The sequence below is a fragment of the Euleptes europaea genome, chromosome 7 (assembly GCF_029931775.1).
Source record: "Euleptes europaea isolate rEulEur1 chromosome 7, rEulEur1.hap1, whole genome shotgun sequence".
Lineage (NCBI taxonomy): Eukaryota > Metazoa > Chordata > Lepidosauria > Squamata > Sphaerodactylidae > Euleptes > Euleptes europaea.
The window spans coordinates 997461-1252355 of record NC_079318.1 but is presented as its reverse complement, the minus strand read 5'-3'; the positions used below and the strand labels follow the sequence as shown (position 1 = coordinate 1252355).

At 43.7% G+C, this 254895-nt stretch overlaps 2 protein-coding genes across 2 annotated transcripts; one reads left to right on the top strand and one right to left on the bottom strand.

The window, feature by feature from the left end:
* The first annotated feature begins 39699 nt into the window (after positions 1-39699).
* MAP7 (microtubule associated protein 7) lies at positions 39700-181060 on the top strand. The gene is made up of 19 exons (XM_056853833.1): positions 39700-39855; positions 104440-104541; positions 119763-119840; positions 139753-139916; positions 142575-142692; positions 143526-143612; positions 145403-145513; positions 157337-157450; positions 161998-162122; positions 163971-164071; positions 164494-164768; positions 166219-166402; positions 169110-169302; positions 171613-171708; positions 172021-172071; positions 172160-172202; positions 172758-172893; positions 178033-178265; positions 180735-181060. Exons 1-19 carry the CDS (start codon positions 39723-39725, stop codon positions 180743-180745), a joined length of 2355 nt encoding a protein of 784 aa, XP_056709811.1. The 5' UTR covers positions 39700-39722; the 3' UTR covers positions 180746-181060.
* A 13687-nt stretch (positions 181061-194747) lies between these two features.
* Positions 194748-253097, bottom strand: LOC130480076 (uncharacterized). Its single transcript, XM_056852496.1, has 14 exons — positions 252872-253097; positions 246365-246484; positions 244062-244181; positions 243613-243732; positions 237115-237237; positions 226325-226407; positions 221177-221302; positions 219764-219809; positions 215346-215479; positions 212113-212241; positions 205880-205997; positions 205029-205163; positions 203957-204082; positions 194748-194890 (listed from the first exon to the last, which is right to left on the bottom strand). The coding sequence occupies exons 1-14, from the start codon at positions 253095-253097 to the stop codon at positions 194748-194750; spliced, it is 1749 nt and encodes a 582-aa protein (XP_056708474.1).
* Between the last annotated feature and the right edge of the window lie 1798 nt (positions 253098-254895).

Here is a 254895-nt window from a genome sequence, read left to right as displayed (position 1 = left end):
GCCTTCTCCCTGGGGAAAGGAGGTCAGTCGTTTCCATTTTAGGGTGGCCTTGTGTACAGATGGAGATTTTTTTAGAGCTGGTGCTGTGAAAGACTGTGTGGCAGGATGAAGTTCCTCGTAGGCGGGGGGCAAGGGACTTCAGTGAGGTGTTTCTCAAGATCCTTGTATGTGTATTCATAATCTGGATTGGAATTATCATGTATCGCGAATGGAATCATCATGTATCTGGTGGATTTTCATTCCTTCTAGTATGCACAACGTAACACGCAGTACTTAACAGTCCACTTTAAATGTTCATACTTTTATTTTTAGTAACTTAACTCCCAGTCTTCAGTGCATTTGTTTTTAGTGTTATGTACTACTGAACTGTACCAGTTGCATATGCCTGAACTACATATAGTACTGTTAGCTTGTTCTAAAGCTATCCATTGTGACATACATTTAAGAATTAAAGAATAATGTACAGTTCCAACACATTTCTTGACTGTTTTTAAAGGCATTACAGAAAGGCTTGAATGATAACAAACAGGCGTAATTGAAGAAAAATGAAAATGAAATAAAACAGCTATTGAGAATAAAACCGATAGGCACCCCACTGCCACAGTGCAGGTGAGGATGGAGGTGTGATTTACAACGTTACAGCACAGGACGAAAGAATTAAATACCCAGTTCCCTCCCTTGCTGCTGTGAGCAGATTGGTACCTCCCTGCAGGTGAAGTTCAGTGATGCATTTTCTCAGATCTCCCACAACATGTTTGGCTTTGCATAAGCATAAACAGGGTGTGACTTTTTATGTACTTCCTTGTGTGCGGGAGTGGAATATTGGCCAGATGTATGGAATCCCTGAATAAAATGCCATTGTATCCAAAATTTTAGTGTTGACTATAACAAAGGTCAAAACAGTGTTCCCCCACTACTCACTGTATTATGTAGTTCCATAGTTATTGTTTCAAGTAACAATAGTAGGTTTAAAAGCCATTTGATGTCTTCCTTCCTCCCAAAAAAATTGACTCCCAGCAGTTTTTGCAACAGTGATGAATAATGATTGACTCTAAGAACTGTTGTAGCAGGTAAATACTTGGGCAGTTGGTCCAGGGCTCTAGCGGAAGATGTACTGCGATAGCAGTTCAGGGCCTCTTTTGGCAGGATACAGTTGATCTGCATGCCTGACCAGATTTACGTTTTTTTTATTTTTTCCTTTCTCCTAGTACAGCATGGCAAATTGCTTTTGAAATGGACGGCAACTTCAGATCAAGATGCGATCTGAGAAGATGCGGTCTGGGCCTGTTAAAAGGGAGGGAAGTCCAGGAAACCATTCACCATGCCCCCAAGCCTTTAGTTGCAAACCTGATCCAGAAGGAACAAGATAAGGGCAGGATCGGGAAGTGGCAACATGAAGCACAGACTGATATGCCTCAGAAAGGACTGGTGCCTCTTTTGCTCTGTGTAAGAAGGGCTGGTGTGACTGGGGTTAATTGCTGGCCCCACCCTCTGCTGTTTGCTGTTGAGGGGTGGGACTGAGAGTCTTTCATTAAGAAGTTTCCTCTCGCCAGAGGAAGAAGCTGAGGCAGCTGGGTGAGAGTCTGCAGGAGCCAGAGTTTCTAAAGAGTTGCTGTTTCCTGAGTGAGGAGGGCTGGTGTGACTGGGCTTAATTGCTGACCTCACCCTCTGCTGTTGAGGGGTGGGACTGAGAGCCTTTCATTAAGAAAGAAAGAAAAAGAAAGGGAGAGAGAGAGAGAAAGAAAAGGAGAGAAAGTGACAAAAAGAGGAAGAAAAGAGAAAAACATTTTCCCCCACACCTGACTGCGCACGCGGCCCCTCGGCCTGGCATGACCGGGCAGAAGCCTCCCCTTCACACCCAGCTGCACACACGGCCCTGCAGCCTAGTGCAACCAGGCAGAAACCTTCCCCACTCCCTCCCCGGCCACGCACAGGCCCTGGGAATCCCAGAAAAGGCCGGGGGAGAGGGAAAAGGGGGACTAGGTGCCTCGGCTCCACAATCCAGATAAAAGCCCTCCAGGGGCCAGATCCGGCCCGCGGGCCGTATGTTTGACACCCTTGGTCTACAGTGTGCCGACTGGACTTGTCGTCTCAAGAGGTCTGCTGTCTATCAGGTGCATGCATCCAGAATGGGACAGGAACAGTAGAAAGACACATTAAACCCACAGATTATTACCCTTTCTTGCACGTTCATGTGGGAAAAAATGATATTGCCCGACACAGCCCAGATTGTATTATTAAAAGCGACTATGTGGCTCTGGGTAAGAAGGTGAAGGACCTGGGGCGCAGGTTGTGTTTTCGTCAGTTCTGCCTGTCGAAGGTCATGTAGAATGCTACAAATGGCTGGATGCATAGATGGTGTCGTCAAGAAAGGTTTGGATTTCTGGACCATGGCTTACGCTTTCGAGAAGAAGCTCTTCTGTCGGGAGATGGTTTGCACCTCACAAGGGTGGGAAAACTGTGTTTGGTGAGATCCTCGCAAACCTGATAAGGAGATCTTTAAACTAAATCCTATGGGGGAGTGAGACAAAATCTTAAAGCCTAGTATGATGACAATAACTGGTGATAACAATAAAGATTTTCAGGGAGTGGCATGTATGCAAGGAAACAAACTCACGGGTAAGTACAGAAACGAAAACCTTGGGGCACATAAACCATGGACTCCGATGTCTGTACACTAATGCACAGACCTATGGGAAACAAGCAGGAAGACCTCGAAGCCCTAATACAGGAAAGGGATTTTGACCTAATAGGCATTACTGAAACTTGGTGGGATGTCACTCATGATTGGAATATTAAGATTGAGGGGTACAACTTGTTTAAAAGGGATAGACAGATAAGGAAGGGGGGAAGAGTAGCATTATATGTCAAAGATGTGTATACTTGTGAAGGAATACATGAATCTGAACATGGAAGTCCAGTTGACAGTCTATGGGTTAAAATAAAAGGAGTAAAAAATAATAGCGATATTATGGTGGGGGTCTGCTATCGACCAGCAAACCAGGCAGAGGACTTGGATGAGACATTCCTACACCAGATTACAAAGTTCTTAAAGAGACTGGACACAGTGGTCATAGGAAATTTTAATTACTCAGATATCTGTTGGAAGTCCAACTATGCTAAAAATACAAGATCCAATCAATTCCTGACTTGTCTTGCTGACAACTTCATATTCCAGAAAGTGGAGAGGGAACAGAGTGAATAAAACTCAATGGTTTAAAAAAATCAGATTTTTAAAATTTAAATCTGTGAGGCGCTCTGACTCCCTCGGACATGCGACCCCTCCCACCAGCAGAGGAGGAGGTCAGGTCAGGGGAGCCTCCTCGGCCTCAGACCATTCTGAGGGCGAGTCTGAACTGCACTCCCCCTCAGAAGAAGCCAGGGTCTCTGTGCGCTCTGCTCAGACGACCCACATGGCTTCCATCCTCCCTGGCCTCCGCTTCCCCCGACCTTTTATCCTCCTCCCCAAGGAGCCGCCCTCCTCCCTCCCAATCCCGGCCCTTCCCCTCAGGTGCCGTAAGGGAGCGCTCCCTGCCGCCACCCTGCCTCCTCCCCATCCGGTGTTGGGCGTCCCCGCCCCTTTCCCTGGCGCGCCCGCCCAACTAGCAGCTGTCCTGCGGGGCGTCCCGCCCGCCGCTCGTCATCTGGGCCGTCTCCACCGCCTCTGTCATCCCCCGGGGTACCCGGCCTCCGGAGCTGCTCAGGGCTGCCTGTGGAGGAGATCGGGTGGGCAGGTGAGGCGTTGTCGCAATCTGCCCTCTCCCCCTGTGCCCCACCCCTGGCCATTCTGGACGGCACTTCCGCCGCCGGCCCGGTCTCCGCCGCTGTGCTTTGTGGCGTCTTGGGCGGCTGTCCCCATTGTCCCTCTCTGGGCAGAAGAGGAGGTGTGGGAGCGGGGTGGAGTCCGGAGACGCCCGTGTGCACGGGCGTCTCAGGACAAATCGGATTTTTAAAAATGAAATGCTTTTGGAGGAAATTTTTTTCTAAAGATTGTTTTTTATTTAAGATACATTATAGTCCAAAGGCTATTCATCAGGAAATAAGGATTAGTTTTCATTATGTAGCATGAGGCTGTATATTTATGCAGTGTTTAAATGTTTTGGTAAATGAATTCCTTTAATCCATTCACAGTGTCCTGGTCTTCCAGAGGTTTCCGTAAGATTATTTTGGGCAGTTTTTCTAACAAGAAGATATCATCACAGATGCTTGTTTTTGCAGTTCTCAAAAGTGTGAATTTGTGTCTGCAGAGATAACATGCCTTTTCTTCACAGGAAAAATGTTATAAAATAAACATAGAGTTGAGGAAAAAAGTCCTATGAGGAAAGGTTGAAGGAGCAGGGTATATTTAGCCTGAAGAGGAGAAGACTGAGAGGGGATATGATAACCATCTTCAAGTACTTGAAGGGCTATCATAGAGAGGAGGGTGCCGAGTTGTTTTCTGTTGCTCCAAAAAGTTGGACCAGAACCAACGGGTTGAAATTAAATCAAAAGGGTTTCCGTCTAGACATTAGGAAGAATTTTCTAACAGAATGGTTCCTCAGTGAAACAGGCTTCCTCAGGAGGTGCTAAGCGCTCCTTCCCTTGAGGGTTTTAAGCAGAGGCTAGATGGCCATCTATCAGCAATGCTGATTCTATGACCTTAGGCAGATCATGAGAGGGAGGACATCTTGGCCATCTTCTGGGCATGGAGTAGGGGTCACTGAGGGAGATGGGGGGAGGTAGTTGTGAATTTCCTGCAATGTTCAGGGGGTTGGATTAGATGACCCTGGTGGTCCCTTCCAACTCTGTTATTCTATTATTCTATATTGCGTAACAGGAGTCCATAGGATTAGACTGCAAATGTGATCCCTGTATAAGTAATATAAAATTCTGGGATATATTACATACCAGCAAAGCAAGTAATAATAATGTTGAATGGTGACCAAAATTATGTAAGCAGTTCTACTGAATGGCAAGTCACCTCCTCCCAGTTAATTCTTTTCCCTGTTGTCAAGCACCCTTGACAACAGAATAGAAAATTCAGCTCCTTGGAACCTGCTTTTTTCCTGCAAAAAAAGCAGATGTAATTTCACTGGGATTTCTGTACCAGTACTTGTGAGAGAGAAAAACTGCAGTGGAACTCTAAAATTAACCTCAGACATGGATGTGCTATGGCCACAGCAGGTATACTAATTAGTAGCATCATAAACTCTGCTAAAGAAATGTTCTAAGCATGATACACAGCTCATGAAAGCAACCTGTGTAGGAAGGAATACTCACCCACCTCATTATACAGTTTATTATTTCCTGCCTGAAAGACTTCAGATGGCATCGCTCTTATACCTTTACACGAAGGTGTAAGAGTAATGCCGTTTTGGAGCCCAATTATCACTGAATGCTAATATAATTTAATGCACAGGAAAGAATGCTTCAAGTTCAACTGTAATGCACCGTTAGCATATTGGTGTTGCAGGGCCTGCGGAAAGCTGATGGGGTGCCTATAGTTGGGCCTCTGCACATAAGGAGTAGAGTTCAAATGCAAATTCTCACTTGTTTGTTGACATGCAGAGAAACCGCCACAAGCAGGAGAGAACTTCTGAAAGGGCTTGTAGCCACATTTAATTTTGGGTAGAGGTGTTTCGTTGTTTTTTGTTGGGGTACCATCCTTCTTCTCACCACCCCGCATGCTGTTATACAAAAATGAATTTAGAAAAATTTGACTCTTTTCAGCAGTTCCCAAAGGAAGTTACAAAATAAATAATACAGTTGCATTTAAATAAACCTTTCCATGCCACAATTATAGGTTGGATCCAGAGCAGATGTTTCTGTGGGGGCAAGTATTTATGCCTGTACAATGTGTTTTTCTTGTCCCCCTCTCACAGGAACCCAAAATGTTCCCCAAAATCTTGTCCCCAGGAGCAGAATTCAGGGAGCATTTCAAGGTGTTGGAGGAAGAGGGTGGGGAAATTGGGTGGAAATCTTTGCACCCATGCAGATGTTAGCCTGGATCCAACCCTGTTTCAGAAAACCACAAATAAAGTAGTCGCCATACTGCTCTAAAAGTTGAACAAACAAAAGGGAAAAGCAACGAGATTCTGGATCATACAGGTCTCAGCAAACAGCTAGATCTAAAACTGCTAGGGACCGCAACTGAGGATTTACATTCTGACATGACCTTTAGCCTGATACTAACTGGAAACAATAGCAGGCAGTGCCCTGCAGATCTCTGGGGCGGCATGTATGGGAGAAAAGGCTCCTTCAGGTATTCCAGGCCAATGCTTGAAAGAGCTTTACAGCACTTGCACTCTGGATATAGCCCAGTAGCAAATTGGCAATTCATGCAACTCACAGAAACCTGGTGTAAATGATACAGCTTAACCTCAAAATTAGTCAGATGGTTGCAGTTTGAATCAATTGGAATTTTGAATCAATTGAAGCTTACAAACCACCATTGAAGCTTACAAACCACACGTAAAAAGTAATTTAAGAGGTTAATAGGGCATATATCACAAAAGACTGATGCTTTTGGAAGGAATAGGATATCTATGCACACACACCTGGACAATATTGTGCCCACTCATAATAGTGAGGAGATATCTATACCTAGGAACGGACTGGGAAGTGAAAATGGCCTTGGAGGAAATCAAGCTGAGCAGTCCCTGTGGTGCTACATGCCATCTCTGCGGGCATCAGTCCTGCAGGGGTCAGAGGCACCAGCAACAGGCATTAGCTCACCCACTTGCTTTCTCCCACAAACTGGCCCCACTGTGGGGAGAGGCATTCTGTGAACTGTCACAAATGACCATTGCCAATGAAGGGTCTGAGCCAAGCAGCCTCTGAGACACTGGCAGAGTGCCTGGGGCTTGTCTGTGATTGCTCCCAGCCACTAGTGGCCTTCTAGGGCAATGACCCTAGAGCAGGGGTGTCCAAACGTTTTTTAAAGAGAGCCAGATTTGATGGAGTGAACATGCGTGAGGGCCGACCATTTTGCCTGACATTCTTAATTAAATGCAAATTAACTATTTTATGCAAAGTTTATTGCAAATGGCATACTTATTATGCCCATAAGCACAGACTGCACCACAAAAACCATGGCTACATTCCTTCCTTTCCCCAAAGCCCCTTTCAGCTCACTGGACACCCCCCAGCTTCTAAATCTCCAACCTTCCTTCTGTAGGCAGGGAGCAGGAACTCTTGCCCCCCTCCCCCCCCCACTCATGTGCCTCTCTGGGACTGTCGACTCTCTCCCTTCAACCCTGCCGGGGGTATTCTGTCCTCCCCTCATCTGAGCCAGGAAATAAACTGGTTTTCATTCTCATGGAGCCCAAGATTCAAACACTCTGACATCTCCCGTGCAGGGAGGAATGTGGAGTTTTTCTCCCCATGAGAGCCAGCGTGGTGTAGTGGTTAAGAGCGGTGGTTTGGAGAGGTGGAGTCTGATCTGGAGAACCGGGTCTGATTCCCCCACTCCTCCACACGAGCGGTGGAGGTTAATCTGGTGAGCTGGATTTGTTTCTCCCGCTCCTACACACGAAGCCAGCTGGGTGACCTTGGGCTAGTCACAGCTCTCTCAGCCTTACCTACCTCACAGGGTATCTGTTGTGGGGAGGGGAAGGGGAGGGCGATTGTAAGCTACCCTTAAGTGGTAGAGAAAATGGGCATATAAAAACCAACTCTTCTTTTTTCCTTCTGACCTCTTTGCTCTCTGCTCGGGGCTGTGACCTCCGGAATGAACACGGGTGTCCTCTGCAGGCCCCGTCTGAACACATCTCGTTTCCAAACACGACACATGCCAGGAGTCATTTATTTCCCCCACCCCACCCCTTCTTTCGAAGCAGCCACTTGCCTTGGAGAGAACCTGCTGGGGGGTCTGACTCCAAACACTCCCTACCCCCAAATCCAGCCCCCTCTCCCCCTGCCTTTCCTTGACTCACAATCCGCAAGACCCATCCAGTCTCTCCCCTCCTCCCTCCCACCCTGCAAATCTGGATCCCTAGCGAGACCTCTGCAATGCAGGGAAGGGGCTGCATCTCCCCCACCCCACCCCAGCCTTCTGCAGAGAGAAAGGAGGAAAGAGGAGAGCCAGACGGAGCAGCCCCCCCACCCCCAGGCTTTTTGGTGTTTGTGTGTGGGGGGGTGTCTTTCCTCTCCCAGATTGGGGCCAGCCTCTGACCTCCCTTGCATTTCCCTTCCCCACCACCACCTTTCCCACCCTCGAGTCCCCCCCAACCCATCCTCAGGATCCCCCTTGACCCACTCGGAAGGAGCTGCTGCTGCTTTTCCACACATCAGAACAACACGCGGGCTCTGGGTAAGAAGGAAGTGGCCTCTCTAGGGTTTCAGACTCGCTGGCCTTCATTCCGGGGGGTGGGGCTGAGACAGCCAATGGAGGCAACCCTCCGCCCAAGCATTGCCCCCTCAGTCGGGGATGCAAAGCACAGGTGCAGCCCCCACACGCCCCCTTTTTTCTCTGCAAAACTGGCTGGGGGGCCGTATTAAACCGGCCCGGGGGCTGCAATTGGCCCCCGGGCCGGACTTTGGACATGACTGCCCTAAAGGAAGCCCTAGCAGCAGAGGCGGCCAACAAAATGACTTGTGAGGTGCGCCACACAGACTGATCTTCGCCACTATCATCCCAAAGGCCGGTTCCTGTCCACTGCAAGGATGACAGCGAAGAGGAGGAAGTACAAAAGCTGAGTTCCAGGGGTTCCAAGAGTCCCAGCCAGTGGAAAATCGTGTGCAAGCTGCGGAGACCAGCACTACTATCAATCATGTAGGTTCCACAATGCAAAATGTCAGGAGTGTGGCAAGGTCAGCTGCTCCACAAGAGTCCGCTGCTCAAGAAAACCCAGGGGCCACAAGAACTTTCCCACCAGGGAAGACACTAGCCACCTCACTCCATCTTTGCGGGGTACCACAGCAGTCGGGAAGCAACAAGCAAACGCTGGGGCACTCGTCAACGACACGTCCCGAGTGTGAAACTCAACAAAATACACTCAATGGAAAAGATCTGCATAACCATCAAAATACAAGGCATCCGTGCAAAATGGAGGTTGACTAGGGGTCTGCCCTCTCCATCGTCTCCACTGAAACATTCAAGTGTCTTTGTGTGAACAGGGAAGCGCCTCGCCTGCAACCAAGCAACCTCATCCTCAACAATTTCCAAAAGAGAAGGGTCCCTGTCAAGGGCAGTGCCCAAGTCAACATATGCTACAAGCAGTTCTCCAGTACTCCAGTACTCCTCACCTTGCAGTCACTGAGGGACAGCGCACAAGCCTCCGGGGGCTTGAATGGTTCTAGGCCCTGGGGATCCACATGGTGAAGCACATCGACCAATTGCAGTTCGAGTCCATATGGAAGAAATTTGAAAGCATCTGGAATGCACCATTGGGCTGTTACAAGGGCCCGCCAGTCAAACTTCAAATCGATCCAACCATCACGCCAATCCAACTCAAGCCCCGACAAGTGTCATTTGCTCTCAAGGAAAAGATCGATGCTGAACTGGACCATCTCACTGAACAAGGTGTCCTGGAGCCGGTTCCCACCACCAAATAGGAAACACTTATCATCACACCGCTGAAGTCCAATGGTGAAGTAAGAATATGTGCTGGCTACAAGTGCACTATCAACAAAGCCCTTCACCAGCATTCATATCCGGTGCCCATCTTCAGTCATCTCCTCGCATCCCTGGCCGGGGGCAAAGTCTTTGCCGAATTTGACCTTGCCCAGGCATATCAACAGCTTCCAGTCGATACAGCATCTGCCGAAGCTCAGACAATCATCCCGTATGGGACGTTCTGTGTCAAACGCCTCCAGTTCGGGGTCAGCACAGCACTGGGGATCTTCCAAGGCCTAATGAAAGATGTCCTAAAAGGTCTTCCAGGGGTCATTTCCTATTTCGATGGCGTCCTTGTCACTGGTGAGTCCAAGGAGGAACTCATGGATCGTGTTCATCAAGTCCTCAGTTGTTTCAAGGCCGCCAGCCTCACTGTCAAGAGGGAGAAATGCCAGCTTCGACTTCTGGTAGAGAGCTGATCTCAGCGCAACGTTTCTCCCGAGAAAATCCAAGAAACGTTCTAATTTGGGGTGCTGTAAAGCACCTCAACCCGGTTCCTAAATAGTGGACTGGGGAGCAGGAATACCCCTGCAGCCGAGAAGAGCAGTTTGACTCCTAAACTCTCTGAGGGAGCTTTTTTAAGTCCCCCGGAGGTTTGGATGCCTGTCCCGCCGGCATCGAGGGATATAACTTCACCACAGATGCTTCTTTGGCATTAGGCTTTGATTTCCTCTATTACCATCAAAGTACTACGGTATATAACAAAGAAAAACCTCATCTCCCGAAACCCAAGTAAGTCACAAGAACTCTTTTGCTTTTACCTTGAATTAGAAGTTACGGGGATTTGATAAAATCATCTATGAACTCCGTGTCTCTCCGCCCACTGCATAAGCTGATTTTTCTATGAAATAACCATCAGATAAGCCGGCAGGAACTCTATCAATTTGATCAGCCGATAGACTAAACAAACGGGATTTCCTGATTGACACTGTTACTGCCGATCGGAAGCGACATCGCTGGAAGGGGTGGGAGGAGTGAAATCCCCCCCTCTTTGAGTTGAGAAGTCTTTCCGGTTTAAGAGAGTTCTCCAGCCACGTTTCATTGGAAGCGACTTGCCTTGGAACCGGAAGACTGTGTGCAAGATCAACTTACTGCTCTTTAAGGCAATGAAGCAATAACACCATTGAAGAAGAAGGTATGTCGTAGGACTGGAAGTGCGTCTCTCTTGTGCAACTGTTAAAAAGCTCCCATACCTCTGGATCAGCGAGAGGAGACGACAGAAGGTCCACGTCTCTACAACTTCCTGTCTACTTCCTGTTTCCTGCTCCAGTTGCCAACTTAGAGCGTCCCTCTGTACTCGTTGGTATTTTAAAACAAAACCCCCCATTTTTATACTAATTTGAAGAATTTGACAATATTGACAGTGGCAAAAATGCAACATACACTGATCTGAATCCCTTATACTACAGGATAAGGGTATTGGGAACCTGCCAGACTTTTTAAACACTACCTCTACTGTAAATGTCTGGATCTCATCCAAGATCTGGATCCTTGCATAGCCCTGCATTACCTAAACTTAAAGAAACCACACAAGAAACAGCCATGGAAAAGAAAGTGCAAGAACTGCTAGCCAAACAATCGGAAGCGTTTGCAAAGCAACATGACCAGATGTCCAAACAACAGGACCATCTTGCACAACAAATGGAAAAATTAACTTCTATGATGACTACTCCTGGCCAATCTAGTCAAACTATTAATCAGAAACTTGATGCTGACAGAAGAAATTAAAGATATGAAGATCCAGGTTACAGCAATGAAGGCGGATATGAAGACAATGGATGCTTCAGTGAAAAAGGTGATTGAAGAACAAAGGCAAAGAAGAAGATAGAAGAACATGACAGACAACTGGATGTAATACGCTCTCAAGAAGATACAGTCAAGGATTTATAAAGTGACATCCCCTAAATGTTGGAAATGTAATAAAGAAATTGGTTCTTTTTATCACATGTGGTGGACCTGTGATAAAGCTAAGGAGTTTTGGGATATGATTTATAATGAAGTAAGGCTGATAGTATAAAAAAATATACCCAAGACACCAGAAATGATGCTACTAAGCATGATACCTGATGACTTGTTAACACAAAGGACTTTTCTGATTTATGCTACAACAGCGGCAAGATTGCTCTTTGCAGTGAAATGGAAAGGGGCAGAAATCCCAGGGAAAAAAGACTGGATTTTAAAAATGTTTGAACTGGTGGAAATGGCAAAACTTACAGCCATTTTAAATCAAAAAGACAATGCACGATTTATGGGGGAATGGGAGGCTTGGATGAAATATTGTCAATATGAATTAGGACTGGGGGAAATGGAAGACTACCTTTTAATCTGATCTAAACGATACTATTAATATCACGAGCTACAATTAATTATACTTATAGAATATGTTATATGAAACTTAACTGATATAAGAAGATCAGACCAATCACGATGGGTTAGAATACTTTATTAAGAGGTGGACGGAGGTGATGGGGAAGTCGAAAAATTTTCCGTTATCTGGTAGTTTATAACGTATATAAGAAATTACAACAACATCTAGTTAGGATTTAGAATTACATGTTACCATTATTGTTGTTTGTTAATATGGGAAATTTGTATTATAAAATCCAATAAAATTTTAATTAAAAAAAAGAAGAAGATACAGTCAAGGACCAGCTGGCTATGATGGATTTGAAGGTGAGATAAGTCAATCTTCGTTTACGAAATCTTCCTGAAGACCTAGGTGATACTAGAGAGACTATGATAAAAACATTGGCTGACCTATTCCAAATGGACGAACAAGATCTAGACCATGCAATAAATAGAATATACAGGATACCTTTACGGGCAAGATTGAAGAAATCCAGATCTAGAGATATTATGATCTCCTTCTACATCATTAGGATGAAAGATATTATGATGCAATTTCATTACGAGAAACCCACTGTCATAGGGGAGACTCCATTAGTAATTCTTAAAGATATTCCTCAACATCTTTTGACACAGAGGAACATATATAAAGGCTTTACTATGATGCTGAGGAAGAATGGAATTATGTATCGTTGGATATTGCCACAAGGACTTACTTTCACCTACAAGGAGGTCAGAACAACCGTCACTTCAGTGGTGGATGTTGGAAAATTCATGAGAAAATATAAAAGAATTAATTGGTCTTACTCAGGAACAAGAACAGGAACAAGAACAAGAGGAAGAAGACTTATCAAAAGGAGCAGCTGGGGGATTTACGTCTTAAAATTGATTTTATAATCCAATCACCATGGCTAAAGTAATCTCATGGAATGTAAATGGACTGAAAGAAAAAGTCAAAAGAGAAAGGATTTTTAAATTTCTGCAAAAACAAAAATATTCGCTAATTTGTTTACAAGAAACTCATATCTCTAAAAAAGATAGAAAGTACCTGGAAAGGCAAATGTTGGGACAAGCAAAAGGACGATATCTCAGACAAAAAGATTGAAAAGTTCTTGAACTCTATTAATATGAAAAAAAATCTTCAGCCCATCAAAAATCTATCGATGTTCCAATTACTTCTGAAGAATTAGAGGAAGCTATTACTAAACAAAAAATAGATAAAACCCCCAGACCGGATGGGATAACGGCTCTGTTCTATAGAACATTTAAGATGAACTTGGTGAATCCCTTTTTAATGGTTTGCAATACAATATTAGATACTGGGATATCACCTGAAACATGGTCACATGCTTTTATTTCATTGATTCACAAGACTGGAAGAGATTCTGAAAAAGTAACAAACTATAGACCTATCTCTTTATTGAATGTGGATTACAAAATACATGCCTCGGTTTTGTCAAACAGAGTTAAACTAGAGATTTAATACATGAGGATCAAGCGGGCTTTGTCCCAGGAAGGCAAATCAAAGACAATCTTAGAGTATTATTGGATGCATTGGAGTATTATGAACACAATATTCAAAAAAAAAGCAGCCTTTGTTTTTCTTGATGCAGAAAAAGCTTTTGATATGGTTTCTTGGGACTTTATGAAAAAAGTCCTAGAAAAAATGAACTTTGGTGAACGATTTCGAAGAGGCATAACAGCTATATATACGAAACAACAAGCAAAAATATTGGTTAATGAATCAATGTCAGACAACTATACTATACAAAAAAGGACAAGACAAGGATGTCCACTCCCTTGCTTTTTATTGTGGTCCTAGAAACCCTGTGTTGCAAGATAAGAAAATCGGAAGTCATCAGCGGTTTACAAGTAAATAAGCATGAATTCAAAATGAGAGCATTTGCAGATGATCTTCTGTTAATTTTGGAGGACCCAAATCAATCAACAAATTAATGGAAATATTGAATGCATATGGCCGAGTTTCAGGATTTAAAATTAACCAAGAAAAAACACAAACGATATTTAAAAACCTCTCTGAAGCAGAGCAGAAGGATTTTGTAACTACTACAGGATGGGAGAAAACAAATAAAGTGAAGTATCTGGGTATCTGGATTTCTACCAAGAATAAAGACTTGATTACTAATAATTATCTGAAACTATGGGAAACAATTAAAAAAGATATGTTAAGTTGGTCCAATAAAAAACTTTCTTTTATGGGACGTATTTCTACAACTCAAATGAATACACTACCGAGAATATTATTTTTATTCCAGAATTTACCTATTATCTCCCAAGCAAAATCTTTTAATGTTTGGAGGAAAGACTTACTGAATTTTATCTGGCAAGGGAAAAAAACCAAGAATTGCTTATAAATACTTAGTGGACTCTAAGGATAGAGGAGGTTTTGCACTCCCTAATTTTCAACTATATGCTGAAGCAGCTGCTTTAGTATGGCTAAAAGACTGGATTGAACTTTCTAATGCGCGATTACTTGATTTAGAGGGTTTCGATAATAGAAGTGGTTGGCATGGATACTTGTGGTATGATAAAATTAAAATACATACATCATTTCAGCAACACAGGATTAAATCATCTTTATTTAGAACATGGCAGAAATACAAACATCTTCTTGAACCAAAGACACCGATGTGGATCTCATCGCAAGAAATGCTGACACTACGACCACTTAGACCAGCACAGTTTATTACTTCTCAAGATCTTTTAAAGTGGGACGGTAACAAATGCTCACTGAAAGACTATGATGAAGTAAAAAGATCTTTTGACCTGGTTTCAATATCATCAAATAAATTCTGTTTATACTCAGGATTTGAAAACAGGGTTTTCTAAAAATAAACCAACCTTCCAAAAACTTTTATTAGAGACAAATGATCACTTAATATCTAAGATGTATAAACTACTACTAGAAATTTATTGTGAGCAAGAACGGATAAAACCTACAATGATCACTTGGGCACAGACGGTGGGTCATGATATATTCTTGGATAAATGGGAACGATTTTGGTCACGAGACATGAAACTTATTCTTGCTCAATCATTGAGAGAAAATATTTATAAAATGATGTATAGGTGGTATTTAACAGCTAAAAGGCTGGCAACGATCTACAAATCATTGTTCCCAAAGTGTTGGAAGTGTAATATAGAAATAGGCTCATTTCATCATATGTGGTGGACTTGTGACAAAGCAAAAAACTTCTGGGACATGATCTACAACGAACTAAGACTGATTATACAGTATAATATACCTAAATCACCTGAGATGATGATACTTAGTATGATACCAGACTCTATTTTAACTCTGAGATTGTTCTTAATTTATGCCACCACTGCTGCAAGACTGGTCTATGCAGCTAAATGGAAATCACTGGACATTCCAGACAAAAGAGATTGGATACAAAATATGTTGGAACTGGTGAAAATGGGAAAATTAACGACAATGTTAAATGAAAAAGACAATGCGCAATTTATGGGTGAATGGGAGGCTTGGAGGATCTACTGTGAAAATGAACTTCAAATAGGGGAATTTAAGGGTTACTCATTGATCTAATCCATTTTTTCACTATTATTAAGGATGTTTTTATGATTAAAATATATAGTCATTATAATAATTATAATATAATTAATAATTATAATAAGGTTGATTTGAAGAAAGATAATAATTATGTATGATTTGAAATAATATGAATATATATTTTATTTGATTTTTGATAAAGAATTATATGCATATATATGCAACATTATCAGGATTAGAATACTGTACAAAAGAGCATACAAATTTATAACGGGATATAAGGAGATGAAGGGTAAGTCTTTATATTTTATTTTAGTATATTTGTACTTTCAACAATAATTCACTGCTTTTTATTCTTTTTTGATGACTTTTAATAATTGTTGAACTGTTTATATATGTATTTTGAAAAACAATAAAAATTACTTTAAAAAAAGAGAGGGAGAAATGCCAGTTGGGTCTACTACATGTAGAATGTTTAGGATTCCTCATGGATGCTTCCGGAATCCACCCAACTCCTGCAAAGGTCAAGGCAATCCACAGTGCACCACCACCCAAGACCAAGCGGGAGCTTCAGGCTTTCCTCGGAATCCTGAACTTCTACCATTCCTCTTTGCCCAACAAGGCATCCATTGCAGAGCCCTTGCACCGTTTCCTTGATAAGACGACACCATGGTCCTGGGGGCATCTGCAATAGTCCGCCTTCAATGCTGTGAAGCAATTACTGTCGTCGTCCAGTCTTTTGGTCCACTTTCACAAATGGAGGCCAGTCGTTCTGACCTGCAACACCTCACCATACGGTATTGGCACCGTCTTGAGTCATAGGTTGCCAGATGGCCGGGAGGCCTCAATCGCCTACTACTCACATTGTCTCCCAATGGAAAGGAACTATGCCCAGATTAACAAGGAGGAGCTGGCAGTTGTCGCAAGCATAAAAAAATTCCATGACTACGTCTACAGTCGCCCTTTCACCATCATCACGGACCACGAGCCGCTCCTGGGCATCTTTGTTCCTGACTGACAAACACCTCAGATCCTGTCTCTTCGGATGCTCAGATGGTCCGCTTTCTTAACACGTACAACTTTGAGCTGCACCACCATCCCAGACGGGGCATCAGTCATGCCAATGCCCTCAGCCGCTTGCCTCCAGATGAGTCGGACCCGGACCCCTCACCAGCCCATTATATCATGCTCATGAAGATGTTGCTGGAGACGCCGCTCCATGCTTCAGACGTTGCCACCTATTTGACAAAAGACCACCTCCTCTCCTGATTGCTGAACTGGGTGTGGAGGGGGTGGCTGACAGGCCGCCTCGATGCCAAGTTTGCCCCATTTGCTGCTCGCCAGCATGAACTCTCAGTCCACAAGGGTTGCCTCCTTTGGGGAAGCAGACTAGTCGTCCTGAGCAAGCTGCGCACCAGAGTCATGGAGGCTCTCCACGCCTGCCACCTGGGCATCGTCAGAATGAAGGCTCTGGCAAGAAGTTATGTATGGTGGCCGGGTTTTGACACTGCTGTGGAGGAGTGGGTCAAACACAGCCGGATCTGCCAGGAATCACGGCCTGAGATGCCGTATGCTCCGGTGCAGGAGTGGGAGTCCACACATGCACCATGGTCTCGCCTCCACATTGACTTTGCAGGACCTTTCCAGGGACAGACATTTCTCGTTATTGTGGACTCATACTACAAGTGGCTGGAGGTGGTCCCCGTTGCGTCTATGACCACTTGAGTAGTCATCCAAGCACTGAGGCAGGTCTTCATGACCCATGGCCTGCCTGACACAGTCATTTCGGTCAACGGGGCTCATTTTATGTCTGTGGAGTTCCGTCAAGTCATGTCCAGAAACCTGATCCGGCATGTAATATTGGCACCATTCCATCCATCGACCAATGGGCAAGCACAGTGGATGGTGTGGACAACAAAGGAATCCCTGGGCCGACTGGTCCACGGAAGCTGGGATGTGCGCCTGGCAGACTTCCTCCTTGCACAGCGCCTGACACCATGCACCGCCACCGGTTGGAGCCAAGCAGAGATACTGATGGGGTGCAGCCTGAAGACCCTCCTGGACCACTGTCAGCCCTTGGCCCACAGAACCAGAAATCACCACAAAGTCATATAGAGTCCAAACAGATGGCTTTTACTGGTCAAATAGGCATACAGTGCAAACGAATAAAATGACAGCTATGAGAGACTCACTAGCTGGGAGATATTATAAGGCAGGAAAGGCGGGAGATTACACGCATAGGCTGAATACAGTTTCCCAGGAGCTGAGTTCCCAGGCCTAGGTATGCGACCTTGGGGGGCAGACAATACAGCGCAGAGACAGAGGCAATAACGAAACCGAGATAGCAGCCTGACATTCTGCTCCCCTCAAGGCCCCCTCCCAGTTCGCAAGGGGGCTGGCCTATCCGGGTAAGCAATGTGAAAGGCGTCGACGAGGTCGGGGGCGGAGACATCCCGTGCGCGCACCCATTCGTCATAGGCAGGGGGGAAATGTTTCCAACGGACTAAATATTGCAGGTTGCCATGGTGAACACGGGAGTCAAGGATCTTGGAGACTTCGAAGTGTTCCTCCCCCCCCACCATGATGGGTTGCGCAGGAGGTGGGTCCGGATGCCACTGTGGAGAAGCAACATGGGGTTTGAGGAGGCTAATGTGGAAAACAGGATGCACACGCCTCAAGGATTTGGGGAGAGCCAGTTCCACCGTGACAGGGTTTATGACCCGGGTGATGGGGAAAGGGCCAATGAATTTAGCACTGAGCTTATGGCACGGTTGGGTGGAACGGAGATTTTTGGTGGAAAGGTAAACCAAAGTACCCACTTGCAGATCACCCCCGGGGGAGCGATGTTTGTCAGCTTGCGCTTTGTATTTACGTTTGGCCCGGTCGAGGTTGCTAACGAGCCAGGGCCAAGTGGTACGGAGGGCGTGTGCCCAGGAGGCAATGTCAGGGTTCCCCTCCCCCTCTACATCATCTGCAGGAGCGATGGGACTGAAATCTTGTCCATACACAGCAAAAAATGGGCTAAAACCTGTGGATTGATGCATGGCATTATTGTAGGCATATTCTGCTAAAGGTAACAGTTCCACCCAGTTATCCTGGTGGTAGTTAACATAACAGCGTAAATAACATTCGAGTACAGCATTGACACGTTCAGTTTGACCATCAGTTTGAGGATGGTATGCACTAGACAACCCTTGTTCCACTCCCACCAACTTGAGGAAAGCTTTCCAAAACTTAGAAACGAAACCACTTCCGCGGTCACAAATTATCTTACGCGGAAACGAATGTAAACGAAAGATATGCGTCACGAAGAGGCGGGCCAGTTTCTGAGCAGAGGGGATCCCTGCGCATGGAATCAAATGTATTTGCTTAGAAAACAAATCAGTAACAACCCACAACACAGTTTTACCCCCACTGAGAGGGAGATCAGTCATGAAGTCCATAGCAATCACTTCCCAAGGTTTGCTGGGCGTTTCAAGAGGTTGTAGCAGTCCCGGGGGTTTGCCCTGCGATCGTTTCGCAGCGGCACAAACAGGACAGCTGCGGATGAAGGAGTCAATGTCGGAACGCATTCCCCTCCACCAGAACTGTCTGCGCAATAAGTGAAGGGTTTTCAGAAACCCAAAGTGCCCAGCTGTTTTGGCTCCATGAGCTAAATGTAAAACGTCCTTCCGGAGAGCTTTGGGTACATACAATTTCGAGTCCTTGTACCAGGAGCCTCCTTGTTCCAAAACACCAGGAGGTAGGGTATGAGCGGAGCGTTCTAAAAGGCACTGGTCCCGAAGGACAGTTAAAAAGGACTCGGAGATGGGGATTTTGGAGGGGGCCCCCCCGTCGGCCATGGAGATCTTAGAAACAGTTATGGGGCTAGTGCTTACGTGCGGCGGCGCGCAGACTGCAGGCGGCTGGGCGGTCGGAGGGGTAGGAAGGGCGGGAACTCCGGATTGTTGCGGTGGCGGCTGGGCAGCCGGTTGGGCTGGTGGAGCTTGTAAGTTGGGTAAGGTGTGCTGATGCTGGGATCGAGTTTGCACAGCCAGCATAGGTAGGGCCCCACGTTGCATAGGGGTGAACAGAGAGTTGGTGGGTCTCTCGAGTTTTACCGGATATTGTGGTAAACGGGAGAGGGCATCCGCGAGAACGTTCTGCTTCCCAGGGACGTGCTTCAGGGTGAAACGGAACTGAGCAAAGAACTCCGCCCACCGTTGTTGTTTCGCCGATAGCTTATGGGACCCCGTGAGGGCAGCTAGATTTTTGTGATCGGTCCAAACCTCAAAGGGGACTTTAGACCCTTCCAAGAATTGTCGCCATAGAGTCAGTGCTTGATGAACTGCTGAGGCCTCTTTCTCCCAGATGGGCCAGTTTAATTGAGCGTGTGCAAATTTTTTTGAAAAGTAAGCGCAAGGGTGAAGAAGACCATCCGGTCCTTGCTGGAGGAGAGCCCCTCCCATGGCTACATCGGAAGCATCGACTTGCACAATGAACATTTGATTTGGGTCTGGGTGCTGTAGCACCGGCTCCGAAGTGAAGAGGCGTTTGAGGGCCAGAAAGGCGGCTTGGCATTGCTCAGTCCATAGGATTTTTGCGGAGGGCAAGGCAGCCGAGCTTACTTTTCCCTTAGTTTTCAGTAGGTCCGTAATGGGTAGAGCCACCTGGGCGAAGTTAGGGATGAATCCTCGATAGAAGTTTGCAAATCCCAGAAATTGCTGTACTTGCTTACGGTTGGTGGGGGGAGTCCAATCGAGGACGGCTTGGACTTTGGCGGGGTCCATGCGAAGACCTTGGTGGGAGATGATGTATCCCAAAAACGTGAGTTTGCTTTGGTGGAATTCGCACTTAGCTAGTTTTGCGAAAAGTTGATGGTTACGCAGGCGTTGCAGAACTTCCCTGACCAGAGCCACATGCTCGTCCATAGTTTTCGAATAAATGAGAATGTCATCTAAGTAAACCACCACCCCACGATATAGAAGGTCATGTAGGATTTCATTGATGAGTTGCATGAAGACCCCCGGGGCCCCTTTTAATCCGAACGGCATCACAAGGAATTCATACATTCCGAAACAGCTAGAGAAGGCAGTGAGGTGCTCATCCCCTTCGCGGATACGGACTCGGTAGTAAGCTTCCACCAAGTCTAATTTAGAGAACACACGGCCTTCCTGTAATTGTCCCAAAATATCTGATATTAATGGGATAGGATAGGCGTTGGTCTGGGTAACCGCATTGAGCTTTCTGAAGTCAATGCACAGGCGAAGGTCGCCCTCTTTTTTCCGGACGAAAAACGCGGGGGCCGAGTTTGGGGCATTCGAAGGGCGAATGAACCCTCTGGCGAGGTTTTTGTCCAAAAAGTCCCGGAGGACAGTGCGCTCGGAAGCGCTCATAGGGTAAATCTTACTCTTGGTTAATGTGCAGTCCTTTACCACTTCAATCGCACAGTCTGAGGCCCGGTGGGGTGGTAAGGCATCACATTCCTTAAGGTCGAAGACATCTTCAAAGTCCCGGTATACAGCGGGTAGAGCCGGTGGTGTTGGGGCAGTAGAGGTTAATGCTGGAACGGGCGGATATAGCAGAGCAAAGTTTTGCCGATGCTGGTCGCAGGTGGGACTAGCGAAGGAGATAGTGTTTGTTTCCCAATCAATACTGTCCTTTAATCCAGTTAATTCCCAAGACCACTTCAAATCGGATAGGGGCTATAGTGAAGTCTATTTGTTCCCAGTGGGAACCAATTCCCATTGCCACCCCTATGGTGCGGTGATCAACTGGACCCCCCTGGAAATGGCTTCCGTCCATTTGGGCAAATTGGACGGGGGCGGGTAAAGCCTCAGAGTCGGCTCTGAGTGCAGCAAAAGTGGCTTCGCTTATGAGAGTGCGACAGCAACCGGAGTCAATTAGTGCTTTGACGGGGATTTGTGGGCCACCGTTAAGTTGTTGTAAAACTGCATCCACGTAGACGGTGGAGTCCACTTCTTTGATTTTGGTAGGAGCATTCGGTTTGATAGGAAGATCCTGAGAGGTCTGTGAAGACGCTCCATTCACCACAGACCGGAGCCGTTTTTTGACGTCGAGGGGAGATTCCAGGTTTAAGGCTGGAGAAATCCAAGGATTTTCCTCATCCGAAGAGGGAAAGTTGTCCCCCAATGGGGCACTTGTAATCCGAGACCCGGCGGGGTCGTTGGTAGTAGGCAGGGAGGCTGGGTCCCCGGCATGGAGTGCAGAGGGTGTGGGTCTTCCCGGAGCTGCGCTGCGGGTGGCCGCGGTGCCTCTGCGTGGTGGACGACCTCGGGCGCGGGTTGTCGTGCTGGGACGAAATAATTCCTGGCGGCGCGGGCAAACGGCTGCAAAGTGGCCCATTTCTCCGCAAGTAAGACAGGCACCCCTCTGAAATCGGGCTTCACGTTCCTGGGGCGGACGTGGGGGATTTCGTGGGACGAGCAGTGGTGCCTTGGGTTGAGGCTTTTGGGTGCCTTTTTCCTTGTGCTTTTGACAGACGAGAGAAATAAAGCGTCGGCGGCTTTCCACTTCCTCGGCTAATAGGATCCAGTCTTCGAGGGTATCGGGATCGCCCCGCATGTAAGACCAGTTCAGAATGTCAGGATGCAAGGCTTCCCTGAAATGATGGATCAGGGTGGTCTCGGGCCAACCTACAATTTTACTTGCCAGTCGTTGAAATTCATCGGCAAATTCTCGTACTGTAGCAGAGCCTTGTTTTAATCGTAAGAGTTCCGTTTTGGCTCTTTCCCCTAGGAAGGGGTCCTCAAACCTCCTTCTCAGGGCAGTCATGAAGTTGTTGAGGGAACGAATAGCACGAGAGCGGGTGTCAAACTGGAGGACCATCCAGTCAGCCGCTTTACCTGTCAGAAGGGAAGCTACGTAACGCACCCGGCTATCTTCCGTGGGGAAAAGTTGTCCTTGTTCTCGCATATAACTGTCCACTTGATGCAAGAAACAAGGCAAAGTCTCGAGAGATCCGTCATACGTAGTCCTCAATTTGAGTTGCTTCCAAGGGCCGGGCGCAGGTTGACCCGGTTGCACGGGTGGTCCGGGCGGAGGGACAACAGGAGCTCCAGGAGGCAAGGGTGGAGCAGGCACATTAGCGGGTGGTTGCACGGGTGGTCCGGGCGGAGGAGCAACAGGAGCTCCAGGAGGCAAGGGTGGAGCAGGCACATTAGCGGGTGGCTGTACGGGTACCCCCTGACCCGGTATCGGAACGGGCTGTCTCTGAGCTATCAGGGTTTGTTGTAATTGCCTGTTCTCCTGAAGCATACGTTCCATTACTTCCTGGAGTTGATCAACACGGTCGGAGAGCTCCCGATTCTGGGCTCGTAAGAGATGAACCTCCTCACTTGGGCCACCAGTAAGATGAGGCTTACTGGTCCGGAAGCTTGTGGCCCATTGAGAGCTATCCCCATATAAATCCTCGTCTTCAGACTCTCCTGAGTCTCGACGTCGGTCAGCCAAACGGCGTGCGCGTTGGGTCGCGCGCGACGGGACAAACGCCGGGGAAAAAGACAGACCTGATAGCCCTAGTACATTGTCCTTGGGGCGCGTGTCCACGTTCGCCTGATTCCTAATCCTTGCTGCAGCCGCCCTGGCTGCTTCCGCAGCCTCTCTCTCTCTTGCGACCTTAGCCGCTTCGGCGGCTTGCTGATCCGCAAGAACTTTGGCGTTCTCAAGTCTTAGGGCAGTCTCTGCCGTAATGCGCGGCAAAAGTTCTGTCTCCAGGAGTGAGAGTATGGGGTCGGGTTCCCCGCCCAGCAGAGGTTGTACTCGAACCGCCAGTGCGGGTGCCTCGGCTCCAAAAGTCGAGGTCAAAACTTGAGCCAAGGTGGCTACCGGGGTGTCCTTTGTACATTCCACAAGGAGAAGAGCGGTGCTAATAGCGACTCGCTTGGCCTCAGCCTGACAGCTGGCTGCATCCGGGATCAGGGAAAAACCCTCCGGCGGGGCTCCCGCCATGGTAGAAAGAGTTTCTCGAGAAATAAGATTATCCAAAAGTCCAGTTAATATTTGTAAATCCTCAGTCGCCAATCGGGCATCGTCCAGTAATTGATCCAAGTCCTGAAGATCTAAACGAGCATCAGTATCCTCCGACGTTAACATCCAGAGACGTCCTGTAAGAGATTGCCACTGTTCCTGTACCAGTCCCCTCAAGCGGCAAACCTCTCGGGTCGTCCGGAAAAGTTCAGCGATTAAGTCTTGTAACAGAGTAGGATCCTCAGAGAAGGGCTCCAGGGTAGTAGATCACCTGGAGAGCTGCACAGCTCCCATCCAAGTGGCAGGCGAACCCCCCTGGGCTCCAGCCTGGCTAGTAGAATGGTGAAGAGAGATAGCTGTCATAATGTCAGCCCTTGGCCCACAGAACCAGAAATCACCACAAAGTCATATAGAGTCCAAACAGATGGCTTTTACTGGTCAAATAGGCATACAGTGCAAACGAATAAAATGACAGCTATGAGAGACTCACTAGCTGGCAGATAATATAAGGCAAGAAAGGCGGGAGATTACACGCATAGGCTGAATACAGTTTCCCAGGAGCTGAGTTCCCAGGCCTAGGTATGCGACCTTGGGGGGCAGACAATACAGCGCAGAGACAGAGGCAATAACGAAACCGAGATAGCAGCCTGACAACCACCTTCATCCGGACCTGATGTCTGGGTCAGGAGGCTCCAGTGCCCCCCAGATCCCTGGCGCAGGATGAGCTGGTGTATGCCTGGAACTACAGCTCGGGGCCACTGTTGGTGCCCACGACAGTCAGCTAGGCCACCGTTCTGGTCTCATACAGTCACCACCTCTGACAGGCGGGTTCTCCGGCACCACACTGACCAGCTGCGGCGCCGGCTTGCGAACCCCCCAACGGATGGGGTGGCCCCAGCAGCATTACCTGAGTTTGAACTCAGGGAGAGCCCCCCAGCGGCTCCAACACCAGCATCTGGTCCAAACCCCCTTCCAGTGAACATTGCTTTCCGGGAGACCCCAACAGAAACCATAGGGTCAACCGTGTGAGCTCCAGCCGAGCCTACAGTGGTGGCTGTCGAGGGGCTGTGCCGCTCTTAAAGGACTCTGTCTCAACTGAGCTACCTGCGGGAGTATGTGTGCTGAAAGCAGGTACGCTCATTCTTAGGAGAGAAGGGTGTAATGTATTTGGTAGGTGCAAGGACTATGCTGAACTCTTGAACTGCTGAACGGTTGAACTCAGCTGTGCTGAACTTTGTTGAGCTTGAGGCTCTGCTCCAGGCTCCGTCGTCTGTTTTTCGTATTGGACGGTGGACTTTGGCCGTCCAACCATGGACTGGGGGGGGGGGGTGTGTGGCTCCTGGTGGTTGGGAACTGTATATAAGTTGGGGTGTTTTGCAGTTAAGTTCTCTTCCCTGTTAACTGAACACAGTGGTTGCTGTTGGAACCTACTTATACGTAATACCTGTCACTCAGGGAGCACAAAGAATTAAACAGTAATTCTAATGTTTGGATGCGAAACACTGGCGGTTGACGGGTTAACATCCACTCACCCCTTGCCATGGAGCCAGGTGCAGCTGTAGCATCAATTGCTGCTCTTCCCTGGCGCCAATCAATTCAAGTTCATCTATGTTCATCTTTTCAGAGTTGTAAGCCTTGTGAAAAATTGTTTGCCTTGTTTCACTCGCAGAGTTATGAAACAGCAGCAGCCCGGAAACGCTGGCCTCGAGAGAGAGGCGCCTAGCGCAGGGGAGGCGGGGGAAAGGGGATTTTTGGGCCGGGCCACAGGGAGCAAGGGGCAGGGGGAGAGGGCTGCGAGGGGGAGGCTCAGCTAGAGGAGAAGCTGGGGGGGGGGAGGGGGTTGGGTCCCTCCTGGCGTTGTGGGGAACGGAGAGCAGCATCTCCCGAGAGGAAAAGGGCAGCCGGCAGGAGAGGGGCCGCCCGCTGGACTGCGCCTCCGCTTGGGAGCGCTCCTCCTCGGGGCCTTCTGCCGCGGCCGTGAGGGGAAGGGGAACCCGGGGGCGGGGTGGGCGCCGGACCCCAGAGGCCAAAGAGGCGCCCTTTCCTCGCCCCGCGGTCTTGGCGACCGGCTCACGGGAGAGGGCTGTTCCCACGGATGGATTCCACGCTCCGAGTCTGATATCCTGGTCTCTCTCTCTCTCTCCCCCCCCCATAAAGGTGACTTTGTCTGAGCGTTGGGGCGTTTCAGGCTTCGGCTGGGGGCCTCGGCCCACGCCCTCCCCCCCCCGGGGTGCCCAGCCTGGCCCTCCCACTCCCCCGAGGGTCCCAGCGTGGCGGGCGGAGGGGCGCCGGAGCCGCTCGAGGGGGGCCGCCCCCCCCACCTCGGAGCCGGGCGACCCCCGCCAGCCTGGCTCTGCTCGAGAAGGCCATGAAATGGGGAGGGGGGGCGCTGGGTTCCGCGGGGGGGGGGGCGGCACCGGGGGTCCGCCCGACGCCAGCCGCGCCCGGGAAAGCCGCGCCACGGCGGTGTGGGGAGACAGAGGCAGCCCCCCCGACCCCCGACCCTGCGGGGGCGCCAAGCGGCAAGTCCTGCAAGTGCCGCGCGGCAGGCCCGAAGGACCCCCCCCCCCCGGCCCAGCGGCACCCCCGCCGGGCCGGGCCGAAGCGAGCGCGCCCCGGGCCACCTGCCCGCCAGGGGGCGCCGCCCACGCCTCCCCCGCCAGCCGCGGCGGCACCTGCCCGGCGCCCGCGCCCCTCCCCCCCTGCTCACCTGCCCAGGCCGCGCCCCGCGCCCCCTCCCCCCCCCGGGACCGAGGGAGGCGGCTGCGAGGCGCCATGGCGGAGGGCGGCGGGGCGTCGGGCGCCCGGGCAGGTGAGTCCCGCCCCGTGCAGCCTCTTGGCGGGCCACGCGCCGGGAGGGCCAGCGCCCCCTCTCTCCCTCCCTCCGGGGGGGCTCCTGGTCCGGCCCCTGCTGGGCTGCGGCGGCCCTTGGGGCCGGGCTCCGCCCCCTTACCTGGCGCCCCACTTGGCCCCCTCCCCCCCCCGGTCGGGCTCCCAGAAGAGCGGGGCAGGGGAGCTGCCCGGTTGCACCGCGAGGACCCCCCGCCTTGCCTTTGTGGGCGGCCTGGGGGGCGGGGGCGGGATGGCAGACCTCCCTTGGGGGGGCGCGGGGGGGGGCGGGGCCGGCCCTCCGCCCGCCCGCCCGCGGGGCGACCTCCTTTGCAGCGCGAGGGTCCCCGAAGGGCCGTCGAGCTGCGGCTGCCTCCTGGCGACCCCGGCCAAGGGCTTCCAGGGCGCTGAGAAGCAGAGGGGCTGCTGGGCCCTGGCCGGCCTGGGGGGGCCCCCTTCCAAGCACCCCCCCACCCCACCCCACCCCCGGGCTCCATCCTCCTGGACAGGCTCCCCGCCGCAACAGGCGGGTTTCCCCACTCGCACGCCCGCCTTGGAGAGCAGAAGACCGAGGGTTTCGCTGCCGGCCTCCCTTTCGCAGCCCCGCTTGGGTCCCTGTGCCCCTCCCCTCCCGCCCTGCAGCCCCTGGCTGCAGCTTCTGGGACAGCGATTGTTGCGCCCGAGCTGTACTAACCCAGGGCAACAACTGCCCAGCGGGCCGGACATCGCTCAAGGACCGCTTGGGCAATGAAGAGGAGGCCACGCAAAGCCCAGGCGGCTTTTCTGTCCAGCCTCACAAGTGAGACCCTGAAGCCAAACCTCCAGGCTGGCACGGCTTCCAGTGGCACAAGGCCAGGCCCCCTCGGGCCTCTCCTCCCATCCTTCCTCCCCTCTATATTTGTGGTGGAGGGCCAGGGGACCTTGGGGGGTCAAGGGGCACCTTGGCATTTTACTCCTTTTTGAGTTAAGGTGGCAGGTGCATGCACACACATATGTATATATGGCACACAGAGACATGTGTGTGTGTGTGTATACACACACACACACAAATGTTTGAAAATAAAATTGCCTTGGCTTTTATTGGTTGGCTGGCAATATTCTAAAAGGATAAGCTTTCAGCGTCCTGATTTCTACAGAAGGTGGTTAATCTGATTTGAAAGCTTTCTACTAAAAGGCAGGTGTACGGTTACAGTCAAAGCTTCTACGGAAGTATATGCGTGGGTAACTTTCGTTGGCCCTAATGGAATGATTCATGGTAATAAATTTGAATGTACACCCAAAGACACGTTGGCCAGAGCTGTGGCGTGGTGTGTTCGTGATTAATGGCTTTGCATTTAATTTGTAGTCGCTTCCAGTGCAGCCAGCCAATCGTAGGTTCACTGTATACTGATTTTAAGGGTGGTTGGTCTTGCCCAGTGGTTCTGGAAGTGCACGTTAATGTCATCTGCTCCATACTTCTGTGTTTGCTTCTATTATTAGAAGATTCAAATTTTTTATTCTAGAAAATTCAAATTCTTTATTCGACAAAGTTTATTGTTTTAGCCAAGGCAAGGGCCTGACACCCAAAAGAATCCACAGTAGTTGCAAAGATTCAAAGCACAGTTTAGGCAATTATAGAAATTCCGACATCATAGTGACATAGAGACCAGTATATTTATATATAACCAACAACCATTAATCGAGATAGGTAAATCCAGTAAAAGAAGTCTTATCCCACTAAAAACTCAGCCCTTTCCCGGCCAGCATCTGGCATCCTTTCCAGCAGCTGGGATCCCTAAAGAGAAGGGAGTGGGTGACTTTTAATACGTCAGTGGGATAGAAGGGGGGAACCAATAACTAACAACTGCAGATTTTTTGTCACTAGGAGAGATATAGGAAAAGTAAAGTCCCTCTTGCAAGGGCATCATGTCCATGTCCTTAGGAGAAAATGTAGAGGAATGTAAGGACATTTCTTTCTTTCTTGAAATTAAGCATTAGTAATAGATGTGTGTGTGTGTGTGTGTGTGTGTGTGTGTGTGTGTGTAAACCCCCTTCAACTACAAGTGAACTTTTCTCACTTTTTTCTGCAACTTTTCACAGCATCATCATAATTAATGTTATTTTTGCCACATCACTTTCAATAGGCAATATAGTCAGGCTTGATAAGTTCTCTTGGTACATTGCTGACCTGAGATAGGTTTTTATAAGCTTCATTTTGTAAAAAAAAACTCCTTTCTCAGGATGCTGATGTTGTTAGTAGAGTGGCATACATTCTTACTGCTATACACAAATTAGAAAATGCATTCTGTAAATCATTCATGTGAATCACAGATAATAAATCTAGGGAGCATTTATCACTTAACCCATAGGGTGCCTGCTGAACCCTGAATACAGAGACATCAACTAGAGTTGTGATATCAGAAGTAACAGCGGAATAGCACCTTGCTTAAATTCCAGTGCTTTCAATAAGGCATCATTTTATGCAACAAGTTTCTTATTTTATTGCCAGCAGGTCTTCATTTTTGCCTCCAGTGCCCAATTTAATATTTATGGCTGTAAAGCACAGGCAAAACAGTTTTGCAAAATAATCTGTAACTGTAGGATCACTTATAATAACATCAGTTTCAGGATAAATAAAAAAGGGAAAAGGTCAGTTTCAGCACTTAGTTATAATCATACATCACAGAATAAAATATTCTAGAGGGAAATTCTGGGGCTCACTGTCCTGGGGTGGGAAAATGCTCAGCCTTACCTGTGGGCTGGCTGAGAAACAGGAAGACTGCCTGGGGGCCACCCCCTCTTTAAAGAGACACTGCTACCTGCCCCAACAGATGATTGGGGATGTACTGAGATGGCTTAAAGGGGAAGAGGGCTTGCAAGCTAAATGTGGCACTGCCTGATGCTGCTTCCAACCTCTTGCAAGAGGGGAAGGTGCTTGTTAGAGGTTAGGAATTTGCCTGCCTCACCCTTTGCCTCCCCCCACCCACCTCCAGGGAGGAGGCCAGGAGGGACCTGCTTCTGCAGCTGGGAGCCACCGGAAGACCAAGGAGATGGCAGAGCCTGGGCTCATTGCAGCAGTGGGGGGAGATGGCCCTGGAGGAGAGCCACGCGGCCAGGTTCTCCTCACTGTGCGCAGGAGGCTGGGGGCCATGCTGGCGCCACAAGATGAGCCAAGAACAACTTCAGTTCTCCCTGCTGCCTCAAGCCGACTTGGCGCCATGTGCGGCTTCCTCTGCGCTCAGACAGCAAGTTGTGCAGGCTGAGCCGGCAAGCCGGAACTGGGCGTCACATTGTCACATCATGTGCTCAGGCAGCTCAGCCCAGGCAGGGGCAGCACGCACAGCAATGAGGCGGCAGCGAGACTGGCGGCGAGGTGGTGTGTGTAGCAGCGAGGTGGGCAGGCATGCCCACAGCCTCTTAAGTGGCTGCTGCTGCTGTGGCACCCCCTTCTGCCTCCTGCCCCCCCCCCAAAAAATCCACAAGAACAAACCAGAAATTACATAAAAATATCCTTTCTTACTGTGAACAGGTGTTGGACTATGAAGGAGGTGGTTAAACTGAATTAGTTCCCTAAGGAAACGCTAGTATGTTATGGAGTCTCTTGAGATGCTAAGTGAAGAATCCAGAGAGAGTGAAAGAAAATAGGTGAACCAGAGGATGAGGTAATGTGTGGTTAAACACCTCCTTTAATGTAAGGTCTTTTTCAGTTTAATATTTGATATTCTAAAAGGTCAAGTGTGTGCTAGCTTCAGAAGTGAAAGTTGTACTGCTTTCATTCCCACAACAGACAGAAGGAAGTAAGCAGAGACATGAAAGGCTGCTTATTATCCCTCTGTTTACAAGGAGGCTGGTTTATTCACACTGAACGCTGCCGCACACATCACACCACAAAGCAGGAATGAGCAGGATTCCTGTATCTAAGGTAAATAAACTGGAAAGGCTTAGTGAAGTCATCAGATGGGTGAAGCAAGCGAGCCAAATGGAACCCTTTCCTCCCTTTTTCAGGTTATCGGTCACCTTGACCCCGAGTTATTTATTTTAAACATGTAGACCTGCATTTCAAACCCTTTGAACTCCTCTATCATAAAAGACACATAAACAGTAAATACAGAGTTGAGCTCATATTTTTTAAAAATAACTGGAATCAAGTCATCTCCTATGATGGGCCCATCATTATGATTTAAACAAGTCACATTTTTGTGTCTCAGTATCTGAAAAAGGAGATTAATCTGCCTTGTTGCATTGTTGTGAGGACGGACATACAGAATGTAAAGCATGTAAGGATGCAAAATTATTGGTGAATAAAGTAATATGTTTATTATTTATTAATTAAAGCATTTATACCCCATCTTTTCTTGTGGTTCAGGGCAGTTTAAAATAATACTTAAAAAGTATTTCCAGTTAAGACCAGAACAAAGTAACAATCCTCAAATCTCTTCCTTCCCTCTTAAAAGATGTCTGCCATTGAAACCCCCTGTCAGGATATTGTCGAAGGCTTTCAAGGTCAGAGTTCATCGGTTCTTGCAGGTTATCCGGGCTGTGTGACCGTGGTCTTGGTATTTTCTTTCCTGACGTTTCGCCAGCAGCTGTGGCAGGCATCTTCAGAGGATTAACACTGAAGGACAGTGTCTCTCAGTGTCAAGTGTGTAAGAAGAGTAATATATAGTCAGAAAGGGGTAGGGGTTGAGCTGAATCATTGTCCTGCAAAAAGTATCAAAGGTAATGTGCTAATCATTGTCCTGTAAGTATCAAGATAATGTGCTAATGAGGGTGCGGTATGTTAATATGGAACCAATTGTATCCTGAAGTGATCTGTTAATGTGTGAAATCCAAAGCTAATCTGCTTGGCTATTGTGGACTGTAGTCTTTGTTAGTCTGGAGGTTTTCCAGGACAGGAAGCCAAGCCCTATTCATTCTTAAACTCTCTTCTTTTCTGTTAAAGTTGTGCTGATGTTTATGAATTTCAATGGCTTCTCTGTGTAATCTGACAAAATAGTTGGTAGAATTGTCCAGTCTTTCAGTGTCTTGGAATAAGACCCTGTGTCCTGCTGAACATGGACTGACACAAACAGGACACAGGGTCTTATTCCAAGACACTGAAAGACTGGACAATTCTACCAACTATTTTGTCAGATTACACAGAGAAGCCATTGAAATTCATAAACATCAGCACAACTGTCGAAGGCTTTCACGGTCAGAGTTCATTGGTTCTTGTAGGTTATCCGGGCTGTGTGACCGTGGTCTTGGTATTTTCTTTCCTGACGTTTTGCCAGCAGCTGTGGCAGGCATCTTCAGAGGAGTAACACTGAAGGACAGTGTTTCTCAGTGTCAGTTGTGTAGGAAGAGTAATATATAGACAGAAAGGGGTTGGGTTTGAGCTGAGTCATTGTCCTGCAAAAAGTATCAAAGGTAATGTGCTAATCATTGTCGTGTAAGTATCAAGATAATGTGCTAATGAGGGTGTGGTATGTTAATATGGAACTATTGTATCCTGAAGTGATCTGTTAATGTGTGAAATCCAAAGCTAATCCGCATGGCTATTGTGGACTGTGGTCTTTGGAGGTTTTCAGGACAGGAAGCCTGAAAACAGGAAGTCCGAGACACTGTCCTTCAGTGTTACTCCTCTGAAGATGCCTGCCACAGCTGCTGGCAAAACGTCAGGAAAGAAAATACCAAGACCACGGTCACACAGCCCGGATAACCTACAAGAACCAATCGGCACAACTTTAACAGAAAAGAAGAGAGTTTAAGAATGAATAAGGCTTGGCTTCCTGTCCTGAAAACCTCCAAAGACTACAGTCCACAATAGCCATGTGGATTAGCTTTGGATTTCACACATTAACAGATCACTTAAGGATACAATGGTTCCATGTTAACATACCACACCTTCATTAGCACATTATCTTGATACTTACAGGACAATGATTAGCACATTACCTTGGATACTTTTTGCAGGACAATGACTCAGCTCAAACCTAACCCCTTTCTGACTATACATTACTCTTCCTACACACTTGACACTGAGAGACACTGTCCTTCAGTGTTACTCCTCTGAAGTTGCCTGCCACAGCTGCAGGCGAAACGTCAGGAAAGAAAATACCAAGACCACGGTCACACAGCCCGGATAACCTACAAGAACCCCCTGTCAGGATCAGGCGTTTACCCCTAGCAACCCTTTAAAGCAAATTCATCCAGGCAAGTGGTCCTGAAGTAATAATACTTTATTAGGAGCAAAAAGGTAAATAAAAGAACTGACTGTCTACAGAACGAAGAAGGCTGTTAATAACGATACAGAAGAAAGTACATGCTTAAGAACACTCTAGCTAGTGAAATCAGAACAAGGTGAGGTAACCCCGAGACAAGAGGTTCCCAGGCAGCGTAGACCAATTATCCCCACAGCTGCAGAACACAGGATGAACGAAACTGTACACAGATTATACCGGTATGAGGGCCAAGGCTGTCTGGCACAAGGCATGTGAACCAAGGCCATCAGGCCTGGTCCTGTCAAGAGCAAAGGCCTGAACCAGCGAAGGCCTGACACCCCTTCACAAGTCCTGGCAAACAGGTGGGCCTGGCAGCACCTGCTGAAGATTTCTGTGGGCCCCCTCACCTTTTCAGGGAGCTCATTCCACAGGAATCATGATAGAAAAGGCTCAGGGCTCTGGTCGATGCCAGAAAGTCCTACTGAGTTTAGTAGTGATTACTCCAAAGTAACTTTTAATCAGAATAACTCATTAATGGTATGATCCTGCAAAATTAAGCACTCTGTCTTGATTTCAATAAGAAAGTTAAGTGTTTAGTTGCATCTCTTGCACACACACACACACACACGTGCCCTAATATTCAACATCCCATGGTGATAAGATGCATACTGTAAAGGTTGTTTGTTTAAAGCTTTAAACAGTCACAGGAAATCTTTTTTTTTTTCTTTGCTGGAAGATGCATAGCAAAAGCTACTTTTTAACTTTGTGCACAGTATCAAAGGTCATCCAGACCTGGACATGTGGGAAGCAAGCGAGAATCTGGAGTTACATTTTAATACGTTTTCTACTAGTTAAAGCTTCTTCTTTTTCCTTTCAAAGACTATAGTCCAGCATGTCATTACATGGTGGTAAATCCCATTAAAGTCTGTGGGAGCTGGTGTACTTGTACCTGTGTGCAGGCTGGCATGTCAAGTGTTTAGGAATTTAATTTTGTTTCTTTTTAATCCTGTAGTATAAATAGCTCAGGGTTTGGTGTTTTGAAAAGCTTTCATCCCTTGTTTGCGTCTGTGAACGAACTTTGCCCATTAGAGTGAAATATTATGCCTTGAAACTTACAGCTCAAGGCCTGCATGCGTTTGGATCCAGAGCTCCACGTGTTTTGTTAGCTTTCTTGTGAGAAGAGTAGTTTCGATTCAGCAGTGCACGAGCAGAAACACAAAAGGACTTGGTGCAGTTCCACTTGTGCAAGGCTTTGTGCAAAATCTAGCACTTTCCTTCCTATATATTAGAGTGCGCAGCAATCAGTTGCACAAGCTCTTATGAAAGTGAAACACAAGTGGGGATAACCATAAGTTTCACACAGCACAAATGGCTGCTGTGGTCTTTTACTTGTGTTTTAACACGCACAAAGACCTCTAGCGCAAGCGGATGTCTTGCAGTGGATCCAGCCGGGAGAACCACTTCTGGAGCATGTCTGTTAGTTAGTGCTGTGATCTTATGAATCTACTTCCCTTCTTCTAAATCCCTAGAACAATTCAGTAGGTGAATAATGAATGCATAAAATCTAATGTCTAATCAATGCTTTAAAAATTAAAAAGGTGTGTGTGTAAGCGTAACTACTTAGCACCTGCTATATCATAAATAAGGTGCAGCGGTCACCCTATCTAAAGTCCCGGGCTCAATAACATGGCAAGCTAGACACCATATTAAATATATGAACTGCTAACACACCAGTTTTACTTCAATGTTATACTTGCCCATGTTAGGATTAGCTTTCTGTTCTGTTCGGAGGGGTTTGGTTTCAGCTACACAGCCACGAAACCACAAGATGGCACTGCTGCCATTCAAACGAGAGGAGAGGCTGGTCGGACACTGAGACTGTGTCTTGTATGTGATAATGGTTCCATTTCTTCTTTTTGCCTTGGTTGTTGAAAAATCTGTTAGTTTTTCTTAACAGGCCTTTAAAAAAAGTAATTTGTTTTGTTTGAGTTGGTATAATTGGATGTAACCTTGTAGCTAATTCTGCACCTTAGTTCTGTTAAAATCAGTGGATCTTGCACATGCATAAGTAGGCACAGGTTTTTTGCCAAAATTTGCAGGCTGCTGAGGCATTATAATACTAACAAACATCTATATTTTTAAAAAAATTCTAACCTGCCTTTCTCCCTCTTGGGACCTAAGGCAATGAGTCACGATTAGCCGTTTTCTCTGACATACAATGTAAGTATAAATATTGTTTTGATGAAATTAGAGTTCAAACTGCTTTGCCTGTTGGATTCATGAAGCTGCCAAAAACAGTTTTGGAAGCAAGCTTTTATTTAATTTTTAAAGGAAGTAGAAGGTGATACTGTAGCCCTTACCTGTTTGTGGGTGGTCCCATTTTGTTGCATTTCTGATAGGTGCCCATACATGAAGTTATGTAATATTTATATACTTTATTAAAGAAAAAATATGTGTGTGTTCATGCTGATCTAAAACCCTGCATGCACTACTCCATGTGGGATGACTTCCATATATTTTTGAAGAGAGAAGAGAGTTGGTTTTTTATACCCCACTTTTCTCTACAGTAAGGAGTTTTAAAGCGGTTTACAATCTCCTCCCCCCCAAAAAAAACCTGGCACCTTGTAAGGTAGGTGGGGCTGGGAGAGTTCTGAGATAACTGTGACTGACCCAAGCTCACCCAGCAGGCTTCATGTGGAGGAGTGGGGAATCAAACCCAGATCTCCAGATTAGAGTCCGCCGCTCTTAACCACCGACACCACGCTGGTTCTCTAAATTTTTAATTTAATTTTAATACAAATTTTGCAATTAAGGAATGTATAATATCAACAAGGCAAAGTACTGAAAATGGGAAAGCATAAGAAATTTTATTTCAAGACAAAGAGCAGACTTGCATATGCAAAAAAGTATGCATCAGTATAGTTGCTCCATGGAAACAAAATGGAAAACTTTCATGTCCAGGAAGGATCAATGGGTTTCTTGGTGACCAAGGACTGTGTTCTGCAATAACTGTTGCTATGGCTTGGTTCAGGCATAATGTAAAACCTTGGTTTGGCACTAATGAATGAGCCTATAGCTTATTCACTGGATCCTCCTTCGTGTGGGGTGAGGTAATTAGTTGCTTCCAGGCTGTAGGCAAAATATTGTTTCTGTCCAAACTGGGAACCTGTGGCTTTTTCCTGTCCTGAAAACCGCAGTTTTTCCCATTTTCAGTTCTGGTTTGCAGGAAGCACAAACCACAACAGATTTCCAGTTATGATTTAATGGCCGTCTGCACTCTGATGACAACCAGAAATAACTAATTAATAGCATGAGAACAGCCTGAAACTCATTCTCGGCTGCTTCTCCTCACAGTGTCAAACATACAGCAGTGTTGTATCTGAACTAAGCCTATCTCAACATGCCATATATCAATTAGTGTGTACGTTCTCAAATTTCTACTATGTTGAAATAGTGTAAAATGGTCTTTGAAACCATTGGCGTACAAAGAAAAAGTTTGCTTCTGTTTCAGATCTGAAAAAGGATTTGTGTCAAAGATAATTAAACATAACCTCTTTAATAAGTGTCTCAATTGAGAAGGAGCTATGGAGCCATCTGACAACATGCTTGTCTTTCCAACTAGAAAACGATGCAAAAACCCAGTTGCCAAACCTGTTATTAGGTTGGACAGGCCACCCTATTCTCACGTACTGTTTTTTCTCTCCCTGTAGTAAGAGAAAAGCATTCAGAGTCATGGAACTCTGCATAGTTGAAAATGCTAATGTAATGGAAGAAGTGTGTGTGTGTGTGTGTGAAATCCTTTTTAGAAACACAATGGAAGAACTAAGTATTGGTACAATGAAGAGTTCTAGCCAGGGCTGAATCTGATTCTGGGGGCTACCTCTGCCAAGTACAAGGGAGCAGGGTTGCCCGTGGGCCTGGAGATACATGTCCTGTCCAGTTAGTAAAGACTTAATGTGTGGAAATGGGCAGCGGAAGCTTTTCCTAGCATGCAAGTAAATAAAACAAACAAACAAACTATACCTTTATTGGCATAAAAAGTAGATATCATCATCCCACTAAGTCTCTATTAAAGGGACAAGGCATTTTTCTCTTTCCAAGCAGTTGGTTACCCTACCTGGGTGAGCTCCTTTACCTTCCGAGTTCTACAGAAAGACAAATTCTTGCTCCCTTCCTCACTGTGGTATCACAATAGGAAAAGCTACACCTGGTGAAACCTCTGAGTCTTCAGAACTCCTATGGCTGCTTCACAAAAGACAACTTTTTGCAGTACCCGTAGAAGTTGCTTCCCTATGGCCATTTTTGCGTGGTCAATTTTGATGCTCGCTCAAAGCTCTTTTTTAAAATGCAACTTTAAAAACACCTTTTCACAGTCCCAATGCAAAAGGAGAAGTTCCACTCCCCCCACTCGCCTGCTTCTTTGTTCCTGTTTGCATCAGCCATTAGCACATGCATAGCTAACTCCCCTCTGTTGTTTTGCATTGTTCCTTGAGGGCAATTTTTCACGGCAAACTCCAAAGGCCGTGTTAAGTGGGCTCTTTAGTCATGCAAAGCAGGTATGCCCCGGCTTCGCAGTCACTTCCTGAATGACGGTTCAGCGTGCAAAATGCAAAAAAATATGCGGGGCAATTCAGCCTGGAACCCGCTGCTAATTACCAGGCAAAAATGGCCTATGAGAGAATTAGTCCTCAATAGATCTGATCCTGGTAACATTATTCAGCCACTGTTCTCAGTGCCAGAACATGCAGAGCAAATATTGCTTGCAAATATGGGTGGAGTACCTTGTCTGCATTACCACAACTAGTCACACAAGCCCGAAGAGGAAAAGGACAAGGAAAAGGACTTTCAGGTCCCAAAAGACTGATTTTTTTTTTTGAGTCAGGCATGAGTCCCAGCACCTTTCACTTGACACTGTACACATGCTACAAGCTCTGTCAAACTGAAAGTTCAGTCATGGTGTAATCTGTAGGGCCCCCCCCCCAGCCCAGTGACAACTCATCTGGTACAGCCAAGGCGAGGGAGAGCCCCCCGGCATCCCAGCCTCGCGGCAACCGGCACTGAGGGGAGACAGTGGGGAACGGGCATCGCAGGGACACACCGCGGTGATAGTGGGCAGAGAGGGAGGGTCATTTATGCATATGGGAGGTTTTGCCTTGGATTTGCCCCTCTCTAGGTGTACATTTTTCCCATCTAAATTCTCAAAACTCTGCATGGGGGCTTATTTTTTAGTTTTGAGAATATGGATGGGGAAAATGTGCATCTAGAGAGGGGCAAATCCAAGGCAAAACCTCCCATGTATAAATGGCCGGAGGCTGCCACAGGCAGGATGGATGCCACTCGGCATGCGGGCATCCAAGCAACGCTGGACCCCGCCACAGCTGAATACAAGGCAGTGTGGCCTGGAGCATGCAGGCCATAAGGGAGTTTGAACAGCCCAACTGGTGTGCCAGCAGGAGAACATGGTGGCGGGGTCGGCAGGCAAGGCAAGATGGGCTCGCCAAGTACGAAAGGCCACAGGGCTGACACCACGGAGGTGCAGGCGAACGGCTCCGTCCCAGTTAGCAAAAGAGGTGGCTGCTGCTGAGCATTGCGGGAGGCCCCTACCCGGAGCAGGTTAGAGGGAGGGAATAGGATTCCTCAAGGCCTGGGGTAGGAGAGCAGGAACAGGGAATTGGTGGGCGGGACAGGTGCTGGGAGAAAGAGGGTAAAGACTGGAGAGGTCATGGCAGCTGAGGAGGAAGAAGTGGCGAGGCGTAGTTGCCTGATGACCTTATGCCCTGGGTCCCAAAACTCCCTGACTGAGGCCTTGCTGTGACCCCCAAAGGGGGAAAGGTGCTGGGAACTTGGGGCCAGTCCTGCACAGCTGCGCCATCCTGGACCTGCCACTGGTAGCGGGTGCTGCTGCTGGACATCACAAAAGGGGAGAGGATATTTGTACTCTTGAAAAAATCAGAACATGTAATCCCTGTAGAGAAATCAGCGTGTTAGTATGTGGTTGGAAATAACGGTATAGAAGGATATACAATTTTAATATCTTAAATACCGTTAATTACTACCGTGATTCTTTATCACAAAATTTGCCATTTTTAAAGCAAATATGGAAACCCTTAAAAAAAAATGCTCTTGATCCCATGCCTTACATTTAAGGTCTACAAATTTTCCTTTAAATGGAGTATCACAACACATTGGACTTTAAAAAAGGATAATACTCTCTGTGTAAAACCTTTGTAAAACCTGGGTCTTGCATTGCAGACCTTCTGGAATTTCCTTGTTGGTGGTGGAGCCTACTTAATAGGCAAAAAGGTAGCCGTGCCCCGCAGTGTGTCCATAAACAGCGAAAGACGCTGTCACGTTATGCTTTGTCTGCTGGAAAACCTGGATGATACTTTGACCTCTCAGCACCAGTGTTTGCTGTTATTAATGACCTTTGCTCTGCACTAACTTAAACCTGAACCACGAGTAATATCAGTTATATGTACAAGACGTGAATTTCTCCTTTTCTAATCCTGTGCATTTCAAAATTATCAAAGGAAAGGCACTCTGGTATTTCTGTCTCTTAATGCGTTCATCTGCCTTGTGCAAGGAAAGGGAAAGCGTTTCCGTGAAGCCAGGCTCTGTCTCGGATCGGAGCTGATGGATGGAGGAGGTAGCTAAAATCCACGTACCTGCCTGGAGGCTTGCCGGCCTCCGAACTCCTCTGCTTGTTCGAGCAAGAGCTCCAGCAATCCTCTGGGGGGAAAAGGAGTCGCCCAGCCTGCTGGGTGGTTTCGGCTTTTGTGCTGGTTCACTCCGCCTCAGCAGCCGGCGTACCGGGGACATTCCGGCAGGCTGCATTTCTGCAGCCGAGGAGACGGCATTTGTGGACTTCCTTTGGATGAGGGTATGTCACTGTTGTCAGGGCAACCGTTAACAGTGGCGTATCGTATTTTCTTCTCTTGGGTTGCGTGCTGAATATTTCAGTGTTCCGTAGCTGGGAAGAAGCCATAGGAGAGGGAAAAGGTGCTGCATCAGGAAGGAAAGATGACGTGGGATCTGGCTGAACAGGTTAAGGCAGTGAAGAGCGGGAGGCGGCATCAAAACTGATGCACCTTTAATTAAGGCTTCTCCATCAAGGTGGAAGACGCTGCAGGCCCTCGTCTGCCAAGTGGATGTTGTATTTCTTAGCACGCTGCTTACCCGCGGGAGATCTGTTACAAATGAACAGGAAGCTATGCAGCTAGCTTAGCTGCGAAGTGAATTTTTATATTGTACTGAGCCAGAAAACAGCAACATGCCTGGTTCAGCAACTGCTGTCCGTCAAGAGAGACTGAAGAAGGCAAGCGTAAGGCCAAATACACCTGTTTTGTTCACCATTAATGAGGAGGATGAGCAGCGAAAGAGCAGCCGTTCCCAACGCTCAAAAGGTACGGAGTGGCTTATGCAGGGCAGCCAGCATTGCCTAGAGCGTGCGTCTAGCACTGCACACACGTATGTTTTGCTAGATGTGCCGCATAATGTCCACAACAGCTGTGGTCCGCCCGTTCTGTCTGTGAGTAGATATTCCCGCATGCGGGTGTAATTCCGCGTGGTAAACTATGAAGGGTCGGATTCTGGTGGAGTGGGTTCTGGGTCGTGAACCTTGGTGATCTGCTTCTTGTTTTTCATATACTTAAAACACTCACAAAAGCTGACCTTTAGTCGCGTGGTCAGAGATAAAACTCCAGGACCAGAAAGCTCTGTTGGCTTCTTCCCTTTACAAGATAATTGCTTGTTTTATTCCTTTGGCATAGGCCAGATGAAATTAAGGGATTAAAATGGAGAGATCGGAACTTTTCCAGACTACTAGGTAAACTGAAGCCGTGAGAAACTTGCAGTTGGAGATAGTATATATTGCATTATTATAGCTTGCTACATAAAAATGTTGGTTCAAATCCTCTAAAACATCTGGCCCCAAACACGGCTCTTGAATGAATCTAATCTTTAAAAAACATTTTGTAAATCTTTAAGGTACCACACAATTCTTGTTTATCTTTAAAGTTTAAGAGACCGTTGTTTGGATAATATCTTGATTTAACATCTGTAGCCTTGATCATACAGGATTTGTAAGATTTAGGCTACTTGCAGCCAATTCAGTACTTTTGCCCAGGGACGTGAAAACGGATTTTACGTTTATAATTCTTTTTTCATCTCTAGATAGGATAATCAACAATGTTAAGTTTTAAATTCCTTGTTGATATTCTAGAGGCATCAAAAATAACTGTCAGTTTTTTGTTTGGTGTTTAACAAGGAGGTGGGACTTCATAATGTTCGGTTTTGTTGTTGACTCAGTGACCATTTATTTTCCCTTTTAAATAAGCCCGGACAAGTAATTGGAGAGTTTGACCTGCTCATATTTACACGGCCGCTAATGTTTATCTAGGGCCCGTTTGTTTGAAAATGTCAGCTACTTTGGTTACACTCCTTTCCAGTAAAGTTAACTTCTACAGGCTGCGCATTTCAGAGCACATGTCCACATTGTTTAAAATGTGCCTGCAAAATAATTTTTCAAATGACATAAGTATTAGTCTCATCTAGCTAATGTCTTTCATTTCTAAAACTACCTGCCTTAGAACAGCCATAGCTCCTCCAGTGGCTAATAATTATAATCCTAAATTGTAAATGATATTCTTGTAAATAATACTGTTTGGAGCCAACAGACCAGTTAGTCACAGAGCCTTTATGATTTTGTTTGGGTTAGTTTCCAACTCTTGTCTGGACTTTGTTTCCTTTAGTGGGTTGCTCTCTTTAAAAAGATGGTTTCTACAAGACTACCTAACCCCTTTAAAGGGTGGGGTGACCTGGTGCCCCTATGGTGCTGATGCGTCTGCCGGTCAGCAGATGGGTGGGGGGGGCGTGACAATGCCGGAACCTGCAAAATATCATTTCCTCTGCCCTGCTAGTCTAAAAATCCCAGGGTTTTTAAAAGTATGTTCTGTAAAACACATAGAGGCTGAGATCCTCAACATGCTTACTAGAGAGAAAGTCCAGAACTGAGGTACAGATTGTGATATGTGATTTTTTTGAGAGATTAAAAACACACTTCAGTAATGTAAGATCAATGGTGTCTATGAATGCGGCTTTGATTCAGTGCCTAGCAACACATGCACTGTTACAAGAGAGATGTAAAAGACTGGTTGTTGAGGGGTTTTATCCTTTATCTTACGTCCAGTCTGGAGCTGGGTCTTTTAAAGAATTGCCTGGTTTTATATAAACCTGTCTGTCAACTAAAATAATTTCCGGGGGCATTGTTGTATGTGCTTCCACTGTCTGAAGTAGGGACAGGGCCTTTACTGCTGTGGCTCCTTCCCCTGCTGCCTTCTTGGCATCAAAGCTGTTAAGTTTTTGGTTGCAAGAAAAATGTTGCCGACATTCTTAACTGTTTTGCTGACTTTTTAAATTCCCTTTCCCCCTTTTTGATTGCTTTGATTGTTAACTCTGGTAACTCTGGTAATTGTTAACTAAATGCACCCCTCATTTAGTTTGGGGAGGGATCTTGTTAGGGTCAATGCCATAGAGTCCATACTGCAAAGCAGCCATTTTTTCCAGGGGAGCTGATTGCTTTGGTCTCAAGATCAATTGTAATTCTGGTAGAACTCCAGGCCCAACCTGGAGGTTGGCAAGCGTATTTATTTATCACTTTTGCCAGTGCTTTTTGTTGTCGTCGTTGTTGTTTAGAAAAAGTGCCGGTTCTCTTATGTAAGGTTGTACTAATGTTTACCAATTTGCCCTCCAGATCCCCACTAGGTTATTCCTGAGGGTCTTCTAGTCTGGAGGAACAACATTTTAGGAGCCTGAGTAGGATGCAGCAGAAGAGGGGGGTCATTGCTGCCCCCTCTTAAGAACAGGATACTTCAGTTTTTCGTAAAGATGTGGCTTAAAGTTACCAACTCTGGGTTGGGAATTTCCTAGAGATTTGGGAGAAGAGCCTGGGGAGGGAGCATAGCAGGGATGTGCTGCCATGAAGTCCACCTCCCAAACTCACATTTTCTCCAGGGGAACTGATGTCTGGAGACCAGTTGTAATTCAAGAAGAGCTCCAGTCCCCACCTGGAGGTTGGCAACCCCTGTGGTTGGAAAAGGCAAGCTTCTCTTAAAGACATAGGAGCAGGGGCTTGTTGAAAAGTTAGCAGCCCTATGTGCAGAAGGCACCTTGAGAAGGAGCTCAAAAGTTTAACTTGAACATTAATCTTTTGCTTTAGGAATACGAAATCTCACTTTTCATTCCCCGAAAGGGAGGAAGAAAGAGCAGGGGAACAAGAGATCAGCTGCCCCTTCCTCCTCCCACTGCTCCCTACCCCTACTCAGCCTTTTCCCCTGCCAGCTCCTCTACCAGGCTCCAGACCTACCTCATTTGCACGACAGCAGTGACTTCTTGCTTGTCTGGGGCCACAGCCTCTTTGCCCACCCATCCTTTCCCCTCCACATACCCACATAGGAAGGGAGGAAGAACAGGTGATTGCCAGCTACTTTTCTGCCCATCTGGCCTTTCCCCCTTTGAGCTCCTCCATCGCTGTTGTTGGGTGTTGCCTACCTGGTCTTGTGGCAACTTGGCCCATCATCTGGCCTGTGGTCACCTGGCCTGTCCCCATTCAATAAAGAGGAAGGAAGAGAGCAGGTAGCTCCCCACCCAGCCCTTCCCCAGGGTAGTGATGACTGGGCTCCCTTCCCCACCCAGCTCAGTTGTGGTGACTCTAGGCACCCAGGTTCGTGCTCACCCAGGTCTATGTCTGCCATCTGTGGCAGCTCAACTTGTGGTACACCCAGGTTTGTGTGCCTGACCCAGCTATATCAGCTTAGGTCCCTGTGTGCCCTCCCCAGCGGCTCTGTGCATGTTTGCCCCAATATACCTCCTCTTGTCTCTTTCTCTAGTGAGTGTGACAGGTGGGAGCACAAGGATTAGGACTTGGGAGAGACCCGAGAAAAGATGCCGGTACTCAGTATTGGTGTGTAAGCTAAAAGTAAAGGTCCCCTGTGCAAGCATCGGGTGTCAGGCATGAACTGAGAGAGGAATGTTGTGGTTTCTCCAGGTGCTGGCCAAGGCCAGCTCTAGCCCTGCAAACAACGTGTTTAGACAACTCTGTGGGAATGCCGGTAGAAGCCTACCCCCCTGACAGCTCTGGGAGGGGGGTTGCCATGGCATCCAGATCTACCCCGATTTGCCCTATGCTCTTCCATATATGCCCTGTACTGTGCTTGTAGTTTTCATTAGTGTCCATTTGACTCTTAGCTTCTGCAAACCTGTGGATTTCCCAATAAATCAACTTTCTTTGGACTGCTTGTCTGTGGATGTCTGCTTATGGGATTATCATGGGATTAGAGTTTACACTGGGTCATTCCTGACCCATGGGGTGACATCACATCCTGACATTTACCAGGCAGACTTTGTTTACACCGGGGTGGTTTGCCAGTGCCTTCCCCAGTCATCTTCCCTTTACCCCCTTTACCTTCCCTTTACCCCCAGCAAGCTGGGTACTCATTTTACCGACCTCGGAAGGATGGAAGGATGAGTTAACCTTGAGCCGGCTACCTGAAACCAACTTCCATTGGGATCAAACTCAGGTCGTGAGCAGAGTTTGGACTGCAGTACTGCAGCTTACCACTCTGCGCCTCGTGGCTCTGAGCCATGAGGCTCTTAGTTTTTTACTGTTGTGTACCATCACAAAAAAGCTCTGACTTATGATGTAGATTAATAAGTTTGTCCTCAAAATGTTTACATTTAGGTTCTCTTTAGCACAAAAACACCTTTGCTGACAACATGCTGTATTTTTTTCTGAAGGAAAAAAAAGATGCTATTCAGTCTGTTCTGATATTACTCAGCTGCTTGGTGACCAGTTTATTCTGTCATCAATATATCTAATTCTCAACATGGCCCTGTCTGTGGATACTTAAATCTGGAGCTTGGAACCATGAACACACAAGACAGACAGAACTTATTACAAACCTGAGGAAAGCCCCGGGTTTGCAGAAAAACCTGGAAAAAATGGGTGGTTAAAACCCTTCTAAGTAATAGAAGCATCACCTATACTTTTAAGAATCTCAGTGGCCAGTGTGGGGGTTGCTAGGCAACCATAGCAGTATTGCCAGCTTTCAAGCCTTGGTTTCTGTCAGTAATAGGCAGGGGGAGGGGGAGGGCCCTTTCCAGGACTTTGAGGGATGACACTTTGGGGCCAGGCCCGGCAGCAACCATCAGGTAACTTGCTACTATGACTCACTAGTATTCAACAGCAGCTACCACACAAAGGTCAGTGTTGTGTAGTGTAGGGCTGTCGATTCGGTTCCATCTGAACTGAAAAACAGCCGAATTTCCCCCAATTTGGCAGTTTCTAGTTCGGATAGAACCAAAGTCAAAAAAGGTAGGAAAACGACGAGCCGAACTCACCGAGTTCGGGCAGATGCCGTATAAATTAGTACAAATTCGGCAACCCCAAATCAGCATTCTCCCGCTGCCAATAGGTGGCCAAGCTGGGTCTTCTTCTGGCCAATCAGTTGCGGATGAGTGTGTGAGCCTGGCCGCTGTGCGGCCCGGGGAGAGAAAGAGAGAGTGGCACCCCATGGGGGGTGCGTGTGCATGGACCTGGGTTGCTGCGCAGCTCGGGGGGGGAGAGAGTGTGTCTGTGTGTGAGAGAGATCCCCATGGGGGGTGCGTGTGCATGGGGGAGAGAGAGAGGCCATTTATGCATGGGAGGTTTTGCTTTGGATTTGCTGCTCTCTAGATGCACATTTTCCCCATCCAAATTCTCAACAATAAGCTTCCATGCAGAGTTTTGAGAATCTGGACGGGGAAAATGTGCATCTAGAGAGCAGCAAATCCAAGGCAAAACCTCCCGTGCATAAATGGCCAGAGAGTCTGTGTGTGAGTATTCCTTCCATTTCTGCTGCTCCTGTGCTGATCGTGAGAGATCCTGAGCTGACCTGACCTGCTGCTGCTTGCTGGAATCAGATTGGATTACTCCTCCTGACCCCTGCTTCTGCTCAAAGAGAAGACATCCACAGTTTGACCCATTTTGGGGCTTTTCTCTATGTTTTTTCCTGTGTGTGTGTGTGTGGGGGGAGATTCAGTGGGGGGGGGGAGGAAGCCAAAGGGGGGGCTGTTCTGCTGGGGCGGGGTTGATTGCCTCTGTGCTAGTGTTTTTTTTTTTGCTGTTTTCACTAGTTGCCACCTTCGCCTGGAGATCAGTGTGGTTCGGTGAGTGTCTCTCTCTGGCTCCCCGTTGTTCTTCCTCGTTTGGAATGTGCGTCTTTTTGTCACCGGGGGGGCTGTTCTGCTTGGGGGGGTTGATTGTCTCTGCGCTAGTGTTTTTTTTTTTTTTTGCTGTTTTCACTGGTTGCCACCTTTGCCTGGAGGTTAGTGTGGGTTAGTGAGTCTCTCTGCCAGCCCCGTTCTCCTTCGTTTGGAATTTGCGTCTTCTTGGCACGGGGGGTGTGTGTTCTGTTTGGGGGGGTTGATTGTCTCTGTGGACCGTGTCCGTAGAATCCAAGCTTTTGCCTTCTTTTGCGCGATGGGGGGGAAGGGAATGGCGTGTAGCGGGCGTGCATGTGTTTATGCACCAGTGGTGTCGTACAATGCAGCATCCTGCTTATTACCCCCTCCCTGCCCCCCCGTGGGTGTCCCTGCTCAGGATTTCTCCTTTCCCCTGACAGTGACAGCTCAGCCATATTGTCTTCTCCCTCATCTCCCCCCCCCCGGTCTTCATTGTTTTTGGGTGCCCCTGGGGCTGAGGAAGCGGTGACAGGAGGAAGTGGAATGTAGAGGAAAGGGTGGGCAGTTCTGATCCTCCGGCCTGCTTACTCAGAAGAGCCGCGGTGGGGCTTTGCTCCCAAGGTAAAGCGGAGCGAATTATAAACAACAATGCCTTTTATCAGTCCGCAACAATGGGAGGTTGCCTTGGATTTGCTGCTCTCTAGATGCACATTTTCCCCATCCAGATTCTCAAATCTCAACAATAAGCCCCCCTGCAGAGTTTTGAGAATTTGGCTGGGGGAAATGTGCATCTAGAAAGCGGAAAATCCAAAGCAAAACCTCCCATGCATGAATAGCCAACGAGAAACAATGGGAGGTTTTGCCTTGGATTTGCTGCTCTCTAGATGCACATTTCCCCCATCCAAATTTTCAAATCTCAACAATAAGCCCCCCTGCAGAGTTTTGAGAATTCAGATGGGGGAAATGTGCATCTAGAGAGCAGCAAATCCAAAGCAAAACCTCCCATGGATAAATAGCCAACGAGAAACAATGGGAGGTTTTGCCTTGGATTTGCCGCTCTCTAGATGCTTATTAAAGATTGCCTGCTCCCATTCATTCTAGATCCCATAACTCGAGACCCCCTGACCCAATCTTCACCAAACTTGGGGGTTCTTGCAAGTAGGGTCCCTCTAAGCTACCCTGAAAGTTTGGGACCTCTACCTCCAAAAATGCCCCCCGGAGCTGCAGAAAGCCGCGAATGTGCTTTAAATGGCTTTATTCGACCGAATTTTTTCTGGATCGCCGCATTTCATGCCAGATTCCATGAATCCGAATAGGGGGAGTTTGGACTTCAGCATTTCTCGAATAAAAACGGGCCAAATTTTGCCAAATCCGAATTTTACCGAATTTTTCCCCCAACAGCCCTAGTGTAGTGGTTAAAGTTTCAGATTAGGATTTGGGTGACTCAGGTTTGAATCCCTACTCTGCCATGGAAACTTGCTGTGTGCCCAAAGGCCAATCCCTCTCTCCCAGCCTAATCTAACTCACAGGACTGTTGTGAAGATAAAATTCAGGAGAGGAGAATGATATAAGCTGCTTTGGGCATCCACATTGAGGAGAATGGCGAAGTATATTTGAAGAGAATAAATAATTAATAAAGCTGATGACTGAAGGAGGGCACAGAAAAGAAAGGTTGGTTGTGAGTGGAGAAGAGAGAAGGAAGCAAGGAGAGTATATGGGGGCTGCCAGGATGAGTGAAAGGAAATAGTGTGAGGGAAAGTATACAATGAAAAATGAAGTGCTCCTTGCAAGTCCTTGAGGGTTCCCCACTTGTAGTAACACTAATTGCCAACTAGTTAACTTTTTTTTCTGTGGTTCAGTAGCTTTATGCATTTAGCCCATTTCTGTAGATGTGTGTTTGCATATGTGAAGTGCCATTAAGTCACAGCCAACTTATGGCAACCCCAGCACGGTGCTTTCAAGGCAAGTGAGAAGCAGAGGTGGTTTGCCATTGCCTTCCTTGGCGGTCTCCCTTCCAACCACACCTGCTTAACTTCCATGATCTGATGAGATCGGGCTAAACCTTTTTCCCTTTCTGTACATACTACAGTCATAACAAAAGATGAAGGGCAAATAGCCATTACTGATTCAAAAATTGTATTACCCTCTCCCCTTTGTTAAGGATGTCCTTGAAACTGAAGCGGGTCATGCTGTCCAGATGACAGGCTCTTAGAATGTATCGCTTACTGAGAAGTGAAGTTATCTTATTCAGCCAGTCATTGAGTAAGCAGGACTCAACAACTTTACCTACTTTTAAAAAGCAAGTCTTTTTATTGAAATACTTCTAGTAAAATATGTGTAAATGCAGATTATCAAGTCTTTAACACTTCTATAAAAACTCTTGTCAAAGTACAATGTATGTATTTACAATGCATGAAGTAAAAGCAAGCAAGTCTTACATACTTATTCAGTTTCAAAATCCAACTTCTAAAATATAACAGTCAAATTATTCTGATTCAGTTTAAAGTATCTAATTCATAAAGTCTAGAGTAATGTATTTAAGCCATACATACCAGTCAGCCTTTTCTTGAGAGCCTTTGGAAGGTTCTGATTCTTTGGGCTTACTGTGGCTGTATTTATACTGTTTCAGACTCATTAAGAGTGTTGATTTTACCATCAGGAGGGATATCTTCCTCCCCACTTTCAGATAACATGAGCAATGCAATAATGTACAGTTGCAGCTGTTCAGGTTATTAGCTTCTCCCCATGACCAAATATGGGCTTCCTTTCCTTTCAGTCTATTTTGCTTAAAGTATAAACAACAATTTCTGAGCTCCATGATCACTCCATATACTCAATTTTCATACCATTCTCATCTTCAGTACAATATGCATTAAATGAGACCATTTAGAAATCTACAATACAATATATAACTATATAAATCATAAAACACAATTATTGCTCACATTGTAACATGTAACCATCTGGTGAGTAGGAAACATAGCCTTCAGCAAGGTTATAGGAAGCAAGAAGCTTACTGCACTTATAGCCTTGAGGTCTTTGAGTAGACCTCCTCAAGGTTTGAGGATAGCAGGACTTTTCTGCTCTTGAGATATGAGCAGCTGGCAGCTGAATCAGGAAGGGTAATTTCAGATACACCTTTCTGGCAGATAGTGAAGAATGACTCTGTTCTTCTCCCTTCAAGGACAAGACCAGGGTAAGTGAGTTAGCTCTTGAAAGAATTCAGACCTTGAGAGAATTCAGTCAGCCTGTTTTAAGGACATTTGCATTTTGCAAGCTGTTGCCAGGCTCTTCATTACATAAACCTCTGCAGTTTGCGGTTCAGTTTGTATGTTGTGTTCAAGCTCTACATGAAATTAATACTGCACATGTACACAAAATACCATAATTATGTCAGAGACCGTGACAAAGCTTACTGTACATCACTGTATTTGAACACTGGGCAATTGCCTCTTGCTGTTACTCCCTCTCTTTTTATACACAGTTGCTTAAAGAAGTTCTGATATCTGGTTTTGAAGCTTTTTGATTTAAATAGACTTGCCAGGGAAGAAGACCAGATATTCCTGGTCAGCTCTACATTTGAGTTTCTTAAAGGTGTCGTATTATGGAGGTGGAACCTGGAAAGGGCGGGGTTTGGGGAGGGAGCTCATCAGGGTATGATACATAGATTCCATCCTCCAAAGCTGCCATTTTCTCCAGGTGATCAGTTATAATTCTGGGAAAACTCCAGGCCCCACCTAGAGATTGGCAATGCTAATTTGTATTACCGGTAATGTTAATACCAATGCCATTTTAGCCTGCCTGTTTGACTAGCACTCATGTGGAGTATCCTGGGTAACCAGCTCACAAATGTTTGTTTATATCAACTGGAAGATATCCGTGTGATGAAGCTTGGGCACTACTTACTTTTGACACATGATCTGGAACTAACCTTTTCCTTTCCGAACTTCACAGCATATAAGGGATGTCCCTTATTTTAGAAAATATTGCTTATGTCATGTTGCTGATCTTTCTGATGTGTCAGCAGGACTCTAAATCAGTATTCATGAAGGGAGGAGGAAATCTGTAGATATGGAGGTGACTTGCTTAGTGTTGTTGACGTCGTGTGAAGCAGCCCATTAACCACAATCCCATCACTTCCATATTTTTACCTGTTAATTCACATACCATTTTAATACTCAACTGTTTGAAGCTATCAAATAAAACTTTTAAAAAACCTCTTCACCTATAATATTGGAGTGTAATACACATTCTGGAAAGCTTTTACAGCTATGGGTATGACATGTTCACAGTCTTAAAATCATAAGATGCATCCACATACATGCTTATAAATGTTTGGGTCGGAACTGAGTGCTAACAAGCTTGTGCTTGGCTTCTGTAATGAAGTCTCACCGTTGAAATGTTTTAAATTAAATGAATTTGTTAAAATCTCCACAGGAATTCCAAGGCAATCCTTTCTCCTGTTTACTGACTACACATGAATTAAGGGGAAATAATTTTTACTTGGTTGACACAAGGACAAATGTGTGCTGGAATTTTAAACAATAATGTTGTTTTCTAAGGGTTGAAGAAAAAAATCAAATGAAGAAAAGGCCCCACCTCCCTTTGGTGTATGGCAGGGATGTCGGTGATGATCACAGAGGACACCTACATAATAATCATAGTGTGTGGTTGTGTTTTTAGCCACCAGCTGTATTGTTTATCTAGAAAGCGGGGATTCTTTTGTGAACATCTAGGTGTACTGTAGCCTTATTGTTCTGAAAATGTAAAGGAGATAGGATGTTTGTGAGAGAGACAGAAACTCATTTTATGAAATTAGAGAGGGTGCTTATTTTGCATTGGTTATCATATTTTGCATATATGGTAGTGTCCCAGAATGTGGAAAAGAGAAATTTACAAGAACATTAATTATGAAAAATGACAAGTGAAGGCTTTGGCTATTGAAATTCAGAGAAGATAAATATGGAATTCCAAGATATGGAATTATAATCTTTTTCCCATCTGAAACTTGGCTGGCAGGCCCACTGCAGCAGAAGAGAGAGAGGCTGGCTCACTTCTTTTACATTTTCACTTGGTCAGTACTTTTATCAGCTTAGATACGGAGTTTTGCCTCTGCCAGGCCAAATGGTAGGACCTGAAGTAATCTAGAACCTGATGAAATCATTATAGTACTGCCCATCTGGAGTGCCTTTTCTTAACCTTTGAAGGAAAATATGTGCCTCATTCTTTTACAGCAACAATTGTTATTCCTGCCCCAACACACCCACATAAACAGCATTAACTTGATTACTCATAAACCTTTATTGTACCTTCCTACTCTTCAGAAACTTTCCCTCCCTTCTACATATGGATAAACCTGCCTTTCCAGAGTTGCTATAATGAACTCAAGTTGCTACTAAACCTTACTTTGCCAGGGACAGTGGAGCCGCTCCTAACAGTGACTTCATGACACAGATGACATTGACTGTCTATGTGATGTCAGGGATTCCAAGAGCCACCCAAAGTCCCCAGGCAAAGATTCCTTCCGACCCTACCTCACAACACTCAGATCTAAACCCAGCATGTAAAAAATTACTTCCCCAACTCTATGGACCCCCAGAATATAGTCTTCTCCCTCAGCATTAGTTGTGGCCATAGCCCCTACTACAGCAGATAATTAGCAGCACTTGGTGGTTTGCACCATACATCTATGATACCTGTGCAACTTCATGTCTTGGGTGCACCTTACTGTCAACAGCATTCCCCAGGTGAGCCTGAGCAAAATTGATTATCCAAGGGTGTGCCTCTGTCCTCTGAATTAGCCCATAGCTGCATTTGACGGCTGCTGTGATGCCTGCCTGTCTTCTCAGCTCAACAGCTGCTTCTAAATGGATTCAGTTTAGGGTCAGCCAGGTTTGTTAATGTAGAAAGCAAAGACCGTCACATCTTTAAAAAAAATAGAAATTGGCAATGCTCAAGATAACCAGAAAAATAAATCTGGCTTTTACGGTTAAAGATGGATATCTCAAAAAGTTGTAGAAGTACTTATTAAAGCACTGCCATTATCCTCCAGTCAACCAATTATTTTGATTCTGGGGAAGCTGTGAAAAAAAACTGCTTCTGTAGTTTTTCCACATGTTTCAGTTCAAACTGAAAAATCTGATGGTAGTATTTTTTGGGGGGGTTAGGCAGTGCATGAGGTATTGCTGATGCTCCTTCTTCCCACTGTTTTGTAACTTTTTAAAAAATATTTGTGGATTAATTTGGGGAAGGTCTAAAAGAACATTACATATGCTGCTTAAGATAACAAGGGAAGACAGCCTTGGCACGGTAGCTGGTTGCTAATCCAGAGTTCAGCTTGCTTGTATGTCTTGTCTTGGTTCACATTATAAAACTTGGTTCACACAGAGTGCTAAGTGTGCCTGTCTCCCTTTGTTAGGGCACTGAAGTCTTCACCTAACTTTTGATTGCAGCTATCTTGTACTCATCAGGTAATACCTGGTGGCTTGTCTCTTACAGTTTTGATTAGAGGGTCCAAGGGTGGGTGGGTGGTTGAGTGTACGATAGGCACACTTTATCACATCTTTCATTATAATAGTATCAGGCCGTAGGGTTGCCAGCTGCCTGGAGAAAACAATGTATTTTCAAATGAGGCTTGAGGGATGTTATTTACCAGGTGATGTTATTTACCTCTATGCCATGAAAAGTCTCAGCAGTCCATTTCCAAGTATTAAATATCCTTTAAAGAGACAGGAGATTTTTTTTCAGACCTGTTGGTAAGGTAACCAGGCAGTACAGTACTGCTCCCCCTCAGTCCGTGCTTTAAAATTGATTTGCTCACTGGCCAGTCTTCCAAAGGTTTGGTTTATAAGCAACTCCAGTTACAGTTCTCAGATCCTCATGTCAGAGTTGCTCGTCTTTTCCACACACCTCTTTTGTAGAAAGCTTTCTTCATGTGGCCTTTCCCTGTGGGCTCCATCCCCTAATAGGTCTCTTCCTCCCTCTGAGCTTCAGCCTGGACCGCTCCTCTCTGTCTCCTTGCTCTATCACTCTCTTCACCCTCTTGCAATTCCTTTCTCCTCCTTGTGGCTGTCACCAGCCCTGTCTTGCTTCTTCATCCTCTTATATTACTTTCAGGCAATTTCCCTTATCTCTTAGGGTGCTTTCACACATCCTGAATAATCCACTTTCAATGCACTTTAAAAATCATTTGTAAGTGGATCTTGCTGTTTCACACAGTAAAATCCATCTGCAAAGTGCATTGAAAGTGGATTGAATCTACTTCCAGCTCTCCAGTTTTTACTCTCTGGGTGTTGCTAGCTTTGGACTGAGAAATACTTGGAGATTTGGGAGTAGAGCTTGGAGAAGCCAAGGTTTGGGGAAGAGTATGGTATAACTCCATAGAATCCACCATCCAAAGCAGCCATTTTTTCCCCCAGAAGAACTGATCTCTGTTGTCTGATCAGTTGTAATTCTGGGAGATTTCCTGGCCTAGAGGTTGGCAACCCCATGCTGTCTCCCTTCGCCCATCTTCAACCCTATTATGCTCTCTCCCTTGGCCTGTATGCTTAGTGAATGCAGGAAGCTGGCATCAAAAGCCACACCTTACCGCCAAAATCATGCAGTCACCTAGGACCAGTAATCTAATCCTTGCTCCTACAGGACAGCCACTCTGGCCACCATTGCCTGATGGTGGTTGCCTCTGTAGTTGTTGTTTAGACACTCAATGGTCCTCCCCTTTATCTGGACCATTGTAAGCCCTTGGCCCAAAAGCAACAACCCAGACAGGTGGTCCTAAGGTAAGTTGACTTTATTGGAAATCAAGCAGGTAAACAGAGCTTGCATACTAACTAAGCCAAGAATGGCTGGTAGGCGCAAATCAGTAATATATATTGGCATAGCAGATAATGCAGGTTGGCATAGCAACTCAGTCTCCCACGGGAGAGGAATGTCCGAGATGAAGTGTTCGTTAGAACAACAGTCCTTGGCCGAGACGAGCAAAGCGAGGCAGCTGTGAGAAGCTGCGAGAAAGTCAAAACAACTCAGAGGAGCCGAGAGGCCTAGAATCGTCGAGGACCGGCCCGCTCCTGACATCCATGTGGATTTCCTCCAGTGGATGCTAAATCGTTTTCTGAAATAAGTAATTTTTAAAAAATTATTAGATGGTTTGTATGAGATGGGATCATTGGAATGGAAGGCATGTTGACATGTTTTTACTAGGCTCAGTTTGTACCTGGGCTTAAAGCTGCCAGGCCCCCACTGGGGGCAAGGGATCCCCAACACCTAAAGTTGCAAACATCCAGGTGGTGGCTGGAGATTTTTGAGAATTACAACTGGTCTCCAGGTGACAGAGATCAATCCCCCTGGAGAAAATGGCTGCTTTGGGAGTTGGTCTCTATGGCATTGTACCCTGCTGAATTCCTTCCCCTCCCCAAACCCCACCTTCCCCAGGCTCCACTCCCCCAACTTTCCTGGAATTTCCCAACCCAGAGCTGGCAACCTTACCCATCCCCCACCACCAATTAGCTGGCTGACAGGGGATTTACTGGCAGTGGGGGAAGGCCTAGGCCAGTATCACAGCAATGTCCCTGTGTGCCCCATCCATTGCCAACGTTTTTATGATTTTTTTAAAAAAATATGTATATTTACCATAATAATCCTTACAAACAACATATTATACATTTCACCAGGTTCACTGTTGATTTGTTTTTTGTCATAGATGATATAGACGTTTTCACTAATTTCAAAGAGTACCTCAATATATTGTCGAAGGCTTTCACGGTCAGAGTTCATTGGTTCTTGTAGGTTATCCGGGCTGTGTGACTGTGGTCTTGGTATTTTCTTTCCTGACGTTTCGCCAGCAGCTGTGGCAGGCACTGTCCTTCAGTGTTACTCCTCTGAAGATGCTGGCCACAGCTGCTGGCGAAACGTCAGGAAAGAAAATACCAAGACCACGGTCACACAGCCCGGATAACCTACAAGAACCAAAGTACCTCAATAACTGCACACCTACTATCACCTTTACAGGCAATGTGAATACCAATAAAGTTACATTCTTTGGCACCAAAGTATTAAAGATAAATGACCGGCTTACAGTCAGACACTTTAAGAAAATCACTGATAAGAACTCGCTGCTACACTTTCACTCACATCATCCTAGACACTTATTAAACAATTTACCATATAACCAATTTATCAGATTGAAACGTAATTCTAGCAATCACATAGAGTATGCTAGGGCTGCCCACTCATTATCTAGAACACTTCGTGTTAGGGAATATCCATATGAGGTTATTCAAAGTGGCAGAGAAAGAGCAGGAAAAAAAACAAAGGGAAGATTTATTCATCCCACAGACCAGGGAGGGAGTAGATAGAATTACTATAGCTATTACATACTACAACATGACTACTAATATATATTTTTTAAATCTATAAACATTGGCCACTCTTAAAAGATATTCCTGGATGTAAAAATGTACCCAAATTTGCTTTATGCAAAACATGTTCTATTGGTAACTCACTAGTACATGCAGACAATCTGCGCAGGCAAAAGAGTATTTTACCAGCTAGGCATTTCAGATGTTCAGGTTGCAGCGTATGTAGGCTTGCATTAACTGTTAAGCAGTTTAAAAATGAAAATACTGGCTTCATATTTCAATTGATATCATTTTCCAATTGCAACACTAAAAATTGTATTTATTGTTTTGTATGTCCATAAGGGGTACTCTATGTGGCCATGACCACTAGAGCTATTAAAATACATATAATGGAACATAGATCACTGTGACAGATAAAGGGTTAAACAGAGAGACTTGGTAACCGTCAGCCAATGCCAGCAAGCAGTGGGCGGAGTCTGGAAAGCTGACAGGGTTCTTTTTGGAGGGAGAGAGGAGAACTTGGGGAGTTAGCTCTTTGGAAGGATAGAGTTCTGAGCTCCTGAATGGTGTGGTGGTGTGGAGAGACTCTGAGAACACTTGTTCACATACTACCTAGCTTGTTTTAAAACCAAACCTGAGTAGTGACAAGGGGAAGATTGGGCAGTGTGTGATGATAGCCCTTTCTTCAGTCACTTGGTGGGAGGTGGCTTCTGAAACAGGGAGACTCCTGACTCAGAGTTTTGGGGAAGAGTGATTTGTTTCCACAGGAGGTGGACAGATCTAAGGAGTGGGAAAGGTTGTGGATGAACCTCCACTCACCGGTATTTTTGTGTGCTAGGTTAGTTTGAGTCCACACTAAGTATTTTGAGTCTAAGAATATTTTGAACAACATCTAAGTATATTACTGAGTATTCTGAAGTAACTGAACTGAGAACTAAGAACTGTGCCTTGAAACCAACTAAGGTTTTGAACTGCCTGTAACCAATTAAGCCTTGTGCCTCTCTGAAAGAATCACCAACAATCAAAAAACCTTTTCTGTAAATAATAAACATCTTTTCATTCAACTTTTAAATTCAGCCTCTAAGCCTTTCCATTTCTAGTGGGGGAAGGTAAGGGTAACTCTCCTCACAAAAGCAAGGGTGACTGTCTGTGGGGTAGAAAGAATATTAAATCCTCCTCTCAGCTACTGGTGACAGGGAGACATTTGTGAGAGACTCTAAAGGTGGGGAAGGTTCTGGGAAAGGTTGTGGATAAAATTAATATGTGAGGAAGCGGGGAAGGAAGGAAGGAGATTCTGTCCTGGATATATTGTATCTCTATGGAGGCACGGGGCGAACTTTCCCGCCGTTGAAAGCCCGGCTTCTCCATTGAGATACATTGCAAAGATCACACTAAAGAAACTGAACACAGCCACTTTGCCAATGCATTTCAATGGAGGAGGATGGGGGCAACCCCTTCCAGACCCCAAAACTCCAGACCCCCTGATCCAATCTTTACCAAACCTGGGGGGGTGGGTTCTTGCAAGAAGAGTCCCTTCTAGCTACCTAAACATTTAGGACCTCTAGCTGCAAAAATGCCCCCAGGAACTGTGAAAAGCTGCAAAAAGCCCCTATAGGGTTTAATGGCCGGATTTTTCGGGAATCCCGAATTTAAAGCCGAATTCCTACCTTTACCGGTATAGGAAATTCGGCATTTGGGTTTTCCTGAAAAAAATGGCCAATAAACCCGAACCTGAATTTTACCGAATTCCCCCCCCCCCCAACAGCCCTAGATGAATATTATGTTGGTAAGCTATATTTGTTTTGTAATTCTTACTTGTAAAATCTAAACAGTTGTGGAGTCCATTTTTAAAAGACACTTATTCTTTTTACAAGGAAAATTGAAAAAGCTTGGCTCATTCTGAGCAATGTGAAATGGTCTTTAAAAGAGGCAGCCAGGCCATCTTTTCTTCTCTTCTTTGAAGTTTTCTCCTTTGGAAAGATTTTGTCTGCTATATATATTATCTGCAAAGGAAAAGGAAAAAAATACAAGCTTCAGGTCATGTTGACTACTATTTTTCCACTTACCTTTCTTCTGTGATGTATTCATTGTTCACATCTCCTGCAAGAGATTAAGAAAATACTATGTGTCAGTCTTAATTTGTTTATCGTATGTGATGTATATTTGTTTATTGCTCTGTCTGTGATTATGTGTTATTGACATATACTTTTTGGTTATGATAGTTTTTGATATATACATACATTGCACCTTTTTGGCTTATGCTGTTTATTTGTAGTTAACAGCAATGTCACTGGCAACGTGGCAACTTCATGACATCATCATGTCGCTGGTGACATGAGACACTCTGGTATTTGGGCAAGAATTTTATGGTAAAAACAGCTTCTACCATAGAGTTTTTCCCCAAAACCAGAGCGTCCCCATGTTGCCAGCACCAAAATGATGTCACTTCTGGTATGCTCTGGAAGTGACATCCCTGCATCACCAATAATGTCACTGTGACACTGGCCTAGGCCTTCCTCTGCTGCCAGTATGTCCCCCCTGCTAGTTGCCAAGTTCTGTAGCACCTAAATGCAACTTTAACATTAAAGAAATATATACATTAAATATCCTTAGGTACAAAAGTTACTTGTGTGTTAATGCATCCTAACTGCCTTTTATTCAGAAAGACTGAAGCAGGGACAGGGAGGGGAAATCAACAATATTCAGATAAGCAGATGTAGTCTATCATTGGATTATGTTAAAATGAGGCTATAAGGGAAGTGCAAATCAAATTTGGATAATTGGAAAATAGGGATTCTGGTTTTGTGCAGATGGATGCAGTTAGACAATAAGGACTGATTCAGATGTTTTGTCCCTGACATAATGTTGAGAGATGATATAGAGCATTTTATTTTTCCCTTTTTTCTTTCATTCTCTCTCTGTTTGCTTAAGATACTAACATTTGCAAGAATGCTGGCTATATTATCTTTGTCTGTTGACCTGAAGGCGTATCTGGAGAACTAATTTATACACACAGACCCATACACTCACCAACAGCAGATGGTAAAAGCCATCTGTAAGTCAAATAGGGCAACAATAGCCAGCTGCAGAATTACAGTATTTTGGCAGTGTTCGTGGTATTCCACACTCAGCTGGGCATTTCAAAACCTTTTTAGTTTCTATATATTGGGAGCTAGTAGGGGGATGTAGTATTTCTTGCCATGTTTTTCCAATGAAACCACATGGACATCTTCATTAGTACTTGAAACATAACATCAAATACTGTATCAGCATCCTACAGACTTCGTTCATCTGCCCACGTGTCTAAACTACAAGACAAACTCTGCTCAGAAGTAGTAGGAATGTTCAAAATATATTTTTTCCAGAGCTAATTCACACGTGGCCTAGACAAAGGAAGTATTAATGCACAGGATTGTGGGAATGAACAACTGACCTGTGCACTCGCCTGTTCCCTGTAAGCTATGTAAGAAGAATGAAAATCCCACTTACGTCAGTGCTTATAGATCCTAGTTCTCATTATGGGTTATATGTTTGGTTAGGAGAGGTCCATGAGATTCCTGCTCATGGCTAACTTGCACTTATAGGACATGTGTGAACTGGCCTTCAGAATTATTAAAACACCTAAAGGTTTCAATTGAGATAGCAAGATGCTTTCATGCCTTTTGATATGATCCTGATATTTCTGCCTACGCCCAAATGAACCTATCTAACCACTACCGTAATCTTCAGGGAACCTACCTCAGGTGCCCTTGATATCTGGGGCTAGATGGGTGGCAAGAGAGATTTGTCTGTCTCCTGCTATCATTGTTTTCCTCCAGAAGGCAAAGACTTTTCCATTGTGTTTGGCATCCCTCACTTAACCCTCTTTCCTCTTTATGTTCATTTATGCAGGACTGTTTCCCTGCGATCACCCCCACTGGCTGCTCCTGTACTTCATTTTGATTATGCAGGCCCTTTCCGACTGTCAGAAGTCGCCTCACTCTCCCCATGTGTTTCTATGCGTTTTGCCTGCTTTTTCTGGATTCTCGCTAAAACAGCATCTGGAAAACACGGACAAAGTGCATGGAAATGCGCAGGGAGAGCGAAGCAACCTCTGAAAGTTGGGAAAGGCATGCATAATCAAAATGAAGGTGATGCGAGGGAAATGGCCAATGTATTTTGTTTAATTGCTGTTTCTTGGGGGATCCTAATTTGGGCGGAAAGGCAGCATAAAAATGTATGCTTGGTGCTAAACAGTCTCAAAAACAACCGCTATGTAGTCTTCATCTGCATCTCACCCCCTCTAGGCAGTTTATTTTGTGTGCATCCATTTGCTGCTGTTTTACTGGCAGGAGAAAGTAGATATGGAACCCACTGCTGAGAAGCACATGTGCTTATTATTTCCTCAATAAAATCTGATCTGTCCTTGATAAGAGGACGACAGCAGCATCTGATTTCATTTCATTGCAGCGACTGTGTCTCTCTACAGTGCTGTATGATGGCCTCTGGTGGACTTTGGATTTAGCCTTGTGTTTCTAACCTCTTTTTTTGTTTAGGCTGAAGACATCTCAAAGACAAAGCAACTGCACTTAGTGTATGCTGACCCTACAGTTTAATGAAAAACTTTAATCAGTGACAGTGGTTTAATGCAGGAACTGACTGAGAATATTGTCCTCTTAAGTAGCTAGACTGCATAAAGAAAAAGATGCAGATTGGCAGTTCAAATCTAAGGTTAGGGAAGTGTGAGGCACTTGGGGGAGGAGACCTAGTAGAAAGATTGCTGGGAGCACAGAAAGTGGTGGGAATATCTGTTTTCCTTCCACTGACTTATTGTGGTATCCAGTCCACAGTTAAAGAGCACTTACAAGTATGTGCATTCATCATTGTGCTATAAACAAGAGAAAATTAACTTCATGGTATTAACAGCAAGGATGTGAAGGCCCAAAAACGTTTGTGAGTGGGGCGAAAAACTTTCTCCACCTCCCCCGACTTTTCGGTTTTTCCTGTGCAGAAACTGATAATTGGGGAAACGGGGGTGGGCGGACCTCCTGTAATTATTTTCAGTTTTGGAAGGAATGAAATGGGTTTTAAGCTGGGTTTACTCACTCAAAACATATAGTAAAACAACCAGTGGTGTTAGAGAATGTAATTCCTTTGTACACTGTAGGCATATACAATATTTATTGCGTAAATGTGACTATTTTTGTTCACAATTAACGTATTGTAATCAGAGCTGTAACGTGCCTCACTTGCCTCTGGCACACAAAGCTGAGTGGTGCAGAAAAAGTATATCATGGTTAAAATAAGCATTGTGTTATCTTGTTATTTATGTATTGACCTTTTTACCAAAATATCTACTATGAAAATATAGGGGGCACAGGCGCGAAATTAGCTAGGTATGGCTTTGATTGTAATGCATGTGGTTCCCTGACCTGGATGGCCCAGGATAAACTGATCTATGCAGAGGCAGGCAATGGGGAACCATTTCTGTTCTTCTCTTGCCTTGAAAATCCTACGGGATCTCCCTAAGTCAGCTGCAGCTTCTTTTTTTTAATAATTTTATTATTATTTTTCCAAAATTATTAATCACATAGTTTAACAATGACATAAACAGTAAAAAATAAAAACAAATAGGTAACATTGTTAAATAATTTATATATAATAAAGAATTATTGACATTCCCTACACCTCCCTTCATCTTGTGATGAATTAGTAATCTCTTTTGCACAAAATTCTAATCCTAATACTATTATTAATATTTATTGATCTCTTTGACATTTATATTTTTCAAGGGGAAAAATTAATAGTTAATAATATCATATAAAGGAAAGAAAAAAGGAAATAAGAATTATAGAGGAGGGCAGGGAGCTGTTCCTGTGGGCAGCAGAAGATAGGACTTGCAGTAATGGGTTTAAATTACAGGCAGAAAGGTACCGGCTGGATATTAGGGGAATTTGTTTTTTACACTAAGAGTAGTTCAACAGTGGAATTGGCTTCCTAGGGAGGTGGTGAACAACTCTTCACTGGCAGTCTTCAGGCAGCGGTTAGACCAGGGCTGTTGAACTAATTTGTTATGAGGGCCAGATATGACATAAATATCATTTGGTCGGGCTGGGCCATTTGTACTGTGAAATTTAATGCCAAGTACCAGAGATGTAAACTGTATAGAAGACACAGGCAAAGCCAATTAAAGATATTAATTTTTACGTTATTTTTTACTTAAAATACAAACATGCTTAAAACGTGTTTTTGTTTTAAACATGTTTGTATTTTAAGTAAAAAAGAACGTAAAAATTAATATCATTAATTGGCTTTATCTCTGGCCCCTGGCATTACATTTCTAAAATTATTTAAACTGGGGTGGGGGCGCCTTGGCAGGCGAGCACGCAGCAGACTCACCAGCCAAAATTGGGACTAGGGAGGGGTGGCTGCCTTGGCTGGTGAGCCCACAGCCCTCCCCAGTCCAGAAAGAGAGATGAAGAAAGAGAGAGAAAAAAAGAGTGAAACAAACAGAGAGAAAGAGGGAAACAGGATGGAGAGAAAGAAGGGGAACGAAAGAGGAAGGAAGGAAGGAGGAGGGAGGGAGGGAGGAAGGGAGGGAAAGAGAATATAGAGAGAGAAAGAAAAAAGGAGAAAGAGGACATTGTGCAGGGGGTTGGACTAGATGACCCTGGTGGTCCCTTCCAACTCTATGATTCTATGATTCCAGGGCTAAAGAGAGTGTGCCCAGAAGGGGACAGGGTTGCTGGGTGGGCGTGTGAGGCCCGAGTGGCCTTACTGTGCCCAGAAAGGGACGGGGAGGGTTGCTGGGTGGGCACGCAAGGCCCAGGGCCGGGGGAGGGGGGCTGGCTGCTTCAGCTCTGCAGGCCTGAGAAAAGCCCTCCGTGGGCCACATCTGGCCCACAGGCCGCATGTTTGACATCCCTGGGTTAGACGAACACTTGTCAGGGATGCTTTAGGCTGATCTTGCATTGAGCAGGGGGATGGACTAGATGGCCCCTTCCAACTCTATAATTCTAAAGAAGTATTTCCTTTTGTCCATCCTGACTCTACTGTCCTTCAGCTTCATTGGATACCCTCAAATTCTAGTATTTTGGGAAAGGGAGGAAAAGTTCTCTTTGTCAACTCTCTCCACGTGCATAATTTTATAAACCTCTATCATGTCCCCTTTTAGTCATAATATCATAAGCACCAAAACAGGTTCACCTGATCATGTATTTGGGGTTTTCTGTTGAGTTTAAAGGTCATCTTACCACCTCTGACATTTCTAGATTTGGCATGGATTCTACTGAACCTGTCTGTGGCCTAAGATTTCTGGCACCTTCCTTTTTTTCCCTTTTTTTTTAGTTTAAGATTTTCTCTAACTGGTGTAACTGCAGGCTCCCTAGTCTCTTTCTTCATCCTTAGCTAATCCTCTGATAGTTGGGGTAGGATTTGGTTCCTAAATATTGTATCTGAACATTCACAGTCCTATACTGTTGAAGGTTGAGTGTTGTTGTGGACTGTAATGCTTTGCTTATCTGTCTCAGAGTCAAACCATGTCTAGAAAAGCAGCATCAGATCAGAGGAATCAAAACCACATGATTTCTAGTTGGGGGCTGAAATCTGGCAAACATAATAGAATCATAAAGTTGGAAGGGACCACCAGGGTCATCTAGCCCAACCCCCTGCACAATGCAGGAATTTCACAACTACCTCCCTCACACACACCCAGTGACCCTACTCCATTCCCAGAAGATGGCCAAGATGCCCTCCCTCTCATGAACTGCCTAAGGTCATAGAATCAGCATTGCTGATAGATGGTCATCTAGCCTCTGCTTAAAACCCTCCAGGGGAGAAGAGCTTACCACCTCCCAAGGAAGCCTGTTCCACTGAGCAACCGCTCTAACTGTTAGAAAATTCTTCCTAATGTCTAGATGGAAACTCTTTTGATTTAATTTTAACCCGTTGGTTCTGGTCCGACCTTCTGGGGCAACAGAAAACAACTCTGCACCCTCCTCTCTATGACAGCCCTTCAAGTACTTGAAGATGGTTATCATATCCCCTCTCAGTCTTCTCCTCTTCAGGCTAACCATACCCAGCTCCGTCAACCTTTCCTCATAGGACTTGGTCTCCAGACCCCTCACCATCTTTGTTGCCCTCCTCTGGACACGTTCCAGCTTGTTGACATCTTTCTTAAGTTGTGGTGCCCAAAACTGAACACAATACTCTAGGTGAGGTCTAACCAGAGCAGAGTAAAGCGATACCATCACTTCACGTGATCTGGACACTATACTTCTGTTGATAATAATTGAGATAAAATGAATAATTCAGGGTGAATCCCATCTGTTTAGACTGGAAATGAATGGATACAAGGTTTTGAAAGCTATGATTTTTTATGGTGGTTTAGGAATTTGTATTCTTAATTCACAACAGTGACTTAGCTCAGACATAACACAAAACCATGGTTTAATTAAGTTAACATAGTAGGTATCACCTTCAGGGAATGCTGTAATTATGGATCTTGGAATGTCTCTTTAAATGAGCTTCGAAGATACCAGAGGAGCCATTTCTTTATAAGCTCTTATTCTGTGTGGGAAAATGGCATGTTAGAGTAAAAATATTTAACTAATTATGTTGTAAGGCAATTAGTATCATAAATATTAATGGCACCATAATGTAAAGAGGTCACGTACTTGAGGGGAAAATGCTGAACATCATTTCTTGAGACTGAATGCTGCCATGCTACACTATCTAGTAAAACTGTTCTGTTGAGGGTACATGTAGGATTGAAGAAAAATCCCTTCACATTGTTCTCTTTGAATTAAAGCTGTTTAATTCAATACCAGTGCCTAGTCAAGGTTTTGTTGTCGGCCTTACTCTTTAAAAGACCAAATATTTTCCCTTCCTCGCTGCTTCTTTCCAGAGTTAGAGGAAATGCAAAAGTAATGCAAATACTGGATCGAGGCAGGTTGGGGCTGCTGAGATTGTTGGACTTGTCAATAGCCTTCAACATGGTCGATCATGATCTTCTAGACCACTGCTTCACAGACATTGGGATCTGGGGAGCACATAGAACAACATTTATGGTGTTGAGAGTTTAAAACAGCCTGTTACAGCTATTGAATAAGCAGCTTCTGCTGTTTCCCATTATTGACAGTGTTACCCATGGAGGCTGAATTGTACTTCCATGTTCTTTTGGTCCAATCATAAGTACACTGGTCACAACAGGCTTTCTATTTCTGACCTGCATTCAAAGCTTAGCCGTGCTTAGTTGCTCCACTTGGGTAGAGTTTCCCATAACTGTTTTGTACCATATGTTCCTTTACTGGCAGGTGCTGTGATTGTAGGGAATCCTCAAGACCAAATACTTGTACCCCATATGTGGGAAAAGCCAATTGTGAATAATTCACCCTAAGCTTGTGAATTATACTGGTGTGCTTAAGATCAATTATATCTTAATACTTACCATATTGCTTTTAACTAAGCTGTTTCTTTGACAGAAGACTAGGCAGAGTTACGCAGCGTACCCCGCTTCTAATTAATTGAACACAGAAAAGTTATCAAGCAGATTATATCTCTTAAGAAATACACTGATTTCTGACTTAACAAAAGGCCTTTGAAATAGTACAACTCAAACGAGTTCTGTCCTACAGAGCAATATTTGTCAAGTGCTTCAGAGTCTAAAAGCAGTTTGAAACATGGTTGTATCAAAGTAGTAGTGTAGGCATCCACCGTGTAGTGCTGCCCACAGACACAGAGAAGCGGGAACCCGCAAGGACTTGCAGGTGGCATCTCATTTCCCCCTTCCCCACTATTTCCTCTTGCCTTTTCCTGTAAGCCCCCATAGCCTCTCCCCTTTTCCTGCTCCCTTCTCTGTTTCCCACCAACAGCCAACCTACCTTTGTATGTCCTTCAGACTTCAGCTTTCCCTCTCCCCCCACCACACCCAGCAGTCTCTACCTAGTAAAACAATGGCCCAGTTGTGCGGTGCCAGCCACTGGGCCAGGCCCACTTGCAAATCATGCTTCAAGATATTCATGGAAACCATTTCATGAATGCATAATGAGATTTGTTGGAGGCATCAAGAAGTGTTTAGAATAGAGTTCTGGCTGCTTCAGAGGATTGACTCCATGGCATTATATCCTACCCTTCCCAGGCCCCATAAAATCAGAACCCCTGACCCAATCTTTACCAAACCTGGGGGTTCTTGCAAGGAGAGTCCCTTTAAGCTACCCTGAAAATTTGGGACTGCTACCTGCAAAAATGCCTTCACAGGAGCTTCACAAAAAAATCCCCATAGACTTTCCCATAGCTTTGCATGTGCCCAGGCCAAAAAAAAAAGGACAATTGAAAGCTATGGGAGTTCAGGTTTAAGCTCCAGCGTAAAAACGGAGACAAGCACAAGCCAATGCCTCCCTCCTGAACAACTCACGCAAGCCCTACACAACCACCAGACACCAACCTAGCAGCACAACAAACCACATAGAGAAGTGTTACCCAAAATGCTCTTTGAATGGGGAATTAGCTGAGCAGGTCGGAAACTTTAATATTTATATAGCGAGATCAATCTATATATACCAGAGTCAATAATCTGTGACCTTTTAAATCAAGACAGAGGCAAAAGGAATCCAAATTAAATAGTGTTTATGTAACCAAGCATTCAGTGGTGCAACACAAACATACACAGAACTAAGAATTCAAAAGGTAGTAGAATACAGACAGATGCCCATTTGGCAGGGGTCGTTGGTGGGGTAATATTTACCGTTCTTGAAGAGGAGATGTCCAAGTTCCAATAGACTAAGATAGCAGAAAATAAGAGCAAAGGCGGGGGCAAGGGGTTCCCATAGACTCGGCCAGCGAGGCGGGAGGGAGCGTGGTCAAGCTGCGCAAAACCAGACCAACAGAGTAACGGCAAGTATGCCAGGAAAGACTTAAGGTAACATAATGAGCTGTGGGCACCCCAGATATACTGTTTTTTTTCTGGGGGCGGGGTGATGGGATTACCCCTCCTAGGTTCCCAGGTGACAAAAGGGGACAAAAGGATTAATCTTCGGCTGCCAGGGTAGGGTAGTGAGAATTTGGAAATCTATTCTGATTCCAATGGCTTTTGCAACCCGGGAGGAACCGGGAGATCTTTGCTGAAGTGATTAACGTTCTCAAACAAAAGGCGCTATCTTCTAATGTCTGGGGATCGCTGCTGCATAGCTGGAAGAATGACTCATCGCTGATATCAGGATCACTGCTGAGTGCCCATTAAGCTGCTGATGTTGCAATGGGAGAGAGGGTGTTGGCACTGACTACGTGATTGTCTGCTTTCCACGACATGGCTGCGGCTGGATCAGAGTCTGCACAGGAACATGGAGTCTCTCAGGTTCACTGGAGGTTGCCCTTGCCTCTGCTTCCTAGCTGCCGGCTGCATGGAGCGCACAGGAGCGGCCGTGTCAGTTTCAACGGAGCGTGCTGCAGCCATCCCAGTAGCGTTTGGGGCGGGCGCCTGGCTGGAACAGTAGTCATGTGCCTGCATATCGGGTTGCCATGTCCAGTCTGGGAGTTTAGGTGGCCCGTATGCTTACAGAAGTCTAATGGAGCCGAAACTCTTGAAGAAAAAACCTGAAGCACAACACACCACAAAAAAATAAAAAGGGGGCCCTTCTGCCATCCCCTACAAAACCTACACTATGCGCAAGGCGGAGGCCAGACACAGCACCCAGATACGCTCTGGAGGCACACGCCTCACAAAACCCATGTCCACTCACATGATGCCAGGTAGCTGGAGGTCTGGGGGCAGTGCTGCCAACCCAGATGTTGCACCAACCAAGCCAATCCTCCGCACAGTGCGAAACGCAACAACAACCAGGCATGCCACAAAGATACACATACCTGCATTTTCCCCATGGAAGGAAGGACTCAGATAGTGAGAGAGAGAGGGTTTGTTATGCACCCAGATCCTCCTCTCTCTAGTCTCGCACACCATCACACAACTCACCAGGTGGAAACTGTGGTGCTGCAGCTGCCTTTAATCATCACTGGCTCTCCTCTTCCCACCTCCCACCCCTGCAAAGAAGAAAATTATGGGGTACACACTTGAAGAGCTTCATTATTCTGCAAGCCACTCTGTGGGTTTCTGCTGTGTAACATATGTTTAAAATGCTGGCCCCTGTCCTACTGTGTCCCTTTCATCTCTGAAGAGATGAGGAACAGTTTTGGTGTGGCTGCATCAATCTCAGCAGCATGCAAATTTGGTGTGGGTTGCATGTCCAAGGGGCTGAGTGAGTGAGCCGAGAACCTCCTTCAACATTCCCCTGTGGTACATGGCAACGAAGGGTCAATGGAGGCCTCAGTGTGCTTGCAGGTGTGTTCCAGGTGGCATTAGTGGTTGGGGAGGGGAGACTGCCAATCCAATTGGGAATCTACCTGCCACTTCTTTCTAATGATGATGATTTTTATGCCAGGAAGAGCGTTTCGCCCAAACTTCCCAAGACAGGGAGGAGATGCAGGCACAAGCATGTGCTCACCTCAGTCATTCTCAAAGTCCAGATCTGGGAAGCCAAACAGAGGCAAGTTGATCTTGAGGAAGACCAACTGCTCTGCATGCCAGGGTGTCAGGCATGAGCAATGTGGGCAGAGCATGTTGCCCAAATGGGAAAAAAGTTGCTCACTCTGGACACTCATTGGAGGGCAAGAGAGGAGCCTCTGGGCCATTAGAGAGAGGTCCGGCCAGACTGACTCCTTCATGGCCCAGTAGCTCAGCAGACTCGTGGACTGCGACTCGTAGGGCTGCACAAGGTAATCCCTCACCATCGCAGCCGCCGTGTCCTGTCTCGTGTGCCTCGTCCTCCCAGAGGGGCTGAGTGCCCGCCCGATGAGCTCCATCTCCAGGCTCATCTTGGCAGTTGCCCCCCCCCCCCGGCAGGTTGGAGGAGGTGGGGGACAAGCAGCAAAGGTTGTTCGCCTCCCCCTCCTCTGGCAAGGTCCCCCTTTTGGCTTGCATTTGCTGCACACGGTGGGAGAGCTCGTGTCTCCAGCTCTGTAGCTGGTTGGCCCGCTCGGCAATGCTGCCCTTGATGCTCGGGTCACACACGGTCACCAACATGTAGACCGGCTGCTGAGAGACAGGCTGAAGACTGGTTGTCACACCATTTTGCAGCCTCTGCACCAGCGCGCGCACTGCTGGAAGGTACTCAGCACGTCTTTTGGCTGGCTCCAGAAACTCACCCATCCTCTTATTAAGCACGTGTGTCAAGGGAATGAACAGAGCCAGCGTCGCCGTGTCAGAGGAGAGCAACTGTGTGTAGTCCTTAAAGGGCTGAAGGACCTCCCCAGTTTGAGAGATAGTCAGCCAGTCATCCTGGCTGAGCTGGCTCTCTGGCCTCACCGCATTTGCTCTCATGGAACAATGCCTTGAGGGCTCTCTTCTGCTCCACCAAACACTCAAGCATGGCATGGGTGGAGTTCCAGTGAGTGCTGTCGTCGCCCTTTAGGCGGTGCTCTGCCATACTTTCCTGGGCCTGCATATCACGCAGCAGAAAGTTGTCCTTAACAGTGCGTGAGAATTGACCCGTGAGATTCCGGCATTTCATGATGAGATGCTAAAAATCACAAGTCGTGGCGTCCAGCCTGGATTCCTGTTGGGAGGAGCCCAGGCCCAGGGCATCCTTCACCACAAGGTGGAGAAGATGGGCTGCACAGTAAATCCGTGCCTCCAGGCCCAATGCCACTGCCACCGCCCTGATATTTTTGCCGCCGTCCGTCACCATGAAGCCCATGGTGACATCCTTGCCTACCCAGGATGCTAACTGTTGTCTCATGGCGGTGGCGATGTTGTCCAACGTGTGCATCTTGTCGAACTCAGCATGGAGCATAGCCTAGCGATAGCCAGCCCATCGGCCCTCACCCTGACTAGCGCTGCTCCCCACACCCAGAAGCTGGTTGGGTTGCCACCAGTGTGCAGTTAGGGAGAGGTACCCATGCTGCGACTGTGGGCTATCCAGAGGTCGGATGTGAAGTGCACAGTTCTCCCGGCAGTGTAGGAAATCTCTACCTTCACATATGCCCTGGCAGCCCTGTACAATGAGGGTATCATGGCCTTGCTCATCGTGGTGTGAGCAGGGAATGTGTACCAGGGAACCAGGTCATGGATCACCCTTTGTAAGCCAACATTTTCTACGATGCTGAAGGGCTCACTGTCAAGGGCAATAATCTCGCCAATGAGATGAGTGAGCCTTCTCGCCGCTGCCTTAACCCCATCTCTTGGCTCCCTACTGGTGCCACCCTCACCAAGCACCTCAGTCAGAGTTGCTTGGTGTCCCTTCCCTGCTGGACCCTGCCAAAATTAAAGTGCCAGGGAATTACCTCTCTCTAAACAAACTGAGGTCAATGACAAGAAAATCCAAGCAGCGCCCCTCCCCCCAAAGATCAAATCTGCCACTCAGACCAGAAGGAAAAGCACCCACCCACCATCAGGCCAAGCCCTGTCTGGTGGCCTCCACCAAAATTAAAGTGCTAGGGAATTACCTCTCTCTAAACAAACTCTCTCTAAAACCACACACCAAAGCCAAGCAGTCCCCCTCCAAACCAAAGAATGAAAGCAGCAAAGGTGGCTTGCAGAATCCCACCAGACACCACACTTAAATCAGGAATTTAAAAGCAGGTGAGAAGGAACAAGAAATAAACAGTATTGCAATGGGATTCCCCCTCCCTCCCAAAAAAAACACACCCAAAGAATAAAATCAGGAAAAGCTTGCAATGAAATCCAACCACATTTAAATCAGGAATTTAAAAGCAGATAAGAAGGAGCAAGAAATAAACAGTACTGAATTGAAATGAACCCCCTCCAACCAACCAGTGCCTCAAATTAGACCCCCCCCCCGACTTTTAGCCAAGTTTAGAAAATAAGCCCCAAATAAAATAATGATGATGATAGGATCTCAAACTATTGGGTGTCTTCTCCTCCAGGCAGAAGACAGGAAATAATCCAATGAAAGCAGCAGGCTGTAATCTACTAGGTCAGCTCAGGATGAGGCAGCAGGAGCAAAAGTCAAGGTTTGTGCACCAAACTCTCTCTCAGTGAGCAATGGTTGCCCTGGGAGAGAATTCAAGGTGTATATGTGCTCTTTGCCCAAACATAGAAAAGTTTGAATGGCATTCCAGCTTCTGTGATGGGCCAAAGAACACTGTTCTCCCAGATCTGGCCACCTCCTGGCCACTGGGAGTTCTAGTCCCTCCCCCCTCCCCCTTGTTAATGTGTCCTCCAGTCAAGGTAGGTTGCCCAGCTGAAGCAAGGAGAGCTTTCTCCTTGCAAGCGGGAAATAGCCAAACTTGGAAAAGCTGTATATATTTTCATCTTATCCAAGAACCGCCCATTTCAGCTAGGTTATTTTCCTGCCTTTTTTGCATCTGGTAAAACCCAAACCCAGAAAAGCTGAAAAGCCGATTTTTCGTCTTTTTTCTGGTTCGGGTTTACCAATATGCACAGCCCTAATTTGTGCTTCCCTGTGTAACATCTCTCTCTCTCTCTCTCTCCCCCGCCCCCTACTAGTCCCAGAGTTCCTTGTGCATAAGCAAGAGAGAGCTGCTGCTGGTGGGAGGAAAAAAGTACCATAATGACCATGGACATTGATCTCAAGGACAAAGGGTCTTCAATGGGGTATCAGTAAATATACCACAGAGTCCACCTCCAAAGTGGCCATTTTCTCCAGATGAACCAATTATGTTGCCCAGTGATCAGTTGTAATTTCAGGAGATCTCCAGCCACCACCTGGAGGTTGGGAACCCTAGTTATCCAGTGAGCTTCATGGCTGAGTGGGGATTTAAATTGGACCTGCCGCGTCTTGGTCCAGCATTGTAACCTCTAAAATCCTCTCTTTCACAGATTAAACACTTCTGATGTACAGTCTTTAAACATTAGTTCTGAAAATAGATGCTGTTGGTCCCAACTTCCTTATTTTAATTATTGTAGGGCTTTTTAAAAAACCCACAATTTCCTGTGCAGTTTAGGTCTTTATTAAATGGTGAACTAAAGTGGTAGTGCTAGCATATTAAGTCTCTCTGTGTAAACATGTGGGCTATGCTGTGAATTAAGAAGCAAAGCAGTGTGGTAGACAGCTGCCAGGACCACTAACCAGTTGCCCTGAGGCTTACCTTCAGCTAAGCTGCTGATAATACTGACGCACTGCATTGGGAAATGCGCTGCAGATTTCCTCCCTCCCTTCTCCCTCCCTTCCCTGTCCCCACAAATAATCTCATGGAAGTGACTGACAAACTCCATTTTGATCAGATGCCGAACCAGGAACTGTAAGAAGGCAGTGTTGTCTAGGGCCCCTTGCACACTATGAAATTACTGTGAGGACTATGCATTATTTGCACTGGATTTTAGCCGGTGGTTCTGAAGTGGAACAATCAAGATATTTTGCACAAACCCTTTGATTTTCCTCCTTGGATTGCTTTACCACCCAGATTTCATCTCTGTGTGGATGTAAAGTTAAGTTCCAGAAAAGATCTGATATGAAGCATACCACAGAGCTGCAGTAGATCCTTGGGAAAGGACACGAATAAAGTAATGGAAGAAATCGGTAAGGGCCTTGCTGTCATATTTCTTAAGAAAATGGATCCACTTGTATATTTGTCTTGAATTGGTAACTTATCAGGCGGGAATATAACTCTTTTCTTTGTGCTTTGTTTTCTGAATTTGTTTATAGGGAAATCATTTGCAAACACTTGCAGTAGTTGATCAGTAGTATGTGTCAGAATGAGTGGTGTGCTGTTTTTGCTCTGTTATACTTGGAGAAAAGTGGTTTGCAATAATTTTTATATACTTTTAAAGTTAAATGTTCTCCACTCTAACCTCCACTGGGACTACAGACATTTTAAACATGCCAAATAATGCTCTTTCAATCTACTTTCAATGCACTTTGTAGCTGGATTTTACTGTGTGATACGGCAAAATCCACTTGCAAACCGTCGTTAAAGTGCATTGAAACTTATTGGTGTGTATATTGATTTTTAGATGACTGCAGGAGCCTGCCACGGCAAAGTAGAACCATAGAATCATAGAGTTGGAAGGGACCACCAGGGTCATGGAGTCCAACCCCCTGCACAATGCAGGAAATTCACAACTACCTCCCCCTCATCCCCAGTGACCGATACTTCATGCCCAGAAGGTGGCCAAGGTGCCCTCCCTCTCATGATCTGCCTAAGGTAATAGAATCAGCACTGCTGACAGATGGCCATCTAGCCTCTTCATAAAAACCTCCAGGGAAGGAGAGCTTATTATCTCCTGAGGAAGCCTGTTCCACTGAGGAACCACCGTGTTAGAAAACTCCTCCTTATGTCTAGACGGCAACTCCTTTGATTTAATTTCAACCCATTGGTTCTGGTCCGACCTTCTGAAGCAACAGAAAACAACTTGGCACAATCCTTTATATGACAGCCCTTCAAGTACTTGAAGATGGTTATCCTCTCAGTCTCCTCTTCAGGCTAAACGTACCCAGCTCCTTCAACCTTGGTGTCCAGACCACTCACCATCTTTGTTGTTTTAATCTGGACCCGTTGCAGCTTGTCTACATCTTTCCTAAATTGCGGTGCCCAGAACTGAACACAATACTCTAGGTGATGTCTAACCAGAGCAGAGAAAAGCAATACCATCACTTCACGTGATCTGAACACTACTGTTGATACAGCCCAAGATTGCATTTGCCTTCTTAACTACTGCATCACATTGCTGACTCATGTTCAGTGTTTGGTCTACTAAGACCCCAAGATCCTTTTCGCACACACTACTGCTGAGACAAGTCTCCCCCATCCTATAATTATGCATTTGATTTTTCCTACCTAAATGCAGAACTTTATATTTGTCTTTGTTGAAGTGCATTTTATTAGTTTTAGGCCAATTCTCCAGCCTGTCAAGATCTTGGCTCTGTCTTCTACCATATTTGCTACCCCTCCCTATTTAGTATCATCTGCAAATTTAATAAGCATTCCCTCTATTCCTTCATCCAAATCATTTATAAAGATGTTGAACAACACAGGGCCTAGCAAAGTAGTGACTTTCTCAAAAAAGGAGATAAGATTAGTCTGGCATGACTTGTTCTTGAGAAACCCATGCTGGCTCTTAGTAGTCAGATCTATCCTTTCTAAATGCTCAAGGACTGACTGTTTGATTATTTGTTCGAAAACATTTCCCGGTATAAAGCTGATGGGTCAGTAGTTACCCGGACCCTCCTTTCCCCCCTTCTTGAAGATGGGGATAACATTTGCCCACCTCCAGTCTTCTGGCACCTCACCTGTTCTCCAAGACTTCTAAAAAATAATGGACAGAGGCTCAGAAATTACATCTGCAACTTCTTTGAGTACCCTTGGATGCAATTCATCTGGCCCTGAGGACTTGGTTTCATTTAAAGAAACTAGGTGTTTGTGCACTACCCCAATGCTAATCCTTGGCTGCAAATATTTTCCCCCATCATCTGTTCTGTTTATGCCATGTTGAGCACTGCTCCCCTCACAAGAAAAGACTGAGGAAAAGTAGGAATTGAGGAGTTCTGCCCATTCTTCATCTCCTGTTGTAATATCACTTTTCGTTCCCCCAATGGGCTTATCTTGTGCTTGTTCTTATTCTTACTCTGTACATAGGGAAAGAACCCTTTTTTGTTACGTTTAGCATCTCTCGCAAGCCTAAGCTCATACTGAGTTTTAGCTTTCCTAACACTCTCCCTACAAGCACTAGTTATTTGTTTATATTCCTCTTTGGTTATAAGGCCCTCCTTCCACTTCCTAAATGAGTCTTTTTTTATTTCTCAACTCTTTAAAAAGCTGTTTATGGAGCCACCCTGGCCTCTTTAGGCTCCTCCCATTTTTCTTTCTCATAAGAATGGTTTGGGATTGCGCCTTCAGTATTTCATTTTTAAGAAACTCCCACCCTTCTTGAACTTCCTTCTCCTTAAGTATTTCTGACCATGGGATGCTACCCAGCATAAGTTTAAGTTTGTTAAAATTAGCTCTCCTAAAGTCCAACCTATATGTCTGACTACGTACTGTTTTTTCCTTTCCCCAAGACTGTAAATCTCAAGAATACATGGTCACTACTACCCAGGGTGCCTACTACCTTAACCTCATGAATCAGTTCTTCCCTGTTGGTGAGAATCAAATCTAAGATAGCAGATTCCCTTGTTTCCCTGTCCACTTTCTGGAATAGGAAATTGTCAGCAAAACAAGTCAGGAATTTATTGGATCTGGCATTTTTAGCAGAGTTGGACTTCCAACAGATATCTGGGTAATTAAAATCTCCCATGACCACCATGGCTATAGTGACTGGCTACAGTAGGAACAAAAAACAAATTTGAAAATTTCTTCCAAAAGTATTTCAAAACATGGCATCTATTTATCTACATGCTCTGTTAATGTATAATAATGAACTTTATTAAATTATATTATTTAGACAATTACTTGGAAGATTTTTTTTTTACTGAAGCCAAGTGAAAATGAAAGACATTGAATGCAGTAATCTATCTATCTATCTATCTATCTATCTATCTATCTATCTATCTATCTATCTATCTATCTATCTTTTTTTTTTGTCCTGCCCATCCTCTTAGGAGCTTAGGGCAGTATTCACATTTTTCTTCACCTCCAGTTTATCCTCAAGACTGCCCTGTTAGTTTCGTTAGGTTCAAGTAGCCTAGCAAGCAACGGTGAGTTGGAATATGAACCTGGGTATTAGTACTACCTGTTACACCACACTGGTTCCTAATAATAATGCTTTGTATTCCATTTCTCAAAACTCCTAATACTTTATGAATAGCTCCCTCCTCCTACCCTCAGCTCCAATCATGAGCTTAAAGTCTGGAAATAGTAACAGATTGCATGGACATGGGGGATGGGAGGAGGTTGTTCAGTAAATAAACATTTACTCTGAAGTAGGCTGAGACTTCAGCCTCGCTTTTGTTCTAGCCTTAATCCAGCTGTCCAGATGTGAACGGTCACTATGTTTAATCCCCTAATCAGCTCCTGAATTGCTCTTTCTTAAAATGAATCCGTATCGCATTGATTAATATGGTTGTTATAAACAACATACAGTAACTGAAGTGCAGCAGTGTGGTAAAATGCCCGTTTTGGGTAATTTGTGAAAGAATGTGATTTCTGGCTATAGACAGGGATTTTAGATGGGTGAACATGGGTCTGAACTAGGGTTGCCCAACCTCCCAAGTGGGGCCTGGTGATCTCCCGGAATTACAACTGATTCCCAAGCAACAGAGATCAATTCGCCTGCAGAAAACGGCTGAAGAGTGGGATTAGGCATGAGTGTACTGCAACCACCCTCTGCCTCTGCCGACACAATTGTTAGCTTGTGAGCATGTCAGGTAGGCTCAGAGGAAGTGCCCAAATGTAGGCAGTTTCCAGTGTGCTCATGCCTGCTCCCCACACATCCAGTCAATGCATGGGGGGGGGGGGGTTGTGTATAGAAGGCTGTGTATAGAAGTACCGTTACTTAAAGGTAAAGGTCCCCTGGGCAAGCACCGGGTCATACCTGACCCATGGGGTGATGTCACATCCTGACGTTTCCAAGGCAGACTTCGTTTGCAGGGTGGTTTACCAGTGCCTTCCCCAGTCATCTTCCCTTTACCCCCAGCAAGATGGGTACTCATTTCACCGACCTTGAAAGGATGGAAGGCTGAGTCAACCTTGAGTCGGCTACCTGAAACCGACTTCCGTCAGGATCGAACTCAGGTCGTGAGCAGAGCTTTTGACTGCAGTACTGCAACTTAACACTCTGCGCCACGGGGGTCCTCTAGAGGCACTTGCAGACACAGATTTACAACATGATCTGTTGCATTAGGTCTTTAGGACCATGAACATACAATAACTTGATGTGATGGGGTGAGACCTTCAAACGTGAAAAATTAGCTATTTGCAATAAACATGTGTTGACACGTGAATGGCCCTGACCTGGATGTCCCAGCTAGCCTGATCCCACCAGATCTGAGAAGATAAGCAGGGTTGGCCCTGGTTAGTACTTAGATGGGAAACCACCAAGGAATAGCAGGGTTCCTATGCAGAGGAAGGCAATGGCAAAAACCACCTCTCTTAGTCTCTTGCCTTGAAAGCCCTACTGGGTTGCCATAAATCAGCTGTGACTTGACAGCACTTTACACACACACAGCATATGAATGATAGTTTGAAAAAGCATTAAGAGATGGGTGGATGTCATTATGCAGCTCCATAACACTGAAGGTGGATTTGGGCTACCTGCTTACAAACCATTCAAAGGAGATAATCTCATCCCACACAGGATTTCTTCCCATTAATAGCTGCAGCTTGCAGATTCTGATAAGACCAAATAAAAGTAAATCACAATTTAGTCGTGGTGGTAGGGAAATCAAATGGCTAGGCTATTCAAAAAATTACTGTAAGTGAAAAACAACATTGTCCGAGTCTAGCCTGAGAAAAGTGGTAAAGCATTCAGAGGAGAATAGCATAGTCCCTTCTCGTTAAAGAAAGCCTACAACCTTTCACAAGATGCTAGGTCAAATGGCCAAGATACCTACCGTATATACTCGGGTATAAGCCGACCCGAGTATAAGCCGACCCCCCAAATTAGAGGCCAGAAAAGGGAATTTCTTATTAACCCGCGTATAAGCCGAGGGGCAATAAGAAATTTCCTTTACCCGCAATGCTGCGCTCTAAAATGGCGGCCGCCATTTTAGAGCGCAGGGCCCCTTGTTAAAAAGGGAAATATGGGAATGTACTCTGGAAGGGACAATGTTTTCTAACAGTATTGAAACAAGTGGAAGACCCACAAGGACTTGCTGGGAGGGCATCTCATTTTTCCTCCCTCATTATTTCCTCTTTCCCTTTCCTGAAAGCCCCCATAGCTTCACCCCTTTTCTCCCTGTCCCCACCTTCCTTCTGTCCTTCCCACCCACAAGCCAACCAACCTCACTGTCTTCAGCTTTCACTCCCCTTAGTAGCCTCTTCCCAGGAATACTCTGGCTGAGTTGTGCAGTGCCGGCTGTAGGAAGCCCATTTGTGTGATGCTGGCTGGGCTGGGCCCTGCTAGGCACTGGAGAACCTGCAAGGACCTGCACAGAGCACCTCACTTTCACCTATATTCCCCTCCCTACACTATTTCCTCTTTCCCTCCTCCTGGCAGCTGCCACATCCTCTCCCCTTTCCCCTGCTTCCTTCCTTCTTTCCTTCCCACCCACAACCAATCTGTCTTTTATCTGCCCCCTTCTTCAGCTATATTTATTTATTCATTTACTTCATTTATACCTTGACTTCCTCCACAATGGGGACCCAAAGCATCTTGCATCATTCTCTCTATTTATCTTCACAACACCCCTGTGAGGTACCTTAGGCTGAAAGTGTGTAACTGGCCCAAAGTCACTCAGTGAGCTTCTGTGACAGAGTGGGGATTCAAATCTGGGTCTCCCAGATCCTAATCTGAAATTTTGACCACCACACACACTATTCTATTGTGAGGTGACTTGCTGTTGAACTGCAGCAAGAAGCAGCACTCGTGCAGGTTGCATGGTCATAAGTTGGCAGGTGGCTGCTGCTAGGCCTGGCCCCAAAGAGTCCTCCTTCAAAGGCCAAAACTGCCCTAGAAAGGGCCCTGCTCCACCCCCCTGCCTTTTACTGACACAAAGCAAGGCTTGAAAACCAGCAAAACTACTATGGTTTCCTAGCTGCTGCCACAGAAGACATTTGTTTCTTAAACCTACAGGTGCTGCAGCTATAATTTTGGAGGCTGGTTTTTTTTTTAAGATTTTAAATTTTTCTACAGACTTGGGAATTTTTTCAGGTTTAATGAAAGACCTGTTCAAATACCTTTATTGGCATAGTACAATTTGCAGCATATAAAAGGATAAAAGTTAAAGTCTGCATTTAAGTAATGCACATATGGGTGCTATGTTGAGAATTAGATTTGGTGATGATGATGATGATGATGATGATGATGGGGCACAAACTGCTCGGCAGACGGTTACAGAAGAATCTCATGCCTTTCTCCTTTGTTTTGGTAATGATAAATGGACAAGAGGTGGGTGGAAATTCATTAGAGTAATCATTACAAGTGAAATGACCATTACAGCAGACATTTCCTTTCACTGCCTAGCTGAGTGATGGTAGGATCAGAAGCTGGAGGCGGGAACCCTAGTTGTCCATGAAGACATATAGCTATAGCTGGTACACAATGCGCCTGTGCTTTTGTTATGTGAAGATTGCTATCCATAACTTGCACATTACACTGGTGTTGAATGCACCACACTAACTGCCTATGTGTTCCTGAGTTCAAATCAAGGTGCTGGTTATTACCTGCAAAGATGTTTTTGGCCCAGGACACATGTGTGTACAGGACAGTCTTCTCTCACTGTGCTTTTGTGAGACAACTGTGCTGTTCAGAGCAAGTCCTACTTGCAGTGCTCTCTTGTAGCAAACTGAAGTCAGCTACAATAAGCATCCATCTTTTGGAATGGCCTTCCTGAATATGTTTGGAACCCCCCCCCCCTTTAGAGGCAGTATAAGACTGAGCCATTGAACAGAAAAAGGTGGGGTTTTTAAAGGGAGGGCTAACCATTATGAAGATTGAAATCAAGTGGACTGTTAGTATTGGGTCAATAGATAAAACCTGTCTTTCAGAATAGTGAGATGATATGGATTCCTATTTGGCAGTTTGATTATATTGTCTTTGAAAGTTTTTAAAATATTGTAGCCTGTCATGCTCTCCTTTGGGGGAAAAAGGCTAGAAGTGTTTAATTAAATGAATACAATTTGTATCTGTCTAGGATCAGTGTTTCAAAAACGGTCTTTGATATGAAATTGATATTTTGAGTTACACATTTGGTACATGTTGAAGGGCCAGCCATATTCTAAACTAAAGTTGCTGTGGTATTGAAACAGACATAATACGTAAGCACTAAGGTAGCCAGATCTGATCTGACAACCAACAGGAGACATGGGGGAGGGGGGATGGAGGGGCAGCCATGTCAGGGGATCTATCAGGGAAGTTCAGGGAAGTCACTGAACAACTTCAGCAATGGATCACAGCAGTGTGGCTAGTGAGGGAGCTGAGGCTGTAACATGCAAGGTCTGGGGCATGTTTGTATTCTTACCTGAGGGTAACAATAGTTACACCTGCAGCAAGTGTAAGTTGGTAGCTCTCTGCTGGAGGAGAAAATACAGGGACTTGAAGCACACTTGCCCACACTTCAGTTTAAAAAGGACATGGACCGAAGGCATGAAGGACTCTTTAGGGGACAACAGGAGGAGGAGAATAAGGAATCTCAACAAATGGAGGTGCTAGCAACACAGGAGGAAGGTACATGGAATAATGTGACCCACAGGAGCCGGAAAATCAGGACTTGTTCTGATCCTCTATTGCTCAGCAATCGGTTCCAGAATCTCCCCATAGATACTGATTCTGGACCACTGGAACAAGGGCTACCCCCCACCCCCAAGCTTGAAAGAAATTTCTCAGGCTCTTGCTCATGAGAGGACGCAATCTTCCACTCCCCAATTTAGGAAGAGGTGTGTTCTGGTAATTGGGGATTCCCTAGTGAGAGGGGTAGAATCTAAAGTGTGCTGACTGGACTTGTCAACTCAAGAGGTCTGCTGTCTACCAAGAAATACCAAGGCCATGATGCAGAGGAAGGAAACGGCAAACCACTTCCGAACATCTCTTGCCTTGAAAACCTGACAGGGTCATCATAAGTCAACTGTGATTTGATGGCAAAAAAAAAAAAGTCATTTGAGGTCCAAAATCACCATTACATCCCTATTCCTATGTAATACTAAGAAAAAAAATAGACTCTGGAATATTTCTGATCCTGTGATGCGTGCTGGACTGTCATTAGTGAGAATACTATATCTTCTCTTTTTAGGATTGTGGGGATACTTTGGAGTCCTGTGGAGTGTACTTAATGGAATGAGGCCTATTGGTAGCTGCAGGATTCATAAGACCTGTTAGATTGTTGGAAAGCCCAAAAGGACTACTATGGCTTGGCTTTCTTGTTCTCCTTGGTGGGTCTCCCACTGTCAACCTGTGAAGGATAGAAGGTGGTTGGAAGAACCACCTTGAAGAAGCAGTGTTGAAAGAGGAGAGGGGGTTCTGAAGTGACTATACTCACATTTATGGAGGAGGAAGTAAAAAAAATGTACTGCTGGGGGTATGTCTATGTTGCTTGGCAACCAGAGGTTTTGAAAAGGAAATATTCACACCTGAGCGGAGTGAATGTGCATATTTATTCTACCAGAAGGTGGATATATTTATAGCTGAAATTTACACTTGTAAACAATACTGATCTTAATAGAAATTGAGTTATTATTTCATAGTAACAGAGTGAAAAATATTTTATGGGATTGCTGAAATGTAATTAACAAATGCTAATTTTTCACTGTCTTTAAAAAGCTTTCATTTCCAAAATGTTTATAACTAGGGAGAATTCCCAACTCAAATTTTGAAGATTAGATAATATTTTTAGTCACCTATACTAGAGAATGTGTTTGATGCCTACTGTGAACATAACTAGATCTAAAATAAGTCATGGAATTCATATAAGCCCCTCGGACCAGACAGTGGCCCAAGGTTAAAATCCCATAGTAAGTCTGCAGCTCCATCATGACACTGTGTCAAGTCAAGTCAAGTCAAGTTTATTAATACGGTCTATTTGACCAGCCAGCATCATGACCATCATGATAGGAAAAGTTGAGGGCAGCAGGAAAAGTGGAAGACCCAACAAGAGATGGATTGACTCAATAAAGGAAGCCACAGCCTTCAATTTGCAAGATCTGAGGAAGGCTGTCAAAGATAGGACATTTTGGAGGACTTTCATTCATAGGGTCGCCATGAGTCGGAAGCGACTTGACGGCACTTAACACACACAGCATCATGACACTGTATAATAAAGATGAATTATTTTTCTTATCCAATGCATAAAAATATTTGTGTGTCCCACATGAGAAAATGCAATATACGTTTGCTTAGCATTTTTCTGTTTGAATGGATTATAATATGTAGCATGGTATGGAAAGATGTGCACAGACATACACAGATGTACTAGAACATGCTGGTAATACAGATGTAGCATTACTCTCTACTAGGGTCATGCAAATTTTTTTTGTTAAATTTCAGGTTTGGGTTTATTGGGGCCATTTTGTTTTGTTTTGGGTTTTTTGGAAACCCAGAATAAGCCGAATGCCCATACTGGTAAAGGGGTATTTTGGCATTATTTCCATGTTTACAAAAAAAAAAAAAAAAATTGGGTCAATTATAGTCTGGGGATTTTTTTCAAAGTTCCAGTGGGGGCATTTTTGGAGGTAGAGTCACCAAATTTGCAATGTGGCTGCAAGGGACTCCTTAGACTCCGAAAATCGATGAACTTTGGGACAGGGGGTCCCATTTTATGGGCCCACAAAAGAGTTGCCCCCATCCTCCAGGGATTTGCGAGCCAAGCTCTCCATCAGTTTTCAGGTTCAGAAGTTCAGCATTGCCAAGGACTGGTGGAAAGAGCCTATTGGCAGGCTGGTGCCACAAAGTCTGGGGACTCCCTTTTTATCTGGGGTGCATAGCATGATGTTCATGCAAGTTAGCTTCCAAACCGAGGGAAAAGACTTAAAGGCAAGAAAAATAAGGCTCGGAAAACATTTCTTTCAGTGGCAAATAGCATCCTGTGAATAGTCCTTTATTATAGTCATGGCACGGGGAAACAATGCCTCTACTCGGGGTGACCTTCAGTTTGAGAGCAGGTTTTGTGGGGTGTGATATCGGAGCCAGCTGAAGTCATGACCAAGGCAGCTCTTGTGAAGAAGATTGCTGATCCACGGGGGTGAGGAGTCTTCTTCAGAAGCCTGGTAAGCAGCTGTAGAATCTGGCGTTTTTTAGTTGGAGGGTATATCTTTCCGGACGGGACTGAGTGAGCCCTGTCTTTTAAATATGCTTGATGCAGATCAGCCCACCACATAGTTGGTCAGATCAAGCTGGCTCTGATTACACGACCCCTACCTTGAAAGAGCCCCTACTATGGGGCCCTAACAAAACCAGTCAAAAGATAGAAAAATGGGAGAAAGCACAGAGCTGTGCATGTGAACAAAGGCAAATAGCTGAACCCGAAAAAGCCAAGTATTTATTTATTCGGCTTTTTGGGGAATTGCCTATTCGGCTTTAGGCAGGTTCCCAGGTTTTGTTATTCGAATGTTGCCGAAAAGGCTAATTTTGGGTTTATTTTCTGTTTGGGTATATCGATATGCACAACCTGACTCTCTACTTTAATCTACCTAAAGACATAAAACAAGTGAGTGGAAGAAGCAGAAACGACAACAGCAAACAGACTCAGATTAATTTTACACTTTGACCTGGTGATCCCTTATGATTGCAGAATTGTGTTAAAATATTAACCCATAAACATTATAACAAAACTCCTTGATCATTCAGTTTGTGTACCTTTGCTCCCTCATTACACTACCTGAATGGAGGCTATATCTTGGATAACTAGAAATGATTTAATATTGCTATTAACTTGTGAATTTGAATTCCAAGGTATATTTTTGGCAAATATACCTATAAAAGAGAGGATATAAACAATAGAATTTGACATAGGCTGGGACCCTATTGTGGAATGCACAGCCTCGGAGGGTGGTGGAGTCTTCGTCTTTGGAGGTCTTTAAGCAGAGGCTGGATGGCCATCTGTTGGGAGTGCTTTGATTGTGGGAACCTGCATGGTGGGGGGGAGGGTTGGGGTCACTGGGGATGTGGGGGGGAGGTAGTTGTTAATTTCTTGCATTGGGCAGGGGTTGGACTAGATGAACCTGGTGGTCCCTTTTAACTCTATGATTCTATGATTCTGTGACCCAGAGACACCGGGACACCTATACAAAATACTTCAGTTTGCTTACAGGCATGTGTGGCCAAGTCTCTCCCCCACCAGTGATGCCCTGGACTTGTGCTATTGGCTTTTCATGGAGAATGGGAGGATCTCACACTGGAAAGGAGAGCCCAGTGTACATGGAGAATGTAGAGAATAAGATAATGTGTTATTTTCCAAAAGTAAATTAAAAATTAGGTGACTCATACTAACACAGAAATTCTGACAGAAGTTGTTGTTGGTTAACTAAACCAAAACCTACACTTTCTTCCTTGGATTAAATGTGGCAATAACTGGTTGTGCACTTTCTGTCAGTAGAGTTTTTCAAATAAACTTTTTTTGCTCTTATTGTGTGATGCGTGCAAAAATATCTCTACCTTGAAGATTTTATAGACCATGAGCAGTTTTCTAAACCACTGGAGTATACATTTATACCCATTCTATACATTATGTTGTTGGATTACTATAAGTGGCTCTGTCACTTTTGTTTTGCCTAAAGTCTCACCTCACGATAGATGGTGCTTTTGAAGAAGGATGTTTATGCTCTTTACTGGCTGTGAATATCATCTCAGTGGGAGCCAGTTGTTATATGGTTTCCTGTTAGCTCTGGGTTTTTGAATGAGATAACAAACCCATCACAACAGGAGGAAAATGGTAGATGCACTCAGTGTGTGTGTGTGTTTGTAAAGAAACTTCAAGTATACATTGTGGGTAAGGGGGAGATGATGTTAGGTTATGAATCTGCTGCCCTGGAGGAGGAGGGGCCACTTTGTCTCTGCTTGTGCTCTCCATTATACATTTGTTTGCAGCCCCAGCCCTATGGGGGGAAGGGGGGCTCGTTACCCCAGGGGAAAACCCATACCCTGGTGACGGACCCCCATGGTCCTATCCAAGAATGACTAGTACACCGTAGCTGGAGTGAAAAGGCCACAACTTTATTGATTACAGTGTAAGGCATTGGCAAGCATGAAGGGCAGGATCCAGGGATCAGCTGACCCGTCTGTCAGCTGATAGCACCCTGCGCCCAACCCATCTGCTGGGCGCAGCCTGAGATGGCAGTATGCCGGGGCCCCACATGGGCGGAAGCCAACTGTGTGGTCCACTGTCACTTGGGAGGAGGCCAAACCGCAGCCCCCGAGCCAGGCTTCACCCATCCTGGCCTCCCCCCAAAAACCCTTATTAGGGTCCCCAGAGTGGGAAACGGGGCACACAGGCCGTCTTTCCCCCAAACTGGATCCGGCCCCATGCCCAAACCACCAACCCTCAGTTGTGACACATGACCCACCCAAACCCCAGAAACCAAGGGGAGAGCGAGCAAGACAAGCGGCATGGTGAGGAAGAACGGCTGAGGCCAGGGGCGGGGCTGCGTTTTATCCCCCCCGGCACGCCAGCCGGCACCCATCTCATTGGAGCCAGCCCGGCCCCATGACAGCCCTGAAAGGCCCGCCAAACCCACCGGGGGGCAGGGAGACAGCCGCGGGGGCAGATGGGAGCAGGCTGCCGCCATTGCCTCCCCCGGCTGCTCCACGTAGAGCACGGGCTCGCCCCCCCACCCCAAGGGGGGGCGCCATCGCCCCACGACCCAGACCAGCCGAGGCAGCTGGTAAGCCGAGAACCCAGCCTCCCGCCCCCCCGTTCCCACCCGCGGGTCTGCAAACCCAGATCCCCCCAGAGGGATCTGATGCAAATAAATAAGTCACCAGTGCTCATCAGCAGGAATTCAAACTTGTGTAAGATCATCTCTGAAATTTCTCAGGGAAGTGATGAGGGTGTACCAATAGTGATGTAGAGGAGAAATTAGAGCCCTTATTGTGTCTCCATGGTGTATGGGGTGGGGGCATTTGTAGCTGAGAATTAGCTTGATGGTTCCCTCAGGGATGCAAGAGGCATGACTTTTTTTTTTACATTCATCATGGAAAAAATATTTTTCAACTATCAAAAATGGGCACTATATACATATCCCACAGGCCCAATACAGTTTGCAGTTTCCATGTAGAATGGATGTGTACTATGGACTCACATTCCAACCTGAAGAAAAGAAATAAAAAATTCTGCTGACATAGCACAGAGCTGCTGCCGGATCTCTGCATGCTTATATCAGACTGGAAAGCAGACAAAGTCTTATATTAGAAAGGAGATAAATTCTTTGGTTGCTTACACATGGGTTGTTTGTCCTGGCTTGGGTGCTACTGGGAACCAGTTTTTCTTTTCCTGCTTCTACACAACATGGTTGTGCTTCTCTCCCTCCCTGTCTTTCCTAAGATCTTTCCCAAACCTGACATACAGAGATGTTTTAGGAAAGCCAGGCTGGCACCCGTATAGACATGAAAGGCCAAATCTTTCTGGTCCTCAGTACATTATTGCCACTTTCCTTTCCCCAGTCTTCTGTTGCGATCATTTCCTTTCCCCCAAAGATTCTTTTATCAGTAAATGAATATTGCAATAGCCCCATAATGTCACAAGAATCTGTTCTTTTAGGTTATCCGGGCTGTGTGACTGTGGTCTTGGTATTTTCTTTCCTGACGTTTCGCCAGCAGCTGTGGCAGGCATCTTCAGAGGAGTAACACTGAAGGACAGTGCCTGCCACAGCTGCTGGCGAAATGTCAGGAAAGAAAATACCAAGACCACGGTCACACAGCCCAGATAACCTACAAGAACTGATGAACTCTGACCGTGAAAGCCTTCGACAATATCACAAGAATCTGTCTATCAGGTTCTCTGAATTCTCAGGTTTCTTCTTTTTTAAGTGTCTTGCCCCCTTTTGTTGCAGAAATCTAAGGGTAAAGTCATATATCTGCAATGAAAGGGGCTAGAGACTTAACTTTTTTAAAAAAATGAAAGCTGGGAATTCAGAGAACCTGACAAATTGTTATACTATTATGACACTATAACAATATGTCATTTGCCAATTAAAAAAAAAACCCTGAAAAATCTCCTGGTGGCAGAAGACTGGGGCAGAAAAAATGTGGGGAAATTTGCCATGTGGAAACCCTGTTGCATGCCACACAAACCTATCCCTGAGTGGAAAACACCTTTGTTGCCTTTACAGCCTGGTTTCTGTCTCAGAATACTTCCCTGATGTGAACACATTAGAATTTCTGATACCACCATCTCTAAGAGAAGCCTTCACTCTTAAGAAACGGGTATTTGTCTGTGTGTGTGTGTGTTACTTACCGTGCATTCCTGAGATTCAGCGTACGGGAATGGCGGAGAGAAGGCGCAGGCGAGCCTCCTCCTAAGGCCATTCCCCGTACGCTGAAAAACAAAAAAAAAGCAGTTTCACGGCTTTTTTTGTTAAATGGGGCCTTTTGCCCCATAGAGAACAGCCAGGCAGCACCTGCTAAAAAGCAGGCGAAGCAACGCTGTTCCCAGTGCCGGCGTAATGGGGCGAACAGGGACAGGAAGCCGTCTACCAGCGGCCCTCCCCCTGGCCCACCCCAGGAATGCCCCGGGAACACTCCCCCATGCTGGCGCGGCTAGTCTCCGCCGTGGCCTGCGCCACAGAGAGACCGCACCAGCGGAGGGGCGAGGGGCTGCTCCACCGCGCTCGGGCGCCAACAGAACTGCCCTCGGCGCCAGCATAACTGCATCTTGTTGCGTGATTAGACTCACACTGGCGGCGAGGTCACGCTGCCTCCTAGGAGGACTTGCCCCCCCCTCAGGAATGCTCAGTTAGTTCCACAAGGTTTATGTGTTTATTTACTATTACATCTTGCAAGAAGACGTTTCAATATTCTTATATTTTGTTATTGCTGGTCTAAACTGTATTAAATATCATTCTGAAAATGCATTGTCAGTGATAATTATATGTATGAAGCTTTAGTGTTTTCCTTGAGAGTCCCTAAAGAGTGATTCTTTTCAGGAACTTTCCAAATTCATTTCAAAGTCTGTTCCTTCATTAATCTTGTTTCTTCTTCACATTAGAAAATCGAATTACTATAGCAGACAACTGGTTTATTGAGTAACAGCCTTCTTGGCTTCACCAGTGGTCATTAGGGTCCTAGTATTTTGCTTTGAGGCTGCAGCTCTCAGACTTTAGCAACCCAAAGACCCCTATTTTACTCTGAGATGTTATTTGTACTTCAGGAAGCACTGAGACTTTGGAGTAGAGACATTTGGTTGCTGACCGAGTGCTATAATAGGGCCCGTGCAGCAGCTACCCACCATCTTTATTTACTTAACGACACGGACACATCTTTTAACTTTTGGAGGAATGGCCACAACTTTTTTATTGGCAAACAGCTGTTTTGTGCCTTGGCGTGGCATGGGCACTGGTTGAGAATCAGCCGCCACTTTGCGGACTGATGTAACCGGTCCACCCAACGATCCCGTTGGGAGGGGCGCAAGCAGGATGGTGGAGCTGGGAAGTCACCTGGGCTTCAGCCACTTGGTGGTTCCCCTGCCACTTGGGTAGAGGCCCTATTTTGCAGCCCCGAGCTGGGCACCTAATACCGGGCCTCTCCCAAAACCCCTTATTGGGGTCCCTAAACTGACATTGAGCGGCACGCAGGCCACTCGCCCCTAATCCCAAAATCCTGTCCCATGCCTACACCACCAAGTTGTGATGAAAATATATTATTTATTTAATTATGTGAACAATACAAAAATCATAAAAAGAGGGAGTGGGTGGGTGGGACAAAGTTGGAGACGGACTGAAGCTCCCCTCAGTCGCGCCCTTCCTTTATCCTGAGTTGGAGGACCGGAGTGAAAACTCCTCTCCATCTCTGCATTCATTCCCGGACCCTGCCCTCCATTCGTAGGCTTATTCAAGCCTCCTATCTGGCCCTTGATTGGCTGGCCCGGGCCCGCCAAAGCACGGCCGGGACCATTTGCGGCCTTAAACTGCGGCCCTAACCTAACTGCTGCTGCCTGCTCCCCGCACGGGTCCCCAACCACAGCTCCAGTTAATTCTGGAACCGATTGATTCTCTTTCAACGAATTGATACTGACAGTAATTTCTGTATGGATGGAATCCTGCTTTTTATGTAGAAAGCAGTGTATACATCAGACGTTGACTTTAAAATAGCTGTTTTACAGTCTTTAGCAGATGAAGGAATGAGTTGGGATGTTCACCTTAACTTGCACCATCCTTTTGAGGATTCAATCTGAAGATATTCCGTCAAAGGTCCTAAATTTTTATGAGCAGAACCCTAGAAGTAGAGAGGGGATGTTCCCAAGTCCCCTCTCCAAATTTTATTTTACCCCCTCCCCACAATTTTTATCCAAGGTCTTCAGAGACCATAATCACAGGGAGTGGGAGCATCATACCCTTCCACAATCCTGAGATGGCAAATGTGCTCCAGTGTGTTTATGGGAAAACTTATTCAGATTTCTAATGTGATACAATTTTACATCAGAGAGATCTAAAAGTGCATTTCACATAAATTATAAAACTTTGGTTGTGCAGTTTGCAAATTAATGATAACTGGAAAACCTTTTCTAGAATCACTGAATTGTGGGTTCATGGAAGTATGCTCCCAGAAAAATTTTTAATTTTTTTTTTGAAAATCAAAGTTTGTCTCACTGCTCATAGGACATCCCATAGATTAGTATTTGATTCAAAGAGCAGTGAGTAGTGTTTGTATGCATGGATTGGGGGGGAAAGATACTGATTCAATTGTGAAACTGAATTGGACTTCACAATTATCTCAAGAAATAAACAAGATGCCACACTTGTGTTTTGGTCATGTCTTTTAAGTGTGTGAGCAAGGAGAAGAAAGTGGCATTTTCCCTATCCTATAGTATTTTTTGCTATTAAAGATAAACCAGTGAGACAGAACAATGGGGAATATCATTTTTAATAAAAGCAACTGTCTATGCCTGTGGCCATCACTACATCCTCTGACAGCTAATTTCACATGTTAATCACTTAGAGAAGTATTTCCTTTTTTCTGTCCTGAATCTACTGCCCACCAGCTTCAATGGATGCTCTCAAGTTCTAGTATTTTGGGAGAGAGAGAAAAAGTTCTCCCTGTCAGCTCTCTTCACTCCATGCATAATTTTATAAATCTCTGCCTTTCCCTCATTACTTGTCTCTTTTCTAAACTGAACAGTCCTAGACTCTTCAGCCTTTCCTCATAGAGAAGGTGCTCCAACACCCTAATCGTCTTTTCTGTACTTTTTCCAGCTCTGTGATATTCCTTTTGACATACAATGACCAACAATGTACAAAATATTCCAAATGAGGCCACACCATAGATCTAAACAGGGGCATTATAATATCAGCTTTATAATATACTCAATCCATGTATATACCTGAGGACCTTGCCACTACATCTGGGCAAATCAGGGGTACTCCAAATTCAGGAGTAGGGCTGGCTGATAGCATGGGATCAGGTTGCACATCATAATTTATTCACTTACTTAGCTAAGCAATACCAACTCCAAGTAAATCAATCCATGCATTTGAAAAGGAGCTAAACATGTGTTGTTTTTTAATTCACCAAAAGGCAAAACTTTGAAGGGTAAGGAACTAAATCTTCGCATACGGAACTGGTAATTTAGAAACTGGTTCATCAAGGTTGTCTTCCCCCTGAATACAATAGGACACTCCACCAGATCTTTAGAAAATAACTCTTGGCTTGTGTTTGGCGCAGTGCACAAAGTTGTCTAAAAGCAGGGGTTTGTAAAGCTGTATGTCTTGTCACCCTTTGAGTTTTACCCTGAATGACCCTGATGCTGTGTGGGAGTTGATGTTTTTGGTGATTAATCAGCCTTCAGTTGTTTGAGTTTTTTGGCGAGCTCATAGACCACAGCAAGCTGGACAAGAAAGAAAAGGAAGACTATAGCATGAATGTCTCTAAAATGTTTGATAGAAAGGGGACAGACAGTAGGGTGGAAGACTCCATACTGGATCAGCTTCTAGGAGACCTGTTTCTGAGGCGTGCTGCATATTTTAGAGCAAAGCATTGTTTAGTGAAATATAGCTAGTTTCTAGGCTGATGCAGTATTTTTTTTTTTTTAAAAAAAAAAAACAGACTACCAACATCTCCTACTTGTGTTGAGAGGGTAATGCAGAGTACTGCAGATGGTTTTTGCTCCAATGATGGGTGCATAGAAAATAGTTGGAATTTAAAATATTCACACTTCTGTGGCAAATAATTTATATTACATCCCAGGTGTAGAGCAATATTGATGGTATGCTCTTGAATTTCCACAGAACAATTTTTCTAGATCCAGCAATTTTGTATCAATAATAGATGCCCAGGCTTCTTGATTCATACAGTTTATTACAACAGTCTGTGATCTGACAAGTATTTAGCTTAATGCCACTAATTATCCAATAATTGTACTTGGCTTTAACAAAAAAAATAAATAACTATAATTATTTGATCCCCTGAAGCAATTTCTCATTGCCTTCTTCTGGATGCCAAAAAGATGGTTCTATTTTAGGTCATTTGTAGGTCAATACATTTCTTCAAAGAATTCTACATTCTACCAACCCGTGGTAACACCCATGCAGTGGTTTCCATGATCATAAATGGTTGGATGCAAGAGAGGCAACTCAGAAGTCCCTAGTCTTGACCCGGTTGGTTTGACTCACTGACATTTCATCTTTAAATTCAGTCTCTGACATATAAACAGATTGGAGGGAATTCCAGGGTTGTTATTCCAGGATAACTGATGGTCAAATCAAATCAAATCTTTATTTCGATTCAAGATCAGCTCTGAATAAAAATTAAAAAGTTAAAATAATAAATTTTTTGATGTTGATGATTCTGGGAAAGATGATTTGTTGAGGGGTAGGAAGAATCATCTATGGGGTGAGATTTTCAGTCAGCCGTTTACAAATCCCACAAGACCGAAGACAAAATTTGGCTACGTACTTGGATGGTTATCTCCCGAGAGGATTCTGCTAAGAGAAGGGAAATTTTAGATTCTTCAGATCTCCCAGGAAAAGTTGACAAAACGGGGAGAATATACTGCAATTTTATATTGTTGTAGAAAGGGCAGTGCAACAGGATATATAACTGATGGTAAAATCATAGAGTTGGGACCACCCCCTGCACAATGCAGGAACTTCACAACTACCTCCCCCCACACACGCACACACAGTGACCCCTACTCCATGCCAGAAGATGGCCAAGATGCCCTCCCTTTCATGATCTGCCTAAGGTCATAGAATCAGTATAAATGAGCCCTACATTTATGCATTTGTTAGCTGCAAATTGCTTCTTTCAAGAGCAAATCATTAATATTTAGAAGGGGAAAAAATGTCAGATTGAATACCATATGCTTGTAGCATCTGCTGGAGCCATTGCAGAGGCCTAGTTTAGAAAATTAAAGTGCCAGTTGGCTGTTGCTTTCATTAGTACTTAGTACCTGCTGTAGAGGCAGAATTTCAATTTAAAAGGGTAAAATTGTCAACATTTTAAGTCCAAGCTTAGCTTATATCTTTCGAAAGAAAGAAAGAAAGAAAGAAAGAAAGAAAGAAAGAAAGAAAGAAAGAAAGAAAGAAAGAAAGAAAGAAAGAAAGAAAGAAAGTGTTGTGTATGTATTTAGTAGGGTAGTAAGCAAGGGGAGACTTAGGAGCTTGAGTTCCGCACGAAGGATCCTAAACCCTGCTTGCCCTATTGGCTAAGCAAATGGATCCTATTGGCCCTAAGCCAGCATGTCCCATTGGTCACCGAGAGGGTATTCCCCCCTATCATGGATCAGGGGGGAGTGGTCGCAGGCGGCCAGGGGGGCATATAAGTAGGGCACGTTCAGTGTGTTACTTGGTTCTGTGCTGAAATCAAATAAAGCTGTGTTGTTGAACTCTGTCTCTGATCTCATGAATCCTTCCCACATGGACTTAACAGTGGCGACGAAGACTGGGGAGCGGCCCGACTGACCTGCTGACTCATTCTCGTTCCGCCGTTCACAGTGACCGGTAGGCAGCCCGGTCCGCAACGCTGAATCACACGCCGGCTGACCCGCAGCTTCTGCCTCTCTCCGCGACCTTGCTGTGTCCAGGCGGCCGGCCCGATTGCTGATTCACTGGGATTCTTGGGAGAGACGACACATGCACACGATGGCCACCATCGGCTCCGTAGAAGCCTTCGACATCTCCCGCCCCTGCGAGTGGGAGAGTTATGCCGACCGCATTACTTTCTTCCTGTCCGCCAACTCCATGACGGATGCCGAGAAGAAGCGCAACGCCTTCCTCAGTGTTTGCGGTCCCCGAACGTTCCAGCTGGCCAAGACCCTGCTGGCCCCAGAGAAGCTGAGCGCCTCGTCCTTCGATGACATCATGAAAACTCTGGGCGAACATGTTGCTCCACAGCCCACTCAGATGGCCAAAGCCTGGAATTCCACTTGCGTGACCAGGATCCCGGAGAGTCCGTCGCCGAGTACCTTGCGGCGCTGTGCCAGATCGCGAGGTTCTGTGCGTTCAAGGACCTCGATAGGACCCTGCGGGACCCCCTCACCTTCGGCCTCCGCGACGAGAAGGTCCGCCGCCGCATTGTGGCAAAGAAGGAAGTGACTCTGGCCACTGCTGTCGAGGAGGCCACCGCAGCCGAGACTGCAGCCAGGGGCGACCACTGCCGCAACCGCGCCGCTGCAGCCCCGCCCCATGAAGCGGCCCCAGTTCATTTTGGGGACTCCAGCGACTCCGTGGACGAGGCCCACTAGATGTCCGCCATGGCGCTCAAGCCATGGGACCTGGCGCTGAGGGCCTGTGCCAGCTGCCAGCTGCCACCTGTGCCAGGTGACCCCCACGACCGCCGCACTTGCCGGTTCTGCAATGCCCGTTGCAAGGCGTGCGGTCGATCTGGCCACATCGCCAAGGTCTGCCGCTCGTCGAGGAGGCCGCCTTGCCAGGAGAAGAAGGATGGCGCCGCCCGACCAGTCCACGGTCTCTCCGAGGACGATGACTACGAGTCCCCATGCCGGGGCCGCCGCAACCACCGCCACGTCCAAACCCTCGCCCTGCACAAGGTCCACGGCGTCGACAAGCTCTCTACCACCGTTTACATCGAGGGGCCCCCCTGCGTGATGGAAGTGGATTCCGGGTCCGCCCTCTCCATCATTTCCGGGGACACTTTCCGGGACCTTGCCAAGCATGCCCTGCTGCCCGAGCTGGAGCCCTCCAGTCTCATCATCACGGATTTCCAACACCACCGTGTTCAGGTTTTGGGTGTCGCTCACGTGTCTGTGCGATACAGGTCCCTCACCAGCCACCGGCGGGTCCTTTAAAATATATTTTTTTCTTCTTTTTCCTCCTTTAAAAACTAGGTGCATCTTATCGAAAGATGCGTCCTATGGTGTGAAAAATACGGTATTTATTAATTTATTTTGAACAAGCATGGTATAGTGGTTAAGAGCGGTGGACTCCAATCTGGTGAACCAGGTTTGATTCCCCACTCCTACACGTGAAGCCTGCAGGGTGACCTTGGACTAGTCACAGTTCTCTCAGAATTCTCTCAGCCCTACCTACCTCACAAGTAGGGTTGGCAGGTCCTTCTTTGCCACCGGTGGGAGGTTTTGAGGGGGCGGGGTTTGGGGAGGGACTTCAATGCCAGAGACCAATTGCCAAAGCGGCCATTTTCTCTAGGTGAACTGATCTCTATCAGCTGGAGATCAGTTGTAATAGCAGGAGATCTCCAGCTAGTACCTGGAGGTTGGCAACCCTACTCACAAGGTGTCTTGGGAGGGGAAGGGAAGGAGATTGTAAGCCATGTTAAGACTCCTTAAGGTAGAGAAGAGCAGGGTATAAAAACCTGCATAACCTTTCACAGACTGCAGACTACTTCAGAAGCAATGGGTAGATCCCCACTATGCAGTAATTTAGGTAGGGAAATTAAAATTAAACTGCAAGTTCAAGGGGGCATAAAATGCAGGAAAGACAAAAAACATTCACTAGTAAACACCTATAATGGGTGGAGAGTCCTGGGTTCTGCTAACATTCCATAAAAATTGATCTTTAGAAGTCTCATTATACAACTATAGGAATCTGCTGAACTGCTTTCTTGTTATAAAACAAAAAGAGTTCCATGGGAGAAAACAGTGAAATTAATGTCTCTTAAGAAATGAAGCTGCAAACTTTATGTGGAAGCTTCAGCTATGGTATGGTTAAAAGATTGGATAATGTTGAAAAATGCACGTTTACTGGATTTGGAAGGCTTTGACAATAGATTTGGGTGGCATGGGTATTTGTGGTATGACAAAACTAAAATACATGTGGCTTTTCAACACCATATTATTAGATCATCATTGATAAAAACCTGGTTGAGATACAAACATCTGTTGGAGACAAAGACACCACTATGGATATCTTCTCAAGAAATGTTGACTTTGCGACCGTTAAGACCATCACAATTTATAATATACCAAGATCTTTTAAAATGGGAAGGGAATAAATGTGCCCTGAAGGATTTTGATGAGGTTAAAGACCATCTAACTTGGCTTCAATATTATCAAGTACAATCTGTATACATCCAAGATATGAAAAAGGGATTTCTGAAAGAAAAATCAATTCTACAACAGACACTTTTGGATAATACTGACCATCTAATTTCCAGGATGTACAAGCTTTTATTGTTGCTATATACAGAACAAGAAAGAATCAAGCCAACAATGATTACCTGGCCACAAACAATTGGTCATTCTATTTCCTTGAAAAGTTGGGAAAGACTTTGGTCAAGAGACATGAAAAAGATTCTTTCCCAATCGATAAGGGAAAATATCTACAAAATGATTTACAGATGGTACCTGACACCAAAAAAATTGTCTGCAATGTACAGTACAATGTCACCAAACTGCTGGAAATGTCAGGATAAAGTTGGCTCTTTTCATCATGTTTGGTGACTTTGTGATAAAGCTAAAAACTTTTGGGATATGGTATGCAATGAGCTAAGGTTAATTCTACAACAAAATATCCCTAAAACTTCAGAGATGATGTTGTTAAGTATTATACCGGACTATATTATAACACAACAAACCTTTTTACTCTATGCCACCACAGCTGCGAGAATGGTCTATGCAGCTAAATGGAAAATGACTGAAATACCGGACAAAACTGATTGGATTCATAAAATGTTTGAACTAGCAGAAATGGCAAAATTGACTGAGTTAGTAAATCAAAAAGATAATGATGAATTTGTTAAAGAGTGGGAGGCGTGGATTGTTTATTGCAAAAGTGAACTTAATGTGCAAAATGTTAAAGGTTATAACTTAGACTAAGTTAATTTTCTTGCTTCTACTTTTTTTTCTTTTTTAATAACTGTAGAAGGTTTTATAAAAAAATTTTTTTATAAAGAATTAGAAAATAATTGCTAAGAGGATTACAAAGATAAGTCAGAGATAGAAGAAGGAAGGGGGGAAGTTAAAGTAGGGGAAGATAATTGTTATATATATGTTAGTTTTAATTGAGAATTAGAAAAGATTGAAAGGCAATGTTAATTGATTGTATCGAATATATGAAAAAACAATTTAAAATTTTTTTAAAAAAGAAAAGAAATGAAGCTGCAAATTATAGCAGACCAGGGACTTGATTATCCCAGACGAATAAATTCCTAGAAAATCGAAGAAACATATGCTATCTTGGGGTTGAGTCACACATTTTTAAAAAATTATTTCAACAACAACAACAACAACAGAACAAAGGGAAAAACCTCAAAATCCATCAACAAAATAGAATTAAAGAAAACAGGTATACATAGAGACAATAATATAACAACAATGGTGGAAGATCTACACAAAAGTTTCTATAAAAAGGTTTCCAAATATCTAAAAATAAGTCTGTATGCTATTTTCACCTATATTCATACATTCAAATATTGATAGAGTTCTAACGTCCTCAATCCATTGATTTACCGGAGATGGGCACTTATCTTTCATATGATGAAATATGAGTCTTTTAGCTGTAGTAAGGAGGGTCCATTTTCGTTGACCATCTTGTGGTTAGCCCACAAGAAAGAGATGGGCATATAGTTTAAAAGCACATAAGCATCCTCACAAATCAATGAACATTTTAATAAAAAATTAATATGAATAATAACTTCTTCCCTATGGGAAGCACAGTGTGGGAAGCACTTCTCTGTGCTGTCTTTCCATACTGCACCAATATTTTGTGTCTGAACAAGCAAACAGGATGGGGTACATTTCTTTTTCCTTCAAGGCTGCTTTCTCCCTAAGAGCTGTGTGGCATTCTGGAGGAAAAGAGCAATGTAATTTGGCCTGCCCATGTGATTCCTTTTTATATTATTGGAGCAGCATGAGAACAAGCCACAGTACGGTAGCACAGGGAAATACGAATTACCAATAAGAGAAAACATGGCTAGACAGGCTCTGTGTCTAGGGCTGTGATTTTAGAACAAATTCTACTGGTTGTATAGGTTGCATAGTGCAGTGAGATGGTATAAGATGTCACTGGCAGATCAGATGCATAATAAAAGATTAAAAAGTAATAATCAGTGTCTCCAATGTACTTCCTGATGCTGATGATATAACAAGATGATATGTGATTTCTTTCTCTCTTTTCTAATTTGCAAGCACATTTGATTAGGACTGAGCTGGAATTTTAAAGCTTTGATATATTTGATTTAGAATAGGCTGCTAAAACATTTATGAGCACTATTTGTTTATGATGGCCTAAAATGAATATAGATGTACTTCATTTTTATAGGGAAAAAATGACTTTTCTCTTTGGGGTGCTTGATGAAAGAATAAACAGTGATATTCTGCATGTTCCTAAAGTTATTTATAATTTTTACAATCCAAATAATCTATAGGCAAAAGTAATGAATCTGGTTTTTTTGATGCTTCCAATATCTTTAATAAATAAAAATACATAAATTCATTGTAGGTGGCTAGCCCAACCCTAATCGGAGCGGAATACTGCTGGGTTGACTACCATGAATACCATCAGCCTCAGAGTTTCCCCATTAACAGCACGTCCGTGAATAGGCATTTGATGGTCCGAGTTTTAAAAGTCTGCTTCCAGCGAGCAGCAAACTCTCCCCTGCATAAATGACCTGGGTCTCCCATATCTTATTTTAATTTTTTTAACTGCTACAAGTAGGGTTGCATTGTTGAGAAATTCCTTGAGATTAGGTTCTGGAGGCTTGGGAGGGCAGGGTTTGGGAAAGAGAGTGGCCTCAGCTGGGCATAAATGCTGTAGATACCACCCTCCAAGCAGCTGTTTTCTCCAAGGGAACTTATCTTTGTAGTCAGGAGATCAGTCATAATTCTAGGTCTCCAGGCTCTATTGGGAGGTTGCCAACTGTAGGTCAGAACAATCCTAGCCACAGAATTTATGTATGTATGTATTTATTTATTTGATTTTAAACGAGGTAAATCATCAAGGCTTTTCTAAAAGAAATTCTGGGAATTGTAATGGCGATTGGGGAAAGTACGTGGCAGGAGTTACAATGAATTCTCTCATTCGCACAAAATTATAATTCTCTGGTGGCAACTGGTTCATAAATAGGTTGTTGACATGGTACTTAAAAGCTTATTTATGATGCAGATGCAGAACAGGATTATTTGGCAACACTATCAAGTGGTGCCCCAATTTCTCTTATGACCAATGTTATTTTGCAAAACTATGGAGGTTCATCTTAGTACAAAAAAGATGCCAAAGTACAATCTTTTCTCTCACACATTAGGACTAGTTCACTATTTTTTCTCGTATTTACTGTAGCTGAATCCATTCAGAGAATCAAATAAATTTTTTGAGAGATGAACTCTTTACTGGAACCCATGCCCTCCAAATAATATTATACCGTGTGTTGCTTTTGTTTAAAACTACAGTTGTGTGATGGCACTGAAAGTCACTTGGGTCTTTTAAAATGTCACTTGGGTCTCTTGGTTCCAAGTAGAAGCTCTTCTTTGGCAATGGAGGAAATGGATTGGGATAACCCATGGAACAATATATGTCTCTATTAGCTACATAAGTGATTCAACATTATGTCATGTTAAATGCTTGCCTTAAACATTGTAAATATCATATCTTCTTCTCTCTTTTGTTTGTAAAAACAAAAGGAGCATCAAAAATATGGGACATGGCAGGCAGAGCATCCTTTTCTAATTGAAAGTTTAATACAAAGCAGAGTTTAGGCTTGCAAAAAAAATCTTGTATAGAGAATGTCACTAATTAAAAGAGTCCAAACACTTGGGTCTGGGAACATTATTTATACATGGGCATAGCAATTAATACTGCCCATTCTTAACCATATCATTAAAAACAATTGAGATGCCAAAATTCAGATTCTATTTTATTTTAAAAAAATGTTTTAATATATTGAATATTGTGCCCCACAATATAATCACAGTTATATTGTTCTACTACATAATGTGTGTTGTGTGTGTTAAGTGCCGTCAAGTCGCTTCTGACTCATGGCGACCCTTTGAGTCAATGTCCTCCAAAATGTCCTATCTTTAACAGCCTTGCTTAGGTCTTGCAAATTGAGGGCCGTGGCTTCCTTTATAGAGTCACTCCATCTCTTGTTGGGTCTTCCTCTTTTCCTGCTGCCCTCAACCTTTCCTAGCATGACTGTCTTTTCTAGTGACTCTTGTCTTCTCAAATTGTGACCAAAATACGACAGCCCCAGTTTAGTCATTTTAGCTTCTAGGGTCAGTTCAGGCTTGATTTGATCTATAAGCCACTGATTTGTTTGTTTGTTGTTGTTTTTTGGCAGTCCAGGGTATCTGTAACACTCTCCTCGAACACCACATTTCAAAGGAATCCATTTTCTTCCTATCAGCTTTCTTCACTGTCCAGCTTTCACACCCATACTTAGTAATAGGGAATACGACGGCATGAATTAATCTAGTCTTGGTGGTCAGTGACACATCCTTACACTTCAGAATCTTTTCTAGCTCCTTCATGGCTGCCCTTCCCATTCTCAATCTCCTTCTGATTTCTTGGCTGAAGTCTTCCTTTTGGTTGATGATGGAACCAAGGAATAGAAAGTCTTCAACAATTTCAGTTTCTTCATTGTCAACCTTAAAGTTATGTAATTCTCCTGTAGTCATTACTTTTGTCTTCTTGATGTTCAGCTGTAGTCCTGCTTTGGCACTTTCTCTTTTAACTTTCAGCAGTAGTCGTTCCAAGTCTTTGCTATTTTCTGCCAGTAATGTAGTATCATCGGCATATCTCAAATTGTTAATGTTCCTCCCTCCAATTTTAACTCCACCTTCATCTAAATCTAATCCAGTTTTCCTAATTATATGTTCTGCATATAGATTGAAGAGATAGGGAGATAAAATACATCCTTGTCTAACACCTTTGCCAATTGGAAACCATTCTGTTTCTCCATATTCTGTTCGAGCTGTGGCCTCTTGTCCCGAGTATAGGTTGCGCATCAAAATGATCAGATGTAGTGGCACACCCATTTCCTTTAAAACCAGCCATAGCTTTTTGTGATCCACACAGTCAAAAACTTTGCTGTAATCTATAAAACACAAACTGATTTTCTTCTGAAATTCTCTTGTATGCTCCAGTAACCAACGTATATTTGCAATATGATCTCTAGTGCCTCTTCCTTTTCTGAAACCAGCTTGAACATCAGGCATTTCTTGTTCCATATATGGTAACAGCCTTTGCTGTAAGATTTTGTGCATCACTTTACTTGCTTAAGAAATTAATGCGATGGTCCGATAGTTGCCGCAATTTTTGACGTCTCCTTTCTTGGGAACTGGAATGTAAATGGATCGTTTCCAGTCTGTGGGCCATTGTTTTGTTTTCCATATCTGTTGGCATATTCTTGTCAAGATGTTGATGGACTCTGTTTCTGTGGCTTGGAATAGCTCTATTGATATCCCATCTGCTCCTGGTGATTTGTTTCTCCCAATTGCTCTCAGTGCAGCTTTCACTTCACTTTCTAAAACTGTAGGTTCTTCTTCAAAAGGGTCTTCTTGGAAGGAATCTGTCATCCTTTCATCTCTTCTGTATAGTTCTTCAGTGTATTGTTCCCACGTTTTCTTTATTTTGCCCTGTTCAGTTAATGTATTTCCATGCTGATCATTCAGCATGCCTAACCGTGCTTTAAATTTCCCTTTGATTTCTTGGATCTTGTGGAACAGATTTCTTGTTCTTCCTTTTTTGTTGTTCTCTTCTATTTCTTTACATTGGTTATTATAATAGTTCTCTTTGTCTCTACTACATAATAGTAGAATCTATTGTGTAGTATAATACTAGAGCCAGTGTGGCACAGTGGTCAGAGTGCTGGACTAGGATTTGGATGAATCAGGTATGAATCCCCCACTCTGCCATGGAAGCTAGCTGAATAACCTTGGGCCAGTTACACATTCTCATCCTAACCTACCTCACAGATTGTTGTGATGATAAAATGCAAGAGAGAAGAATGTAAGCCACTTTGGGAGGAAGACAAAAAGGTACAAATGAAGTAAAAAATAATAACGATCCAGATTTTTTCAAAGCACTCAAATTTTTATATTACCTGAAAAAATGTATAAGGGCTATAAATGTGTATTCTGAATCTTCCTTGGGAACTATTCCTTTTAAATACCCCAATGATTTCTCCCCCACAAATTCAGATGGAATATCCATTCATTTTTTCATATTAGTCTTATGTGGTTTGAGTCTGTATCAACAATAGATTTAACTCTTCTAGTCTCTTATGCTGGTCTTGGACCGTATTAAACTCTCTTTGACTTCTAGTCTCTTAAACTTTCATGAATACAACTTCAGCCGCACTTTCCCTGGGTTGTGTTAGTCCTGAAAGGGCAAGAACAAGACAAAAAGCACTGTGGTGGTGTGGCGGCATTTTTGATTGGCACAACTGTGTGGAATTGAAGTTCTAAACCATTTCTTATGCTGTGTCATGATCCTGATCCAAAATGGGACCCAGGCAGCTAGTATTTGCTCAAAATCTACTAGAAGTTGTGCACTTTTAACCATTGCAATCTTATTTGTATATACATTGTATTGATATTAATGTAGCTTCTGGGTAAATACACTCCTAATACGAAAATATTAAATATACAGCTGTTTCCCTTTTGGAAGTTCTGCTGTTTGTGAAACAACTGCCCCACATCAGAATCTTCTGTGTCCCCTTCCAATATTTTTTCTAATTTTTTCTATGTACTTTCCACGCTGTCTCTGTGGATAATTAGTACTGGCTTTTACAGAATTGTTTTTAACTTAAAATTACTGAAACCCCGACTATGGGCTAAACTGAAGTGCACCACAATTGATGGGAGATTGTTGTGGTTAATTAAAAACCTTTATACTGATTTTACAGCCTAAAGTGTGGTATAATAGGGAGGGTCATTTACTGCTCCTTTTCCCATTGACAGGGGGGGTTAGACGGGGGGGGCTTTTAGCACCATCCCTTTTTAATTTGTATCTGTTGGATTTGCCAGCCTTTTTTATTGACCCTTCTTTCCATGCGCCTAAATTACTGGATACTTCAGTCCTCTTTTACTTTATGCTCATGACTCTGTTTTACTCTCCCAAACCCAGATTGGTCTTCTTTGGGCTCTGAAAAGGTTCCATACTTATTGTTTGCATGAGGAATTATCTATAAATTTTACTAAAAGAAAAATTCTTAAGTTTGCGCTTCACTCTTCCACCAAAAGAGAGACATGGATAATTAATGGGTGGAAGATTTTCCAGGTTTCCTCGTTTAGGTATTTGGGTGTCCTATTTCATTTCATCTTGTCCTGGAGATGTCATAAACAATTGGCTACTCTCAAGGCAATTTTGTGATTTCCCCCCTCTAATTATCCCAGCAGCTATTAGAGACTTTAACTCAATAGTGATGTCACAACTTTTATACGATGCCCCATATGGATTTCTGCTGTAGACAATTCCATAAATAGAGTGAAGTCCTCATTCCTTTGAGCAATTGGAGGGGTCCCCAGGTGCATTTCACCATCAGCCCTTCACTATGAGTTTGGTCTTAGCTCAACAGAAGCTTGTGACTGGGTACACGCCTTTAATTATTGGTTTCATCTATTTTTTGAGGCCTCGGAGGATAGCTTGGTAAGCTTAACTCTCAAGGACTCTTATAAGGCTCCCTGGCTCCAGCATTTTGAACATAAGCTATCACTTGTAAATTTGAAGGTAGAAGACCTTTACTCTTCTTCTGTAGATCAATGTAAAAAAACATGTGGCCAAAATGATCTGTGCTAGAGATAAGAGTCACACTCATTTTGATGCACGGAGGACATGTTCTCCACTTCCCCTTGGCCTATTATCTAAAGGTAATCTTCCTCCCTATATGGATTCTCTGGTTAGTCCAAAGTTATGTAGAATCTTTATGCATTCAAGATTTAATTGCCCTTTTTCAATGGTTTTGCTGGACTGTATGCTAAAGATCCCTTTTTCAGACCGGCTGTGTCCCTGCCCTCTTTAGTCAGTGGACTCCTTGGTACATATCCTTTTGCACTATCCTTACATATACCAACTTAGGCTAAAATGGATTATACCATGTTTTAACAAATGGTCCACATCTTCTCGAGCAACTTTGGAGCAAAACGTTCAGTTCTTCTTAGAGGAGTCTGATCCTCAGCATACTTATTTTGTTGCTTGTTTTTTGGAGGCTGCAGAGAATAGACGAAGGGATTCTCACAGAGATGGGTTTTGTTTAAGTTTTATGGTTTTATTGTTGAAGACCTCAGTCTAAGAACAGGGATAAAGAAAAGAAAGAAAAAGAAAGAAAGAAAGAAAGAAAGAAAGAAAGAAAGAAAGAAAGAAAGAAAGAAAGAAAGAAAGAAAGAAAGAAAGAAAGAAAGAAAGAAAATTACTGAAACATATATTTAAACCTCTGTGAGTGCTTGAAATATATCCTATAAATTTTTACTTTCAAGTGATCATCGATGGACCATTATGCTACTGTATAATAAACTGTGATTCCGGAGGTCAGGGTTTGAAACTACATCTCAGACTGTATCTCACAAACTCACTATGTAGCTTTTTGCAAACTACTCTCTATTGGCCTCAGTCTCCTATCGGCATAGGGTTTCCAGGTCCCTCTTCGCCACCAGCAGGAGGTTTTTGGGGTGGAGCCTGAGGAGGGCAGGGTTTGGGGAGGGGAGGGACTTCAATGCCATAGAATCCAATTGTCAAAGCAGCCATTTTCTCCAGCAGAACTGATCTCTATCGGCTGGAGATCAGTTGTAATGGCAGGAGCTCTCCAGCTAGTACCTGGAAGTTGGCAACCCTATATCAGCAGTATTAATTTGTTCTTTATATGGTGCCTTTCTGTAAAGCCATCCAAGGTAGTTTACTATTCAAAATTTGAAAAGACTAAAAAAATTTGTAGACGATCAATTATCTTCTTAGGAGTTGATGTTATGAACTCTTTGGCCTGGGTAGGTCTCTTTCCATCCCCACAGGGCACAGGTCTTCATGGAGGGCTGGGGAGAAGCTGCCTCAGCTGGTTTCTTTCAGGGCCTTGGTGGATTTATATGAGCTGATGGTATGTGCTCCCTGGCCTGGGGCTCTTTCGGTGTTATTATCCCCATAGAGAAAATGGGTATAATAATACTGGCCTCGCTTACAAAGTGTGTAGATGGTGCAGCTCATACTTGAATGTTTAAGTCATTAAAAACTGCAGTCGTATCAACTATTTCACTACTGTGAGAATGCTTTTTAGGGAAAGAGACCATACAGAACTGTATTTAATTGCGCAACAGCATTCATTTCTGTGGAGCCGGCGTGATGTAGTGGTTAAGAGCAGTGGTTTGGAGCAGTGGACTCTAATCTGGAGAACCGGGTTTGATTCCCCACTCCTCCACATTTGTGGCGGACGCCAATCTGGTGAACCAGGTTGGTTTCCCCACTCCTACACATGAAGCCAGCTGGGTGACCTTGGGCTAGTCACAGCTCTTTAGAGCTCTCTCAGCCCCACCTACCTCACAGGGTGTCTGTTGTGGGGAGGGGAAGGGAAGGTGATTGTAAGCCAGTTTGATTGTCCCTTAAGTGGTAGAGAAAATGAGCATATAAAAGCCAACTCTTCTTCTTCTTCTTCTTCAAATAACATTTGTTCAGGTTACTTGAAGGACAGGTGGTACTTTTCATTAATTTTATAATGGTGTTAAAGTACACATTATTGTTATTGTTGTTGTTGTTATTTATTAATACGGACACTGGCCAGCAGGAAAAAACAACAACAGCCACAACAGATAATAAAGTACACATTTTTCCTTTGTCCCCAGAATATGAATTGATGGGTTTAATCTGCTATGTATTATTTAATCTGAATTGAGGATATATAACATTTACACCTGTTATGATTAGGTAGGTGTTACCATCTTGCTTTGATACAGAATGCCAAAATGAGCTTGTGAATTCCCCAGAGTTTATGGAGCCCTCCTGGCCGCATCATCGCTGCGCCTCTCCCTGCCCCAGTGGCAGCACCTGAAACCTCAGGAACAGGCTGTGTTGACTCTGGACTCTCAGATTCTTTGTAAATTTTTGTAATGAGCAGTGTATTTCACATTTGTGCGGTGATGGCATGTAACACAGAATAACTAATAGGATTCCCTAAAATAGTGGCAGAAGATTGAATGGTCTATGGAAGTTACTCCAAATATATCTGGCTCCAGTTATTTCCTTGTGTAAGCAACAGCAATAGAAATGTGGCTTAATATAGTAATAATGTGCTTAATTGAATCTTTTTTCTTTTCTTTTTTTGAATTGTAGTATCTGAAAGTTCTAAAGTGCAAGACAAAACATCTGCTTCATCCAACCGCGCTTTCTCTGTTGCTGTTGGGAAGAACGCTAACAATACTGGAGCTAAGCCAGGTATAGTTTATCTTATTATCTTTATCTTTCATTGTTTTCTGTTACCTAGAAAGTATTTTAAAATCCCATCTTTTTAAAATGGTATGTTGTTTTCCTTCTTCCCATATTTCTTCAGTTACGGTTGAAGCTTCTGGGTTTATTTTCTAATATAAAACATAAACATTTTAGAGAAGCAGATGCTGCATGCTTGCATTTTATTCTGAGACAAATAAGATTTTACTCTTGGTAAAATAAGGATGCTCTGCTGGGAATAAGCCCCATTGAATTAAGTGGGACTTCAGAGTCAACAAGTATGAGATTGCTCCTAATGATCTTTTATGGGATGGCTCTCAGATGAAAAGGAAATAGCTGTGTGTGTCTGGGGCTTTTGGTGTATTGTAATTCCTATCAGAGAGTTTTAGGACCAGAGTTTCCTTTAAGGTTTTACTTTGAGTTAAGCAGGAAAGAGAAAATATGACAACCAAAATGTTAACGTGGCTTTTACTGCCAGACATATTTATTCACCTCTCATTTGAAGTTGTTAATGTTCTTTTTTTTTCCTTATGAGAAGATGGATTTTTGTAGTATCGTAATTTTGTTACAGCATACTTTTCTGATTCAAGACACACACCCTTTATTAGATATAATCCAGGAACAATAAGCAATAGAACCAAGCTACACCTGGCAAAGAAATGTAAGATTTTGTTTATCAGGAGCAGCTGAAGTTTTGAATTGGGTATGGACATGATAATTAAGCAGATATGCACACTTTAAAATATATTTATATTTTAAATATATCGCTCATTTGGCAAAATTGTGCTCTTTTCCCATTCCCCAGGAAGCACTTAGAACATAAGAACATAAGAAAGGCCCTGCTGGATCAGACCCAGGCCCATCAAGTCCAGCAGTCTGTTCACACAGTGGCCAACCAGGTGCCTCTGGGAAGCCCACAAGCAAGACGGCTGCAGCAGCACCATCCTGCTTGTGTTTTTTTTAGGGCTTGATCTAGTAGAGGGTTTCCATGGACGGATGGAGGCAATTTTTTGCCGATTCTGCTGTCCTGCTGCAGACCTGCGCTGTCCCCTAGGAGCAGCATTGTGGAGAAAGCATTTGGGGGCTTTTGGTGGGAAGTGGGATGCACAAAGGCCCATGGAAATCTTCCAGCAGCAGATGTACGATGCGTCAGGGAGCTCGTCTCCAGTGACAACAATGCAGTGACATCACTTCTGGCATGACCTGGAAGTGACATCATCATATGGGCGGACTCTCCAGCATCTGCCCAAAACTCTATGGTTTACCCATAGAGCTTCTGTTGACCACTTGCGTGTCACCCCTATGCAGTGATGTTGCTTCCAGGCCATGCCAGAAGTAACTCCCCATTATCACCATTATGGCAATTCCCCCCCCATTTCCCGCCCCCCACCAGCCCACCAAGCAGTGATGGGGGAAGAGGTCTGCTGGCGGCAGTCCTACATCCATGGGATCCAAGCCATAAGAAGCAATTTATTTTGCAAAAAAGTGGGAGGGGGGTTAAGATGGAGAATGGCCTAGACTGTAGCAGAAAAGAGATCATAGTTAATGGCAAAAATAAACAAGAATCATGTGACACCTGGAAAATTAACAGAATTTTATTTCATCATAAACTTTTGTTATTCTAAGAGAAGAAATCCCAACTTCTTTGTGGATTTTTAATTGTAGCTGCATAGATTAGAAACCTCTCATAACCTCTTTTAGAGTCACAAGATTTCTAGTTCAAGTAGCTGAACTTCCATAGTGCAAAACTGTAACCATGATCACCCAGTTTTTTAGAACCTAGGCACGTATAGTAGGTACTGAGTACACTGATCATAGAAATACGTGATTGCAATTGGTTGCATAAGTTTTCTGGTGGTTTCTTTAATGCCACACTTACCTCTAAATTCCTCTAAAGCAATTGATTTTTGTTTGAAAAGCAAAAATATCCACTGGTTCTTGTAGGTTATCCGGGCTGTGTAACCGTGGTCTTGGAATTTTCTTTCCTGACGTTTCGCCAGCAACTGTGGCAGGCATCTTCAGAGTAGTAACACTGAAGGACAGTGTCTCTCAGTGTCAAGGGTGTAGGAAGAGTAATATATAGTCAGAAAGGGGTTGGGTTTGAGCTGAGTATTGTCCTGCAAAAGTATTGTCCTGTTTTGCAGGACAATACTCAGCTCAAACCCAACCCCTTTCTGACTATATATTACTCTTCCTACACCCTTGACACTGAGAGACACTGTCCTTCAGTGTTACTACTCTGAAGATGCCTGCCACAGTTGCTGGCGAAACGTCAGGAAAGAAAATTCCAAGACCACGGTTACACAGCCCGGATAACCTACAAGAACCAATGAACTCTGACCGTGAAAGCCTTCGACAATAAAAATATCCACGCTTGGCTTTCGTGCCTTGACCAGCTCTCTGAGTGTGAATGCGGATGAGCTCTGACACTGAAAAACCATTTTGTCTCTGAGTTTAATCTAAAATTAAACCTTTCATGTGCTTAGCGGCACACCCATTTTTGAGGGGTGTCTCTTTTGTTGTTTTCCATGTTCCGGAGCTCTGATTCATTGCTGGGCTCTACCATAAATATTGACCTTTTGCTCCTTGAGGTCTTATCAGCACATTTTCCTCATTTTCTCTATGGCTCTTGTCATGCAGTGACGAAGTGGATCCGTAAAGTGTTACGTTTTCTTCTTTAGCATCCACACTGTCCGTTTTTCTTTATTTAAAAGATTTCTATCTCACATTCTCTAGAACATGCTCAAGGTTTATAACTGTCTCAGTGATATTTATTCAGACTTGAAAGTTTTTCAACTGAAAAGAAGGCTCATTGGAAATGAGGCGAAACAATGGCATCGCAGACCCTTCTCCCATATCTTACATTTTATGTAGTCCATGACAGGATGTCAGCTGATCAGCTGTACCCATTACCCAGTTGCTGGCACCTGGGCCTACTGCCAGGCAATTAATCTTTCATTTGTATTCTCTTAAAACAAAATTTATTAGACAGCAAGATGTATTGCATGTGCCAAAAGAAGAAAATGTGTCTGCTTCTTTAAAAGAAAATTACCGTCTTACTCAGAAGTGCTTCATGTATTAGCATACAGACCAGGAGGGGCTGTACTTTGCTGGGCAACATATCACTCCTGTCACTCTTGTATCTTTCTGACAAATCCCGCAGTGTATTTTTGGGACAACATGTCTCGTTCAAAAAGTAACTTTATAACACTTGTATATAGGATTTTTTTAGGGTTGCTAGATGCAAGTTGGAAAATTCCTAGAGATTTGGGAGTAGAGCCTGGGAAGGGACCTCTGCAGAGTATAATGCCATAGAGTCCACCCTCCGTGTACTCTCCAGGGGAACTCATCTCTGTCATCTGGAGATCAGTTGTAATTATGTGGGATGTCCAGACTCCACTTAGAAGTTGAGATAAATATGCACAAGTACTAACAAAGTATGGCTGAGTAAACAATAGTACAAGGCTCAAACACTCAAATAGCAAAGATGTATATTTGAAAGTTACAATAGTGAAAGTGCAGGAAGTGACAAAAAGGAAACTTAGCACAAAATCTATTCACTAAGATCTAAAGGTCGATAAATATGATAAAATCAATAATTATGTCTCGATAGAATCTTTAAAAGTTCATAATAAATATATTCAAATCCTTGCGTTGTGGAGACAGAAGTCAGGAGAAGACGGAACGCGGTCCGGATGCCTTGCGTTTTCGCCGCCCCTCAGGGCGGCTTCTTCAGCTCTCTGTTATAAACAGAAACTGTTCTCCTGCAGAAACAAACATCCACAATGGAAAATTCTCTAGGCTACAATCTTTTTAACTAGAATTAAGTCGTCACATTTAAAAAAAGATTACTATGCATCAACACCGATACAGTGAGCATACCTTAAATATTCATTCAGCAGTTTCTTAGATATAAAATCTCAGGTGGACTCTTCCTGCTCCCAACTGGGCTGCTCAGTGAAAATGCTTGCTAACTCAAACACAGGTGTTGCCAATATATCTGCTAAGCCCTCAAGGGATCTTTCTAATTGCAGCTGAAATAAATTACTGTATGAGCTCCATGCTTTTGAAAAAATTAAAGAAAACAAGAAAAATCTAATTCATTATTCAAACCATAAGGATGATAGGATTTAAATAAATAAATAAATCGTAATTCTTGCCTAAGTAAAATTTTTTGAACGTTGTCAACATCAAAAGAATTGCCTTTGTAAACCCAGATGGCAAAAAATCTAAGATCATTCTCATTATGCTTCTGATTAATAAAGTGCTGAGTGAGAGGGGCTTCCAAATTCCGTTGTCTGATTCTGGATTTATGCTCCCCTATTCTTATTTTTAGGGGGCGACAGGTGCTACCCACATATAATTTACCACAGTTGCAAGTAACGCAGTAAACACATCTGCTCGTAGAGCAGTTGGAAAAATGTTTAATTTTGAATCTGAAGTTAGAGCTAGTAGAGCTAAACTCTTTAAGTGGTAGACTGAGCGGACAGAAAGAGCAAGATCCACAGGGAAAGTGCCCAACAACAGAGGGGGTGGCCCGCTGTGGCATAATGTCCGAGTGAATTAGTTTGTCTCTGAGCGAGATGTTTCTTCTCAGGCCAAAAGTAGGGGGAGTGGTACAGCCAGGGATGCTGGATATGATGTGCCAATGATTTCTGATAATCCGCTGGATGGATTGAGAGTGGCGACTGTATGTAAGAGAGCAAAAGATACCAGTTCTAGAGTTGTACTGGGTGGTGCTTAGCATAGACTCCCGAGGTCTCAAGTCTGCTTTCTGTTTAGCATCTCTTAAGATTGTGTCTGGATAACCCCTTTCTTTGAGATCAAAATGTAGGCTCCTGGCAGTCCGCTCGTAATCACCAGGAAGTGTGGAATTCCTTTTGAGCCTGATGAACTGGCTAAACGGGAGATTTTTCTTAAGATGCGAAGGGTGATAAGAATCAAATCTCAACCCTGAGTTCCTGGCCATCGGTTTTTTGAAGGGTTTAAAAGCCAAGGATCTGTCTTTGTTGACAAAAAGCTCGAGGTCCAAAAAATTAATGTGTTCTGTACTGCATGACCCTGAAAAGTGTAAGTGTTGATCACGCTCATTAATCCAGTCAGTGAACTTGGAAAATACTTCAGAATTGGAAAAACAAAACAACAAGTCATCTACATATCTCTTAAACAGAAAAATCTCCTCTTTAAAGGGGTTATTATCAAAAATGAAACGTTTCTCAAATGCAACCATATAAAGGTTGGCAATAGAGGGGGCACAGGAGGCTCCCATTGCCACCCCTTTGGTCTGAACATAAAAATCATCTCCATAACGAAAGACATTATTCTCCAGGATTATGTCTGAGATGTCTAGCAAAAAATGTGTAGGAGGATTGTGGTCAGGGCGACTGTCTAGGTGATCAGAAATAATATTACGGGCTATGTCTAAGGGTACATTAGTATATAAAGCCGTCACGTCTAAGGACGCCAGGACGGCTTGAGGCGGTACCGAGAAGCCTTCTAGCTGCTTGATGAGGTCTCTTGAGTCTAAAAGGTAGGACGGGGTATCCTTAACAAACGGCTGCAAGAAATAATCTAGCATTTGAGATAGGGGTTCGGTTATGCTCCCTCTTGAGGAAATAATGGGACGACCAGGAGGATCGGTGGGGTGCTTATGGAGTTTCGGTAGTGTATAAAATAAAGGGGTACGGGGGTAGGGCACAATCAGAAATTCTGCTGTGTAATTGTCAATGTATCCTAATGATAATCCTTCATTCACTACTGTCCGGATTATTTTTGAAATTCTTTGAGTAGGGTTACTGGAAAGCCTTTTATAAAAATGAGGATCAGAAAGTTGCCTGATGTTCTCAGCATGGTATTTTTCAAAATCCAATACAGCGATAGCGCCTCCTTTATCAGCTTGGCGTATTACTATGGAGGTGTCATTCGCTAAGTCATTAAGGATAGATTGCTGTGCTTTGGAAATATTAGGAGGGATTCTCCAATGATGCTGTTCTAATTTTTCAACGTCTTGATTCACTAAAAATTGGAATGTATTTATTAAATGGTTCGATGTGTTGGGGATGAATGAAGATTTTCTCTTAAAGGGAAAGCGGTTAAATGATGACGAGGGTTGACTTTTGAAAAAGTCACGTAACTTAATATTCCGGTAAAGTTTAAATAAATCTATACGGGTTTGAAAAGAAGAATATGCAGGTGTGGGAATAAAACCTAACCCCAAATCAAGTACCTCTAACTCAGCATGAGTGAGAATTCTAGAAGATAGATTAACAACTATCGTTTGCTTCGTTGGAACCCTCGATTGCGGGGTGGGTATGAAAAGTTTTTTGCTTGTCCTTTAGAACGGAGCTGATACCCTCTGTCTGAGAAGTTGGATTTGTTTGACTCAAAGGAGCTGAAGCTCTCCTGTTCTGATCTCGAATCATCTTGTGGGGTTGTTCTCCAAGTTCGTCTAAAGTTAGAATCAACATATTCCCAATGGTATACCCTTTTCTTCTCGTAATCATCCCTATCTCTTGCAAATTTTTTCATTTTGTAAGCTTTAATATTGGAAGAATAGTTTTTTAAGTCTGATTCCAATTTGTCTATATGATGTTTAAATTCTTGATCTGAGAACTCTTTTTTAAGATCTTTGTTAGTCTCATCTATTTGTAAAGATAAATCTGCAATTTCATTAGATGCTTGATCAATCAGCAAGAGCATAAGGTCCATAGAACACTTATTCAAAATAGCTGCCCATTTCTCTTTAAAAGGAACATTCTCAGCAAAGAGAGCTGGGGCTTTCTGAATCCGAAGTCCCCTCGGAATAATCATTGCCTTAGCATAGTCGCTCAATGAGGAACCATGGAGCTCATAACGAATTTTCTTTTTGCTCAAATTGAACAACTTATCAAAGTCTGGCAGCTTGGCTGTATCAATATCATGCAATGAAGTCATATTTCTAAGAATCCTATCTCGTTCTGCATTAGAGAACGAAAACATTGGCATTTTCTGAGCCATAGTGCAACTAGGAACAGCTGAGATAAATATGCACAAGTACTAACAAAGTATGGCTGAGTAAACAATAGTACAAGGCTCAAACACTCAAATAGCAAAGATGTATATTTGAAAGTTACAATAGTGAAAGTGCAGGAAGTGACAAAAAGGAAACTTAGCACAAAATCTATTCACTAAGATCTAAAGGTCGATAAATATGATAAAATCAATAATTATGTCTCGATAGAATCTTTAAAAGTTCATAATAAATATATTCAAATCCTTGCGTTGTGGAGACAGAAGTCAGGAGAAGACGGAACGCGGTCCGGATGCCTTGCGTTTTCGCCGCCCCTCAGGGCGGCTTCTTCAGCTCTCTGTTATAAACAGAAACTGTTCTCCTGCAGAAACAAACATCCACAATGGAAAATTCTCTAGGCTACAATCTTTTTAACTAGAATTAAGTCATCACATTTAAAAAAAGATTACTATGCATCAACACCGATACAGTGAGCATACCTTAAATATTCATTCAGCAGTTTCTTAGATATAAAATCTCAGGTGGACTCTTCCTGCTCCCAACTGGGCTGCTCAGTGAAAATGCTTGCTAACTCAAACACAGGTGTTGCCAATATATCTGCTAAGCCCTCAAGGGATCTTTCTAATTGCAGCTGAAATAAATTACTGTATGAGCTCCATGCTTTTGAAAAAATTAAAGAAAACAAGAAAAATCTAATTCATTATTCAAACCATAAGGATGATAGGATTTAAATAAATAAATAAATCGTAATTCTTGCCTAAGTAAAATTTTTTGAACGTTGTCAACATCAAAAGAATTGCCTTTGTAAACCCAGATGGCAAAAAATCTAAGATCATTCTCATTATGCTTCTGATTAATAAAGTGCTGAGTGAGAGGGGCTTCCAAATTCCGTTGTCTGATTCTGGATTTATGCTCCCCTATTCTTATTTTTAGGGGGCGACAGGTGCTACCCACATATAATTTACCACAGTTGCAAGTAACGCAGTAAACACATCTGCTCGTAGAGCAGTTGGAAAAATGTTTAATTTTGAATCTGAAGTTAGAGCTAGTAGAGCTAAACTCTTTAAGTGGTAGACTGAGCGGACAGAAAGAGCAAGATCCACAGGGAAAGTGCCCAACAACAGAGGGGGTGGCCCGCTGTGGCATAATGTCCGAGTGAATTAGTTTGTCTCTGAGCGAGATGTTTCTTCTCAGGCCAAAAGTAGGGGGAGTGGTACAGCCAGGGATGCTGGATATGATGTGCCAATGATTTCTGATAATCCGCTGGATGGATTGAGAGTGGCGACTGTATGTAAGAGAGCAAAAGATACCAGTTCTAGAGTTGTACTGGGTGGTGCTTAGCATAGACTCCCGAGGTCTCAAGTCTGCTTTCTGTTTAGCATCTCTTAAGATTGTGTCTGGATAACCCCTTTCTTTGAGATCAAAATGTAGGCTCCTGGCAGTCCGCTCGTAATCACCAGGAAGTGTGGAATTCCTTTTGAGCCTGATGAACTGGCTAAACGGGAGATTTTTCTTAAGATGCGAAGGGTGATAAGAATCAAATCTCAACCCTGAGTTCCTGGCCATCGGTTTTTTGAAGGGTTTAAAAGCCAAGGATCTGTCTTTGTTGACAAAAAGCTCGAGGTCCAAAAAATTAATGTGTTCTGTACTGCATGACCCTGAAAAGTGTAAGTGTTGATCACGCTCATTAATCCAGTCAGTGAACTTGGAAAATACTTCAGAATTGGAAAAACAAAACAACAAGTCATCTACATATCTCTTAAACAGAAAAATCTCCTCTTTAAAGGGGTTATTATCAAAAATGAAACGTTTCTCAAATGCAACCATATAAAGGTTGGCAATAGAGGGGGCACAGGAGGCTCCCATTGCCACCCCTTTGGTCTGAACATAAAAATCATCTCCATAACGAAAGACATTATTCTCCAGGATTATGTCTGAGATGTCTAGCAAAAAATGTGTAGGAGGATTGTGGTCAGGGCGACTGTCTAGGTGATCAGAAATAATATTACGGGCTATGTCTAAGGGTACATTAGTATATAAAGCCGTCACGTCTAAGGACGCCAGGACGGCTTGAGGCGGTACCGAGAAGCCTTCTAGCTGCTTGATGAGGTCTCTTGAGTCTAAAAGGTAGGACGGGGTATCCTTAACAAACGGCTGCAAGAAATAATCTAGCATTTGAGATAGGGGTTCGGTTATGCTCCCTCTTGAGGAAATAATGGGACGACCAGGAGGATCGGTGGGGTGCTTATGGAGTTTCGGTAGTGTATAAAATAAAGGGGTACGGGGGTAGGGCACAATCAGAAATTCTGCTGTGTAATTGTCAATGTATCCTAATGATAATCCTTCATTCACTACTGTCCGGATTATTTTTGAAATTCTTTGAGTAGGGTTACTGGAAAGCCTTTTATAAAAATGAGGATCAGAAAGTTGCCTGATGTTCTCAGCATGGTATTTTTCAAAATCCAATACAGCGATAGCGCCTCCTTTATCAGCTTGGCGTATTACTATGGAGGTGTCATTCGCTAAGTCATTAAGGATAGATTGCTGTGCTTTGGAAATATTAGGAGGGATTCTCCAATGATGCTGTTCTAATTTTTCAACGTCTTGATTCACTAAAAATTGGAATGTATTTATTAAATGGTTCGATGTGTTGGGGATGAATGAAGATTTTCTCTTAAAGGGAAAGCGGTTAAATGATGACGAGGGTTGACTTTTGAAAAAGTCACGTAACTTAATATTCCGGTAAAGTTTAAATAAATCTATACGGGTTTGAAAAGAAGAATATGCAGGTGTGGGAATAAAACCTAACCCCAAATCAAGTACCTCTAACTCAGCATGAGTGAGAATTCTAGAAGATAGATTAACAACTATCGTTTGCTTCGTTGGAACCCTCGATTGCGGGGTGGGTATGAAAAGTTTTTTGCTTGTCCTTTAGAACGGAGCTGATACCCTCTGTCTGAGAAGTTGGATTTGTTTGACTCAAAGGAGCTGAAGCTCTCCTGTTCTGATCTCGAATCATCTTGTGGGGTTGTTCTCCAAGTTCGTCTAAAGTTAGAATCAACATATTCCCAATGGTATACCCTTTTCTTCTCGTAATCATCCCTATCTCTTGCAAATTTTTTCATTTTGTAAGCTTTAATATTGGAAGAATAGTTTTTTAAGTCTGATTCCAATTTGTCTATATGATGTTTAAATTCTTGATCTGAGAACTCTTTTTTAAGATCTTTGTTAGTCTCATCTATTTGTAAAGATAAATCTGCAATTTCATTAGATGCTTGATCAATCAGCAAGAGCATAAGGTCCATAGAACACTTATTCAAAATAGCTGCCCATTTCTCTTTAAAAGGAACATTCTCAGCAAAGAGAGCTGGGGCTTTCTGAATCCGAAGTCCCCTCGGAATAATCATTGCCTTAGCATAGTCGCTCAATGAGGAACCATGGAGCTCATAACGAATTTTCTTTTTGCTCAAATTGAACAACTTATCAAAGTCTGGCAGCTTGGCTGTATCAATATCATGCAATGAAGTCATATTTCTAAGAATCCTATCTCGTTCTGCATTAGAGAACGAAAACATTGGCATTTTCTGAGCCATAGTGCAACTAGGAACAGCTGAGATAAATATGCACAAGTACTAACAAAGTATGGCTGAGTAAACAATAGTACAAGGCTCAAACACTCAAATAGCAAAGATGTATATTTGAAAGTTACAATAGTGAAAGTGCAGGAAGTGACAAAAAGGAAACTTAGCACAAAATCTATTCACTAAGATCTAAAGGTCGATAAATATGATAAAATCAATAATTATGTCTCGATAGAATCTTTAAAAGTTCATAATAAATATATTCAAATCCTTGCGTTGTGGAGACAGAAGTCAGGAGAAGACGGAACGCGGTCCGGATGCCTTGCGTTTTCGCCGCCCCTCAGGGCGGCTTCTTCAGCTCTCTGTTATAAACAGAAACTGTTCTCCTGCAGAAACAAACATCCACAATGGAAAATTCTCTAGGCTACAATCTTTTTAACTAGAATTAAGTCATCACATTTAAAAAAAGATTACTATGCATCAACACCGATACAGTGAGCATACCTTAAATATTCATTCAGCAGTTTCTTAGATATAAAATCTCAGGTGGACTCTTCCTGCTCCCAACTGGGCTGCTCAGTGAAAATGCTTGCTAACTCAAACACAGGTGTTGCCAATATATCTGCTAAGCCCTCAAGGGATCTTTCTAATTGCAGCTGAAATAAATTACTGTATGAGCTCCATGCTTTTGAAAAAATTAAAGAAAACAAGAAAAATCTAATTCATTATTCAAACCATAAGGATGATAGGATTTAAATAAATAAATAAATCGTAATTCTTGCCTAAGTAAAATTTTTTGAACGTTGTCAACATCAAAAGAATTGCCTTTGTAAACCCAGATGGCAAAAAATCTAAGATCATTCTCATTATGCTTCTGATTAATAAAGTGCTGAGTGAGAGGGGCTTCCAAATTCCGTTGTCTGATTCTGGATTTATGCTCCCCTATTCTTATTTTTAGGGGGCGACAGGTGCTACCCACATATAATTTACCACAGTTGCAAGTAACGCAGTAAACACATCTGCTCGTAGAGCAGTTGGAAAAATGTTTAATTTTGAATCTGAAGTTAGAGCTAGTAGAGCTAAACTCTTTAAGTGGTAGACTGAGCGGACAGAAAGAGCAAGATCCACAGGGAAAGTGCCCAACAACAGAGGGGGTGGCCCGCTGTGGCATAATGTCCGAGTGAATTAGTTTGTCTCTGAGCGAGATGTTTCTTCTCAGGCCAAAAGTAGGGGGAGTGGTACAGCCAGGGATGCTGGATATGATGTGCCAATGATTTCTGATAATCCGCTGGATGGATTGAGAGTGGCGACTGTATGTAAGAGAGCAAAAGATACCAGTTCTAGAGTTGTACTGGGTGGTGCTTAGCATAGACTCCCGAGGTCTCAAGTCTGCTTTCTGTTTAGCATCTCTTAAGATTGTGTCTGGATAACCCCTTTCTTTGAGATCAAAATGTAGGCTCCTGGCAGTCCGCTCGTAATCACCAGGAAGTGTGGAATTCCTTTTGAGCCTGATGAACTGGCTAAACGGGAGATTTTTCTTAAGATGCGAAGGGTGATAAGAATCAAATCTCAACCCTGAGTTCCTGGCCATCGGTTTTTTGAAGGGTTTAAAAGCCAAGGATCTGTCTTTGTTGACAAAAAGCTCGAGGTCCAAAAAATTAATGTGTTCTGTACTGCATGACCCTGAAAAGTGTAAGTGTTGATCACGCTCATTAATCCAGTCAGTGAACTTGGAAAATACTTCAGAATTGGAAAAACAAAACAACAAGTCATCTACATATCTCTTAAACAGAAAAATCTCCTCTTTAAAGGGGTTATTATCAAAAATGAAACGTTTCTCAAATGCAACCATATAAAGGTTGGCAATAGAGGGGGCACAGGAGGCTCCCATTGCCACCCCTTTGGTCTGAACATAAAAATCATCTCCATAACGAAAGACATTATTCTCCAGGATTATGTCTGAGATGTCTAGCAAAAAATGTGTAGGAGGATTGTGGTCAGGGCGACTGTCTAGGTGATCAGAAATAATATTACGGGCTATGTCTAAGGGTACATTAGTATATAAAGCCGTCACGTCTAAGGACGCCAGGACGGCTTGAGGCGGTACCGAGAAGCCTTCTAGCTGCTTGATGAGGTCTCTTGAGTCTAAAAGGTAGGACGGGGTATCCTTAACAAACGGCTGCAAGAAATAATCTAGCATTTGAGATAGGGGTTCGGTTATGCTCCCTCTTGAGGAAATAATGGGACGACCAGGAGGATCGGTGGGGTGCTTATGGAGTTTCGGTAGTGTATAAAATAAAGGGGTACGGGGGTAGGGCACAATCAGAAATTCTGCTGTGTAATTGTCAATGTATCCTAATGATAATCCTTCATTCACTACTGTCCGGATTATTTTTGAAATTCTTTGAGTAGGGTTACTGGAAAGCCTTTTATAAAAATGAGGATCAGAAAGTTGCCTGATGTTCTCAGCATGGTATTTTTCAAAATCCAATACAGCGATAGCGCCTCCTTTATCAGCTTGGCGTATTACTATGGAGGTGTCATTCGCTAAGTCATTAAGGATAGATTGCTGTGCTTTGGAAATATTAGGAGGGATTCTCCAATGATGCTGTTCTAATTTTTCAACGTCTTGATTCACTAAAAATTGGAATGTATTTATTAAATGGTTCGATGTGTTGGGGATGAATGAAGATTTTCTCTTAAAGGGAAAGCGGTTAAATGATGACGAGGGTTGACTTTTGAAAAAGTCACGTAACTTAATATTCCGGTAAAGTTTAAATAAATCTATACGGGTTTGAAAAGAAGAATATGCAGGTGTGGGAATAAAACCTAACCCCAAATCAAGTACCTCTAACTCAGCATGAGTGAGAATTCTAGAAGATAGATTAACAACTATCGTTTGCTTCGTTGGAACCCTCGATTGCGGGGTGGGTATGAAAAGTTTTTTGCTTGTCCTTTAGAACGGAGCTGATACCCTCTGTCTGAGAAGTTGGATTTGTTTGACTCAAAGGAGCTGAAGCTCTCCTGTTCTGATCTCGAATCATCTTGTGGGGTTGTTCTCCAAGTTCGTCTAAAGTTAGAATCAACATATTCCCAATGGTATACCCTTTTCTTCTCGTAATCATCCCTATCTCTTGCAAATTTTTTCATTTTGTAAGCTTTAATATTGGAAGAATAGTTTTTTAAGTCTGATTCCAATTTGTCTATATGATGTTTAAATTCTTGATCTGAGAACTCTTTTTTAAGATCTTTGTTAGTCTCATCTATTTGTAAAGATAAATCTGCAATTTCATTAGATGCTTGATCAATCAGCAAGAGCATAAGGTCCATAGAACACTTATTCAAAATAGCTGCCCATTTCTCTTTAAAAGGAACATTCTCAGCAAAGAGAGCTGGGGCTTTCTGAATCCGAAGTCCCCTCGGAATAATCATTGCCTTAGCATAGTCGCTCAATGAGGAACCATGGAGCTCATAACGAATTTTCTTTTTGCTCAAATTGAACAACTTATCAAAGTCTGGCAGCTTGGCTGTATCAATATCATGCAATGAAGTCATATTTCTAAGAATCCTATCTCGTTCTGCATTAGAGAACGAAAACATTGGCATTTTCTGAGCCATAGTGCAACTAGGAACAGCTGAGATAAATATGCACAAGTACTAACAAAGTATGGCTGAGTAAACAATAGTACAAGGCTCAAACACTCAAATAGCAAAGATGTATATTTTGTATATTTTGTATATTTTGTGCTAAGTTTCCTTTTTGTCACTTCCTGCACTTTCACTATTGTAACTTTCAAATATACATCTTTGCTATTTGAGTGTTTGAGCCTTGTACTATTGTTTACTCCACTTAGAAGTTGGCAACTCTATTATGCTGCCTTTCAATTATCTCCAAAACACATTGGGCTGGATTCAGACTAAATTGGCAATTTCTCAACGATTCCCCCTTCTCATTGCAGGGTCCCCTTACGTCGTTCCTCGCATCCCTTCTCACCCCCCACCCACCCACCCAGCAGCATTTTGTGGAAATGCAAGGGCTGCCGTGGGAGGGAAGAAGCAGGAAAGTGCCCGTCTGTCAATGGAAAGTTTAATTTGCATTCCATTACCTCTAATTCTCACAGATTAAAATTTTACCTGGGCTGTACCACTTCAGATTGCTGGTTACGCTCACATGACTGAGTATTCTTCTATACAAAAACAAAATACCAAAAATAAACAAAACAATGTCAGGTAATAAGCCAGGCCAGAATTCTTCTATTTGGCATAACAATTTTCTGGGTTGAGGGTTTGTTTGGTTTTTTTGTATGGAAGAAAACCGAACTTCAGGCTTGGTTCAGGTAGAGGGTTATCACCTGAGTGAGAACTAGGCCTAAGACATTACTCTAAGAAGTGGTTAGGTACCATGCATGACAGTGCTTTTTGTTTAGGCACAAAACAGAATGTCATAAAATTCATACTATTAACATCTTGTTAATTGGTGAATGTGTTGGGCTTCACAAATTCTGAAACAGCTCAAATCACAACTACTTGTGCTTCTTTAAAGTTGCTTGTTAATAGATTTTAGAATCCTGTATGTCTGATTTGAGATCTTTAAATATTTTATTGTTCTGTTTTTGAAGACTCTGCACCAGTACTGAAAGTTGATGAAAGACAGCGACTTGCGCGAGAAAGGAGAGAAGAACGGGAAAAATTTTTAGGTGAGTCATAGGTCATTTATGCATGGGTACTTGGACTCACATTCGCCCCCTGTCTGACTCGGTTGTTCCCTGGAGTTCTGCACGTGTTTTCCATCCATTAGAAATGACCTCGCTGCCAGCACTCGCAATGTCCGGGTCTTCCCATTCCCCTGTAAACCCGACTCTTCCCTCTCCCCTGAGCTCAGCCCGGCTCAAAATTCTGTGCAGAAGGCAAAGCTTGGGCCATAGGAAGATCTCAAAGCCAATCACAAAGCAGCGTGTAGAGAGGCGGGGATTCAAATGCTGCCTGCTTCCTCTGGGCTCTTTCTGAGCAAAAGAAAGGCATTTGAAAACTGAGGCTTGGATTTCTCTCCCCCCCCCCTCTTCTTTCAGATTGCTCCGTTTTTTGTTTTTTGTTCTTAAAATGCTTTTCTATGCTGCAATTGGGTTTTGGGGTGGGGAATCTTCTCTCACAGTGAGCACTGTGAAGTAAGCCAATTACAAAGCAGCATTTAAAGGGGCGGGACTTGATTTGAGCTTGGAGAGAGCTTGGTGCAGAGATTCCCAACTGGAAAGTGTGGGTCTAGCCAGCAATGAGCCTCAGGTAAAACTCCCATGCATGAATGAACATACTTCCTTTTTTTTCTTTGCTGTCACGTCACAGCCATTTTATGGCCACCCCATAGGTTTTCAGGGCAAGAGGTGTTCAGAAGTGGTTTGCCTGCCTTTGCGTAGTGACCCTGGTATTCCTTGGTGGTCTCCCATCCAAATATAGCCAGGGTTACCTTTCCTTAGCTTCTGAGACCTGACAAGGTCGGGTTAGCCTGGGCTATCCAGGTCAGGGCTGTACCGATGGTTTTCAGGGGTTATAAACTGCTTATAATTTGATGTTTATAACAAAGTAAGCAGCGTAGTGAAAGAGTATGTGTAAAATATACTTTCTCCCATAAAACTAGATCTTGAAATCTTAAGGTCCTCTTATGACCACACTGCAGGTTGTGTAGATTTTACATGTGGTGGAGTACAAGCATGGCTGAGTTACATAGGCCTATGCTTAGGCTCTGGTTCATGTTACATTTGGTGGAAGACAGCATGAAAACAAAGGTTTTGTTGTTGTACCTCAATTAAATCTTATTGCCATTTTTGAGTGGACTTAAGTTGACTTACATTCTAAGTTGATTTACATTCTGGACCTAAGTTGACTTACATTCATGATCTTCTTGATGGACTCAAGTTACACTACCAAGGAACATGATCACTCATAAAACTAGTGTTTTGAAGGGCAGAATGTTACTTTACCCTTCATGTAAAATTAGGGTTGCCAACCTCCAGGTGGTAGCTGGAGATCTTCTGCTATTACAACTGATCTCCAGCCGACAGAGATCAGTTCCCCTGGAGAAAATGGCCACTTTGGCAATTGGGCTCTATGGCATTGAAGTCCATCCCCTCTCCAAACCCTGCCCTCTTCAGGCTCCACCCCCAAAATCTCCAGGTATTTCCCAACCGGAAGCTGGCATCCCTATGTAAAATATAGAAAGTCTTGATCAGGAATAGGCAGATTATCAGAAAGTATGAAAGTATGAAAAGCCACTGCCATCCCCTTACCATCTGCAATTAAGGCATCCTTTTTTTTTTTTAAAGCTTTTGCCATGATTTGGGGAGGTATGTGAGGAAATGTTTGGTCTGTGTGGGTGTTGTTATCACTAGAATTTCTGCTGTTGAGACAGGATGTCAAGGAGATGCCACTGCAGGAGATTAGGAAAGTGAGAATAGAAGACTCATGTCAAAGGTAAAAGGACAGCTATGGAAACTGAGGGAGGGTGGGTGGATATTTGCCACAACACAGCCTGACCTCTGATCCATCTTGTAATTTTCTGTCATAAAAATAAATAGAGCAATTCTGTTGTACATAAGATGCCCTCTGTCGCATCTCTGGGGTAGTAGTAAAACCTGACTGGGCAATCTAGCGTGTACTGACCACAATCTCATGTGAAAAGCTGAAGTATCCTCTATGTGCAAAGCATAAAGAGACACACCGTTACTTAACCACCACACAGCCCATTCAGTTCCAAACTGTGTGTGAGGGCCATCTGGTTCTGGCTCTTATCTGGTGCCATCTCTACCCCTTTGAACTCGTACAAGCAGTTCGCACCTCCATGTATCTTCCTGAGTCCCCCGCCTCGTCCATGGCGCCCAGGTGCCACCTCTCCTCCCCTGCTGTGCTTTCTGCCTTCACTCCCTCGGGCCGAGTCCGGCCTTGAAATGCTGATAGCCCTCACTGTCTCTTCGGGTCTGTTTGATGTTTTGTGCTGCACCGCTTTGCCTTGTAACCTCCCATGCCTTGCGTGTGAACCTTCATGCCCTGTAGTAGATAAATACTGTAACCCCGATAAGCTAGTCACTCGCAACTTTGAATCCATGAGACTGTCTTCTCTATCTGAAGCCTTCAATAAATCTTTTTTATTGAAGTCCGAGCAATTGATTTGGCGAGGTTTGCCCAGCTAGGTTGGGGACTCTCACACTAAGTTGCGAGTCCTTGCCTCTTCGTTCTGCACCTGTGCCCTACGGGACAGCAATGCCAGGCGACGAGGATAAGACTACTCCTCCGGCCTCGCCGGACGGAAGCGGCGTACCGGAGAAGCCGGACCCAAAGGATGAGGAAGCCAAGCGGAAGGTACCAGGCATGCCGCACCCGGGACCGGGTCCGAGCACAAGACCCAAGAACACCTTTAACACTTGGCTGGATTCTCCGAAAGGTTGGTCACTCTCCCGGACCGAGGCAAAGCACCGCCGCTTGGCCTTGACGGGTACGGGGTTCGAGGACGACCCCGCTCGTAGGGACGCTCTGATGGATGAGGAGCGGAGACAGTGGCAGGAGGAACGCCAAGCCATGGTGGAACGCATAGATGCCATGCAGATTGTGATGCAGGAGATGGCTGCTGCCATGGACGCGCTGAAGGTTCAGCCTCCGCCCGGTAACCCTCCGGATGGGACACCGGCGGCTCCCCCCGCGCCTCCTCCCAGCACTCCGGCCCGCCGGGACCTGAAAATCACGTATGATGGGTCGGGGGACCAGTTGACCTTTTTCATGGTCCAAGTGGACATTTTTATGCGGGAGCAGGGCCGGACCTTTACCTCCGAAGAGTCCCAGGTCCAGTATGTGGCCTCCCTCCTGCAAGGCGAAGCGGCCGCGTGGATGGTGTTACAGTACGAGCTCCGCTCCCCTGTGCTACGGAGTTTGGATGACTTTATGATCGCCCTCCGAAACCGGTTCGAGGACCCGAATCTGGGGGAGCGGGCCAAAGCCGCTCTGATGCAACTGCGCCAAGGGACTAAGTCGGTGGCGCAGTATGCGAGCGAGTTCCAGTCCTTATCGAGTCGGATTCTGGACTGGAGTGAGGCTACCCGTGTGCAGTGTTTTAGAGAGGGCCTGAACCCGGACCTGCAGCATTGGGCCTTTATGCAAGGTAACCCTCCTGATGTCGAGGGTTGGGTGCGCCACGCCGCCGACATCGAAAATAGGAAGCAGCTCCTATACTTGTCCAAGCAACGTTCCGGCCGCGACTTTAAACCGAAAGGAGACAGATCAAGTGGGGTCCGTGAACCTCGTACCCCAGGCGGTAGCGGCCCCACGTCAGCGGAGCGCCGCAAACGCTTCGAGGCAGGGGTATGCTTGGTCTGTGGAGGTAAAGGTCACTTCGCCTCCCAATGCCCGTCCCGCTCCGGACGCCCTGCTTCCATTCGTCCCGTCCCGAGTGAACCAGAGAAGGCTCCCGCCGAGGGTCAACCCCGACGCCGAAGCAACGCTCCGGGACGACGGAGCACTCCCTCGGCGCTACACGCGCACGCCTTGGATGGGGCCGCCAACTCGGCGGGTCCATCGGGACCCCGGATTACCAATGCAACCTCTGACTCTGCCGAGTCGCGGATTACAAATACCTCGTCCCCCTCGTCCAGCGAGGAGGAAGAGTGGGAAACGCCGGCAAAAAACGCCGTCGGTCTGCTGTAAGGGGGGCTCCTCAGCAGACCGCTCCGTCCGTTGTGCAAGGAGCTCCACCGATGGTAAGCGCCCAAGAGGATAATGTTTATATCCGGGTCCACCTCTCTTTACCAAAAGGGGGTCCAGTTTTAGAGTTCCCCGCGCTAGTGGACTCGGGATGCGCCCGCACCTTGATTAGTGAGGAGGCGGCCCGGAAGTTGCAGGTCCGCCGCAAACGTCTCCCGGGTCCTCTCCGCTTTTCCCAGATGGACGGGAGTGACTTTAAGAAGGGGCCCGTCACTCACCGAACTACCGCGGTAGTCATGACTGTGGGGGAGCATTGGGAACAACTGTACTTTACCATCGCCCCCATAGTTGCCCCCGTAGTTTTGGGGATGAACTGGCTGCGGGGCCACAACCCCTCCATTGATTGGGTCAAACGAATCCTGACTTTCCCGGAGAATCCCTGCGCCATGCATGACAGGGATCGTATGCCCAGTACCCCGGCGGCTGCCCTAGTGGGTTCCCCGGGACCCGTTCCCAATACCCCTAACTTGCCCTCGGAATACTCCCAGTACTCTGATGTTTTTGATGTGCGGGAGTGTGACGAACTGCCCCCGCACCGGGAGACTGACTGTGCGATTGAAATTGTTGGAGACGGCAAGTTATCCAAGAGGAAGGTATACCCCATGAGCCCCAGTGAAAAAGCAGTGTTGCGGGACTATTTGGACACCAACTTGGCGAGGGGTTTCATCCGTCCCTCCAAAGCTCCGTACTCCGCCCCAGCCTTTTTTGTTAAAAAGAAAACGGGCGACTTAAGACTGTGTATAGACTTTCGGAGACTCAACGCCGTCACGCAGTCTAACGCTTACCCCCTCCCTCTCATTCCAGACCTGCTAGCACAATTGAAGGAGGGCCGGATTTTCACCAAACTGGATTTAGTGGAAGCCTATCACCGCATCCGCATAAAAGAGGGGGACGAACCCAAGACGGCTTTTTCGAGCTGTTTTGGCATGTTTGAGTATTTAGTGATGCCGTTCGGACTTTCTGGGGCTCCGAGTGTGTTTATGCAATTAATCAATGAAGTGTTACATGATTTGTTATTTAGGGGGGTGGTGGTATTTTTGGATGATATTCTCATTTATTCTGAAACCATGGAAGAGCATGTCCGGCTGGTGCAGGAAGTCCTCCAGCGGTTACGGGACCACAAGTTATATGCTAAGGTGTCTAAATGTGAATTCCACCAGCCTTCCATTACCTTTTTAGGCTATGTAATCTCCCACCAGGGGTTAGAAATGGATCCCGGAAAGGTTCAGGCAGTACGGGATTGGGAACCCCCTACCACGCGCAAGCAACTGCAACAGTTCTTGGGGTTTGCCAACTTCTACCGCAATTTCATCCCCAACTTTGCACGGGTGGCCCTTCCCCTCACTTCCCTCCTGCGCACCAAGGGAAAGGGTGCTAATGCTGCTTTGCCTTCGGCTCGCTTGCAGTGGTCCCCTCCCTGCCAACAGGCTTTTGAGGACTTGAAGCTACTCTTCTCGTCCGAGCCGGTCCTGGCTCACCCGGACTGTACCAAACCGTTTGTGGTCCAGGTGGATGCCTCCGATGTGGCTATGGGAGGGGCACTTCTGCAGCGGGACGAAAACGGCGCCTTAAGGCCATGCGCCTATTTCTCCAAGAAGTTTACCCAGTCCGAAATCAACTGGGCCATCTGGGAGAAAGAAGCCGCGGCAGTCAAGCATGCTCTCACTGTGTGGAGGCATTTTCTAGAGGGGGCGGAATTCCCGTTTGAAGTGTGCACCGATCACAAGAATCTGGAAGCCCTCAAAGGGGCTAGAAAGCTCAACGCCAAACAAATACGTTGGGCTCAGTTCTTTGCCAAATTCCGGTTCACCCTCAAACACGTGCCCGGCAAGGAAAACGCTCTAGCGGATGCCCTATCCCGACTCCCCCAGTACCGCAACGATTTTGATCGTCCAGTGGACTCGCTATTCACTCCAGAGCAAAGGGGAGAGGTCCTTGGTTTGGCGGTCTCCACCCGGTCACAAACCCGCCACCCCAGTGGTCCCTCGCTCAAGGGAATTCCAGAGGCTTTTCAGCAACGCCTCCGAGAAGCATCCCTACAGGAAGCGGAGCAGCAGACGCTCCCATCCGGTATAGAGCAACAGGAATCCTGGTGGGTGCAGGGAGGGAAACTCTATGTCCCCGCCTCCCTTCGCAAGGAGGTTTTGGGACTGGTCCACGGAGCCAAGCTGGCCGGTCACTTTGGGTTTGTCAAGACGTTACATTTAGTGAGACGACAGTTCTGGTGGCCGGGCATGAAGGCGGATGTGGAACTGTACATGCGCAGCTGTCCCATATGCGCCACCGCCAAGAACAGGGGGGGTAAAACCCCAGGGCTTCTGAAACCCCTGGAGACCCCCGCCCGACCATGGGAGGTAATCGCCATGGATTTCATCACCGATCTACCCCCCAGCAGGGGCAAAACCGTACTATGGGTTATTACTGATCTCTTTTCCAAGCAAGTCCACTTTGTCCCCTGCACGGGACTCCCGTCGGCACAGGGGTTGGCCAAAATGTTTGTCACCCATGTCCTCAGGCTTCACTCGATCCCCAGGAAGGTCCTCTCCGACAGGGGGGTTCAGTTCGTCGCCAAGTTCTGGCGAGCCTTCCTGAAACTCATGGGGGTGGGGGAACAGGGTCTCTCGTCTGCCTACCACCCTCAAACTGATGGCCAAACCGAACGGGTGAATGCCGTGGTCGAGTGCTACCTCCGATGCTATGTCAATTACCATCAGGATGACTGGGTGGACTTGTTACCTTTCGCCGAATATGCGTACAACAATGCCCCCCACTCCTCCACAGGGTTTAGTCCTTTTCGAGTGGTGTACGGGACTGATTTCGGCCCTTTTGGTGCCGCCCCCGTAACCCCCGAACTCGAGGCAGTGCCTGAGATGCAGGAATGGGTACGAGCGGTCAGTTCTACCTGGCCCTGGCTACAGAAGAACCTTGAACGGGCCAAGCGGAAATACAAGGAGCAGGCCGACAAACACCGAACGCAGGGATGGGAACTCCGGGTGGGAGAACAGGTTTACCTTTCCACAAAAAATCTGCGTTCCCTCCGACCCTGTAAGAAACTCAATGACCGCTATGTGGGTCCCTTTCCCATTACCCGGATGATTAACGAGGTGACTGTGGAGCTGGATCTGCCCAAAACCCTTCGGGGCGTGCACCCCGTTTTTCACATTAGTCTACTCAAACCTTTCATTTCCGCTCCCCAGTTCCACCCCCCTTCCAAACCTGAAGTGCCCACTGTTGTGGGAGGGGATACCCACATGGAAGTGTCCAAGGTCTTAGATTCCAAGTGGAAAAAGGGGAAACTGTTTTACTTTGTACGGTGGAAACATCTGGGCGCTGCACACGATGAATGGGTCGCAGCCCCCCATATGGCAGCCCCCCGACTAGTACACGAATTCCATTGCGCCTACCCCGAGAAGCCTCGGCCTCCCGAACTCGCGGGAGGGGGGCCTTAAGGGGGGCAGAATGTGAGGGCCATCTGGTTCTGGCTCTTATCTGGTGCCATCTCTACCCCTTTGAACTCATACAAGCAGTTCGCACCTCCATGTATCTTCCTGAGTCCCCCGCCTCGTCCATGGCGCCCAGGTGCCACCTCTCCTCCCCTGCTGTGCTTTCTGCCTTCACTCCCTCGGGCCGAGTCCGGCCTTGAAATGCTGATAGCCCTCACTGTCTCTTCGGGTCTGTTTGATGTTTTGTGCTGCACCGCTTTGCCTTGTAACCTCCCATGCCTTGCGTGTGAACCTTCATGCCCTGTAGTAGATAAATACTGTAACCCCGATAAGCTAGTCACTCGCAACTTTGAATCCATGAGACTGTCTTCTCTATCTGAAGCCTTCAATAAATCTTTTGTTTCTGCATTCAAGTCCGAGCAATTGATTTGGCGAGGTTTGCCCAGCTAGGTTGGGGACTCTCACACTGTGCCTGTAATTTTCTGTGGCTTGGTTTTCTTAGCTGGCTTGCTGACCGGTGTAGGAGGGGGGGGGGGTGATGGAACAGAGCTTTAGTGGCTCATTCCACAAATTTCTATCTGTGTTTGTATCTGCTGACAGACACAGTGATCCCTACAGATCATTTTCTTGTTGTACAACACCTACCTGTATACAAATAAAAGTTTTAAAAGGTTACATGAATAATGGGATCTGCATCAGAAGCTGGAGAATGAATTTGCTAGATGGGACTTCTGGCCACTGCTGCAGTGCAATTAAAGGCACCATTTGCCTCACAGCTGCTGTCCTGTACATTCATAAGAACATAAGAAAAGCCCTGCTGGATCAGACCAAAGTCCATCAAGTCTAGCAGTCTGTCCACACAGTGGCCAACCAGGTGCCTCTAGGAAACCCCCAAACAAGACAACTAGCAGCAGCACCATCCTGCCTGTGTTCCACCGCACCCAAAATAATAGGCATGCTCCTCTGATACTAGAGAGAATAGGTATGCAGCATGACTAGTATCCATTTTAACTAATAGCCATGAATACCTTTTTCCTCCATGAATATGCCCACTCCCCTCTTAAAGCCTTCCAAATTGGCAGCCATCACCACATCCTGGGGCAAGGAGTTCCACAATTTAACTATGCCTCCTCAGTTGCCCAGCAGTGGCCAGGGATTCGGCCTGACTCACTGGCCATTGCTGATGATCCATACAGAGGTGACTTTCATGCATGGTGCATCATAGCAAGATTCTGTTCTTGCTGCCTGCAGCATAAATTCAATAAGCACATTTTTTCCATTTTTATACTAATATAACGTACAGTGAAATAGCTCCCTTGCACTTCGTAAAATGTGGAAAAAATAACATTAACAAGATGATTTCGGGAAGGATTTAAAGTTCAATTACTGATGCAACTGGATTTTATCCTGTATGAGAGCAAAAGGCACTTAACTACAAAACATAATTATAGTAAATCCGCAGATTTAATGCCTACAGCAATACTTGCTTGTATTTTGAAGATGGGTGGAAAGAATGACATGTTCTTCGCATTTCTTTTATCTCATATTGAAATTGATTGCTGGAAACCTATTTTGTCCCATTCCATGTTTAAACCTGCTTTCTGCACTGATTTGTAATTCTTAGTGCCTGGATGTGTGTATGTTTTGAGCTTTTTGATTTGTTGATTTTATGCAGTATATTTAATTAACTTTTGCATTGTTGGAAAATCCTGAGCCCTAGATGATGGAAAATGAGATGGAAAATGTAATAACTTCATATCGTCAACGTAAAACAGCCAAACTTGAGCACACCTCTAAAAGCCAACTGCCAGGCTCCTCTGGCCCCTCTGACAAACATACTTGCCCCCTTGCCAAAGCATCATCCCCTTGCACACAAATACACTGTCTTGTGGTTTCTGTGAACTGCAGAAAACTCACATGCTGTCTTGCTAATGTTGCTCTGAAAACTACTGCTCCCTTCCTCAAAACTGTGAGGACAGCATTCAGGATAGCATCTCTCCTGTTGCACCAAATTTTGGAATAGGCGGAACGAGCACTTGCTGCTGCTGCTACTGCTTTGTGTTCCAGCACCCAGCACTGCCTAAGGAACGTATCTCACCCCACCCCTCCTCCATATCCTCTGCATATTGGGAGGATCTGTGGTGACTCTGCCAATGGAAAACTACTAAGCCAAGGAACTCTGTGGGGAATTCCATTTTCCTTTGGCACAACGCACACATTTTAAAGGAAGCTTCACAGCTCCTGACAACAGATTGAACTTCACAGAAGTAGTATTTTGTAGTTTGGCATGCCTTATGAACACATTTGAACTGCAAAACTAACAGGTGAGGGGAGAGAAAGAAATGAGGCATTTGCAGACTGGGGGCAAGGGAGAGAAAGGGGCAAAGGCGAATATCAATATACCACAAATAAATAGATTGAGGAAAAATAGGACACAGCTTTAATGAACACAACCACAGTAGCACTGGCGCAGCATGGGGACAGATCCAGCACTGGGCGACCCACCTGCCAGCCAATATACCCAGTCCCCCAGCCCATCTGCTGGAGGGGGACCATGGAGTGGAAAGCCCCAGGAACCCACATGGGTGCAAGCTGCTGCCTGGTTCCCTTGCCACCTGGTGGTGAAAACCAAACGACAGCCCCCAAGCTGGTCATGTTGCTGAATGGCTCCACCCCCAAGACCCGTAAGGGAGTCCCTGAAATGGGGAAGGCAGGCTCAGAGGAACAGCCACCCTCACAAATGGATCCGTCCCAAAAATGGATCCATCCGAATGCCCCAACCCCCCTTTCCAAGATAGTCATAAACTTCGTTTAATGTCACAGATCAAATTAAAATACTGTGTACAGTTCTGGTCACCACACGTAAAAAAGGTGCAGAAAAGAGCAACCAAAATGAGCAACTATCCTATGGGGAGCGGTTAAAACACTTAGGGCTGTTTAGATTGGAAAGAAGGCGGCTGAGGGGAGACATGATAGAGGTCTATAAAATTATGCATGGTTTGGAGAGAGTGGACAGGGAGAAGCTTGTCTCCCTCTCTCATAAGTCTAGAACGCGGGGCCATCTGCTGAAGCTGGAGAGCGAGAGATTCAAAACAGATAAAAGGAAGTATTTTTTCACACAACCCATAGTTAAATTGTGGAACTCCCTGCCCCAGGATGTGGTGATGGCTGCCAACTTGGAAGGCTTTAAGAGGGGAGAGGACATATTCATGGAGGAAAGGGGTATTCATGGCTACTAGATAAAATGGATACTAGTCATGATGCATTCCTATTATCTCCAGGATCAGAGGAGCATGCCTGTTATCTTAGGTGCTGTGGAACACAGGCAGGATGGTGCTGCTGCAATCGTCTTCTTTGTGGGCTTCCTAGAGGCACCTGTGAACAGGTGTGCTGGACTTGGTGGGCGTTGATCTGATCCAGCATGGGCTTTTCTTATGTTCTTATGTGGTGATGGCTGCCAACTTGGAAGGCTTGAAGAGGGGAGTGGACATGTTCATGGAGGAGAGGAGTATTCATGGCTACTAGTTAAAATGGATACTAGTCATAATGCATACCTCTTCTCTCCAGGATCAGAGGAGCAGGCCTATTATATTGGGTGCTGCGTAACACAGGCAGGATAAATGCCGCTGCTGCGGTCGTCTTGCTTGTGGGCTTCCTAGAGGCACCTGGTTGGCCGCTGTGTGAACAGACTGCTGGACTTGATGGGCCTGGGTCTGATCCAGCAGGGCTATTCTTATGTTCTTATGTTCTTAAAAACAAACTACAATTTTACAGATTGTACATAATCTACAAGTAGGGTTTCCAACCTCCAGGTAATAGCAGAAGACCTCCTGCTATTACAGCTGATCTCCAGCTGATAGAGATCAGTTCACCTGGAGAAAATGGTTGCTTTGGCGATTGGACTCTATGGCATTGAAGTCTCTCCCCTCCCCAAACCCCACCCTCCTCAGACTGCGCCCCAAAAACCTGGCAACCCTACTCATACTGATCCAGCAGAGTCGGCAGGATCAGCCTCCCTCCTCCAGCTCCCAGCCTGAGTTTCCAAATGCAGCCCCAGGAGAGTCCAGGGCTGTTGCTCTTGTTCGGTAAATTCCATGTATAAAATATAAATGTTAGATATAAACAACTTCTGCTGCCATTATTACTTTTGTGAGGAGTGTCTTCCTCAGTTTGAGGTCTGACAACATGCTTAAATAGCTCAGGGGTCTGCAAACTGCGGCTCCTAAGCCGCATGCGGCTCTTTGGCCGTTGAGTGCTGCTCTCCAAACCTGGTTCGGAGCCCCTGCTCTCGTGCCCACTCGCGCCGGCAGCCGGGCTGCAGAGCCGGCGCGCCTGAGAGAGAGAGAGAGAGAGAGAGAGAGAGAGAGAGAGAGAGAGAGAGAGAGAGAGAGAGCAAGCGCAAGAGAGCAGGCGATCGGGCGCACTGTCTCTCCCCCCCTTGCCGTGGAGAATGGCCAGGTCCCCCTTTCCCTTGCCCTCAATGGTTGAAAGGATAAAGCCTCCCCTCCCCTCTAGCCGCGCAATTGCTGGGCTGGTGGCTCGGCGGTTCCTGCCCCCCCACCTGCCTATCAGCTGTTGGGCGGGGCGGGCTTCCTTTGGTAGACCTGGCCTCCGACTGAGTCCCATTGGGAGGCCATGTCTACCCACTGGCTTTTTTGGCGGTAGACCTGGACTCCAGGAGGGGGAAAAGTCCCCCTTCAGAGGCCAGGTCTACCAATTGGCCGAACTGAATCAACAGCCCTACCTCCCTCTCGATCAGATGCAGGCAAAGTAGCCAGTGTTGTTTATGTTCCTGCATTTCCATTTTTCCCTTAGTCCTTTTATTTGATTTATTTATTGCCAACAAACAAAGAACAACAATTTTAACACTTCTCACTCCTAATAGCTTTGTGAGAAAGAATACTGCTAAAGAGTGATACTGCCTTTTTCCCTCTCATTAGCAAAAACTTTCATTTTCTTTCAGTAGATCTCTTGCCTGACTGTAAATTGCTCTTGTATATTTATACCTGCCATGCTTCCCTGAAAGGAGTTGAAACAGCAGATAATTGCTGTATGCATCCTGGTCCTCTAAAATACTGAGTCTGCCTCAGCAAACTGTAAGAGTTGTGGCATTGTGTAATACTTCATTTAGAGAGTTAGTGCTGATGTCCTTTCCTGTCTATATACATTTTCATACAGAACATTTCCCCCACAGATGGCAAATTGGCAGGAATTCCGTGAGAATACTTCTTCTTCTTTACCCTTGGGGATGTACTTAGCCACTAACAGAGAGGACATTGCCTGGGGCTAGATGTTTCTACATATTCTCTACTGAATTTCATTCTGTTTTCTAAAGTAACTATTAGCTCCTTAAAGAAAATACATTACAAACGTGGAGTGAATTCATGCATGTCATTTAAAACCTTCCCACTAGTATGAATATCTTTTTTAAAACAGGCAGTTCAAATTGTCCAAGTATATAGGTTGCAAATAGGAATAGGTTGCAAAAAGGTGGGCAATTTTTAATATGGCTGAATTGGGCTTCTGCATCAGTTGATGGCTAGCAGGAAGATTGATTTCAAGTTGTGTTTTAACCTCCGGTCTCAGTAAATCGTACTCACGGTTTCAGTCTTCCACTCTGATCCTGTGCATTACTGAGTTCATTGCAGCTTGCATCCCTAGAAATCATAGAATCATAGAGTTGGAAGGGACCACCGGGGTCATCTAGTCCAAGCCCCTGCACAATGCAGGGAATTCACAACTACCTCCCCCCCCCACACACCCAGTGACCCAAACTCCATGCCCAGAAGATGTCCAAGATGCCCTCCCTCTCATGATCTGCCTAAGGTCATAGAAACAGCATTGAATATATTGTCGAAGGCTTTCACGGTCAGAGTTCATTGGTTCTTGTAGGTTATCCGGGCTGTGTAACCGTGGTCTTGGAATTTTCTTTCCTGATGTTTCGCCAGCAGCTGTGGCAGGCATCTTCAGAGGAGTAACACTGAAGGACAGTGTCTCTCAGTGTCAAGTGTGTAGGAAGAGTCAGAGAGGGGTTGGGTTTGAGCTGAGTACTGTCCTGCAGATGTAATGTGCTAATCATTGTCCTGTAAGTATCAAGATAATGTACTAATGAGAGTGTGGTATGTTAATATGGAAGCATTGTATCCTGAAATGATCTGGTAATGTGTGAAATCCAAAGCTAATCTGCATGGCTATTGTTGACTGTAGCCTTTGTTAGTCTGGAGGTTTTTCAGGGCAGGAAGCCAAGCCTTATTCATTCTTAAACTCTCTTCTTTTCTGTTAAAGTTGTGCTGATGTTTATGAATTTCAATGGCTTCTCTGTGCAATCTGACAAAATAGTTGGTAGAATTGTCCAGTCTTTCAGTGTCTTGGAATAAGACCCTGTGTCCTGTTTGTGTCAGTCCATGTTCAGCCACTGCTGATTTCTCAGGTTGGCCAAGTCTGCAGTATCTTTCATGTTCTTTTATCCTTGTTTGTATGCTGCGTTGTGTGGTCCCGATGTAAACTTCTCCACAGCTGCAAGGTATACGATATACTCCTGCAGAGGTGAGGGGGTCTCTTTTGTCTTTTGCTGATCGTAGCATTTGTTGTATTTTCTTGGTGGGTTTAAACACTGTTTGTAGGTTATGTTTTTTCAAAAGTTTCTCCATCCTATCAGTGACTCCTTTAATAAATGGCAAGAATACCTTTCCTATGGGAGACTGTTTTTCCTGAATTTTCTGATTTTTGTTTGGTTTAATGGCCCTTCTGATTTCATTCTTGGAATAGCCGTTTGCTAGCAGTGCGTGATTTAAATTATTAGTTTCTTCCTTGAACCACAGTTTGTGTATCCCTTGTGGAACTGTTACATTTGCAATGACTTCTGTTTATTCCAACTATATCCTCTATAGATTTTAAGTCATATGGACTATTACATTTGCCAATTGATATAGTTATAAGATTTATCCCTAAGGGGAAGAAATGAATTTTTGAACCTTGTGTATACCTTTTGAACTGCATGAATTGAATGGAACTGATGAAGAATGAAACGATCGTCTTCCTTTCATAATAGTCTTTTACACATCTGCTGAGGTCTTGTGACCAGCTATTGGAATCTTCTTGGATCTGTGTACCCTTATGGACTATTGAAAAAAACACATTTATACATACCTTTGTGGACTATTGAAATACCATTATATATAGTTGTATGTTTGTCCCTCTCCACTATTGTATGCATTGATTACACTTTGATGTTTCACTCATTTGTGTTGTAGTAATTATAGCCTAAGATTCCTGCACTACTTTCCTTATCCTTGATATTAGTGCAGAGGTGTTGATTTTTGTTTGTGACTGAAGGCATGAGACAATAGAGTCTCTATATGTTTAAGGATTATGGGTCTGAAGCCCATGTTCAGATTAGAAAAGGCTATGTAAAAGCCATCTTTGAGTATGCATTGCTGTAAGCATTGCTGTATAGCTTAGAGCCATCTATAAGGCTTTGGCTATACTGTAATTAATCAGTATTTGAAGCTATGTGTAAAGCTTAACATTATGTGTAGAGTATAAACTCTATCCTACAGTCTCTCTGGCAGTGCCAATCTTTAGAGAGTACTGAGTATAGTTCAGTTTAAGAGCTTAAGGCTCCATGGATCTCCATCCATGTATTCCAATTATATGTATTTCAATTGGAGTAATTCTATGTGTTAGCCATTGTTGGCTGTGATGCATGTTTGTATGCATGTGTATGTCAGACAGTTCTGTGTGAGACCTTAGTCTTAGAACTGACTGCAGAGTATATTCAGTGCTTCCTCCTTGTGTAGAGAAATCCCTGGAATATGCTCTGGTAGTGGGCTTCTTAAAGAAGCTGCATTTACATCTTGTCTGTCAGAACTGGGAAGTCTATACATAAGATAGATCTTGTGAGGGCTTATATTTAGCCAATGGCTTCTATAAATTCTCAGTGACACCATACTAAAATATGGTAAGATCCATACCCTTATAATCCTTAGATTATGGGCCTTCATCACATGTTTAGGATGAAGCATTGTACAGATAGTTATTCCAGACAATCAGTCTCAGAAAGACAGACTGTGTGGTATAATATCTCTCTCTGTGAGAGTTCTCCAGACTTAGAGACAGGTATAAATGATTGTTCCTAATTCACACAAGAATCAGGTTCCTAATTCACGCAAGAATTAGGCTGCCAATGTTTTACATCTTTGGTAGATGGAAGAAGTCCATAGGTCAATAAGTTTAGACCATCAGGAACTTCTCTAACCTGTAGTCAGAGAAGTCTATTTATATCTTTTCAGAGCCTTCATCTTGGAGATGTGCTGGAATTAAGCTAGGAGCTTATGTATTTCCAGTCACCTATGGTTCCAGTATCCTTTGGATAAAGCTTTTAGTAAATAAACAGCAGTAACTTAGTCAGTAGTTCTTATTCATAAGCAGTACTATGAAATTGACTGCCATCTGCAGTAGTCAGAAGATATGACCTTGTCTATCATTCCAGTTGTTTATACTTTGAATGAACTGAATGAAGTAACATGATTCAATAGATAAGAACTCTGACTGTAGCAGCAGAATCTGGGTTTGGATTCTACAGCATAGCAAGTAAGCCTTGAGCTTATACAGTTAAAGGTACACTATACACTTTGCAATAAAATAACACAACATCTTTTTAACACATTTCTTTCCTTATGAAGCCTAATGGGACATGTTTTCATATCAAAATCCTGTTTATATGTAGTTGCCGGTGACAATGGTGGCTTGCTTTATATTGGGGAGAAAAGCAGGGTATAAATGTATAACTTATTTCCTGCTGTAGAGTTTATCAAAACTCACAAGGCAAATTTTACAGAATTGTATACAGAATTGTATGCAGCATTGTTCATAAACACAGGAGTAAGAAAGATACTAAGAAAAATGGCAAATTGATTTCAGTTCTCCATGTTCTTTTTCAAGATTATAATCCACATTTATGTATTAAATTGATGCCGAAAAATATGACTGTGATGTTTGTAAGAGTTTATCGTCTCACAGGACAGGGCAAATGCATACACAATATACATCAGTAGTAATCACTAGGATTGTCAGGTCCCTCTTTGCCACCGGCGGGAGGTTTATGGGGGCGGGGGCTGAGGGGGGGTTAGGGAGGGGAGGGACTTCAATGCCATAGATTCCAATTTCCGAAGCGGCCATTTTCTACAGGTGAATTGATGTCTATCGGCTGGAGATCAGTTGTAATAGCAGGAGATCTCCAGCTAGTACCTGGAGGTTGGCAACCCTAGATCACTCTAATGTAGATAAGGTCCTGGATTGTAGATCGTGTTGTATCTCATTGTGTTTTTCAGCAGTAAGCTTGATGGAAGCTTTACATCAGTTTTGCAGCATAGCAGGTCAGCAAGAAACAGATCATTTTTAGTTATATTAAAACACTGAATTTTATATTTTAAAAAAGAGGAGGTAGGCCCAAATATGCCAAGGTGAAATAACTTTTCTAATATGGCTACACATTCTAAGTCTTTCTCCAGGTCTTCCAGGTAGTTTTATAAATAAATAACTTGTAGATAAGAATTGATTAAGTCTGTTCTGTGAGAACTGTATACTTGTCTGATTGTTTTATTTTTTGTTATGCTATATTCACAAAGCAGCTTTATTAATCTATAGTTCTGTGGTCTTTTTGCATTTCTGGACTATTTTCTATCACTTAAGCCTAGGGTTGCCACGTCCCTCCCGGCCACTGGCAGGGGGTGGGGGGATAGGGTTGCCAGATCCAGGTTGGGAAACTCCTAGAGATTTGGGGATGGAGCCTGGGGAGGACAGGGACCTCAGTGGGGTACAGTGCCACAGCGTCCACCCTCCAAAGTATCCATTTTCCACAGAACTGGTATCTGTCGTCTGGAGATGAGCTCTAATTCTGGGGGATCCCCTGAACCCACCTGGAGGCTGGCATCCCTAATTAAATCTTTTATTTTTGAAGACCAAACTTTTTAACATCTGTTGCTAACATGTTACTATTAACAACTCTATCAGCAGTTTCAACACACACACACACACAAAAAAAAAGCAGTATAAGCAGTATAATAAAAAATCTGCATAAAAGTTATGATAAGCAGCTATTTTAAATGCAACAATCTTAACGGAACTGAATAAATGTTATATAATATTAAATATTATATTCGACACATTTGTCAAACAGAGCATTTCAGCTGCTGTACAAGTTACAATAAACCTGCCACTTTTTTATTGGAGAATCAAGTTGTTTGTCTCAATAACATCGGTTATTTGTGCACTGAAATAAACCAAAGCCAAAGATGATAGGTACCTGTGTTTTTTATTTGCTTAGATAATTATGATCTAAAATCATACTACTCGATGATTGCAAGCAAATATATAGATCTTATGAACTTGGATTGTGCTATATTTCATTCATATAGTGGTATGGTGATTTTTAAATAGCCCTTTTGCCCAAATAGGTGGAGGAAGATTATTTCAGTGAAATTAAAACTTTTATTTTACAATGTGAAACTTTTTTGGCATACAAAGCAGAATTTGTAACTTACTCCATGACCCTCAAATTATTCTCTCATTAGCAAGCCAGCAAGATGTGATGACACTTGAGACAAGATTTGAATCTATTGCTTTAATATTTTTAGCAACTAGCGCTCCAAGGAGTCACCTTTGAAAGGAGCCTCCTAATCAGAATCACTCTAGCTTGTACACTCCTTTTTTGTATTCTCAAACTGCAGTAATCGTTTAATATTTTCTCTGAAGTATTCTACCATTTAGGTGACAAAAAATTCTCCATTGTCTGAATGTTCACTTTTTGGGACTCTTAAAAAAAAAAAAAAAACCCAAAAAACCACCAAAGCATGTACCTATAATGTGGGAATATTTTGAGTGTCAACTGCCGGTCTCTATAACTCAAATGGCTGATGGAGTAGCCATTGGCACACATAACAGAAGGCAGGATAATACTGATGTAGTAGCCTCATGATACACATATGTACTTTTGTTCCATGACTCACAAATTTTGGTGTTTGGAGTTTTGGCTTTTGTTTAAAAGACAGGGAAAATGTACACATTCAAGATGCATGTGGCTATAGCTCACCATTTCTTTATAAATAAACTTAAAATAAATATATTGATCTGAAGTTATTATGTTTTCAGTGGAAGTTGCAAACTGTTTTGTTAAAAAATATGACATGAATGGAATTATTTTATTTGTGGCTTGCTCTCATTCAGATGTCATGATAGACTATAAGCAGTGGTTTGATAAATTCCAGTTTCGTGTGACATCTGAATGCAGGCTGCCCAATAAACCGAGTGTTGAACTGGGATTATAAGGCTGCATTCAGACATTATGTTTCTCCATGATGGGCATGAATACAGCTTATTCTCATTTCAACTTACTTTTTTTTTTTTAAGTCTTACACAACATGTCGCTAATGGTTATTTTTAAAATAATTTTATTCTATTTATAGCTCATCCTTTCTGGGCGGGGTATAAATAGAACTGCACAATGTAATTTATTTAAAGAACAGAAAAATCCCAGTATTGATTCGATTCGCTTTTATTATCCAAGATGAAATTTTTCAATATAATGAATCTGCTATGATAATTTTATCCTTCTAAGGGATAAAAGGAAAGGAAAGGAATCTGCTATGATAATCCAAAACTCAATGCTATAATTATCTTTGCTCAAGACTCAAAGAAATTTATGATAGCAATGTATTTTCTGCATCTTTTAAAAACATGTTTATTTCTAGACATGTTTATTTTCTAGACATCTCCTAAGTAGTCTTTTAGATTCTTCCTAAAAAGCTCTAGTGTTAGAACCTCCTCAACTTCCCAGGGTGACTTTTCCAGTGCTTACCTGTTTCAGTTAAGAAAGCTTTCTTAGTCTTCCCAAATAGGGTTGCCAACTCCAGGTTGGGAAATTCCTGGGGATTTGGGGGTGCAGCCCAGGGAAGGCAGTGTTTGGGGAGGGAAGGCACCTCAGTGGGGTGGGTATAATGCCATATAGTCAGTCCTTCTAAGCAGCCATTTGGGAACTGGTCCCTGTAGTCTTGAGTAGTAATTCTTGGATTAAGAATATTAAAGCAAGTTCCCACCTGGATTTTGGCAGCAATTTATTGTTTGTATCCACTGTTTGGATGGTAGGATTCAAGTTATCCGCAGTTTGTAGAAGAGTAAACCATAACATCACTCAGTGGACTTTAGTCTCATATTTTATAACTAGAAGAAACAATATGATCTTTTCACCTACTGATTTTATATTATTTTGGATACTGCTTCATTGAGTAGTTTGATAGGGGGAAAGGCCTGGATGAATGGAACTGAGTAAAGCCTGAGTAAGAATACAACTGTTTAAACTAAGTGAATGAAAGGGTGATATAAATTGATAAAATGATATTGAATTATTCTTTATTTTAATATCTAGTGGCAAGAGAGGTTGCATGGTTGGAAAAAGAAGAGAGAGCAAGGCAATATTATGAAAAGCATCTGGAAGAGCGCAAAAAGAAATTAGAAGAGCAGAGGTTAAAAGAAGAGAGAAGACGAGCTGCAGTTGAGGAGAAACGAAAACAGAGACTAGAAGAGGACAAGGTAAGAGGACCTTTGCAGCAGGAAGGGAAATGTAGTGGTGACAAACCAGTTTACTTGAAACACTGATATTGGGTTCAGAATTAACCAAGCTACCAGGAAAATAGTACTCCATTTGTTCGTATGTGAGAGGAGTAAGTGAGGCCTCATGGCAGTTTCCACTGCGGTTACCCTCTCCAACTACTTCTGGGCTTTGTTTTGATTGTGCATGCATTTTCTGACCTTCAGAGGTCGCTGCGCTCTCTCCCTACATTCCCCCTCCCCCCCCACTGCGTTTTCTGGATGCTGTTTAGCCAGCAACCACAAAACATGGGAAAATGCACAGAAATGCATGGGGAGAGTGAGGCGACCTCTGAGTGTCGGAAAATGCACGAATAATCAAAACAAAGCCCAGAAGTAGTTGAGGGGTGACCATAGGGTTGCCAGGTCCCACTTTGGTGAGGGGTCTGGAGACCAAGTCCTATGAGGAAAGGCTGAAGGAGCTGGGTATGTTTAGCCTGAAGAGGAGAAGACTGAAAGGGGATATGATAACTATCAAGTACTTGAAAGGCTGTCATATAGAGGATGGTGCAGAGTTGTTTTCTGTTGCCCCAGAAGGTCAGACCAGAACCAACGGGGTGAAATTAAATCCAAAGAGTTTCTGTCTAGACATTAGGAAGAATTTTGTAACAGAGCGGTTCCTCATTGGAACAGACTTCCTTGGGAGGTGGTAAGTGTTCCTTCCCTGGAGGTTTTTAAGCAGAGGATAGATGTCCATCTGTCCTGCATTGTGCAGGGGGTCAGACTAGATGACGCTGGTGGTCCCTTCCAACTCTGTGATTCTATGACCTAGAACCTAACCTACTTCACAGGATACAGTGGATGAGAGGTAGGGTTGCCAGGCCCCTCCTATAGGGGGCAGCGATTCACAGCCCTGTGCAATGACATCACTTTTGGCCAGAGGGACGCTTTTGCACTTGCCCAAAAACTCTATGGTTATCATAGAGATACCATAGAGTTTTGGGGAGAGTGATAGAGCTTCCGCATCATGCCAGAAGTGACATCATTGTATAGGGATGGAGATTGCTCCCTCCCTTTTGGCCTGCCTGCTTCCACCCATCGAACAGCTGAGTGTCAGCAGGCAGAGGCAGTAAGCCCCGGGATAGATCATAATAATAGGTGAACTTACTTTATATATAAAAGTAATTTCCATTATAAGTATTTCTTATTACAGTGCATTATATAATATTGTATAACATTATTAGTGTGCTTGTCAAGTATGGTATTGAGTATTTTGTTATTTATGCTGAGATTATTAGAATAATTACCATTGAATGCCCATTATTATATCACTATTTACGATTCACAATTGATATAATCTTTAATTATCTATTGTTCATTTATCATTGTTTATTATATATTTACTTTCTTTGTCTTTTGGTGTAATTGTAGTAGTTGTCATGAAATGGTCTTTAACTTTTCTTTTTTCCTGTTTCATTTATATTTATAAAAAATAAAATATTTTTTAAAAACCCTAATGAGAGGAAACTGGTGGAAGCAACTTTGGGTTCCCATTGGGAAGAAAAGTGAGATGTAAATATCCAAACACATAAATTATAATATATTCCCTTCAGTATCTCAAAGTGGCTTTAGAAATACACATACTATAAACCCGTTTGAAGTATTGTGACCATATTGTAAGTTAATCGACCTTTCTGTCTTAAAAAGCAGAAAGCTTCTTTTCATTTAAATATTTTGTTTCTTTCAAAATAGTTTTAAATTCTCTCTGTACATTTGGAATGGATTGGCATTTCACACATAGTGTGGTGGATCCAAAGAGTCTCTTCCATCTTTAAAAGTGATCTTCTGTCCATGGACAACTTTTTTCTAAGAATGGTAGATTCAAAGGTTGAAGGGCACCCAAGTCTCTCTGCCTTCCAATTAGTTTTGTATGTAGTACAAAGTAGATTTTTTTTTACTTTGCAAACAATGCCCTGGTTTCCCTTTTTTAAAAAGTTTAGTATTTGCTGTCCATTTTTGTGAGCCATTTGAAAGAGAGTAAACATCCCATAATCCCAAATTCAAATTCCATAACGAAAGAAAGCCTTTTAATTTAAATTGGACTCATACATGAAGTAAGTAATTGCAACTGGTGCTCATGTGATGATTGTATATGTATTTTCATTCTAAAATTATTATATCAGTTCTAAGAAACATGAACCTGCTCTTGTGAAATCATCATGGATAGGCTCAGAAATTATTTCTTTGTGGTTATTTTTGCTCCAGCTAGTTTGTTTCCAGTCCTTCGCCATTTTTGTATTATTTCAAACAATAAATAAATTGAAATTGGGAAAGGGGTAGAAAAGCACAGCACCACCTTCAGATTTTTGTTGCTTGTGCCTAATGTTCAGCTTAGCTTTTGAGTGCCAAACTGTGGAAGCATATGATGTCATGCCAGCAAAGTTAACTACTACCTACCTTCCCCTGCATGCTTGCAGATAGGCTGGAATAGTGGGACCACTGGTGCTTGGAGTTCTACCTGTAGAGTTTTACATTCTACACGAAGGTGGACTGCTGTAGAATGATGGATGCCTGGCTGGAATCATGCCCATCCTTATTCAAAATGCCCTTTCACTTTCATAAAGCAAACAGGTGTCATATATTTATCTCATTGCTGTTAAGGAGCGACATGAAGCTGTTGTGCGCCGCACAATCGAAAGGAGCCAGAAAGTGAAACTGAAGCAGAATAGGTGGTCCTGGGGAGGTGCACTTCATAGCAGCAGCAGCATTAATAACACAGGTAAAAAAAAGAGGGTACCTGGTGCTTCAGGCAGCATCCCTGTCATTGTGCTGATATAGGTATGTGATGATCTCTTTGAGGGAAGTCTCTCTGCAGACTGCTGTATATTGGGTTCTTTAATTTTAGGCTTTATATGTGCACGCTTCTTAATTGTTACGCTGAGCAACAAGAAAAAAGAAATTGAACTAATACTTGCTTTAACTCCATCTATATTTGTGCTTAGTTTTGTTTGTGTTTCTGTGATCTTGTTTGTCTGCTAACAGTCAGTCTTAGCTAAGCTACAAACAAAATAAAAAACAAACACCAACATATATTTACTTGCAGGACATTATGAGCATTTTAGGAATATTATACAATGCATATTCCTAAATAACAAGGGGAAAGGATTTATTTTGTTACTAGAAAGCTGCTATCTTTTTTCCGAAGATACTGGTGTTTGCTAAAATGTCAGGTAATAATATAATGCTTCATCATAATATTTTTCCAGTGTATCAGTAAGTATATTAACAAGTAGTTTTAATTCTAAAGCAGTTCCCCAAATTCTTCCTGAACAGCAAAAAATTATATGTGTCTGTTAAATACTTTCTTTTCCTTCCATTCAAATACACTAATATATCTTGATTGATCACAGAGTGAGTATGATTGCTCTTATGAAAGCTAAGCACTTGATATTACTATTTCATTGTGCTGCAGGATCAATAAACAATTGCTTTTCCATAACAATGCTCTACCTTTGCTCTTTGCTTCTGTCCGTTTGCTTCTGTCCTTTTGCTGATCTTTAACTTTTTTTCCTTTATACTTTTGGAAATCATTGTCTTGCATTCTGTCCCTAGGTTATTTTGTTGAATCATCATTCACCTTTCTCGATTTAGCAGGCTTGGAGTACCACTTCAGACCTCTGGGTGGTGCTAAAAAACCCGGTACATAAATCACTGTGATTTGTTGATTTCATCTCCCGTAGGTATCTCCCCGGAATAGGACCACTACACCAGTAGCTAAACAATCCTCTTAGACTCAGTGCATGCCTAACACCTGCTAGATAGACTAGAGTTGTTAGATAGTCCCCACTGTCTTCCTCAAGCTTACCAAGTTGTTAATTGGTGACTTAAAGAATGTGATATAGTTCATAATACAGTATATTGTTTTGAAGAAGTTCTCCCACGTGGAGATATTCCAGTCCATATGGATTTCTACTGGAGTATCTCTGCATAGGATTGCATCAATGGAGTCCTTTCTAGCTCTGGAAGGAAGCAGCATTGTTAAAAGCACTGTGTAAAAATATTTATTTAATATAATTTTCTGGTTTTCCAGAGTTGTTTTTTTCCTGTTAGAAGAAAAACCTGTCAAATGGTGCATTTACCTCTCAGTGCCCTTGAACTATCTATTCTTTTCTCCATAAGGTATATTTGTTGACTTAGAAGAAGAGCGTCATGCAGTGTTAAACTGCATTCTGAAACCTAGTCAGCATTTAAGAAAGAAAATAAATCCCATTGTAATAACACGAAATATATGTGCAACAAATTGTTATTCAGTTTACCTGCTCATTGCTCTCTCTAGGAAGGGGTCTACCAAAGCACCCCTTCCTAGCACTATGTCAATGTTTTCTTTCTGACCATACTTTCTTTTCTGAAACGTAGTCGGGGGGGGGGGCAGTTTTGGGTGATGATAGGTGATTGCTGCATTTTAAAAGAATAAAAATGCCAAAGGTACAGGCAACTTGTGTGTCTGTGGGTGACCCTGTTAATATTGCTGAAGTTTCTAAATTTTAGAAAAGGGATAAAAAATGTAGTGATAAAAAATGATATCATGGGATTGCAAAATAGCTATGATAGTACACATTGGAGGAGAGAAAATATAATGAAAATGAGAGACGAGGAGGGGGATGTCTACGTAATCACACTAATGAGAAAATGAAGGCCATGATTAGATGAAGGGGGTGCAGTGTGGTGGCTGGGATGAATAGGACATTCGGTCAGTAAAGGGCTCTTTTTAGTAAAAAAAATGTCTTTTGTGAGGCACCAAATTTACTGAGGAGCCTAACAATATTAGAATTATGGCCCCATTTGGGGAGTAATAGAACCCAGGGTCTCAGGACGGAGGGATGGGTTGCACAAGTCTCTCACTCACACAGCTTGAAAATTGGCTGACAGAGACCATAATCTGTAATATAATCTATCTGTGGGAATTCTTAGGGCTGGGGTCTGCCTGACCTTTTGCTCCATCCTTTTCTTCTTCATTCATCATCTTTACTGGTTTATTCTTCCTTTCCCAATTTCAAGTGTTCGCTGTTCATAAGCAATTTGGTTCACAAGGTTGCTTTGCTCAATGGACACCTTTTCCTTATGGTTTTTTTAAGGACTCAAATATTTTTAGAAATTTTTTTTCAGTTTTCGCAGGCCTACGGCAGGACCTCCTATTGTAAGCACAGCAAGGTGGAATTGAAAATCTCACTGTGTTTATAATCAATTAATTTAGCGTTGCCTCCTAAAAACTTATATTCTTGCCTGACTAAATGACTAATATTACCATTTGAGATTAAACAACCTTGTGCACATTCTTTGAGTCACCTATGAAATTTCCCTTGAAAAGTCTTCCTTTTTTTTAAGCAATAGAGGGGGAAAGTAGCCCTCTTTACTTTTCCCTCTAGAGGACTAGGAAGTTGCTTTGCTGCATGTAGGCTGCCAATTAGCATTATTTCCATTTGTTTTAGATCCAGACAGGCGATCTGTTTCAACAATGAACCTTTCGAAACATGTTGATCCAGTCATTAACAAGCGGCTCTCCTCCTCATCTGCAACATTACTAAATTCTCCAGACAGAGGTACAGTTTGAAAAAAAAATGCCTGAAAAGGAAAGGACTAAAATGTTCTGTGCTGTGAGATAACCATTTAGAAAAACTTCAACAAGATCTGAAGTAATTTTATGTGCAATATTTAAGGAGGAAAAAATGGTTTCAAACACAAAGTGAATTGAATGGTTGGCCATGTTTTGGCAAGAAAAAATGCATCACACATTTGAAATATCAAAACTTGCTTGAATCCATATACTTTGCAAGTGCTAAAAGCAGTGCTTCTGTCAGGTTTTTTAGTAAATGAATAAAAACTAGAGAGTCAGTTCATCATTCCATAATGCATGGAATCCATTTCATTATTTGTACATCACCATTAGACCACATTCATATGGTTGTTTTTGTTTCAACAATTTAACAAATACAAATCTCGAATTTCTTAAGTATAGTCAAATGGCTGACTTAAATTGGCTAAGAACTATTGGTTTTGCTATGTTGGCTTGGTTTTAGAGGTAGGCCTTAATCCAAATTATATTTTGATCTTTAAAAAGAAGGAAAATAGATATCAGGTGTTTAGGTAATAACTTACCATGCAGTATTTCAGCTTCCGCATTCATTCTAAATTTTTAATAGAAAATAAAGGGGAGCTTAAAAGGCAGGTTTGGTAAATTTGTTTCCTGCATTCTTAGAAATTGACGTTTATGATAAACTTTATGATAACCAAAGCATCCTAAGGATATTGTATGTTGTTTGGAATTAAAAATACAGTGTGGGACAAAGCAGTTATTAGATTTTTAGTTACATTTTGAAACTGGTTGGAAGGTCTTGGACATCTGGTAAAACATAATGTTATAAAAATCTGTGGTTTTTCTGTTTAATAATTGTGTGTGCTTTTCTGCATGTGTGGTGGACTGTCTGTGTGCGTACATTGCATTTATATACCTTGCTGAAATTCTGTAACATTAGCTTTGAAATACTACCACTGATCTGGCTGTGCAGCCTTTACGCAGCAAAGCACAGGTCTTCAGAATGTTGTTTATATTCAGGAAAAGTAGTTTCTTACTTTTCCTTATATACTTATTAACTTTTCAGAATTTTTTTGTTGTAAGAGCTTTTCTCTAAGGTATGGTTGTTTTAGGTTTACAATAGAACAGATAAAGATATAAGGTCTGTAGAAATATAAGGTCTTCAGAAATTGCTGACAGATAAATGTGTCAGCTTCTAGAGATTTGACAGGAATGGTAGATATGTCATGTGCTTTGTTGCTGAAAAGTGGGCTCTTTACGCTTATTCCCAACTGGCCTTAATCTGTTTTGTGTACATTTTGCTGTCAACAAGCCAACACATAGCATGTAAAATGAATGTGATAACCTTATTTTATACTGTAAAAACAAATGGTGAATTTCAGGGGTGATCCTTGACAAGTCCTTCAGGTTCCCAGCTACCATATCTGGAATGTGATTAGGGTTCTGGAAAACTGGGTGACATGAATTCTGTTGGCTTGGAATCATCGAAGATTGTGGCATGGCCTGATGATGTTGCCTTTGAGAATGATTTGAGGGAAGTATATCAGGATCAAATGTAGTGTACTGCTTGGTTATGATAAACAAACAAGTTCTATGTCCTATATAATATTAATGGGTTGGATTGCACACAATAATTGTGCAGTGATTGTGCATAAGGGCCAGCCGTCTGGAAAAGTTTAATCCTGGAGTTATGGGTCCTGTGTGGACTGATAGCCATATGGGTCAGGAGGTTGTTCCCCCCCCCCACTCCTTATTGTAGTCCACATGGCTGTCACAGTTTGCACAACCCTGGAGATGGAAATGGTGTGGCTGGGCAGGGGGGTGGAGAATGGTGAGTGTTAGTGCCTTCCATTAACAGATCATGCAATCCAACCCAGATTCGTTCTCATTTAGGAGAAGGGAATAATTCAATCCAATAATGAGACATTTGGATTATAAAGAATTTCATTCATTCTCTGTGTTGCTTGACCAGTTGCTAAAACATCCAAGTCGTGGAATGTGGGGGCTGCTCTCTCTGTGTGTGCCCCAAGCAGCCTTGTTTTTTTTAAAAAAATAATTTTTTATTATATTTTCAAACATACAAAAAAAAATACAAAAAAGTATAATAATATAGAAAACTACATAATAAGAATGATATATATATATATATATATATATATATATATATATATATATAGTTAAAAAAACACAAAATACATTCATTACATTCTTATTACATTTATCCTACCCATTTTATTCCAACCGCCCTCCACCAGTGTACCTTTAATCCCTCCCACCACCGTGTTGAACTTCCAGAAAAGTGTCTAAACAGTTTATTAATACATTTTAACAATAATCTGAATTACCAAAAAATTGAATCTACAACTAGTTCACTATATTAATAAAATTCATTTTTGCCAGCTTGTCCCAATATGCGAAGGCTTTTAACCACATAGTTTTACATTCTTCCACATCTTTCCCATGAAGGGAATCTGTTAATTTAGCCATCCGCATATATAACCATAATTTTTCTCTCCAGTCCTTAATTAGAGGTCTATTTACTAGCTTCCAGGATTTTGCAATAATAATCCTAGCCGCTGCAAAACTATATTGACATATGACTCTATCATTTCTATTTATATTATCTTTAGGGATTCCTAATAAACAAAAAGCTGGATCCATATTTATTTTGGTATTAATTCGATTGTTGGTCTCCCTTACTACCTTTCTCCAGAATTTTTTAATTTTTTTACAAACCCACCAGGCATGCATAAAAGTTCCTTTTTCCATTCCACATTTCCAACATAAATCAGAATTTCCCACTTTAACTTTACTAACCATCACTGGTGTAATATACCATCTATAAAACATCTTATATAAATTCTCTCTTATTTCATTAGTGATTGTGAATTTAAATTCTGTTTTCCATAATCTTTCCCAAACCTCAAGATTAATATTATACCCCAAGTCTCTCATCCGTTTTATCATGACTGGTTTAATCCTCTCTTGCTCTAAGTTTGTTTCACTTATAAATTTATCTATCCTTGCTATCTGACCTTTATTTCCCATATTTAATATCACTTCCAATCTAGATTTATTTCTATTAAACCCTGTTAATTTATCTTTATTAAATATATCCTTTAATTTATAATACATAAATCAATCTCCAATCTTGAGTTCTTCTCTTGTTTTAAGAATCCAAGTATCACCACTATCCTCGATAATATCCCTATAGTTACCTATATCCAAATTAAGCTGCGTTCCCCTTTTCATAAATGCTTCTATACGATTAATCCACCTTGGTTTTTTCCAAATCTGTAACAAACTATTCCTAACAACATGAGAGTTAAAATCTCTGTTTACTTTACCTTTATCATACCATAAATATGCATGTCGGCCAAATCTTATATTAAAACCTTCCATTTCCAGCAATCTAGGATTCTCTAATAGTATCCAATTCCTTAACCAACCAAAACAAGCTGCTTCATAATACATTCTTAAATCTGGAAGACCCAAGCCTCCAGTTTCTTTTAATTCAATTAAATTGTGATAAGCTATCCTATGTTTTTCTTTTCCCCATAAAAAATTTAAAATTTCCTTCTTCCAGACTTTAAAAATCTTTATTCCTTTTATAATCGGTAAGTTCTGAAATAAAAAAAAGCATCTTTGGTAATACCATCATTTTGATTACTGAGATCCGTCCCATAATGATAACGGAAGTTAACCATATTCCTAAATACATGACTTTAGATTCAATAATAAACCCTGTTTTACTAGTTAAATCTGCTTGTTGTGTTAGAGTCATATTCTTTACCAAAATTTTCATTTTGCTCCTATTTATTTTAAATCCTGCAAGCTTTCCATAGGCCTCCACAATGTTATTCCATTTTTCCATTTGACAATTAGGATTAGTCAAAATACATACTAAATCATCCGCATATTCTTTTACCTTATAATGATTTCTCCCAATTCTTATACCTACAATATTATCATCTTGTCTAAACTTATTCAATAAAACTTCTAAAACTAAAATAAACAATAAAGGTGAAAGAGGGCAACCTTGTCTCTTCCCTTTTGAATTTCTAATTGTGGTGATAGTACTCCATTAACTATATGTCTAGCTGTTTGTTGAGTATATATACTCTCAATTGCTTTTTTAAAACCACTACCCAATCCCATTTGTTCCAATAATTTTTTCATAAATTTCCAATTAACATTATCAAAAGCTTTCTCTGCATCTAAAAAGATCATAGCCATTGGGGTTGGAGTATACTCTGAGTATTCTAATAAATCTATCACCGTTCTAACATTTTGACTGATCATTCTACCAGGTAAAAAACCAGTTTGATCTTCATGTATATAATCATTTAATACCTTTTTTAGCCTCGTAGCTAAAATATCAACAAATAATTTGTAATCGTTATTTAATAACAAAATAGGTCTATAATTCTTAACTTCCAACAAATCTGTATCCAATTTTGGTATTAATGCTATATTTGCTTGTTTCCAAGTTTGTGGAATAGACCCATTCTGTAAACATAAATTCATGACCTTCAATAAATGTGGAGATATCTGTTCTTCAAAAGTTTTATAATAAAATGCCGTAAATCCATCTGAACCTGGAGATTTATTTAACTTACTTTTACCAATTGCTTTCTTTAATTCCTCTGGGGTTATAAATAAATCTAAATAATCCTTCTGTTCCTGTGATATACCTTTCCAACAAAATTGTTTCAGATAAACCTCCATTTCTTTTTCTGAGGCTGGTTTTTCTCTATATAAGTTTGTAAAATATTCTACAAATGTCTCCATTATTTTCTGTTTATCAGTTACTGTTTTTCCTTCTTTCCTTATTCTTACTATTGGCATCTTTTTCTCCCTTTGTTTAAGGCTAACAACTTACCAGGTTTATTAGCATGTTCAAAAAATCTTTTCCTATTAAACATAATTTTATTTTCCATTTCCGTTGTTATTAATAACTCATATTGTTGTTGTAACCTTTTCAAGTTGTAAACCTTTTCTTGCTTAATTAATTTATCTTGAACTTTTTTTATTTGTGTTTCTTCTAACTTAATTTTCTCCAATATTATTTTCTTTTGTTTTTCTTTCATCTTAAACCACCTTGTATTTTGTTGAATCAAAAGTCCTCTAATTACTGCTTTACCAGCATCCCATATCATCATGTCAATAACCCCCTTATCAACATTTTCAATAAAATAATTTTGGATATCTATTTTTAATTTTTCTACATTTTTTATTTTTTAATAAATAATTGTTTACTGACCATGGTCTATGTTTCTTATCACCTATTTTGATTTTTATCGTAACGGCATTATGATCAGATAATGCCCTAGGTGATATCTCCGGGCTATCTGCAGTATTCATTAAATTTTAGAAAGCCATATCATATCTATTCTTGAATGGGTAAGATGTCTGTGTGAAAAATATGTGTAACCCTTCTTGCTTCCATTTATAAGTCTCCAGATATCAAACATTTCCCATTGGTTCATAATATTAGAAAAAATACCATGCAACCTACCCTCACATTTCAGTTTCTTTTTCTTTACAGATCTATCCAGTTTTGGTCCTAATACCCCATTAAAGTCCCCCATCCAAATCATTTTCTCAGTACCATACTCAGCCAATATCAAGGCTAATCATTTAAAAAAATTGTTTCATGTTAGGAGCATAAATACCAACCAATAATATTTTCTGATATCCACTTGTAATTTCTATTAACAAAATTCTACCATCCATGTCCTTATAAATTAACTTTGGTTCCAATATCAAAGGAACATACATAGCTACTCCATTAACTTTTTTCTTTTCATTACAAGATGTAAATAGTTTCCCTAATTTCAGATTCTCCAATCTTATTACATCCTTGGGTAACATATGAATCGAAATGTTTAATACAGTCCCAGACCAACAATAAAAAACTTTTACATAATAAAAATAGTAGCTATATACATCAATACATCAATAAATATATAATCAAACATTCGTAGGGGAACTATTAAAAACATAAGCGTAACTAGAACACAGTTAAAACTCATTCGTTGGGTTCAACCCATGCTCGTCTAGCCTTCATAATTTGCCATCCAAATTTGGCCATTTTAAAAGTTAGCTCAGTGTCTTTAACTGAGAGCAAGTTAGAAAGGCGAGTTGCTCTAGTGCTCCCTAGTGGTCAGCTATTACAAGGGAAATGTCTTCTCTTATATGTGTTTCCTGTAAACAAAAAATGCTAGCCTTAGATTTTTGCAAATGATAAAATACCTTTCTCCTCTTATTGGGAGAATTCAAACCATTAATATTCCATGACAATATTTTTAACATGTCAGTTTACAATTCTTCCCATCCCTATTTCCCCCCTTTTTAATACTTATTTAAACCCACCCACCCTCACCCCTGTAATCCTTATAGAAACAGCTCAGCCATCATTCTGTTCTTAAGGAGACTCCTCTTCTGGTGTTTCAGCTGGGTGGACACCTCCAGATGCTTGTTCAGATTTGTCCTGTTCTGGTATGTCCCTTGGAACAGGCCACTTTGAGGATTTTGGGAGATCTTTGTCATATCTTCTCAAAAATTGCTCTGCCTTAAGAGTGTCAGTAATTTTGTATCTTCTTGTTTGAAAAAGAAAGAAATGCCTTGAGGATACTCCCATCTGTGTTGAATACCATTAAGCTTCAGCCTTTCCACAATCTCCACAAAGTCGTTTCTTTTTCTGAGTAGCCTGGTAGGAATCTCCTTCATAATTCTCAAAGGAACACCATCTATTGTTAGTGTGCTTTATAATGTTGATTCAAAATAAGATCCTGATGGCTTCTGGAAAAGAGCTGAATCAGGCAGTCTCTTAGGACCTTGTTGTTTCTAGCATAAGCTGAATTAGCTCTGTAAGCTGTCATACCCTCAATGACATCTTGGTTTTCTTGGAGAAATTCTGCCAGGTGTACTTTTTAAAAGCCTTTTAAATCTGCTCCTTCAGATGACTCTTTAAGCCCACGTATACGAATAAAATTTTCTTTCACTTTTAGTTCCAACATAGCGATATTGTCCTCCCTTTTTTCTTCTCTCTCCTGAATAGATTCCACTGAAAGTTCCAGAGTGTCCACCTTCTTCTTAACTTCTTTGTTGTCTTGAACACATTTCTGCAATTTGGTTTCCACTTTATCTTGTCTTAGAGTTAAAGAGGTAATTGAGTCCTTTAGGGCAGAAATAGCAACTGCATTTTGGTTGACTGCTTCTTTTATGGCAGCACTTTCTTGTAAAGACTTAGTCATCATCTCATAAAGTGAATTGAGAGTGTCTTCAGGTAGTTTTGGTTTAGGTGCCATCTTAGCCAAACCAGAGGCTGCTGTTGGAGGGGATGAGACTGTTGACACCAAATTTATATTAGAAACAGAAGCTCTCCTTGTTTGATGTGGAGCCTGCTGCAGTTGCTGTTGTTTCAAAAGCTCTTTAGGATGCTTTTCTTTTTTTTATCTCCCATTAGACCTGAGCTGTTGTACTTGTAATCCAAAAAAAGGGGGGGCGTGATGAGCTCTACAGAGCTAGTTAATCAACATGAGTATCTTTCCAACAGTAAATGGAATCTTCAATTTAATATAATATCCAGACCTTAGAGAACAGTTAGTTACTGGATTGAAGCATTTGTTAGACCTTCATCTTTTTTCCACTCATTTTCCCCCTCGCTGATCTATTAGGTTTCTATAGTTGGCACAGCTGAAATTTAAACTGCGCAATCCAGCTGGCAAAAAGCCAAATTCAGCTCAGGTCCCGTTACTGGAGTTGTAGCAGATCTTATATAAAAAATTGTTTACACGCGAATCCTGTTAGATCCCTCAGTTGTAAATTATCATATAAGTAAAAGTGAAAGTACTTGCAATAACATTAGGATCGGAGAATCCCTGCGGCTCATCCCGGCTGTCGGCAAGGGAAGTAATGGCGTCCGCTTCGCAGCTGCTGCACATCCGAGTGATCCCCGCTGATTTCTCGGTAGGGATCGCTTCTAGGACGGTGCACTCGCCCACGCCTTCTCCGCACCCCCTCTTTCACCGAGGGGTGCTGTTAGCGCGGGGAGGTGATCTTTTTGCCCCCGCAGCCCTTCACCGGAACACGATTCTCGCGCGTACCGCCGCCGTTTCTCTCCGACCCGGAAGTTCCCCCCGAGCAGCCTTGTGAGCCAGTGGCCAAAACCACTTTTGAATCTAAGTTTCAAAAGCAGTTTGACTTGTACTAGGAGGCAACTTGTATTAGGGAAGAAGCTGTATGGAGCAGATCTTATGCACACTTTGAATTCTGGCTTTAAATACAAATTGAGTCTGAAATGCTTTTAAAAACATGACATAGGCCTCCTTTGGGAAATGTGAGAAATTAAACTTAATTTTAAAGATTGCGAAGTACAGAACTTTTAAATTAGAAAAGGTTAGAATTACCACCTGCTGAATCTTCCCCCCATTACACAAATGTGTGTCTGAAATCTCTATATAAAGAATTTTCAGTTACTGTATTTGCTGCTTCTAGTTGTATCTGCTACTGTGAGTGCATGTATGTATACTGTGCTTTTGTGTGTATTCTCTGTGGTATGGTGTTGTACAAAACCATTTTTCCTTTGGTGGGGCATGTGCTTTAAAAATTTCCTATTAAGAAATTTTACTGCCTCACAAAACCCACTCCAGACAAACCCCTGCATTGGGCTACTAGGATAGTGTGAATAGTGAGGTGCAAAAACATGGCTAGGAATGAAGACATTTTATTGAATAGATTCTGCTCTATTGAAGAGTTCCAGAAGGACATTTAGGAAGTAATCTAAGCAGGTCTACTCAGAATTAGATTCTATGTTATTCACTGGGCCTACTCGCATCATTTCTCAATGGATAATGCACCCGAATCTTTTTAAAAAAAATTAAATATCAGTACAAGGTGACTGGAGGAAAAAATCTTGTTGTGAGAATGAAGAATGATAATTTGAGCCAATTGCAGGGCTTTATCTAAACAGTCCTTGTTTTGAACATTACATGTATGCTCTGTGCCCATCTGCTTTCCACAAATCATACAGAGCTGTACCCATCAGCATCAGTTGCACTGTTTACTAAGGCCATGTTTTTATGGAAGCATAGATTCTCTTCCATGATATAATACCCATCAGAGGGCAATTCCAGATGGCAACCTATGTCCAGTGACTATAACACCAAACAGAGTTTGAAAGGAGCCCCATGTAAGAGATAGCTACTAGAACTGAGTTTAGATTTCTGAAATAAGCACATACTTTATTCATTGAGGACATTTCTTTTTGAAGGGGAGATCAATTAAGACTAAATTGGATGTTGATACCTCATTTGAGAAAATTCTGCAAAATGTATTTAAAATCTGTTTTGCATAATTTTATGGGACCTAATTTGAACCATAAATATCCTTAATGGAAAGTATTAGCACATTATAACTTTTGTGTGTGTGGGGGGGGGGTATAGTGGTTTTGATTCAAAACTATTCACCTTCCAAGTAGTTTCACTTTGCTCATGGAAAAGGTACCTGTGGGTGACTTTACTGATGTTAAACTTGCAGAAATTGATGTTCTTCATAATTATTTTGATTATGGCAAGTCAGTTGGGCTTATTGTTAGTGTAATTCATCAACATGTTTCTTACTACCAACCTCCTAGCCATTCAGTCAAGCATCCACATACTGTACGTTTTGTCATTAAGAATAGATTGACTTCTCACCAATTTCTCCCAGGTATAGAAGCTGACTCTATTCCCATATTACTTTTCCTGGATGGCATACTTAGGTTACTGCTCATGCAAGCAGTATAATGCGGCAGGAACAAACTTACACAAGGTCTCTTTCTTTGAAAAGAAAATTACACATTATGATATTTCTGATCACAGAAGAAGAGCAACAGTATCATACTGCTATGGAATTGTTTTGCTTCCATGAATAAACCAGCTATACTAGTAATATGACCATGTCATCTATAAATGCTTAATACATGTAAGTAGAAAGAGTAGATAGTAATGTACATGCCTCTTGTGCCTGAATATATGCTCCTTCCATTTGAATATGTAAGTCATTGTTCACACAGGGGAAATTCATGTGGAAATCTGAAGCATGCACAGGTTTGTTGGTTAGAACAGGGGACGGTGTCAGAAGATAAAATTAAATAATATTTACTTTATGATAAATTCTGTATGTATCATGTGATTTTGTTTAGTAATGATTTTGCAACTCACAATTTTTAGTAGCAGGTCAACTTTAGTTTATATTATTTTGGCCATTTGCCTATGCAACTGCTTATTAGCTTTGCAAATATATTACTATATTACTCTGATCAGTGACTATGCTAATAATACTTTTAGAACATTCCCATATTAGCAGGTGTGGACTTTCCAGCCATATGTTATCCTTATGGGTAGTTCATGAATTTCAAGGTGCAAGAGGATGGGGCAGGAACAATGAATGGCAGAAGACTAATGTGGATGAATGTTTAGTTTCTTTGGTCTCAGTGATTTCTTCATTCATGAACTTGTCCATCACTAGCACAAATGGGCACAGATGAAGTAATGGAGAGCGTATTGTCAACTTCCATAATAGTCAAAATAAAACAGCATCCTGAATAAAACACAGCAAGAAAACTGTATGCTTCCCTCCCCCCCCTTCCCTCCAATTGAATGACAACTGATATGTTTTAAAGGAAACATCCATATTGTATTTTGTAGTTATGTAATCTGTTGGGAAATGGTTCTGTTAATTGAAAAGCTGTCCTGAAGTGGTTCATTGCATAACAGCATTTATGCAGGCAGCCTACTTGTGGGTTAGGTAAATCTGCTTTTCTCAATTCATAAAATTAAAGCTCAGAAATATGTGGTAGAGAAAAATGTGCCCAGAGACTAGCCTGTATAGAAGAATATAATTTTATTCTTCTGAGGATTTTCTTCTGTCCCTCCTACCCATGTGATAATCTGACAATAGAAAGGGTTCAGAGATGTGATTAGCAACATGTTTTTGCTTTTTCATATTCTAAAAGCCCCCACATTTGTCAGATATCACTAAGATATAAGTACCGGTAATGTCCTTTACAGCATTAAGCTTTACAATTTCAAAACTACTTCCATGGGGAAATTGAGATGCAACGGTGTCAGGTATTTCTGGTGTGATGCATCTAGTGTGTCTGGTGTGTGTATGTATACGTTTTCAGATATGGCGGTTGACACTTTTCACGTCAACGTTCCTCCTTGTAAGAGTTCATTTTCTATATGAAAAGTGATAACGTTCCCATGTGAAAGCAGACTAAAGAGACTCCTTCTGTCAGCAGAAAAGGAAGACAGAGCCGATTATCTCTGATTATCCCTTGGTGCTTCAGCACCATGTACTGTGGTGCATTTTGTTTGCAAGATTCTTCTGATCCAAAGAGAAGATTTTGGGACAAACAGCAGGCTGCTTGGGTAGGGGGAATATGGGGAAAAATCCACTCAACCAATTGCTGTTCTAGCTTTTCCACTGGATCCAGCCCAATGCCTGTAATATTTTCTTCGTGATAGCTGGTAAAACTTTGGTGGTTGTAAACAAAAATGTTTGTGTTGTATATCAACACAGTGTACTTGTCATATAATCATTTTAGGAATAAAATCATTTTAGATCTTTAAAGTACCTTTTAATGTATGGCATCAATAGTTGACAGAAAAGGTATGCTGATAAAGCCAAAATAGAAATATATGATAAAAGGAAACTGGAATAAGTAGTGTGTAAATGTTTATAATCCACTATGGGAAAAGGGGAGCGATATGTTTCTGTGGAACCCAATATTCGATGGAAGGCTTCTGATCTAACTTCCTGCTTCTATGGTGATACTCAGCTCGACGGCTGCAGCTCAGTCCATGGGAGAACAGCATCGTGAGCAGACTCCTGACGCCAACACATTCCTTCTTGGCCAGGAGTAAAAGTGCAGCAACCTTGGCAGGAGATGCAGGTAAAATGAAAGCAATAATAAAATATTAATCCTTTAATTCCGCTGTCCCATTATTCATTGGGGGAGGGGGGGGGTCTCTGTACAACTTTTAAAAAATTAAAGTCCATCCAGGATTAATCAGGTCAGTTTGACTTTACAGTTAATGGAATAGGTTCAGACAGCAGTGCAAAATTCTTGGCATCTTTTTGCTTCTCTTGTCACCCTCTGTCATTTTTAATCTCTATGTTTTCCTCAGTATCTCTGTAATGTAACCAAAAATAATTCATTTGATAAGCAAAACATACTACCATAAGATCTAAAGTCAGTCTATATAATGATGATTTTAAAATCATTCTCCTGTGAACAGTAGAGAATGTATATGTTGTGGTTGCTTACAATTTAGACTCTATGCATCTGCCCTTTCCCCTGTTCTTTTAGCCCGACAATTTCTCATGGGGATGCAAATTCTTACTAAATGCATATATAGTACTTGCTTAACGTTCAGAGTTGAAGTTAGAGCCTGCAGAGCGTGAAAACTTGTAGCTAACAGAGCACAACTATACTCGAGGCAACTCAGGCTGTTTCCACACAGACATTTTGTTCCGACGTCTTCCTTACAGCAAGGCTGTTTTCAAAAGTATCCACATGACCTTCATCCTCTGTTTTCCCCCTTCTTTTCTGTGATATTAGGGTATAACCAAGCAAATAAAAATGGACCCTTTTGTTACTTGCTTTGAAATTTTAAAGCTGTCATAGTGAGAAAAATTGTTTTCTGATAGCTTGGAGAGTGTTGTTGCTGAGCAGGATTTGCTCCCCCTGGCCAGTCCTATGCTCACTAATCTGATTTTGGATAGTGGCAGTGGGGGAAGCAGGCCAGCTAAAGAATGGCACAATAACCTCCTTTCCGAAGTAAACCCGGAAGCAATGGGGACACTTTGGAAACCATAGCGTTTTTGGAGGAACATACTAGAGCAGGTTAGATGGGGACGCTCTAGCACATTCCTCCAAAAACTGTATGGTTTCCATTGAGTTTTTAAGGGATGTGCTAGAGCATCCCCATCACTTCCAGCTTTACCCTGGAAGGGACATTATTGTGTGTGCGCACTGCACGCTTTCAAATTTGGGGGCCCTGATGGGATCCCTCTAGAATTTTTAAAAGATAATGTCAATTGGTGGGCCTCCTATTTGGCCCCCATGTTCACCTTTATAGATCGGATCGGGCTTGTACCCAGCTCATGGGATACTGCTATAGTTGTACCCTTTTAAAAAAAAAGGTGAAAAAAGTGATCCTGCAAATTACCGGCCAATAAGCTTGCTAAACATCATAAGCAAATTATATGCAAAACATCTCCTAGATAAATTGACATTATGGATGGAACAAAAGAACATTTTAGGTGAGAAGCAGGCGGGCTTCAGACCGGGAAAAGCCACGATAGACCACGGTTTAGTCTTACAACACCTAATCGAAAAGTATTCCTCTAGAGGATCCATTTCATTATACGCAGCCTTTGTTGATCTGAAGGCCGCATTTGACACGGTCTCTAGGCCGGAACTATGGAACAAATTGATGACATCAACCATCGATAAAAGACTTCTTTTTTCTTATTTGGACCCTGCATAACCAAACTTATTTAAGGGTCAGATGCAGCGGACTGGGACACTTGACTGATCCCATTAGAACCTATAGAGGGGTTAAACAAGGTTGCATATTGGCACCTATGTGATTGGCCCTCTACATTAATGATATGGCAAGTCACCCCCCCCCAAACTTGCAGAAAGGCACACACCAATGCTGCTTTATGCAGATGATGTAGTAATCTCTCCAGGACCCCCATAGATATGAAGAGAGCCCTGGGAAGGTTAATCGAGTACTGCAATAATGAACGCCTTACCATCAATTACCAGAAAACTAAAATTATGGCATTTGGGAGAAACCAAAAAATAAATAAAAGATCATAGGTGATTAAGGGCCACAGAATTGATCAGGTAGACAGCTTTAAATACCTGGGAGTGATGGTCCAGGCATCTGGTTCCAGGATCATTCACTGCAAATATGCTGCTGTCCAGGGGGGTAGATCTACAAATAGTTTTATTAAATTTATGCGAACACAAGGTGGCCACTCAGTATTTGCTCTCTGAAGTTATTTAAAACTAAATCTTTAGCTCAAGTTCAATATGGTTCCTTCTTGGGCCCACCAACCTCTTGCTTCTCACCACTGGAGAGAGTTCAATCCAAATTTCTAAGAGCAACTCTCCAGGTTCCCAAATGTGTTCCAAATGCCTGGATCAGATTAGAAACCAGAATGCTGAAGGTGCAAGCCAGAGTTTGCATCTCATCCATCCAGCTATTGTTGAAAGGAATATTGAACCGCCAAGGGCTCTTTCCTTTGATATTCCAGGATAAATTTCAAGTAAGTTGGTTGAGGACTGCCAATAAAAGAATCAATACTTTGGGTTTATTCCTGCAGGCACTGTTGAAAATCAGGTATGAACGTGGGAAAGATATTATTCAACAGAGGGTGGAAGATGTCAAGTGGCAAGCAGACCTCTCTAGGGCCCCAAATTTTAAGTGCCAGCTGATCATTAAATATGTGGTTGCCCCGGCAGCCTATTTAACTAAACTAGAATTTAACAAGAGCAGAAGAGCATTTACCTTGGCAAAGTGCGCAGCACTTCCTTCTGCCATGCTGGTAGGGAGATTCAAAAAGATCCCATGCTCAGTAAGATTATGTTTATGCTTGATGGGGGAGGTGGAAACTACAGAGCACATGCTTCTGAGATGTCCATATTACAAGATGTCCATATTACATATCTCCAGCCAGTGTTAATTGGATTTCTTCATGAATCTGATGCGGCTAAACTGGGATATCTGTTATCTAATAGAAACCACTGGGTATCCAGACAAGTAGCTAAATTCTGTCTTGGGATATGTAAGACACGGGGAAACGATATTAAAGCTGATGCAGAGTTTTAAACCCATTTGACTAGCTCAAATGTTTATGCGGCTATTTTGTTGTTGTTGTATTGAACTATTGTTTTAATGATGTTTTAACTTTGTAATACTGGTCAAAGACCGCAATGAATTATATTACTAATTCGGGCACAAACTTTCCCGCCATTGGCAAGGGGGAACCTGGCAACCCTAATTCTCGTTCTTACCTTTCAAGCTCTCAATGACTTGGAGCCAGGGTGCTTGAAGGATTGCCTTGTGGAATTCCCTTTCCCTTGAGGCTCCCCTGGCACCTACATAGCTTTCTTTCAGGCGTCAGGCCAAAATATTTCAGTTCAGTCAGACTTTTAATTAAGGGGTTTGTTTTTTTAAACATTATTTCAGTCTGGAAATGGTTCTCTTCAACTGTCTCTGATCTGTTATTATGACCTATGTTTTTATGCTTGGCTGGGTTTTCTTATTGTTGGATTTTAATTAATGCTTAGTTTTTATTTCTTAAATTGCCAAGGGCAGAGTCCTGGAGAGGCAGCATAAAATGTTCTAAAATAAATAAATAATATATGACTGATCTCTACTGATACTACTGATCTGATACAGCAAATATACTAATATGTGGTGTCTGTAATAATTCTTCTCTGTCTTCTGTGTGGGCCTCTTCTTACAAACCTAGTCCTGGCACACAAAATTGATTTGACTCCTCTGGGGCATGTTAATGCTAATCTACTAGTTAATATAAATGTATTATGCCAGTCAGACTATACTAGCAATCTTTAATTCAGTAATACGTTATCAGAACCATCACTTCATGGTTTCTTTTTAAGGCAGGTCTTTGAGGGTCTCCCCACAATAGATGGGCCAATCTGTAATGTTATTAATTGGATTGTTATCTTTCCTTACATAGAAATTAGGATTTTCTACTTGAATTGAATGTATGATTTCTCCAAAACAAAGCATATATTTGGAGTATCTATTCAGATTTCATCAAGTGTAACTATATTTCAAAATTCTTCCTTCTGATCCTGACTCTACAGGGCACCAGTATTCATTCAAGTTCTAGACTGTTGTCTAAAACTACTGACTTCACTTAGTCACTGGATTAATCCTAGAAAACTAAACCATTATTTATATGGACATACAAATACTCACAGAAACTGATGAAAGCAGTTTAACTGTACCATAGGTCTGTACCCATAAAGCATTATGCTGAAAGCAAACTTTCAACAGGGTATATAACCTGGATTTTTCCTAGTACCCTTTTTCTTTAAAAACAAAATTATTCCATAAAATACCACCTAATGAAATGCTACTTATATTATGGAATTTAATTCTCTTGATGTGTTTCTGTGTGCCCGTTTTAAATATATTTTTAAAATTTAGTTAGAAGTTCTCATCTGTGGACAATCGAGTGATGGTTCTGGGTTAAGTGTATCTTATCTGCTGTATGTATTAATATATTCTTCCTTTACTTCCTTCCTTCCTTCCTTCCTCCTTCCTTTCCTTTCCTCCTTCCTGGTCCTGTTACCTTCTCTTGACTCTTATAACTCCACTGCTGTTTTGTTTACACATACATAATGAAAAAAATCCCACACCCCAGTCATCCCCATTTGTCCCCGTTCAGCATCCTGCAGCCCCATCAGCCCTCTGTCCTTCAAAGCTGTAAGTTGTCGAAATCCAGCAGACAGAGCAAAACCTTTTGGTGCAACATTTGATGTTGGACGTAGGAGGACTACACAGTCAGCAGGGGTAAGCACGTCTGTCCACTTCTGTGCAACTTTCACTTAGTTCAATCCAGTAGGTGTTATCAAATTTGGTCAGAGTACATGGGCATTCAGAGAGTCCTGTGGCACAGAGTGGTAAGCTGCAGTACTGTAGTCAAAGTTCTGTCCACGACCTGAGTTCGATCCCAATGGAAGTCGGTTTCAAGTAGCCGGCTCAAGGTTGACTCAGCCTTCCATCCTTCCAAGGTCGATAAAACGAGTACCCAGCTTGCTGGGGTAAAGTGTAGACGACTGGGGAAGGCTATGGCAAACCACCCCATACACATAGTCTGCCTAGTAAACATCGTGATGTGACGTCACCCCATGGGTCAGTAATTCTTGACCTTTACCTTTTTACATGGACATTGTTTTCTTATGGCTGTGTTAAAGCCATGTCATGTCAACAACAGACAGTGGGAGCTGCTTATAGGTAAGATGAATGGTGGAATATGAAGTCATGCACCTGCATCATTAAGGTGTACCTTGAGACCATAATGCTGAGGTTCTTACTATTTTCTGTACGTGGTTGACTTTCCAGCAGCCCACACTCAATCAAAATGGCTAGCCACTGTGGATATTTGAAAGATGGAACAGTTTTTCAAATTCCTATAGAACATGGGACATGGTGCGATTCACTATCTATTTATAATGAATATTCTGTACCAATGCCTGAAAATAAGAATACAGATAAAGCTACAAGAGTGGTAAGAGTGATTGCTATTATGCATCTCAGATGCTAAAGATGTTGATTTGGTTCCCTTAAGCAGGAGGCCTTTGTTCCTATGGGTTCTTATTATGACTTTCTGTAGGGAGATGTAGGGTGAAAACGCATGGTCACTTTATCCTCCTTTAATCCCTGTTTTAACCAGGATCGAACGCACATTAAGCGAAACGCATGCGTTCGATCCTGGCTGAATCCTGGCTGAAACAGGGATTAAAGGAGGATAAAGTGACCATGCGTTTTCACCCGTAGACTCCAGAATGTTACTGCTACAATGTTAAATGGTTTATTGAAAGGCACTACTGCACAGTCCATTACAAAAGCAAAATTGCAAACTGAATCAGATGCATGAAATAGGAATACATACAGAAAAGGCATGAATATTACGGAGAGTCCTTCCTCGAAAATTACCCTTCCTGGCAGTATTAGCACTCCATATTAGATACTGAGACCCACTGATTGAAGCCCATCTCCCTTCATAAAGTCCTTCTTTTCCCATATCCTTATTGTGGGAAAGCTAACAGTCCACCCTTAATAGAAAAGAGCAAGAGTCCAGTAGCACCTTAAAGACTAACAAATTTTCTGGCAGGGTATGAGCTTTTGTGAGCCACAGCTCACCTCTTCAGATACAGTCCACCTTTAACTTCATGTAATGTTGAGAGCCAGTGTGGTGTAGTGGTTAAGAACAGTGGACTCTAAAATGGAGAACCAGGTTTGATTCCCCACTCCTCCACATGAGCTGCAGGTGCTAATCTGGTGAACCGGGGTGGTTTCCTCACTCCTCCACATGAAGCCTGCTGGGTGACCTTGGGCTAGTCACAGTTCTCTCAGAACTCTCTTAGGCCCACAAGGTCTCTGTTGTAGGGAGAGGAAGGGAAGGTGATTGTAAGCTGGTTTGAGACTCCTTTCAGTAAAGAAAACTGGGGTGTAAAAATCAACTTCTTCTAATTTAATTTAAGATGAACAGAATATTCAAAGAATTATTGCCCCTGTTGTCACAGCTACAAAGGGCCTACAAATGGCTGTTGACAATTTTCTCAGATTAAATCTATGCAGGTTATGTATTTGCATGCACCGTGATATGGCTGCTTTATCCTTTTTGTTAAATTTTAGACCATCAGAAAAGAAAAGGAGAGAGGCCTCTCACTGTCTAATCCAGCTGGCAAAAAAAGAGCTCGTTCCCCTTCTACTTTTAGAAGTAAATCATCTGCTTGGTAAGTAACGTCTTGATGGACTATGCATTGTTTTAAGGAATGTTTTGATCAAATTTATATTAGAACAATAGAATGTGCATAGGGATGGATTACATAGGTCACATATTTCCTTTAAACAGAGTTATTTCACATGGTAACAAATATTTCAGCCAGAGAATTTCAGTGACCTCCGTATGAACTTAATGAAAATTAGTAGGAAACTACTGCCTGACAGGTATAATTGCAGTGTAATCCTATGCGAAGTTATACCAGTATTTCAGTGGTCTTAGACCAGAGTAACTGTTTAAGATTGTATTGTCCATGTAAAAGGAGAAAATGTAGACACTGCTAATTGTTGTAGACATTTTAAAAAATTCAGTAAAATCTAAATATTGAAAAGAGAGTGGTTAGTTTTGTCACAGCTGTCTTTGTGGTTGAAACAGGCATGCTTCCAGGTCTTTGCCTTTTTTGCCTGGAACACCCAAAAAAGTAACCACAACACCTGGATCATCCAGAATCTCCTCTACTCAGCAACGACCTCCTTCTCCTGGCAACATTCGACCTGTCAAAAATGAGAAAAAAAAGGAAAATGAGAAAAAAGAAAAAAAGCAGGAATCCAGGAAGGCAGTTGAAGAAGAGATGGGCGATGGGAAGACAATCCCAAATTCCAGAGAGGCTGCAAATGTAGAAGGACCTAGTAAACCAGAGACTGTACACAGTAAGACTCACCATATTACTCTTGGCTTGTGTTCTTTCTCTGTTCACTTGCTGTAGCCTCTACTCTGTCGTGCAATATTTGAGTGTCAGTTTGATTTAAGGAACTTGGGAGTAATTGTGCTAGAGAATAAAAGTGTAAGGATTTAATCGGAATAATAGTAATAATATTCAAAGTGTTTCACATATTATTTTTGTAATCCTTACAACATGTCTGTAAAACAGGACATATATGTGCACTGGAAATGGGGGATCTGAGATTCTGAAAATGGTACCCTAAGCAAAAATTGTATGTCTTATCTAACTGAGAGAAGTGCAACATATATAGTTAGCAAATGTGTAGCATCTCTTCACAAGTTGAGAAAGATGTTATTATTGTTTACTTGCTTGTCAGCTCATTATATTTTTATCTTTGCCCATTCTCCAAGGTAGTCAGAGCAGTAGACATGACTGTCAGACTCAGGCGTCTGCCCCTAGTATCCCTCAAGCACACTCATCCAGACAGGTAGATCTGAAGCAGTAATACTTTATTAGGAACTAAAAGGCAAAATAAAAGAACTGACTGCACGCAGGCAGGTGAGGTTAGCAATGGAGACCCAGTACAGGTTACTTGCTTAAAAACATTAGGATGGGAGAATAAGATAAACATTGCTAGGCAACAGCGAGATAAGCAGTTCCTGTGGATGAAGACAAAACACGACACAGCTGTGAGCACTGGCACAAACAGGAGATACACAGGAGCTTCCGACCCTAGGAACTTGGCCAGAACTTGGCCTGAACTTATGTTAAGAGCCTGTCTGAAACTTGGGTTCAGCGAAGAACCTGACAATGACACCCCATCCCCATTTTATCCTTGCCCAAATGACCCTCTTGGGAGAGTAGGGATATGAACCCTGGGTGTGACTGTATGCCCACACCTCTTACTCCCAACATTCCAACCACTGTACTACCTGGCTGTCACTGTGGATATAAACATATGGATTGGTGTGGTACTGTACATTCTGTAAATTTATCAGTACATTATTAACATTTCCAGCAAACAACTAATATTACAGCAACCGTTTTGGTTTGTTAATCACCATGCTATGTGATGCATATGTGAGTCTTCTCAGTTGCTGCTGTTCCAACACTGTGCGGCAGTCTTCCTGAGGAAATTTGTGAGACCCCTTTCATACAAAGTTGTAGAATGTCTTGAAAGGTGGAGCTTTTTCCAAAGGGCTTCTTGGCAAACTTGTTCTTGAATTTGTGTCGCTTTATGGTATCCATGGTTGTTGGTAATTGTCATTTGTTAGTTTTAATGGGATACTACTATATAATGTATTTGATGGGTATCATTGTCTTTTACTATATAATGTATTTGATCGTTGTCTTAATGGATACTTGGAATCTTGGGGAGAGGGCAGAATATAAACATTTGACTGGATAGAATGGTAAAGGTGTGTTAATTGTTCCAGATGCAGTCCCAGTTCTGTCCCCTCCTGCTTCAGCTGCCTCACCAACTCTTCTCTGCAGCAAGCCTTCTGCAGGGACAACAGACCCAGAAGAAGCAACCAGAGTGCTGGCTGAAAAAAGACGACTGGCCCGGGAACAACGAGAACGGGAAGAGCAAGAAAGAAGGGAAAGGGAATCGAACGAAAGGTGACCACTCTCCAGTTCCTGAGCAGAAAAGATGCACTATCATATATTAAATATCCCCTTGCATGTTGTAGAGCCTAAAGCTGATACGGCCAAAAAGAGTGCTTATCAAAGGCCTCTTGTCTTTTTATCTATGCAATCAATATGTTGTCCAAATAGGCATCTGCAAGTGATGCAGCTGAACTGTGTTACACCAGCTGAGTAGTTGCTCTTCTGTCACTGTCCTAGCTGTTGTGGCTATCATGTGATCTGCAGTCCAAAGAAATAACAGCCATTGCCTTTTTAATTATTTGGATCTGTTGGCTGGAATCCAAAGAGCTAATTCAGGCATGTCTCAGGGACTGGGTATATGCAGTGGCATTTTCTCAACCTTTTCTTGAATATATGCCAAATCACACACTACTTGTGAAAACCAGAATTGCGAAAACAAGTTGCTGTGTAATGCAGGAGTTGCTATTTGAGAAACCCCAGCACAAATCTCCCCTGAGCAAGTAGAACCGGCTTGCGCTGTCTTTGGATCCCAGCCATTCACTGCAGTGGTTTACTATGCAAAGTAAATAGGTTTGTATCCCAGTGTTTCTGCTTAACTGAACCCATATATAATTTAAACAAGTTTAATCAATTTTTTTCCATTGGGGCTAATTGAGCATGGTACAAAATATGCACCATAAATGCCCCCCCCCCCAGTTCTTGCAGTTCAATTGAAAACTGATTCCCTTGAAAAAGTGTTCTGCCTCTGTTATTAGGGTGCTTAGGACCCACCTTTCCTGATAAATCCACCTTAGGCCATCACCTCTCCAAGTCAAATCATCTTCTTACTGGTAATTTTTGTCCTTTTTCTGCTCACATCGTGTTTATGGGCAGTCATTTTTAGTAAAGGTGAGAAATGTTGATTTGAGGCTGGGCATAAGCATAGTAAAACCAGTTAGTTTTAGGGTTGTATTTTTAACTGTCTTTGAAATAATGAAGCAGGTTCAAATGCTCATAAAGACAGCCCTGATAGCAGCACGTCCAGGGAGATTACTTGGCCGAAAGTGCTCCATGTCAGTATCTCCCTGCATGTTCCCTTCTCTGCATTGTGAAGAGGCATAGTTTTATGAGAAGTGCCTATTGGATCTACCTTGGGTTGTCTGTCTGAGGAGCCAGTCTGTCTTTCCAGAGAGAGATGGAAAACTCATCTGTATAGCCAAGTATTACCTTCCTATCTCATTCTAAGAGCTGAGTTATAGTGGAGAAGCATCTCTTCCTTTTTTTTCCTGTGAAGTTGTCACTATGATCTTCAGTTGTGGTCCCAGGGTGAGTTGGGGCAGCGTACGAGGCAGCATCCTGTCCTTGCTGAAACTAAGCGTGTCTGGGCTTGGTCAGTGCCTGAACACGAGACTTTCTGAGAAATCTCCATAAGCCTCCTGAATACTTCTCCTTAAGTAATTCTGACCATGGGATTCTACCCAGCATAAGTTTAAGTTTGTTAAAATTAGCTCTCCTAAAGTCCAACCTATATGTCTGACTACGTACAGTTTTTCCTTTCCCCAAGATTGTAAATTCCAAGAGTACGTGGTCACTACTACCCAGGGTGCCTACTACTTTAACCTCATCAACCAGTTCTTCCCAGTTGGCGAGAATCAAATCTAAGATAGCAGATCCCCTTGTTTCCCTGTCCACTTTCTGGAGAAGGAAGTTGTCAGCAAGACAAGTCAGGAATTTATTGGATCTAGCATTTTAGCAGAGTTGGACTTCCAACTGATATCCGGGTAATTAAAATCTCCCATGACCACCATGTCCCGTTTCTTTGAGAACTTTGTAATCTGGTCTTGGAGTGTCTCATCCAAGTCCTCTGCCTAGTTTGGTGGTCGATAGCAGACGCCCCCCACACACCATAATATCACTATTATTTCTTACTCCCTATATTTTTACCCATAGAGTCTCGTCTGAACTTCCTTGCTCAGATTCATGTACTTCTTCACAAGTGTACACATCTTTGACATATAATGCTACTCCTCCCCCCTTCCTTATCTGTCTATCCCTTCTAAACAAGTTGTACCCCTCAATCTCAATATTCCAATCATAAGTGATATCCCACCAAGTTTCAGTAATGCCTATTAGGTCAAAATCCCCTTCTTGTATAAGGGCTTCAAGTTCTTCCCGCTTGTTTCCCATACTCTGTGCATTAGTGTACAGACATCGGAGTCCATGGTTTATGGGCCCTGAGGTTTTTGTTTCTGAACTTACCCGTGAGTTTGTTTCCTCGCATACATGGCACTACCTTCAAATCTTTATTGTTCTCATCTGCAGTTATTGTCATCATGCTAGGATTTAAGTTCTTGTCTCACTCCCCCATAGAATTTAGTTTAAAGCCCTACTCATCAGGTTTGCTAGGCTCTCACCAAACACAATTTTTCCTACCCTCATGAGGTGCAAACCATCTCCCAATAGAAGAGCTTCATCTTGAAAGCTTAAGCCGTAGTCCAAAAATCCAAACCTTTCTTGATGACACCACCTAAGCAGCCTGTCATTAATTTGTAGTATTTTTCTTTCCCTTCCTAAGCCATGACCTTCAACAGGCAGAACTGACAAAAAAACAACTTGCATCCCCAGGTCCTTCACCTTCTTACCCAGAGCTGCATAATCTCTTTTAATACTTTTGGGCTGTGTCGGGCAATATCATTTGTTCCCAAATACATATGTCTGACTCTTTACTGGATGCTCATAGGCAAAAGAAGGAGGAGCTGGCGCAGAGGATAGCTGAAGAGCGAGCTCGCCGAGAGGAAGAGGCTCATAAGCAGGAGGCAGAGCGAAAGCAAAGAGGAGCCGAACTGGATCAAGAGAAAGAAGAAGCGCTGCGCTGTCTGGCTGAAGAAAAAGAACAGAAAGAGAGGGAGGAAATGGAACGGCTTCAGAAGCAGGTTTGCCGTGATGTTCCAACACATCTGTGGTTGTTTGCACAGATAGCTAAAAAAGATGGGTGTGTGGTTTATTGAATATATGGAAACTCTGAATCAGAAGCAAAGGCAAGAAGATGCTTACTGGTTTAGACACTGTGGCAGGTCTCTTTTTTTTACCAACTGAGGGGATGCACACAGCCTCCTATGATTTTTGGGATCTAGGTTTTTGGGATCTCCCCTCAGTTATTAGGTGTTCTAAAGGTAACAAGGCTTTGGGTTCACTGCCATGAGGTAAGTTTTGTGGGCACAAGGAGATTATTGAGATCACTAAGGCAGGACTAGGGTATTAACAACTATGACGATTTATTTACAGGTTGGTTTAAAGGAACAAATCATCAGCACAAGTCTCCAGGTACACAAATGAGAAACCTGGCTGAGGCACATACATTTAAACTAATGGCTTCAGAGAGTAGTTAGAAGTTTCTTTAAAGCTTTCAGGCACAAATAGGCTTTTGCTGGCTAGCCACTAGGTTGGATCCTCTCTCACGCACAGGATTCCACCCACACCAGCCTGCCCTTTTCCAAGAGGTCAGACTCAGTTGTATAAGGTCTGCCCAGTACCAGAGACAGGCCTAACAAATGGGTACTTATTCTGTCCCAGAGATAGAGCTAAACCACTCTGCAGCCACACTGCCAGGCAGAGCTACCCTTCACTCTGTCTGCTCTTTTTCCTGGGCCAGACCGGAGCTCTCCCTGCTCTCTCCTTGACGCAGATCTCAGCTCTCTCTCCTCCTGTGTTCCCCTCCAACTTTCCATTCCCCCCCTTCTCCAAGGTGATTAGATGCTGAAACAGCTCTCCTGTAGGCTCAGCTGGGTGGCTGTTTTTTCCTTCAGGGGCAGGACAGCCTCCTCCTGTCCATCACAGACACAAATTTATATAATCTCCAAACCCAACAGAGAGAGACAGACACATCCAAAATTGCCTGGTGAGTGTCAGCCTAAGTATCCTGACCTTAGTGTGACACTTTTAACCACAGCACACCCTGGTTCTTATAACATTCCATGTAATGTTCTTTTCATTGCTTTAAGGTTCTGAAATGATGCTTTGTCAAGGCTCAGTCTGTGATTGTCCAGTAGCCGCAGTTAATTATATCGGTTCTCGCTTGCCAATGGAAATGTATACTTGCTTTCTCAGCTCTTCTCATGGGCTGTTCTCAAGGACTGGCAGGAGGAGAGGTGCAAAAAGTTTTTGATGCTGCTGCTTCTGTCTCCACCTGTCCTGCCTCAGAAGTGGTTGCCCACAAAAAGAAGCCCAAGAAAAGCCAGTGGAATGTAATCAGTGTAAAATTATACAGGAAAAGAGTTCAACAATATTCCTTCTCTCAGATACCCTGAATGCTTAAACATGGGGTTTGCAAGCTATTCTTACTTCTCTAACTAGAGAAAAAAGGGGAAGCACTTAGATGTTTAGAGAGGCAGCGTGGTGTAGTGGTTAAGAGTAATGGGCTTTAATCTGGAGAACCGGGCTCGATTCTCCACTCCTTCACATGAAGCCTGCTGGGTGACCTTGGGGCAGTCACAGTCCTCTCTGTGCCTTCAGATGTGATCAAGCTGACAACCAGTAACACCTTACCTGTGGTACATCCTTTCCTCTTGATGCTTGCTTGGTGTCTCCGCTATTCTTTTAGGTGCCAGGCTTTTAATTAACAGGTTTGATCTGTTAATATTTTAATAGTCTGCTTTTAGTCTAAGAATTTAAGCTACCCAATGTTTTATGTTGGTTTTATGCACTGGCTAGATTTATAATGCAGGGTTTTAATTGTTAACTGTCAGGATCAGGCGTCTGTCCCTAGCATCCCGAAAGCAAACTCATCTAGGCTGGTAGCTTTGAAGCAGTAATACTTTATTAGGAGCAAAAAGATAGATTTCAGAACTGACTGTCTACAGACAGGTGAGGTTGGTAATGAGGAAATAGTGGCAGGTTACATGTTTTAAAGGCAATACCGGCTACAATGGTAAACATGGTTAAGCATCCCTGAGATAAGCTATTCCCAGGACAGGCAGACTAAACATCCAGCTCAGCTGTGGGAAAGGAAGAGTGAAACTGTACACAGAGTTTACAGGTATGGGAACCAAGGACTTGGTGTGTAGCCAGATGGCCCTGCCCATGACAAGAGCCTTTACCCCTGCTAGCACCATTAACTTTTATGGTGTGTTTTATTTATTTTTAAGCTGCTTCGGGTAGGTTTTTTGGAGGGGTGGCAAAGAAATTTTCTAAATATATAAATAAGTCACTCTGTTTTTTCCCCCTTTCCTGTGTCATCCCTTTAGAAAGAAGAAGAAGCTCGAATACGAGAAGAACGGATCCGGTTAGAGCGTGAAAAACATTTCCAAAGAGAAGAACAAGAGCGTTTAGAAAGGAAGAAGGTAACAGCAAATATAGCACGTGATCCAGTGGTCTAGAACCTTGAAGGCAAACAGCATTTCCCTAGCTGACAGTAACAGAATTGTGCTGTTTACACTTTTGTGAATAGTTCTATTAATTTTAACTTTTTAAAAATCTGAGCCCATTCAAATCAGTGTAAGCATCTATATGAATTGGAATGCTTCTTTTACAACCAGATGAAGATCACTTCCCTTCTTTCTGTGATCCTTGTCATATATTTCAAAATTATAATTTTAGAGCTAATCTTATGATTGACTGTAGTTAATGGCTTTCCCCCCTGATTTTCTTTATAGCGACTTGAAGAGATTATGAAAAGAACTAGACGGACAGAAGCTGCAGAGAAGGTACATTTTCAATTTCTTTCTCATAGAAATGATTGGATATGTTTTTGCCCAATGCAGCATTCTAACGTTAACTTATTTTATTTTACAGAAGTCTAATGAACAGCAAAATGGGGAGATAACAAAAGATGCAGGTATTGCTTTTGATTTCTGCTTGGTTTAGCAGTGCAAGTCTCAATTGGTAGATCATTTAACTAAAGCTTTAGATGGTTAGTAGGGTGAAGACCAGTTTAAATCAGCATAGCAAAACATTCAGCTCTACCATCTGTAGGTGCAGTATGAGGATCAGTTCTTTCCAATGTGATTAAGCTACTAGCAGTGTACTTCCACTTGCAACTTTAAAAAGAATCTTGAGATGCATTCTGAACAAGTGCAGAACAAAGATTTTTGGTAGATAGTCTTGCAAATCCACAAAGTTAGTAGCTTAAAACTGTGTAGCTGTTTTGTTAATGTTGAGGGAAGCCAACCAGGGCTTCCAAGGTTTTGGCCCTGGAACATCTCTTTATCCTGGCCTCACGTTTGAGTACCACAGCACTAAGGAAGAGAGCACATCTGAACATGTGCAGCATGCTGATCCTTCTCATAGTCAACTTTACATACATTCTGTGCACATGGCTAGATTTAAACAAATCTTTCTAGGAAAAGTTATGTGGGAAACCATTTTCCTCTTTCTTCTTTTCCTCTGCCAGTGACCAGCCCTACATCTCCCGTAAGCCCTGTGATTGACTCTCAGGTTCAACATGTACCAGAATCTCCACGCAATGGGGAAATGATAACCCACACACATGTGCTCATTTCACATCAGCTCCCAGCAAATGTAGACAGGTGAGTGAGAGTATGCTGTTTGCGAGTGGATGTTTAATGAGAAAAGTTCGTTTCTTCTTTTTTAATGAAAGTATAGTAAATCAAATTATTTTCCCATTCTTGTGTGTTTCCTTTGGTATCTTTTTATCACCTATTCCACAGCTACCCTTCAAATGCTCTAGATCCCATCTGCTGTGGGTTAAGTTTGCTATGTATTTTTTATTTATTATTTCAGTTTATATCTATCTATCTATCTATCTATCTATCTCTATCTATAATATTATTATATAACAGTTGGCTGTTGAGGGGTGGGACTGAGAGCGGTTCATTAGGAAGGCTCCTCTTGCAAGAGGTAAAAGCACTTGGGCTGAGGGTCAGCAGGACCCAGAGTTTCTAAAGAGTTGCTGTTTCCTGAGTGAGGAGGGCTAGTGTGACTGGGGTTAATTTCTGGCTCCGCTCTCTGTTGTTGGCTGTTGAGTGGTGGGACTGAGAGCTGTTCATTCAGAAGGCTCCTTTTGCCAGAGGCGCAAGCCTTTGGCGCAAGCCGAAGGGTGAGAGCTGAAGGGTAAGAGCAGGAGGGCTCTTGCTCTGGGGTTCTTAGCTTGGGGGTCAGGCCTGAGGCCCCTGAAAGCAGCTGACAAGTTTCTATATTTTTAATGTTTTTATGTTTGAGCATTTTTGCTTCTTCAAGCAGGGAGCCTTTTTGTTTTTATGTTTGAATGTTTTTGCTTCTTCAAGCAGGGAGCCTTGAGAGGCAGTTTGTCAGGGGAACTATCAGAGTAGTGCAGGAAAGAAACTGAACAACTTCAGCAATAGATCACAGTAGTGTGGCTAGTGAGGGAGCTGAGGCTGTAACATGCAAGGTCTGTGGCATGTTTGTATTCTTACCTGAGGGTAACAATAATTACACTTGCAGCAAGTGTAAGTTGGTAGCCTGGTGGAGGAGGAGAAGATACAGGGACTTGAGGCATGCTTGTACACACTCCATTTCATAAAGCAAGGTGAAGGGTTCATGGACAGAACGCATGAAACACTCTTTAGGGGGCAATAGGAGGAGGAGAGAAAGGAATCTCAACAAAAGGAGGTGCAACCAACACAGGAGGAAAGTACATGGAAGAATGTGACCCACAGGAGCAGGAAAATCATTCTGATCCTCTGTTGCTCAGCAATCGGTTCCTGGATCTCCCCATAGATACTGATTCTGGACCACTGGAACAAGGGCTACACCTTCCCAAAGCATGAAAGAAATTTCTCAGGCTCCTGCACATGAGAGGACTCGATCTTCCACTCCACAATTTAGGAAGAGGTGTGTTCTGGTAATTGAGGATTCCTTTCTGAGAAGGGTAGAGGCTAAAGTATGCCAACTGGGCTTGTCGTCTCGAGAGGTCTGCTGCACGCATCCAGGATGTGACATAAAGGGTAGGAAGACTCATCAAGCCCACAGATTATTACCCTTTCTTGCTCATTCATGTGGGAACAAATGAAATTGCCCGACACAGCCCAGAATGTATTAAAAGAGACTATGGGGCTCTGGGTAAGAAGGTGAAGGACCTGAGGGCACAGGTTGTGTTTTCACCAGTTCTGCCTGTCGAAGGTTGTGGCTTAGGAAGGGAAAGAAGAATACTACAAAGTAATGACAGGCTGCTTAGGTGGTGTCATCAAGAAAGGTTTGGAATCTGGACCATGGCTTACACTTTCGAGAAGAAGCTCTTCTATCCAGAGATGGTTTGCACCTCATGAGGGTAGGAAAAATTGTGTTTGGTGAGAGCCTAGCAAACCTGATAAGGAAGGCTTTAAACTAAATCCTATGGGGGAGCAAGACAAAAAAAAAGGATGTCCTGGGTAACTACTGACCCATCAGCTTGACTTCTATACCGGGAAAAGTTTTTGAACAAATCATCAAACAGTCATTCCTTGAGAATTTAGAAAGGATGGATTTGATTAATAAGAGCCAGCACGGGTTTCTCAAGAACAAGCCATGTCAGACTAATCTTATCTTCTTTTTTGATTACGACCTTGCAGGATCAGGGAAATGCTGTAGACATAGTTTATCTAGATTTCAGTAAGGCTTTTGATAAGGTTCCCCATAATATTCTTGTTGACAAATTGGGAAAATGTGGTTTAGATCCTGTTACTGTTATGTGGATCTGTAATTGGTTGACAGATCGCACCCAAAGAGTGCTTGTTAATGGTTCCTCATTCACTTGGAGAGGAGTGACTAGTGGAGTGCCTCAGGGATCTGTCCTGGGCTCTGTGTTGTTCAATATCTTTAGAAATGATTTGGATGAAGAAATAGAGGGGATGCTTATTAAATTTGCAGATGATACTATATTGGGAGGGGTAGCAAATGCGGTAGAAGACAGAGCCAGGATACAGCATGATCTTGACAGGCTGGAGAATTGGGCAAAACCAATAAAATGCATTTCAACAATGATAAATATAAAGTTCTGCATTTAGGTAGGAAAAATCAAATGCAAAATTATAGGATGGGGGAGACTTGTCTTAGGAGTAGTGTGTGTGAAAAGATCTTGGGGTCTTAGTAGACCAAACACTGAACATGAGTCAGCACTATGATGCGGTAGCTAAAAAGGCAAATGCGTTATTGGGCTGCATCAACAGAAGTATAGTAAAGTGATGGTATCCCTTTACTCTGCTGTGGTTAGACCTCACCTAAAGTATTGTGTTCAGTTTTGGGCACCACAATTTAAGAAAGATGTAGACAAGCTGGAATGTGTCCAGAGGAGGGCAACAAAGATGGTGAGGGGTCTGGAGACCAAGTCCTATGAAGAAAGGTTGAAGGAGCTGGGTATGTTTAGCCTGAAGAGGAGAAGACAGAGGGGATATGATAACCATCTTCAAGTACTTGAAGGGCTGTCATAGAGAGGAGGGTGCCGAGGTTTTTTGTTGTTGCCCCAGAAGGTCAGACCAGAATTAATGGGTTGAAATTAAATCAAAAGAATTTCCGTTTAGACATTAGGAAGAATTTTCTAACAGTTAGAGCAGTTCCTCATTGGAACAGACTTCCTTGGGAGGTGGTAAGCATTCCTTCCCTGGAGGTTTTTAAGCAGAGGCTAGATGGCCATCTGTCAGCAATGCTGATTCTCTGACCTTATAAGAGGGAGGGCATCTTCTGGGCATGGACTAGGGGTCACTGGGTGTGTGTGGGGGAGGTAGTTTGGAATTTCCTGCATTGTGCAGGGGGTTGGACTCAATGACCCTGGTGGTCCCTTCCAACTCTATGATTTTATGATTACATATATATAATATCAATATTATATTCAATTTATATGTAAGTGAAAGCATTGTTGAAAGCACAGTTTGCTGCTTGGTAGCTAAAGAGCGCATTCTTTAAAATTTAATGAGAAACTTAAAAGTCCTTTTCTCATTCTATATCCATCCGGTAGTTGTTAAGAAGAAGAAGAAAAGCTGCTATAGATAATACATTACGAATGTCTGCTTTACAGTGTATAGAAAAGAGTGTTCTGTTCTCTCTTGCGAGCTTCATCACTCGTCAGAGTGTTTAAAAGCTTTTTAAAATACTAGAATCAGAGAACAAAACAACAAAGAATATATCAGTCACTCTCTTACTCCTGAAGATGTTTTCTGCATCTGGAGGCTGGGATCAGCACTAGCTTCAAGAAAGATATAATTACCACACACAAAGTGTGGATGACATATGGCATCTTTAAACATCTATGTCATGCATTGAGAATTCCAAGCACCATCATGAAACCCAGACAGGGTAGTGGTTAAAATGATGGACTATGACCAGCGAAACCTGGGTGCCAATTGATATTCTTTTACTTTTTATTAACCATGCAGTTTGATTACTGTAATGCACTATATGTTGGGCCAGCCCTGAATACAACCCAGAAACTGGGTGCAGAATGTAACAGTGGCTGGTTGGTGGGAACATACTTTGCCTGTCTTAAAACAGCTACACTGGCTGCCAGTTTGTCTTCAGGCTCAATACTGGGTGCTGGTTGTAGCCCTTAAAGCCCTTAAAGCCTAGGACCCATATATCTATAGGACCATGTCTTCCCCTGTGTGCCAGCTGTGGTTGTCAGGTTGTTACCTGCTGGTTGTCATCCCAGTTAAGACAGTCCAACTGGCATCTGTCAGAGCCCATGCTCTCAAAGCTCCCACCCTGCGGAACAGGCATCTTAAGGAAGGGAGGGGGGCACCATATTTAGAGGTAGGCCTGTTGATTCGTTTCGTGCTGAACTGGAAATCTGCCGAAGCAAGTTGAATCGGGGCTTCCCAGTTCGTCACGAACTGAAAGCAAAAACTGCAGAGATTCTCGAATCCGAACTTGCCAGCTTCGGGGAGTCTCTGCTTTGAATTCATCAAGTTCGGCTTCGGGGAATGCAGCCGCGGCGGCGCCTGCTTTCTTTGTTTCAATTAGAAACAATTTGAAACAAAGAAAGCTCTTCCTCCTCGAGGCAGTCTGCCTTCGAGGAGACAAACAGCCAACCAGCAGTGGCCAACTGGTTCTTCTGGCCAGTCAGAAGGGATTCTCCATTTTGAACTGGGAACTTCCTTGTTAACATTTCCTCTTTTGTGGTTCACACTGTGGGCGTGGGACAGCTACAGTGTGAAACCGCAAACAAGGAAGTATTTTAAACAAAAATTTACCAGAGAAGAATAGGAAAATTTTTCCTACTGACCTAAATGACCTAAATTGCTGATTAATTTGAAACACAATCATATTTCAGACAGCAGTAGTTTTTCCTTGATAGACTGACAACATTTTGGTTTCAAGGGATTTAATATGTGATTGGTTTGCTTGCCAAGAAGCAACGTCCTGCTTAGCCCATTGATAAAAAACAATTTGTGTTGGCTGTCCCTATTATTTAGGCACAAGCTCATGGATGTAAGTGGAAAAGGCAAGGATTTGACATCCTTGCATAAGAACATTGTTCTTTGGCTCTTAATACATTGACCTTGCAGACTGCAGATTATTTTATGTGTTGAAAGCACTAAATGTTTGCTGTTGGCAGCTATTTGACATTCCAAACAATATTTGCATTATAACTAATGTTGTTTTAGTAACAGACCTCAATACCTCGTACATATTAATAAGGTATAATATAACATCTTTTAAAAATTGTGGCAATACATAAATCAGATGTATGAATTGATCATATTCCTGTCTCTCAGTAATCTCAACCTAGGAAAACGTGCAAATGAAAACGGAATGTCTATGCAGAATGAAAACTTTGAAGAGATCATCAGTTTACCTATGGGAACAAAACCATCAAGATTGGATGCCCTGAACAATGATGAGAATGACAGCTCTGAAATTCCATTGACTCCAATTTTGGCCTTTGAAGATAAGGGGACACTTGGGCCATTGCCTCAGGTAGATAACGTTCAAACACATCAGACAGCAGGTAGGTTTGCTTTAAATGTCTTCAGCCCATTTTAATTTCTAATTGATATCTGAGATGAATACAACAAACATCTGGCTTCAGTGTATTATGAACAGCTTCAGGACATGGAAGGAAGCATTGCATATTCTTCATACTCTTTTATATTGGCCTGCAGTTTAAAAAGAAGAGAAAGACCTAAGGACCTGATGGCCGGTGTCTTTAGACTTCCTAGTAATGCATGACACCTATTGGGTGGTAAAAGGAGTTATTCACTTAAAAAAAATTAATTTCAAGTAATTATTTCCTTAATTTTCCAGAATGTATGTTTTATAAGGAGCTGTACCCTTGTACAACTGTTCAATGGCACATATATAATAAATGTGCACATATAATATGGCACATATTATAATAAACAATCAATAAAATAAAATGCACTTCAACAAAGAGAAATGTAAAGTTCTGCATTTAGGTAGGAAAAATCAAATGCATGATTATAGAATGGGGGAGACTTGTCTCAGCAGTAGTGTATGCAAAAAGGATCTTGGGGTCTTAGTAGACCAAACACTGAACATGAGTCAGCAGTGTGAAACAGTAGCTAAAAAGGCAAGTGTCCAGATCATGCAAAGTGATGCTATCGCTTTACTCTGCTCTGGTTAGACCTCACCTAGAGTACTGTGTTCAGATTTGGGCACCACAATTTAAGAAAGATGTAGACAAGCTGGAACGTGTCCAGAGAAGGGTAACAAAGATGGTGAGAGGTCTGGAGACCAAGTCCTATGAGGAAAGGTTAAAGGAGCTGGGTATGTTTAGCCTGAAGAGGAGAAGATTGAGAGGGCATATGATAACCATCTTCAAGTACTTGAAGGGCTGTCATAGAGAGGAGGGTGCCGAGTTTTTTGTTGTTGCCCCAGAAGGTCAGACCAGAACCAACGGGTTGAAATTACATCAAAAGAATTTCCATCTAGACATTAGGAAGAATTTTCTAACAGTTAGAGCAGTTCCTCATTGGAACAGACTTCCTTTGGAGGTGGTCAGCGTTCCTTCCTGCATTGTGCAGGGGGTTGGACTAGATGACTTTGGTGGTCCCTTCCAACTCTATGATTCTATATATAATAAATCCTGCTCCTCTGCTTGTTCAACACAAGGTCTGAATCAGACCCCTACATGTGATTTGGAATGGTGTGGGGGTTTTTTGGGGAGGGGTAACTTTCCTAATCCCAGGAAAAAGACAAGCGTGTACGCCTCCATACACACAGGATATTGTGCAGAGCTGCTGATGCTGTCCTGTTTCCCTTTTGGTGTGTTTACTGTATGTGTAATTGAACACAACTGAACATCTGCACAGCACTTCACCGGAAAATAAATATGATAACTAGATGACAAGGCCAGTGCTCCTATACCTTTAACCAAGTAGGAATTTCAACAGGTTCAGGCAGGTTTTTGCTTCCTCGTGCTCTATCATTCTGGGGCTCTAGGGAAAAGGGTAGCGCTCCAGGATGGGGCTCCAGATCACGGCCACCCTGGCCCCAAGCAAGGAGCGGCTGAGCCCCTGTGCAAGGAGAGAGTGAGCTGCTGTCATGAGTGGGCTCCAACGGGATGTTTGCCATGTCAGTGAGTGCTCTTGTGAGCTCGCCACACTGACAGCAAAGTGCTCGCCACTGGCAGGATGAGTAGGTAGGTAGGTCAGGCAATGACTGGCCGGCTGGTGTGGCAGCTAAGCAGGCAGGTGGGGCACTTACCATCAGAATGGCAAGCGGGTGGAGCATTTACCGATGCAGTGAGGTGCTCGCTACTCGTACAGTGGACAGCCTGCTTTCCTTTTCCTTATTGTCTCTCTCCATTGGGGGCCATTTTCGCCTCCCAGTCCATCTTTGATTGGGTGCATGCCCAGCTGCTGCACTGAAGCTGCCATTGCCCACATTGGCTCCAGAGTGCTGTGGTTCTGAGGCAGCACTGGAGAAGCCGGCCAGTCAGAGGCCCTCCATAGCCCTCCCCCCCAGAAAGGGGTCTGGGGCAACTTCCCTGATTGCCCTGTGGCTAAGACCACCTCTGAGCCAGTGTCACGTAGTGGTTAAGAGAGGCAGGTTCTAATCTGGAGAACCGGGTTCGATTCCCCACTCCTCCACTTGAAGCCTGCTGGGTGACTTTGGCCAATCACAGTTCTCTCAGGATTTTCTCAGTCCCACCTACCTCACAAGGTGTCTGTTGTGGGGAGGGGAAGAGAAGGCAATAGTAAGCTGCTTTGAGACTCCTTAAAAGTAGAGAAAAATGGGGTATAAAAACCAACACTTCCCTTCTTCTTCACAGTAAGATGAATCTTTAAATACTCCCTTTTCTACGCAATGCCTGTCCTCGTTTACATATAGTTGTCATCAGCAGTCGCTTTCTGTTGTTCGTTTATATAATAGAATATTATGTAATTATTGCACATTATAGCAGTGAAAATCAATTTTATCTGCTGATCTGTCACTTGTTGTCTTTTTCTTATAGAAGTTGTCTGATTTCTGCTTTTGAATTACCAAAGGCAAAGTAATCATCTCTGCAGCCAATGGAGTTCCTTCCACGCCATGAAGGAGTGTTATATTTTTTGCACTCTCGAGTTTTCTAAAGACTTCTTGACAACCGAACAACTTTTTTTTTAAAGGACCGTAGCAAAACCAGCAGCAGAAGAATTTATTGGGAATAGACCTGGATTATCTTTCAATCACATAGATTTCACCACTAGAAAAATCATATTACATGGGCATAAATTGCTTTTTTCCAGCACGCTCCTTTGGTTAGCAAAATGGATTTTTTCCTGCTTTCTTGAAGACAAACTGGATTCTAACAGTGACGGGCTAATCGGGTTAAAGGGCCTGTTGTTGTCTTTCTGTTTTTGTTTTTCTGTATTGAGGATGGGCAATCTACAGTGTATAGGTACAATGTAAAATCAGCAACGAATCTTTTACATTTTACTGATTGAATACTTGAAAAGTAAACACCTCATTGCTCTACAAGTAGGGCTGCTGGGGTGTTTTTATTTAAACCTCCTGGTTTAAATATTATTGCAGAGGACTCTTAATTATGGGGGCAAAATATAGGCTTCTGTATCAGGTTCTTGTAAATGTAACTCCTTCATGGACATTCTGTATATTTAGGCTTCACTACTGTTGTCTTGCATTTTATTTTAAAATAAAATAACAAAGCAGGTTTTAAAATGTGAAAAATTGAAAGCATTATTTTTTCATGGATGAGATGAAAACTTGTTATCATAGATTATTTATTAATTTTGTTCAGTACAAAATAAATAATAGAAAAATGTGGTCAAAACCTGTATTTCTAAACTTGATTTTTTTTTGTTTCTACTTTGTTTATGCCAATCCAGAATACAGTGAGCACAAGGACAGGAGAACACTCTTGAAGTGGTGGCATGTGATCATTGCACACAGAGGCCATGGATATTTGGGGGTGGGAGGAGTCTGAGTTTGTTTAATGCTGGTCATCTCAAAACTGTACTGTGCTGGAAATTCAATTAGAAGGTTAAGACCTTCCTGGCTAGTAGAGGGAGTAAATCAGCCAGTTCCACGGTTTCTACAATTCCTATATATATAAGATATAATATTTTAAATGACCAAACTTTGTAGTATGTGTATCTCCATTAAGCATCATATGAAATATTTGTACTTGCTGACCCAGCGCCTACTGGGGAGTGGTTGGAAAAGGCTAAACAGGAAACCCCCAAACCCCAGCATGCACAGACCAGGGCACAATGTTGGGATGTAAACAGCCTCAATTTTATTGGTTACAGATGAGAAAGCATTGGCATGGCATAGGGGCTGGATCCAGGTCATCAGCCAACCCGCCTGCCAACTGATGATTGACCTACTCCCAGCCCACCTGTTGAAGGGTAGTTTGGAAAGGCAGTCTGTGGGACACCACTTGGGCTTGAGCCACTTCATGATTCCCCTGCCCCTTGGAGGGAGGCGGCCCTGACAGCCACCGAACTGGGCATGTCCTCTCCAAGGCCTCCCCTAAAATCCCTTATTGGGATCTCCAGAGTGGGGAAAAGGGGCACACAGGCCGGCTTTCCCCCAAAACTAGATCCGGCCCCATGCAAGCACCGCCAAAACGTTGTGACAAAGAAACTGAACAAAGGTCACAGAACCAAAAATACCCTGAAGCAACAGGAAAAGGAGGGAGGGAGGGCAGGACAAGTTGAAAGGCTGAATGACCCGGGAGATGAGGTGAGGGCCCAATAAATGCCTGGCCGGCGGACCAAAGTGAATACTGCAGAACTGCGCAACACCAGAACAAACCCGCCCACCCCAGCCTCATCAGGCAGTGCCTGATTGGCCTATTCAAGGAGGGCCAAGGCCAGGGGAAGAAAACAGCTGGGCAGGAAGAGTTCCCACCAGAGAGACCTGCGCAGCCGCAGCAGCTCCCCTGCCGCCACTAGTGATCCTTCGGCCACCCGGGCCCAACCAAACCCACATCGCCCTTGTGCTGCCCCGGCCAGCCAGACTGCCTCACCTCCCCCGCAGCCTTCTTCCAGCCCGCCCCCAGCCCCCAGCCCCCAGCCCAGGCCAGCAAACAAGGCTCGAGGTGAGTCCTGAGCCCGCGCTTTTCAAGTATCTGGAAGTGTTGATGCATAACTTGCCATTGTGACGCTCAACAAATAAATTTTCTCATTTATATATTAGGTGAGTAGAACAGTGGAAATTTCAGCTCAAATCAAACGAGTTGGAGTCAGTCATAACTAGGAATAAAGCAGGCTTTGGATATGGCTTTCAACCATATTGAAAGAAGCAAAGAGGTAACGTAGTGTTCCTTTCTCCTTAGAAGTATTTCAACTTCTTTGTCAGGATCAAGAGGTTGGGATGAAATAGGCGTTGCTCTAATTCAGCTTGCTGGTATGTATAGTGTGGAGTTCTTGCACACATGAGTTTCCCTGTTCTTAGTTTATGGAGTCAGGTTCTGAACTGACCTTCTTTTTCCAGTAGTCTGGATCATGACTCCATGGTAGAACTTCTGTTTCGTATGCAGAAGGTCCTAGGTTCAATCCCCAGAATTAGGGTTGCCATTCTCCAGGTACTAGCTGGATATCTCCTATTGTTACAACTGATCTCCAGCCGACAGAGATCAGTTCCCCTGGAGAAAATGGCCACTTTGGCAATTGGACTCTATGGCATTGAATTCCCTCCCCTCCCTAAACCCCGCCCTCCTCAGGGTCTGCCCAAAAACCTCCCACCAGAGGCAAAGAGGGACCTGGCAACCCTACCCAGAATCTCCAGTTAAAATGGCCAGGTAGTAGGGCTCCATGTGAGATTCTGGAGAGGCTGCTGCCAGTCTTAGATCAATTGTGTGACTTGGTATAAGGCAGCTTAATATGTGTTCAGTCCACAGGAGTGAGTCATCCTTTGTGCTGTTCAGCTTCTCCTTGTTCTTTCCCCTGTCTCTGCTTCCTTACTTCCCTCCTATCTTTTACTTTTTGGGTCTGTGACACACTTTGGCTAACAGAAAGTAGACTTTGTTGATCAAAGATGGCGGCTGGCTTCTAGCAATCTTCAAACCCGGCTCACCTCTTCTATTTTATTTTTCCTCTTATCAGTTCTTTTTAGCTCTATTTTAAGAAACATACTTAGCCGCATGTTTTTCTGGACATAAAGAAAGAGAAAGGAGTATTCAGCAGTGAAACCTTTTTACAAGAGAAGAGAATAAAAGACCGGACTAATGGGAAGGAAGAAGCGCCAAAGAACCCACACGGACTCCCGTTCCCCGATAAAGTCTGCAAAACAACTCCGCATGGACGACTTTTTCACAGGGAGTGAAATTCTCCTGTAAATTCCACTAATCACCCTAAGAAACTAAGTGCTATGAATTCACTCAAAACGCTCTCTCCTGAGTTACAAAAGGAAATAGAATATCTATCAAACATCCTAAAAGAAAATCTTTCAGATTTTATTGAAGACCACTGTCTTCTTACAAGCCAAACTGTTATAGCAATCTTCCGGCAACTAAACTCTATCTCCTACAAACTGGACTTCTTACAAAAAAAATTCCCTGCCAGGCACAACTGTAGCCCAGACGCCCCCCCCCCCCTTTGAGCAAATCTTTCCAGACCCATGACTAGAAGGACTCTATTCAAAACCAAATGATCCAGGATATCCACACATTCCCAAGCCAATCAAATAATAAAATTCAAACAGTCCAAGATGTGCATATATCCTCAAGTCATTTAAATAACAGCAAAACCAAAACGAGTCCTGACAAAGCAAATGGGGGGAAACCTTCTGGCTTTTCACATTAGTTGCAAAGAAACCAAATTGTCCTAATTATAGCAGAGAATTGTATAAACAGAGGGCGATGGACAACAAAGAAACCTGCACCGAATTCTCAAGGCAGTTGCTGCACATAGAACCCCAGTCTGTTGACTTCGAAGAATGTGAAAGGCTTCCAAAAACTGCCTATAGCCTAAGAATACTTCTGAAATTTAGCAGCATACTAATCTCATCTATGTTTCTGAAAATGCAGAAATCCCTGAGCAGGTTTGAAATTTCTGTCAGTAGAGTCTTCCTTGATGAAAGCATAGTTACTCTTTTCCCCACTAAGCAACAGCCACAGGTGCCTCTGCCAACTCCTGATTACACCAACCTTGAAAGTGAAGGGCTGCAGTCCTTATCTCACACTGCGATAGGGTCAAGCTTTGGATCCTATCCAGCTGACAGAAAGCAAGGGAAATTAACCACTGAAATACAGGGTGAGGCACAGCCATTAAATTTCTCCCAATCATCAGCAACAGAAGATGATAAAGATCCAGAGTCCCTTTGGACCAAGATCAAAGAACTCAGTCAACCTCTTGACATGGAATATTGCAGGCTGGGCCTCCAAGAGGACTGACGACCATTTAACTCCTTTTTGGCCCTATACGATATCATCTGCCTTCAAGAAACCTGGTCCAAAGAGCCGCTGCAGGCAGAAGAATTTATAATAAACAACCTTCAAGCCATCACCAGGGAGAGAAAAAGAAGAGCAATAGGAGGCCTGGCCATTCTTACGGCCAAAAGATTACATGCGACTGTAACTTCGCTGTCACCCTATGGCCATTGGGCACAGGCCTCCCTACTTCAGCTCAGGGGAAAAAACAACATCCTGGTTATTAATGCATATCTCCCTTCTGTTGGCACTAAACATCTGATCCAGGAAATATGGACAGCACTCGAACAATATGTGGACCTGCTCCTTTGGGCTGAGAATCTGCAACAACAGTGTAAAAATTATTTTACTTCAGAAATGGCAGTACAACTTCGAAGCTCTATGACTTTGGACAGCCCAGCAATTTCAGCGATTACATCATACCAACGTCTTATCACTGGTTGGACACAAATTCTTTTAAAGCAACCATGGAATTGCAAGACCCAACCCCTCAGGAAAAGTAAATCTAAAGCTGGTTTGACGCAGAATGCTATTCTGCAAAGAACAACCTTGTGGCAAAATTCAAACAATATCTACTAAGTAAAGCAACCAAGATTCCTCCTGAGCTCAAAATCCAAAAACAGCGGTATAAAAATCTTCTAGATGAGAAAAAAAGAAGAGCACAAAGAGACTCTTGGTCCCAACTGATTCAAGCCACCAAGTCAAAAGACTCAATAACTTTCAGGCGCCTAATTAAAGCTGATCTGCATATACAACCCTCAAATCCTGGATGTTACATCTCTCCTTGTCTCTGGGAGTCCCATTTCGGGGCACTTTTCTCTTCAAGAACAGACTGCCACAGCCCCCCGAAGATTCAAACATAAAAACCTTCCTTAATGGCCTCCGGTAACGGCTAAAGAAGCTAGCAAATTAATAAACCAACTAAGACCTGGATGTGACATGATAACCACAGAGATGATTAAATTAAATGCAGACTGGTGGGCCCAAATGCTTGCAGGCCTCTTTACTCATATAAACCAATGTACTCACATCCCTTCTGACTGGGGACTTTCAATTATTGTGCCAATATATATAAAAAGGAGAAAAATCAGACCCTGCTAACTATCGCCCAATCAGCCTTCTTAGCACCGTCAGTAAACTTTACGCAATATATTTATACTGGAAGCTTCTCGACTGGATTGCTAGAGAAAACATACTGCTGGAAGAACAAGCAGGCTTCAGTGCTGGACGATCCACTATAGACCAGTGCCTAGTACTCCATCACCTCGCAGAGAAATATAGCTCCAAACCAAATGGAGCACTGTACGCAGCCTTTGTGGATTTTAAAGCAGCATTTGACAGTATATCTAGGTCCAGGCTATGGTCAAAATTTGAGAACTCCTCAATAGACCCAAGACTATACCTGCTCATCCGCACGCTGCATGAAAGGAAGTATCTAAAAGTAAGATATACTTCTCAAGGCCATCTTTCACGCCGGATCCAACTTGGAAAAGGAGTCAAGCAGGGCTGTATCTTGGCCCCTTTACTTTTTAACTTCTATATTAACACCCTGGCGCAACAATTAAGGAACCCAAGCTACCATCCACCAAAGCTGGCTAATAGAATGATTCCTGCCCTATTGTACGTGTATGATACAGTCATCTTGTCCTACTCACAAGTGGGCCTCAGAAGAGCCCTCCGCGCCCTTCACCTTATACTGTCAGGAAGAAAAACTCTCAATAAATTACCAAAAAAACAAAAGTTCTTGTCATCACTAAAAAAACACCCAACTCATAAATGGCAAATCGAAGGCCACAACATCGAACAAACCAAATCTTTCAAATACCTTGGTGTGGTCTTTCAGTCAACCGGACTCTGGAGAGTACAAGTGACTAATGTAACAGACACTGTCTATAAATCATCCTCTGCAATACTAAAATTTCATTTCACTAAAAGTCTCCTACATTCCAGCAGCACTTAAAGCCTTCCAAGGAAAGGTCATTCCCCAGCTTCTATATGAGTCACAGCTCTGCATTTACAAAGATATTCGTCTACTGGAAACGATCCAATCGAAGTTTCTGAGGAAGATACTTGGAGTTCCAAGATGTGTTCCGAACACCCTTCTCCGATTAGAAACTGGAGTGATCTCTTTGGAGTCCAATATGTGGATCTGAGCATTTAACTATTGGCTGAAACTCATATTCAACCCTATTGGACTAACCCCTCTGACTCTAGCTGATAATCACTGCTCAACTTGGTAAAGTGCAATAGAGAAGATGCTCCAGAAACATCAAACAGAGACTCTTGGACCACGCCCTTCAATCAGACAGGGCTCAGATTCATAAATATTCACCCATCTTGCAATAACCATCTTTCCACCCTGCAGACTACCTTGGATTCCTGGAAGTATCCAAATATCGAAGGGCCTTTACTCTTGCACATTTCAATGACTATGTCCATGCAAAACAGAGAAAATGGAAACAACAGAACATGTTCTGCAGCAACGTCCCTTCTACAACGATATAAAATCGCAGTCCATTCTCCCCATATTGTCATCCTTTCCTGGGAGATTGGAAGACGCTAAAAATTCCCTTCTCTTAGCAGACTCCTCTCAGGAGATAACCATTCAAGTAGGCCAAATTTTGCCTCCGGTCTAGTGGGGTTCGTAAACAGCTAATTGAAACCCTTTCCCCATAGAAGATCTTTCCTCCTCTTCTTCAAATCATCCTTCACAGAATCATCAACTTTTATTATTTTATTATTTTAACCTAACTTTGATTTTTATTCAGAGCTGATATTGTATCGAAATAAAACTTGATTGATTGATTGACTGAACTAACAGAAACTAATGCTTGGAAAGCCTGACATTGTTGTGGATACCTAGCGACATTCAGAATGGCCACTGAAACCCAGACTGTGGTCTTACGAGATCTCGATGGGCATTCATCTCTTAAAGCTACAGGCATTGTTTCTATTATTGCTTCTATTGTTTTGGGAGTTTTTAAGCCCCCAATCTAGTTAGTGTAGATTTCAGGTTTTTCTGTGCACCCGGTGCTACCTTTGTCGGTCCTTAGCCCAGTTATGTGATTTTTTTATCTACACTCCAGGGCCCAGTTCAGAATCAGATATTGTCAGGTCCTCCAGTCAACCTAGGTCGTCTCAAAAAGTCACTCGCTCAGACAGGCATGTCAGAAGCAGGTAAACGTTTATTGAGAGCATCTAGTAAGCATGGATACACTTCAGCTTCAAAGCTGCCAATAATGAGCTGGACTACAAGGCCTAACTTAAAGCATGGTGACATGATTACATCACAGGTGCAAGATCAAACAGCCTGGGAAACAGCGAGATAGCGGAGCACAGGAGGAAGAGTGAAACAGGAATCTAAACACGTCTTGGCCGTTAGCTACTCAAGGTCGGGGCTCGGGAGGGGAGAGGAACAGGGAGTGGGAATCACAGAGCAACTGAACAGCAAACGCAGGCCTAAAACATGTCAAGAGCCTGAACCAGGACTTGACCGCTTGTACGGGTCAGACCTGACAACAAAGTTGAAAGAAACAAACCAGTAGACTTCCTCACAGATATATCAATATATCTAATTCTCAACATGGCCAAATCTGTGGATACTTAAATCCAAGATCAGGGACATGGACAAGACAAGACAGATTTGGGGGGGGGGGGGTTAAAAATCTCCAAAATGATACAAGCAGCACCTGCAGCTTTAAGAAAATATTGCCCTCAGTGTTAGGATAGCTTGTGGATGGGAAGGATAGAAGGAAGTAGGACTCCGTCATCCCACATGTAAGCTGGGTGGCCAGGAAAGGAGATGCCACTGCCTCCAACCACTTGAGGCAGGCTGCGGGGGCGGGGGGGGGGCGGAATAAGCCAAGCAAGCAGTAGTGGTGCTTCAGCTGGATGAGTTGCCTTGCTGACTGGGGGTGGGTGGGGAGAAGGGGGCAGCAGTCGCACTGCCAGTGAATGGACTGCCTGGTGATAAGTGCGTGGCTCAGGGGGTGGGGGATGGGAGTCTCCCCCCATGAGCCTTGCGGGTCCCCACCTGTTAATGTATATCTTCAGACTTGAAAGAAAAGGACTGGTATTTAGTAGTAGTTTCTGTGGTGGACATCTAGGCAGGTCTGATACATAAGACCCTGAACACACTCACTCTCTTTTCCTTCCCAGCCCGATAGCTATTTTCTAACATCCCACTTCCCCATACAATTCTAATTTTGCAGGATCATGAAGTTATGAATAAATTATAATAATTCATCTGTAACAGTGGCTTACAAAGTTTTATTCAAATCAAATCAAACCTTTATTGGCATAGATCTTTTAAATACTATATTCAATGATTAAAATACAATCTTTGAACAGTAAGATACCAATAACCTGAGTCTTAAAGTGCTATATATTCAGTGCTTAAAATACAATATTTGAATGATAGGATATCAATAAACTGGTTAAAACCTCTAAGCCTTAAAATGCTATGTAATCAGTTTGATAGAGTTTGACTCTGGAGGAGTTTGATGCAGCACTCCTAGAGAGGTTTCCAAGAATCTTGCTACCATCAATGTTGTGTGTGCATTACTGTCTTTTAATAGATAGCGCACTAGGGCCACATCTGTTTAGGCTGGGCTATCCTTAAGTAATGGTAACAGGAATGTTTCCCGCAGGAGCGCACAAAGATCGCAGTGTAGTAAAACGTGGGCTACCGATTCGGGTTGCCTCTTTGTGCAAAAACAGAGCCTCTCTTCATAAGGCATTTTGATGTATCTGCCTCTAGTCATTGCTGTTGGGAGTAAATTTAAGCCAAGCCAGCATAAACTGGCATCTTAGCATTGGAGAGGTCAAATTTGAGAGGTAGTCTGGAAGCTTATCTCGAGCCAGATAAATGCCAAAAAAAGAGTGGTGAGCATGTTCTTGCTGCACTGGAGTATACAAACGGGCTTTCAATGTCTAGTATCCTTTGTTTTAGCACACTAAAAGCTTGAGCTTCATTTAAAAGAAGAAGGGACTCAAAGGGAACTCCTATAGACATGATTTTCTGAACAATGCGAGTTCTCCAGGATGACTGAAAACTATCAGACAGCATTTGCCAAACCAAGCTTGCCTCTGAGGCTCTGAAGTGCCAACAAAGCCAGAATTTAAGTACGTGCAGCCATGCCTTGATTCCACAAGGTTTAAACCCGACTCTAAACAGCACCGGGTAGGCAACACACTTAGGGATACCTAGTAACCGCCTCAAAAAATATGATTGGATTATTTCAGTAGGTAGAATGCTCCCCATTCCCCAAATGGGGATCCCATATAAAAAAGCTGTGGAAGTAGCTTTACCTTAAAAACACGGATGGCAGCTGGTACAAATTGCCCTCCTTGGGAGTGAAAGAACTTAAGCAATATGCCTATCTTGCATTTGAGCATGTTTGGAGGCTGCTTCATCTGCATTGACCAGTTTAAATTAAATTGGAAATTAATACCTAAAAGACTTTACCTGTTCGATAGGATCCCCATTTACTCTCCAAGACGTGGGGTGCCAGGTCCTCGAAAAGACCATTACCTTAGTTTTCTCATAATTTATTCTTAAATTGTTCTCTAGACAAAAAGTTGTAAAAGCTTGCAGAAGACGGTTGAGGCCTATTTTAGTGCATGATAAAATCACTGCGTCATCAGCATATAATAGGAGGGGAATGGATTTAGCACTTAGTTTAGGGGAATGTCCATCTACCTGTTGCGAAAATGTAGAAAGATCAGCCAAATATAAGTTTAAAAGTTGGGGTGCCAACACACAGCCTTGTTTAACTCCCTTATTTATCTATGTTTGGGGTAAGAAGACCCTTCGTTGTTACACCTAACCCTACAGTTGGTAGAAGTATACAGCTCCCGGATCAGATATAATAAACGGGTATCTATTCCCATGCTGGCCAGCTTAACCCAAAAACGTTACCTCAAAATTGAATCAAAGGCGCTTTTCAGATCCAGAACAGCAGCATAAAGTTTCCCCCTTCTCGGCTGACTATACTTCTCAGCTATATGGTATAGAACCGCACAGTGGTCGAATGTGGATTTACCTTCAGTGAAGCCTATTTGTTCTTGGCCAATCAGTGGTGCCGCCCATTTTAGAGGTTTGGCGAGGAGATGGTGAGCATAAAGTTTACCTATATTTGTTAGTAAACTAATGGGACGGTAGTTTGAGGGGGAGAGTGGGTCACTTTTCTTAAAAATGGGAACTACGGTGGTAGAGGTCCACAAATCTGGAATTTTACCACTTTGGTCGATCCAGGTGAAAAGGGAAGCCAAAGGGGAGGGCCATTTGTCTGGAAATTTAATCAAGGTTTCAGCGGGCAGACCATCAGGAGGACCAGAGATGCCTTCCCTGGCTTCAACTTTGCTATCAGCAACTTAATCTCTTCTACTTCCACTGGAGGCCAAGGGGGCAGCTCTCGCGTTTCCAAACAAGTTTTATTTTTAAAAGGTTAATATACAAAGGATTACAACAGAACTTTTAATAAACACAAAAATTAGGGCTTTGGCAAGTAAAATTTCCTCCTCCACCCTGCAGCAATGCTGGATGGACAGAATGGAGGAAAAGTTCATACTGGAGCAAGGCTGGAGAATATAACCCCAGAGGTGAATAGTTTCTGCAATTTAAAAAAAGCGTTTATCAAGGTTAATATACTTTATAAAATATAGGAGAAAGCTGAATGAATCTGCATCCTATGTTAGATTGTGGCTATAATGTAGTGCCACCTAGAAAATGATCTAGTTTGAGTTGTCATTCACAAAAACTTCATACAAGAGCAATAGTAGGCTGAAGCAAGTCCAGAAGAATACAACTTTAAATGGACAGTAAGTCCCAATTTTTGTTTATAAAGGGCAGTGGTAACAAAGTAAGGAAAGCAAAAAATTTGTATGTCTCTCTTTGCCATGCTTCTATCTCAGGTACAAATAATATTATAATCTAATGAAAATGTCCAGTACCTGTTTAAAATTTGGACCAATATCAAATATAGCTACACTGAATCCAGTGACATGGTTCTTCTATTGCTTGCCTCACAAAACGTCTGCTACAGCCTTACAGTGCAGCTATACATCCACACTGTTAAATGTTGTACTCAGGAGAACACTTTTGAGAAACAGATGTGAACATTTTGAAGGCTTACTAATGAATGTATGGCCAATCTGTGCTCACTGTGGAAAACAACCTGTACAAATGACAGCAGCTCTCTTTAGTCATGCTTTGGTTTGTATGATCTGGAGACATATAAGATGATAGGCAGAATATCATTATCACAGAGATGAACAGTGATCCTTGCAAATATGCCTCAGGTCATATTTGGTGGAACCCTTGGCTGATGCTGCGAAGCCTCATTACACACCTATTAGTGAATGAAACACCAGAGCCACCCTGGTGTAATGGTTAAGAGCGGTGGTTTGGAGCGGTGGACTCTAATCTGGAGAACCGGGCTTGATTCCCCACTCCTTCACATGAAGACAGCTGGGTAACCTTGGGCTAGTCACAGCTCTCTTAGAGCTCTCTCAGCCCTACCTACCTCACAGGGTATCTGTTGTAGGGAGGGGAAGATGATTGTAAGCCGGTTTGATTCTTCCTCAAGTATATATATAAAAACCAACTCTTCTTCTTTAAGAGTAGTCTGTAGAACTGAGATGGAGTTTAGCCAGATGCTCTTTGCCTAATATGCATACAGCATCAATTGTTAGGCAGAGGCCATACTGTGAGTATGGATAATATGGAGTTTTCACAGGTCTTTCTAAAATGCATAAATTTCATATTACAGTCATCTGAGTGTAACATTTTGGTAAGATGAGAAACAATTTTTATTAAAGCCTGGTGCAAGCAAACTAGCTAGTCTTAAGTGCCAAAAAAAACCATGCTCATGATTATGTAATAAAATCCTGATGGTAAAACTGAAGAGCCCGTTATAAAGTATCTTCAGACAGAAAAAAAACCCTGGGCATTCCTGTGTAAACAAACAGGTAGCCTATAATGCTACCGGCCAGCACATTTTTTCATACTAGAAATGTAAATTTTAATAAAGTTTTTGTTAAGACAATTTCACTTGGGAAGCATCTATTATTTGTTTGCTCTCTGGGAGCAGATAATTCAGATGCTGTGAACAAGAATGTTGCCAACTTCCAAACCTTTTGGCAGTCATTCAAGACATCAAACTGTAGGAAAATTGTGCTGTATATTTGCTATTTGCCTAGTTCAATAGACTACTTGCAGTCAGAGTTGATCCTAGGCTGACAAATCTGCCAATGTGGGCATTTTCAGATTAGGAATGATTCAGCAATGACGATAAAAAGCTGCAGCCTGCACAGGTACAAAAAAAGAAGAAAATAAAACGATTATTGTTAGAGCTGGTTCACATAAGCATGCATGATCAAACACCATAGACAGAACGTCATTTCACCTCAGTTTTTCCAGTGGAGTCTGTTCACACATCCATCAGCAAATTGAGTGTTGAGTAATCATGCAATAAAACATGCCTGTGTGAATCACTCCTCACATCCCAATGGTTGAAGGAAGAATTGCATTATGCATATGCTGGCTCTGGGCCTTCCCAGAGACATAGCATGCAAGTTGCCTGTCATGAAGCTATGAGATGGCCACACAGGATCAGTCATCATTGGAAGTCAAGCTTCTGACATTTAAACATCCATTCTTCCTCTCTCAAAAATAATATGGATACAGAGCAGAACAGTTTGTGGCCCCAGCGGTGAATGAGTGAGCATGGGGAGGGGAAAAGCACAGACATAACACACTTATTGGGGTGTAAGATGGCCACAACTTTTATTAATAACAGCTGGCTTGGCATGTGGTGCTGGATCCGGCATCAGACGAGCCCGACTGGTGAAAACCAGCTGAGGGGAACGACCTGGAAGGGGTAGATCAGATGGGATCCACATGGGCACAAGGCACTGTGTGTTCCCCCTGCCACCTGGGTGTGTGGTACGTTTCACAGCCCCCAGGGCTAAAACTACTGGGATGCAGCAAATTGAACAGAAGAAAGCCACAAATGAGGGAGGGAGGGAGGGAGGGAGGGAGGGGAAAACCTGGAACAGAGTGAGGAGGTGGTACAGCGGGGGCCCCATATAAGCAGGGTGGGCAGGCCTGAGGGAAAAATTTCCTTCTCGGATCTGCTGGCCCAACTGACCTCAGGGCCTGCCCAGTTGCCTGTGATTGGCTGGCTGATGAGAGAGACCCCACAAGCAATTGGAGGCACATGGCCCCCCAAAGGGGAAGCCAGCATGCCAGAGGAGTGATGCCTGCCCCCAGCTACCTGCACCACCCCCACAGGGTGCAAAAGAGCCCCCCCCCCCGAGTTAGTCCAGGAGCTGCATTCTCATGAGCATGTTGCCTACGAGAGCCAGCATGGTGTAGTGATTAAGGTGTCAGACTAGGACCTGGGAAATCAAGGTTTAAATCCCCACTAGTGCCATTGAAGCTTGCTGAGTGACCTTGGGCCAGCCACACACTCTCAGCCCTGATCCCGGCTAGTTTTTGGATGGGAGACCTCCTCCAAGGAAAACCAGGCAGAGGCACGCAATGGCAAACCACCTCCAAATGTCTCTTGCCTATGGGGTCGCCATGAGTCATCTGTGACTTGACGGCACACCCACAAAAATGTTGCCTACAGCCATCCTGAGAAGCTCTTGCATTTCTTCAGTTTGTTGGCAGATTTGTTCAAGGTGTTCCTTCAGCTGGCTCTGGCTGAATGCTGATGAAAACTCCGAATCTGAAAAAAAGAAATGAGAATTCAGGTGCTGTGGGCGGATGTCTTCCCCTGGGCGACTTCTGCATGTGCAGCAGCCACTGGGTTGTATCCAGTCAACTGTTTCACTCAGTTTTGCCTAATTCCCCTTCCTTACTACAGCCCCCATCCCACATGGCATTTGTTCATGCAGTCCCTCCCCAATGACTTTTTTTGGGTGGTTAAAGGAGACCCCCCTACTTCCTTTTTTCACCATCAGAAACGTTGGTTGGATCCAACTCCTTGTGCAAGTGGAAGTGCCAGAATTACTGCTCACTACCTGCTTGAGGTAAGTGAAAGTGATTGTGTCCATAGTACAAAAACTGAAAAGAAAGGTACAGTGAGATGCAGGAAGCCTCTCTGACCCTTCCCCCACCCCCTTCAAGTTACTAGCTGAGCTGCTAGAAAGTCATGAAAGGCCAAAAGGAATGCAAGTGAAATGAAAGAATTTTCAAAGTGGTTCTTTGCACTCATGCTCATGCTCTCTTGTGTATTTGTAGGAAGGCGACTGCAAGGGAAAAAAACCGCACTGAATTATTATCAGACACTGAATTTACATTATATATTTTTATTTTTCAAGTAGCTGAATAAGACACAGTCTTAATAATCATACTAGACTGAATAGTAAACTACCAGTGTCTCTTAAGAATCTACCTGGTTTGGGTTTTCTGTCCTTCTCTCATATGCTCCCAAGTTGACCTGCCTCATCTCAAACAGCTGGTGTTCCTCCTTTTTCAGGTTTTGTATTCAGCCTTTTGTAATGCTCCAAGATTACTCTTGGAACCCACTTGGATCAGGCTGGCATTCTGATTTTGACTTTCCATCCACATCTTCAACCATCCCTGCACCTTTGCCATTCTGCTGATGGGGTATGAATTGTTTTCCTTCGCTGGGATGAATCCTTGGGCTCCATCTTGATGTCTGATAAATTCCTCTGACTTTTCCATTATGAACAGCATGTGTCCCACTCCTGTGTCCCCATACGACACAGGACAGTGTTCAGGAGAGAACTTTATAAGAGAATAGGCTTGTAGTCTATTGCAATGTTTATTGTATGTATCAGCTTGCTTTCACTGCACAGAAGCTTGGTAATCTACTGTCTGCATGGTTTACAGTATCAAGCCTTAGACAATTTCAGAAGGTAGCCGTGTTGGTCTGCAACAGAAGAGCTAGATTCGAGTCCAGTAGCACCTTAGGTCATTTATGCAGGGGAGATTTACCTGAGGTTTGTTGCTCACTGGACACACACTTTTGTGAGGGTCTCTGTGTCTGTGTCTCTGCTTCCCATCACCTGCTATCAGTGAACTCATAAAAGCAGTTCACACCTTCTGGTCTCAGGCGCCAGGCCTGATTGCCCCATGTATCTTCCCCCCCGCTGTTCTTCCTGTCAGTACTCCCTCAGGCCGATGCGGCCTTGGAAGTGTGATAGCTTCACCAGACTTCCTGGGACTCGTCTGATGTTTTGTATTATGCCAAGCTTGTAACTTCCCATAACAATAAGTGTGAACCCCAGTGCCCCGGTGCCCTGGAGTCAATATATTCTGTAAACCCGATTAGCCCCTCACTTGCAACTTGCTATCTGTGCCTGTCTCAGCTCCTGATGTCTTCAATAAATCCTTTGTTTCTTTATCAACGTCTGAACATTTGATTTTGAGAAGTAAACTCAGAGAGAGGGGATCTCTCACATTAAGTTGCAAGTCCTTGCCTCTCGAACTGCTGCTGTACCTTTTGGGACAGAATGTCAGGCGATGAGGAAAACACCCCTACTACCCCTGACGCACCGGACGGACCGGTGGTACCGGAGAAGCCGGATCCCAAGGAGGAGGGTGCCAAGCCAAAGAACCCTAAGGGTCCCATCCCCGACCAAGGCCGTGGACTTTTTAACAATTGGCTGGACTCCCCCAAGGGTTGGTCTCTCTCCCGAACCGCGGCGAAGGATCGCCGTTTGGCCTTCCCCAGCACGGGACTTGAAGGGGACCCGGCACGCAAGGAGGCCCTGATGGAAGAGGAACGCAGGCAGTGGCTGGAGGATCGCCAAGCCATGCAAGAACAGATGGAGTCCATGCGGCGGGTGATGGGTGAGATGGCTGCGGCCCTGGACGCCTTGAAAGTGCAACCGCCTGCCGGCACCCCTCCGGACGGAACACCGGCAGCCCCCCCCGCGCCTCCTAGCCTCCCGTCCCGTCGGGACCTGAAAGTCACCTATGACGGTTCGGGTGACCAGTTGACCTTTTTCATGGTCCAAGTGGACATTTTTATGCGGGAACAGGGCCGGACCTTCACTTCCGAGGAGTCCCGGGTGCAGTACGTGGCTTCCCTGCTGCAAGGGGAGGCGGCCGCCTGGATGGTGTTGCAGTATGAACTCCGCTCGCCGGTGCTACGAACCCTGGATGAGTTTATGGTAGCACTCCGAAACCGCTTCGAGGACCCGACCCTGGGTGAGCGAGCTAAAGCCTCCCTGATGCAACTGCGCCAAGGGACTAAGTCGGTGGCGCAGTATGCAAGTGAGTTTCAATCACTGGCCAGCCGAATCCTGGACTGGAGTGAAGCCACTTTGGTACAGTGCTTCAGGGAGGGCCTCAACCCGGACCTCCAGCATTGGGCTTTTATGCAAGGGAACCCCCCGGATGTGGAAGGTTGGGTTCGCCACGCTGCCGACATTGAGAATCGCAAACAACTCCTGACCTTGTCCAAACAACGCGTTGGACGAGACCCGAGACCCCGGAGTGACCGGGGCCGAGACTTCCGACCGGGAGGGAGCGGAGGTCCCTCGGCCGCTGAACGCCGTAAACGTTTTGAGACCGGAGTCTGCCTGACCTGTGGAGGAAAGGGGCACTTTGCGTCGCAATGCCCCTCTCGTGCGGGTCGTCCAAACCCCCCTCGCCAAGCCCCAACCGAACCGCAGAAGACGGCAGCTGAGGAGCAGCCCCGCCGCAGGAGCGGGCCACCGGGCCGGCGTTCCGGCGCACCCTCCGCTCTCCATGCGCGCACCCAGGATGTGATCTCCACCTCTACAGGCCCAACGGGGTCCCGGATTACAAATACCACTTTTGATTCGGACGGATCCCCGATTGCCACCACCCCATCTCCCTCTTCCAGTGAGGAGGAAGAGTGGGAACAGCCGGCAAAAAACGCCGTCGGTCTGCTGTAGAGGGGGCTCCGCAGCAGACCGCCCCTGTCGTTGTGCAAGGAGCTCCACCGATGGTAAGCGCCCAAGAGGACAATGTGTATGTACGTGTTCACCTGTCCCTACCCAAAGGGGGTCCCAATTTAGAATTCCCCGCTTTGGTTGACTCGGGGTGTGCCCGCACTATGATTAGTGAGGAAGCCGCCAAGAAACTGGGAGTCCGGCGCAAGCGGCTTCCGGGACCCCTCCGCTTTTCCCAAATGGACGGGAGCGATTTTAAACGGGGCCCAGTGACCCACCGAACTGCGGCCGTGATTATGTCGGTGGGAGAACATTGGGAACGCTTGTATTTTACCATCGCCCCCATTGTAACCCCAGTGGTGTTAGGGATGAACTGGCTACGGGGACATAACCCCTCCATCGACTGGGTTAAACGGGTACTCTCGTTCCCCGACAGCCCCTGTGGGTTGCATGACAAGGAACGGGTACTCAGGACTCCGGCCGCCGCATTGGTAGGGTCCCCCAATCCGATCTCCATTCCTCCTCAACTTCCCACAGAATACTCGCAGTTTGCGGATGTCTTTGATGTCAAAGAGTGTGACGAACTACCTCCCCACAGAGAGACGGACTGTGCCATAGAAATCGTGGGGGAAGGCAAACTGTCTAAAGGGAAGGTCTACCCCATGAGCCCTAGTGAGAAGGCGGTGTTGCGGGACTATTTGGACGCTAACTTGGCGAGGGGTTTCATACGCCCTTCCAAAGCTCCTTATTCGGCCCCGGCCTTCTTTGTGAAGAAAAAGACGGGAGATTTGAGACTGTGTATTGACTTTCATAGGCTAAACGCGGTCACCCAGTCTAACGCTTACCCTCTCCCTCTTATTCCCGACCTCTTAGCACAATTAAAGGAGGGCCGAATCTTCACCAAACTGGACTTAGTGGAAGCATACCACCGCATCCGCATTAAAGAAGGAGACGAACCCAAAACGGCCTTTTCCAGCTGTTTTGGAATGTTTGAATACCTAGTCATGCCGTTCGGACTTTCGGGGGCCCCCAGTGTGTTCATGCAATTGATTAATGAGGTTTTACATGATTTACTGTTTCGGGGGGTGGTGGTATTTCTCGATGACATACTTATTTACTCTGAAACCATGGAAGAACATGTGCGCCTAGTGCGAAAAGTGCTCCAGCGGCTGCGGGAGCACAAACTGTATGCTAAGGTATCCAAATGTGAGTTCCACCAACCTTCCATTACATTTCTTGGGTACGTGATTTCCCACCAAGGTTTAGAAATGGACCCCACCAAGGTCCAGGCGGTGCGAGATTGGGAACCCCCCACTACCCGCCGCCAGCTTCAGCAATTCTTGGGATTCGCTAACTTTTACCGCAACTTCATTCCCAACTTTGCCCAAGTTGCGCTTCCTCTCACCAATCTGTTGCGTACCAAAGACAAGGGGGCTAGTGCCGCGCTTCCCTCAGCCCGTTTGCAATGGTCCCCCCAGTGCCAGCAGGCTTTTGAGTGTTTAAAAATACTCTTTTCATCCGAACCTGTTTTGGCTCACCCAGATTGCACCAAGCCTTTCGTGGTGCAGGTGGATGCTTCGGATGTGGCCATGGGTGGAGCCCTATTGCAGAGAGATGAGGGGGGCCGGTTGAGACCATGCGCCTACTTCTCCAAAAAGTTTTCCCAGTCCGAAATTAACTGGGCGATTTGGGAGAAGGAGGCGGCGGCGGTCAAACATGCCCTCACCATATGGAGGCACTTTTTAGAAGGTGCCGAACAGCCGTTTGAAGTGTGTACCGATCACAAGAATCTCGAGGCTCTCAAGGGAGCTAGAAAGCTCAACGCCAAACAGATTCGGTGGGCCCAATTCTTCGCCAAATTCCGGTTCACTCTCAAACATGTCCCGGGGAAGGACAATGCCCTGGCAGACGCTCTGTCTCGACTCCCCCAGTATCGCAACGAGTTCGATCGCCCGGTCGACTCCCTGTTCACACCCGAGCAGCGTGGGGAGGTCCCCGGCTTAGCCGTCACCACCCGCTCCCAAGCCCATCGACCAGAAACCCCCCCTACGCTCAAGGGCATCCCGGAAGCCTTCCAACAGCGGCTCCGGGACGCTTCCTTACAGGAGGAGGAGCACCATCTCCTCCCTACCGGCCTGGAACGAACCAACACTTGGTGGATGCAGGGGGGAAAACTGTATGTCCCGTCCTCCCTTCGCAAGGAGGTATTGGGACTTGTACATGGTGCCAGATTGGCGGGTCATTTTGGCTTCATTAAAACACTTCACCTGGTACGGAGGCAGTTCTGGTGGCCCGGTATGAGAGCCGACGTGGAGCTGTATGTGCGCAGCTGCCCCACTTGCGCCACAGCTAAGAAACGGATGGGGAAACCCCCCGGGCTTCTTAAACCGCTGGAGAACCCCTCCCGCCCATGGGAAGTCATAGCCATGGATTTTATCACCGACCTACCTCCCAGTCGGGGAAAAACGGTTCTCTGGGTAATCACGGACCTTTTTTCCAAACAGGTCCATTTTGTTCCATGTGCAGGTCTTCCTTCAGCCCAGGGTTTGGCTAAACTATTTGTCACACATGTCCTCAGGCTACACTCGGTACCGAGGAAGGTCCTCTCCGACCGGGGGGTCCAGTTTGTTGCCAAATTCTGGCGAGCGTTTCTAAAACTCATGGGGGTGGAGGAACAGGGTTTGTCTTCCGCCTATCACCCCCAAACGGATGGTCAAACGGAACGAGTAAACGCAGTGGTAGAATGTTATTTGCGTTGCTATGTCAATTTCCACCAAGATGACTGGGTCGATCTGCTGCCATTCGCCGAATATGCGTACAACAATGCGCCTCATTCCTCTACCGGCTTTAGTCCCTTCCAAGTAATATACGGGACGGAATTCGGTCCTTTCGGTTCCGCCCCCGTCACACCTGAGCTCCAAACCACCCCTGATCTTCAGGAGTGGATCCAGGCAGTTAAATCTACCTGGCCGTGGCTGCTCAAAAATCTTGAGAAGGCAAAAAGCAAGTACAAGGAACAAGCAGACAAACACCGGTCTCCGGGATGGGAGCTAAAGGTGGGGGAGCAAGTGTATCTGTCCACCAAAAACCTCCGCTCCCTACGGCCCTGCAAAAAACTGAGCGACCGTTATGTGGGACCTTTCCCCATTACCAGAGTGATCAATGAGGTTACCGTGGAACTGAAGCTCCCAAAGACTCTCAAGGGAGTTCATCCGGTTTTTCATATTAGTCTTCTCAAACCCTATGTGGCAGCCCCCCAGTTCCACCCCCCTCCCGACCGTGAAATTCCTACTGTGGTAGGAGGGGATACCCATCTGGAAATATCCAAGGTCTTAGACTCCAAATGGAAGAAGGGGAAACTGTTTTACTTTGTTCGTTGGAAAAACCTTGGGTCCGCTCACGACGAGTGGGTGGCCGCACCCCACATGGCGGCCCCTCGCTTGATCCGAGAATTCCACCTCGCTTATCCCGATAAACCTCGCCCTCTCGAGGATCCCGGAGGGGGGCCTTAAGGGGGGCAGAATGTGAGGGTCTCTGTGTCTGTGTCTCTGCTTCCCATCACCTGCTATCAGTGAACTCATAAAAGCAGTTCACACCTTCTGGTCTCAGGCGCCAGGCCTGATTGCCCCATGTATCTTCCCCCCCGCTGTTCTTCCTGTCAGTACTCCCTCAGGCCGATGCGGCCTTGGAAGTGTGATAGCTTCACCAGACTTCCTGGGACTCGTCTGATGTTTTGTATTATGCCAAGCTTGTAACTTCCCATAACAATAAGTGTGAACCCCAGTGCCCCGGTGCCCTGGAGTCAATATATTCTGTAAACCCGATTAGCCCCTCACTTGCAACTTGCTATCTGTGCCTGTCTCAGCTCCTGATGTCTTCAATAAATCCTTTGTTTCTTTATCAACGTCTGAACATTTGATTTTGAGAAGTAAACTCAGAGAGAGGGGATCTCTCACAACTTTCCTCTTGGGAATCTATGCACCAGCAATCTCCAAAACTCAAATCAAGTCCTTCCCCTTTAAATGCTGCTTTGTAATTGGCTTACTTCGTAGTGCTCACTGTGAGAGAAAATCCCCCCCAAAAAACCCCAATTGCCACATAAAAAAACATTTTAAGTACAAACAACAACAACAAAAAAAAACAGAGCAATCTAAAAAGGTGTGTGGGGGGGAAAATCCAAGACTCGGTTTTAAAAAGCCTTTCTTCTGCTCAAAAAGAACTCCGGAGGAAGCAGGAAGTATTGAATGCCTGCCTCTTTACTTTGCTTTGTGATTGGCTGTGAGAGAGCTTTGCCTTCAGCACGGAGATTTCAGCTGGGCTGAGCCCAGGGGAAAGGGAAGAATCGGGTTAACAGAGGAATGGGCCAGGGCTGGGCGCGAGGTAATTTCTAATGGACGGAAAACTCATGCAGAACTCCAAGGAACAACCGAGGCCATTTATGCATGGGAGGTTTTGCCTTGCGTTTGCCGCTCTCTAGATGCACATTTTCCCCATCCGAATTCTCAGAACTCTGCATGTGGGCTTATTTTTGAGTTTTGAGAGTTTGGATGGGGAAAATGTGCATCTAGAAAGCGGCAAATCCAAGGCAAAACCTCCCATGCATAAAAGCTACTTGTCAGACGGAAGCGAATGTGAGTCCAAGTACCTGTGCATAAATGACTTTAGAGACCAACACGATTTTTCAGGGTATGAGCTTTCAAGAGTCAAAGCTCCCTTCGTCAGATAACATTAAAATCTTGTTGGTCTCTAAGGTGCTGCTGGACTCGAAGCTAGCTGTATGCCCTTACACAGTTTCTTTTTTCTGCATTGTATTGTAATTCTGTAATCCTATTCCGATTGAATTGCTTGTTGGATGTTCTTAAAATTTTGTAATCCGCCTTGAGTTTCAGAGAGAAAGGTGGACCATAAATGCAGTGAGTAAAGTCAGGATCAGGACATATGCAGGCCTACATGCTGCAAAGATCACTCCTGCCTGCCACTAAGCCTTACATTCATATTTGATTACACTGAAATAAAAGTGAAAAAGTCTGGTTTCCTGGGTGCTGGGCAGATATCAGTAACTGTAACTTCTTCCACTACATGCACTTGTGGGTTTTTTTTTAACTCTAGAAAGATTACTGCTTTTTCTCTTAACCTTTTTAGAGCTGAAAGTGATCGCTCCCAGAATTCTAGTAGGAAGCTTGCAACAAACCCTGTCGGTACCCATGCATTCCCGAGAGTCGGCATACGGGAACGGCGGGGAGAAGGCGCAGGCAAGCCATTTGCCAAAAAACAAGCCTCCTAAAGCCATTCGCCAAAAAACAAAAAAAAAAGCCTTTTTGCGACTTTTGTTGTTGTTAAACGGGGCCTTTCGCCCCATAGAGAACAGCGAGGCTGCGCCTGCTAAAAAGCAGGCGCAGCAATGCTGTTTTTGGCGTCGGCGTAATGGGGCGAAAGGGGAGAGGAAGCTGCCTACCAGCGGCTCCTCCCCCCAGCTCGCCCCAGGAATGCCCCGGGAATGCCCCAGGAATGCCCCACTGGCACCGCAAGTCTCCGCCGTGGCCTGTGCCACGGGGACACTTCACCGGTGGAGGGGCGAGGCGCAGCTCTGCGGCGCTCAGGCACCGACGGAACTGCCCTCGCCGCCAGCATAAGTGCGTCTTGTTCCATTATTAGATGCACTTACACTGGCGGCAAGGTCACGCCGCCTCCTAAAGGGATTCGTCCCCCCCTCAGGAATGCATGGTAAGTCTATCTAAATGTATGATTAGAATCTCTGTGAAATGGGCTTCCATTCAGACCTTTATAAGGCTTTGTGTTATAGCTGTGATGCTTCTGTTCAACACCGACGAGATGAGCTATTTTGCTGTAGCACAGACACCCATGGAATTGCATCTAGTACTGAGGATAAATATGGGATGTACCTTTCTGTAACAGACAAAGTGTGGATATACCCAGCTGCTGAAAGCGAGTCTCTTGGTGGGTAAGATACTTCACGAGGTATTGCTGAATCTTGCTAACATGGGATTTCAGCAGCTGCATCACCTCCCCTGTACAATTCACAAGGAGAAAGCAAGAGTCACCAAACAAAATACGACTGTGGCACCATCCTTACAAATTACAACTGAATTAAAATGTTGCTACTGTATCATATGTCTAATAATGTTTTTCCTTCTCTAATTTTTATTAAAGAATGATGATGATAAAATAGAGAGGATCTTGTGAATATGTGCCATTGATTGACAGGCATAATACAGGCTTGAAAATTAACCTTTATGCCTCCAATTCTGTCAACTGAAAATTCCTAATGATAAGATTCCTAAAGAACTTTCTTCACTAAGTGCTGTAGTCCTAATATACAAAATGATTCTGTATCTCAAATAAAAGCGTTTAGGCCTTGTGTGACAGAAATCTTGTGTGGCATGGACTTTTCAAATGAATCATGTGAGATGTGGAAATATGATTCTATGATTCTATTTGAGCAGCTCTATGCTGCATTGATATCTTCAGACAAGATTTACTTCTGTACGAAAGCCTATTCTGGTACAAATAATTTTATATCCCTCTCACTTCTGCAATATCTGCTGTATAATAAAAAAAATCCCTTCACTTATACCATTAACTCTCAAATGTAAGGAAAAGGAACGGAATGACCCTTTTGACTGGTGGGTTTCAGATCAGACAAAGATGCAAAGTGTGATCCTGAGATATGCAAAGACCAGCAGCTCCTGCCCAATGTGATCTAAGCTTGTACTCTTTTCATGGCCACGGCAATGAAGCTGAAGATTAGCTATTTCAGGAGAGTATGTAGGAATATTTAAAGCCTGGCCCAAAGTAAAAGGGATCAAAATAAATATAAGGCCTTTGCCATCAAGAGCTGAAGCTGCAAGCTCTCACGTGTTACTAAGTTTGCATAAGTTTCACGTGATTCTTGCTACTGATAAGTTACAACTATCGGAGTACTGAAACTGTAACTTCAGCTGATCCATTCTGTACCCTGCTGTATTAGGTGCTTGATCATGACAGCCGCTTGGAAGGACGGCTCCATTTGTTCCACTTGGCCCGCCAGTCTCAGGAGGCGACTCAACAGCAGGTCATCCATCAATTCCAGGATGCGCACCGAACCTCCTTCTGGCGACAGAGAGGAGAGGGATCACAAATGACTACATCACTGACAGAGTAAAAGCTGTTTTACAGAAAAATAGAAGGGCATAACCCAGAGTAATGATACAGGTTGACTATTTATCCGAAAAGCCAATATCCAAAATGATCCAAAATTCAAAACTTCTGTTACGATAGTGTCATCTTTGCTTTCTGATGGTTCAATGTACACAAACTTTATTTCATGCACAAAATTATTTAAAATATTGTATAAAATTACCTTCAGGCTATGTGCATAAGGTGTATAGAAACATAAATAACTTTCATGTTTAGATTAGGGACCCATCCCCAAGATGTCTTATTATGTATTTCCAAATATTTCCAAATCTGAAATAATCTGAAATCCGAAACACTTCTGGTCCCAAGCATTTCAGATCAGGGATACTCAATCGGTAACGGCAAAGCAGTGGGGAGGGGGAGTAGAATGTTGGAAATGTATGAATTGAAAATGTCTGTTCTAGTTTCTACCATTGTTTTTGGCCCCTCAAAGACCCAAAAGTGGCCATTAGTAAAACTGTTTCTTAAAGTCAACTGAAATTCATCAGCACAATCACACACTTGAATACAAAGAGAGCAATCCCAAGCAGGTCTCCTAGGAATCTTATATCAGTCTATTCAATGGGGCTTATTCCCAAGAACCATTCTTAAGATGGCCCTGTAAATACCTTCCCAAAATGGTTCCTTACCATGTTTTACCAGCTCACCAAGACAGGATGTCACACAGTGAAGAGCTTCCTCATCCAGATACTCAACACCATGGATAGCCTGAAGAAGTCCTTCAACACATGAACTTTCAATGACTCCCTGAAAATAACACAGAATAAATAATAATTAAATGTAAGCAATGGCTTAGACATCTCTTGGTCTTTTCAAAAAGGTACAGTGATGCATATGAGCCATGAAATGGCCTTATGCTGTATCAAAGCTCTGGTCAATCCCACTTGGTGTAGTCTACTCTGATTGGCAGTGGCTGTCCAGGATCATAGATGGAGATAATCCATCACTCACTACCTGATCCTTTTAACTGGAGATGCTGGGAATGGAACTTCAGACCTTCTTTATTGCAAAGCAGATGCTCCACCACTGGGACCTCCCTAAAGGAGGAGAATTTCTACTCAACTATGCCACTAAGCTACACCAGTTATAACAAAGATATACATATACTTGATTTTCCTGCCTGCGAGCTGAGCCACGACATTTTGATTATGAAAGGGAGGGAAAGGGTGGAGGAGGGAAGCAGGAGCTCATGGGAAACGACCAAATGTCTGAGGAGACCCTGACAATGGATTGGTTGGACTGATTTATGACAGTGTTTTTTCTGCCTACTCTGTTGTCATTACTAATCCAGCACTGGTGCCGGCATAGTTTATCTTGATCTCTATTGCTCCTGCAACATAAACACAAGACCTGGGTGAGATGTGGCAGCAGCAGGACAAAGGGAAGGAAACATTATCTTGCTTTATTTCCTGGCTAGCTGTCTTACTCCTTTCCAAAAGCCCTACTAGAGATAAGCCAAGGTACCACAAAGGACAGAAAAAGAGGAAGAATGGTATCCTAGGACTAGATTCCATAATCCAAAGGCACAAATCACTCCTTCCTTATTTTTCTGGCTCCCTATCTGTCTCAATTGGATCAGGCCACAGTGATTCATGTCATGGTCACCTCCAGATTGGACTACTGCAATTTTCTCTATGCAAGGCTGCCCTTGAAGACGCTCCAGAAGCTTTGTGTTATTCAGAATGCAGCCACTAGGCTTCTGACCGGTACATCTTGGCCTACGCACATACAGCCAATACTGAGGCAACTGCAGTGGTTGCCAATTGGTTTCTGGGTCAAATTAAAGGTACTGGATTTAACCTTTAAAGCGCTAAACCATCTGGGACCATCATATCTGAAGGACTGCCTCTCCCACTACGATCCTCCATGTTGCCTGCATTCTTAATCACACAATCTTTTGGTGGTGCCCAGCCATCGAGTGGCTTGCCTCTCCTCTACCAGGGCAAGGGCCTTCTCTGTGGTGGCCTCATCCAAATGAAATGCTTTATCAGGGGACATGCATGCCCTGTGGAACTTTGTTAGCTTCCTCAGGGCTTGCAAGACAGAGCTCTTCCAACAGGCTTTTAGTCGTTGCATCTGCCTTGTGATTCTTGTATTGTTTCTACTGGATCATTTTACTGTTGGGTTGTTAGATGCAGTCATGTTCAATAGGAGATGTATGTAGCTGGTTTTAAATTGTGTTATATATTTATTATTATTATTATTGTCATTATTATTGCTTTTAAGACTGTTGATTGAATTGCATTTTGTTTTGCTGCAAACACCCCGAGCCTTGCTTGTTGAGGGAGTGGTGGGATATAAATTTGATTTAAAAAATCAATAAACGATCCAGCATGGTGGTGGTGATGTTCTTAGATATTTTGTTTTAAGTAGAAACACTTTTAAATGAAAATTTCAAAAAGGAAATTATTGAAAGTGTCATGAGCATACAAGGCTGTATTATATGCAGCCATACCTATTGGTTGTCGTCATTAGTTGATGCATGAGGAATGCCTTCCCCCTTGAGGCTCACCTGGTGCCTACCCTGGTGCCGTGACCCCCTCCAGCCATCTCAGCAACTCAGACTTGGAGTTGTTGTGAATTGAGGTGATGGATTCTGGTATGAGTTTGCATGAGTCAGATAAAAACTGCACAGAACAAAACAGACTGAGACTTTCTGTTTAAAAGAATAAAAAAATCTTTACTTCTAATAGGATCGGGTAAACTGGGATACATAAAATAATAAATCCTTTTCTACATTGTTAGTTACCTACAAACTTGCTAGATTTCTCTGGCAGGAATCTACAGCTTAAAGATGGCCCTCTCTGCTCCTGAGAGAGCAGAGGTGATCCATGCTGCTTCTGTGAAATCCAAAAAGGTGTGTGTGTGTGCCTGGGGCAGCTTCTCTTCCTGTCCTTAACAAAGAAGAGCAATTAAAACACAATTGAGTCTACGTGACTTGGGGCATGTAGTCAATGGTGACTTACTGACCATCTACTTAAGGTCGCAATGAAATGACATAATATTCCTGAGTCTGTCTAAACATCAATACAAACAAAGTTAACTCTTAGCTTTCCTGACAGAGACGAAACTCGCTTCCTATACCCAACAGGAGTCCTCAGAAGAAGAGCCTGAGGAGGACCAGGGAGAGCCTAACATGGCCAAGGCACCTGCTGACAACGGTCCAGCAGCACCAGAAGCCATCCTGCCTCGCCACCGGCCACTGAAATAGTCACCAGGCCTGTGTGGAGCAGGATACAAACCCAGGCCCGTAGCCCGTACTGCCCCCTCCCCAAGGGGAGACTTCCACTTTTCAGGAACAGAGACAGTAGAAAACCTGGGCTGAGGTTAGGGTTGCCAGGTCCCTCTTTGCCACCATTGGGAGGTTTTTGGGGCGGAGCCTGAGGAAGGCGGGGTTTGGGGAGGGACTTCAATGCCATAGAGTCCAATGGCCCAAGCGGCCATTTTCTCCAGGTGAACTGGTCTCTATCGGCTGGAGATCTCCTACTATTACAACTGATCTCCAGCCGATAGAGACCAGTTCACCTGGAGAAAATGGCCACTTTGGCTAGGGTTGCCAACCTCCAGGTGCGAGCTGGAGATCTCCTACTGTTACAACTGATCTCCAGCTCGCACCTGGAGGTTGGCAACCCTAGCCGAGGTGGTCCAAAGGCAGCAAAGTGCTCGACTGGCTGCATGCAACCCCATCCCAGAGCCAGAGAACAATAATTCTTCACAGGATCTTGACCAAAGCACAGTGTCGCTGAAGGAGCTCTGCCCCTGCCAGCAGGGCAGCTGAGCCTGATCATTTCCCACCCTGCTTGGGCTGAGGCTTGGGAAAGCTGTTTTGGTGGGTCCACGGGCCGTCCACTAGGTGCTGAGGCCCATGTGCCAGCTCCTTGCGGCCAGTTCCGGCTTCCGGCTGCCAGCAACTATTGACACTCCCAGTCCTCGCTTTCTAGACTTGAGTGCACTTCTTCAGAGGAGACCTGACTGAGCCAGCCCGCGGAGCCCCAGGACGGCCCCGGTCTTTTAGGCACCAGGGCAAAATATTTCTTTTTAACCAGATTTTGATACTGGTTTTAGACACTCTTGTGCTCTGGATGGATTTTAAGCAGTTTCTTCTTATAACTTTTACTTTGTAAGTCGCCTCAAGTAGGATTTCTGAAGAGGCAGCATAGAAATTTCCTAAGTAAATAAAAAAAAATGTGGCCCAATTTCATCTGTTCTAACTCGTGACAGCTCTTCAAGACCTTACCTCAGGTGGAAGCCTTTCCTTAGCCTGCTCCTAGAGATCCCAGTAGGGGTAAACCTGGGATTGTCGTGCATGCAAAGAATTTACTGAGAACGAGATGAACTTTTTGGTTAACAACACTACGGGAAAGTGAGTTACAAATGTCAAGATGATCTAAGCTGAGGGAACAAATGGTGTCTGTCGACAGACTCAAGCACCAATTTACTCTGGACCTCTCTTCTTGGTTTGATCTAAATAATTCTAGTTTCCTGTTTTTCATTACCAAAGTCAACCCCCTGGGGAAGCTGAATCTTTAGGTCTGTAACTCTTCAGCCATTTAGGAAAATAGCCAAGGCACCTGTGGGAATTTAGTCTATGCAAATGAACATTCGATTATGCAGCCTGGTGCCCTGAGCTTCTCCCACCAGGAGAGTTCACACTGCCATGATGTGCTTGGAAGTAATGAATACAGAGGAAATCTGTAATGATATGTCTTGCAACGCCCAGCATCTCTCACATCTCTCAAGTTGTTATCAAGTGTGTGCTGAAACAAGATGCAAGAGTCAGGAGCACCATTTCTGAAGTTATTTATCCATGCACTGAGGGGTCTCTGTGATTTTTGAAGGACCATAGCATTTCATAGCATTTTTTAAAAAAACTTACTATTTTGACAGTTTTGGCAATTACAAGGTACCCAGAGATGGAAAAGCTCTCATATATTAAATGGAAAATTACTCCTGAAGTTAATTTTGAGCAAACATATGAAGGTGGCTAGGATGCCCTTGATAAACAGATAGTTCTACAAACGTGCAGTGATCCAGCAAGAAAACGTATACCTGGAATTAGGCTGCAATCCTAAGAACACTGTTCTAAGAGTAAACCGCACTGAATAAAATGGGAATTACTTCCGAGTAGACCTCAGGGTTGTTTTTTTTACCCCTCAGGTTTCTGTGCGTGTATGCCTTGCTGAATTGGGATTCCGTATACGAACAGGGCATAACACGTTCTCTGGTTGGGCACCTCTACCCAGCAAACCGACCTGCATACAGTTTCCCTTACTAGCAAGTGACCCACATGCACAGTGCTCCATTCATGATGGCCTACAAATGGGATACAGATGCACATCTGACATGTACAAAGGCCACTGGCATTGCACAGTGCAGCTAGGGGGGGCATGCTCCTGCCAATGTATGTGATTCAGGTGGGATAGTACATTATTTTCCATTAGGAAGGGGCATGCTGTTACATGTTACATGTTGTACTCAATACTGTCTTAGGGGTGTGTGACTTTTTCCTGTATCCATTTCCTGTCAATTAATCATATGCTGAGAGCAAACAGCACTGTTGATGTCGGGGATGGGGGGGGGGGCTTTAAATGGACATGCTGAAAATATAAATGCCAAGGTTTATTTTATTTTTTGAACAAAATCCTGACTCTAGGAGCTTGCAGTTTGATAAATACAGCAACAATAAACAAGAACTGAGACTCACAACTCATAAAACCATCCCATTGCCCAAAGGCTCATCAAGGATCCTAAAACTCAGCAAAGGTTCACTAAACTCTAAAAGAACAACTTTCATTGGGGCCCTTTGACAGAAACAAATGAAGACTCCAGGATTCATTCAAACGCTTGTTTAAATAGGACGGCCCTGCCTAACGGACTTACAAAGCCTTAACAGAGTAGGTGCCCCTTCATACTGCTCTGGGAGGTTTTTCTCTGGGTTGGGAGCTACAAAGAAAGATCCATTGATCCAACAGAGGCCAGGCATACCTTACAACCAGAAGGCACCATCAAAAGAAGCTACACAGCTGACCTAAGATGTGGGGGCCTATAGATGAAGTGACCATTCCAATAATTGCTCTGCTTACACATAAGGTCTTCTTAGCCCTTCAAATGTTAGCTCCCTGTCAGTAGTAGTTTGCACAGATGTGGATCAGAAATGCAAAGTCCATATTCAGGAGGCTTTCTGGAATGACACCGCATAAAGCATGAGAGGTAGGGTTGCCAGCTCCAGGTTGGGAAATACTTGGGAGATTTTTGGGGTGGAGCCTGAGGGGGTGGGGTTTGGAGAGGGGAGGGACCTCAGCAAGGTATAATGCCATAGAGTCCACTTTTCCAAAGCAGCCATTTTCTCCAGGTGAACTGATCTCTGTCACCTGGAAATCAGGTGTAACAGTGGGAGATCTCCAGTTACCACCTGGAGGCTGGCAACCCTAATGAAAGGCTATCAGAAAAATAAAAATTTGTCCCTGTCCTATGTGCAAGTAGAAGTCTTTTCTGCTTGCATGAGTGGGAGAGTGAGGCTGGATCTCAGCCAAATGAATCAGCTTTTCTTACAGTGGAAATGTAGTGCCTTCTTGGGTTATGTACTGTGATGCATTTAGTCGTTAGGGGGAAAAGAATGTACTGCTAAAGAAAGCCAAGGTGAAGGTTATAAAAATCTCGGGTGTACAAAATAAAATAGACTTTTTTCAGTAGTGAGGGTTACCACCCCCCGCCCGACACATCAGAACCACTGACTTCCTTGGCGAAAATCAAGTGAAAGCTGTTTGTGTCTTCTGTGCACAACACTTAACTGGATGTACAAAGACCTGAAATGTTCAGAGCAATATGTGATCCTGAAAGAAAAATGGGGTTTCGGTCTCACCTCTATGCTTTTGGAAGAGCTTAGATTTTTGATGAAGCAGGCAGCATGGCCGATAATCACGGGGTCGGTTTTCCTGATAATCAGCAGCTTTCCCACACTCTGAAGCACTTGATGACACACTAGTACATCCTGCGAAATACAATACAGCAAGTTAGTCTCTGAAAACAAAGGTAGATTCACTGTGATGTGATCTGATTCTATGTGGATGGAACCAGCCCCAGTGTTAAAAGTGAGCTTGTTATGTAATGATACATCAGTGCAGATCTACTAAATGTTAAAACCGTAAAACCAGGTAGGAAGAGGGCATGCTCCCTTTCCCCAGTCCCTCTCCTCTCTGCTACCAGTTCTCCCTTACCTTATCCTTAACTATGGGGTAACATTAGAAGAGCACCAATGTTAATTATGATCAAGATTAATCAAAGTTCCCCTTAACACAGAATCTGAAGTCAATAGATTAAGGAGAAATTCTTAATTAATGATGTGTACGTGTATGCAATGCTGAACTGGGGTGAAGGCTAGAAGGGGAGAATTCATGCTGGAGAGGGAAGAGACTTGAGAGTCAGAATGGGATCTGGTGATCTTGGTACTAAGATACCAGTAGGGATGAGGTAAACTTGCCTTCCTTAAACTCAGTGGCTAGGTTAGTGTACGTGCCCAAATGTTGCTCTGCCTATGAAGCAGCAGTATGGATCAGAAGGCACGGATAAGTAGACCAATGTGAATGGCCTGGTGGTTCACACACCAGAAGATGGCACTAGTTAGTCCATTGACCCACGGTACCTTTGCCAGAGATCCTCAGACAACTCAGCTCATGTATGCTGCTATTTCCTTCTGTGCCAGGAGCTAAATCAAAATAAGGCCATGGTGGGAACACAAGAAAATGTAATCCTAACGTTCTTCCCATGAAAACGGTGTCTCTAATGGGTAAAGCATCTGCATATTGGTGGCTTACCAACATGTAAACAATTTAAAAATCGAAGTGGAAATTGCCTTCAAGCCGCAACTGACTAATGGCAATCCCACAGGGTTTCCAAGGCAAGAAGATGAACAAAGGTGGTCTTGCCACCACCTTCTTCTGCGTAGCAACCCCAGACTTCCTTAATGGTCTCCCAGGGCTGCCCCTACTGAGCTTCTGAGATCTGACGAGCTAGCCTGGGCCATCCAGGTCAGGGCTTAAAAACACTAGCAAAAAATTAAACTTCCCTTTTAAAAAAAAACCTTTATCACCAGCCTTTAGTTGGACCCTAAACATTTAGCACACTCAGCCGAATATATATGGGATGTTATGGCACTCCATAAAAAGGGGGGAAACCCCAGTCTAGTATATATAGTTTTCAAATACTCCAGTCCCAGACGCTGTTAGATTTTAAAGGTCATAACCAGCTCTTTCAGCTGAGCCTGGAAATGAATCTCGAGCCAGCGTGACTCCTTTAAGCACTGGAGAAACAAGTACTCTGAAATTTGTGCCAGAAAATAATGTCGCTGCTGAATTTTGACCTAGTTGAATGTTTCGAACAGTCTACACCATAATCATTAAAAAACAAAAGTCCAGAGCAGATGCCTCACCTTTACTGGCCCTGAAGCTACATTTTTGCAGTAAGCAGTATACTTCCCAGGTCTGTGGGAATTATGGAATAGCTTTTTTGTTATGTGATGGTAATGCTACGAAGTTGCTCAGGATTTAGACCCCGGTGTGACCAAGGAGCAGATGATTTCTGCCTCACTGTAAACACAGAGTGGTGTTTAGCAACACTGAAGCATTAGTTCTTTGTGGTGGGAAATGTTAGATTTGTCCTGCAAACATTTGTTTTTCTGCTGCTGTTCCCATGGGGAACACCCTCTCCGCCTCACTGGAATTCAGGTCAGAATGAGAAGGTTTGCAAAGGACTGAAGAAAAGCAGACTAAAATATGGGAGGGCTATGGAAGATCAGCTGCTGGCCTGAATAAACCAGGGCCAACCCATTAGAAGGGATGAAAAGCCTGATGGAGTATTAATTGTTCAGGTTCTTTCTGACCCAGATCACTTTTTTTTCCATTGCTATAGCAGCTGTAGCATTCAGCACAGCCAAAAAAAAAACCAAAGATTTACTTTTGAAATAAGAAAATGCCAACATAATAGATTGCAACTGGATGCATTTATAATTGTCGGTGCCTCTAGTCCTGCCATTTCCAGATGTCTGGCTGCACATTGCAATACAATAAGAGATAAAAGTGCCAGTATGAGTAAAGAGACATGGAGGGGATTAGTGGGAAACAAGACACACATAAGACACACATATTTCCATTGAATTTTTACGCCAGGGTGTAGCTGCCAGGTCACGTTCCAGTCCAGCCCTGGCTGGGGGAGGTCAGGGTGGGGGTTTCGACAGGCTAGGGAGAGTGCGCCCCTCCATATCTCCTCCCAGCAGGTCACACACACACACACACACACACACACACACACACACACACACACACCAGTAAGTCTCCAAGAAACATGTTTTATTCTGTCAAGGAGGTGTTGCAAAACGCTCCCAGGCAGGAGAGTCCCTGCAACTTCCCTGCAACTGGCTACCTGGTTCCCTCACCTGGCCATATACCATTGGATTCTGCCTAGACTTCTCTGGGTCTCTTGCTGCCCTTGCTACCCTCTTCCCCGCTCCTAATCATTGACACCCTTAAATCTGCTCCTAGGAGCTACCTACAACTCTGCCACTGCTTAGACCAATTGTATTGCTGCATAGAAGAATCAGCAGGGCTCCCTGGAGACAGAGTAGAAGTCCCTATACAGTAAGGAAAGCCAGGCCTATCTACCTTTACTTTGGGGTAAACCACTAAATACGAAAGGACATGCCTACAAGAAAGCATGCATAGGCTACCAATGTGAATTCCCTCTATTACAGAAGACCTATCCTGTTGGTTAGACCACAGTTATGTTTCCTCTAAGAAGATCACAAGCACGCCACAAAGGCAACAGCTCTCTCTACTGTTTGCCCCCAGCACAAATACTCAGACTTTCCAGCGTTGGCTCCAGAATTTGACGTCTGTGTGTCTTGGGCGCTGTGTGTAAAATAAATACATTGGAACTGTTGGGTGCCTGTGACCGCTGTTGTTTGGATCCCAGCAGCAAATATTCATTCACTCTGGTATCTGGAGCACACACACACACACACCTAAATTTCCTGTGAACATTACCACAATGCACAGTTGTCTAAAGCTTACAGGAGTAATGGTCTCAAGAAACTGGTAGTACCTGGTTGGCTGGGTGTTGGGACAGCATCCGGAGGAAAACAATGGAATTCTGTTGAACCTCGGTATTGTTCGAATCCAGGAGTGGGAGCAGGTGGGGCAGGAGGCCCATCGCAATAAGCCTGGTCTGAACACTCTCTGTTTGGAAAGTGAAAAGGCAGCTCAAGGTTGTATGTACAGATCCATAGGAATTCTTTTGCGGGAGGGATTTGGGAGAGAGGAGTACTTCATTTAGCCTGAACACATCAGATGAGCTCAACTAGACTTTACAAACTGGGCTAGAAAATATTGCACAGGTTTAGAGATTACACTTTTGGCACTGTGTTTTTAAAGAAGAACCAAAATAATATATCCAGATGGACCCTGGCAATGTCTGGGACCAGGGTGTGTTCTGAGTGGCTAAACTGTGTTTTAACATTTGGCTCTGAAAGGCCTCCAGACCTGGACATCTGAGTGCTCACAAAGTTGTTAAATTCTTAGAGCTTGCTGAGCTTCATCTGGGACAGAGGAGACTCTCCCCACTGCTTCCTTGGAAGTTTCATTGGAGAGGGTTCAAAAATTTTGAGTCTTCTGGGCTGTTTTCTCTACCTATTGATATTATTAGAATTACACCCCCATCCAATGATGCTTTGCCTCCTGTGGGATGCCAGATCCATTAACCATAGGAAGCTCATATCTAGAACCCTACAAGGGGAAAAAGCAGCTGGAGAGGCAAACTCAGCTGGGGAAATGGCAGGTGGGCAAAGGTTTAAGTACATCCCTCTGCTCCTCCACTCCAAACCACAAATTTCTAAAGCAGCTTTTCCTTATTAAAAGCAGCTGGCAGGATTTAAATACACTCCTATGGACCTAATATCTAGTCATACCCTTAATTAATCAATTTTAACGGTTCAATTCCAAATCAGAGGCTGAAGGGGAGAAGTGGTCTGCCTGTCATTATACACTGGACATCAGTTTAATGAAGCCCTCAGCAAATGTAAAATGTGTTTTGAGAAGAAGGCTCAGCTCTTTGAAGGGAAAAGTTTGGATATGAATCTTTGATTCCAATACATACACTGCTGTAGCAGATTACTTCCCCACCCCAGGCACAGGTTAATTTTGATTGGAAGCTAAATGGTATGTTACCATTTTCACTCCCGCAATTGATTATGATGCCTGGAAATACTGGCAAACATTTTTGTGTTATTACTAGGTTTATCAACCAATTAAAGAATTTTAGTAGAGTAATAGGCAGAAGATGAATGGTGATTCAATTACATTATTTACATCGTACAGTGAGATAGTGAAGGAAGTGAAGCTAAAGTGAATATACTTTTTAAAATATATTGTCTTCAATTGCAAGCTCTGGTCTTAGTTTTCTTATCCCTTTTTAGCCAAGAAACTGACAAATGAGACAGGGGCCCAGAATAAGCAAGGGGGAAGGCCTTGCCTTTCATTGCCTGCCCATCGCTTAGTAATCATCCACCACTTATATATACATAATCAAAACTGTTCGCTCTGTGAATGAGTAATACACACAGCATGCTCTCTGATGTATCTAAAAATGGTACCACTGGGTAGTTCAACAGCTCTGTTAACTATCAAGTGAAATGTTCAATATCTGCATAAATGTTTGCATAATCTCAAATGGGTATCGTCTTATATGTTAAAAGGTTAATTGTCCCTAATTTGAAATAGTAGACATTTGCTCAGTGTAAGTGTTCAGAAAGTAACCCACCCCCCCCAGACTTTTATTTCCCTCGTCAGATTATTCTATCTTGATTTTTCTCCAAAATAACCAGCAGATGGAGTCAGAACTTCTACTCTAGCTGTACAAAAACATGGGTGGTTCATTTAAGCCAGTGGTTCCCAACCTTTTTTTGACCAGGGACCACTAGGACTTTTTTGTTCAGTGCAGGGACCCCAAGGTACAAAATAAAAATTCCGAGAATTTGAAAATAAACTTTAATCATAACTGTTAGTTAAACATTAAGCTTAGAATAATATTTAAATATATATTTTTATAATAGAGAACTTTTAATTGGAAATATTAATTTATTATGGGTTTATAACTTTGTTTCGCGGACCTTAATTTAGTTCTCGTGGACCCCTGGGGGTCCGCGGACCCCTGGTTGGGAACCAGTGATTTAAGGGATGTTGGTGCTGATGTTATAAAGTTTCTTTTCCATCACTATGGATACAGTCCTAAGGGGACTTTCTCAGGAGCAAGCCTCATTGAGTGACATGAGACGGACTATTGAGGAGGCCTGCTCAGGATTGCTCCCTAAGTGTTGCTCTTCCCTCAGATTCATGCCTAGCAACTATTGCTCAACATACTTTCATTACACTGTAACTTGGTAACAAGAACATAGGAGATCTGCCCCATGGTGCTTGGAAGCTGCTGCTGATGCAAAACATGGAGACTCCCTCTCAGGGAGTGGGCTCATATGCAAGTGGCAAAGTCTGGACAAGAGTAACCAGGGCAAGAGCTGGAGGAAACAAAGAAAGGAATGGATAAAGTATGTTCCAACTGAGAGGTCAGGCAAGTCTGTGGTTGACAGCTGAGTCCCTCAGTTTCTCTGACCAAAGAAACAGGCCTGACTACTCCAGTGTGTTAGGCTAGGGCAGTGATGGCGAACCTTTTAGAGACCGAGTGCCCAAACTGCAACCCAAAACCCACTTATTTATTGCAAAGTACCAACCCAGCAATTTAACCTGAATACTGAGGTTTTAGTTTAGAAAAAAACAACTCCTACATTAACATCTTTTGTCTTAAAAGAAAAACACACTAACAGAGCTTTCAATGATACAAAAAACTTTTTATTGAAAGGTAAAAGTTTGCATTTGGCATGCTTTTGAACAATTAATGTGATTTTTGCTGTTGTACGTATGCTGATAATTTGTCTAACCTTGGCTCATACTTTGTATGGGAGGCGCCGCAAAGCTCATGCTGTGGCCTGAGTGCTCTGCTCCCCTCCAGCTATGCCACGCTGTGAGCCATGCTTCCCTCCATCCTAGCTCCTCTCCAACCCCACCACAGGAATCACCTTCGCCATAGACTCAACAGGCTGCCATCAGCGCCGCACCCTCACGCCGCATGTGAGCCGTCCGGCATGTGAGCCGCCCTGCCGCATGTGACAGGGGAGGGAGGAAGAGCTCTCATTGGGCTGCTGGACAGAGGGGCAGGTGAAGTGAGAAATGCCCTCAGGTGCGCATGGAGAGGGGGAGGGGAGCAGCCCGGCCCCACGTCCCTCTGGCTTTCTAGTAACGAACTAAGGTGAACTCTGTGCTGGTGCGACGGCACGCATGCCCACAGAGAGGGCTCTGAGTGCCCCCTCTGGCACGCATGCCATAGGTTCGCCACCACTGGGCTAGGGCAAGCTGCATGGCAAGGCCTAAGTAGCTTTGGTGGCTCTTGGGAGGTCTATCTGACCTGCCTATAATTCCTCTGTGGGTCAGAGTTTATGGATGAAGAGGACTCCTTTAAACATTCTCACATCCACTTGAGAGCCACTTATCTGTGAGTGAGTCCTATGCAAGTAGGGTGAATTTTTAAAGGACCCAGACCCATACGACAGGACTTTCCCATGGGTCTAGCAACTCCCAATTTCTAATAGTATACCAAACCCATTAAAAATACCACAACGATACACCTATGTGGCTGGGGCATGCAGTCCTAGCCACATGGACTCTGCTCTCCAATAAGCATCTACAACATTGTTTGGGGAAGACAAAAGCATATCTGAGTCTCATCCTCACATGTCTTTGGAAAGAGCATTAACAACTGCCACCGGTATGGGGTCCACATAAGCATTAAGAAGAACCTATTAAACTGATCGTGTGAACATACGAGACAAGCATTCAAAAGTTATTGTGAGAAAAAGAATCAGGAAGGTAGTTTTACTGAAGAGTGCTTAAAGCAGAAAAAGAATGCTAAACATGTCATACTACAGCAAATGTGAATCTCTCACCACTTATACTATCTATGGCAGAAATGTGTCTTGACATTGTAATGGACTGAAATATCTCTATTTTAATACATATTTATTCAAGTCCTTTTCTGATTTAATATGATTAGCAGTCACCTTCTCCACCTAAAATAGAGGAGAGGAGAATGGTGTAAGCTTTGCCCCCCCCCAAACTGGGGGGAAAGGTAGGGCACAAATTAAGTAAAAAATTGAACATTTGTAAACTTTTGCTGATATACATATAACAATAGGGTTGTCACTCTCTCAACCTGACGAACAATATTTATTCAATAAAAAAACTGTTGCTACAGAGACAACTGAAGCCAGATTATAGTGTTCTCCTCCTTAACTAGACAAGGAATGATCTCAGAAGATTATTCTGAGAGACTATACAGCAGAAAACAACACAGGAAAGAATTCTGTGTGCAAGTGGCGACCGTATTTTTATTTACTATTGTTTTAGGATCTTACTTACCATTTGTGACTAAATTCCTGAGACAAACACAAGCCTGGTTTGAAACCTAGTTGTAAAGAATAAACAAATCAGAATGCAAGAGAAACTACTTCAGACCCTCAGCCAGAAGTGGGGAAACATCAGGCCCGGGGGCCATATAAGGTCCGCGAAATCGTTTGGTTTGGCCCTTCGTGGGTCCTGGCAGATCTCTAGCTGAGAAGGATCTAAGACTGGCGATCTGCCCCCTCCCATGGACAGGAATAGCCTCTATTCAAAGCAGATGTGAGTTTGTTTTGCCGAGAAAAGGAACCTTATTTCCCCCTTGCAGAAGAGTCGTTAGCTATGGAGCTGCTAGGACCGCCCAAGAAACTGTGTTAAACCTTTCCCACCTGGGTCGTGGAGAAACGTATTCCCTCTGTACTACAAGAGGGCTGGGGGCAGAAGTGGTGACAGTGGAGGGGTTAAAGGAGGCAGGGCCAGAATGCGGGGGGCAAGTGTGTCCTCATTTCATCCCTGCAGGCGGAGGTAGCAGCAGCCGGCTGTAGAATCTGGCCCCGACCATGCGGAGCAGGAGCAACTCCGGCGTGCGGCTGGACGGCTATGCCCAGCTGGTGCAACAAACCATCCTGTACCACCAGGTGGACGAGTGCGCCACCGGTTGGATGCCTGCCTACTTGCCCACGCGCGCGGGGGGGGTGTCATCTGGGCAGCTGCCTGCTTGGGATTTTGTCAGTACCCCCTCTCCCTTCTGGTTCTTTGTCCTCTAAGTCCTGCAAAAGATGCGTAGGGCGGGAAAGTGCCAGATCGGGGAGTTACTGGACTGGGCTCCTTCACCTACAAGCCCCGAGCGGCTTGTCGCTCACTCCATCTTGTGTTTGCTGCCCTGCTTTAATCTCTTGGGCCCAGCTGGGGACAGCAGAGCTCAAAAGCATGTCGCCCTAAGTGGCAGATACTCGGAGCTGTCTCCGGTCGTGACTCTTGACTAAATGTTTGACCAAATATAGCAGGCTAATTTTTAAGTTGATAATTTTGTATGGCCCGCAAATGATGTTATAAATATCCAAATGGCCCTTGGCAGAAAAAGGTTCCCCACCCCTGGTCTAAGGATTTGGGACTTGGGCCATCTGGGTAAATTAATTCCACATCCCCTGGGTAGAATGGAGGGACTGGAAGGACGCATTTTATTATACAAAGCTAACTTCAGGATCTCCTCGTTTGGGCCTTATAGAGGAAAAACATGCTTGTGATATTTTTACTGTACACAAAGATAGTTAGGCTGCAATCCTGAGCAAGCTTACAATGAAGTAAGTTCCACTGAAATAAAAGGGGGAATTTCTGGATAAACAAGCTTAGGATAGAGGAGTTAGAAGAAAAAAAACAGTAATTTGGTCAGTAATATCCTATCTCATAATCCCACGCAATCCACAGCTTTACCTTGTCCACAGAAGAAGAGAGGAGAGCAAGGAGCATCCGCAGAAGAAACCGGTCCCCAATTTGCAGCATAACTTCGTGGTGCTGAGAGTTTGTTGCCATGTTGCTTAGAGCGGCACAGCTGTAGTACTGTAAGCACAGAAGACAGGGAACAGATGTACCATATGGCGGGCTCATGGTATGGCATACATGGAGTACAGATTCTGGAAGGCCCACAGATGTCTAGTTGAAAATGCTTCAGGCCTAGTGTTGCGAGAATTTTTGGTATTGAACATTAGTTTATATTAAAATTATTAATTTATATTAAATATTATTAGTTTGTGTTAAGAAAAACCAATTAATCTGTAGCTTATTAATATATAACTTAGAAGCAATATGAAGACCTGACTTTTAGCTGACATCAGCTCTAATTAGGCTCCTGACCCTAAAGGGCACAGGAGCTAATCACCCAAAGCACATTACGTGCTCCAAATCAAGGCCGTTCAAGCAGGCGGCAAATTGTCTGCTCACGTAGGGGGAGATTGTTTTGGAACATTGACGGATGGACAGGACAATCAGTTAGCAGACCCGACACTGGAAGAATTATTATGGAACAAGATATTTCTAAACAATTTTAGTCATGATTTGTGGAAACTTATTTCCTAAAGAATGTGACAGGAAGGGGTCATTTGAGACCCTCTCCTCACGGTCCAGCTTATAAAAGGGCAGTCCAAATGTCCAGTCTTTGTCCTTCCCAGGGAGAAATCATTCTGTCTCTCCTTTGGAATGACCCAGAGCGGCTCGGTCTGTCTGTCTGTCTGTCTGTCTGTGTATCAGTCTCTATGTGGGATGTTGTTAAATCTGTCTAAGTATTATTTTTCTCTTTGCCTTGCAAACTCTTTAAGTTCAATAAACCTATATGCTTTACTGTTATGTGTGTGTGGTCTGAGACTGTCCTAAGTACATTTTCCCTATTACACACTCTGGCTTTGCTTGGTAAGTAGCAGGCAGAGGAGTCAAAAAAAAAAAAGGAGCTCAAGGGAGAGAACTTGAAGAATTCTCGCATCACCTAGGCTCTCAGACTATAGTCAGGAGCCTTGCCCAGGGGAGGGTGGCAGGGCACAAGTCCGGGATTGGGGGCAGAGCTTTTCTTCCAACACTAATTAACCCACTAGGGCTCTTTGCATTTTAAAGTGATCAGAGACCTTAAAAGCTTTTCACATCATGGACTGGCAGTAGGGTGGCTGCTAGGGCTGTCAATTCGGTTCGTCCGAACCGAAAAAACAGCCAAATTTTCCTCGATTCGGTGGTTTCTAGTTTGGATGGAACCGAATTCAAAAAAGGTGGGAAAACAATGAGCCAAATATGGTGAGTTCAGGGCAATCGCTGAATAAATTCAGCAAATTCGAGGGCTCCAAATCAGCAGCATAACCATAAAGGCATTAAAAACACATTTGCGTCTTTCTGTGGCTCTGGGGGGCATGTTTGGAGGTAGAGGTCCCAAACTTTCAGTGTAGCTTGAGGAGACCCTTCTTGCAAGAACCCCCAAGTTTTGTAAAGATTGGGTCAGGGGGTCCCGAGATATGGAGCCTGGAAGGCCCCCCCCCCCAAATTCGCCCATTGGAATAAAGTTAGTAAAAACATATTGGTGGCTTTCCATGGCTCCAGGGGGGCATTTTTGGAGGTAGAGGTCCTAAAATTTCAGCATAGTTTGAGGTGACCCTTCTTGCAAGAACCCCCAAGTTTTGTAAAGATTGGGTCAGGGGGTCCCGAGATATAGGGCCCGGAAGGGGTCCCCCCAAAAATCACCCACAGGAATAAAGCCATTAAAAACACATTCGCACCTTTCCGTGGCTCCGGGGGGCATTTTTGGAGGTAGAGGCCCCAAACTTTCAGCGTAGCTTGAGGTGACCATTCTTGCAAGAACCCCCATGTTTGGTGACGATTGGGGCAGGGGGTCCCGAGATATAGGGCCCGGAAGGGGTCCCCCCATGATCTGCCAATTACAGCCTTTAAAAACACATTCGAGTTGCAGTTGGGCCGTACCATTACCCCAGCCTGGGGGTCTGGTTGCCTCGGCAGTTGGGCTGTACCATTACCCCGGCCCAGGGGTCTGACTAAAAGGCAATTAATCCTGAGTTATGGGGTCCCCCCCATCCACCCATTGGAATGAATGGGAGCAGGCAATTCTTAATGTGCATCTAGAGAGCGGCAAATACAAGGCAAAACCTCCCGTGCCTGAGAGTCTGTGTGTGTGAGTCTGCTATAATCGTATCGGATTACTCCTGAGTCCTCTGCTCCTGATAGAAGAGAAGAAGACATCCACAGTAAGACCCATTTGGGGACTTTTCTCTATAATTCTCTATAATTTTTTTCCTGTATGTGTGTATGGGGGGGGGAGATTCTGTGTGTGTGTGTGTGTGTGTGTGTGTGTGAGGGGGGAAGCCAAAGGGGGGTGGGTTTACTTGTTCTGCTGGGGGGTGGGCTTGATTGCTTCTGTGTGGGACTGCTTTCTACTGTTTTCATCGGTTGCCAACTTTGTGTGGAGTTAACTGTGGGTCAGTGAGTCTCTCTCTGGCTGGTTCCTATTGTTTCCAATGGGCTGTGCAGCCGCTCCTATTGTTTCCAATGGGCTGTGCAGCCGCTCCTGTTGTTTCAAATGGGCTAGCCTGTCATTCGTTTTAGTACAACCCCTGTAATGTATTTCAGTGGAGTCAATGCAAGTCAACCGAATTTCCCCTTTCCCATTATCTTCAATGGGCTGGGCAGCCTCTCCCATTGCTTCCAATGGGCTGACTTGTCATTCGTTTTAGTACATCCCTTTTAATGGCTTTATTCCAATGGGCAGATAGGGGGACCCCTCCCGGGCCCCAGACCCAATCTTCACAAAACTTGGGGGTTCTTGCAAGAAGGGTCCCCTCAAGGTACACTGAGATTTTGGGACGTCTACCTCCAAACATGCCCCCCCAGAGCCGTGGAAATGCGCAAATGTGTTTTAATGCCTTTATTCCTGTGGGCGATTTGGGGGGACCCCTTCTGGACCCCATAACTCAGGACTCCCTGCCCCAATCATCACCAAACTTGGGGGTTCTTGCAAGAAGGGTCCCCTCAAGCTACACTGAAATTTTGGGACCTCTACCTCCAAACATGCCTCCCAAGAGCCGCAGAAAGGCACGTGTGTGTTTTTAATGCCTTTATTCCTGTGCGTGATTTTGGGGGGGGACCCCTTCCTCATATCGTCACCAAACTTGGGGGTTCTTGCAAGAAGGGTCCCCTCAAGCTACACTGAAATTTTGGGACCTCTACCTCCAAACATGCCCCCCCCCCAGAGCCGCGGAAAGGTGCAAATGTGTTTTTAATACCTTTATTCCTGTGGCTGATTTTGGGGGGGACCCCTTCCGGACCCCCTGACCCAATCTTTACAAAAATTGGGGGTTCTTGCAAAAAGGGTCCCCTCAAGCTACGCTGACATTTTGGGATATCTACCTCCAAAATGCCCCCCCCCCGGAGCCTCGGAAAGGCGTGGATGTGTTTTTAATGGCTTTATTCGGACGAATTTTTCCCCGAACTTGGAACTTGGCGCCGAATGGCATTCCCCAAATCAAAACAGGCCAGATTTTGCCAAAAAAAAATTCAACAGCCCTAGTGGCTGCCTGATTCCTCCCACTGCCCTAATTCCCTCCAAGACACCATGGGTTTGGGCAGGCCAATTTCAACTCAGATTACCAGATGATACGTTTTATTCTGGAGAAGAAGAGAAAGCAAAAAAGAGCACACCACTAGAGTCAAACAACCCTTCATGCAAAGTGGAGGGAACTGGTATTTCTAAACAAAAGATTCCCTCCCAATTCCAGTTGTAATCTCCCATTGCCAACCTTGTTAGGGCTGCCTCTCTATTAAGAGGTGCCCATTGCAAGAAAGCAATTAGAAAGTTAGGGATGGGTAGATGACAATTATTATGTCTTGTCCAAGAGTTCAAATAATACTTAAAGTTGTCCCACAGGTAATGGCAGGATTGAATCTTTGGAAAGAGAACATAAATTCAGTTTTTCTACCAGGTGTGATACTTTGCACTCCTCATGAGGTGCTCTATAGTTCTACACCGACTGCTGATACGTAAAACAAAAATCTGCATTCCAAATCATACTGTTAAGTGTTTGTATTTTGCTTACACTTTAGTACTAATCTATTTCAGACTCAAGGCAGAAAAAGAAAATCAAATCAAGCATCTTGAATCTCAAGTGGGATAGGCCTTATGAATTTAGGAGTTGTGCAAACTGAAAGCAAAAGCCCGAGCTTTTTTGGCTTTACAACAAATTCTGCCTGTGAAACAACAACACTGGGCCTCAAGCAGTAGTGACGTCCTTCTTCTTTTCACTCAAGAGGTTGTCTATCAGGTCCCAGGATTAACAAATCTACCCCCAAGCTAGATTTACAGCCCATTCCGGGGGTGGGGTGCGGGGGTGGGACATCCACGGCAGCCAGGAGAGGCTTCCCGACTGCTGCAGAGCTAAACAAAGAATTTAACAAAAAAGAAACATGGGGAAAGGGGGGGGGGAAATGGCCCCTTGCAAAAAGTGAGTCTGCACCACTGAAAAAGAGGCGCAGCCACGCCACAGCTTAAGGGGGTGTTCCCAGGGTGAAAGGGGTTTGGAAGCTAACATCAGCTCTACCCCCTGGAACGCCCTGGGTACACCTTCCTGACGCCAGCGCCTACTGCCTCTTCTGGGATTTTGCTCCCGGCGTGGCTGGGCTGGTGGCAAAGGCTGGGCTGGTGGCAGAAGCTGGCATAAGTGGTATAGATACTCATGTAGATACTCCATGGCTCCCAGGCTCCGGTGTGTGTCCCACCCGGAACGGTGTAAGTGCCTGTTATCCCAGGTTAAATGGGCACTTACATTGGCGCGGGGTCACGCCATCTCCTATGGAGCTTCCTCCCCCTTCTGGACTGCACAGTTAATCAAGGAGCCAAAATGTATCTACACCACTTAATTTTATGGGGTGATTAAAGACGTCACAGGCACTGTTCAGTCTTTTTCTCAGTCTGTAAGCACAGTTGAGGATTCAGTTTCAGTCTTGACAGTATTTGAAATTTTATATGTGTTATTTCTGCCGAACTGAAAAAAAAGTTTTAAAAATATTTTGCAGCTCCTATTTTAAAGTCAAGTTTACCTGGACTTCTGAATCAGGAGACTCTAACAAAACGGTGAGAACGGGGAGAGCACCTTGTCGACACAAAATCTCCTGGACCCATTCTGCAAGGGAAATGTGAGCCAATAACATGGAGCCTGTAAATTCACACAAATTATTTTGGGCTAAAGATCACTCAGATTCCTTTATTATCACTCCATAGATGCAAGTGAATTAGCAGCTGAAAATACTGCTAATTCCTAAGGGAAACAAATTAAAACAAAACTATTCCATTCTATTGCAGATTACAATATCTGTATTTTTTCCTGAATACTAACAATGCCTGGACATTTCACTCATTGGCAGGGTGGGCAAGACACCAAACACTGTGGCTAGACCATTATGCAAAAAAAGGGACGGAAGGCAGGCAGGCAGGCAGGCAGTTTCAGAGGATAGCCAGGTGGTTCTGCAGTAGAACAGCGAGATTCGAGTCCAGAAGCACTTTAGGGACCAACAAAATTTGGGGGGTTTGAGCTTTCAAGACTCAAAACGCCCTTTGTCAGGTATCTGACGAAGGGAGCTTTGACTCCCAAAAGCTCATGTAGTGGCAATATGCGGAAGAATATTGTACGAGGAGTTTTAGGCTGACATGTCACATATTCCTCCATATTCCCTATATGAAAGTATAGTTTTCTGTAATGAATGTTAGTTTAGTTTGTTTCTGTAGTGTTAAAAAGGGGAGTGTTGGGTTGCCAGATGCGCTTACTAGTTGATTAGGCAGTCCATGCTGGCTCATGCAGCAGCTGGTGCGCATGATCAGGAAGGCAGGGCTGTGGGCCAGGTGCCCTGAATCAACCCAAAGTACCTGGCCTAAGTGAAAAACCCAAGGAAGGAGACGAACGGTGGGCTTCTACACAGATCAGGCTGGATGCTGTGGGACAGGACTGGTGATTCTGGGATCTCTCTGGATGCTGCACACGGAGCCCCCTGCACCCAGGAAGGAGAGAGAGAGACTCATGTACAGTGGTATTGCTCTGAGTTACTTTGTATTATTTTGCCTGCTGAATGTGTAGTTTGGTAATTAAACTGTTGATTTTCCTTCAATTACCAATGTGCTCATTGCCTCCAAATCTTAAAGAACCCCTGCTTTGGCGGGACAAGGGACGTAGTCGGCAGGATTTGGAGACAATGTTTTGGTGGAGAAGGAAAGCAACTGAGCAAGAGGAGGGTCAGAGCTACATCCCTGGTTGGCCCAGCACAAATGCTTGGGGGCCAGTAGCTCAAATTTTGAACCGGTTGACTCCGCCAGTATATTGGGAGTCTGAGATGGCAGAGCTCGGAGAGCACAACCCCACGGTTGTGCTTAAGTGTTTACAATTAATGAGAGTGGGGGAGGAAAAGGAGCAGAAGGCTGTGATAGGATATGGATGGATTCTGCTCACAGCGCTCCGGAATGTGTGGGAGCAATTAGAAGCCTCTGAGAGGAAGGTACGGCGGCAAACTGAGAAGATCGCTGCCTTTGAGGATCAGCAGGCTATTTGGAGAGAGGCATTGAAAAGTGCCCAAGGGAGGGGGGATGTGGCTGAAGAAGGAGCTGCCACTATGGCAATTCACTTTGCTAAGATAAAACATGATAAGCAGGCGAAAAAGAGGTACATTCCCAACCCTAGGGAGGTTAGAGCCCTTGTTGCCTCAAGGCATCGGGACCCAGAGACTTGGAGTGGGGAAACAGGGGATTCTAATGAGGAGGAGTCCGAATGGACAGAAGGAGAGGATGAAGGCAATGAAGCTATATGGATGGCTGAGGCTCGTCCCCTGATTACCAATAAAACCAAGGGGCCCCCTGGCAATCCACAAGCTGCCCAGGCAACCAGGACAGTAAGGGATTATACTCAGCAAGAATTGACTGAGATAGCAAAAGCAAACAAATAGAAGCCGGGGGAACGGCTGTCGCAATGGTGGGTCAGGTTTTGGGACCAAGGGACTACTAGCCTCCATCTAACAGGGGAAGAATTGATAAAGCTGGGAGCATTGACCAGAGATATGCTGATTAACCAGTATTTACGAATGCCTAATACAGCTGCAGCAGGCTCTGTTTGATTGGTGTGCGCAGGCTGTGAAAGCCAGATACCCAGCTGCAATGGATTGGGAGGAGCATATGCCTTTATGGCATACTATTGAGGAAGCAATAGAGCAATTAAGAGGAATGGCTTTACAAGCTGGAATTTATTAGTAAGGGTTTGCAGGACCTGATGCTCAGCGTCTTACTGAAGGGATGAGAGCACGATTGCTGAAGGGAGCTCCTTCATACATGTGTGGTCCTCTGCTGGCACTGTTGGGGCCTGCTCAGGGAGGAAATGTTGGTGACATTGTGATGCTAATTGGGCAATTAGAGGAAATTCAGAAGGACAGTGCTCCTAAACCTCGTGCACGTGTAACCAGGGAAAAGGAAAAACCCACAGTAGATAGGCAGCCCTTTAACACTAGAGTGACACGAAAGCAAATGTTCCTGGAGCTTCTAGGAATAGGAGTACCTAAAGATGAAATAGATGGCATTCCAACGGGGGAAATGTATAAAGTGTGGAAACAAAAATGTGCAGCTAAAGGGAAACAGGAGGCAAAGAGAGAGAATGATAGTCCACGGGTAAGGGAAACGGTTACACCGACAGCCCCGCCCGAAGAGCGGCTATACCCCTCCTTAACTGAGCACATGGGGTGGGAGATACCTCAACCACATGGATAGCGGTTGGGCTCCAGAGGTAAGGCTAATAAAGATGGCTATCCCTGGGGACCCCTGCCCTCACATCTCTTTAACTATCCACTGGTCTAAAGCAAATGGACAGCGTGTGATGGCTCTTATGGATACAGGAGCAGAGGTAACATTAATACATGGAATGCCAAATAAACATAAAGGGGAGACTGTATATATCAATATATATGGTGATGGGGAAGAGCCTACTACTCGAGTGAGATTGTGTGTGGCTCTAGGTAATTCAGCTCCTTTCTGGGCAGAAGTGTTAATATCTCGTGTACCTGAATACATAATTGGGATTGACTTGTTGCAAGGAAAAGAATTTCAAACTCCAAAAGGGAGGTTTGCCTTTAGGGTTAGGGCTATCCTAGTAGGCAGAGCAAAATGGACACCTTTAAAGATACCCCCTCCTGCAAAGCCTGTGAATGTAAAACAATACAGGCAACCAGGGGGTCATGAAGAGATCTCTCAGACAATACAGGGGTTGTTGGAGGTAGGAGTTTTAAGACCAGCTGTTTCTCCTTTCAATTTCCCTGTATGGCCAGTAAAAAAGCCTGATGGGACATGGAGAATGACAGTAGATTATCGCCAGCTAAATAAACATGCTCCCCCTCTAGTAGCAGCAATACCAGACATGGTAACCCTTCTGGAGAGTATTGAGAAGAACGCTGGGACATGGCATGCTGTAACTGATTTGGCCAATGCCTTCTTTTTCATTTTGATTGATCAGGACTCCCAAGATCAATTTGCTTTTACTTGGGAGGGGAGACAATATACATTCCAGGTCCTGCCCCAGGGCTATGTGCATAGCGCCACCCTGTGTCATGGAATAGTGGCAAGAGACATAGGTCTAATTACGTTAAGCCCTGCTCTATTAATGGCTCACTATATTGATGATGTTTTATTGTCCGGACCAACAGAGGAGGACGTGCAGAAGGGTTGACCACATGCGGTCTCGGGGATGGGAAATTAATCCAAAAAAGATTCAAGGACCTGCTCAGCAAGTGCAATTCCTAGAGGTGGTTTGGGCTGGACCGGTACGACATATACCTGACAAGGTCTTAAATGTTATTGCTACCTTGAAAGCCCCTACCTCGAAAACCAAGGCTCAACGTCTGGTGGGGTTGATGGGGTACTGGAGGCAACATATACCCCATTTAGCTCAAATACTAAGACTTGTTTATAATGTGACACGTAAGAAGGCTCATTTTGAATGGGGAGAATTGCAAGAAAAAGCATTGTCTGAAGCCAAAGCAGCAGTGGCTGCTGCAATGCCTCTGGGACCTTATATTAAAGGTTTACCTTTTGAGTTGCAGGTTTCTACGAATGAGGAGATAGCTGTTTGGCAAAGTTTGGAGTCTGTGGCAAAAAGAACCCAGGGGAAGACGAGTTCCTTTAGGGTTCTGGTCCCGTAAGTTACCCAATGTTAATTATACGCCTTTTGAGAAGCGGCTTCTAGCATGTTATTGGGCTTTGGTTGATACAGAAAGACTGACAGGACAAGATCCTGTGGTGTTAAGACCTGCTATACCAATCATGACATGGGTAAAAGATGAGTCTGCAAGCCCCAGGGTGGGGAGAGCTCAGCAATCCTCTATTGTTAAGTGGAAATGGTACATTGCAGAGAGAGCCAAAGTTGAACCCCAAGGGGTCAGTGCATTGCAAGAGCAAGTTTTAGCTGTAATACCCACTGGAGAAGAAATACAAGAAAGTTCTATTGCTGAAAATATTGTCGAAGGCTTTCACGGTCAGAGTTCATTGGTTCTTGTAGGTTATCCGGGCTGTGTAACCGTGGTCTTGGAATTTTCTTTCCTGACGTTTCACCAGCAACTGTGGCAGGCATCTTCAGAGTAATAACACTGAAGGACAGTGTCTCTCAGTGTCAAGGGTGTAGGAAGAGTAATATATAGTCAGAAAGGGGTTGGGTTTGAGCTGAGTATTGTCCTGCAAAAGTATTGTCCTGTAAGTATCAAGATAATGTGCTAATGAGGGTATGGTATGTTAATATGGAACCATTGTATCCTGAAGTGATCTGTTAATGTGTGTAATCCAAAGCTAATCTGTATGGCTATTGTTGAATGTTGTCTTTGTCTGGAGGTTTTTCAGGGCAGGAAGCCAAGCCTTATTCATTCTTAAACTCTCCTCTTTTCTGTTAAAGTTGTGCTGATGTTTATGAATTTCAATGGCTTCTCTGTGCAATCTGACAAAATAGTTGGTAGAATTGTCCAGTCTTTCAGTGTCTTGGAATAAGACCCTGTGTCCTGTTTGTGTCAGTCCATGTTCAGCCACTGCTGATTTCTCAGGTTGGCCAAGTCTGCAGTATCTTTCATGTTCTTTTATCCTTGTTTGTATGCTGCGTTTTGTGGTCCCGATGTAAACTTCTCCACAGCTGCAAGGTATACGATATACTCCTGCAGAGGTGAGGGGGTCTCTTTTGTCTTTTGCTGATCGTAGCATTTGTTGTATTTTCTTGGTGGGTTTAAACACTGTTTGTAGGTTATGTTTTTTCAAAAGTTTCTCCATCCTATCAGTGACTCCTTTAATAAATGGCAAGAATACCTTTCCTATGGGAGACAGTTTTTCTTGAGTTTTCTGATTTTTGTTTGTTTTAATGGCCCTTCTGATTTCATTCTTGGAGTAGCCGTTTGCTAGCAGTGCGTGATTTAGATGATTAGTTTCTTCCTTGAGAAACTGTGGTTCACAGATCCGTCTTGCACGGTCCATTAATGTTTTGATTATTCCTCTTTTCTGTCGGGGGTGGTGGTTGGAGTTTTTGTGTAAGTAGCGATCTGTGTGAGTTGGTTTCCGGTAGACCTTGTGACCTAACTGAAGGTTTGTTTTACGGATGACAAGGGTATCAAGAAATGGGAGTTTACCCTCAATTTCCTTTTCCATGGTAAACTGAATGTTTGGATGGATATTATTAAGATGGTTTAGAAAGTCCATTAATTTTCTTCACCATGGCTCCAAATGGTAAATGTATCATCTACGAACCTGAACCAGACTGTAGGTTTGTAAGGTGCTGATTCTAATGCTGTCTTTTCAAAATATTCCATGTAAAAGTTTGCTATTACTGGACTGAGTGGACTTCCCATAGCTACTCCATCAATCTGTTCATAAAATTCTTGATCCCATAGGAAATAACTTGTTGTCAAACAATGGTGAAATAAGGCTGTTATATCTTCTGGAAAAATCTGGTTAATCAATGAGATTGTGTCTTTTACTGGAACCTTGGTAAAGAGGGATACAACATCAAAACTGATTAATATATCATTTGGATTGAGTCTTAACGGACTGATTTTGTTGATGAAGTGAGTTGAATCTTTGATGTAAGAAGTGGTTTTTCCAATGTGGTCCTGTAGGAGGGTGGTCAAATATTTAGCTAATTCATACGTTGGGGAACCAATGGCACTCACGATGGGTCGGAGTGGAACGGAATCCTTATGAATTTTAGGTAGTCCATATAATCGTGGTGGCTGTGCTTCAGTCTTGCATAGTTTTCTGTGTGTGTCGGGATGAAGAGTGGAATTCTTGATCAGAATGCTAGTTTTCCTGGTAATTTTGCAAGTTGGATCTCGTTTTAGTTTTTTGTATGTGGCAGGGTCCAGAAGTTCCTCAATCTTCTTTTTGTATTCTTCTGTTTTCATGATCACTGTGGCATTGCCTTTGTCAGCTGGTAGAATAATGATTTCTGGATCTGCATTGAGGGTCTTGATGGCGTTTCTCTCCTTGCGTGTTATATTGCTAGCAGGGGGCTTTGCTTTTCGTAGAATTCTTGCTGTCTCTCCTCTTATTTCCTCAGCATCTTCTTCAGGTAGATTACGAATGGCAGATTCTACATTTGCAATGATGTCTTCCACTGGAATTTGGGTGGGAGTGACTGCAAAGTTTCCTCCCTTAGCTAAGATGGAAGTTTCTTCAGGTGAGAGTTGTCGGTCTGTCAGATTGAAGATAATCCGTTTGTTGTCAAGTTTTGGACTGTTCTGTCTTCTTTCCTGTAATTTGTTAAACTTTTGCTTCTGTCTGGAAGTATGGCTGGTTAACCCCTGTTCCATTTTTCTGTAGGTGAGATTATCAATCTTGTCCCAATCATGGCTTCTCATTTTGTGGCTAGTATTGATATGTAAGGAAAACAACTCCTTGTCTGTGGCAGCAAGTTCTCTGCGGGTAGTGTGAATTCTCTCTCGTAAGAGAGCCCGTTCTAGATGGTCATAAATGCGGTTAGCTCGTGAAGTTTTAAAGATTCTTTTACTTGTGAGAAAAGATGGACTGGTTCCAGTGTCTCTGCATCGCAGTAGAAACAGTGTTTAAACCCACCAAGAAAATACAACAAATGCTACGATCAGCAAAAGACAAAAGAGACCCCCTCACCTCTGCAGGAGTATATCGTATACCTTGCAGCTGTGGAGAAGTTTACATCGGGACCACAAAACGCAGCATACAAACAAGGATAAAAGAACATGAAAGATACTGCAGACTTGGCCAACCTGAGAAATCAGCAGTGGCTGAACATGGACTGACACAAACAGGACACAGGGTCTTATTCCAAGACACTGAAAGACTGGACAATTCTACCAACTATTTTGTCAGATTGCACAGAGAAGCCATTGAAATTCATAAACATCAGCACAACTTTAACAGAAAAGAGGAGAGTTTAAGAATGAATAAGGCTTGGCTTCCTGCCCTGAAAAACCTCCAGACAAAGACAACATTCAACAATAGCCATACAGATTAGCTTTGGATTACACACATTAACAGATCACTTCAGGATACAATGGTTCCATATTAACATACCATACCCTCATTAGCACATTATCTTGATACTTACAGGACAATACTTTTGCAGGACAATACTCAGCTCAAACCCAACCCCTTTCTGACTATATATTACTCTTCCTACACCCTTGACACTGAGAGACACTGTCCTTCAGTGTTACTACTCTGAAGATGCCTGCCACAGTTGCTGGCGAAACGTCAGGAAAGAAAATTCTATTGCTGAGCTTGGGAAATCCCCAGTGCAAGAGGCCCTCCATATGAACAAGTATCCCATGATGAAGTCTGGTTTACAGATGGGTCTGCTCGATACCGGGGAAATGAGAGAATGTGGCGTGCAGCTGCTATTAATCCAAGGAAGCAGATTACATTGACTCGTGGGGGAAGAGGCAAGTCTAGCCAGTATGCTGAATTGATGGCGGTACTAATGGTTATCAAGCATACTGTAGATCAGAAAGCAGATGCCGTGTATATTTACACTGATTCATGGGCTGTTTATAAGGGATTGACAGTGTGGTTCCCCAAATGGAAAAAAGATGAGTTTTGTATCCATGGTCGACCATTATGGGGACAGGGACTATGGATACAATTGGACCAAATGTTCCAAAAAATAAGTGTGTATGCTGGACATGTAAATGGGAACGTATCAGGAACACCTGAAGCTGCACACGGAGCCCCCTGCACCCAAGAAGGAGAGGAGAGACTCATGTACAGTGGTATTGCTCTGAGTTACTTTGTATTGTTTTGCCTGCTGAATGTGTAGTTTGGTAATTAAACTGTTGATTTTCCTTCAATTACCAGTGTGCTCATTGTCTCCAAATCTTAAAGAACCCCTGCTTTGGCGGGACAGCTCATAGACAGACAGATATACTGTCTATCCTGGGGAAATGAAATAATATTAAACTGATGTGATAATATTAAACATTTATGTATGATTTGGGTTCATCCTGGTGTAACCAATTATGGGAAAAGATTGCCCCGGACATCAGATTTCGAACCACACTACAGAGATTGCAAAATGGAGCTAGAGGTGGCCCAGGCCCAGGCCCTGGAAGCCACTGTGCAACTGGGCCAGACTTTTCCAGGGGAGAAGCTGCCGGGGGAGAGAAGGAGTGAAAGCTGAAGATGGGGGGCAGATAATGGTTGGCTGGCTGCTGAGCGGGAAGGAGAGAAGGAAGCAGGAAAAGGAGAGACTCTATAGGGGCTGCAAAGGAAGGGAAAGAGGAAGGAATGAGGGGCAGCATGGGAAAATGAGTTGCCTTCTACTAGTCCTTGTAAAACCCGGTTTAGGATCCTGCACAATGTCAGTATTGCTGAGCCCCGTGTTGGCGAACCTATGGCACATGTGCTGCAACCGGCACGCCGAGCCCTCTCTGTGGGCACGCGCGGACCGTCGCATCTGCCTAGGGCTGTGCCGTGTTGCCATGGTGAGGGTGCTGAGGGTGGTGCTCCTTCTCCCCAAGCCCATGCTCCCCAAGCCTGGCTGGCACCCTCCCTCTCCTTGCACCTGGGGCAAGCCCCTCCCTCTCTCTCAGTTGAGCTGCTGCCGCAGCTCAGCTGTTTGTTCGGGTGCCCCGCCCATCTTCAGTTTGGACCGGGAAGCTGTGGCCAAGCACCTTGCCACGCCCCCCTCTCAGCTGAGCTGGGGCAGCTCAGCTGTTTGTCGGGGCCCCGCCCGTCTTCAGTTTGTTTGGGGCCCCGCCCATCTAAAAAAGCATTTAGAAAATTCGACAACATTTGCAGACAATCCTACAAGCCATCAGGAAATCTACAAGGAATTTTCTAGCATTGTAGCAGCTGCAAAGGTGAATTTTAGTAACAGATTTTTACAGTTCCATAAGATGGAGACAACCCTGTGTTTTCTTACTTCTCCAGATAAAGCCAAATTTGAAGAACTTGATCTTTCCTGCCTACACTGGTTAGATTTAGAAAATCTGAAAATGGAGCTAATAGAATTTCAAGAAAGTTCTATCTGGAAAAATAAATTCTATGACCTGCGTGAAACACTTGAGAAGATAGAAGGGATGCCGAAGGACAGCACAGTTAGTTCTGAAAATGAAATCCTTAAAGTGTGGAATTCTCTGCCAAATAATTTTAAGTCAATGAAAGCACTTGGGATTGCTTTCCTTACTTTGTTTGGATCATCTTATCCTTGTGAGCAGCTGTTTTCAGCTTTGAATTATATCAAATCTGACACCAGAAACAGGCTAACAGATGACCTGAGTGCTGCATGTGTTGCTCTCAAACTTACAAAGTATGAGCCAAGGGTAGACAAATTATCAGCATGCACACAACAGCAAAAATCACATTAATTGTTCAAAAAATTAGATGATGTCCTCAAAGATGTCACAAAAATGGTGAATTACATCATGGCTCGTGCTCTGAATTGTCGACAGTTTCAAGCACTTCTTGAGGAGGTTCAGGCACAGAATAATTGTTTACTTATGTCCAATAATGTCCGATGGCTGAGCAGAGGAAGAATCCTGGAGAGATGCATGCCAAATGCAAACTTTTACCTTTCAATAAAAAGTTGTTTGTATCATTGAAAGCTCTGTTATTGTGATTTTCTTTTAACGCAAAATATGTGAATGTATGAGTTGTTTTTTCTAAACTAAAACCTCAGTATTCAGGTTAAATTGCCGTATTGGCACCTGGCGATAAATAAGTGGGTTTTGGGTTGCAGTTTGGGCACTCGGTCTCTAAAAGGTTTGCCATCACTGGCCTAGCCCAACATTACAGTAATAGGATCAACACCCATCCCACTAACTCAGACTTCTTGATGCATCCCAGAATTGGCAGCAGTGATAGCCCCCTTGCACTGAATCCTTCTGCAAAAGGGGATACTAGAAAGAAGCAGTTGATCAGCAGCAGCATTCAGGGTAGAAGTCCTTTAGAGAAGACTTCCCAATTCCTTTTGTGTTGTTCATGTTTCTGTCCTGATTGGTAACACTGGCAGGAAACACCAGAAGGAACAGAATCAGAATTCAAATGTGTCTTCTGCACTGCATGCTGCAAAATGAGTATCTCTTTGTGGGATACTGAATACTGATTAAAACCTGCGTAGGTAGCAGCTGGCTTAATGTATTTCATACTTGACCTGTTTACTGAGTGGGCACCAAGGCCTGATGGAAGGCAGATCAACGGAATTGTTATTTCCCTCACCAATGATCATAACTGCCAGTGAAAAACAAAGCCTCCATAACCACGTAACATTTTAAAGAGAATAAACTTTGTCAACATAATTTAATTCCCATCTTCGCTAAGGTTGCTGCATCTGACACAATGGAAATGTCCCCGTTCAAAATACCTGATTGTGTGAGGTTGAAAACAGCTCCAACTGCATATTGTTGGACTCTAGGATCATAAGATTTAGAAAGAGTAAGTAAGGGTACGACTCCTCCTGCAGAAGCAATTGCCTCTCGGTTGGTATCTGGGAAGTGAAAGAAAAATTCAGGAAGTTAGATATTTTGGTAGGCGTTACCGAAGAACACTGTATAAGGAATAGTCTGAACACAGTAAACAGATATAAGACATGGACTAGGAATCCTGGACGCCAACTGAAAGAACAGGAATGAAAAATACCAAATGTGGTGTTTTTTTGAGTGATATACATTTATTTATTTATTTGATTTATAAATGAACATAATTAGGTTTGCATACCACAAAGACTTACTAGATGAAGCGGTTTCTACTGGAAAATAACTGCGATCAATATACCCTAGTTGATAAGTACTGGCAAAATCTTGCCAATCACCGTGCTGCTACAGAAGACCAGGAGCCTGTCACCACCACTGAGTAAAGTTACACCTTACGATATTGTATTGACCTCAGCAGAACATCTGGGCCAGCACAGCAGCATCTCACATAGGCAATATGGTACCAGCAAGGATCCGGACTCAGACATGCGATACTATGCCAAAGACACGACAGTGATACCTATAAGGCCCGAGAGAAGGCCGGGCTCAGAGGGACCATAATGTGCTGGATTCTTATGAAATTTGTTGGGAATTAGTCTGCGAGTTTTGTCTCTGCCAGGATCACCAAAGGGTTACATGTTTGTGCTTTGTTCACATTGTCTCAGAAAGATGATGCTAGCCACTTGGCAAAAGTTAACTGGTCAGATAAAAAGCCATTAGTCCTGTGATGTTCTGGCAGGTACCTAGAAGCTCTTGTGAATTGCTTCATTTTGTTTGAAGAGCTTCACTTGACCTCACTTTACTTCGCTTCTTCGAATTATGAGCCCCAGCAGGCAGTGAACAGAGAATGCTAGCCATATTCTTTTCTGTGCTTTTTAAGCCTGAGAGCCTGTCAGCCACGGACTGGCAAGAGTTTAGAAAACGAGTTGTAGTTAGGAGTTGTTATTTTGCATTCCAAGTATTCCCTTCCTTTTGAGACAGTAAACTTCTGTATCTTGTGAAAGAAAGCAAAGAGTCTTGTCCTTGTGAGGGCATTTAATTCATGATCCACAAGATCACGATTTATCGCAATCAATCTCAACAAAATTTCTGAGATATTGGCCGGCCGGCAGGATAAGGACTGTATGTTTGAAATCAGGCCAGGCCAGCTTGCTCTCAGTTTCCAGAAAAGAAATGGCCCTGTGTCTTTTGTAGCAGAATTATCTGTTGTATCTCAAGAGAATCAGAAAGGAATAATGCAGATCAACAAGAGGAAGCTGGAGGGAAACGGTTACTACTTTACTGATTAGCAACTTTCTAACAACCTGGCCTTAGGAGAACCAGGACAACAGAATCCAGTTTGCCCTTTGGGTAAAATGTGCGGAGGGGAATGGCACACAGCAGAAGACAACGCTCATCCATGATCGCTGCCCACTCTTCTGGGCTGTGGCTGTCTACCTCCCGATTGTTGGACTATTCTGGGTATTTGATGCCTCTCAAGGAAGTTGCCCCCCTCTGAGATCTGCAAACCCCTACAAAATTACTTACATCCTCTGGACCAGGTACTGTTCATTAGACATATGCAGCTAGTTAAAGACTTAACTGCCAAACAAAGGAAAATGTCAGAAAAATAAGAAGGTGTCAAGGAGACCTGGTCTGACCTCCGTCAAGCCGGTTCCTCTTTGGGTCAAAAGTCACCAAATGTTTTCCTAAGAAAACCCAAAATCACCAGCTGAGCTCCAGGATTCCCCCTAGGGCGCAGTATAGGTAGTCTGCCACCAGCTCCCAATTCCAAAAGGCTGGCTTTCCCAGGGATGAGCTGAGAGCTACTCTTCCCCAGCCAGTTTCCAAAAGTCAAAACAGGCAAAAACCATCCCTGCAGAGTAGAGCTTCTGCCAGGGGAGACTTGTTGCCACAAAATACTAGGTAGGTGGTTTTCACACACACACTTAGGCATTTAGATTTAGCCCTGAGACCCAAAAAGGTTTCACAGACTTCAAGGTAAAGTCTAAAAGTTTATTTTAACGAAATGTGCTCATTACAGAAAAGGAAGGTATTCGTGAGACAGATAGCATAAAACAAGAAAGCTTTTAGTAATTTCTAACTTCACAGTAATTCTTAAGTTCAGGCAAAATAGGCAGGGTTTGCAAGAAAGTTACAAAGACAAAGACTTTAGTTGATTCAAAGTTACCAGAGTCCAAAAGCAAGATTGGTTTCCATCCAGCAGAGTTTCAGTTATGCACGGTTGTCCCTTAAGGGGGACGAGTCACAGAAGTTGATGAAAGTTGAGGACATGCCCGCATGTCCCAGCTCCATGGTTTTTGATCAGAACAGGGTTCATATTTATCTCTTCAATTTCATCAGGTGATGGCCAGTCACCCAATGGAATCACTGAGGACGCAGTAGGCTTGTAAAATATTTGGCATGTCATCTCTATGCCTTTGAAGCTAAGGATGAATTTGCATTTCTGCAGCAATGCAAAACATCTGGCCTCTTTCAGGCTCTAGAGATGCCAGACTTCTGACAGAATTGTCACCTCCAGAACAGATAGCTGTTTTACAATAGGGAGGTTTGCTTTGAAGCGGAGATCGCAGCTTCCGGCCTTCACACCTTCCCCCCAAACTGGAGTGACTTTCCACGGGAATGGAAGTGGCTTCCCACGGGAATGGTTTGCGAGAGAGCTGTTTCGGTCATCAGCTCCCAGAGTTTTGATATTAAAACATAGCAGGCCTAAGCCTAGACCAATCTTTGGTAATTTAAAACTCCATACTCAGATCGAGTTTGTGAATGTAAATCTGGAGATATTGGGACTTTACACCATCTCTTATTGTTTTGTCAGCACTGGTCAGCTCCTCGGTTGCGTTGGATCACCCCAATATTGTCTAAATACAAACTTCCCTTGGAGTCCTGGGTGATATCCCACATAATGGGAGATATTCATCCTGATATCACTAGTTCTGTTGCAAGATTTTTGGCGGAGGTGATGTCGCTCAAACGTCAAACAAAACAAGCACGTAAACTACGAGTTGAATGTTGAAACAGATTTTGTGATTTCAATGAGACTGGTTCAGGGGGAATATATTGTTATGGTATTAGTGATGCTATGTTTAGTAATTGTTTCTACTGTGTTTTAACCTTAAGTATACGTTGGGTGTTGTAAATTGATTATGTGTTGTTGTATTATGTATTATTGTTATGGTTAAGCTCAAGACCTTTGGTCAAAGGAGCTAGTAAATAAATGGAAATGGTAATTTAAAAGAAAAGAAAGAAAAGAAAGGCTTCTTTTCTTTACAGAAGGGTCCAGACTTCTCAGACTGCTCAGCAAAGCATTTTCAAAGCTGCTATAAATGGAGGATTAATGATGGCCCTGGGAGTGACATAGGCATTTTTCAGAAGTGTTTGAACAGACGGCACACAGATGGCACACACAGAAGGTTGACCTATTAAGGCTGAGGACAAAAACCAGGAACCTGACCAGGTTAGTCTGTGAATTATCAAGAATTTCAGCTCAGGATTCCTAGAATCATGATCAACATTCTACCAACTGTATCCCACCACTTGTTAAAGTCCTCTTCTCTTATGCTTCTTAAAATCATGCGGAATAAAATTTTTGTAACCAAGAATGCTACCTGTTTTCTGCCAGGGCAGTTCTGCTGCAGACAGTCAGGTAGCAGGCAGACATTCAACAGGTTAAACTTACTCTCTGCTGCATCTCTTGTCCTGGGAAAGGATCTCCTGCTTAATATCTACCTGTTGTGCAGCCATTAAAGAAACTCTGCCAACACAAACGAACAAACAACCCCACTGGCAACTATATTTGTACTTTGCTTTTTACCATTAAATTTTTATTAAAAATTTTAATAAACAAACAAAACAAAACATAGTCCAGATCCTATAATGCTCCTTGAGGTCAAATCAAGCAACAGAGAGTATGATGATCTCCCTGGAGTGTGAAATGTAGTTCCGGAAACTACATTTCATACTCCAGGGAGATCATCATACTCTCTGATGCTTGATTTGACCTCAAGGAACATTACAGAAACAGGATCTGGACTCTGTTAATTATTGCACTATTTCTGCTATGGATACTCCCTCACTGTATTGTTTTGTGTTACAAATTATATTCTGTTGGTGGTGAGATATATCTGTGCTTTGTATATACTATTGAATTTTTTGAGATACTATATAGTGACTTGGAAAAACTATTTATATATATTTATGTCTTTTGTTACTGCTGTACTTAAATTTGTCAACCTCACTTTACAGCAGGCTAACTATTTTAGCTTAGTAACCTCCACGTGAGGGCTGGAGATCACCTGGAATAACAACTGATCTCCAAATGACAGAGATGAGTACCCCTGAAGAAAATGGCTGCTTTGGAGGGTGGACTGTATGGCATCATACCCTGCTGAAGTCACTTCCCTCCCCATACTTTGCTTTCCAAGGCTCCACCCCCAAATCTCAAGGAATTTCCCAATCCAGAGCTGGGAACCCTAAGGGGGAATTGAGCTCTATAGTTAAGAAATCTGTTGAGGTTCCAGGAGACCTCTGGGCCCAACCTGGAGGTTGGCAATCCTAGAAGGAGAGAAGGAAGCAGGAAAAGGGGAGAAGCCATGGGGGCTTTCAGGAAAGGAAAAGAGAAAATAGTGGAGAAGGGGGAAATGAGATGCCTCCTGCAAATCAATGCGGGTTCCCACTTGTTCTTTTATAATGTCTGATGCCATTGTATTGCTTAGGACAATGAGTTCTTTGAAGAGAGTGCAAAATTAACATGAAAATGTAAAAGCAATTCCAAAGACAAATTCTTCGTGGTACTGAATATATGAATGAGAACAAGATTATGTTCTGGTAATTGACATTCAAATCCAGTGATTTTTCCATGGACCTGACAGTTTACCAACTATTTTTTTAATGGAGAATGACAGAAAGAAGCCAACTAAGTAGCCAGTAAGAGGGTGAACCTGCCTCTTATTCCTAATTAGTCTTAATCAAAGTCACAGAAAGAAAAGGAAGAAGGGAGTGCATAGTGTGTTGGACTAGGGTCAGGAAGACTTGAGTTCAAATTCCTGCTCAGCCATAAAACTCAGCTGGTAACTGCACTCTGTCAGGCTAACGTACCTAACAGGGTCCTTGGGAGAATAAAATACAAGGAAGGAACCATGTTCTGAATGCCTTGGAGGACTGGAAAGAGGAGGAGGAGGAGGAGAGTTGGTTTTTATATGCCGACTTTCTCTACGACAGAAGAAGGAGAAGAAGGAGGAGGAGAAGAAGAAGAGGAAGAAGAGGAAGAAGAAGAATTGGTTTTTATATGCTGACTTTCTCTGCCACAAGGGAGAATCAAACCGGCTTACAATCACCTTCCTTTTCCCACCCCACAACAGACAACCTGTGAGGTAGATGAGGCTGAGAGAGTGTGACTTGCCCAAGGCCACCCAGCTGGTTTCCAGTGGAGGAGTGGGGAAACCAACCCAGTTCACCAGATTAGCCTCTGCCGCTCATGTGGAGGATTGGGGAATCAAACCTGGTTCTCCAGATCAGACTCTACCACTCCAAACCACTGTTCTTAACCACTACACCACACTGTAATCCTGTCCTCCTCCACTCCTTCTTCATGCTTGGAGGTGAGTGAATTCACTTCATATGTAAGAATGGGAAGCTGCTTGAAGGGAAACCAGCAAAGATCTTGAGTACAGCATCACCTGCTTAATGCGGTTCAGCCTCCAGATAATGCATGGGGTACCTTCCATCTTTATGAGAACAATACACACTGCTGAGCACATGCAAAAATGCATGTTGAGGACGATCCCCGGCACAAAAAGTTGACTGACCCCTGAAGCAGAAAAGTTTTCAAATAGTGTTCTACTTTGTCCAGATATTGTACTACCCAGTTCTGCTCTCCCGATACAATTGGCTATTCTGTTCAACTTCCAGTGCCACAGATAAAACATAAGAAAAGCCATGCTGGATCAGTCCAGCAATCTGTTCATACAGTGGCCCACCAGGTGCCTCTAGGAAGCCCACAAACAAGACGACTGCAGCAGCACCATCCTGCCCGTGTTCCACAGCACCTAAGATAATAGGCATGCAACTCTGATCCTGGAGAGAATAGGTATGCATCATGACTAGTAGCCATTTTGACTAGTAGCCATGGATAGCCCTCTCCTCCATGAACAGGTCCACTCCCACATAGTACTGTATCCAATGTGACCATCAAAAGCAAAATAAAGTACACAAAAGTAGTGTATATACAAACGTTTTCCTGCATTTGCACCATCTACCTCAGTTGCTTAATTCCCATCTTTTGAACACTGCTGCAAAATCATTTTCACCCCAGTCACAAGGTGGGGGGGGGGCCTTCACAGAGCCAAACTGTTGCACACCCATCGCATCCCTTCATCCATCACATTCACCTGAGGCAGCGAGTATCATTATGCAGGCGCAGGAATTGCGCTGGACAGCGGCGTCACTGGACTCAAGCAGCTCGAGGATCGGCTCCAATAAATCCACTTGGACCACGTGTTCTTTGGGTACTGTTCATGAATAAATGCAACAACAGATAGTTTTTAAAGTTCAAAAAATGGCCTGAATTCAGCTATGTGCTTACGGAGGTGGTAAAAAATCACTGTCACTAGACAATTTAACATGGAGATAAAAGATCTTCCAGCTTCCTGCAATATGACCATCCCCATCAGGAAGCAAAACTCACTGAGAAAATCCAAATGGAAAAGAATGATTGGAGCAAAACTTCATTCCACCAAAAATGCTTCAGCGATTCCTATTCCTCTGAGGAAAGGAGTCAACCTTAGGCCTGTGCTACATTTACTTTTCCTAGAAATATATCTCTTTATAATTAACTCACCATTTCCTTTGAGTAAGAAAGTGACAAGTGACAATGACGAAATCCGCTGAACCTCTAAATCATTAGACTTCAGCAGGGCATAATATGTTTCCAAATGCTCTGTAGGTAGCTGGTTGTTCACTGCAAGAGCGAAAGGAAATGCTGAAAAAAGTACTCTTCCAGTGCCTTTATCCCAAAGAAACAACTTTCAGGAGAAGAGGATTCAAATCATAATCATGTCTGCCCTGTAACTTACTCTCTGAAATGAACATCAGTTAGATACTCTATACCATTAGTTCTCAACCGTTAGTATCTTATGTCCCACCAGTCACTCTGTCAAAGAACCTGGGCTCCACTTTGATAGAAGCAAAAAGCCTACTTGTTCTGAGAAAGAACTTTATATGTTTGCTGGCATTCTGCTCTTACTACTAGCCAGCCAAAAGGTCACAGGAGGGCAATCGGTGGCAGGTACAGTCAGCAGCTCATCACAATTAAAAGTAGACAGGGGATTGAGGGAGAGTAAATTCTTAGTGTCCCCACTAGGCTACTTCTGCATCCTACATACCACCATTACTGTTGTCACTACACTATTTTGGATTGTAAGGAGACAGATCTTGGGTTACAAAAGTAGTCCTCATTTGTAATTCGTGGGAGACCTCATACAAATACTGGGGAACTGCATGCAGTCGCTTACAGCCAAGGTACATGTTTACATATGTGCTAGTTGGGTGAACCAGCAAATCTGTGAGGGGGTCATGGAATCTGTGGGATCATAACATGTTGCCAGGGTCACACAAATCACATTCATTTTTAAAAAGCTGTAAAGAACTTAGATAAGTGCAATAAATATTACAACAAATTTCACATTAATAGGTGCATTAAGTAAATTTTTGTTTGGATAAAATAGGCAAACTTGTGGTTAAAATGCATAAAATAGGCAAACATGTGGTTAAAATGCATGAAAACAATGGCTGTCAAAAACCTAACGTCCAGAATTAATGTGACAAATAATCAATGGGCCACCATACCAAATAAAATTGAGCTTGTGGATCACCATACCAAAAAGGTTGGGAATCAACGATATGGAAGAGGCCCCTTTTCACTTCTGCTGCATAAGCGCTACTTTCTGCACCCGTGCCATGCACGGGGCCACATCCAAAGTGACAGTTTCTATGAGCGCTGCCAGCTTGGATCTGGTTATGTTTGTAACATACCATCACTAACTACATTCAAGTTGGCAGCATCTATACAATACATGGCTGTTACTATCCTGAATGTGTTTGCAGAAGTTTGAACAAGAGGCGTAAATCAAGAGAGAGAGACATTTGTATTAATGCTTTAGACTAACAAAACCATCCTAACCAGCATTACTTCACTTGAAGGAACAGAAATTAGATGACCTTTGAGGTCTGGACCATGCATACAGAATTTCTGACTGAAACAACTCAATTTCAACTCTATTGTCTATCTTTGCTTGTTCATTCTTTTTTCTTCTTTTTTAGCACAGAACCATGCAGGATTTTGGTATATACACAATGTGAAGTAAAACTCTGAAACAAACTTGAAAGTGGTAGAATCTATATTCCACAAAAATATTAGGGCTAAAATAAAAGTAGCATATTCTTCAAATGGATTACTTTTGACTTTCTTTCAGGCCCAGATCATTTTCTATGTTTTCTACCATTGTGACAGCAAGCCAGAGGACTGAACTGCGGTTCCTTTGGTTCAAGCTGCCCTTGGAGGCTGGGTCAGACTAGATTAAACACTAGGAAACCTGTGATGGGATCTGCCCAGTATTTTAAAATGCTAATACCAGCTGCACAGGGACCCAATTAGAGCTGGGTCCCGAAGTTTATTTTTAATTGTTCCTTGTGGTATGATATGAAACTGACCTCCTCCATACTGCAGTTAGGAAAGGAAAAAGATGGGCTGCTCATATTTTTCTCTTACTGGCTAATTACTGCCCTGTGGGATGAGTTGGCTTTGATTAGTGAAGCTACACTAGGGGAAGGGGAGGTTAAAAATCTTCTCCCCCATAGCCTTGATCCAAATGAAATTCTTGTAATTGTACTTTAGTTAGCCTTATTTTTATTTGCCTTTCCATTCTCACCCAGTTGCCACCCACAAGTATCTTCAGATGGCACAGCCTCAGAGCACCGGCAAAGCATCTTATGCTCTCTGTACACAAGTGAAATGATAACCAGTCATCACAGTTAAACTAATCCACAATACTGAGATTTCAGACAATTCTTCATAGTCCTCTAAGCTTGGGGAAAGCACGGTTCTTTAGTATACAAGAAGTGTTTTGCACGGATGCTACTTACAGTGTTGACTTATATGTAAGTAAAACAGAGAAGCAGACTTTTGCAAATCAGGGTTCTCAGAAAATGCCAGTGTCTTCAGAGCAGACAGGGAGGCCTCTCCAAGTGGTAATATTTCAAAACCTAAATAAATATATGTTAATACAACTGTCATAATTTGTATCAGAAGAAGTTACATACCTGGAAAGCCCCAAATGCACAAAATTTAAAGCAGCAGAAAAGCCTTACATATAGGGCTGAACTGAATATTTTATAATTTTGATATTCACTCTGCAATTAGCCTATTGATTATACTGGGGGTTGAACCCAAATCTGGAATATCTGTATTATTTTTATACTGTTCTTAATGCATTTGTTCTCCATGGCTTCTGCTTCACCTTCCTCTGTTTGCTGCCATTTCCTTCTTTTTTCTTTGCCCTCCCTCAATACTGTTTATTCGGATTGCTTGTACTGAACCACATGATTGTTTACTGTTTTCTTCCCATCTGAAAAAGCACTGTGACATCCATCAGCAGAATCATGTGAGTTGCCATATCTCATCAGATTTAATGGCCCTGACTGACAGCAAAGAAGGAAAATGACACCAAGAAGCAGTAACAGCTAGGGGAAGAAAAAGATATTGAACACAGCTGAAACAATGCAAATGTGTTTGAAACGAGAGTACAAAAAACTTCCCAACTAGGAAGCACAAAAATTAACTCAAAACAGGAGTCAGTTCAATTTCACTTCTGTACTTCAAATCCCAATTCCTCTAACACTGTATTTTCAAGAAGGAGCGGCAGTTAATTACACAGAATACAGGATAAAATCCAAAATTAGGAGCATACAATTAGGAACCTACAGAGCGAGAGCTTAGGCAGAACAATAGAATAATAGAGCTGGAAGGGGTCATACAGTCCATCTAGTCCAACTCCCTGCTCAATGCAGAATCAGCCTAGAGCATGCCTGACAAGTGTCCATCCTCTGCTTGAAGACTGCCAGAGAGGAGCTCACCACCTCCCTAGACAGCCAGTACCACTGCTGAGCTACTCTCGGTCTTCTCGGTCTTTGATTAGTACTCTCATATCTCAGACAAGAAGGAAGGACAGACAACTTCATTGAGGATATGGTTATTAATAGATATTAGCTGATAGATTAACTGATGGAACTCTCAAATTTCAGAGGCTGTAAGGGGAAAAAAACCAAGGGATAGCCACCATCTTTTCAGCTTCTAGAGGCGTCTGGCTGCCCACTGTTGGAAGCAGAATGCTGGTCTAGATGTACCAGTTGCAGCTTCTGCATTATGAGCCAAAGGGCTCAGTTCTCTTTGAGAATGCAGGCACAGGGATGCGGTGAAAAAAACAAAATGGGATAACTTTATTTTGGTTCTCCAAACTAATCTTAAAACTCAAACCAGCACTCAGGCATAGGGGGAAGGAAGTCTGTGTTTTTTTTTAATGTTGATATATACATTCTTTTTTTAAAATGTTGATATTTTTGTTTTTGGAAATTGGGTATGTGTTTCTCTTTTTAAAAATGGATTCAAGAATGTAATGTATCTTAATATTTAAACTACAGGAGTTGCTACTCAACTTTGAATGTCATGGTAATGCTCATAGCTTCTCATGTGGAAGATGTAACTATAGCTATAAAGATGTGCAGAATGGGTAGAATTTGTCATTGAAGAGATCTTGGCATTCTATACTTCTATCAAGGCACTTTTTATTGGTAATGTGCAGATCCATGTGTGGGGGAACATGAAAAATATCAGCTCCAAAAGTAGAAAAGGGCAAGAGTCCAGTAGCACCTTAAAGACTAACAAAAATATTTTCTGGTAGGGTATGAGCTTTCGTGAGCCAAAAGCTACCAGTAGCCAATGAAAGGAATCTTAGCGTGATCCATCAAGGCAATGCTTATGTTTTCAAATGGATGGGAAGATTTCCAGTAACTGCCTGCCACAGATTTCTACCCTTAGAATATAATAATACTATTGTCACATCAAAATATCAAGTACGGCACAGCTCTAGCAGCTCAACAAACCTGATAAGGACAGAACTTGAAGAGGGGCAATAAAATGATCCCCAAGCAATTCCCACATAATAAGCAAATTGTTTTTAGATAATGAATGATTAGCGTGTAGAGTCCATTCCTAGCATCTAATAAATGATTTTCTTGGCACATTTCAAGAAAAGATTAGTTGACCATATGGGAATCTATCTAGTTAAGTCACAAAGTGCACAAAGAAATCATAATTAGATTAATCAGTCTTAATTTGTGAAGGATATTAAGAGACATCTGTAAGCAGAATCAGGTTGTATAGAACAGGAAGAAAGAGTTATTTGTGTGTTCTTTGTAGATAAATAAGTCTCATTTGCAATTGTGTTTCATCAGTCAGAATATATATATTATACATTTATACATATATATATATTATACATTTACTAAAACTGTGTGTGTGTATATATGTGTGTGTGTGTGTACAGTTTTAGTAAATGTTGACTGTCTGCTTTTGTATATCAGTAACATTGTTTGGTGAAGGTAAACATGAAATTAAGGATTCAATCCTATCTATACGGACAAGAAAGCAATATGATTTATGCCCAGGTGCTCATGCTTAGTATGGGACTTCATCAGAATTATTACATGCTATCTCAGTGGATTCCATTCCTTATGACTAGACTTACCCTCCATTGGTAGTCTTTTGTAAAGCTAAGCAAGAATCTATAGCAACCCTTTGCAGCCATGAATGCCATAATAGTATGGGGGAGAGTGGGAGAGAGAGAAGGTTATCAACCTGTAGCCACTGTTGGAAATAGGATGTTGTTGGATTTTATTTTTATCTAGTGTTGCCAACTAACGAAAGATATTTTTTCTCATATGGCCAGGATCTGGGGTGTGGCCTGGCAAGCTCACATGATATCAGGCCACCACAGTCAACAAAACAATCTGCACTACCACTCTGTCACAAACACAAAACAAAAACTGAAAATCCTTGCACAGCTGGGAAGAGCCTGACATTATACATCAGCACACAGCATTCAAATATGTGGCATATTATTAGAAGACAGTCAAGAAAACGGGTGTTCTTTTTACAGACTAGGACAACCAGTGAATTTATGCCTTTAATTAAACACATCTACAGGAGATACCGTGCAGCGCTTCCAAACTTTAATTAAATTAATTAATTAATACTTTAATTAAACACATCTACAGGCGATACCGTGCAGCGCTTCCAAACTCATAATTCATTCCCAACCTCAGTTGCCTGCAGCATATAGCTCACACTAGGAGGGGCCTGATGGTGTGAGCAGGATCCCCAAGTGAGGTCCATACTCTCCCAGACCACTGCTACAGTGGGTGGGGCAGGACTGGGTGGACAGAGCACAAAAGTTGCTGGGGTGACCGGGAATGAGTGATGAGAACAAGCCCCCTGGTGCAGGAGTGGGACATTACATGGGAGCTTGCCAGCCAAAATGATGGGCATGTAGGGCAACCAATCAGCATGAGTGACCATCTCATGTGATTCGGATGGAATAAAATCTCAGCTGTGTTTAGGACTCCAGCTAGACTGTCCCAGGACCTACCCCATCTGGGATTCAAACCAAGGATCTTTGGTACTCTATTGCTGCACCTTTCTACTGCGCCATGCCTCTCTGTGGTCTTCCCTGCCCTGCTCTATTTTATTTATTTAAAAAGCCTTTATTAGCTGTCTTTCTTCCTTATGGAGTTCAAGGTGGCTGTTATCAACAGCAGAGCTGCTGGAGGATGCCGAATGCTCCATGCTGTGACTTTTTCTTGTGCACCCAATCGGGTGGGTGGTCAAAGAACTGCTCCTCATTATGGAAGGCATGAGTACTAGTCCAGCATTTGCCTCCTGCTTTGCTGCTGATCAATCTGTTTCTGGGCAACAGGTGAGCTTGGCCTTCTTTCGAGAATCCTCCTTAGTGGAAACTGAACCCATGGTTCTCATTTGCCACATGGAGGCCTTTCCCCAGTGAGCAATTGGAGGGGTTGACAGGACTGCCCTTTGTGAAGGTGCGCTTCTGTGTTTGTTGCCCTGGTGTCTGCATTTCCCATGTCTGGCAAAACTGTGGTGCTCCTGTGCCCCACCATACCCAGGATCTGAATCCTTGTACGGGACAGGTCTTGGGTGTTTTATCAAGGTGTCTGCTATTGAGTGAGCTACAGGAACAGAAAAAGGCTGTGGCTGGAGCGACTAACGTTTTCTTCCTTGTATGTGCCCCTGACCCAAGCAAACTTGGCTGCAGGCTGCGGGGACCAGGTCTCTGGCCATAGTGGAAGACCTTCTGCCTCCAGTCCCCCACTATTTCCTGGTGCAACAGCGGGAGAAATCTGGGCAAAAAAAGAGCTTCAATAATGATTAGTAATTAAACAGCAGAACATCAAATTAAATTAGTAATTAAACAGAAGAACATTAAAAAAATATATACAAAGAAAATCAGTCCAAAAAAGTTAACCAAAAAGTCAACCATATACTATTGGTCAAGTAATACTGATATGAACCCCAACCCCACCTCAATTAAGCATACAGAATCATTCTAGAAAAGCTTTTAGCCATGTTAAAATTACACATCAATATTCTCCCACACTCTTTCATACACAAAACAAACGTAAGAAGCGGTTAAGAAGTTAGAAGCTGTAAGAAGTTAGAGCGGTTCCTCAGTGGAACAGGCTTCCTCGGGAGGTGGTAAGCGCTCCTTCCCTGGAGGTTTTTAAGAAGAGGTTAGATGGCCATCTGTCAGCAATGCTGATTCTATGACCTTAGGCAGATGATGAGAGGAAGGGCATCTTGGCCATCTTCTGGCCACTAGGGGTGTAGAGGGGGGAGGTAGTTGTGAATTTCCTGCATTGTGCAGGGGGTTAGACTTGATGATCCTGGTGGTCTCTTCCAACTCTATGATTCTATGATACTAAGCAGATGCACACATAAACCTTCTCTCACATGCACAACTGTAGCCAAGAACAGAAAGAGAGGCTCTCTCTCTCTCTCTCACACACACACACACACAAAATATACTGAAGTTGCATGGTCCCAGATGATCTGTTTGGAGGATGATGATGATTTATTTGACTTTTATCCCACTCTTTCCCAACAAAGGTTGGGCTCAGAGTAGATGTCCTGGATGGGTAAGCAGGTGGGAAACATTCTCAAGAGGGTACGAGGGCTGGCTTGAGCTGGCTCCCACCATCATTCCTACCATCACCCCAGTCATGAACCAGTACAGTAAGTGGGAATTGCCAATGTGAAGGCTTTTTAAAAAAAAATTACACCCCTTTCCCACAGATTTAGCAAAACAACTATGTTTTTCAACAAAGGTAGCTAGCAAGCCACTTCTGCTTCTCAGTCACTTACAGGTGCCTGATTCCTTTTGACTTGATACTGCCCAAGCCAGTTCTGTTATAATATTATGCAAAGAATGCTTCATAATATTTGATAACATACCACCATCCATCAGGGATTCGTGCATTCAGTTGCTGAAACCATGTTGATCACTACACACAATGTTATTATGACCAGGCTACCTGCAAGCTCTGCATCATCAAGAATTCAGATCCAGCAATGAAGGTTCAGAACATATACTATATTGCATACATTCTCACCGTTTTGAGAAGATTTGGGGCTGAGGGAAAAAAATGTGGTGTGAATACTGCAAAAGGGGAGGGGTGTTTTGGCACACAATGGAAAAGTACAGCACCATCACAGCTAGAGATGCATGTAAGATAAAACTATTTGTGATTCCATGGCTGTTACTGTTACTGTTACTCCTTTCATCTTGATTTTATTATGTACCATCTGGGTGCTGTACAAAATACTGGGATGTATTAATATGCGCTTTGTACTGCTTATGATCACCAAACTGCATAAATTTAGGAGCGTTGGACTCTAATCTGGGGAACCAGGTTGGATTTCCCACTCCTACACATGAATCCAGCTGGTGGACCTTGGGCTAGTCACAGTTTTCTCTGAACTCTCTCAGCCCCACCTACCTCACAAGGTGTCTGTTGTGGGGAGAGGAAGGGGATTCTCCTTAAAAGGTAGAGAAAGTCGGCATATAAACACCAACTCTTCTTCTTCTTCCTGTCCAGAAGACTTGCATAAGATGGACAAGACAGAGTGATCAGCTCAGGCATATCTGTGCACTTCTGCAGATTTTAAAAGGCAGAGCAGCTTAACACAGCTAGACCAGGAACCCAGTTTTGGTTTTCCTCAAAACATAGAATCAGAGAGTTGGAAGGAACCACAGGTGTCATCTAATCCAACCCTCTGCACAATGCAGGAAATTCACAACAACCTCCCCCCTCCACACCTCCAATGACCCCCTACTTCATGCCCAGAAAACACACTGGTTGATGCTTCTGAAATACTGGTCCCAGCAGAAAAATAAACAAATATGTGCTTTGTGCTGCTTATGATCACCAAACTGCATAAACTTAGAGAAGGCAGCCTACTTCAAGCAAACACCTTTCCACCCTTAGCTACCCCAGTCTCCAAAATCAGAAACTTCTCACCTCTTTCAATGTGCTGCAGAAACTCCTGGGCAATCAACTCTTCATGACGCTGATAAGTAGGCTTGTAGAGTTGCTCGCTCTCAAACTTCGTTCGTTTTAGGCAGGGGCAGTCACAGATCTGAGCCAAACACTCCTTAACGTCCTGCACCAAACTGGAGGAGAATGTCCTCACTGAGAGAACAAGGTCATACAGCAGCTGGGCACACTTTGCACACAGTTGACCCATCCTTGACTTTTGGATCCCGCAGAAACCAAAGAAAATTGAAGTACAAAGGCCAAGGGTTTGTTCCCCTGCCGTTTGCTTTGGGCTCTTGCTCCACTGTTCCTTTTTATTGCAGATCTTAGTCTAGATAAGAGCAGACATAGTTATCTAGACCTGCTGCCCCCCCCCAAAGAAGTTAAAGCAGTCCTGTGTACAAAGAAACAAGAACGAGCAGTGCAAAATCTTAGTGTACACCTCTTTGCATGTGTGTGTGTGTGTGTGGAGAAATACTTTTAAAATTATGGGTCAGGGACAGACATGATCAAACATCTCTTGATGCATATGAGAGAAAAATGAAATGATCCAACACAAACTGTATGTTCAGAACCTACCTTTGTTTTGCAGCAAACAAAACATGTTTTGAATGTTCAAACTGCGCACAACGGTTCCTTTAGACTAGCCACAGTCTCTGGGACAATAAACAAAGGAAGGCTAAGAGTATGTAGACTAATATCACAGGTGAAGGCAGGACACCTGTTTGCCCCTGCCTCCGCAACTGATCTGCCAATCACAGAAGGCCAAAAAAAGCTAAATTAAACAGGTAATTCCAGTTTCTGCCACAGTTCAGACAGAAACAATAGCACAGTCTGACTTGGCAGACAGTTTGTAATAACTTTGAATAGTTCCTGACAGGGAAAGAAGTTGGAAAAAATACAAAAACATTAATCGAAGCAGTTCAAAATTCGTTTAGGTTTTCCCTCTGCAAATAACACCAGTGCAGGTATATGGATGGATATAGAATGTATGTACATAAAAGAGTTATTGGGCTCCTGATTTCAAACAAGTATATATTGAACCAGTTCCTTCTGCATACATTCAAAATATGGAGTGTTTGGGTGACCTCATGACATAAGCAGCACACATAGGAAAATGCCTTCAAAAGTGACATTTTTTTAAAAAATGGTTAAATGTTTGTTCCCCCCCCCCCATTGTATTCCATGAAAAGGTTCCAGGTTCCACCTCTACCTGGGGGAGCTTCCTACCCCCCCTCCCAGCCACCAGTTGCCACTCCTGAGTCCAAGGTGAGAAAAGGCGGCTATCCGACCCCCTTCCACTGTGCGTAGGTGCAGCTCCAGCTGAGAGCTCTCCTCTGCCAAGCTACCACCTGCCATCAACAAGGCCAGGAGACAATGAAACAGCCACACGGCATTCCTTCCATCGCACCTGGACTCAAACCCTTACTGAAATTATATTTAAATTATACAAATATATGTATCTGTTTTTAATTTCTGTAAGTCACATTGAGAGCCGGTGTTCGTGGTTGAAAAGCAGGCTTAAAAATGCAACAAATAAATAACAATTTAAGTTCTGCAAATCAGGGCCACTGTAGCATTTTGTAAGGCATCTTCCTAAGCTAGACTCTAAACTGGATTTGATAGAAAAGGGAATTCTAAAGGTAGTCAGTTTGAAGCAACAACTCTCAAAATAACTGATCACTGACTCAAATTATTCTAATCTATTTAATCCATATATGTGTGTGTGTGGACATGTTTTATGCTTGTTGTACTGTTACTCTACAAGCTGGAGATGGATGACTAGAATGATATAGTCATAGGAGAAAGGCATTCTGGTATGAAAAATTATTTTTTCCACAACCATATTTTCCTATTGCTGGAATATCAAGCCAGAAACAGGTCTCATGACGAATGGACATGGGATTAAAAAATGTTTATAAATGTTTTCAGAGTTACTTTTTTTTTTTGTCTCAGATGGTATATAAGTCTAAAACAGGTGGAAACCCATAAGGAGTTTGCAGCTGGTG

What these genes read in the sequence shown, in the direction of transcription:
- MAP7 (XM_056853833.1), top strand. Translation starts at nt 39,723, where the DNA reads ATGCCTGGTTCAGCAACTGCTGTCCGTCAAGAGAGACTGAAGAAGGCA. An exon ending in GGACTACACAGTCAGCAGGG is followed by an intron (nt 162,123 to 163,970) that starts GTAAGCACGTCT and finishes GTTAAATTTTAG; the next exon opens with ACCATCAGAAAAGAAAAGGA. An exon ending in GAAAGGGAATCGAACGAAAG is followed by an intron (nt 166,403 to 169,109) that starts GTGACCACTCTC and finishes GGATGCTCATAG; the next exon opens with GCAAAAGAAGGAGGAGCTGG.
- LOC130480076 (XM_056852496.1), bottom strand. Translation starts at nt 253,097, where the DNA reads ATGGGTCAACTGTGTGCAAAGTGTGCCCAGCTGCTGTATGACCTTGTT. An exon ending in TTTCTTACTCAAAGGAAATG is followed by an intron (nt 243,733 to 244,061) that starts GTGAGTTAATTA and finishes ATTCATGAACAG; the next exon opens with TACCCAAAGAACACGTGGTC. An exon ending in ACTTTGTCTGTTACAGAAAG is followed by an intron (nt 194,891 to 203,956) that starts GTACATCCCATA and finishes TCTTTTTTTCAG; the next exon opens with ATTCGGAGTTTTCATCAGCA.